A 243,304-nucleotide genomic window follows, 5' to 3' on the forward strand; every position below is an offset into this window, starting at 1 on the left:
ATTTTAATATTTATAGACAGTTATTATTAATAGTTCAATTTGAAAATAATATTTAGAAACTACTCAATTACATATGAATTTGAGCCAATTTATTAAGTTCGTACAAAAATAAGTAACTCACATGATTTTATGGGAGCTCACTTCGAATACTCTGAGCGCTCCTACAAAACCTTGCATCATAGAGTTATTTCTCTCGAGCTGTAAAATTAGGATAGCAGATAATCTGACAGAAGACTACCCAATCCTGAAACAATAATTTAGAGCTATTTTGATTGCAATTACTGTGTAATACTCATATTTAACATCAAAATTCTGGATTTTTCTGATATAATGTGGAAGTATGCGAGATCGGACACGCTACTACCCATAATCTGCGAAAAAAAATATATAATTTATTTGCCATATAATACGCATTCATAGACAATTGAAAGAGTTTTATGTCTCAAAATTTTAATTATTGTTTTCTTTGTCTCCATCTTACTTCAATTAGTCGTATGAAAATATGATTTTTTTACTTCTTATTTTAATTATTTTTATTCCTTTGTTTTTTTCCCGGTCTTTTTGCTTGTTTTATTGAATAGTTTTATAAAATACTTGCATGTATCTTTTTTTATCTTTTAACTCACAGTGCTAATTAATTGTTGTATTGACTTTTATTTCAAGATTTGACTATAAACTAGAACATTTTTTAGATATATAATTTCTCTATACGTATATAATCTTTTTGGGGAAAAAATAAATCAAAATTTCGCAAGTAAAACATACTTACATTGATGAAGCAATTGTTTAAATTAAAAATTGGTAATTTATCCTGAACCCCAAATCAAACCACTCAAAACTGAAGTGCTCTGTCATTTTTTTTTCTTTTACATCTTCTAGATATAAATAAAACAAATTTTGGCTCTCAGTCTGTTTTTACGTTTGTCTGGTTGTACAGTCATTTTTGAATAAGTGCTTAATATCTAAAGAAGAGTTCATTAGATTTATTGCACACGAATAAATTCACAATTTTATAATTATTATTAGACTGAAACTCATTGAAAATTTCGAATAATTGTAATTAAAATTAAAGATATGCAATCTAAATACGTGCAGAAGCACATCACTACATCAGTGATTCTTTAGAACTGTATTACTAGTTTATCAAAGAAATAACTGTGTTGTAACGAGTGAGTGCAGCTTTAGCTCAGCTATGAAATTTACAGATACATGGATGTTTATCTTAATTTCCTTACTTCAGTTGTAGATCCTTATTCTTATATGTACTTTATGCACTTACAGTTCTATATGCATAATTTGTGTTTAAATACATTTTTCTTTGGTCATAGTTAATTAATAAACATACTAAACATCAGTGGTAAGTATTGAAGTTTTTTTTAAAGTTAAATATTTATCAATGTTTATTTTTGGTATTAAATTATGTAAGAAAGATATGTAAGAGAGACCAATTTTTGCTGAAATTTGAAGTTTCACATTTTAAGTCTATTAAACACAATATGTTCGATCTTTACCTTGTAGGATTAATTTTGTTGAAATTTTATTGTTGATTAATAAATTACATTTTGTTGAAGTTTAAAATTCATATATTTCCGATTATAATGGACGACCTGGTGAAAGAAGAAATAACTCATTTGGGAATAGTAAAAATGCCGTCTTCATTCCAGGTATCAAGAGTTCCATGGATCAATACATTTTGTTAAAAGAAAAGAGGATTACATATTTAAAATAAATTCGAATGAATGTAACTATTGATAAAGTTCAGCCCGTCATATTAAAAACGAAAGAGGTAGTATATGTATTTAGGTTTGCAAATCCTCAGAAACTTTTTATTATTATTAGTAAATTGTAGTGTTGTGTCCGTCCTTATTTATTCGGTCTTGTCCTCTGTTAGAACAGATTCCATAATTCCTGGAGACCGGTCATTATGACTGTCGTAAGTTGAGTTAGGCTGATTATTTGTTGGGTAGTTATTTTCTACATTAAAATAGCAAATTTAAATTATAAGAGCATAGATTTCATCTATTCATCGAAGATTAATATATCTGCGCAATGTGTGGTACTTCTCCTTAGTGTTTAAATATTTTAATAACTCATCTTGACAAACAAAACTCTGATTTTTTATAAACCATGAACAAATTGAATTATTATAAATAATAAGTTCTCTTAGCTATTTTCCACAGAAAAAAACAACCTCTGTTATTGTAGGAAACAAATTAATCAAATGGTATCATAATCATTAACATACGTAACATGTATGCTTATAAAATGGAAACCTTACTTAAAAAAATGCATGCCACACTCCTTTAAATGAGTGTTATGGTTATATCGTTCATCACGTAGAAGGAACTTACCTCATAAATGATTAAGTTAATAATTATTCCAATGCTAGAAAATTAGATTCATTTACGATAACAGTGTAAACATATATGTGTACTTTAAATACTTTTTATTAATTATATTTGTACAATTTATTACCAATGTATTAAAGGATCTTTTCATAAAAGTTGTATTATATAACAAAGCTTTCAATTTCATGAGTTACCTTTCTTCTAAATTAAATTAGAATGTACAAATTTGCGAGTATTAAATAGTTTTTTTGATCAAAAACAAAAAATAAACGCACACATTTTTATTGTTTTGTATATGTGGTACGTCAATATATGCAAAATCTTAAAAAATGGTCAAGAAATGGAGAAACCCACAATTTATTCGATTACTTTATATATAAGAGGTGTAATTAAAAACAAATCCCTTATTTATTTAATAAATAGCCTTATTAATGTGTGTCTTGAAAGCTCTCAGTGTGATAAGCTTATACTATGGGGGGTTATAAAGATGTGATTTTGTACTAAACAACTAAAAATATATTTTTATTTTTAAGACTCCATTGAGACATTAAGACTTGTTTGAGCACACGTCAAAGTTGGACACCAGTAATAAGAAAATACGCCATATTTTACGATTTCTCTTCGAACAATTTCAAAAATGCAGGGAAGACACTAAATTTGTGAATAGTATTAATGGGCTTGATGCTGTACCAGCCAAATACACACAATTTGAGTTTTGTCGATTCTTTTTCAGTAATTTGGATGTCAAAGATGCACCACGCTCTAGAGAGCCACTTTTGGGAAATATGGCAAAATTAATGAAAATCATCAAGTCAAACTATCATAAATGCATGTTTTGATCGCCAAGGTGATAAATATTAATAGATTTAAAAAAAAATGATATCCATTTAAAAAATGGATTGCTTTTTGTATACTAATTATTTTCAGCCCAATATTAATTTACATATTAGAGTCAATTAGAGGCTCCGTACTGTAATTTGTGGGATACGTTAAGATATTTAATTATACACATACAACTAGTTTTTTGTTATTCCCTAGTTATTTGTTCTAGTCTTAAAACTGTTCCTATCAGTCCTTGGAATCGATCCTTAAGACTGTCAATGCTTCGGACGACAAGTACGTGAACTGATTAAAAAATAAAAAATAAAATTGCCGTTACTTCATCAAGAACAATACTTAATTAATGTTTTAGGACTGATATGCAGGACTATAATGGACCAGATCGAGATTGAACCAGACCGGACTGTAGTCTTCAGTCCCCTAAATAAGGATCGAAAAAACACTATATAAAATCCATAATTTCATAGATATATTTGAGTCTATTATTGGATTATTATTCAAATTTGTGGGACGAATTAAGATACCTAAGAACGGCTCCTATTGACCCCGATATGCCCTTTTACTGAAATCTATTAGTTTATTATTTTCTAAATATAATGATCAATTTTGGCTACTTTAAATGCAATTTTTGCCATTTCCTAATGGTTAAATAGAATAATTTATTTACTGAAATCAACGATATTTCATTGATAAATGAGAATATAATTTGCACTCAATTTAAAAAAGAATAATTGTAGCTTGCTTTTGTATAATAACATCTGTAAATTTTAGTTCATTGCTTTAAAATGATATCGAATAAAATGGAATTATTTACGATACTAAAAATAGGATGGCAATGGTGTTGTTTTCGACTTTTTTAGCAAGTTACTATAAATAAAAGCAGTTTATCCTTAAAATCTATATGGTAGTGTTTTATTTTAAAACAATCTTTCAATTTTATATACTGATAAAAAATGATTTGAAACATTGAAGGTATATACAGAGCAGGTGATATTATATTAAACTAATTTGACTTAGATATTACAATTCCCTATTGGCGCAGATTATAGCTACGATAGAACAAGGACTACTATTGATACCTTCAAATACTACCTTTAACAGTGTTTTTGTAACAAATGTGGTTCAAGATAATAACAACTTCCGCAATCATGATTATTTGTTTGTAATGCTAATTTTTAGAGAGTATTTCTCAATCTTTTTTAAGCCAGGGCAAATTACAGATATTACCAAATTCATAGATGCACCAATAATTTTTTTCTTGTTCCTTTATAATTAATGTGTATCATTAATAATATTAGTATTTTTTCTGAAAGCAACAGTACCATCCTGGCTTTTATGTTCTATTAGAAACTTCCACTCATTTTTATAGAACTATTAAGGCGGATTACCTCATCTATCATCAATTGTTGTATAATCCTCAAATATCACAAACTTACCCTATCCAAATGTAAAGGTATTGTGGCTTAAAAGATGTTTTGTTTGTAGAAGTGAAAATATCATGATATCTTTAGGTTTGAAGGAACAAAAATTTATAAGGTGGTATTCTTTCTCCCCTAAATAAAAAAGTTTTAAATCACGGAACCTCTTTTTCCTTTTATAAATGACAGTTTTTGAGGTTTGAAGACTAAAATAAATTGTGAGTAAACGCATTATAGATGAGTTATCCTGTTTTTATTCCTTAAATTTATAGAATTGTAATGTAAAATACATTACATTTGTTTGAGAGAAAATTCTGGCAGAATGGTAAAAAAAAGTTAATTTATACAAATATCCTTTATCATTTAATTAAAACATCTTCTAGGTATATTTTATACGGAAGTCTTTTTTAATCATTTGAATATAATTTTCTGTTCATGATATATTTAATTAACTTCTTCAATTAATAATACAAATTTGTGTAGCATATATATACGCAATTTTTTCCTTCACTTCATTATGTAGAAAATAATTACAGCCAAGCCCGTCAGCAAAACCAATATACTTTATTTCAATCTTTTCTGTACATACAAAACCTTAGTTTCCAAGCATATTTTTGTACATATTTGTATTAACAAATTTTGTTAAGAATTTTCTATACTTAATTGGCCTAATATGAAAATGTGTTTATTTATACAAGAGCAGAAATCTTGGGTATAGTTTTCACTATTTATAACCCTCTGTTAGTGAACTGGGGTATTATACATTGTTGGGTAAAAAAACGGGGACTCGAAGGGTTACTTTATAAGAACTCCATATATGTTTGTTTCTTATTATAAAAAATAACTATTTTACAATAGTTATACACAAGTCTTGTTCACTCAGTATAGCCACCTTCGCCATTAGTAACAGCGTTTATACGTCTCCGGAAGTCCTTGCAGGATTTGATCATAGTCTCATCATACAAGTTCCTCAACACAGTCACTAAAGAGTCCTTTAGTGAGTCCCATTTGGGATGTGGAGTCTTGTTGGTTTCCATCTCCAAAGTGTGCAGAACATAAAAGTCTAGTGGGTTCAAATCTGCTGAGAAAGGGGACCACATCTCTTTGGAACATAATCAAGCCACTTTATTGGTACAAAATTTCTGGACTTTGCAGTCCTGCAGAAAGAGGTGCCGCCCTGATTTGACACTGTTTTGTCTTGACGAGGTTGAGGAGACACAAACTATTTAAACCAAGGAATCGAGGATGACCGAGAGAATGGGGAACAGGAAAGACGTGGAGGAATAAAACAAAGGTTGTCTAATAGGAACAATTATATTCTTATTAATACACAAACCTACTCTGATATATACATAAAATACACGATTATTTATACTTAAAACGAGGTAAAAGACTGTACTTTACACATATATATATATACATACAAAAAAGTAAGAGAAGAGAAGAAGGGGGAAGGAAACACGAATTCATTACACCCCCCCCCAGCACCAAATCCATGCCGGTGCTTAACTAGGTTCTGCTTCATGAATAGAAGCTTATTGATCCGCTCCATCCATAACCAGGATAAGAATATAAATGTTCCTATTAGACAACCTTTTTTTTTATTCCTACACGTCTTTCCTCTCCTCATTTCTCTCGGTCATCCTGGATTTCTTGGTTTAAATAGTTTGTGTCTCCTCAACCTCGTCAAGACACAACATTGGCAACGAAAAAGGGCTACCCTACTCCAGCAGGGCTAGCTTCGCCGACGATCGCACAGCAGGAAGGTCACTTGATCCTGATCCCATCCTCGTCGAAAATGTTGTGTCTTGACGAGGTTGAGGAGATGCAAACTATTTAAACCATGGAATCCAGGATGACCGAGAGAAATGAGGAGAGGAAAGACCTCTTGGCCGATTTTCTTCACGACCTTGAATAAAAACGGAGGCATCTTCTTGCCATTGTACCCTCCACTTCCTGCTTTCATGGAGAGATCTTCTTCCTCATTTTTTAGCTGGGCCATCTTGAAAACCAGGCTTTTAGAGCACTTCTCAATATCCACAATCCTCACCACTTCAACTACAGCATCTAGGAGATTTCAGAGGTATTAACTTTTTGATTTTTGCTCACTCATAATGACGAGATGACAAAATATTTATTATAGCTTGTTTATGCACAAAGGATGGTTGAACCAGAATATGAACAAATAATCACTAAATCTTCCTATATAAATGAAAAAATTAATCTAAGATTTATAAAAAGGATTTTTATTTCTTTGAATCTACATTTTATCTCCAACTTTTTTAGAATGTTCCTGGAACTTTAAATTTGATTATATGTAACTCTTGATTTATCTTGATAATACTTTGTTAGGATTTATTCATATATTTAGCCATTTTTAATCGAGGCTTAGTTACTTTAAATAGCTGTGTTGCTTAGAAGTTATGTCTTTATTTCTCCTTTTGAATTCTTAGATATTTCTTTCTTTCAATGAAAGGACTGATACTCACTAACAGTAAACACAGTAAAGCACCTACACAGTTATAATATTGTAACTATTGCTGTATACAACACACGTAATTTCATCAAATCTTAATTGTACTAATTTGATTCCCAAAATTTGAAAAAGTCAATAAAAAATACTCAATATATTTGTTGAAAATTAAAAATTTAATATTCCAATTATATATTTTTGAAACCAAAACTCATGTTGTTGAGATTTATGTTCCTGTAATATTTAAAATATCAAAGATGGACTACGCTTTGGAAGGTCAATTGTCGGAAGTGTCGAGGAAAAATGATGAAAACAGTCGTGTCCAATTGTCATGTAAGCATTATTTTGTTTGCCAAAAGATAAACATTAATAATAAAAAATAAAATAAATTATATTTCTTATAGATTTATTTTCTTACTACACCTTATATTTAGTAAAAAATCAATAATTTAAATAATAATAGGTTATCGTAAAAACATTCAAGTTTTACAAAAATATTTATCTAAAAAAAAATTACGATAAAGCGATGTAGCTCAGTGGACAGGAATAATTATTCTCTTAAACTCCATATAAGTAGCTTTGATTCATGGCCATTTCTAGAGATGGAAGCATAAATTACTAAGTGGTCTATTGAAATCTGAACACTTACTAATTCAATAATTTATGAAATTTGACTGAAAAAAATAAATTCATATTTTGATATATTAAAGCATAAATAGTTAGTTACAAAAACCAACAAACTTGAGCTCTTTAGCTTACGGATAAGTTGAGAAAATTACACTTGAACATGATCAAAGAATTTCAATTTACGAACTCAAGCAGTTGGGTGTCTATTAAGCCGTCAGTATGTTCGAAACATGGAGATGAAGAAGGGCTCTTCAAAAAAGGATACACTGGATCCGGATGAGTCCAAAGAACCAGGCCAATTCCCCAAGTCCATTATGGGCCATACAATAGACACCAGAGTGTCAAGAGACCTATCAAAAAAGTGGTTGGAAATAGCCTTGTGAGGATGAGGTGACCACTTTTTTTTAGCAACAAAAGAAATCCATCTCTGCAGTTGCAAGACTCTTTTGGACTCTTATTGACACTTTTGGTCCTCCTAGAGCCCTGATGCCAACTCACTTGACTACATATTTTGGGTGCATTTCGAGAGGAAGGCCTACAATGTCCTTCATCCAAACTCGAAAACCCTCAAAGCCGCCTTCCATTGAAGTAATTTTAAATACCCACTATGAAGGAGAATAACTTTTTAATGACTTCATCTTAGTTTGATTTTTTAAACTCCTATAAGTGTTCTCATTATCCATTTTAATTGAATATGTAAAGCCGAAACGAAATTATTTAGATTCATAAATAGTAACTCAATGAACTATATCAAAAATATTTTCACTCACATATCTGTCATTTAATTAAGGAATTTAATTTAAAATTGTTATTGATTAAAAACCAGCATCCTCACAGTTTAATAATAGTTATCTACAGGGTAGGGCAGCAAAAAGTAAAATGTGAATTATTTTTTATTTTCTCATTACTATGAATAGGTTTAGTGATTATTTTTGATATTTTGTTTCCGCCGTCCTTTTATCATAATCTAATATTGTTATCATTTTGTCATTTCATCATCATGAGAGAGCAACAAACAAAAAGGTAGCGCATCTACGATATCATAGATGATGGTGATGATGTGATGAAGATTACATACATTGTTAATTGTTGTAGGAGCCTTGTTTTTAAGTTGGCCAAGATGAAAAAAATGGAGAAGACCTCTTCAGGATGTCAAGAAGTGGAGGGCATAACTTAAAGAAAGTTCTTGTTTAGTTTGGAGAAGAATAAAATAAAGGATCCTTCAAAGTCGATGAATCGCCTAGCAAAAAAACTTTTTGTGGCTCCTAGGAACATCAGGAAGCCTAAAAAGAACAAATTGCCATTATTTTCTTTCACAAAGACCCTTTTTCTTAGAGGGCATTAAAGCCAGGAGGATTGAGAGGTGCAAAAAAATTATCACATGGATCAATTGTGATTCTTTTTTGTGACATTCTTAGATGACCAATTCCACAACCTCCGGAACAACTGCTATTTTGCAAAAACAAAGCAGAGGTCCAAGGGATTTACCACAATAAATATCCAGCCCAAACAATGGTCCTCGGTGTTGTGGCTTTTGAGAGAAAGAAGATGTATCCTTTCCTTTTTCAAGGCTGGACAGAAAACTATAGGGTGCTTAGGTACACCATCTTGACATAGCTGAAGACCAACTACCCAGAGAATAACTACGTGTGGACTCAGGACGGTGCCCCCTCCCACAGGTCCACCAAGATTCAAAAGTACTGCGCCGATAATATGGCTTGATTCTTGTCCAAAGAGATATGGCCCCCTTACTAACCAGATTTAAAACCACTGGGCTTTTTTATATGAGCCGCTTTAGAAAGGGAAACCAAAGGACCTCACATCCAAATATGGACTCACTGAAGTGCTTCATCGGACAACATGTCAGAGGAGTTTGTGATAAACTCCTCAATGACCTTCAGACGAATTGTAAAGGTTGTGATTGATAATGAAAGTAGCCATATTGAGTGAAATAAGTTATGCAAAACTTTGTGTACATGTTTTGTTAATATTATTATTATTTTTATTTTTTTTGCCAATTACTGAAAATATAAAAGTATTGATGTATTTCTAAAATCCATTTCTCAATTCTACGTTAGCTTTTGCCTCTTTTTAGTTGTAGAACTCCGATTAAAACTTGCTATCCATTGAACATATTCTTTTTATTCTATAAATAACCATTTACTAATTGAGAGAATTACATTTAATTGGTTAAATTCCAACTAATTTTGTACTTGTTTTTGTTTGAAGAAAGGTAGAGAAATAAAAAGAAATTTAAAATACATAATTTTATATCAGCAATTATTCACTGCAATTTTATTAAATTTATTTAAACTTCTGTAAGTGAACTGGGATATTATCCATACATATTTAATTGGTGAAACTTTTCGGTATGTTTTAAAAACATTTAATATTATTATATAGAATTCTTAATTTCTCATGATAATCTTTTGTTTAAGATTTATTTAGCCATTTTTATAGAGGTTTAGTGAATTTCATAAACTGTTTTTCAAAAGTATTGTTTCTTTTGTTTTTTTGTCATGATTTGTAGGATTCTTCTTTTTTCCCAATTTGAAAACTGAGCTGATAAAGCTTTTATGGTATATAATACGCACATCCTCACCAACACTGAACCGTTCCAATTTTGATTCCCAAAACTTGAATAAAGTAATGAATATTTCATAAAAATTTATACTTTGATACAAATTACATATTTTTACTCAAAAATAAGAAGCTATATCTTGTTGAAATCTCAAAATCATGTTGGATAGATTTTTTAGAAAAAAAAAATATATAATGACGTAATTATTGTAATCATTCAGCTGTTTATTTTGTAGTTAAATAAGTTTTATTTTTAGAATTTCAGTTCTACTCATTACCGCATACCACATTGTAAAAGGTATTCATTTTTTTCATATTGTTATTTTATTTTTATATTTTAGGTATCAAGTTAGTGTGTTGTGATCAGTTATTGATTAGTCATTTGAAATTGGATTTAAAGAATAACTTTTACAAGTCCAAGAAATGATTTCCAGTTTCCAAAATCACCTTTTTCTTCCACTACTCAAGTTTAATTTTTTAGATGTACCTCACACGACATTAATTTCTTAGCATCTCCGAAAATAATATTAATGCTTCAAACTTTTTATAAATATAAAATGGGTTTTTTTTTCTTCATCTCAGACATCTACTGTGTGTAGATGTGTTTCTTTAAACATTCCACGTTTGAGGGGTGTATGGAGAATCAATGGTCTTGATACTAAAATATTATCTATGATAACTCTAATTGAATATTAGGTTCAATAATTATGACAGACAATTAAGCTGCGGTACTAATATTAAAAAAGGAATTAATTAAATCCGCAATAAATTAATTATGTTTATTTTACCGAAATTAGAAATCTATTTAAAATCAATTGTGAAAATCTAGTTAATCGCATCACAAATATATACTTTAACTTGCTAATATTTATCATTCGAATAAAATATTTTAATATTATGAGTAAATTATTTTACTTCATTTTTTTTTTAAATAGAATGTTTAAAGAAAATACTTTTTTTAATCTTTTCTTCTTTATAAAAAGATTTATATAAATAGAACAAAAAATTACTTACAACATTTTCGTTTTTTTTTCGATTGATAATTTTTTTTTAAATTATTGAAATCACAATAATTGAACTAAAAATTTCACACTAAATAGCTTTCAACAAAAGATAAACATATTTTCTTTATTTGCTAATGATGTCCGAGGTGGAAGGTAATATCAATATTTAAATTAAAATTATTTAATTATAATAATAATTATGAAAAATATTGTTACATTCTATACATCTTGAGTGTTAATTTTCAGTTCAAAAATTATTAATACAAGTTATTGTTACTTTATTATAACCAACAACTAATATAAATTCTTATAATATATAATCAATGACTAGTAAAATTTTAAGTTATTTAATTTATGATGACGTTAATTAAAATGTGACTATCATTTGTTAATTTATTAAGTTTTTTTGTACCTAACTACAACTTTATTGTTTTATCTTTTGTTTTAATGGGTCAGACGGAGTTGCACCGTTTAAGTATAAGTACACAATTACTCCTTTGACCTAGTAATCTTTTTTGATGTCCATGTACAAAATTTATATTTCCTTTTCTAGGAACGACTGAGGGGCATTTTACATCGAGCTACCTTGTTCAATTTATATTTTATTAATTTTATACAATACAAATAAATGATTTTATGATACATTAGTAATTTTTCAAAATACATGGAATTCCAAATTTTATATGTATCACAAACCTTATATACAAAATATAAAATATCACAGTGTAAAGGGGTCTACGTACTTTTGAATTTATAAAGTATGCTTGCTTTTTTTTCCGAAGTAAAATTAATAATTTGTTTGTAGGAACCAATATAGATAAAAACAAAAATGATTAGGCTTTAATGTAACTATATGTATGTCTTACAATATCTCAAACACTTGACTCCTTATCCCATCAGTACCTTTACATTTTGAGAAAAAATGTTCGAGGGTCTCTTTTTCAATTTTACAGTAAACAGTTTTTACAGTTTCTTCTTCAATGTTTTTCTATATATGTTTCAAAAGGGTGAAGTATTAGTTATGGTGATAAAAAGGAACCAATGCATGGAAAATTCCAGTAAAATATGTCATAGACACTTCAAAGAAGCTGTTTTGCCATAAGATTCCCGTTTTTTATTTATTGATCCAATATATTGTGTTTTTGTTAATTCAATGAGCTATAATCGACGAATCGGTCGATTTAAAACCCTTTATGAGATAAAAATAAACTATACTTCTATCCAATCTCTTTTCTTTATATTATTATGTTCTTAAGATATTTTTTTACGTTTATTCCTCGGGGTACGTCAAACTGAGGTTTTTTTGAAAATCTAACCTTTATTATAAAACTTATTTTTCACTGACATCTTCTACACAAAGTTCAGTGGAAGATATGTAATCAAATATTTGATTAAAACCATTTTTTATCTTTGAACACATCTCCCTACGTACTGTTGATATTATTTCCCAAAAGTTGTCAATTAGTCCAAATGGTCCCTATGATTTGACCAGGCATTTGGGTTTGATTATTTTGTTCGAATAAGTAACACTGGTTTACTTTAATTTATTGTAAAGAAACACAATAGATCAAAATGTATAATACAGTTTTAATTTACCAAAGTGATTGGAAATTTTTACAACTCTGGTCCACCTAAAAGACGACTTTGTAATAACAAAAAATTTCTTCAAAATATATCTCAACCAAAATCAGGCTCATTCATAAGAACTTATGACCTCAACAACTTTATAAATGTATAATTTAAAGTTTTAAAGTTGTTTTAAAACAAAAACGACAGAATGTAAGAATTACACGGAGCTTCAATGATCATGTGGATGTTCTTTGTAGAATGTTAGTAAGATTTATGGAGACAATTGAAGTTTTTCTTAGGATAATACATGGCAAAATGAATATGTTTTTATCTACATATTTAATTAAAAGCATTGATTATGTACATTAACCACGTGCTCTACCAAATAATAATAATATGTTAAAAATATATTGTTTTGTTTAGTAACCTGAAAATCTACTTCAAAAATAATTAGTTGATTTAAGAGTACTTCGCCGCTTATATATTAAATTTATATAGTTTTAATTATCTTAATTTCCTATTTTTTGTTTTGTTTTATATATTTAAATGCAGAGTGAATTATAATAAGCCTATTAGAATAAATAATTTGCAATTTTAATCACGACAGAGTTTTCTTAGTGATTGTAAATAAGTATTAAACTTATTGATCTGTATTCTTCAATGATAAATGAGAGAATATTGGTCAATTATTCGTGGAGCATCGGGCAATGTATAAATATGCCTCATTGCCTTATGGATCCTTCACAATTGCCGGTATCGATGGTCGTTGAGTCTTTAGGTCAATTTTTGTAAAGTATTGGTTAAAGACCCAAATTAGAACTATGAAATCATACTCCACAAAATCCATGGACAACGATACATACAATAGGGAAAACTCCATAGGGCAGCAAGGTATAGTACTACTTTGCCCCTGCTGCACCAAAAGTTGACCTTATGCGTATTTTAATAAGAACCGATTATTTAAATAAATCTCCATAAAAATATATATTTTTTAAATTTTCTCTGAATTGGTCAAATGGAATTACACTAATTAAGTATTAAAAATTATAGTGTCACATTTACTATATCTGAATCAGGAATCTTCTTTGAATTCCATATACATAAAAAATATTTCCTTCTCTAGGAACGACTGGAGCGCGAACCTACTCACAAAGAGTTAAAAAGAATCATTTTTCTAAAAATGTGTTGTCCATGGCACTACCTCGAACCAATATATTTTTACAATTACATAGTCTTAGGGTTCCAGATTATGAAATTAAAAAAGCTCAGAACAATATCCCATTCACGTATTGTATTTACATAATTAAGAACACTCTTTATTTCCTCCAATTCCTCGAGATAGGTCAAATTAAGGGATTCATAGATAACTCAAGGATATAATCAAATTTCTATTTTACTAACATCTCTGACACAAATACTAGTGTATAAATTTTTAATAAAAGATTCCATTTATTCAAATAATATTTTGTCAATAAAACAAGACTAAAAAAAGCTTAATATACTGAAAAAAAACCGTAGCAGAGTAAACTAAGCCTACAGGGGATACCTCTATAACAAAATACTACAATATGATCTACCTCATAGATCTTCAGGTAATGCTACTTATTATTATATGAAAGCTTCACCATCCATTCAGCTCCAGTTCTCTTAATTCATTCTTCCATTTGATTGTTATGAATTTTGACCAAGTCCTAACCTCCTTTCTTACAAAAAATCAAAATTTTGAAAATAACGTGTAATTATGGAGTAACTCTTAATCCCAATTTCAATAATATTTTTATTTATTTAATATCTTCAAGAATTAATAAGGGAAACTACCAATGGTTCTCTGATAATCTCTCATCTTTTAATAAAATTTTCTACAAACTTATTAAAACTTTACTTTCATCTACCAACAAATATAAAGCATTCAATGTTTCATGAAGAAGGTCCTATGTACTTTAGTTTATTTTTTTGCTTCTTTAGAAATGACGCTATCAAATAAAAACATTTTTATACATATAACACTAAAGAATGGGATTTTTTGCAATTACATTTTTACGTCAAAACTATAAACTAGAATTTAACACTATTACTTCCGTTTGATGGGAAATTACTTTTCCCCCCGTGTACATTTGTAGGTTGTAAAGTCTTAAATTGCAGCTTTTTTTTTAATTCCATATTTAAGATGGATAGTTTTAATAAATATGTGAAAGTACGGCATATACAATATGCAAATAATCTGTTTTGCTTTAAAATGACATCTAATATTTTTCAAGCATATGACTGTAATATGTACATCAGTACCAATATATATTTTGATCGTCACTCATGTGAAATAAAAAATGGATATTTCTTTTTATGAATTTATTTTATTATCTCTCATCGTGAGGCTTAAAATTGGCAGTTACATATATATAAATATGAATAATGAATAAGCAACTTAGTTTTAAATATCATAAATTCAAAACTACTTGTAATTTTCTTATTTTACTTCAACACAATATCTCAGAAAAAAAAATGGCCCTATCTTAATGAGATATTAGGCTTTATCTACAAAGATGATCTGTTCAGTTACAAAAACACTTTTTTTAAATTATGGACTTACAGACTCATAAATAAAAAGAGTCTATGAAATATTCTTTATAAATTATAATTTTTATATTTATTCATCACGTCATCATGAGTGAGTAAAAAGCGCATTTCAGATCTCATAAGATCAACCTTGTACATGTGTATATGAAGTCAGAAAATGAATTGGGAACTATCTTCTTGAACATTGTTTTAATAATGACGCAACACATATATTAATATTTGATTGTCTCCTGAATAATATACTAAAGACTCCCATCATAATTTATATTGAAAACTTTGTTAAAAAAAGTATAAGTCTAATATTACTTGAACCCTTGAACAAACTGTCATTTGTACATGTAGGTACTGCTGGGTTCATTCAACATTAAAAAGTAATAATGGAGTTTATCAATATGTATATATATTATTATCTAATAGATTTTTAGAAGAAAATGAACTAATATTGGAGCTGAAGTTGAACATTTTGAATCAAAAACTCCTTTTTAAATGAGTTTTCTTTTAATTTGAAAGACGGAGGCGTTATTTATTTTTAAACAAACCTCATGAAATACGTATTTTTGTTTTTAGCTTTATGTTTACGTTTATGTCTCAGAATTGGAGGATTCCATACAAATTTATACACATATTTCAAATTAACGTAAAATTTTGCATCATGAATTATTCTTGTTCTTACCTAAAAGTTGACTGAACGCTATGAAAAGTGTAAAATTATTTCTAAAAAAATCATAATTTTTTTTTAAAACAAGATTTGAAACAAAGGTACAAATTACAGATTTGTAAACAATGCAAGAACTATAATTCAATTTGGAATTAAAAAGATTTTTACAAAATGAAAATTTTGTTAATATTTTAATCACATAAAATTGAATTAATTATTTATAAAATTACCATAATTTAGTCAGTTGGACTACCACAAAATATAAATTAAAGCAATATTGCAACTAAACTTGACCGTTGAGAAATAAAAACATTTATGAAATGTAAATTATCACTTTTTAACACTTTATATGATTGCATTGTTAACTAAATAATGAAAATTCTCAGAAAAAGAGTGTTTTTTTAAAATTTCACATCAATTTTTCTTTAAATTAGGCTAAATTTGTAACATTGTTTTGCCTTATCTATAAAAATTTGCTATAAAATTTAAAAGGGATGATTTGATATTGAGTTATCTGAATAAAAAAACCTATTTAACATATACTTGCAAGTAAAATTTAATATATAATCTAAAAACTTTTAAATGTGGGCAAAATTTGTTGAATGGTGTAACTTTTAAAAAGTTGAATCAAATTTACTTTTTTACGCTAAATAACACACAACTATATAATCTTTACAATGCCTATTCAAAATAAAGTTAGTTAATAAATACGGGCATCAGTAGGGCTAACTTGGTAGTGCGATGTACTTGAATCATTCATAGTTTTAATATTTCCGGTTTTGAAACAGGGTCCAATCATTGACATCTATATATTGTTTTAGATGTATCCAATATCTAAAAATGCGTTAATACATAGTTTAACTTATAGAAATTTGCAAATGAAATATTATGTAAAAATGGATACATCACTGTGCAGGTCATTTGAGTGGTCTTGGATATGTAAATGTTAGTGTATTTTGCTTCTAAGGCCCTTTCTCTCACCTTCCTTTGATGCCCTTGTAGTTTAATTTGAAGACAAATATATGATCATTAACAATAGCGGATGCAATTATTTGAGTAAAGATTCGATACAATGCAGCCAAAAGGGTATGATCCCCAAGCAACCAGTCTCTGTCAGACCAAAAGGACCCTCATTATTAAATATATATATATTAATAATGATAAATATAATTGATTTAATGGAGAGTTGAGCAATCACTCATCTTGTCAATTCATGATTGACTGAGTGAGTCATTAGTCAAGTGCATATTAAAAGCGATAAAAACAAATGATTTATGAAGATGTTCTATATAAATAAATATTTATGTAAGACGACTCTATGATAAATATATATTCCATATACACTGCCCAGGGAAGTGGGGGGAGGGATTGACCCACCTTTTCAAATATGTAGGACGATGGTTGCCGTGATTGAACAAACGAGGAAATAGCGCGGATTTGTCTTCAAGTCTTTACATATCGAAATATATATAATATACATATGAATACAGTATTTTCTCCTTTTTGAGCACATAGAGGAGGGAGGGGATATATTTTTCTTAACTACGTGTCCCCCTACTTTTCCGAGCAAGGAGTGTGCAATTTTTTTCCAGACGCACGCTGCTCCTCTCGCAATCATAAAATAAATTACACATAAGAAATGAATGTTTGGTTGTTTGAACTGTCAGTACAACTTCAACCTTTCAATTCGAAAGGTGTTTGTTTATTTGTTATCTTTTGTGACAACCTATTCACGAAAACACGCTCAAAACTTTTTTTTGAATACATAGAGAGAGAAGAAGTGAAAAAAAGTAAAGAAAAGGTACACAAAATATATAATAAATAATATTATTTATTGTCGCATGAAATGTTCTTTACTTCGGCATTGTTTTCCTGTATGTGTTGAGATTCTTTATAAATATATTATACATATATATATTTCATATTTGTCAACAGCCTTATTTATTGCTCTTTTATTTATGTGTAATATAAGGGATGAAAATTTGGGAAATAAAAACCCCACAAAAAGTAGGAGGATCCTAACAACAGGCCTGTGTTGCTGTTGTTTGTTAATTTAAACAAATCAAGTTAAACAAGAAGAAATTGTACTTTTCCAATTCCAAATTTCGAGTCTCAACTTTTTATATATAATTTATGTAAATAAAAAGATTATTTTATGTTGATAAAAAAATAAGTTTTATTTTTTAAATTCTGATTTCAAGTCATTCGATTCTCAAATTATTTCTGTTGTATATTAGTACACATGTTTACAACATGTATGTGTTTTGGTGTGCTCCAAAATTTTCTAATATTGAAAAATTGAATAAATTTTAGGAAAAAATTATTTACAAACTTTTGAAAAATTGTTTATTCTTGCAAATTTAGCATTTTGTAAGAAAAATGACTCTTTTAAAGGAATAAAAAAATTTCAAATTTGTTTAAAAAAATTCCTTTAAATAAATATTTATTTTGTTCAATAGTATAAAACTATTACTTGGAGAGAAGTTTTTAAATATAATAAATATTACATAGATAATTTTATCAAAATAAGTATTATTAAAAAAGTATAAAAATACATACTCCCTAAACTATTGTTCTCCATTGATATAAATTGACATTAAAATTATTTAAAATAAACAGGAGTCAATTTATCGAAATTAATGAAAACAGCTAAAAGGAAAATCCACTACATCTTCACCTATTTCAAAAATCAAGCTCCAAGAAACAATTAATAGAGTTATCATATCTTGCAAGTTTCTAGCCTATACTTTTTTTTAAATTATGTGCAAGTGGGTTTTTACAATTTAACATCGCTAATAATAATAAAAGCTTTTGAAAAAAAACGACACTATTCAAATTACTAATTAGAAAAAAATGTTGTATTTTAAATTTCATATTTGATTCAACTCTATAAATAATACTAACCCTAATTGTTGGGTTTTTAATAGACGGAAGTTAATTGGATTTGAACGTTAGGTATTCACAAAATAAAAAATATTAGATAAGATATTATGCTATTGGACAATTATTTAAGTTATAGCTGTTTGATGGATATATTGTGCTGTACTAGGTTTGTTCAAAAAGGAAGGTGACTTTTAAAATTTTGTAGTCAACGTATAGTCTCACCCTTACTGTTTGAACAGACCTCGTATATTTACAGAAAACAAATTTATTCCCATTACAACACCTCTATATGTGTTTTTGAAACTAACGATTTTAAGAGGTTCGAAAAAAAAAGAAAATGTTATTTTCTGTTTCCCAAATTCGATTTTCAACTTTATTTGTATTATTTTATTACAAAGGCGGATACGAAGATTAAACGTCTTTAGGTATAATCTGCAATTTTCTACTATTGGAAAAAATAAAAAATCAATTTGTTGGAAAATTCGTTAAAAACTTTTAAACGATTGTTTATTCTTCCAAATTTAGCATATCGGTGGAAAAAGTACTAAGTAAAAGAATAATTAATCCTTCAATTGTGTTTAAACCAATGCCCATATTTATTTATTTACTTTTTATGGTAGAAAATATATCAATACTCCAAAATACGTTTAATCTGTCTATCCATCTAAAGCATACTAACATTGCAAAATGGCTGATACTGTCGTGAACTTACGTTGTGTACATGTGTATCCATATGATAAAAAAAAATAATAGAATGTAAATTGAATTTGAAATTCTGTGTTTTTTTAATAAGGCTAGTATATTGATTCTAAAAGTGGAAGAAATGTTTATTAATCAATATAACTCATAATGAAAAAGGAAAAAATATATATTTTATACTTCTATATTATAATTTATTTTTCTTGAATAAGTTTCTAAAATATGCAAAAGATATATTATTTATAAAAATGTTTTTAAAGTTTATTAATTAAAAAATTGGTGTATTTAAAGTGTTATATGTACAATTTTTCATTTTTTTTGCATATCTTTTGCATTGTATATTTTGATTACTAATGTTGAGATATCTTTTTCATCAATATGGAACTATATTTTTGCATATTACTACTAAAATAATATTATATGACTGGACAAATATATACTAAAATTAGGGAATTAAATTTTGATAAAAAATTATAAATATATTTTAGCAACATTATAGGATAATTTTTCTTCTACAAATATTTTATAAACATTTTTATACACAAAGTAGCACGACTCTTACTTGGATGTTTAAATCACTCCGTTTTTTATTTCAAATGTTTATCCCTTCTTAATTAATGATTTGATTGAATCCATATCCTTTGACTTTGTTTAAAGTACTTAGTAGTTCGATGAAAAACTTAACTACCCAAATTATCTTTATGACAAGCATAAAACATATAATTTAATTTTTGAGGAGGGATAACTTTAGTTTAAAGTGCGTTTGCTTATGAAATAATTATGATTTGTTATATCGGTATAAGTACAAGTCACTGTTTGACTCAGAGTAGAATTGAGGAATACCATTCAACTATTTTTTTTTAATTTCTTTCCTCGCCCTTTCATAGCTAATCGATTGTAACGTCCTTACAGCTAAGATGTGACACATTTACTAATCTATCCTTTTAGAATATTTTTGTCAACTTCAGTAATTTTCTTCTACAGTTCAAGTAATGCTTAAATTCTTTAACTCCTGAAAATATAACTACTTGTTGCTAAAGTTTGTTGATCAGTTAAATATCAAATGAAATACTAGTGTCGGAAGTCAAAGAGTAGCTGAAAGCAGGTTGGCACACAAAAGTTAGGAAAACTTGGGACATATATAAAAAAAGGAATATTTTCCAATTTTTCGTGATTTAAAAGCAGCATTTGAGTAAAAAAGTTGAAATGGTTGGAAATTAAGTGAAGATCACGAGTTGATTAATATTTATTTTTGGTTATATGATTTTTTTTTAAATTAAATCGATAGACACTATTATAGTACTCCGTTTTCTATAAATATTTACTACTGGGCGTATTTGTCGCATTGACGGGGAAAATAATTGCCAATATTAAAATTGATACATTATTTTCAGTACTATTAATTATGATGAGATATTAGTGTCAAAAATTCCATGTTGTTTTGAACTTTACAAGAAATAACTCAGATATTAATATCGCTTTGATAAGCTGAGTAATCTGCAAAAAGTGAAAAGTTCTCCAACCTGACATGACCTCTTCTATTTAACGCTTGGGAGAAAGTAATTTCGTATTTTTCGGTTTATTTCTTTATAAGAAGTGTTACAATCATCTAATTTAAGCCATTAATGCATGCCCCTTTCTGTTTGATAAATTGTCGCCAATGAGAATCCAACTTCTTAATGCCCTTCTTGTAGAAATCCACCAAACATGGACAGCCAATTTCCACATGCCTCTATTGATGCCAAACTTGTACCTCCAAGCGTTGTAGTCACTTTGTGTAAGGTCTGGACTGTACAGAGGATGTATAAGAACTTCTTATCCGAGCTTCTGGCGCGTCATAAAATATTTTTCCAACCTGGTTTGTCTAAATTATGTTCTTTTGTTTCCTATTGACCTATGCTGGCTACTTTTGTTTAACTTTCACGGTCGAGTAGTTCATAGTAGAGGGAGAAATTGTTGTTAATTTTTTCAATTAAAAAATCCACAACCACAACCACTAACCGAAAAAATATCCGCCCGTTAACCAAATTTTCAACCATCAGGTAAAAATGTTAAATATAGCCTTCCATTGAAAAAATATCCACAACAATTTACTACTGAATCCATGCCGAATGCTATTTGTTTCCAGTATACACTCTCACCTTTACAACATTATATCGTATCATCTTATGTGCCCAATAATGAATAAGAATTACTTACTTAAATAAAAAGGCGGGAAATACAAAATTACTTTATATTGGAGCGAGTTTTTATTTTTCAAACATTGAGAATGAAAATAAATTCATTCTATTATTTAAAATAACATTAAAGAAAAGCAAATATTGGAGGGATTTTTAAAGATTTCGAATTGTTTTCCACATAATTTAATTTACTTTAATTTATAAAATCAAAATTTATTGAGGATAAAAGTGACTCACTAACACAAAAGCAAGCTAGAACCATTTTCTCAAAATTGAGTGTTTGACAAAGGTTCTCTTCGTCAAATAATCTTCAACTTTGAATAAAAAATTATTTTGATTAACCATTTGGAGGCTTTGCAAATTTTACTTAAATTTGGATAATTGATCGTCATATTTAATTTGAAAGGGTCCCTTAGGGCTCCAACATAAGTTTTTTTAATCAAATCAAAGTTCTAAACTACAGCTATTATAACTCAATATTTTAACTTATCCCACAAATTGAAATAGAATACCCATAATTGATTAAATAAGCCTATGATTGGACTATGTGTTTATTATTAAGTAAAGAAATAAATTGGGACTTTTTAATTTTCTTGATTTTACTTCAATACTGTTTTTATCTTGACGCACAACATATACACTTTATAATATTTCATTGCTACTTTTATTATTTTACGTTTATTACCATTTTGATAACAAATTAATCAAAAATTAACTCGTCGGCAAAATAATGAACAAATATATTTTTATATATACATACGAGTATTACATTATATAAAATAAATAATGTGCAATTTAACTTATCTTGTATACTCTTTGTGATTTAGACAATAAGAAAATGAAATAGGTACATATTCTACTTCTTATTTTTACATGCATATATTTATAATAAATTTATTTTTTAGAAACATTGTTTTTTACTTAAATGCATTTAAATATCTGATTTTGAAAAGCTAAACTTACGCATGTTTATAAACGAAAATAATGTTGAGATGTTTTCTATTTAATTAGATTTTCTTTTTTTTTTCTTACAAGAAAATCAATAGGCAAGAGCTACTAGTGTTGAGACTCGAATCAAGATCCATTTTTTCGGTTATACTTTTTTGCATCGATTTTGGAACTATATTTCGGTCCAAGCCGCGTCCTTAGTCCGAAATTTAATCGTTTATGTAAATTACCAAATAATTTTTTCGTTTTCAAGTCATGGACCAATTTTCTCCCAGCTCTTGATTTATGAGTCATACATATATGATTTATGGAACACATTTATGGCGTTATTATACCCGATGTTCAAAATTTTGAAACGTCATCAAATATTCGATAAAATAATGAAAATCGTCGAGTTAAACCGGTATGTCATCACTTATTTAATTACCAGGAACTGAAGGTTAGCCAGAAAATAGTTTGGAACCATTTAAATGGGATAATCCTAACCATGTTCATATTATTGTTTCAAAAAAAGTGCAGAAACTCTCATAATTTTTTACTTTTTACTATTAATCATATAAATATGTTTAAGGGAGAATAAACAAACCGAAAGAGAATATATAAATAATGAAAATGACAATTATAACTAAGGAGAGGGAATGAGTGTAGATAAAGTACTCACTATACAGAAGGTCCCAAATAATACACTTGCAAACACTGCCGATTTCACAAAATTTCTGTCTTTGGAATTTATTCTGACCCGCCCCCCCTCCTTGTATTTCCTTCTTATTCTTATCCTGTTGTAGAAACTTACTATTAAAAAGTTTAATAAATTGAATTTGTTTAGGTTCTGATTATTTAAAGTTTATTTAATTAAAATGAATCCATATGAAATAAGTCAATACCCGTCTAACATTAAATTTTGTCTGGCAATACTTTAATTGAAATAATTTATGATAAACTATTTTTTTTTTGTTCTAACCATACTAGAAAACAAAGGAAAAATATTGAAAAAGTAGACTTCAAAATATAATTTCTCCAATTTTACGGGTTTGAGTAGTAAAAAAGTTCCCTTACAATACAAATTTCATATAAAAATGATTTTTCTTGTTCAAAAACAGTGACTTGCGATGAAACCCTATTAATATTCCTGTAGCCTTAGGGTCTTTTTTGATATTGAGTTTTATACTGCTACGTCTGGGGATTTGTTGAAAAGTTCACTGCCAGCTCTGATCCAGATTGAACTTCCTTAAAGGCTCTAATCAGTTCGGTTCATACAAACCCATAACAGTTTCAGAACAGTCTAGGATTACCAGACCGAAACCTAACAGAAATAGTTATATTATATCAAGAAAACGGGAGTTTTCTACTTGATTAAAAAATATAAAACTGGGTTAAATCAAGTATTAATTAAGTTAACTGACCTCAAATAATAATGAGTCATAATGAGAGGACAATGTCATAGACATGGTGTTTTAATGGTTCTTCTTTCAATGTGTAAAAGGTTATTGTGTATATATGTTCTGTAAATTTCTCAATAGTGAGTATTATTGATATTTAAAACGAAGGTGAAAATAAAATATTGTATAATTTAATTATTATCTTTGTACAAAAATCAATACTAGGTTAATTAAGAAACAAAAGTTTAAAGGGAATTGCATTTTAAGTTCATTAAATGAATGTATATATATACCTTTGTGAAAAGTATTAAATGAGATAGATTACTCAAACAAAGGGGGTGGGGGAAAGAAATGGGATTGTACAACGTTTATAAACAAAACAAATAGAGTTTTGGGAGATTTCAAGAGAATTAAGTATGTATAAATCTATTGTATTCATAGAGTTGTAAAAATAACTACCTCTGGCTCTTTAAAAATATATTAAACTGAAAATTAACAAGGTAATCTTTACAATTTGTAAAATGTTTTGGAAGAGACCTGTTTAGCTCTTCTGACTTTTTACTATAACAGCTCTTTGTGGTTTTGAGAGGAACAAATCAAGACAAATCTCATTACGAGGACTTTTACGAGTCAAACAAGTACTTGTTAAATCCCCTGCAAATTATCATCGTTACTTTCCGTTTTTCATGGCCACGTGCACTACTGATTAATTTTTTCATACATGTTCCTTTCTTATGAATTAAATAAAAATTAATGGCAGCTTTATGTTTATTTTTGACAAATATTTATTTTTATACATGTCGTCATTTTAAGAATGCATTTTCTAATTACTACGATGTCTATCCTCAATTCTACTCTGTGTACAACTAATACTTACAGTCATAACTCCTCCAAAAATATTGAGCGTTGCTCTCCATCTTTTATAAACACACGTACTAGCGATTTCCATATATTTCAATATTCTCTCTTTCAAAATTAACATTTATGAAGGTAGCTTTTAAAAATAAATAACTCTCTTTAGATTACCAACTTTAAAGAATATCACACAGATTTAGTCATTACTTTATTCAACTCTATGTATGTACATTGAGAAACTGGTGAAAAAGTAATTTCTTATTTTTGCTCTATTGCAATGCTTTATAAAAATGCTGGAAACATCTGATTTAAATCAAATAAGCCAGTTCTGTTTGATAACTTGTTGCCAACGAGAAAAACCAAATTCAAAATGCCTTCTTATCAGTAGCCGCTCATTGGATGTCATATACAGATGAACAAAAATATAAGCAAAAATGCTATATTTCATTTAAATATTTTTTCCTTCTTTGAGACACGTAAAAAATAATTTTTTATAAACATTAATAAAATACTTTGATGGAAGTTTAACTTAACTAAATTTGTTGCTAAGAGTAACATGATTTTTAGGTTGTTTTCAAAAAATATTTAAAATTTCAAACTTAAATATTTATAGAAATTGTTCATATTTTTTATCTAAAAGAACGGCTTTGAACCCTCAATTTTTTACTTTTTCACAAAAATTTATTTAAATGCCACCCTAATGTATAAGTAAATTGTAAGCATTTTTGGTGCGTAAAAAAAATGTATCCGAGAAATGACATGGTAAACTTGAAAATTTGAAGAATTATTTCGAGAAGAGCAGTTTAAATTTCATGACGTTTCATTCAAATAAACAGCTCTGAGGTTAGGTAAATCAACACAAGTTCAACTCTGCATCAAGCAAGGACATTGGAACCAAATTTATTGTTTTTCGATCCTCAATTCTGCTTTTTTGGACTCCAACAGAGGGATTAATATCTTTAGCTTCCCATTTAATCCTCAGTGTTACAATCTGTCTTTCATGATCACACACACTCTTGGTTAGACTTTATACTTCGAAATTCCCTTTTCAGATTGACAAAATTATCATAGAAAACCACTATCAGGGTTAACAAGAACAATCAAAACTCCCACGCTAAAATATGGCTAAGATTTACAACTGTATAGATAGATACTCTAAAACTTTCGAAAGTCACAACTTTTGATTACATTTCTTAAAAAAAGAATTTTTTTTTTTGTTCAAAAATATACTCTTTTTATATATTCATCAAAGTGGAGTATTTGTATACAATTTTACTTAGATTCTTTTAAAAAAGTTTTGCTTTTTACTTCTTCAAGAATGTGAATGTACTGATCTCAATACAAGTTCATTTAATTGATTCATACATATAAACAGTATGCAAAATACTTTTTCATACATTATTGCTTTTTTCTCTGTTGTATTTAAGTTGTTTTATTTTTAAAGAAAAATAAAAGTAATTTTCTTAAAAATGACATAAGTATTGTTTTTATGTATATACTCAAATGATTATACTTACATCTAAATATTAATCATAGGAAAATACTTTGGAGCCCAAAATTGACTTCCTATACATCTTTAAATAATTAAAGAAATGATATAGAATAAAATTAAGGACAATTGTGAAAAAAAAGAAATATTAGAAACCACATAAATTCATTACAATTATTCTTATTAATCATCCATATATGCATTTTTATTCCTAATAAGGTCAGTATACTACTGCATATACATATATGGTACGTCAGCATGAAACAATCTTGAACAAAAATCAAGGACAATAGAAAATTACAACCAATATTTCGTAGACATATTTGAGTCAAATATTGGGTTTTATTTCAAAATTATGGGATGAGTTAAAGTATTCAATAATTAAAGCTATGCTTTTGAGCCTTTATTTGCTTGAAGATACACAAATTGACCCCCTACAAATAAAAACAATCAATTTTTTATTTATTGGAATATGACTATCAATTTTGGATACTTACTTGAATTTCAATTTACTGCTCCAATTAAGGGTTAATAATAATATTTTGTTCATAAAAAGTGATAAAGCCAATTTGTCGAAGAATACAAATGTAATCAGTCCTCTATTTGGAGGATTTTTATTTTTTGGTTGGTTTTGTGTTGACAGGCCATATATATTCCTATAATATAAAATTGTACAAATTTATTAGATTTTTATATACACTTCATAATTAAGCATGGTCGCTTATAATTATCCTTTCTAATTGAATTTTTAAAAGCATGATTAGCACCCTCTTGGCATGAATCGCCAACAGGGTCATATCTTAAAGACAGCCCTACAAGGTAAGCCTCAGAATTTTCTAGTAATACCAATACTGCACTAGAGAGAAATCTCAAGTTCATTTTAAAATCTTGAGCTATGTATCTTACAAGTATTTGAAGTGAAAGCATACAAATCAACAATTCAGTAGATATTTGATAGCTTCGAATTTATCTCATGGCTAGGGTTCCTGAACCTAAAATTCATACTTCTTTACACCTACAATAGGAGGTACAGATTTACGAGCTAACTACGTTGCCGTTTGCTTCCTTTTCCTTGTAAATTTACATGCATTTTGCCAGCTACAAGCCATTCTTTAAAAATATACCACAAAATAAAAACCACGTCATAGAACAGCAAAAGTAAAATACACAATCTTTTATTATTGAAACAAATTATACGGCATATCTTTTTGTCAGCTACCTTCTTCTACTTCTTTTTCTTTTATCCGTCTTTTGAATGTTATTGGGTTTAATTTGAATAAGAACTTGTTAAGTTGTAAACAATTCCCAATATTAATTATTTAATAATTGGAACTGAATTGGGCCTTATTTTTTTGTTTCTTTTTGGAGGAAATGTTGCAAGAAAAAAAAAGGTATCAACGTGATATATACCAAATAAATTGGAAAAAGGCTTCAATTTAAAAAAAATATAAACTAGGGAACAAAATTATATAAATTGTACTTTCATCTCTTCCCCCGCCTCCTCAGTACACTGTTTTAGAATTTGAATTAAAAAATTGTCAAAAGTTAAAAATAGTTAGATTTTCACAAATTAACTTCAAATCACATATGTATATATTGTATAATAGGAGATATCTTTAACACCAAATCTTTTATTTGCCCGCCCCTCTATTTTGTTCCTTACATAATAAAGTGTCGTTTTGAAAATATTTTGTTATCATTTTTCAAAAGTAGTGGCCATCGCTTTTAAATGTTTTGCCCGATATTGAAAAATTAAGTAAAAAAGAAATGAATAGCTCTATTGTTCTAAAATTTGACCTGATAAGACATTCTTATTTAAAAACAGTGCTTTGATCATTTGAAGAATTTTCTTGATGTCATTTTATTTTAGTATTATAATGCACTTTTGAACAAGTAAAAATGTGGTACGTCAATATAACCGATTTTGAATAAAAATCAAAAAAAGGAAAAACATTTAATTAATTTTTTATTTAATATATACATACATTATGGTCTTTCAAATAGAATCTATCAATTTATGCATCACTTATTCTGACAATCAATTTGGGCAGTTTGCACTATTTAAAAGGTCAATACAATTAACTTATTTAGATAAATGGATGATAATTCGTCGAAAATTCAAGGGTAACCCAAATTAATTTTGAGTAAAATCATATTAGTTTGCTTTTGTATTGATGGTAGACAAATTGTATTATGGCAAATAATTAGGAAAATGAAAATTGTTTTGTTTGAGGATTATGTATTTATCTTTAAAAATGATCAAATACCTGTTTTAATCATATAGATGGATTTGTAGAAAAATTCATATTATATGCCTGTAACATTATTAAACTTCATCAAATTCTAAAGAGTGGAGTGAAAAAAAAAAAGCTTTTAAGTGGTTCCAAACTTTGTAAGGACTATGCCTTGACCTTAAGTCCCAGTTTCCCTTATTTCAAATAATGCATTCATTAGAGTTTATGTATGCATAAGGATAGTTATAATAGTTAAGTAGCTTTACAATAAATATATTCGAATAAACCAATTAAGTAGTTTTAAATTGTTTAGATTACGTCTTTTTCAAAAATAGTAATTGAATGGTGGTGTGTGATTTCATTCCCATTCAATTCATTCTTTGTCTTTTCATTCCTGGAGAAAAGAGTGAGGCGTCCAAGCCACTTGCTAATTGTTAAGGCAGTTTTGAATAGTAAAAAGGGGAAAGAAAGAGAAAAACGGAGGATGATTGTGGATGGATTAGAAGGAGTAGGACCAAGTAGTGACACTCGATGTAGAACAAAAAGAGTAATAAATGATATACTTCTATTTCCCAAGGTATTTAAATAATATCTACAGATCGGGGTTCCATTCCTAATCCCTATTAAAGATTTATCATGACGTCATTTCTTTTCCAATATCCCCATACGTCTCCATATCCGTCTCCCATCTATCACCAGCCATCGCTCATCTCTAGTTTTCATTCTTCTCTCAACAGCCTTACACACAAACTACTAACAAGTTTAGAAACATAAACTATATGACGCCACTAAATATCCCTTATCAAAGTGAGAATAGGATTAATCTTACAGAGAATGAATTTACGAGGAAGGAAATTACTAGGAACGAATTTACCGGTCACGTATTTGAACATAAATGTCCTTCCCTCATTTAAAGAGGATCATTTCTATCTTTTTTTGTAAGTTGTTGCCGGTCAACACAAAAGCAAACTCGAATGATTTTGCTCAAAATTGGGTGTGGAATACATTTGTACTCTCCGACAAATAATAATCACTGTCAATCTCTGTTGAACAAATTGATTATTATATTTAAGCCATTGTATTAGCAACAATTTGCACTAAAAGTAGGCAAAATTGATGGCCTCTGTAAAAGAATGAGAAATTTATAGATTCTATTTGAAAGGGGGCATTTAGGGGCAAATATAAGTTTTATAAATTAAATAAAAGTTATAAACTATAGCTACAACTCTTGTGTACTTTAACTCACCCAGTACATTTGAATACAATGCCTATAATTTACTCAAATATATATATGACTGTGTGTATGTATGAAGTGAAAAAATAAACTAGGATTTTCGCTTGTTCTTGGACTTTAATTATTATTGTTTTTATGATAAAACTCAGAGTTAAGAAAGCTATTGGCTTTATTTAAAGCACTTTTAATTGTGATCAAATTGACGGTTTAAAAAGGAGAGCTTTGGGCAATTAAATCATTTCCAAAGCCCTTCTAATATATGAGCAATTACAAAAATAATTAATATTCATGAAAATAACAACTTTTTCGAGCCCTAATACTCCAAAAAAGTTATGCTTAGTAGGAGCAGCAATACTTTAATATAAATTTTAACTTGTTTTATATTATGAAAAGCATATTTAACTCAATTTCATTAAAAATATAAAGCCAGTCCCACATCATCAATATTTATATTCCATGTTTAAACGCAACATTTCCTTAAATCACAACTAAGTTATGCATAAAAACTTCATTATATTTTATTTTCAAGTAGATTTTGATGCATTTATGCATATACCTTTATGTACATACATAAAAATAAGTAACGTATTTCCTTAAATAATTTAGTTTCTACTTGAATGTGCATATGTCACCTGTTTATAGTTCATATATGTACAAAGAAACTGTGTTAGACACATTTGGTTCAGCGGTATAGCATAGCTAGGCACGTGTGCTTAAAGTGCACCAAATTTAAACTTCATTGAGATTCAAGCAATGTTATCGCACACAATACAATTCGTTGAACTTATAATATTATAATATTCAAGCCTCAACAATTGTCTCAGCCTTATTTCTTTTAAAATATTTCATTTTTTGGGGTAGAGAAAATGATAATTTAGTCATTTTAACAATTCTAAAACTTATTTGATCATGGAATTATCCTACTAACAAACAAAATACGTATTATATCACAAAATCATTTTGAGCTTTCATATATCTAATTATGAATTTGGATAACAATATTGTTTATATTGCATTGAGTGTAAAAGTAACGCCCGTGGGAATTGTATCGACATGATAACTTTAAGAGACGACATAGCTTGTAACGGAGATCAATAAAACTTAAAAAAATAAAGATCGCGCTCTTTTTGCGATTGCTACATGAAAATATTTGTTTATTAATCAACCCTTTCATGACTATTATTTTATTTTAGCAAAGAAAACAACAATTTATAAAATAATCACTAGTGCGTAAAAGATGAAGAATAAACAAATGTATGTCTAGCGGAGTTATAGGGATAAGTTTTCCTTGGTTCATTGTAGAATTAAGAATAAACACCGCTGAAATTCCTGTCTATACCAATTCATTGCTATATACGAAGTTTGGGTGTGTTTCCTTAATCTCCTAGCAACTTATAGTTAATTTAAATGAAACCCTATTACATCATAGCTGTTCTCCTCCCAAACATTCTTCGAATGGTTAGTGTGACCACGTAAATTTTCGGTTTCTTTTTTTTAACATACTGGCGTTTAAATATTGTTTGAATCTTTCACTATAGTGTTCCTTCCTTACTGATACTTAAATAATTGTCAATATAAGGTTGAATAATTAATAAAAGAAGTCTGCTCTTACCAACACTAATTTATATCCCAAGTTATGGATCTTGTGGTGCGAAAATATTGGAGTTATAATTATTATCTGTCAATTGCTATTATTTGTTCAAAAAGTTAATATACATTTATGAATCATCTAAATTATTTGGACGTTTATGTTCATCCTTAAAAAAAACGTCTTACTGAATAAAATTATTATAATGAAGTACTTTTAAAGGATTAAAGTCCGAAATAATTGAGACGTTCAAATAAACGATCATGAAAGCATAACTTGTTTTCGTTAGGGAAAAAACCCATAAGACAGTCTTAATACGCTTACTAACTCAGAAATCTTTTTTGACAGTCGTTACCAATAGTGTGTAATACAAAAAAAATTAAATCCATCATTGGAAAATATAATTTAAGAATGAAGTATATATTACTTAGTATAGATTGGAACCCTCCGTTACTTTTCTTCAACCCCAAGGCAATTACTTTACAAAATTATTAAAATGGATATTTTAGACATATAAAACTTTATTTAACTGCAGTAGTTTTTGACATTATTCTCCCCAGTAAATAAATGGAATAATTTTTTAACGTTATATTTTATACCTATATATTCATAGTTGGAGTAAAGTGTATTCCTTTATTTAAACTGTAAAAGATAAATGATTTATATTCTCAAATTATTTAATATCAAGCAATAGATAGTCTATACCGAATGGTACATCTAAAGGGATGTAAACCTGTCGGTATATAGAAATAAAAGAAACCGAAAATAGCTTGAATTACTTGATGTCAGTCCTCAATTCTACTTTCCTTCCAACAAAGACTTATAACAATAACTCTCAAACAAACCCTCTCCGTTACTCTCCGTCATTCTTGAGCACACGCACCAGTTGTTACTTTATACTAAAGTGTTCTGTCTTGAAAAATTAAATACACCCTATAATATCTTTGAGTTATAGAAAAGCTGTTTCAGATTGACAACTAGAAAAAGCCGCTCCATCGTTCTAGAACAAGTTTTATACACACTCCTTCTATCTTCCTTTTCATATTCCTGAAAAAATAATTATTGAATTACAGAAAACATTCTTAGATACCTCGATACATCAGGGGAGCAGTAATTTTGTACATATGAATTCAAGCCAAAAAAAAAAAGAACGTATCACAGAATTCAAAATTGATCTCAGTTTTTCTTTCAGTCATTTGAATTCTGAAATATCTGGGATCATAGTAATTTGTTACTTTTATCGTTCATAATCATTGTCTTCGCCTTAAAACAATCACCAAATTAAAAGTAGAATTAATAAAACTTATAGAAAAGTGTTTTTACTGATTCAGTATCTTTTTCTGAAATCGATATATTTCCATTTTTAGGCTCAAAAATGACGAAAAATTACCCTCTTATTTAGACCCGTATAACTAATTCATAATATGTATCCATAGAAAATAATCATAGCTTCTATTATATAAAAAACATTCAATGCTTAATTTAAAAAATATAAAGTTAAAAAACATGCATCTCCAAGGATTTTTGTTGCATTTTGTATTTTTTAAGTGATCCCAATTTGAAATATTAAAATTATCTACTCGTCGTGAATGTTTTGTTGTATTGTTTCAATCCTGGTATCTCATTTCTAAGGAAGGGGCCCACTCTACTCCCTTATGAGGTCTGGTAGTTTTCCTCGGATGAATTATCCTACCTTCATCCCTCGTGGAATTTGGAATATGAATTCAAACATCTCTTGAGCTGGATATTCAAGTTGAAAGTACTTTTCATCGATTGCCTTGATCTTCCTTATACGAGGCATGAATCTATTGAAATTGGGGGAAATATGATTATAATGTTGGCTATTTGCTAGTACATCCCCATAAAAAAGGGATCACTACAAAATGGGACAAAAATCCTTGGAGATATATATTTTTTAATTGTACACTAAATATTTTCTAAAATATAAGCCATGATATTCTTCATCACCTATGTATTATGAATAAGTTATAAGGGTCTAAAGAATACTATCATTTTCAGCCTTAACATAAAAAAATATATTGAGTTTGGAACGAGGATCATTGATTGGGGAAAAAAGTCATGAAATACTTTAATTGCGCAATTCTATATCAACGTCCTAGTTTAATAGTACTCTTAATTATTATTAAGTGACTAACAGACCCAAAAACCTTACTCAATTGCATGTTTAGGAATAACATATTTAACTTCATTTAATTTTTTCTTGATTTACCACAATGCTTTATATCATTATTATTGTCCAGAAAAAGTCATTTGATGATAGACTCAGATCTTTGTTCAATAGTAATGAAATAAAATAGGCTACAATTACTTTATTTACTGAATTTAATAGAAGATGGATAGAAATAAATAAAAAGACATTGAAAATAACAAAAACAACTCTGCGTTGCAAAATCACCTTTTAAGATAATTAAATCTTCTTTATAATGATTTGAGGAATAAAAAGAGTTGAATTTGCATTTAATGCATCAAATATTATTATTTTCTTAGGAACGATTTACCACTTTTTACTAATAATTCATTTTTCTGAAGATAATCATTTTGTTATTCACTTAACCTTTTCTTTAGCAAACATCCTTTTTACGCAATTATTGAACTGGGTTAAACTTTATCCCAAATTTTAAGCAAATTTACATGATATACTGTCAGCATGGACTTAAAAGTATTATATTTAAATTTTCTAACAAGTTCATCCATTTTGCAAAACGTACATATCTATCAAAAATACATGCTAGGTACTCATTTCTATAAAATTGTGTGCGATAAATGTAATAAGATTTGATAGTAAATTACAAACACTGCATATACCTTAGCTTAAAAAAAGGAAATAAGAAAAGAAAAATTATCACTTAAAAGCGATCAAATTACGAAAATCTTATTTTAAGATTGCAAAATTTCAAAATAAATCCAAGAAAATACTGAAAATTTCCAGTTATAAAATCTATTTTATATGCTATGAAGAAATTTTATATAATTTGGAATACATTAAGTCTCTGTTAATTTTTTTTTTTTTTAATTTACCAAATTTTCTGTTAGTACAAACTTTCAGAAGACAGCTGTCAAAAAAATCATGACAACCAGTTCTTAGTTTGTGAATTTTTTTGCTGCTAAGTGTGACACTACTTTTGTTATTTGGAAAACACTGGATTAAAAACAATTTCGTTTTATAATGTTACACTGCTTCTTGATAAGAAAAAATACGGTTCAAGCTATGCAATGACTTGAAAAGTGATATGGGTACTCTGCTCCATAAAGCAAATAGAAGAAAATAAATACAGGTAAAATAATAATAATACCAAATAATTTACAAAAGCCAATTTCGAACAAAAAAAAAAACTGCGTTTTATTTGTTAAGCTTTGTACTTTTCTACCACTGTGTTATATGCACTCCTATTTTTCCCTCCCAAAAAACTTGCATTCAGTCATTACTTTATGAGTATGAGATTTTAATTAGATTTATTAATATGAACGTGAATAATATATACGTATAGGGAACAATTATATGCAGTGATTAAAAAAAAAACTTGGTTTACACATAAATTATTCCAAAACAACCAAACTGAAGTTATTACCCCTCTAAAACAAAACAAAAAAACCCCATTTACTGGAAAGATATTTGTGGCATCTGAGACCATACTGTGAAAGAATGAATAAATAAATGCTAATTATGACGATAGTATTCAATATTTATATATTTTAAAACATTTTTTAAATGCACTCAATTAAACCATTATCTTAACTTTGGTACAATTTCCACGAAAATCCTCAACAAATTGAAACAATATAAATATTTATTTATTTTGCATTAGACCCAAAAGTTATTGGAGCAAATTAATTTGGTTGTTTTTCTTCTTCTTTGTCTTCAAATTTGCAAATGCATTAAAAAATCCTTGAAATGATAATTTTATTCATTTTATAGAAAACATATGCCCAATATATTTCAAATGAATGCTGACTCCCAGCTATCATATGAAAACAGAATATTAGCCTAAAAAGCTGCATAATATCAAATGAGGTTTTGTGATATAATTGATTATTTTCCATGTGATTGAATATTCTTATTCTTTGTTTTTATGCAATTAGTTTTACAAAGCAAATATACTAAGCTTTTTACCACTTGGGACGCTTTACATGATCTATTACTGTAGTTAAAGTTTTTGAGTTTATTTTCTACTATAAAACATTGAAATGAGGCAATTCCATTTAAGCTTACTCAAAAGTTAGTTAATATGTTTTTTGTTGGTAGAAATGCCGGCCTTGAATCTTTAGAAGGTGATGATACCTCTGTTGTAACGCATTATCTAATCTATTTTTAGCAATCTCCATTATTTTGCTAATGGAACATTCACAAATCACGTGTTCACCTACAAGGAGGGGATTGGTGAAAAAAAAGTGTTATGTTCCTTTCATTGATCAGATTTACTTGCACTGATTATGTATGAGTAAACATTATATTATTAAATTAACTCGATCTGACCAAGGAATGTCTTTAAAGTATTAAGTATATATTCCCTTCTCTAGGAGCGACTGAGACACAAAACTATGCAGATTGAACTGTCGAGAATAATTTCTACAGAGTGTGTTGTTGTTCGTTGAGCTACGTCGTTCCATTTGATATTGAAAATAGTATTGGTGTAATGAAAATATTATAGTTTTAAATAAATAATATTTTTATTATACCATATATTTATTTATTTTCATCTATAAATGTAGACAGATTTTTTTTTATTAAACAAGAAGTGTTCTCATCACGTAAATCTATTAAAAGAGTACCAATCATTGTTCCATTTCTAATTTGTAAACTGTTTTTTTCTCTACAAAAATCCTATCTTTAGAATTGATACGGCTAGGCTCTTGCAAATCTTTGAACAAAGTACTCTCCTAATTACACGTCTGAAAAATAACTATTTTAACATTTTACTTAATGTTTTGTTTTATATCAAATAATACATCAATATTCTTTGTAACCTACCTTATTACTCAACTAGAATAGAATTGTTTTCCTTTTTTCCATATTTGTAATGTAGTATTACCTGCACATCTCTTTTTATCCAGATCATTATATAAAAAATCTTTCACAATCAGTCACATGTATTAAATCTGCTTCTCTCAACATTTATAGCGGAAGACAAAACTCTTTTTTTTTAAATCTTAGTCCCATTTTATAAAGAAAAAAGCTTTAGTATATTCATAGAATATTACATATATACATATTTTGCTTTTTATTTCTGGTTAGTAAACCCCTTTTTTCTCAATGTCGATGAAACGTGATATAAATTACCAATTTAAAGAGAGGAATTACCATTTGATAAATATATATAATATAGAGTCTTATCATTTTTTAAATATACATATATATATTTTTTAATCTTGAAAGCAAATTTAAAAAAAAAAAAAGATAATGTCATGGATTGAGTGAGTGACATTTGCTTGTTTGCTACAAGCCTTGCATGTTTTTGCATACTAAATTATTATAATATATATATATATATAAATGGGATTATAGAAAAATATGTTTGCGATGTTTTGTTATGTTTTAATCATCATGCTCAATAGGAATATATTATAACCACATTTATTGATGTGATAAACTGAATAAGTAATTGCGTTTTTTTCATTATTTTTTTAGCAAAATGACAAAAAAAAAATATTTATATATTAAAATTAATTTAAAAGTAAAGGGAAATAAATGGAAAGAGTTTTGCTTTATGATATGATTGGCTCCCTATACATTTTTTTAAAACTTAATTAAATTCCATATTAGGGAGAAAACATTTGGATAGCATTAGATTACTAAGATTACGGCTAAATAGACGTATTGATAAGGATCAAACTATGTACAACACCTATGTAAGGTCAAATTAAACAGCCATTAAATTTTGGGAGGGGAAGCTCAAGGTAATACGAAACGTAAAAATGTATAATAAATTTTCGAACAAATTTAAATACATAACTCAATTTGATTTTCGGCGGAGGTTTTATGCTTTACCGAGTGTCCATTCTATCAAATATGCTTGAATATACTTTAAAGTATGCGTTTATTTCTAGTATTCAAGGTTCATTTCTAATATGGGGTATATATTTCATTCGGCATTATCAAATGAATTGAAAAAGTGTTTAAAATCTTAGAAAATATTCTTTTTCAAGGGTTTTTATCAGAGTTAAATAAATTACATCTGAGTTCTGAACTAAATACAATATATGCAGCAATTGATCCGTGTTCTCGGATATTTCACAGATGAGGGAGCCTGGTTTGGATCCAGAGAATCTCCTGACGGGGATGTAGAGGGGGAAAAAGTATGCATGGGAAAAAAATATATTCTAAAATATGTTATGTATATATTTTTTAATTTTAAATTAATTGTTATTCTAAAATACATATTCATTTATTTATTACTGATATATACAGGAAATTTGTTCATATATATTATTAATGATGTAAATCTGGTCTTGTTTTTAGCTGGCCACTTGATTTTTTTATTGGTAATACATAGAAAAAATGTTTTTTTCCTTAGCAGTTGTAATTATAATTTAATTTATTATTTGTGAATATCCTTTCCTAAATCGATTCAATTATGTTCAAAACCCGATTGCACATTTTTGATCCCTCATAAATGGCGTAGTGTACCCCTGAGAGTTTGTTGCAGAGTTATAATTGCAAGCCCTTGTTGCACTCAGAGTCAAATTGGGGATCAATATAGGATTATTTCTTGTTAAACAATTTAAATACTCATTTTTGAAAGCAGCATTTACTTCAATTGAACATTTCATCTCCCAACATAACTAATTAATTGATCCATTAAGAATTATAAAGGATTAAAAGGTTGAATTAAAATAAATGTTTATTTTTCTACAGATAAATGATTAAAAATATATTTTATTAAGACTTGTGATTTTTTTTTCTCTGTTATGTACCTAAATACTTAAATAGTTTTATGCTACAATGATTTTTCTTCTTTTTTTCATTGATTGATTCCTACAAATAAATATATAAATTTTATTATTTATAAAAATTAAAATAATGAAGAGGAGCATAATCAATATTCAAACAATTTGGATGGATATCAAATATAGTAAATATTAGTTCCACGAACTTATGACATTATGTCTTGTGTTTATCCTTTCTTTGTTTTTTTGTTGTTGATAAAATCAATAGTATTTTTTTTATCTTATTCCCCTTTGTTTACAAAGAAAATTATTATAATGAATAACAAATATTTATTAGTCTATGTGTGACTTCATAGAATATGTCTACTTATTATGTATAAATGGTTCTAAATAGAAGGGATCGGAAATGTAAAAATATTGTATTGAATGTATTAATGGTATTCATGAGTCTGAATTCCTTAAGGAGTTGTAATGTACTACATATGTATATAAGTTTATTCAAAAGTAATCTACTTTGACAAAATTAAATAGTTATTGGATACAAATTAGTTAATATTTTTTTATATGTAACCTGTCAACAAAAAAGTAGTATAGATGTTTTCTTTTTTTTTTAATTGAGTGTGGATTAAATTTACATTCCTTCACAAATTATTGTCATTTTCAAATTTATTTTCATTCATCCTTTAGAAGTGCTGCAAATTGCCCTTAAAATAAAACACATAATCACAATAAAAAATAATGGAGTGATATATTTTAATTGAAAGGGACCATACCAAGAACAGTATAAGTCCCATAAATCAAATAAAGGTTTTAAACTATAGATTCAACTCTTTAAATTTTAAAGCCTACAAATTTGAATACAAAACCTATAGTAAATCAAAAATGTCAATAAAATATTGTTCTGTATGTATTTATGAAGTAAAATAGAAATATTTTCTTGATTTTGTTCAAGATTGTTTTCATGTATAAACACCAAATAGATTGAATTTTTTTGTCATATCATTTATTGCCCATATGTATTTTTATCCATTAATATTTAAGGACAAAAAAGTATAATATACTTAAGTATATGGTTCATTCAGTCCATAAAAATTTACATTTGAATATTTTTTCCCTCCAATATGTCAAATCATCTTTTATTGTAAAACTACAAATATAGTTTTAGATTTATAATTCATTCGAGGTCTGAGTCATGAGTTCCTTTTCATGATGAATTGGATTTAAAAGACCTTTGCATTTTTGATAGTACATAGTTTGTAAATCACTGTTGGGCACGATCGATAAATAATTCGACAGCAAGTAAGCTATGTAACGAAATTACTTTCTTTATTATTTATGTTTTATTACAAAAAAAATATGCTTGATCCTGCCCATATATTTTCCTTCAGTACCACACACATCAAATCCTTTGATTTTGTTAAAAAATAACATAACTATATTTAACCAATATCTCACCATAAAAATAAAAGATTAGAATTCAGAGTCTAATTAGTTCATATAAATGATACAAATAATGGCTTTTTGAGGTCCAATACTCAAAATTGAATCAAATATTGGCATTTAAAACCAATTAATATGTTTGATATATTTTCATAATTGGTTAATGCTATAATGTATTTCTTACCCAAAAACCAATTTAAATAATTTTCACATTTATCCAGTATAATTTGAGACTTAATTATACTTTATGGGAAATCAAATGAAAATTTTCAGTTCGTAAACAAACTAATCCTCTCACATCGCTAATCAAACACTTACTGCATAAATTCGTAAGTCATTAAGTGATGGGATAATTTAATTTTGATTTAGTTTGATTGATATAGCCAAAGTATTAATTGAAAAATTGGTTTTGTGTACAAAATATATTATAACAGTCACCAATTATAATCATAAATACGCATGAATTGTTTCAAAAATTTAATCAACTATACAAACATAAAATCTGATATTTCAATTTTGAGGTCTCAAATTTACCAGCCCAAACTTTTTTCATTTATACCCATATTTGTATGTACCGTAGAAGTTTCCGATATTATAGTTAAAATAAACTATCACTTTTTATTGTTTTTTATTCATATTTCCATGTGTATGTACTTAAGAAAAGTTATTTTAATAAATTTTGAGGTTTATAAAAATTTAAAAAAACACGTGCTAAAAATACAAAAAAAAAGTGTAGCTCATGAAATTGATATATATTAGCAATGGAATATGACCCGTCAACACAAATTCAAAGAAAGAATATGTGCTCAAAAAATTCATACATCTTAAAAGCATTTGTATTCTGCAACTAACCCTTACTCCTGAATATAACCAATTTGGCATACTATAAAATAATACAATTATCACGAATAAATAAAAAAGTAGAGCTTCGAAACAGAACGAGGCTGGTAGAAAAAAGTTCTGTCTACGTTTTAAATTAGTTTTACGTCCAAAAAGAGCACCACTCTTCAGTCAAAACAAAAACTTTGATGCTGCATTTCAGTTCACCTTAACATTTGTCTCATTTTACTGAATGAATAAAATTTCTGGTACTCTAAGTAGTTGTAAACAATCATGTAAATTTATAAAAGTATCCATTTGTGGCATTAAAACATATAATAAGTTGAGATTAAGACAAATACAGCAGTTTTTATAAAGGGGATTTTTTGTAATGTTCCTTTAATTGGTTGGATGTAGTTACTCTCTTTAAATAGAAGTAAACATTATTGTACTAAAATTACTCAATCTGACCGAGGAATGTATTTTATGTATTAAGTATAGATTCCCTTCTCTAGGAACTGAGACACGAAATAATGCACATTGAGCATAACAGTATAATTTCTACAAAGTGCGTTGTTCATGAGCTACAGGATTCCATCTGGACTTTTTAGTCCAATCTGTGGTACCAACAAACAATTTTTACTTTTATCAATGTAAATTTTTCCAGACTGTCAAAAAAAAGCAACACAAATATTAAGTATACACACCCTATATTCATATTCAAATAACTAATGCTTTCATTTAAAATTTAACTCAGGGTGTAAAGGATTAATTTACTTTTTTTTTTGTCAAAAGTCTAAAACTCATATTTATCAATGTTTTTTAATAGCTAAAGCACAAAATGACCATGAAAAACTTGAACAAAAACATTGATTTGCCCTTTATACGTGTTATTTAAATCAATTACTTAGAGTATAACTACAATTCGGAGTCAAAACTTGATCTGAATGTAATACATAAATGAAAATTGAAGTGAATAATAATTTGATAAAAAAATTTGTAAATTTAAAAAACCGAAACGTAGCATTTATTCAATATTTAATAAAAAAATAAAAAAACTCAATTGAAAAAACTCATCAAAATCAAGCATTTTTAGGCACTTTTTAAAAAAGTTGTATTTTAATTATTATTCTTATTTATGATAAATATATCACTGAGCTACATCGTTCTATATTTAATAGAATTAGTAAAACATTAACAATAATTTCAACTAGAATGGGCACTCGGAAGAGTGCAAAACCTCCCTCTAAAATCAAATTGAGTAATACAACTCAATTTTGTTTAAAAGTAAGGGTCGATTATGCAATTTTTACGTTTGTGTTCCTTTGACCTTGACCTCTTTTTCAAAGAGCTGTTACAGAAGACAAACATTAACAATCTTCTTTTTCCTGCATGCAGAATATACTTCGAGAACGATTTCATAATAGTATAATTTAAAACTCTCGCCATTTTTGCATACAACATTACAATAACATGCCTTAACTGTGCTAAAATATGAAATCAAACAGTAGTTTGCAAATATCTGAAGAATGTTTTATAGTTTTGCAGGAGGGTATAATGTAAAAAGGAAGCATGTATACATAGACAACATACCTCCATCAAAAGAACTAGGTAAGCTTCTTCTGGGAGAGATGTGCAGGAATGGAGAAAAAGAGATAAGGTGTACCAGGGAATACTAGGATTATGGAGAGGAATTTGTAAGAGCTACACACATTCATTAATTGTAATTGCATTAAAAAGTAGAGATACTTAAATCAACTATCAACATTCACTGCAAACCAATAACTATAAAAATATTTGTCTTCAAAATGACAACTATAGCGTAAAGAAAACATTCTGGTAGTTAAATTGTGTAAAATTAGTCATTTTCGTTTAATTGTTAAAAGAATCCCCACTTTTCATAATATAAGCCACAAATCAGCTTTATGTGAAGATCCACTTCATATTTGTATTTCTCATTTTTTTATTCTTTGTAATCTTTGGTAAAACGAATCTGTTTGAAAGGAGAAAAAAATAAATGTATAGATAATGAAATGAAATAAAAAATTGTTGGCAAATTTATATTTGTTTGAGTAAAAAAACTTTATTTTTCATAAGAAGAAAAGTTATTAAATCAAATACAACAACCATTGTAGCCTGTTATTGTATTAACTGTTTGTTTATGAGAATGTATTCGTTTATATTTTTTCAGAGTTAAGAATTGAAAGATAATTATATTTGATTACAACACTTTTTTTTTTTTTTTTTTGAATTATAATTTTTGATTAACACAACAAAGGTTTATAGGAAAACTGCAAAGAACAACTATGAAAGTAGAGTTATAGAATTTTAGAGTCACTTGTTCATAGAACAAAGTCCAATTTGTTTCTTATTGTACTGGTTTGCTTATAATAAAAACCCTCACGAGAAAAAATATAAACAAAACTTTTTTTTTTTGTTATAAAAAGTTATACTTTTAGTTAAGAACAATGGGAATATTTATACAGAATAAAGATATAAAATCTATGATTATATTTTTTAGTTTTTAGTTTTTTTATACGTATGGAGTAGATTCATTACTTAATGAATCATGCAGAGCACACTGCCAGAAATAAGGTTCATTAGTCAATGGTCCTGTTTTATACAAACATAACTTATATGGATATGCTTTTCAACTGTTAGAACATGTGATTTTACTTATTTTAAATGTTTTGAAGAAAAAACTTAGAAAGTCCCAATTCATTTTGAACTTCATATATACATACAGCCCAACATTTCAATGACTATATTTGAGTAAATTATAGGCTTTATATTAAAAACTGTGGAATAGTTTATTATATCTAACAATTATAGCTACAGTTTAAAACTTTTATTTATTCAATAAGACTTATATTGGCCCTGATATGACCTTTAAATAAAATCTATTAATATTGGCTGTCTATAGTTTAATTTATGGCACATCACAAGTGGTAATAAAAATATTTTGTTCATGGAAACGAACAATAATTTGCCAAAAAACACAAAAGTTGATTTTGAGAAAAATAATTATAGCTTGAGTGCTCTTGTGTACATAGACGGACCCAAAACTTATCTGCTTTATTTTTTACTTGTGAAGTTTCATTTCGCAACCAAATGACAGCTGAAAAAAGATACAAGTTTTTTTTTCATCCCATGCCTCCAAGTATAAAAGTTTGTGAAGTACTAGAAAAAAAATGCAACGTGCATTTGTGCTATCTTCTAAGCACCTGTGTCGGTGCCTAGAGACCAGTTATATCTCCATCCGGACTGCCTATAATATCTAGAAGTCCATTACAGCCTCATACGCCAAAGAAGAATCAAAATCTTTGCAGAAGCACATGGCTGACTTCCGGCCTGCCTTCATGTGACCTTCCTCTAGCCCTGACCTAAGCCCCTGGGACCTTGGAGCTTAGGGTGTATGTAAGAAAAATGTCTACTGCACCCTTCATCTAAATTTGTATTTGCTGCGAGCTGTTATCATGAATGTGTGGTACGCCATGAACACGACCTTCATCGTCCGAAGCTGCCAATCTGTAGCTGGTATGTCGAGGCTGTTATTCCTTATAAAGGAGGATATATTGATTAAAAATCTAGCTAAATATTGTATTTATATCATATCTCAAATTGGTTTTCAGTTGTGTATTTCTTTGATTCTGTAAAAATAACGTTTTACAGTTTTTTTTTTTCCAGTTTTGTGTCCCCACACTGTAGAATAACCACATTTTCCTATAGCACAGAAGGGAGACATTCAAGTTTTTAACCCACTGCTCTTGAAGGATGCAACAGAGTTAAATCCATTTATATAATATTAAATAATCAATCTATCAACGACATTACTTTTTGAATAAAAATTAATTCGTTAAATAATAAATATACTATAGAAAATTTAGATTAAACTTCTAAAGCACACTATCAAACGTTTTAATAGAAAAATTATGTTATGTCAAAATAACGTTTGAAAAGAATAAATATCTACATGAGGAGGAAAAACTAGTAACTAAAAAATTACATTTTATATCAGTATAAATTGTCCTAATTTATTTGCTTCTCTCTCTCTATCTATCTTCATAAGACATGAACAATAGTGTTATAGAGTTAAATGCAATGTTACATACTATGCAGTTGTTCTAATAGCTAAAAAAATGAAAACTTATGTAATCGTTTGTATTTAAGAAATGAGTTACTACATAAAATGGAGATTAACTCTTAATTAATTGTAAAATTCATTTTTGTATTATTAAAAGAAGTCTGTCTAACAACTTTGTTTAATTTTTTTTTCGTAAAGCTTATGCTTGTAGGTACATCAAAGGAATTATGTACTCATACAAATATATGGTGTGTACAAGTTGTAATTTTTATAAGAAAACTGTATTAGTTGCAATCCAAAAATAAACATGTTAGAGTACTTGTGAAAAGAAATTGCAAAAATTTAATATCAATCATTTAGTTAATTTTTTAATAGTTTACTCATGTTAATTTGTCTGCAAAACGATTAATAGCAGCAAAATAATACAACAATTTGAATTATTTAGGAGTAGCAAAAAGAAATTTATTATTTTTAATGAATTTTTTTAAATATTTCTTCCATTTTTACTTTTTCTTGATTTGTGTTCAAGATTGTTTTTATGTTGACTCACCATATATATACATATTTATAAACACAAGTTAAATAATCTAACTTGTATAGAGTGAACTCCACAATGTATAACAACGATTATTGAGAATAATTACATCTCTATTCATTCCAAGTATGTACAAAAAAGCAGAAAAAATCAGAGAATTTTTTTATTCTTATACTTATTATTGTTACAATTCAATTGATCAATTGATTTATGTGTAGTTACTATGAAGTCAGTTGTAGAACTGATTGATTTAGCAAAAAAAAAACAAAAAAAAACGAATGATTAGAATCAATTAATCAGAGATTCTTTTGTTAATACAATTTTCAACTGATGTGTACAATATATTTATATTTATAGGTATTCTCAAGTAATATTAATGATATCTCATGCCAATTTATGCTCGTTTGTCCATTAGAGTTAAACACTTTTGCAAAAAGAGTTGAATAATTATATTTTTTAAAGAAAAAACTGATCTGAGGACTATAGTTTTTTGAAATGAAAAATATATTTCTCGGACTTAAAGAAAATATAGGACTTTATTTTAACTTTTAGCTGATTTTTATAAAAATGAAAAATTTGCAGAAATATTTACATGTGTCAATTATTGTGAAAATGAAATACAATGAAAGATCACTAATATTTCTTATTAAAAGTTTTTCAGGTGTCTGGTAAATGAAATTTTAGACCTTTATTTTGGATTTTTTTGTTAAAAATGAGTCAAATGACATTAAATTTAAATTATTTAGTTATAATATTGTATTTCTTTTTATTGAATTCATCAAAATACCATTTTTTACTCATTAAAATTCTAAAATATTTTCTTCGATTCCTTTGGACAGTTTTTACTTTATCACACAAATCATTTAATTGTATTTAAAGGTAGAAATGTTTAATACAGGGGTTTCACACGTGTACGTGTCTTGTTCTACATCCTAGAACACTTCAAGTTAAGCAGAAATAACAAAATACACAATAATAGGGGGTTTTAATTTAAAAGAAGTTAAAAATACAGGCCTACTAGTGTTGAAACATGGTTCTAGAATAATTATTTTCTTTTGGTACACATTAACATATTTTAGCCAATCATAGACTCTGTTTTCAAATTTTGAGATGATTTGAAAAACCCAATGAGATTGATAGCAGAAATTACACGTACAATATTTGTAGTTATATTTTCAAATATTTCTGTCAAAAATGGTACATGTATTATACCCAATTTGAAGGATATATATTTAAAAACACAGTTGTTTAGGATTTTTAAATGGTAGTACTTTTTCCTGGAAGATAAGTTTTGTTCCAATCCTGTCTTAACTTTTTTTTTTTTTTCATTTTGAATGTGTATATCATTCTTGATTTTTTTAAAAATACTAACTTTAAATTTTTATAAAAAAATACAATAGCAAACCAAAAAAAAAAAAAAAAAAAAAGTATACAATTAAAAAAGTACATATATCAAAGTGAGACAAACTTAAAATGATTAAAGTAGACTTAGACATATAATTTACAAAAATTGAATACTTTAGGAGGAATTAAATTATCTACCTCTACAACGAAAAAATTTCAATTGTATATAATTATATTAAAAAGGCGGTATTGGAAATGTTTGCTATTAGAGAGTGATTCTATGGGGGAACTCTTGGAAGAAAACCTTGTAATATTTGGCTCATTAAATATTTTGATTTTAAAGTACAAGAAACTACGTCATAGATAAGACTAGCCGACAAAATTTTGTTTATTTCACTTCAAAAAAGATGAAGTGACATGCATAACCAAAAATAAAAAGTTTCAAAAAACTTAGTTTACTATCAATAAGCCTTAATACCTTAATAAATATTCAAAAATATTTTTCTTGCAATAAATCTTATATAACTTTGAAAATATTAGTATTTTAAGGTTGTCTATTTTTATTATAGTGTCTTCACTTAACGGTAAACTATAATTGTTATCATAAGATTTAAAAAATATATATATATTACACTTCTGGAGAAACAGTCAATTTTTTGTACATGCACGACATTTTTCTGAATTCAGAAAAACATTCCCTAAAAACAATTGCTTAAACTTTTTTCTTCGATTTGTTTTTTTTTAAAGATAAAAATTACACTAAATCATGTATGGAAATATCGAAAAAATACATTTTCATGTTTCTTGAGGTAAAATCAATCTGGAAATAAACATTTCAGTCCAAGGGCAAATTTGGTTGACTATTGTTATTTTATTTAGTATTACAAATTCTTGTAAGTTCCTCCTCTTTTTTTGAGTAGTTCCGTCATGCCTCATAGTCGTAACTATGAGTTCTACAGATAAATCAAATATTTAGCCCCAGAACATTTTCCTTTCACCTGTTAAGCGTATGCTATGATCAGAATTACATCTATTTCGTGACATCGTATTTCATGTATTGCATATATTTTTTGTGGTAATATTGATTTTTTTCTTTTTTCCACCTTATTTTGTTTTTTCTACCCTTATTTGTATTAAATTTTTAGGATTACTTCACATCGAAATGGTTGAAATAGATAATTGATACTAATTTAGTTACATGTTAAAATCAAAATGAAAGAATTCAGAGTTACAGTTAAAAAGGGTCCCAAAAAAGGAAATAAATATTTTTATTCATTGAAAAATTGTATTTTCTTGCTCAAAAATCCAACAAGGATTGCCCAATTCTTTGGTTTATTTGAATATAATTTATGAAATAATATTAATTTTAAAAGTATTGAAGAATAAAAATTATATGTATTTCAAGTTGAAAGAGGTCCTAATTTACATTATTGTTTGAAAACTGTTTCATTTTAAAAGCAATCACAATATTCCCAATTTTAATATTTGATTAGTTCTAATCAATACTGTTTAGCATTGATTTTAAGGCGTTTTTCTATTTGCTTTTGCCTTCAATGAATTAAAATTAAGGTAGTACTTTTTATACAAATGAAAACAATGAACTTAAAAAAAAAAAAAAAACATACTTGATTAAAACTCTTTCATATATGTGGTGGCTTAACATCAAAACAATTTTGAAATAAAATCAGGAATAGACTACTTCATATATTGGGCCAACTGTTATTATTTACCCATTTTAACACACAAAGTGCTGAAGTTCATGGCAGGATCATGGGTGAATTGGGATAAATTTTATTATCTACTAATTATTAACTGAAACTCAAAGAATAGGTTTTATTCGATACGTACGCACTCAGAATTGATGGTGAACTCCAGATGTCTCCTTTAGGTCACGTGCCCCTAGATGGAAAAGTTTAGACGTTTGAGGCTAGGGCTTTGCAGCAAGAATGACTTTCTGAGCAGTTCATCTTGGCCTGGACCCAATCTTGGGGTTTCTTAGCGGTGTGGACAGGTACTAGATTTTGTTGTAAAACCAAGAGAGAATTGCCAACGATGAAGATTGATACATGGGAGAACTTTGGTGTCCAGAATTTTGACGTACTCATCATCCATCAGCCTGTATACTAGAGAGAATAATACGGGATTCCTGGCCTTCCTGTTGGATTCAATAAATATAGCTTAATGTTGCATTACCTATTTGTGTCAACTATAGGTTTATTATTCAGATTTCTGGTATGAGCTAACATACAACCCGATATGGCCTTTTGAATAAAAAATGTCAACTTTGCATTTTTATAAAGTAACGATGAAATTGGGATATATAAAGTACAATTGACAATCCACTTGAAGGGTTACGAAAGACAGTTTATTGATTTAAATTTTATAGAGTCACTTAAAAATTATGTTTATAATTCAAATTTATGGGATAAATTAAGGTATTAAATAGTTTTAAATTTAGTAAAGAGCCTTTAACTTATTTTAAGGACTTATTTTGGCACTAATATGGTCTTTCAAATAAGATATATCAACTTTTTATTCTTATAAATCAAGGATGAAAATTATATTAAAAATGTGTTGGTAGAAATTGAAGGATATTTTGTTCAAGAAAGCAAATGTAATCCACACTCCATTTTGATAAAAGATATTCATGCTTCTTCTTAATTTGGCTGACCGCACATACCCTATTTTGACTAACTATTTGTAGTATTAGCATCTGTTGACTACCACATACCTATTTCTATTTTTTCCCCCAATATGTATAACATACAAATTTTCCTATGTTTTGACTTTAACTCTAAAACAACAACCACTCACTGCAACAACAACAAAAATATCAAAATTAATAAGAAAATGTAATAAAAATATTATTATTTATAGAACAAGGTTTTCTCTACATGTTTATTATTATTTTTTTTTATTGAGTGAGAAAAATATGTGTATACTTGCTTCTATGTAGTTTGAGTTAAACGTCAATACTTTTAAAAAATGATTAAAGAGTTTGAAAAATTTCAATTAGTTTTTCTTGTACCTATCTACCTGTGTAGGTAGTAGGACTGTATATATAATCTAATTTATTTCAAAATAAACAATATAAAACATAGCTACTTAATTAATCTTTCTTGATAAAAATAAGGAAATTATATTTATTTTAAAAAAAGCTTTGCTTGATGTATAGTGTATACTGTACATCAAAGTCAAAAATTGTCCAGTGCATCAAAATAATAAACCAAATAAGAAGATTTTCAAAATATATCAATATTCACATGAGTCATAACATCACAGAACAGTCTCCTTTCCGTCTCTCAACCTTTCATATAAAAAGTGGCATAAAGTGAAGTAAGTGGGAAGTGGTGGTAAAGAATGGACTGGGGTGTACTAAAGTTTATTATGAGGGTTCTTTGGCCCCTAGAAACGCGACAGTGGTAGAGTTTAAACTCTATTTTGACCCAGTTCTTCTCCTGTACGACATGAGATCTGGGAAGTATTTTGGGATATTAGAAGGGTTCCTTAATACTCAGTAAAGGGGGTGTAGAAATTTAACTTGCCGCGGCCCCAGCTATCAACCTCCACAACACGTAGGTTGGGGTGTATTATCGTATATGAGAAGGGTTCTTTGGTCCCTAGGAATACAGAGGCGGTAGAGTTTAAACTTTATTTTGGGCAAGCACTTCACCTGTGCAACCTGACAGCTATGGTGTATTTTGGAAGATTAGGAAGTCTCAAATATGCGGCTGCAAGACTATGAGTTGTCTAACCCAGAATATAGCTACTAATTCCTTACCATGTAAAAAAAAAAGTGTCCCAATTTAATGCTTATACATTAATATACTCATACTAATAAAATCAACATGAGAATAATTCTTAAGATTTTACAGTTATTATTTTTTGTTTATATTAAGCAGAAGAGTTCTTAATTAATTTTAATTTTTTATTGTCTTGGGCAACGCCGGCCAACTTATTTTAGTATGTTAAGATACTCAAGGATTTGAAGTATAGTATTTCGGACCTTTATTTGGCTTAAGAGTTTTATATTTGTCCCGATATGACATTTTAAATAAAATCTATCAATGTTTCTTTCAATTTAACGATCAATTTGTTTACTTTAAGTACAATTTTTGGTGCTTATAAAGAGGTAATAAGTATTATTTATTTATAGAAATTGACGATAGTTCGTTAAATAATACAAATGTAATCCCTGTTCAATTTTGAGACAAATTATTCTAACTTTCTTTTGTGTCAATGACCATATTTGGTCTTTTGCCTTAAATTAAGATGGCCAACCAATAGAATGATGCCTTAAATTGTAAATGCACTAGCTATATATTTGATAAATAGATGTCTGTAGAAGATCATATCAGACAAAGGATGTGTCAGAAAAGCACATTAATTTTATGATGATTATAATTTGTGATATATATATATATACAATTACAGTAAAAAACTGATGAGTTAGCAGGTATTTAAATGATTTTATTACTATTATTAAAATAACTATTTATGATTTACATATTATTTTGATGTATGGAGTAATAACGTTTGACTATTTATTTGACTATTATATTAATTGAGAATCAATTTAAAGGAATAATTATTTTCGAGTACTTCATTGCCTTGACTAATAATATTACAATAATAAAAATAAAGTGTACATTTCTATTCAATATGGTTCATATTGCTGAATACGTTTAGGGTGGCTCAGGTGGTATAAATACAAACTCTATGTTGTTTTTTTCTCTTACCCTTTGAATCGGTTCTACGGGTGAATATATATTCCTGTGTCAGAAATAGTAAGATGAAAACCACATTCAAGAATTGTCTATGTCGGCTCTTAAACTTTTGACTAAAAATCTAACTTTATTTGTACTTGTTGACATTTTTATTTTTTAACACAAATAAAACGTAAAATAAATTAAAATTAACCACTACCGAGAAAATAAAAGGACATCAAATGAAGGTGTGTTTTGTAGATAAAATACCCTGTAAAACAATAGATATAAAATAATCTTCTTTATACTTTAATAAGGATTTAATATTGGAACTACAAAAGCTACTAAAGCAGTAAAAGTATTAGTAACGATATTAAATATATTTATGCTTACAGACACAATTGGTCTAAGTGTTGTGTTGGCCCATATTTAGGACTGAAGATTGTAATCCCAGACGGCAATACGCAGAGTCGTTAGACGTTGGCTAAAAAAAAATATCAAAAATAACTCCTCTGTGTTGCTCAGTCCACACTCAAATGAAACTAATCAATACTTATATTTATTCAAATGATTTCTTACTTGACGAATGAAAGAATAATTATAAGAGTTTGAGAAAAAAAGTAATATGTTAGGATGACTAATGAGTACTTTAATCGAATGAGCGTTCACTATCATGAACAAATAAAATTCATTTTAACATACAAGCGCTTTTATTTAATTTTAATCTAGACATATGCCAAAAATGCACATGGATTGTTATTTATACACATAAAATACCAAGAACAAAATCAAACAGAAACAGTACTCATATTATAGGGTGTCCCGTTAATGTATTTTTCTTTTAGCTATGCAAACACAAGGTGCGTCAAAATTTACGTAATTTTACACAAATTATGCAAACAGTAAAAAAAATTGTGCATCAATTAGGGAGGGGGTTTTCTGCTCTTCAAAGTTTTGTTAAAATTTACGTCTTCACAGTTTTAAACCGTATGTCTAAAATAATACAAATATGAATATTTTGAGAGTTATTTTATGATAAAAACAAGAACGGACACTCGGTAGAGCGCAAACCTCCGCCTAGGGTAATTTTTTTCGTGTGACCTTTACCTTGGACTTCGAACTCAACCTCTCGAAATGTAAGGGCAATCTTACTGTGACCATATATAATCTTAGTATCAAGTTTGATCAAAATCGATTCGTAACTTTTATTGTAATTTTTTATTTTATTAGATAATAATCTGTGATCTTCTGCTGCTGTTGCTTCTGTAGTTTATGCTGACTTTGGCTTAGTTTCCGTTGAAAACTCAACTTTTGTCATTATTAAAAACAAGATTTACGGAGCTGTATCTAAAGCGCGGGTAGAAGCTTCAAAAGCTTTCGTAGGAGTTGTTATTAGAAGGTCTATTTTAATTCACGAAAATACAAAACTGAGATAAATAAGAAAAAGGGTACCCTTACCATCATAAAGAAGTTATAGAAGATAACATATCAGTTTAATCAGTACCTGGATCATTTCATTTGGGACACACAGCGCCAAGTTGTGTTACAAGGAGGCTATTTTTACTTCGATCACAAACTTATTAGAGGGTAAGGTTGGAATTTAGATAGCATAATTTCTGTTGGATACGACGGAACTGCAACTACTGCCGGTTGGAAATGTGGCGTGATTTAATATTTAAAGAGACCATTACAATGGTGCATTTCTATGCTTCATGTCAATTAGTTACGCCTTCGTCACTTATTTTTGAGTTTGGATGGTGGCACTTTGGGTCCTAAAGAATATTCCGGACTAATTGAAAAACGGTTGCCTGGCAGTGAAAATGAAACTGTCTTTAATTTTTTTGTGGTGACTGGTAATTTGCTAAAATTGCCGAAGAATTGTGGTCGATCAACTAAGTACACATCAAATATATATATATAATATGTCAAGCCATTTTATCTGGTTCCTGTACTCCTGAGCTGGCAAACTGTAAACCGGGAAAAAATTTCCATTCAAAATGGCTTACTACTGCTAATCGTTTAATCAGACTTTACACAAGTACAAATAATCCATCAAAAACTTTGCAAGTGCTTTCCAACTACATGCTTAAAGTCTACTCTCCAATGTGGTTCCTAATCAAGCAAAAACGTCTTTTAAGGATGGACCTAAGCATTTTTTTAATTGATTGTTTGCTCTAGACTTTTATCAGAAAATCTTAGGTCTGCCATGGACTCTATTAATGAAATAAATGCTCACCCAGAAAAATCTACTTGTCAGTATGTTGTTTGATGATCGGGACAACATTCGGGAGTTGGTATTGCGAAGAATAAAAAAAGCCAGGGGAACTTACATTAGTACTAAAAGCAGAACATTTAAACCCCTAAGGTAAACTTTTATGCAAGAGACACCACTGAGATAATTGTGTGGCACAAATGTCAAGATACAGCACCACCGGTTCTTCAAAATATTGCTAATGAGGACCTTCAAATCATGGGCAAAAATAAGAAATTGTTGATTTTCCTTGTCACACACAATTAGTGGAAATATGTGTTAAACTGGTAACAGATACTTCACAAAGTTTGACTTACGATAGTTCTAGAGATGGCTTTATAAGAAAATAGATTGCAATCTCGAGTAGAAATGCCAAATTTTGGATACAAAAATACGTTTAAATTCTTAGTTTTGTCGTGGATTATAATCCCCGATTTACTTCTATCCTTTTTCTATATTTTGGATAACTGATTTTAATAATAAAATACCATTCACTATTCATTTTTGTATTATTTTAGGCAATCAGTTTAATTTGAAAAACGTACATTTTTACAAAAATTCAAAGACCGGTAAATCCCTCCAAATGATACAAAACTTTACTACCATTAATCTTAATAATAAGATATAATAATAAAAGTTACGGTCGCTATTGATCAAACTTGATACTAAGATTATATATGGTCACTGTAAGAGGCCCTTACATTCCGAGAGGTGGATTTCAAAGTCCAAGGTAAAGATCACACGAAAAAAATGACCATAAGCGGAGGTTTTGCGCTCCACCGAGTGTCCAAACTTTGTTTAACCATAAAATAACTCTCAAAATATTCATTTTGTATTATTTTGGACATATGATTTAAATCTGTGAAAAGGTAAGTTTTTACAAAACGTTGAAGAGTGGTAGAGCCCTCCAAAGGATGCACATTTTTTTTTACTATTGTCATAATTGGTGTAAAATTATGCAAAGCTTAATGCCTATTCAGTTTGCATAGCTCAGAAAAATACATTTACAGGACACCCTAATGCACACGCCTGCAATATTTCATTAATACGGCTACATTACTGTTTCCTTCATCAAAGATATTTATATGATTTACTACAGGGAGCATTATATACAGTATATGTTGTTTGATGCCATCTGTACATGTCTGCAATTTCGCATTAATGGGACTAAATTTTTACTTCTTAGATCAAGATTATATATGCTTATGATATACATCATGGAGCGCTATATACAGTGCACCCAGTGATTTGTTTTCATATATTCAAACTTTTAGGTATTTATGTCCGGTCCTGAAGGATTGATAGGACTAGATCAAAGAAAGGATTAGACTGCACCAAATAAATAAGTACTCACATAACACTAGTTGATTGTATAACTCTAAGTAATTATAAAAAAATCGGAGATATTAATATATTTATCGGCTTATAAAGAGGAAAATATTTAGTAGCGAATCCCACCATTTAGTATTAAACAAAGTCCAAAATATATTGCACTAAGGGAACAAAATGAAAGAGTGAGACAAGTAAACAGTAATTTTTTTATTTTTAGGACCACCTTAATTTATGTATGTATGTAGAGGGGGATCATTCTTGATTAAAAGAAGTAATTGAAGAAAGGGGGAAAATATTATGACTGGCTTGTTCATTAATTATTATTATGAATTGACAACATTAAATGCTATATTTTTTTGTGACAGTTCAAATATATCATTAACAGATTTTTTATGCAATAGTAATTATTTTATTTCTCATCAAAAATGATGAGAATGATATAAGTCGAAAAAAAAAAACTTAGAGGGGGAGTGAAAGCCCATGTTGTGTCTGCATTTACAATGTGTATGTAGTAGAGTCGTTATTAAATTATACCATAGAAGAGCAAGTACTAACTTAGAAAAATGGATGTGATGTTCCAAAATATATATAAAAACATTTCATCTCCACAAAACAAACTGTTTAATATAAAGTTTATATTATTATCGTATAGAAGATGTTACCTTGGACCAAATCTCCTTTTCATTCGTACAATTTTTTTTTTTTCATACCTTCATAGTTCATAGTTATTTGCAACTTTTTTAAGATGATGTAATTATGATCATATGCTTATTTGCTATACATTGTTGTCAAGTTTTTTGGTTATCTTTAATTGAGTAGAAGGGCACATGGCAGAAATGACACTGTTAACCAATTAATATAATAATTTGATAACAAATAAAAATACGCAAAATAGGCTCTTTGGTTCGAACATTAAAAAATCTACAGCCAGAAAATGTTAATAGAGTGGCATCCAAAAAAAACTTGTTGAAGTCATGGTTGTAGAAGGCCCACATGGAGGCAGGCCAAAAGTCAGCAATATTGTTGCGCGATAAGTGTCTGGTCTTCTTGGCTATATGTAGTAATAATGAACTTGTTGATGTTGTCTGGATGTAGATAACAGCTGTTTCTGCAGCCTTCTGGGCAATTACATCGGCGCAGAGAAGATCTCAAACGAGTTGCCTGGTTTGTTATTGCTCCGACATTTTAACACTTAGAGACATGGTATAAAATCGTAGTTAAACGCTACTGTAAGTTATGGGTCCCTTTCTGTAGTTTCTACTACTATTAATAAAACTTGTAGCTTTTTTATGATGATTCTTATGTATCATTTAAGTGCCTTAAAGTCGCGGTATTTTTAAATAAAATGTATATTTCTTTGTTGTATATATATATTGAATTTTTTTTTTTACACGTAATGAATCAGTTAAACCATTTAATTTAATTTTTGATTATTTAATCAAGTACTACCAGGATTGAATATGCATTAAAAATATTTTTTATCTTTGACTTGTTTTATTGAAGAATAGTCCTTATAGTTGGGAATAATTGGCTATTAATCAATTGATTTTGGGCCTTTTTTCTTTTTTTATTTGGATTAAGATACAATAAAGTGTGAATATTATATGTTGGTTTGAAATTAAAAATTATTTTTTCTAGTGTGCTTAATATATGATCCTGAAACGGAAAAGGTGGGCTAAAGTTGAATTGAAATTTGTCACCCCTTCCCTCTTAGTTTATGTCTGCTCGCCTGCTGGCACATCTTTTATACATTAATACATAGAGTGCAAAAATATTTCGAACTTGAGGTACTTTTATTAGTACCTGAATAGAAAATACTTCTTTTTCTCCCTTAAAGAGGTAATCAAAGGAAAAGAAGGAGGTATAAGGCAAAATGAAGAATCAAATGACAACTTTCTATAATTAAGTTTAGAAAGCACATGAACAAGTGATTACTTTATATTTAAATATTTCTGCTTCAAAAGATAGATGTTGATTGCTGCATCCATCATGTGTTTACAAGTACTTTGTCTAAAAATAGTATATTTCTAAGAAGTTGGAATATTTTAATCTTCAAAACTCAACAACTCTCTTTTTAAAAATAAAGAAATTTTGTGATTTAAAATTATCAAATTATTCTTGTTTGTAAGAGTAAAAAAAGTACGGAAATTACTAAACTTTTATCACCATGCAAATAAATTTTTAAAATACAGAACTAAGTTCTTTTGAGAAGAAGAGTTGTGGAGGTTTGACTATTATAAAATGCAAAGTTTTTTTACAAATAAATTTTGTGTACACATAGAGATAGATGTGGTAACTGACGTTTATTTTACTAGCATAGCAGCTTTGAAAATAAAAACACTGTTTTTAATGTAGCTACACAAAGTCTTCAACTTGAGTGGTTATATTTTTTTCAACTTAAAAAATGTATATTATAGCTAAGTTGCAAATTTTGTTGAATAAAAATAAATATGATAAATTTAGTACTTTTCCGATTAAAGACACTTTGTTATATTTATTTTATCTTTCTACCTTTAAAAGTCATTTAGTAGTTTGGTGTTTTGGTCTGAAAATTATAGACTTGCCATAAAACTTTTACAGTTTTAAGTAATTTGGTCCGAACCGTTCTTGTAATGAAGGTCTATTTATAAAAAAAAATGAAACTTGTTCGAATGGAACAGTTTTTGGATGTTTTTTTTTTAAATTGGGATTTCCATTTTATATTCACAAATTTTATAAGAAATAAATGCATTAAACAGGATCACGTAAAAAAATAACATAAATGAACATAAATTTTAGTTCCTAAATTATCCTTCTCCTATAAAACCTACTTAATTGTAATAAAATATTACCAATCAAAAACAACTAAATAAAATCTGTCAACAGACAGAATTTGGAACACCCATAGAAGACTTTAGCAAAAATCGAAACAAAAGCAAATAAGAAAAATATAAAACAAGCAATTTACAATTAAAAGTACCAACAGTCTCCATAGTAAGACTATTTCCATTTAATAGCTTTTTAAGATCTTAAAATCAACTTTAAAGAGTCTAAGTATTTTGCAGACATCAACGGGTACTGCTACCTTATAATATCGCCTCTATATTTACATCCAGACCAGAGGTGTCCAAAACCACTAAAGATAAGCTAGCATTCCTTTGAATAGCTGATATGACAATAGCTTCTATCTCTTCAGCAGATAAGGGTTCATAATCTGTCATTTTGATGGCAATAAGACTTTTGAAATTCAATAACGCAAATTACATTACCTTTGTCTTTCCCGAGGATTTTTTTTTTTTTTTTTTGAAGGCCCGAAAACTAACAAGTACTTGTTTGAATTTTGATTCTGTGTAATTTACTCCCTTTATGTTTAAGGAAATATATTTTTTTAGAATGAAAATACTATGACAATGCACAAGAGGCTGTATAGAAAAAATATAATATTTTTAATCGCCAGACTTCGACAGTAATAATTTTGATCTTGAGCGGTGTTTCACTCCAAATTGGTCTAGAAGAAATGACCGTGTTGTTCCCTTGTCGAGTCTCAATTATTTCCAACTTTGGAATAATCATTTAATGATTATTGTTCACAACTTAAAAAGCGCTTATTCAAATTCAATCAATCGTTGTTGACAGCTGACATCCAAGTTATTTAAGTGGGATATACTCGTAAAAACGTAGTCTAAAAAATTATAAATTGACAAATTAAAAAACTACCTCCAACTAAATATCAACCACACAAAAAAAGGGGTAAATATTGATTATACTATGTAACTAAAAAAAATAGGATCTACGTGTTTTCGATGTTTAATTAATCAAAATACCTACATACCACTACCGAGAATAACATACTTACCTAAAAACAATATATACGATATTGTATAAAAAATCCAATAGCCAAAGAGAGAATTAACAAAAATAATGAATTAACAATTAATTATCATAAATAGAGTTGTAGCTCTGCACATCATAAATTCAGGAGGTTATTCCACATTATGAGCGTTATAAAGGTACTGGTTACCGTTTGTATATTATACAATAGAATAAATTATAATATTCTTCCTCTCTATTCCATTCTTAATATATGAGTGCGGATATTAATATTTTAGTTAGGGGGTAAGGACCTTTTGCAGGGAAAGACAAATCCTGAAAACTATTACATTGACTCTGAAGATTTGAACAATGTTAGAGAGGAAAACAGCTTAGCTATCTTGAAGAGTCATCCTATTAGATGAAGGAAATAAAGACGAGTTTTACTACGCTATGGATCCTCAATTCTACACTGAATCCAACGGGTACTTACACGCGTATAACTTCACAACTTTACTCTCTATCATTCTAATGCACAAATAGTTGTAGTTGCATTTATTTGTACTTGCATGTTCTATTCTGAAGAATGAAAAAATTAATGAGTACAACCTTAGAAAATCATAAACGCAAACGAATGCTAAAAATTTACGACCCTAAATACAATCATAAAAATATTACATGATACGAGTGCAATACTTTATGTAGTTGTAACCTGAATAGTTTTTATTTTATTTTAAAAAGAGCGAATATAAAAGTGTAAAGGAATCCCTATTTCACAAAATACTTATAGTAGCACTGAGATTTTTTACAGGTTTATAAAAGTGAGTCCTTGTTGGACTCAGAGTAAAATTGATGATTGATATCTGGGTAAGTATTTGCCAGGATCAAAGTGGGATTATTGTATATTTCTGGGTGCTTGCAGATAATCCAAGAAAACTGTATGACAGCTAAGCTGCTGTCCTACAAGAAAATCCTCTGAATGTTAAAATAACCATGTTGATTTTTGATTGTTTTTATTTTTACATATTAGCAGGTCATATTTTTCAGTATTTACAGTTATGATTCTTTTAAATTAATATGTTATTTTGTTATTTTTCAGATCGAAAATATTTCCTAAAATGATCATTTTTATTCTGGTTCTACTTATCCTGGACAAAGGTAAGTCGACGTAACGTTATTTACAAACTAATAACGTATATAATAAATATACATATAAAATTTAAAAAGTGATTATCCTTTCATCAAATAGTTTATTTGTTAAATACATCAAATTTGACATTTATTGAAACCTGAGTGAAAAATAAATCATCAAGAGATAATTTTTCATTCAATGAAAAAAGGGTTGAAGGCTAATAAAATCAATTCTATAATAGTTTATAAATGATTATTAAATTGAATTATATTAGGGACAGAAATTTTTATTCTACAAAATTTCAAACAGTAGTTTACGTGTTGATCACATATATATAATTAGTTTTTAGTGTCAAATTTGGTATCTGAGAACTTTTGATTTGAAGTTGTCAAGTATCTTTCCCTTTTTTTATAGGTTTGAGACGACTTTCGAAAAAAAAAATAAGAGGTATACACATGAAAATTAGGATATTTTGTGGAAAAAAAAATTTGCTTAGTTTCAGTGTGTGCTTATATTTTCTATGCAATCATCCCATCTTCAGAAAATGGAGTTTAACTATTTAAAATCCACCATGTTTTATGGATTGAAAAGATATACCAATTATGTTTTTTTAGTTAATTTTACGCCAAAGTAGTGCATTTGAAGCATAAATAATACTGGTTGAGTTATAAAATAATTTTTGTGTAAACGAGTACAACTTAGTTGTAATATTGATTTATTTTCAATTTTATTCAGGAAATAATCAATAAGAGATTGATTAAATATTTTAAAAACTCCATTGTTTATTTAATTATATTTGGAATAATATTTTTTCTGCTTTATTCAATACTAGCAGTAGTACCTGGCATTGCCTGGAGAAATTGAGCGTCATCGAAAATACAAAATTAGCTTTAATGATATAAAAGAAATCCTCAGTATTACTTTTTGTTTTTTTATGGGCACACTCACACGCAACTACTCAATACTTAAATCAATCATATGTGTTCTGTCCTCAAGAATGAAATAATAAAATAAGAGTTTAAAAAAAAATAATAATATGTTGGGATGACTGATGAGTACTTTAGTCTTGATAGCGTTCAAAAATAAAAACAAACAAAATTCATTTAAACATACCAGCGTTTATAGTTAATTAAAATCTGAATTATGAAATACATAAGAGACGAATAACAAAAATAAACAAAAACAGTGTTGTTTATATATATGCATAGGCCTATAATAGTAATTAATACGACTACATTGTTATTTCTTATTTAAAAAATATTATATGATGGTCATCACGGAAAACCATTTCTTGTGCCTCCTGTATGCACTTTCAATGCTATATGCACACGCCTGGAATCATTTCATTAATAAGACTAAATTGATATTGTTTAGTTCAAAATATGTGTTTATGATATACATCATTGAGCACTATATCCGGTGCACCGGATAACTGGTTTTCATATATAAAAGGATTCTGGTGTTTATACAGACAGAGATACTTTTCTTCAATATAAAAGATAATTGTTTATCAGAGGATTAAAAAATGTCAACACTTAACTTCGATGAATTTCTCTTAAAACAAAAAATATATTGATTAAAAATTTATATTTCTTTTAACGCTATATAATTTGCACCAATCGAAAGATAATAAATTAGTTGATTTTTCATTAAAAAGATAAAATAATTCGCTAATTACTTTTTATTAAAAAAAAAATAATAAAAATGAACTGACAAAGTTTTAATGAACAAGTTAGAGGGACTTAGAAATTATAAATGTAGATTTATATTAACTGTCTGAAAGTTGAAGATAAAGCACTCTGTGTTTTTTTAACATAATTATTCTATAAGAGATTATACGTATTTGAAAATATATATTGTGACTTGTTAAAGATAACCACCACAAGAGGTATTTACGACTAATTAAAAAAAATTGTAGGGGTCTCGAATGTTTGTACTTTAAAAACGTATATATTTTTCTATGAAAATAGATTAATTCAAGTGAAAATGAAGAAGTTTATTCTGGAGTATATATATATATATTTGATAGAATTTTAAAGGAGAAATGGAGTATTAATTGAGATGTCAGTTCCAGGGAATATGTGGGGTTTCTGTGGAGATTATTTATATTCAAATATAACTCCTTATATATTTTTTCCTGTATATACATATGTAGTAGCTTTGAACTCGTCTTTTACGTATTCCATGAATACAAAATTTGTTTTTATATCAATATGTATGTAATTTGGGGAACATATGTATGTATGAACAATTTAAATAGGTTTTTTTTGCTACTTTTTTCTTATTTTTGTTACAGTTAGTTCCAAAAATTTATGATTTGGTAAGGAAAAAAACCATGTAATACTTTATTTTCCTGCAATGTCATTTTCAGGTAGCACATCTAGGTCAAAAGTGAAAAGGATACAAAAGTTCTCTATTTCGTTAATTAATATGAAATACAGAAATTATCATTATTTTGCATTTATTAATTATGATAGATATGATTTTAAACTATTAAAAAACATTTGTTTAGTGTTTTTCTAAAGCTACCCTATGGAACTTCAAGAGAATAACAAAAAAAAATCATGTTTCTTTTTTGAAAAGGTAAGAAAATGATGCTCGTTATTCGCGGAGCATCTATAACTTTTTGTCACTTTTTATTTATTTCATAAGACAATTTTAGAAAAAATCTTTTTCACCATTTCTTATAGATAGAAACAATATATTTCAAAATTATTTTATACAAAATTCCTAATTATACATACATTTGAGTATCTTTGTTTACAAAGTAAAGAGTTTTTGCCTTTTTTCATTGTTTCAACCTACAGTGACTTCAAAGGGCAAAACTTACCTGTAGTAAATATCCTAGAATTTAATTAATATTTCATGGCAACTATTTTTCACAATAAATTCGTAAAACAGCATTTGTACGACATATTGACCCTTTGTTTTAAACTTTCTAAGTGTATTTTATTGATTGCAGAGTCGAAAAAATATATGTATGCTCTTGATTATTTCTGTAACCTTCAGTAGAAGCTTCATAGACTAGTCTCACAGCTATTTCTACGGACTGGGAATGACAAGGAAAATTATTAAATTGTAAAGGTATCTTTTCATTGTTTTAAATATCTTCAACGTACCGATATTGTAAAATAGGAGGAACATAAATACTTGTTTTTGACGAACCAATCATACTTTAAAAATGATTGGACTGAGCGATTGTTAAATCAGAAACTTTAAATTGTCTTTTTGGGTCTTATATAATTATTGCTGTTATAACTTTTTACAATGGATGTTTTCTAACTTTGGAATCGCTATCAGCCCAGCCAGTTATTAATATATTTTCATGATGTGCAAAAAACTATTTCTTCTATGAGCTTTTGGACGATTGGAACAAGATCCTTTCAATAAGGTTATGGCACATTAAAAATGCTTAGTACCTTCACTACATGTTGGATTGAATTTTATCTTTACCACATCGGAGCATATAAGTTTTAAATAAATCTTACAACTTCCAAAAGGTTATTAGTTGGACTTGATTCAGATATGTAAAATCTTACAATTCTATTGGCTTTAGTAAGCCACCTTACTTCATATGTAAGTTTACAAATGACTTGTGTGGTAATTTAGAATTTGATGAAATTTTTCCAGATTGAATAGCTAAAGTGATTTCACAAAGCTAATACTGATCTGAATTTAAATGTTTCTATAAATCTGTAGAAATTAAAATTATTTTTCCTTAAATGGGATTGAATTCAACTATTGATATTATTTCATACAGCATTGTAGATAGACATTCCTATGGGTTCTTCATAAGCTCCTGGTCCATTCTGTGGTCCATCTAAGTATTTTTTTTTTAATTCTGAAGGGTAATTTGTTCATATGTAGATGGCATATGAACTATTGTACTGGTCTTCCGATCAAGAGATCCAATCTTCTAATGATTCCAGACAAAGTCTCAACGTTTGTATTGCTACCATCATATACAACTGGAATTAATTACACCAATTTTTCATGTTCTTCTGTTACTAAAAGTATATCTATTGATTGATTTTCAGCTTTTTCACTTTTCGCTGAAACATGGGCAATGTATATATGGCCGGGCTCTTAATAGATTGACTGTCAAGACAGGCTTTAAAATAATAAACTAAAACAACTGTTCATGGGTTTCAAACTTTGATATTTTTAACTTTTGAGAAAAATTATATTTGAAGAGATCCTGTAAGTTTACTTTGAAAAATAACAACATGTTTTCTTTTAAAAGTGTCTTGTAAAATTTCATTTATTTACAAGTCATTTTTATAAATATGAAAAATGACGTATAGTGACCATATGAAATCTTTGTACTTAGTTTGTTCAAAATTGTTCATAATTTTTTTTTCATAACATGGAAATGTAATATACAGTTCAATTCCAGTAATAAATAAGAATCGGAATCACAAATTAAACATACTTTTCCCGATGCCAATTGCGATTCCGACTAATCGCCCATCACTTTCATCCTTTAAACTTTAATCCTTTTTAATATGATTCATTAGCATATTTAATATTGTTTTTATTACAAAGTACTTTATTTACAAAACAAAGTATTTTCTCGTCTCGCTAATGGTAAATTTTAAATTGGCAAATGTTGCAAAATTTACAATTTTAACCAAAAGTTTCTTAACTATATTTGAATGTCGCTGAAGTATTACAATTTTGGTCAAAGAAATATTTTCACTATTTTAAAAGATAAAGATATTTAATATACACATTCATTTTATAAGTACAAAAAGAGAGCTACCTTAATGCACATGGTGCACATTGAAGAACTTTAAGTATCAAATTTTCAAATTGTAGATAAAATAGTTTTTGTATATTATATCTTCAATGATGGTGATTGCTGCTTACATACTATAAGACTTGCAATTTTTCCTAATCTTCTCTAAAAGATACAAAAAAAAAACTTCTATAAATGGTAATTATCATATGTATTGAGCTTGAAAGAAACAAGTTTTTTTGGGGGCAATAATTAAAGAAGAGATTAAGTTAATCAATCCATGATGTTATTCCTTGTAATTAATCTCTCAATGATCAAAGTTGAGAAGAGTCAAACTGTGAGGTATGTGGATCAATGATTTTCACAAACAAAGTTCAAGGTAAAAAGTATAAGAAACACTGATTCAAAATATATGTACATATTTAATTGAAATATTTATTTACGAGAGTTGTGTCAATTAAGAGAATTATTATTGCCTCAGTTCGACTCAACATGATAAAAATTTATGAGTTGGTTTTTAATTGTAGAAAATCTCATTGTCGACTTATCATTTTAAAAATTCGGTTGAATTTTCATCACTCACCCTCAAAGAACTAACTTACCTTTAGTTTTACTGTTTGCAAATGATATCAATCCTAGTTAGTTTCAAACCATACATAAATAACTTTTAATTATAATCTAATCACTTCTTTGTTAAAACTGTGAGAATATATTTGTTCTGTTTTGCCATCTTTTTTAGATTTATTTAGTTTATTATGTGTTTAATATGTTAAATTATAAAAAACATTAGTAATAGAATACCGTAAAAACTACGTATTTCGTATCATAAACAAAGCAAGTCCAATTATTTTGTAGACTATAACTCCAAAGCTGTGGATCCAAAATTAATGCAAGGATCTTATTCAACTCTAAAAAAAACAAATCAATTAAGCTGTGTCTTCTCACAATAAAAAGATTTTGATAATATGTTCAGAAAATTAAAAATGAACACTCTTCAAGTTACCCACAACAATAGCAAAAATTCCACACTAAAAAATACTAAGGATTTACGACCCTAGATATGTACTCCCCTTTTCCTTTTTTTTAAATATGATTCACACATACAAGTGGTTCACATACATAGTTCAAGTTTCCTTTTCTCAACTTGTACGTAAATAAGAGAGCTCATGTTTGTATTGTATTTTAACTAATTATTTATCCTTTAATATATCGAAATATGAATTAATTTCTATAATTCAAACTTCACTAGTTATTGAATTAGTAAAGATTGATGATTGATTGTAAATATCGACAGCTAAACATAAATTTCACTTCAAAATAGAATGATTAATAACAAAGGAACTATTTATTCTCTACGCCGCAAGATTTAAGAACTCCTCCATATCTTCTAGTCTGGACTGCCTCCTCTTAAGATCCCACGAAGTGTTGGAGAGGTTCCATAGGAATACAAGCTTTTTATAGTTTTTCTTTTTAGTTTAATTTTTTAGCAAATTTTCGTTAAAATATTATTAACGTTTCTTATGTGCCCGTGCTCGTTTTTTTTTTGTCTGTTTGTTTGAACGACAAATGATTGTCACCAGTGTTAAATTAATTAGTTAAAATTATTTTGTGATGACTTTGCGAGTTATTTTTTGGAATGTATGGATATATCAAATTAATCTATCGAAGAATGAAATAATTATGTGATTTAAAAAAATAATAAAATAAAGGTCCCCTTAGTAATTTGTATTTCCTTAAAAAAAATATCCTTAAATTTGTCTTGCATAAAATAAGATTATACAAAATATAATTTTATTTATTTGTTATAAATATTTGTTTAATAATAAAGTCAAAAAGTGCAGGATGAAAAAAATTACTAATAATAAATTTATTAGTAAGCGTTCAGATTTCAATGGACCACTAGGGATTGCAACTATGAAAAAGAAAGAAAACATGCGGGACTGCATAATTTTTCCCTTTACTTATTGAGTACAGTCGATACAACACTTTTTCCCCCAGAAATTTTAGAATCAATGATGTGGTAATGATTAATTACATTACTTTTACATATATATCACTTATCAAAATTGGTGAAATATATTTTATAAAATCTGGGCTTCCTTGGCTAAGTCTTATATTCCCCCCTCCTTTTCTCAAGTTTGAAAAATATTCCCGAACCAGACAAAGTTTATATTTATCCTTTATCATTCTCTCGCCTATGAAAATAAAAAAATATGATTTTGTATTCAAAAACTTTATCATATTCAGCTTATTAAAAAAAAATATATATTTTTTTTTTAAAGAACCTAGTCCTTTTTTTTTTAATTTTTCTTGCGCTGCTACAATCTCTTTTATTTTTTCTTTACATAGATTGTGCTACAGAAAATATTCCTCCTCTAAATGCTTCATTAATTACTTATGTATATTTATGTTAATAAGTTTTAGGAGGGGAAAATGTATTTAAAACAAAATATATAAAACAGAAGGAAGCAAAAGAATGGGTAAGAAACTTTCATACATGCCTGCATTAAAATGAACTAAGGATGTAAAAGGGGTAATGGATAATGGGGAATAAATATCAGTAGTAACAATTATTGGACACATACATTAGGGTGGCCTTTAATAGTCAATATTTTAATTTTTCTTGACTCACCCTTCCATTTTGTTATAACTTCATAACAATACTTTGCTGTGCAAAGTTTTGTCAATAAAACGAACTTTATTTTAATTTAGTCCGAATTGGTATTAATTTATTAATGATATTTTGACAAAGATTTTTTTTTTTTTAAGAAGAACCATAATCCTATTTTAAGCTGCACTCAGTACAGGTTGTTTTCTAGATAAACAAGAATCATTCATCATAGCTGTTACAACTTGATATCTCCTGTGTCTAAAATTTAAACCATTAATAATATAGTTTTTTATTTTACTATTACCAGAACAAATTGTTAATGATTAAACTGGGCAAGGTGTTCATAAAATTAAGAAAATATAAGAATTTAGGTAAAAATTAGGCAATAGAATAAAATCAAAATATAGTTTTTGCTTATGATTTTAAAGCTTAATCATAAAATTTGACATTCGAATAGATAAAACAAATAAGGATTGACAGAGAATATGTGAGCATATATTATTATATAAGGGAAGCTGTTTCTTTCCAAAATAATTAATTGATTCATTCCAATATTACCATCATTTAACTTATAATTTTTGTTCAGTTCTATTACAATATGATTTTCTTATTCTGAAATAACATCAAACATACACAATTATCATGATTATTATTATATATCTACCTTTTCCTCAAACGATTAGAATAAAAGAACATAGGTAATTGCAGAGTCAAAGAATTTGTTAGATAATTTCTTCATAGACATTTAAAATTCTATTAATTTCGGTTTTTATCAAAAATGAATTAAAGAAAATTAGTATATTTCAGAAATACAAGCATCTTGGATTAATTACAACGAAATTAAATAGTTCGAATTTTAACACTGAGTTCATTAGACGAATGACGTTTGAAGGCTGCATCCACTAGCTTAAGACAATATGACACACTTAATCTATGGATATTCCGTGGCGAATTCTCTTCATATAGTGTAGACTCACATTAGGTTCATAGTAGTAATGAGTTTACATAACTCAATAAAGTTTTAAAACTCTAGTTCTCGTCTAAAAGACTTAGTCCGTTTATAGGAGCTGTTTGGCACTTTTCTTATAAGTGGAATCACAACAATAAACGATGTTTTCAATTTATAAGATATTATCATAAATGACAATTGTTATTGTATAGACAGAGTGAATAAGGGTTAATAGTATCGAAGATGAAGATCCTTGAATATCTTAGCGGATATATACAAAGTAATCATGGTAGTATTGATGAAAAGAAGTAAGATGATACGTCTTATAGGCTCCACGCATGTATTCCTTAAATATAGTTGTGTTTAAGATGGAGTGGGAATCAAATCAATGATAGAGTTGTTAGTAAAAGAGGTTGAAGGAAGGGCAAGTTTAATGACACGGCCGAAAATAATTTTAAGAGGGTTCCACCTAGGAGTGATGATTCAGCAGTATAAATAGGATATTTTGATGGATTCTATCACCAGCACAATTCACAACTCCGTGAGACAATTCATTTTATTTTTGCATTGATACAATCACCATTTGAATCAAGATCTATTTCGAAATTATATACGTAAACAAAACTCCTCTCTTCTCACTAGTCATAAATATTGGGGTTCTTTTCTAACTCAAATGAAAAAAGAAAAGAACGACTTTATGGCAAAACAGTTAATTAAATTCACTAAACCTTTATTTAAATTTGCAAAATTTACTTATAAATCATTATCGAGACAAATGAAAAATTGTGGATTATGTAGTTGATTTTTTTAAGAAGAGAGAGAAAAGTATTGGGAATAAAATGTAGATTCAAAGGAATAAGAAACATTTTAATAAATTTGGGGTTTTGGAAAATCCCAGTTCAATAACCAAGAGTTAATATATAAAACTAGCAGAGGCTTTCAACCTTTCAGGTATGGATAGAGGGAATAGTAACAAAGAATAAATGTAGAAGAAAAGAGAAAGGAAGACAAATAGGGAGAGATATGGAAAGAGAAAAATAAAATGAAGCTATATTTGGGTCAAAAAAAGCCTGTCAATGACTTCAGAGTCACAAAATAAATTTCATGGGAATATGTCTGGTTATTTTATATGCCTACTCACTAAATTTCAGATTGATCTGTTCAACCGTTTTGTATTCCATGTGTGACAAAAGCAAAAACAGACATATAATATTTATCTACCAATATAATTAAAAAGCTTTCAATAATATGATATATCATATTATATCACTATCCCTTATATCAATAAATACACAAGTGCAGATAGTTAATGAATTGATCTTTTCCTTTATCAATGTAATCCTCCCCTAATTCGATATATCCAAAAACACATAAATAAATATTTATTCTATTGCTACGGCTTTGTTGATTTCTTTATTTTAGAAATTTTAAGTACATAGAGATGTTGTATTTACTGTACTTTTTTTACAATGTACTTTGGTTCCGACAAATTAAGAGATAAATGTTGTTTACAGTGATGATTTAAAAAAAACAAAAAAACTTGTGTAATCTATACCAAAATGTATGTAATCCAACACTAATCTAACAATTTCCTGCAAATTCAATTTATAACTCTTACAAATATATTTTTTTTAAATACCAAATTGTTATAGGAGAAATTGGAGGGAAGTTTTAACAGATTTTCCCTCCAGCTGGGAGCTGGTTTGTCTCAGACATGCCAAGATTTAACACACATCATCCTTACATATGTACAGAGTGTTTGAAAAGTCTTGGAAGGTTATTAAAATGAAAAAATAGAAGGATTTGTTGGGGTTATTATGTAAACATCCAGTTCGAACTTTTTGGTAGGATAGTTCTAAAAGTGAGGTCAGCAGTTAAGGTAGGATTAAATAATTTTAGGTGGAAAATGGAACACAAAAGAAAGTAAGTTACCGTTCTGGTCCGTACCGGTCACACTAGCATCAAGAACGTGCTCTCAGTCAGCAAGAGGGGAATAACAAGATTTAAAACTAAACACTCCCACAAAAGATGTAACGTTGTCCCTCTTTCTGAACTGCACAAATAATCTGAAAGGTATCTTGACGGGTTTTATTGTCATAAACATTACGTAATTTGATTCAAATTTCAAATTAAACAAAAATTTAAACCAAAAATAAAAATATTCCAAACTTAATTGCTTCACATCGCCCATGAACTGAAAAGTCCAATCTTCACAAATAATCGTCATTTTTTTTTTTTAAATTCCTCTCATTTTCAGTTAGCCCCAATCGTCAAAAGACAGATGTCAAAATTTCATAACAATTTGTTCCTTAATTTGTGAGCTGTTTTGCTAAGTGGGACGCTATTTTTGTTATTTGTTATTATAAGTAATGGCTTAAAAAGTGTCATTGGGATACCACTTTGTCAAAAAAAACAAAAACATTTCAACGTTGGATTGCTATTTACATATCGAAAAAAAATCTTGTTGTTAAGAAATTTCCCTGAAACGCAGAACTATTTTGAGGCAAAATATTAAACTTTTTATAAAAAGTTTTATAGAAGCATTAGATTGGCGCTGGAATAATGGCTTTGTTCTTGATAGAGATGAGGTATATTGATATATAAACCCAATTTTGAATGAAAAAAATGTGTAGTCTTGTGTAAGCCTTATAATTTTTAGCACATGTTTTATTAAGGCAAAGTAGCTTTAAGCCAAAATGTCTGACGGATAATCGCTTACAGCAAAATGTCCTAAGGAAAATTAGTGAAATGCAAAGTATCATCTCCGATGACAATACTAATTCGGTTCAATACGATTCAACAAAACACATTTTTGCGAAAGCACAATTTGGTTGATGTACATTTCGCCAAAAGACAATTTTCCAAATGTATATTTTGCCGAAAGACAATTTGCCAAACGGATATTTGACTGAAAGATTATTTTTGACGTTTGGTTGTAAAGTGGTATATACGATTGTATATTTTAATTCAATTTTTGTCAAATCGGCAATTCCTACATTATTACATATTATGTATAAGCAATAGCCGCAATTAATTTGAATGATTCATTCAGAAACCTACCCATTTCCTTATTACAATATTTGATTTTTTTTTGTCCATGTTTGTTCTCCTTCTAAATTTGTCTTCCTCTGGGAGAACTTGAACCAACCTAATAATGATGAGGGTATGATATGCTCTAGTAACTACTACATAGAAAAACGATCCCTGGAGAGAAGACTCCCTCCTCATAAACTCTACTTTTCTTTGTATTAATGTAGACTTCTTTTACATGTATATTATGATTATGATTGTTTAAACAAATTAACTGGTTGTATGTATACGTATGTACCATATATACACATATTTATATACAAACGTGTACAAGAACAATACTTTGTACGTAGTTTGGCATATTTTTATGGGCACTTCATATCTCTACTTAGACTAATAAAACATCGAATAAAACCAGTCTTTAATAAATTATCTTATGTGTTTAATGTTTACCTTTTGAAATGACTAGATACAATTATATTAAACAAATACAAACGTCAATGACATTTACGCAGAATATAGAAAACGTATTAGTGATTAACCCTGTGTTACCGAACAACCCTTTTTTAAAGATGTTAGCAATACAGGTAACAAAAAAAAAAACCCAAACTTATTTCATTCCATGATAACCAATTGAACGATCATAATAACAATTTGTTGTTCTTATAATAACCACATTAATTTTTTATCTTTGATAAAAAATTCCAGAAAATACATGTTTTTATGCCAATTTTGCGAATCATATAAGTTCCAATAGGCCTGAATAAGGATGCATCAATTATGTTTAACACTAACTACAAAATAATAAATTTGATAAAAAAATAAATCTAAGAAATCAAATGGAAAACAAAGCAACTATTTTTAAGCAACACAGTTAATTAAATTTACTAAACATCAAGTTAATAATGGCTAAGTATACAAATAAATCCTGAGCAATACATAATTAAGATACACAATCAATTGCATGTTATCTGATTTAATGTTTGAAAAGCATACATAAAAGTATTTGGAATTACATGTAGATTCAAAGGAATAAGAAGCATGTTCACAGGCTCTAGTAGTATTCGTCGAATGATACAACTGATTTTTTTTTGTTGCTTTAATTGATGAGATGGAGTTGCACTGATTAAGTATATGTAAACATTATGGTTTTATAATTAATCATATATACAATGGCATCTTTTATTTCCATTTAAAATTATATGATAAAAAATAAGTATTATTCATTCTCTATTTGCTTTAATCATTATGCAAATATTAAACTATATTTTTTTTATTAATATGGTGAATGTTATAAAAAAAGAAATCGAATATCAATGCAGTCATTATGACAGTTTGAAGAATGTTGGGGAGAAAACGCAGCTTAGCTCTCATGACGTGATGTTATATTATCTGCAATGAACTATGAAAGGACGGAAGTGAATACAAATTTCACTCTGGATCTGGCGAGAATGATTCCAGAACCATTCATCGAATAACAATGTTGAACATTTGACTGAAAAACTGACTGATGGTACATCTCACTTTAATTAAAAATTATATAATAATAAATAGTCAAGGAATAGTCCGCTCATGTAAATTATAGTAGGCATGTTTCAAACAGACGAGGCCAGGAAACAAAGATGTTTGACGCATCTTTTAGAGATTCCCCTTTTTTTTCAAGAAAATTAAACTCAAAGAACTTTTTTACGATAATTATGCTAATTATTCAATTTGTAAAAAAATTGTATCCTAATTAAAGTTATTTTTTCCCCACCTTGGAACATCTTCGGTTACCCGTGGTACAAATCAAATTTATTTTTTTGTTACTTGTACAATTTTCATTAATACTTCAATTTGTGAATTAGAATGATTTGTCGTTTATTTTACTAAAAAGAACCGAAAGGGTGAGTAAACAAGAAAAAAAATTACTACTTAAAACCAAACATTAAATGGATTGTGAGTAGTAATATAGTGAGGAAGCGTGAAATTAGAATGAAACCTTAACTTTTTTCAGTTTTTTTTTATCGAAAACAATTTTACAAAATGAAAAATATTTAATAAAATAATATATCGCAAAAAAAAAAAATATATGTGGATTTTCTATTATAATAACAATTTACCTACCTAGTGTCTCTTCTGATGCAAAATCATACTAATATGTAATCACACTCACTAACAGGATTGTTTCAATTGTATAAGTAAAGTTACTACAAAATATGTTTAATTAAATTCTTTTAGAGAAAGGTATTTTTTGATATGCTGCATATGTGGAACATAAAAGTTATGTTTTGGCATAGAAAAGCTTAATAGATCAGTGCTTATGTAATAAATACCATTAATTTGTGTATCAAGAAATTCTACAATCAATAAACATCCTAGAATCTTTTTATAGTCCTTGGTAATAATTTATTTACTGTAACATACATAGTTGCAGTAAATTTCTTTAGTTTACCAAATTAAATTTTACTTGGGGGAATGAGAAATATACCACTAATAGTTTGCAATTGTTTTAAATTAAAGCTTAATTAAAATATTTTTTAATCTTATAAACATTGCATTGTTATACTTTAAAGGTAGTTGAAATAGATTGATGATGACATCAACTACTGATATCGTTGATGGTATCATCAAACAAAGATATTTTATAATTATAAAAAGGCTTTTGCATGACACGTCTTTAAGGTTTCAAACAGGGAAAGTCGTTCAATTTGTTGGAAGAATACATGTGTAACAATTCAGAAACAGTTTACAAAAGTAAAATAAAGAAAAGCATTTTAAGACCACTCCATTAATAGACATAAGCTTTTTTTCTTCTTTACAAGAATCATTAAATGGAAGACAATCTATTTTAGATTACTTACATCCTAAAAGTGATTTTACTACTATTCATCTAATGAGGCCCAATATCATATTATCCCCATTGAAAACTTACAGGTTACGGAGTAAATGTATTTCAATATATCATGCATTTTAAATACATGCCAAATTGTTAAAAAGTCATAAAAAATCGAAAAGTAATAGATAAAATAGGAAATTTTAGCAAAAGAGCCGCTGAAGAGTAACAGATTATTAAACACTGGAATTTGATTGACAAAAAGGTATCAAACATACACTGGACTTTGTTGAAAAGGTTTTACAGACTTCTGAGATTGTGAGATATAGATTTTCAGAAACCTTGACCAGCATAAAAATGAATTTACAGTGAGTTGAAACAATTCTTGTTTAATCTCTGTATTGGAGTTTGGCTTATATATTTATTGTTTTGAATAAAAGCGATCAACTCATTCTTTCCATCATTTTGTGGTAACTACCTTATTGAATCATAGTAGCCTTTCAATTGTTGAATGTAGATAAATTTCAAAATAAGTTATTTGAAATGAACGTTAAAATGAGGTTTTTACAAGATCCAAACTATATATCCTTAAAAAAACAGCTCATTTATAGGTATGTCTCAAAAAGGATTGATTGAATTGAGAAAAAATAAATCTTCACTCTCTTAAAAAATTTCATAATAATTTACTATTTAATTTTTTAAGTTCTTTGAAATAAACTTTTTCTAAAAACTAAATAAATGGATTTAAATAAAAGATTTATCCCCTCCCCCCCTTCTTGTTATCCGAAAGATATCAAATTTTATATCTCTTTACTAGGGATGTATCAGTCAAATATTTTGAAATATTTTACGGGCTCGTTTTAAGTTTTAAGGACGTGTCCGACTGGGACGCAAAAGCAGTTACATAGAACAATCTTTGACAACTGATGTCATCATAGTTTTATCGATTTTCATAATTTTAAAAAAGTCTTTTATTATAATTTAATTAAGGCTAAGTCAATATTCTTTAAGAAAAGTTTATCTGTATCAATTTACTTTCATTATTTAAGAATAAAGATAATTTATGGTTCACTAAACTAATTCAAAAAATAGTCAACTGAGATACCTTTCTATAATATTAATGAAAATGATGCTCGTTGGGATTGCTCAAAAATTTAGGACTTTTCAAGGTCTGATTACCGGGATGAGATAGGACAAGGCTGTTTTTATGTCCCGTATCAAGAATTGATACAATTTTACTCTTTACTAATAGAAAAAAAGGAATTAAACCAGACGTGTAATATTGAAACCGGATTTTTTTAAAAGAAAATACACGTTTATTGTAAAGAAATGAAATAAATATTTTATTCAAAGAATTGTTCATCACTAGCAAAACATTTTTCACACCTGTTTGACAATTTGTGGACCCCACACCAAAAAAGAATCTGTTATTTAGATCGAAAAAATTAATCTAGTCATTTTACACCTTTCTGCAAAAAGTGACACACTTCTAAGTAATTGATTGCCTGATTGATAAAAGCAAATGATAATCGGTTTGAGTCCAGTCTAGTGAGCATGCTGAAATCGAAAATATATCCCATCAAGACATCTCTTTCTTTTCTTAAGCCAGTTTTTTTTGGTGTGATGGTGCAGCATCATGAAGCAAAATCATAAAGAGTTCCCTTTTTTTATATTTGGATCTATTTTTAATCAAAACTCTATTCAAATTGATCATTTTTTGACGCTAGCGTTCAGCATGAATGGTTTCCCCAGATTACACCAGATCATAGTAGTTTTTTAACTTTTTCGATGCCTCTGTGCAAGGATCGAGTCGTTGTGTAAAGGATGATACATTTTACTACTTTGTCTTACTCTATAAAAACTGACATAGACTCTGTACTGTTGTAAGTACAAATAAAATAATTCATACCTTATCTAAACATGTAGCTGTGACAACTTGTTGACAGAAAGTATGTAGTGGAATATGTTTAATTTATTGTTTTCTTCCTGTAACAGAAGAAAACAAAACATTTTCAAGTTAATATAATTTATTGAAAGGGTTTATATATATATATAAATACGCACATACATGAGAAAAATGAAAGAAAAGTGTGTGTAAAAGAGAGAGAGAACTTTGAAAAAGCTATATATCCATGTATGTATAAAAAATATATGAGAAATGTGCGTCAACCTCAATCAAAAGCCATTTTTTGGAATCGTGATCTCATTCTAAATACAAGGGCTTGAAGATGATATATGTTCCCTATTGGGATCGACCTGTAAGGAAATGTCATTTTAATATCATTTTTTTAATTTTAAATCCTACACAGCATAAAGAAAAAATCAGTCTAATTTTGTAAAGATGGAAGAACCATCTGCCGGAGATTCAGTTAACAGAGGAGGAAAGGAGAAGCATTCTAATTATATGTTTTATAAATAAACAAGGACAAATAAGCAGCCATGACATCTGTTATATCACTGGGCTGGCAATGCCTGGCATCCAGGAAACTAGGAAAAAGCTAAAAGATTCGAAAAAATAACAAAGAACTATTTCGAGATCCTGGAGCTTACAGGAACATTAGAGAAGTAGAGTTAATCGAGAAGGTGCAAACAAAATTGACGAGTCCCCAACGAGGTACTTTGTCTCAATTGGAAATTAATTTGCAGTCAGTGACAAGATAGTTAGGTCATGTTTTATGGAGGATCTCAAATGCCAGTCTTACAAGACGCAAACTTGACATACTTGTGGGACCCCAACACCTTCTATCTTAATTTGATGACATATTTTGTCTGGGGCTACCTTGAGGCACACAAGATATAGACGTCCTCAAACAACTAAGTTAAATCTGGTGGCTGCAATCAAAGAGCACTTGGCATTCATGCTTAAGCCTTGCTTCCACTTCAGGGGCCGTATCGAGGCTTGATGCAATTATACCGAATAAGCCTCAAGACACATGGTCTACATTTATGTAAATACGAGGGAGGGTGCGGATTTCATCTTCAGGGCCTGTATAAGAAACAAACCTATATTTAAAATAGGATATCTTATAATGACGTAGGGTATAAATTCAAATTAGATTCCTAAAATTTATAGTGTAGTAAAGTCATTATTCATAACTTAAAAAAAAAAGGGGGGAGTTGAAGGAACGAATAGAAGACAGTAGAATAAATATGTACGAAACTAATGTAAGTCGACACTGATAGACAGGGACCCTCAGGGAAGAAAAAATATAGTTATTTTACTCCTTTTAAATTTTCTTATTCAATATAATATTTTTTATTCATTATTTACTACCACAAAATTAATAAACATGCGTAGGTTATAGTGAATGCCTATTAAAACACTCAACAATAGAGCCAAAGAAAGGTTTTTTTATATCGAATATAATTTCACGCGTAAGGGATTTTTAACAAGAAAAAAAAATCAACATCTCTGAGATAATCATATATCCATATTCCTACATATCATTGCTCATTGATAAAAAGCATATTTGTCAATAGTATAATCACTCTTGAATATATGTATAAAAAAAGGCATCCAAGGAGGCTACAAAAGTTAGATATATAGAATATGCTAATTTCAAAATAATAAATAAATTCCTTCCAAAACTCTCATGAAATTTTTTTTAAGGATATTTTACAAAAGTAAACAATATACAGTTTGACTTGTAAAAATAAGTTAATAAAGATTTACTTAGTTTTCATTGAGGATGGATTTCCACATTAATGAGGGGTTTCATTCTAGTTGGACCCACAGTTGTTACAGTAAAAATTTGTAAATGTTTTGTCTAAAAATTTGGTATTTAAACATATTTGAATAATTCAACAAAACGTGAAAGAGTTTCAACTGTTCATGTTCTTATCGTATGCATTGTAATATAATTTGATAAGTCTTTATTTTTAAAAACTGCACGAACACAGTAAATAAAAGAATGAAAAAGTCTTTAATAAATACATTCACGTTGTATTAATTAGTTAATTATCATATAAACGTTAAAAAAAATTGTTTATGTTATCTGTTAGATTTGCTTGTTATAATTATACATGAAGACAATAAATTAAGACAACTTTACAGCAAAAGAAGAGTCTTGATCTATTAGAAAGCAATTTTAGTATAGAAGTTCCACATTAATGTTCAAGTACCATATCTTTAAACATTGGTTGAATTAATGGAACTCTCAACTCTTATGAAGGTTCATAAACATGATGGCAACAAGTAAATGCCAGTATTTCCTCTTCAAATTATTCCAAGCTATATTACAGTTCCATTCATTTAACCAATGAATAAGGTTGTGGTATTTGTACATTAGTTGGAAGATTCCATTCCAAGATTGCCATCCAACAACTCTTGACAAATGTTTTAATGTATAATTTTGTTTTCTTCAAAATAGAAATAACTTCGTGTATAAATACAAAAAAAAACGGGATATTGTGAAGAGTTTTTTTGATTTAAAAGGTATTTTTTTAAAAGAGTGAAAGTTCTATGATCAAATAAATTTTGAAAGCACGAAAATTACAATTGTGGGAATTGAAGCACTTTAAATCACAGAACCTCTTGATTGTGAAAGAGAGAATTATTGAGATTTTAAGTTTACACAATGTAAAGTTCTCCGAAATACATTGCGTGTAAACGTATGATATAGGTTTGTAATCCACCTTAAAACGAGTGAAAGTTTATTGAGCCCACATTCATTATATATGCATAGGGTTAAGAGATGTCTTTGGATTTCAAGTAATACTTGAAAGTGAGCTATAACTTAGATCGTCTATTTATTAAATGTATGTGTTGTAATTCTTTGATAATTATCTTCTTTTTTTATCCTATTTTCATATATATACCTAGAGTTTTGTCAATCCAATCTATATATATATATATATCCTACATATACAGCCTCAAGGTATGAATGCTAAACATACCTTCATACATACACATAGCAATCATTTTTTTCTACAAATGTAATGATTTTTCTACAGCTTGTGATTCATTTTTTTATACTGTTGATGTTTATATAAGCATTGCTTTTTCTGAGGATGAATTTATATTAAATCATTTGTATTAAATGCTTTTGTGACAATTTCTCATTTATATTCATATATTCAATAATCATTACTTATTCGTAAAAAAGTTGTTTTTTTCCTATATGAACAAAAGGTTATAAGATATCATATATATATGTGCATATTTTTACTGTGGGTTTAAATAGGGAATTAAAACTCTGAATAATAATTAAAATCAAAGCATTTTGCATCATTTCTTTTGTGGCATATTCCAAGGATATGCTAATGATGAATGGAATATCTCAAAATGAAGTTATCTAGATGTAAATATCAACTTTGGTAAACGTTCCTTATCATGTAGTTTGAGTGATCAAGAGGCAGAGAGACTTAAGTGAGCCCGATAGGGTGGTCATCCTTTTTTAATCTCCTTTTGATGATCCTTATTTTCAATGTGGAACCAAATATAAAAAAGGATATAAATATTTGTCAAACTGCTAGTCCCAATATGAGTATTTCTTTTTATTTCCATGCAGATGCAAATTTTTCTAAAATGTATTTTATAACTACAAATATTTGGTACATCACTAATATGTATTTAAATAAAAATCATAATAGTGTTTGGACCCGGTCTGAAAATCAAATACAGATCTGAGACCATTATTATTAATTATTGACCGAATTAACTTGATCCTCGAAAGAAGTTCGGTTTGGATCAGTCCCACAGATAAAATATGTCCTACAAAAATTTTTGTACGGACAAAATCTATAGAAAATTATTGATGAGTTCATGTGTCTTTTAAAATTGTTAATTTTTTAATAACGTAATATGAAGTTAAATGTATTGTATAAATCATGAAATAGGATAAAGTAAAAAAAATAGTCTATATATTAAGAAGGAAAAATCGGTCCTCCATTTAAAAATGATTAATTTTATGTTTATAGTATAGACCGAAATATTAGTCTAAATCAAATTAATAAAAAATCACTTAAGACCAAACAAAAAAAAATACCATTAAAGGGTTTTTTTTTGTAAATAAATTTAATTTTATCAAAAGATGTTAAACAAAACATTTAGCTAAATATAATACACTAAAATGACCTAATAGCATATTTATTATTTTAATAAAAGGTCTATTAAAGTATATATTTATTAAAGTTAGAAAAGTGGAAATGGTTAGTAATCTCTGGTATAATTTTTTTTTATTATCTGAAAATAGTATCAAAAATAAAAAACAAGGAATGTTTACAAAATTTTATCAAATCAAGGAAAACGAAGCTAAATTCTGTTCATAATAAATTATACGTATCTTTTGTAACTGATCCCACAACAAAGTCTATTCCTGTACTTTTTTTCTTTCATTTGTATAAAAGTTGAAGGTTATAATAACTTTAGTATTTTTTTTTTTAAATACAAATGAAATTATAGATGACAGCGTTTCAACTTTGAAATTTGTAAAATATCTTATTAAATTTCTTCGTTCACTCCTTGCAAGAGAACTGATAGTTTTGTATAAGATTATTTGATTTTTCGTTATTATAGTTATACCGTTCTTAATGCTGTTTTATCGTTTCTTTTTCAATTTTTTAAAATTGTCGTTTGTCATTTTTTGTCATCCTTTTAAGTCCGTTTGTTTTGAATACATGGTAGTAATTTATTTTCTTTTTTTCTATGAAAATCATTTTAAGACAAAAATAACAGTTGTTTAAATCTGTAATATTCAACTTTCCTGGATAAATAGAGGAAGGGGGGGGGGAAATATTCAATAGCTGAAAAATTTGACTCATACTATACAATAGTGTATGAATTAAAAATGAATATTATGGCGAAATATATATGTCTATAAATTGAATTGTAAATCTGAAGCATTTTCCCGCATGTGAAGGGGTCGGCAATCTGTAACATTTTTTAATTCTTTCGCACTTTTATTACTATTTCATTCTTGAGGAGAGACGACCAAATTATCCAGTAATCACGAGTGTTTCTTCTCATTGCTACTGGAAGTTTATTTAATGAAACGTTATGACAACTTAGCTTCTCTCATTTCAAAGTTTATTCAAACTGTCAGGGTGACCACATTAATATTCGGTAATTTAACATATTAATAAAGCTTACAATTTATGCACAGGTCTACACGGTGGATAGAAAAGCGTGGACAGGTAGTTACTACTAATTGATCATAAAATAAGGAATAATTAGTGATTATTTTTTAACATTCTGATTCAGACATTTTTGTCCTTAAAGTAAATATAATAAACATATCGTTTCTTGTCATCATGAGTGATCAAAAACCCAAAAGGCAGCGCATTTCAGATTTTCTAAATGCTCAAGTTGAGGTGGCAAGGTTTATTGACATTGTGAAGTGCTCCAAGATCCTTTTTTTCAAAGTATTCAAGTTGAGAAATGATGAAATAGGCCTCTCCGAGAAAGCAGGAAGTGAAGGGCACAATTTAAAGGGGGATCTAGATTTTTTGTCCACCTTGGAGAAGACGATCAAAAGTAAGATTCCACCAAGTCAATGAATTGCCTTAGTAATGGCTTCTCCGTGAATAGTAAGGCCATCAGGGGGCTGTGAAGGGCGATTAGGGATTTTACTTAAACGCCAGTATCCCTGCCTAACTTCTGAAAGAGATCATGAATGCCTGGAGACTCTCGAGTCCACGTTGTGCTATCCATATACCTTGCACAAATCTAAAGGAAATATTATCTCAAACGATTATCACGCATATGAGGACACAGAAAATGTAAATATAGGATATTTAGAAAAGTGTGTTTAATGCTATGTTTGGACCATTAGTGTGTAATAAATTAATTATGTAAGAGAAGACTCTCAAATAATACCAACGAAAGTAAATGAATGGACATCATAACGTTTATTACCATTTTCCATTTACGAAAAAATCGTGTTATTTAAAAAAAAAAAATATTCCATAGAGAAGTTTTTAAGGGGTGATCTTTGAAATTATGTACAATAGATTCATATATATACATAGAAAGCAACATTGGAAGATAGTGGTTTAAATATCTGTCATATTCATTTTTTATATATAACATGTAAGAATTAAAAGAAATTTGAATTCAATTCTGAATGTCTAACAAAGTAGATCCACCAAATAAGAATAGAATTGAAAAGAGGAAATGTCTATAAAGTGAATACCTCTACATTCAAGTGTTAAAAAATGGATTTTTCTATTTTTAATAATACACACATTATATACATATATAAATTATTTTTTATTTACATACGAAGAGAAGAAAAAAAAATACAGGAATTGAAATTGATTTTTATTCAAGGAAAGGTATCCTTCTTCTCCCTCCTAAATATATAAATAAAAAATATGATAATATAAATAGATAAATATACAATAATGATAATCAATTTTTGTGAATAGCATTTAACGATTTTTTTATGTAAATAAAAATGAATTTGTAATATTCAAAAGCAATAATCAAAGAATATAACAGTTTAGAAAGTTTGCATATAATATATATGTAAAGAGAGAAAAGTAAGCTCATAGCCTAGTTCAAAACATTTGTAGGCTTTTAATACATCGTTACTTTTATTGTATCATGCATCTTTTTCTCCAAAATAAACAGAGAAAATGCCTGAAATCATATTGTGTTTAGCCAAATAAGTATATTACAACAACTTCTATTAATGATAGTTTTCAGTACTCCAAGACTATTATTGCCGTAATATTTCTTCACAACTTTTAAAATGAATTAGATATAAATAGGTATTGCATAATATTAAAGTCCTATATAGCATTATATTCGATCCTTAATTATAATATTGTTTGGTAATATTTTATTAAAAGCGTATTATACTTGTCTTTTTTCTTATTTTGAAAAAAATTCCACTAACAAATAATAAAAGTATTTATATATGTACAATGCCAACGAGGGATTAACAAGAAATTATACCCTGTCCTTTTGGAAACGGAGGATGATTATTGTATTGTTACTACTTTGTTTATTTATCAAGAAGAATATGTCATGAAATGGCCAGGACGTATCAAGTGAGACGACGGAATCGATATCTGACAACGAAATTGTTTTGTGTCAATTAGGTAATGCCGTGTTAATGCTTATGTCCGCTGATGTTGGATGCAAATAAATTTTCTTCCTCAAAAAGTACTTTACTTTGATTTTATTTATGTTGTGTCTAGCTTCATTTCCTTACATCAAAGGTATCAATTTAGAACTGAAAACTGAAGTTTCCTCCAGTTCGTATTTTTAAACAATCATAGTCTATGGACAATAGAATGCCAACTTTTTCATTTTACCTCCGAAAGTAATGATATTGAGTTTTGAAATTGTTCTTTATGATTTAAAAAATATTATTGACAAAGACTGAAACATTGATATAAATATTTATAGTTATAAAGATTTACTATTTATTTTTAGAACTAATTATAATTGGATTTTAATATCATAGTATATTTCATCTTTTTAGTTTAATAAAAAATACTATCAAAAGTATTTTATAGATTTTTAGGCAGACTCTGTACTTATTTTCTAAAAAAAAGATTAAGCAAATTGTAGCCATCCATCTATTTAATTGTTTGTTAGCATATTAAAGGCAAACAATTTGATTTATACATATTAAAATTTGTAATTTTATTTTTTACTTTGATAAATAAATAAAAATTGACAAATTTGTTGACTTTTTTTAATTAACTTTTGGGAGAAAAAATACATATATATTTCCAAATTTTATGAAATAAATTAAAAGCTTATGTTAAATAAAAAAAAGAATATTAAGTAAGATCTTATTTGATAAAAACCTGATCTCTGAGGTCATTTGAGGTCAAAGGCAACAATGATTCAAATATCAAATTTCCAAGTACGTTTTTTACATTAAAATAAATAAAAAAAGATATGATTTTGTATAACTTTTTTTTTGAGAAAAAATACAAGTATTGCCTTATTTTGATTTTCTTCACAAAAAGTAATATACAAAATGAAAAAATATTTTATAGAATAGAAATAAAATTATTTTTACGATTAAAAACTTGAAAACATCAATATAATAATAATTGAAGAAATTCTATTAACAATTATATATAACAATTCATTTAAAAAAAAGTTTTTTTTTATGTTTTTTAAATTATGGAGTGCAAAAAAAAACATCTTTTTGGACAACTCCATTAAAAACATAATAATAATCTATTTTTTTATATTTAAAAACTTTTAAGTAACATTTCAACATCAATTTAAAAAAAAAATTAACAAGCAAGTACACAAGCCAAGATACCTTTTCTTCTATGTCTTATGTGTAAATAAATATGTATAGTATATTTTGTACTTGTCGTTATTGAAATATTGAAGTTTTATTGTATGTATATATATATATTTGTACAATAAGTATGAGAAGAGAGAAAAAACTTATTTTCGACTTCAATCAATTGACAATTTATAAATATATATTTTTATGCTTTTGAAATTTTTTTTTTCTTCTTTGTAGAAACGATGTGTAATATTATTATATTAGACAGAAAATGGAATATGTTATATATATACATACGTATAAAATATTTTTTTTTCCCTTCATAAATTATATGCCCTTCGATATTCTATGGTTGTGAATACATCACTGTGCTATGTACAACATAGAAGCATCATAAAACATTTTAAATCAATAGAATAATAACTCATTTTATTCCCTCATAAAAAGCAATCATTTATGCTAAGTTTTTTCGATAGAAATATTCCTAAGATAGTACTCCACTAATTACAATCAACATTCTTCTTTTATTCAATTTATGTGGCATATCGGTACAAAATAAAGATAATGCGTAGGGATATGAATATTGGCCTAATTGTGTTGAGAGTAATTTTTCAAAAAAAATAATTGGTAAGTTTAATCAATTAAAGTATTTAATTGATTAATTGGGGATTTACAGTCCTATTATGCATCACTTCACCCCAAAATCCTTGTTTAGTTCATTCTCTTTCTCGTAATAGATGCTTGAAATCTGGTCTAATTAAACGATGTGACAGTTAAGCTGTTTTTTCCAAAACATTTTTAAAATTGTCCAGGGAACTATATTAATTTTCGATTTCATTTTTAACATGACCTCAATCAAAAATTAGATTGCAAGGAGAACTAAACTGTAATTTTATCTCTTACTTCTAACAAAAAATAATTCAAGTCTAAATATATTTATATCACAAGTAGAAAATTTTAAAATTATCAGTATTAAACGTAATAACTTTCCTATTAATATATCTCTGGCCTCTTTCTTTAAGGTATTTTAATGAGTCTGGACAAGTGATGTCACGATTTTTATCAGTTCCAGTACCCAAATTGGAATCTGTTTTTGATACTTTTCTTCACTTAAAATGAAAGTTTAAATGAATAAACATTCTCTTATATGGGCCTCTGTAGGATTTTTCTTTGGGGTTATAGATTGGAAAGCTGTTCAGAAATTTTATGATACTATAAAAATTAATATTCTTGATTTGTTTTTTATGAAGGAAAGGTTTCTATTTCAGAAATTTGTCCTGCAATAACCGGTTTCAATATCTATTTTGTGCTTACCATTTTGAATGTATTTGTATCACGGTACCAATAGAATACCATGACATAGAACAACATTAGTATGGATTTTATTATTCAACTAATTATTTCATTTTTTTATCACTAGCAGAAAACAAGGTAGAGGGAAGTTATGAATTAAATTTAAATGAAATAAAGGCATGAAATGAATATTTAAAAGTATATTATTATGTTTCAAGGGACTTTATTTTTACTTTGATTAAATTTGTTTATACATTTTTTTGTCCTTTTGGTTGTTTAAATTTATGTTATTTTGCTAGTATTAATGTAAATTAATTATGATAGATACGGTTATAACTATTATAGGACAATTATACTTCCCACTGTTTGGAAAACCTATTACCCACAATTTTTTCAGTTTTTTTGCCTCTCCTCTAGAGGATAACTCATGCTCTCCAGATTTGCTTGCTTTGATAAATTATTCATGAACTATATTGTTAAGCAACCTAAGTAATTTGACCTAATCCCCAAATAAGTTACTTTGTTAATCTAAATAGCTTTTTAGATTAATAAAAATGGTGGTTCTTCAAATGGGAATAATAAACTTTACAAATAGAAAAAAAAATATGACAGATGGACAAAATTAACATCTTGTCTTACATATAAAGAAATTTTAACATATCCTTCAGATTTCCACAAATAGCACCTAATCCCAATTAGAGAACTGGGAATATTATAAGTGTTCTAAGTTCAATAAAATACTTTGAAATCCATTTAAACTATAATCCACTGGGGATCACTATCTTTTTTTAACTCTTTATATAAATCATTTAATCTATTGGTTCTTTCCTTAAGTGTCCCTAGCTCCTTTTTGGGGGGCTTACACCCCCAAAAGTGTCTGAAACTGCCTAAAAAGTGTATCATGTATATTATAAACCTATTTAAAAAAGTAATTATCTAACAGTAAGGATATTTTTGGGGCTGACCTCCTCCTCCTCCCCCTCCCAAATGATGAAAACTAACACACCCCTGGTTTAACCCATTGATAACTTTCCCATCTGCATGCAGGATTTATGAAGGATAAACGTGAAGATCACGAGACAGGTTAAAAACTACCATTGTTAATTCAAAGAATCCCCTGTGCTCCAGGTCAACGGGATGTGAAGTATAAAGTTGGGGCCTCGAGGCCGATTATAAACCACCAATGTCACTTCAAGCACCATAAACACCCCCACTAATTTCCTTATACTTTTTTCCTATGTCAGCTTCGATGGTTTTTCTGTGATGGAAAAACTATCAATAGATCCTTGGATGGGACCAATCAGTAGATGAAGAAGAACAAATGTATTGGAATTACTAGCAATTTTACTAAGTGTCATTTTATAATGATATTATTCAAGAAGGTATAAAAAATACAATGACCTCCTTCTTTTCCCAAAACTCACATAAAGTACAGAAAATGTATGTCAGATATCCGTGGGACCTCAAGACAGATTAAAACCCCTGCCGCCTCTTCAAAGATTCCCCTTGTACTCATGTCTACTGTTGTGAAGTATAAATTTGGGGCATTAAGGCATATTATAAACAGCCACTGCCGCTTCAAGTATCATTTAAAATCCATTCTAATTTCCTCTACTTTTTACAATTGTAGCGTCGACATCTACTATCAATGTTCAAAGGTTTTTCTGCAGATAAGAAAACTAACAACGAGTATTTAAATGGACCATCACATCTGTACATGGGACGAACTGTAGAATTTTTGTTTTTCTGATGATAAAATTCAAGACAATCCTTTTTGCACGATTTATATTTATATTCTTGCCTCTGTTTACATATATATTATATATGAAAACATTTCTCTTATTTTAACGACTTTAAAGCAAAAAAAAATAAATATGTATTTATTTTAACGATGTTGATAGCAACAACAGCAGCAACAATAATAAAAAGATACTAATAAACATGTGAATAAATAATGAAGTCAAATTAAGATTGTTGTTGGTGTAAAAACTACTATGTTCAACACAAAAGAGAAAAAGTTTGGGAAAAGAAGGGAAAAAGTGTTTTACATTTTATTTTTTTTCTTTGAAAGAAAAAAAGAGAGGGGGAAATCAGTCAAAGAGTAATTGTCCATACTCGAGAAACTTTGAGTATACATTATACAATATGTATATACCAGAATAATCAATGATTTTTATTAATAAAAAGTTTGTACCAGGTTCAAACTCAAAAAAGGGGACTAGCTTGACTTGAAAATACATAATAACTAGATCACATTTTTTGTTTCAAGTACCTAATGAATATTTATGGGATTTCATTATTCATTAGTACATAGTTGTATAGATGCTATAGAAATGAGGTCAGATCTTTTCTTCTATGGTTACAAATACGAGTAAAGAGATGATCCGTGAATTGTATTTATTTTTGTTTCCTTAATAAATTCAGTGGAGTAAGTTACTTTGATCAGTGGCGCAAAAGAAGGATTAATTACTGCATTGAATGTAATGGGAAGTCGCGCTTGAGAAAGCGAAAAAAAAAAATTGGTGTAAATATTTGAAGTCAGCATTTCCTATTTTCTACAAATGCTTGCGTATCATTTAATAGAGACGAATTCAAATTTTAAATTCTTGAGTTTGAGATTTCAATGACTGAAGTCTAGTCAAGGTCAAGTTTGCCATCAAGAAATAACATATTATTGAGTTTTATATATATATTTCATTTAATACCACTTTCTCTGGTTTACTTACACAACAAGGAAGCTATTTTTAAAAAAGTTGATGCATCAGTTCTGATAATTACTAAATTATCTACACTGAATGTATATAAATACCGAGGTTACCATGAAGAGTAATCAGCATGTCTTCTATATCGTAATTAATTATGTTTATCTCCTTAGAAACTATTTCCCCAGCAGATGATGGTCATGTGGCCACATCGCAGATGTTACTCTGTTATTGTGTTCTTTTTAAATTATTGATGAGAGAATATCTAAGTATTGAGTAACTATGTGCTAGTGTGATCAAGCAAAACTAAGAGTAACACAAAAATTGTGTTAGGGATTTATTTTCTATAGTAGTGCGACAACTCTAAATTGTTTAAGTAAAGGTTATTTTCTTCCTCTCTCTTGTTTGATACTTAATAACTCAGAGCAATGCCCATATTCACCGCTATTTTTAAATTAAGTTATATGTATTATCTTGGATATTCATTTCACAATTATTTATATTCAATCATCGTTTTTATTTCATAACAATTTTTCGAAGAGTCCGATAGAAAAATAAAGCATTCATAAGTTTTAAAAAAAAAAAAGAAGGAAAAAAATAGGTCACTTTATATATGTAAATAGAATAGTGTTAATCTAATCGAAAGAAAAGAACCAATACAATGTTGGAATTAAAAAATGATGTATTTTTTTAGGAAAATGAAGTACATACAGTATTCATAAAACCATTTTTCTTTCTTCCATCTTAACAAATTACAAGTAAAATAATTTTTTGTAAGCAAAAAGATTGTATTACAATGATAAATATCAAAATATAGGTATAAAAGTATACTGTATACATAAAAGAATTCATCTTTGTAAATGCAATACGTGAATAAATAAGACTCTAAAGAAAATAATCTAAATTAATAGGGATTGGGGTTTGCATATACGAGTACAGGGTGCATAGGAAAAAATGTCTGATCTGATAACAAAAACACGAAATGCTCATGACCAGTGTTATATCAGTCCTTATTTAGGAAAGAGAACGGCGGCTCAGTTCAGTCCCATCTGTTAATCCTTAAAGTAAGTAGATTCAAATACTCGTGAATTCATCGAGGGTGTTTTTTGCATTTTTTGATTATTCCGTTATGAAAAGGAATAAACTGTCTAACTAAGTAAAACTAGTACGGGTAGGGCAGCAAAACGTGGGCAGTTAAATATTTTTTATTTTCTCATGACTAAGAAAAAAGTTGAGTCATTATTTTTTGATAGTATATGTTATACTTCTGCCGTCCTATTTACATTAGTACATGCAATAGTAATCATATCGTCATTTCATCATACGCGAGCAAAAAGCCAATGCATCCCAGATCTCCCAGATGCTGAAGTTGATGTGATGAAGATTACAGACATTGTTAAGCGTTCTATGAGCCTGGTTTTTTAGTTGGCCCAGAATTTAAAAAAAAAATGGAATAGACTTCTCCAGTATTGTATCCAATATGTCGATGAATCGCCTTGCCAACGACTTCTCTTTGGATTCTAAGACCATCAAGAGGGTTAAAAAGTATCACTTTGGATTCGTTACTTTCACAATAACCCCACGCCACCTTTTCACAAAGGGCATGAAAGCCAGGAGGATCTAAAGGTACAAGAAAATCTTCTCATGGATGGCTACTGTATTTAGTTAGGGGGCCCGTTGCTTTAGGGTGAGGTGGCTATCCTGTCGAAGTACCCTTATGGCGTGTATTAATAAAAAAAATGAGGATAAGTTATAATTGTAAATCCTTGTTGGATTCGGAGTAGAATTGAGGATCGGAATCATTGTAAATTATGATAATTTCCTTCGTGATATGGAGAGATATTTGAGTTGTTTTCTTTCCTCTAATGGCTGATTGCAATGAGTCTAATATAACGTCATGACAGCTAAACTGTTTTCTTTTTAAGCATCTTTAAAGTTAATTTCTATTTTATTTTTTGAAACATACAGATAGGTTTTACAACTACATATACCTTGCGCCATTAAAAGGACTTGATGTAACAATTCAACTAGACATTTTTTTACTCTGTTTGCATTACATATATATTTTCTGATGAATAAAGATACATTACATAGAAGATTGGGCATGTCTGGATATTATACAGATGAATATATATTGATGAGTAGCAACAATTTAGTCCATTATATTTTTTGATAGGTTATTAGTTGTATTCTTTTTTAAAAGAGGGGGGTGGGGGATAGAAAGAGAGAAGTTACAGTACATATTATTACATAGGTGCTTTCCTAATTCAGCATGGAAAATTTAGTAATTGTACAAAATATATATATATATTTTTTTTTTGCCGAATAGTATTTGATTTTTCCCTCTTTGGAGGATGTATTATATCTTATATTATTTATATATGTAAATGTATGCTATACATAAGTGGTCCGTCAACATTAAAGGAATTTATAATGATTTACTTCCAAAAGTAGTATGGATACCATTTGTATTCTTCAACGAATTATCGACAATTTCAATCAACAAAGGAGTCACACAGGGCCATATAAGTCTCTTAAACCAAACTAAGGTTATCAAATATAGCTAAAAATCTTCACTCATCCCACAAATTTGAATACTACACATATAATTGACTCAAATGTGTAAATGAAACTTGGATTTATCTAATAGATGTGGAAAAAAGAAATCTTTTATTTCTCAAAATGAATATGTTACTTGCAATGAACAAGTGTGATCAGCTTACACTAGATTGTGTTAAAAGATCAGATTTTGTAGGAAAAAAACTTATCAGACAGTTATGTGATTGTCTGACTCAGATTTGTTTGGTTAGTGGTCAAATATGGATAGAGAAAGAAAGATTTATTTTACAGTTTTTAAATGAAGAAGGGGTAAACACAAGGCAGTCGGCTGAAAATTGGGATAGTGTTTATCGTTTTGATACTGCAATAACAATTTATGCACAGTTTCTGTTTCATCGATTCTCTTCAGGTATTTTCAGGTATCAAGGATACAACACGCTCTGGTAGGCCAATTGTCGAAAATGTGGGTAAAATAAAGGAATTTTTTGAGTTTTAACGTCGTGTCAACACTGTTTGGATTGCCCAAAAATGGAAAACAAAACCCTATAAAAATAATGGATTTATTTTTAAGCACCTTATAAATGTGTATAAAGAATCAAAAGAGATTGTCTACTTTTCCGGATTTTTGTTCAAGGTTTTGTTTATGTTAACACACCACATATATACATAGATATATACCCCAAAGTACATTATGTGAATATCAAGTAGAAGTTTTTCTTCCCTCATTATTCTTGTGTGTCCCTTTCAAACCACCATCACCAATAAAATAAGATTCATTCCTTTTCCCCCATTAAATTTTTCTTTTTAAAAAATTACTACACATTATATGTAAAACAGGGAGAAAAGTCCAAAAAATAAAAAAAGGTCCTTAGCTTCTTCTTCGTATTCTACTTCAAGTACGATGAAGTGGAGTAAGGAGCAGAGTAGGAGAATGATCCCATTTCATTTTATTTTATGGTTCTTTATTATTTTTCAATGGCAAATATTAAAAAAATATGACTTTTATAGTCCTTTCCATATTTGACAATATATCATGATTTTTTTTTCTCACTTTTAATTCATCATTGATAGTGATAGAAAAGAAAACACCTACTAATGTTCCTCAAAGACTTTGGTTTTAAAAATAACTTATATATATCTTTATAGTCATTTTTTCTACAAGAATATGTCATTTACTACAATTATGAGTAATAGTTTTTTTTTTCGTGAAGTAACTATACATCCTGTAAATTCTTCATGAGAGAATGATCGCCTTAGTATTTGAGGTCATAAATTAGACTTTTTCAACACTTCATCCGGAATTGTTGACGTTTTTGAGTCAATAATGACCTCTCCTCAAGTCTATTCAACTTCTTCGCATCAGCATTGGTGAGCATTGAAAAGGTATTCTTACAAAAAATCTATGCACTAAATGAGAAAAAAATTGGCCAATTGCTGTCGAATTGGGTTTATCTAGTCCAAAATCGAAAAAAAAAGTTCCTCAATACTGGCTCATTCGTTGTGTTAAGTTACCAGGGGAATGATGGCCGTTTCTGGTTGATTGTCCACTTCAAATGGTCGAGTTATCCACAATAAAAGTAAGAATTTGTTGTGCAAAACGAACCAAAATAGTATCGGCACCGTATACTTTGCAATTTTTGTATTGCTCGCTTTTGACAATTTTTTCTCTTTTAGGTAGTAAAAATATATAATTTACCATGTATATAAATTATATATTTTATTACCTAATAGAGAAAAAATTGTCAAAAATGAGCCAGAATATTTCCCCTCAAAATTAAGTCTGGGATACATTTGTAATCTTTGACAAATTGCACTTGTGAACCAATTTTTGCCTTTGGATTGAAATATTGGGTTCCTGATTGATTCTACCTCTATAAAAATTAAAATAATCTGTATTTTACCAAAACGTCTATTTTATGGGCCAACAGAGAGAAAAAATTTGATAAATAAGCCTTGATAACTTAATAAATATTAAAACAATATTTTTTTACATAAAGAAGCTTAAGTAACATTTGAAATACTCATTTCATAAGGTATTTGTTTATGCGGCTGTATGTCTTCACTTTACGACAATTTATAATTTGTTTTCGTTGTCATCAAAATTAGTAATTTATAGGGGTGTCAATGAGAAATTTAATTTTTTTGTACTTACAAGACATTTCGTATTTTGAAACATATTTTTAAACTATGTTAATATTTTTAGATAATTTTTACATTTTGAATATTAATATATATTTAGATCTTTTAAGGTCAAAAATAACAGTCAATCATGGAAATGATGCTAAAAGACAACTTTTAAATCACAAAACCAGAAATTTTGGAAAACATAGGGGTCAATTTTTTTTTCTTGGGGTAAAAGGAATCTGGAACATATCCTTTAATTGGTTGGATTAGGTTGCACTGTTTCATTATTATACTGTTACAATTTTATACTAAAGTTTAGTGTAATTTAGTTTTAATAACAGTGCTAATATTAGCATTATTTTTGGAAAAAACTTTTCCATAAGTAATGAAGGGGAGAGGGGAAATGTAATTTCAATAAGTCTGTTGTAAGAATCAAATTAGGCATAATCTGTTCTTGATATACTTTCTTAGTAATTGATATAATATGTTAATGATACTTTACAATGAATAATTTAAATAGTTTACTGTGCATAAAATACGCCAATGTTATTTACACGTTAGCTGCATTTGACAAGTATTTTCGTCATTAAAAAATATTGAAGATAAATATTTTTCCAAGTTTTAGCGTATTATTTCTCTTTATTTCTTTAAAAAAAATGAAAAGTCATCCATTAAATAGGTTTTACTCAAAATAACTATTATTTTGAAGATTGTAAAGGGATATTTTCCTGTGCTTAACTGATTTTCAAATAAAGCACTTGCCAGAACAAAAAAATAATTCCTTGAAAAGTGACAAACTATAAAAGATTTTTTTTATTTGTGGACAACCATTTTTAAATCGTTTTTTACGCAAAGTATGGATTAACTATTGAAATACGGTCAAACTTGGGGTAACGGGTATCTGATCTAAGTGTGTCAGCGCACAACTGTATTAAGCGTTTCCCTGCAATAATTTCTTGCTAGTGATTGTGTTTATAGGTCCTTACTTTACTACTGTCTTAAAATAGCGGTTTGACAAAAACTCAATCTACTCTGAAATTGAAAATTATAAATAGTAAACTCTACAATCGAAGAAGTACGGAAAAATGTACTATATAAACCGTAAAGAAATATTTCTACTTTGTTAAAATGCTTTAGAGTCTTATTGCAAATGTTAACAAATATTTTTCTGTAAGTAACCTTCCTTTAATGGAATGGTAAAAGATAATTAGACAAAACTTGAAGCTGGAGTTTTTTTACATTACTTCTATCAAAAAGAAGCTAGACTTTCCGAGCGAGGTGGAAATAAAAATGAAACAAATGAACAATTAAAAAAATCTCTATTTTTGACACAAATAGAGAGAAAAAACCATAAGTTTAAGTAAGTCCTCTACACCTAATAGTATTGTAACTTAATCGAATAAGTATTTTGTGTATTGTTTCAAATATAGAGTTATAACGTATACACTTACTATAGAAATCATTTATTATTTAATCTTATAGTACAAGAAGATGCGTTTCTTCTTCAAGATTTGTAGAAAAACTATCATTTTGTAACTGAATATGAGGCTAAAAAAGAGATGTGAGAACTTTTCCTAAAATACGTAAAAAATTTCGGCAAAATCAAATAAAATCTTTTTCTTTTTTTAGATAATTAGAATGTTAAATATTTTATACAAATTTAAGGGTTCAAAATCCTCCCTTCTCATCAATTTAGAAAATTTTATGTATACATGATTTATTAATGAAAATCAAATGAATACTATACATTGTGTTAAGTATATAGTTTTAGTCCATACAAAAGCACACAAAATGATGATGATTTCTCTCAAAAAAGAGTCTGAATTAAATTTGGACTATATTTTTTGACAAATTATCGTCCATTTCTATGAAGAAATTGTTATTTATACCCTTTGCATGTGCCGCAAATCGTACTAAAAGTAACCAAAATTGATCTTCATAATAAAAAAATAATAAATTGACGAGATTTTACTTGAACGGCCATGTCGACCACAATAAAAGTCTTTTAGATAAAATAATAGTTTTTAAACTATAGATAAAACTTTTGAGTATCTTAATTAATCCCTCAAATCTGAATACAAAAACCTATAATTGACTCAAATATGTCTTTAAAGTATTTATATATGAAATAAAAAGAAAATTCGGTACCTTCTTCTTTTTAGATTTTTGTTCAAGATTATTTTTTTGTTGACGCGACACATTCGTATCTATCGTTTTGATACGTTTGTTTAACGTTTGAGGTATTTTATTGTTGTTGTTTTTACCCGTGAGCATATCTATTTTAGGAAAACTATTCTTGTTCCCCATGTAGTGTTCATGCCTCTTAGATTAAAGATAAATGTCTTAGACCATTCAATAAGATTATGCTTACACTTACACATCCAATATGATACAAAAGTGGAATTATACTAATTTCATTAGCTTTTAAAGCAAAAAATTTTAGCCTTTATCCAGTCCAAATTTGAATGTAATGGATTTTTAAATCGTGTCCGTTTTGGAAGAGACGATTTACAACAAACCCCATCCTAATTTGGATATACTAAAGACCTCCCTAATTAGGGAATGGGGCCTAGTGATATCGTCCCTAATAGACTCAAGGCTGTAATTTCTGTGAAAGTCTAGCATTTTGAATATTTTTTTGTAATCTATTACTATGATATTCAAAAAGTATTCATTCAAAATCTTCGATTACTAATTATTGAAATAGAAAAGATACAAGGTATTATTCATTTAAGATTTATTAAGGATCCACCTTGTATCAATGGCGTAGCATCAAATAAAATGAGAGAAGTGGTTATGCCTCATACTATACAAAGAAAAGTTACTAGGAAAATAATGAAATGGAATAAAATTTCAGAAAAATTGTTCCCATATGTTTTCGATTGCTTTATTTTGTATATAGTATACATACATACTTTATGTCCTATGTTTTTATGACCCTTGGTCATTTAAACTCCATTCTTAAATGTACATTTAACTGGGTCTACTTATTATTGTCGTATTATTATGTCATAATTTTATCTTATATACCTTGTGTTGCTTGTTAGTTAGAGGCATGAATGCTTAAAAGTATAAGCAATTCAGCATTTGATCAATGCAACTTATGATTATTTCCATTTTATTAATTTATTTATCCGTTTCATAAAATAATAAATTGGATTGTCAATTGTAAGTATTTTTGCTATATAAAAGAAAATAAAGGCAAAATTGACATGGGAATCTCGACAATATAAAGAATGTTTTCCAGGTTAAAAGCTTATCTATCATGATGTTTCTCTTACTTAGCTGTGAGATTAAGGAAATAAACACAAGTCCCACTTTGTATCAATTAAGGATATAACTAGATATAAAAATCGTGTGTATTTTGTGCATGTGAAAAAAATAAAATCAAAAATGATGCAGAAAACTCTGATAATTTAAATAACGTGTTGAGCGAGAGCAGCTTAGCTGTAATTATATTTAATTAGATCAGCTTTGAAGAAGGAGAGAAGGAAATAAACAGAAGCATTGGCAATAATTACACCGATGACAATCCTCTCAGTTCTACTCTGAGCTTAACAAGGACTTACAATTATAACTTGGCAACAATTCCTGAGAGTCTTTTAATGAGTACACACGAATGTTCAATCAAGTTTTGAATATTTTTCAATGTAGTGGGAAAGGAAGTTCACTACTTAAGAGTTAAATAATATGGGCAAAAACTAAGGATAAGAGTCCTTCATCCTTCAGATTACCAATTCCAAAAAAATGAGCCGGGTACAAAATAAACATGATTTACATTATCAAACATGTACTTTGTTTCGAATTTATTTATTTATCCAAAGGTTGATAGGACTTTTGTTTCCACGGTTTCAATAGCGGTTCGAAACAACTGTTGAAACATCTTCATAATGAAATGAGTTCATTGTTAATTAATTAACTCTTAATGATCGCTCTTTGTGTCAAATTATTAAACGTTATATATTTTCAAATTGGAATCATTTCAATGGAAATCATATTTACAAACCAATGAAACATCAATCATCTGTAGATATATTTACTATTTTTTGGAGCAAAGTGTTTTAGAACTGTCTAACCAATTATGAGTACACGCAATTGTTCAATAAGGTCTTAAATATACTTGAATATAGTATAGAATTAAGTTCATAGCACAGGAGTTATACATATAATAATGACAAAGGCTTCGAAAAAGAAAATTCATTCTTTAAATTACTAATTCGAAAAAAAAAAACAGTCAGCTAAAAAATAAATAAAATTTTCATCACTAGACATAACATTAGCAAGAAATTACTCCATTTTTGATTCTCAATTTTACTGTAAGTCCAATAAAAAGAGTCACACTTATCAGTGTTACTCTCCGTCATTTATGAGTTCTCACATTCGTGGTTACACATATATACTATCTCCTCAAAAAAAACACTTTACATGTTGCCTAAAGAAACAAAACTATCACGCTAAAAATGCCTTTAATTTACAACTTCTATAGTAGAGTCGAGCTTTGTGTTCCAAAGAGTTGAAAATCCATTTTATCCTCTTTAAATCATAATATGAACACTTTCTTCTGATTTTTTGTCTTTCCGACACATGAATTCCTTTCTTGAACATTTTTGTAAAATATTTATTTTATAAGATATTCAAAATGAGAGAAGATTGATGATTTTTTGGAGATTTACAAGTGTAAGTATTCTTTGGATTAGGAGTAGAATTGAGGATCGATATCGGTGTAATTTTTTTTTCTTTACTAGATATTGAGCCAGATTTGTGGTTTTATTCATTCCTTGTTTTTGCGTCATAGCTGCTTACGGCTAATCTAATGAGACACCATTAAAGCTAAGCTACTCTTTCAACATCTTTTAAAAGTCCAACTAATACCGATAATTCATATATTTTGTATATCTAAAGATAAGTATTTATGACAACTTTAAACATTTTAGGACTTAACTCTTACACATAATTTGATAACAGGGAATTTTACCACTCATCGTCGAATTTGACTTGGAGCTTGTTTTAAGTATTTAGCATTTTTCTGATGAAAGGAGTAGACATTATTTGAGTTAAAGCCATTTACTTGAATGTATATGTATAAAGTAAGCAAAAAATGATTACTTCGGAAGAATTTGCGAATTCAGAAAAATATTTTTCAATATTTTAAGATTTTTTTTTGTTCATTACCTACTTTGAGTATTTTTTCTTCTTTCACTCATTAAAAAAATAATATCAAAGGTCAATTATAAGGCAGAATTTACATTTTCTTTTTTATAAAATTTTAATTAAAATGTGAGAAAAGCCACTAATAATCTTGAATATTGAAAAATATAAACCAGATGAATATAGATATATAATATCCACTATAAATTAGGAATATAGGTCGAAAATGTAGTAAACAGTACGATAAACAAAAAATACAGCTGCGTTTTATAAAAATAAGGTTTTATAAGGTCCCAAATAAGTTACAAAAGTAACTTATTTGATAAATATTAATAATAAATAAATTGTTAAAATTATAGCAATGAAATCAAACTTTGAAGCAATTCACTCCTCACTTAATTACACTACTTCCATTCAAAATATGTAATTTCCATACCTTTATAACAAAACCATTTCTGGAGCAAGATTTAACCGCATAAGGACCACATTATTTTATGACAAATTTTAATATGTGTTTAGCATGAGTCATTTATTTTATAACTGGGAGAAAATTTTAAAAAAGAAATTTTTTGGACTTTTTATTGAAATGGAACACTTGTGTATCTATTGTGAATTGATGACAAAAACATCATAAACGTCCCAATTAGTAGATCAAGCTAAATAAATTGAATGCTGTAACATATATATATATTTTTTTTTGTGACGATAGCTTACGTAGAAGTAGAGAAAATAGACAAATTAGTAGATTAAGATGCACCTAAGCTTTACTGTCATTCCTTGCAATATAAAAAGGATGCAAGATGTAAGGCGGTTTTTTTAAAATGATTGAGTGAGCGATAGCCAACTGGAATAGTACGCTTTGTTCCAATGGTTCCTTTAAAGTTAAAAACAATATTGTATGCACTTACCTTCATGCTAAAGTTAATACAAAACAAAACATGAATAACCCTAAAAAAATCCACTAAAATCACGTAAAAATAATTGATAAAGTAGGTTCAAACTATGTATTGAACAAAAGGCTTCATTTAATAAATTATTTGTTCTTTTACTATTAATCTATTAGTAAATTTTTTTTTTGAATTATAAAGTTACAAAAAGTGTTTAAAAAGAAGAATAGGAATATAGAACTTTATTTTATAGTAATAAAGAACTTATATTACCATTACACCCTTTTACCACAACAATATTCTGATTAAAGGCTTTGAAAGTTTGTTGAACAATTACTGTTTGATTTGTTAAATTTGTCAAATATATGATTCGTTTGATACTTTACAAAAGGTATTTGTCGAGTTGTAGAAAATATCACCTGCCTGAAATAAAAAAAAACACTGTTCAACTTAGAACTACAAAAACTCTAGCACATATTTTTTACAACTCTTGATGTAGATATCAAAGAATATGATAATTGAAAGAGATCCATCTATATTGATCAACACTTGATAAAATACAACAAAACAAAGTATAAATTTTAATATTGTTTTATATAGAAGGTTAGTAAAAATTAATTTCGGATTCCATGCCTTTTTTTAAATTTAGTATAACCTGTTCATTATTGGTCACATCGAATAATATGATAAGGAGTTATAAAGGTGTGAAGTGTATACTACAAACACTTTTGAACAGTATTGCGCCTAGTTGGTTTAGTATTGAATTATCGTGTGTCGAGGTTTCAAAAAAAGGCACTTTCCAATTTGTACATTTTTGCTTCATGAAAGGAAAAAACGCATCGAAAGCGACCAAGATTTTTTTTTATTCGTATGGTACCAATACTCTTTCAGATCGAGTGGGAAGTTCTTTTACATTTGCTCTACAGTCCATACCTGGCACCAAGTGACTACCACATGTTCCGTGCTGGGGGCCGGGGGAGGTACAAATTTTTGCCTGAATAGAGGCCTGTAGAAAAATGTTTTGTCGGAGTTTTTTGCTAACAGGGATATACTTGTCTTAAATTGGAGTATTGTAACACTTCTTATAAAGCATTTAAATTTAGCGAAAAATCGAAATTACTTTTCTGTCAGCTTCATATTTATATTTTCTGTATTGCTGGGACATTTTTGACATACAAAAAATTCGCAATGCTAAATTACTTAATAGTTTTTCATTTAGTGTCAATACTATTTCCAATTTGTACAATAACTGTTTTACAATACACATAATGCATTTTCAATTTATGAAAATAGACCAATTTAGTATACATGTAGGTCAGGATCGCTGATCTAAGACCATGCGGGATAGTTTAATCGTTCTCAAAGCGATGTGTATAAGGCTGTCCTAATTTTGTGGTACCAAAGTATTTTTGGGTGCATATTGATGAAAAAATTAAAGTAATATTTGCAATGTATTTCCCTTCCATGGGATTTTTTTTTGACTTTTTAAGCCATTTAAAATGACCTTTTTTCTCTAAAAAAGACTAAGCGCTGAGATGTTTTAACTTTGAAAATATTAGTGCAATCTTTTTTTTTTTTTTTTTTTTAGGAAGTTTTATACAAAAATAATATCTAATATTTTCAAAACTCACGTCTCTCAAGTGTTTTCTTAAGAAAAAAAACCATTGATCAAATTTTAAAGGACTGAAGAAGTATGAAAAATTGCTTTAGATACCTCATTATTTATCAATACCCACTATGGGTTGCAAAAACAGAAATAGATATTGTTTCAGCAAGAAGACATCCTAATGTAGATATTTAGAGTTATATTTGTAAAAATAACTCATGGCTTTGAAAAATAGCCTATCCTTTTTCATCTATATCCACCAGAAAAATTGATGATGAAAAAAAAAAAATAGATTACTCAAAAAAGAAACCCCCTAATTCATATTATTTTTAATGGTGGTAGTTCACTGTTTCTGACATGGAACCAGGGGCAAAGTACTTTGACACGTACACCTTGTTCCCCGTATACATGTATATATGGTTATTTACCCCTTTTCTCTCTCTTTTATTTCTATCCACATTAGGCTGGTTCTTAAAATGATTATTTTCTAAATATTGGGAGACATATTTTAAAAAAAGTTTGTCTTAGTAAAAAAAATCGAACAAATATTTAATTTGAGTTATATTGCTCAATTTTTATGGCTTCTGGAGGGCTCTACAAGTTTTAAACTTCACAATTTTATGAACAAAAAAATTGAATTCTAACCAAAAAAACTCAACATAAGGTCAAAACAAAGACATTGAAAAAAAAACAAATAATTAAAGATAAAGACAAAATCTTTCAAAAAAAGCCTGTTCTTCTATTGGCAAAATGACAAATAAAATACTACATTACCAGGTATAGCCCGCACTTTTATGTTCTTTAAAAAAAACACGTTATATGAACATATTTAATATACCCCTTATGACACATAATACATTGATCATGATAGAATACAACCCCAGAAAATCAAAGAAAACACTAAAAAACTCTATAATCACCTCATATCTTTCATGTATTTGAGTGCGCGCAATACACGGGTATTTTTATTTGTTTTTTTTTTGACAATCATTTTTGGAAAAGAATATGAATTAACTTTTGAAAGATTGTTTATCTATCTAAATTAGTTATTTTTTATAATTGTATCCATTAAGATACGTGTACTATTTTTAGGTAAAACTTACGTTTTTTTAAATTTTACTCTTGAATTAACAGAGAGGAAAAATATGTATACGCACCAAATTACAAAGAACATTACACAGCTTCGAAGCCTTGATCAAGTTGACTCAAACTGTATATTCCTTCATTTTTTACAAATGGAAACATTTTTAGACAATGTTTCCTGACATTTCGAAACAAAAACAAGCCCAAATTAAGAACCAGTCTAAAATATATATTATGTACGTACATACAAAGTTGATATCCTACGTTTTATTTTTCTTCTTAGACATGTACATATAGATAGTCTGTGTTTATATACACACATTTACTTTTTAAAAAGGTTCCTTCCCTCATCTTCTCCATACTTACATTTCCTTACAACTGACATCTTTGTTTGTATACATGTAAATACACACAGAGGTACTAGGTAGTCCATACATAATAATGACTGTCATACGGATTTTTTTTTTCTTTTTCTTTGTTTACTTCGAAGTTTTGCGTATACTATATACATAAGAATAGGTATGGTACATCGTACTGTTCCTAATATTAATTTTAATTTCATTTTTTGAATTCCCTTAAATATGTTTTTTAGTATTATTGATGTGTTTGATGAATCATATTTTACTGGATGTGTACCTAGTTGAAATTTGGACACTTATAAAAAAGAGGAGGTAGAAAAATACATGAAAGGAATGAAAATTAAAGCAATCAGCTGACAAGATGTGTGCATTGACACTCCCCTCCAAAAAATAAACACAATCAATCGAAAATGGCCTCACAAAGAGACAAAAGAATCAATATTGCTGCTGTTCTTTGCGCAGAACACACACCAACAGAGATCCAAAACTTGACTTAGGCAAGTAGGCAGACTATTTACATCGTCAAAAAGGCATTAATGACGATATTGACATGGAAAGGAATCCGGCAGTGTTTTCCGTCCCAAAATAAATCCACTTGAGATTAAGGAGGCTGCCCAGAACAGCTCAAAGAAATCCATGCAAGCTCAAACCAAGGATTTCAACGTGGATTTAGGCACCATCCGTAATACTGTCAAAAAGGCAGGGGGAAGAGTTTGTCAAAGTTGGAGCATCCTTTATTGACAAAAAAAGTGCGTCAGGAACAAGTGTTGTCAAACGCTTCTCAATATCCAAAACACGGAAAAAGCTAGTTCATCATCACGTTCTTCCACATGCCGAAGAAAGGCACCAAATCTCGAAGCACTCAAGGCTTCTGTTGAGGAGCATTGGAACTCCAGGAGCTCCAATAACATTATTATCACCTGTCAAAGCTTCTGGCGACGTATCGAAGCTATTATCAAAATCGATTGAGGCTAAATTGAAGATCCAGTCTCTCAGGAATTAGGCCTACCATTTCTGTTTTAGAGTATCTCTTGTATATTTATTTTATAAAAAATTAATTTAGTTTTTTTAGAATTTGTTTCCCCCTCTAGGAGTTGTATTATCTTGGCACGAGACGGAGCTACTTTCTGTTGATTTATTTATAAACTAACGTATAAGTAAACAACGCTCACGCCCCATCAGTTATAAATTTAAATAAATGGCCATCTATTTTAAATAGTGGAACTAAGGTGTTTTACTTTAACATTAACCAAAATGAGCACTTTGAACTTGGGACTATTCCTACGACTGATAATAGGGACATGATACCAACGTACATAAAATAAAAGATTACATTCAATTGTATTATTTTTTGCAAGGATCATAGGTCATTCCTACATAAAACGAACAGTTTGTTCCTATTATAATAAATTGCAGTGTGTATCAATTATTGCCAAAATAATATGAAAGGTTCAATAAGGGTAGATATTTACCTAAAGCCCACAAACTAATAATATAAATGAAGAAAATCTTTTGAATTCATCCACTTTTTTTATCAATGCATTCATGCATATACATAAGAATAAAAGAAGAAAGAGAACCTTTACTTGCAGAATGAAAATGCAGGTTCTTGTACTTGATATATTTAAAGATATATATTTGTGATATGTACATTTAAATAAACTTACAACTATTGCGATAATATACCACTTATTTAAACAACAAAGAGTAAGTAATAAATGCTTGTAAGTATTCATGATCAACTGTTATTTATAGAGTGTGTGATGTGCATATGTATGTATTAAGGCACATGATATTTAGTCTTGGTTTATATTTTTTTTTTCTTTTTTACATACATATACATCAGGGGGCCCTTAAAAATCATTTTTTTTTACTTAGACTTGTCTTGTACTTCCATTTTGTTCCCTTTATAATGAAAGTTCACAGTACAAAATATTTTTGACTTTAATTGATATTTACAGGTGGCTCGCTTCTTCAAATTTTACCCCATAATGTAAAATAAGCAAGGGAAAAGTTGATATCTCCAGTTTTTTAGAACATAAAGTAACAATACCAAATTATGCTGAGTCAGTTTATTTAGTGCACTCTTTTATTAGGACCAGCACAATCTGTTCCTGTTACTGGACGCTCACACTAAGAACTGGACTCTAAGAGTCCTTTTTACTATCGGTGCTAGCAATAATTAAACAAGGGTGGCAGAATGAATAATATATCAAAATTGTTTTTCTTTTTTATTACAAAATTTGAGTCACCCTAATGAACATAGATACAGCGAAAATACTTTGCAGATACTCTTTACTATAAATAAAAAAAACAGAGTAAATCCAAGAGATTATTAACATACAATAAACTCCATCCAGACACTTTATTTTATGTACACATTCTTTATAATGTGGTGCAATAATAATAATTAGGAAGGAAAAAAAATCACAAAATATAAAGATTTACCCATTTAGAGAAACTAAAATACTATTTCTTTTTTTTTTTTTTGCAGAAACGCTAATTTAATCTTATTTAAAGGCTCCATATTTGAAACGTATAAAATTTGAAAATTAATTTAGAGTAAAAAAGTAATTTTGTGGTTTCCAAATAAAAAAGATAAACGAGTATAAACTATTATTATCCTAAGTGAAAACTGAATAACTTGATTTAATATTCAGTTTTTCTGTTGTAAAAGAAAACATTTATGTATGTAAAAAATTATTAAATTAATAAAAAAATTTAATATTTCGTTGCTGTAATTTGCATTTCAAAGATTTAATGTTAAAACACATTTTGAACCATTTCAAATGTATTCGGCAGATCAGAAGAAACCTTAAATTGTTATTGAAGAAAGTTAAGTTAATTCTCTATAAACGCTGAAAAGTTCAAAATCTTTAAAAAAGCAGTATAAAATAAAATAAAGTTGAAATGACGTCTCTCGAGTACGAAGTTATATTTTTAATTAAATCCTATAGTATTTTAGAAGAAATGTATTAAACAAAATATTATTTTTGGGAAATGAATACATTTAAATAATAAGTAATAATCAAGGTTTAAAATATATTTTGGATATTCTTAACTTCTGATCCCAGTGACGTCATTACATATCACTAAGTCTAGGAATTACTGATTTATTTTCTACTGCCCAAAACTCATTTTTATCATTTTTGATCCCTATTTTGATATTGCAGATAAATATTATTCAAAATTTATACACAACCCTTCCAAAAAAAATCTTAAATTTTATCAAGCATGTGAATTCCACGCTCTGAAATAGTTGCAGACTCATAGACTTTTTAATTATCCATAAACTCTACTTTCAAAATGTCAACCTATTGCACCACATGATTTGATATAGGTTGGTGCTAAATTAATACGTAGCGCACTATATACTTAAATGTTCCCTTCTCATTTGTTACAGCTGATAGTAACAGATCTAATAATTGCTAACCCGCTCTCCTCCAAAAATTCTTCAAATTGTCAGTGTTAGCATGTTGATATTCGTTCTTTTTCTTTTTTAATCTGCCCAAAATATACACAATCTTTATCACTAATTATAGTGGTCTTTACTTGTTTTTTTAATAATTAGATTGTTCAAAATAGGAAGGAATAATTAATAAATACATTTATATTTTGCTCTTTAATAGAAAAGAATTTATAAAAACTGAATAATTTAAAATATGGATTTATTGATATTTAGGTCGAGTTGTTTGTTTCTATGTCTATTTTTTATAATTTATAATAAAACCTATTTTGTTTAATACCTCAAACAAAGAAGCAACTGAGAATATTTTCGGTTCGCAGCGTATGTTTACAAATTATTAATGCAAGTAATTATGTCTCTGCTCATTTTATTTTTAAAAAAACTAATGAAATTCATTATTTTAAATCAATACACAAATTAAAATATGAATTTGATTGGTTTATGAGCTTATTCAGTGAATTAGAATTTCATATTTTATTTTAATAAAAATAAGATATCGAACTTTCATTCTCTATCAGATACTTTTTTATGCTTAAAATATGAAGTATATTATTCTACACTATCTAATGGTTACCCGTCATTGCTCGGACCATGGAGAGAGCGGTAAATTTCATTTCATTGTGAATGTTATTTTTTCTAAATTTTTAGACCCATTTCGTGCAGGCAAGTATTATTATATAGCACCCCTAAATAATATGAAATGTATTTTTTTGAAATGAAACAAAAAAAGTGGTATGATTTTAAAATGAAATACCAACATATATTAATGAAAAAATTGTCTAGATAACATTTCCATCTTTTATTGTTGTCAAAAAATGTCGAATCAAAATTCGTGAAGAAATTATTATAATATTTTGTATAATTCTTTCGGGAGTAGTAGCTAGTGAAATGGAACCAATACTTAATACATAAAATAATAATAAAATGGATGAGATTGCAAAAAATATCCTCTGTGCAATTGATAGCATTAAAAAAAAGAAAAAAGTGGGCGCCATTATTGCAGTAAACTTTAGAAAAGCTTATGATTCCATTTCCAATAATCACTTTTTACGAAAAACACGACATTTTTAACCAAGACGGCTTTATAATCTAATTAGAGCACTTTATCTCAATGCGACTTCAAGAATAACTTTAAATAGGAAAGAAAGTGATCCAATATTTCATGGAAAAAGCTGTCGTCAAGGGTGCCCTGCTGTTCCTCTCCTGTTTGTTATGACTATAGGGGAGTTAGCATTTTCAACTAAAAGGAAATATAGTGGATTTGGTATTTTATTCGAACATCAGAAACATATAATTTATCTCACTTTATTTGTAGAAGCCGGTTCGAAGGCTCAACTTATAAAGAGAATTAAGATAATATTGTATTTTTTTGTAAGTTTAAAACAAGAAATGAATGAAAAAAAACAACATTTATCTTACCAGTGGGAGAATGGAATCTTGTAATCGATACAAGAGTTGCAATATGTTATGTTAAAGAAAACCGCATATATTAGGTATAGAATATTCAAAATATGGGGAATCGAATAACTATTGATGTACACTTTGGTCTATTGTGTATACAAAACTTTTACAATTGAATCTACACTTGAATCTTCAAACTCGGCTTGAATGTTATAATAACTTCATTATTCCCTTTGTGTTATACATGGCCTCACCTCTGCCTAGCTTAGCTGACAAGGCAATCCAAGAGGAAGGAAAATGGCTTCTAGTTATTTTCCGTAAATCTTATATTATGTATCTCAAAAGATTGAGGAAAGATCTAGGTAGAGCTTTTGTACTCTTGAGTACAGTTTTGCCTAAAATTTATATAAAGGTTCTTATTAACCAATCAACTACACCCGAACTCCAATGGAGATCTGTGATCTCTAAATTGAGCATATGTCCATGGTTAATACTCAGCTCAGAACTCTCAAATGATTAAATGAGCTCATCTTCTCTGTCATGGGTCACTGTTCATGGAAGAGAGTTTTTTTTCAAAAATCTTGAAGATTCCCACAGTTTAGAGTTTGAAGCAATTTAGCGTAATATTCTTACGGTGCATCATGACCTCCATCAAAACTTGGACTCAATATTAAACCAAGGAAAGTTATTTTTTCGCCGGATGAGATCTGGAAGAAAACATCAACATATAATAAAAATTAAAAAATAATCTTCGATAACTGGTTCATTTTTGGACTAGTTATTGCAAAAATTATTTTATAAAAGGTTCGGTAAATTGCAATAATATATTATTGTACTGTTTGCGTATATCATTCATTAAGTGCCGTAAGTGCATCATTTTGTGGCATTACTTCTTAATGATTGAAAATTGACGTTTGATGAAAAAAAAAAAAAAAAAAATAATGAAAAATTATTCAGAAAATGACAGATATTTCAATTGAACATCAATGTTTATACGTCAAATTTATATTCGAACAAATTTCTAGGCAAATTAGTACAAATTTTATTTTATCTACTTCGTCTACTATTCTATTGAAAAATCCTTTTTTTTCTGCCTGAGAAAAACGAAAGTGACATTTTCTGGAATTTATTTTTTTGCCAATACCTTTTTTGATTTTGAATAAATTTAGAAAAAGTACTTATTCGTATAGCTGATGTTTGCGACGGCAAACATTTTTTTATTTTTAACTCAACCCACTATCAGTTTTTTTCATAGAATAAGCACCCCCCCGTTTTAGCCTGACCAGGCTCAAAAGAGGCACTCAGCTTCTTAGACCCAACGGTGTGGACACTCATAAAGGACATACGAAAACTGTATTTTATATATGTATATATATATGCATCAATACAACACTTTTAAATTTAGATATACAATATGTAAAAATAGTATTTGTTATATGAAACCATTTTTACCTTTCCATATACTTCATTGTTAATTTAAATAGAATATTAGGTGTGAAGAGAGACTGAAACTTATATAAAAATAATCGATAATAAGAATGTTTTTTTGGAGTCCATGCACTTAAGTTACATATAATTTCATTGATCGCAATTCAAGCTACTAATACAGTTGACTTTTTTTCTAATAATGTCGTTTATAATGATGTTTACTTTTTAAGGAGCCATTTTGAAAGTCCTTTAGATTTTACAATTATTTTTTTTGTTTTTCAAGTGGGTTTTTTTCTCCAAAAGAGTTGAAGGACAAATAAATAACAAATAAAAATGTTTTTACCGACTAAAAATATGGGTTCTTCAAAAAATATTTGAATACATAAATTTGAATATATATTTTGTAAGTGAGGTAAGAGAAAAAAATAAGAAACCATCAATAATAATATATGAACTTTCAATACAATTGAGTTGAAAAGCAAATAATAGTCTTTATTCCAGTAAAATGTTATAGTCATACCGTTCTAAATACATTTCTATCAAGTTAGAAATAAATCTGTTGGATTTCGCTAGAAACGAAATAAATCGTATTCTTATAATTTAACCAAAAATGAACAACTGCCAAATTGATTAATGTTTGAGAGGATAGCAGCTAAGCTGTTATGACTTTTTATGAGATCAAGCAGCTGTAATATGAAGGAAATAATCATAAGTACCACTCAGTATTAATCAAAAGCATAGGCAAGAATCACTCCATTGTCAATCCTCAGTTCTACTCTGAGCCAAACAAGGCCTCACACTGATAACTCCGCAATATATCATCAGCGTTACTCTCCCTCATTATTGAGCACATACGCTCATGGTTACGATTTATACTCAGATTTGATCCCTTTAGGAATGAAAAAATAATGGTAACAGCTTCAAAAATAAAAATACTATTCAAGTTGCCAACAACAACTGCAAAAGTCGCACACAAAAAAAAAATAATAGGATTTAAATCTCTTTTTATAATCCATTCTTGAACAGAAATAAAATATGATGAATAGAACTTTCAAAAAATACTGAAAAAGGTGCAAAAACAATAATAATAATCATTGCTTAAAACAAGGAGTGTTATTTTTTTTTCTGTATACATCATTGCTCAAATTACAACCAATAGGAAAACAGAGGGGTCACTCATTTATAAATGATATTGCTAATATTACTTTCTTAGAACAAAAGTGAAGCAAACATTAAAATAATGCACTCAAACAAACATGATCAAAAATAAGTTAAAAAGAGGACAGAAATAACTAAATTAATAACAGACAAAGGTATTTTACCTCTTCAGTAACCGTATTCAGATTGGTATTTGAATGGTTTATGGAGTTATTTCCTTAATCAATTGAACTCGACTATTTGCAACACCTACCATATGTAGATAAGTGGCTATTCCGAAATTTCCATGAATAATATATTTACTTAGATTCAAAGTACATCATCATCCATTTTCCGTATTTCTAACAACTTGAGGATGAAAATTCAAAATTACACTAGCACCATTGCTAAGAAACTTTACATGATATGAATGAGGATAGAAGTTAAGTATTTTTAAAATGAGATATTATTCAGAATGAGGATTCAACTGAAAACATTAACATCTTTAAATATATAAATGGGAGAATGGGTAGTTGAAAAGGTATCATTGCATGCTGACGTACATAATTTGGGAAATATTAGTTAACATTAGACGTAGTTCTAATTCAGATCAAAGATTCAACTAAAAAATGGATATCCTGAAAGATGAAGAAGAATTGATAAAAGAAAAAGTATTGAGATATGCTGACACACTTAATTTACTGGAAAATATGGCAAAAATTGGAATAGTAATGAAGAAATTAAGGATATATTAAGAGAAGAAACTACATAGGAATCATATTAGTTACTTATGACATATGTTAGACAATGAACTTAATATGTTAATAAGTCATAAAACTGATTGATTTATTCAATTACCCAATGTTTGATGTATTGATACATCAATACAACCTACATTGCCAAACAAATGCAATAAATAAAAATATAATTTTATGATACAATATTTAGGTATGTTAACGAGAAACTATAATTTCATATTTTTTATATAATAACTATTATGAAATGTTAACTAAAAAATGCAATTATGTAAAAATTATTTAACCTGTAATTCCAATTTTTCCTGGCAAAAAATGAAAACTTTTTTAAATCTGCAAATATAACATTTTTCATCAGTATTTTTTGTTTAGTCTATTTAAACATAGAATGGCGCATTTAATTTCTAAACATCGTCATAATAAACATAACAAGGCATACTTATTAATACTAAATAATTTATCTTACAGTTGACATGCAGACTATTGCAATTCAAACTATTGTATTATAAAATTTGGTCATTTAATAAATAAAATACTTTAGTTTACTTGAGATATATTCTAATATTCCTCAGATGAACCAAAGAGACTTGGAAGTCAAAAAATAAAAGCAATGAGTGACTGAATAATAAAAAAATCAACTGGGTAACTAGTTCGAAAAAGAATCATATGGTAAACCTACTTAATCCGATAGTGAATTTTTTTTTAATGGTCCCCTCTACGTTTTTAACATACTTACTATATTAAGTGTATTGACAACTTTTCATACGCAGTGAAACAACCCTTTAAAAATCTTTTATTTTATAACTACACGCCTTAGGGATACTTTTATGAGATATTTACTTCCTCCAAAACCAGAGAACCTCCCATTTAAACCGGCAAGTTTACTGTAACTCGTGTACAATATATTCTAGTATTATTAGTAAAATTCCAAATTGGAATTTTATCTATCAAAATCACATAAATTAAAGTAATAATTTGTAAAACCAAAGCAATACCCCACAATAGTTTATTAAATATTCATCAACGATTTAAGAAAGCCCTAAGTAAAAGACTTTCCATCATTAAAGTTAGAGTACAGTCATGCTTTTTCTTATAATATTTTGGCCAAGTTCGAGTCATTTCCGTAAAAGTTGATTTTTTCGAGTTGAGTAATTCTGGAATCCAACACTATTGAATAAATAAAAAAATGGTTTATGGGACAGTTATCCCCGTCAGTCCAAGTATTCAAGTCCATCTATGTTGGTTTATATGGGTAAAAAAATAAATCCTAAAAAAATAAACGGTAGTAGTCTTTAAAGGTTGGCCTTCTTCTCTCTCTTTTGTTCTTTTTATATGTGATGCAAAAATAAAAAGAATCTTTTAATTTATATATTATAATGACTTAATTAAATTTAATCTTAAAGCTACTTTTTCTTCGTTATTTTCTACCTTTTTTTTTTAATGAAAGCTCTTAAATAAAAATAGTGATTTAGTGAAGGAAAGGCGGTAAAGAAAAAATTAACGATTTCTTCTACATCCCCCCCCCCTCCCCTCTACAAAAACATTATTTAATTTAAATTTCTTTTTTCCCCTTTATAGTGAATTGAGTATGAATGTTAAAATACATAACTTGTTTTTTGTATTTGCACAACTCAGTTATGATTTTCAAAGTCAATTAGAAAGCTATTAAAAATGTGTTCAATTTGAATCTTTTTTGTTGTGAATTCATAGATGTATGTAGTTACATATATATAAATACTAGGTGGTACAAAAATCATGGACCGGTCTGAGACCTTTATGATGAAAAAATTTGCCTACAGTTTGAAAACGATTAAATTTTCTTACACAGTCTACGATCGCAGTTTAAACCGAAATGTTGACCCAAAAGGCTCTATAAAAATATTTTATTACAAAATGCAAAAACAAGTTTATATATATTTGATCTAGTCTCGACAATTATAAAGGAGAAAAGCAGAGAAAAGAAAAAAGTCGGGTAATATATGGAGCTCACGATTTGAAAAAGATTAAATTTTGGTGAAGGACATAGTATAGTGCGATATATGGCATGAGACTCATGCATTGGCATGACTGGCATTGGACTGTAATCACGTCTCCTTTATATGAGAAGTATATCAAATAAGAAAACATTGTTTCTAAGGTCCAAGAAGTCATCGTTGCGGTGATGCATACAAATAGAATGAACAACTCGAAATCCAAAGCTGCGTGTCCACCTTAATTAACAACATGAACTATTCTCAGATGGAGGCACCCCACAAGCCATATAACAGTTTTTTTTAATGACACTGTTAACAAATAGTGTCCGACTAAGGAGCGTTGTTTCTTTGTATGGACCTGCTTCTCTATCTCTGATAATTTTAAATGAAAGATTTACTTGTTTGTGAAAAATATATATATTAAATTTGTGGAAGTAGATTGTTGATCTCATTTTATTGTAATTAATTATTTAACTGCTAAATAATGTTTTTTTCTTTTTATTTTTTTCGATTCGTTGAAAATAATCTACAATAAAATAAACATTGTGGTGTAATACGTAATAATCATTATCCTTAAAAATGCGAAATATATTTATTGATTAAAAAAAAAATTTTTTTTTAAAGATTACATTTTGTTCTACAGTTAGACATCGTGGATTAGATAAAAAAATATATGTCCAAATTCGTCTAAAAACGAACTTAAGAACAAACTTATAACAAAGTTTGGTTCGGGACCGAGTTTCAATACTGATAAATCCGGATTAGGGAGTTAATAATAATAATAAATAATTTGAGACTATAAATATGGCCTTTACATTGAAACTGAAAAAAAATCAGTCCTAATCATGACACAGAACAAAAAATTAGTTGTTTTATTGAAAAAACTAATACACCATTTGAAAACTATCATATTTAGTTTTACGGTCTAAAATCACAGTTTGGGACAAAATTTTGGTACAAATCCGTCTACATAAATAATTTAAGACGACATCAGAAAAAGATTTTATATTGAGACCGAAAAATAAGCCGGTCTATAATTAAAAAAAAAAAATTGAAATAGTGACACCGAAAAAAAAAAGTTCTTATTATTGAGACAGAAAAAATTGATCCATAATTGATAAAAATGTAATTTTGATCTACGATCTAGGCCTAAACATCGGTCCAATTCGTTTCAAAATTTCATAATTTAAGATTAAACTGGTAGGAGGAAGTCTGTCCTGTACACTAATAAACACCTGTTTCCTTGCAGAAAGCCTATAATGAAGTTTGGATAAATTGTAGGGAAAAAAGTATTATGTAGATAAATAAGACAAAAGTGGGAAAAGTTTTTCTTACGGACTTTTCTTAACAATATTAAGATATTGTGAGTCTTATAATATGTACAATGAATTGATGTACATAGTTTGTCTATTCATATTGAAAAGTATTTTGTTACACTTTTGGGTAATTTTTTGTCCAATAATAGTAATGGAGTCAAAAGCAATTGTTGAGAGTTATTACAAAATATTTTACATTATATTTTTATTTGGATATAACTACTAGATCAAGGGAATACTGGAAAGCCAAATAGATTTTAATTATACGAATAGTTGCATTAAGTTTAATTAGTATGTAAATTTGATGGGGGTAACGTAGCTACCAGCTCGAGATAAATTATTTTTTTCAATTCAATGTACATAGGTAAACTCGTGGACTTTTTGATAACAAACAAATAGGTTAAATTTTTACAAAAATGAAAAAGAGGATAATATTAAAGACTTTAATTATATAATTATCGTGGATATATCTTTCTACTTTTTTAAATGATTCCTTTTGGCTAATACCATGAGCTCCAACCTAGGCCTAAAAACACCGCAGCACTTCTTGAGGAAGTCCTCAGACATTGCCGACCACTTTTGGTCGACAGAGGCCTTGAAGTCATCCAAATTTGCGTGAAAGTAGCAATGGACCTCTTCACAACTACACCACAAATGGTACAGTAGAGGGAGGAACAGTCTGGGGAGGAGAGTTATCTAACCGATGCTTATGCAAACTTTATGGTCTCTGTTGACTCGATTGGTCTTGATTCCTGTCGAAATCAGTTGCCGATAGTGTTGTACATATGAAGTCTTCCCCAATTCCTTCACATATCTCATCACAGTCTAATCAGTGACGTTGAGAGACTTGACATGCTGCCTCATCGACATTGCCAGACTTGTAGTCATTTCGGTGTATCCACTCTCCGTACTCCCTATTTCTTGGCGTCTACCGCTGACAGAGTTCCTCTCAAGTCTCTTACCTGAAGCCATCATGCTTTTAATTTTGAAAACAAGACTCTGAAAGCCCCCTACGTCCTGGCGATGACCAAATAAGAGACCCTGTGCCTTTTCACCTCCATGCTGACAAATGTTGATATTTGGAAGTGGGTTTTTTATATTGTTTATTAACAGAAATATTCATTATTCATTGTCCTCCTAAAGGAGATTTGCATTATATATAGAATAATATTCAAAAGGTAAAGATGCAAAGCTGTCATGATGTTTTATTATATCGGCTGCAAGCAGTTTCAAGAAGAAGGAAATAAGCGCAAATCCCAATCCTTATATAGCAAAATCATATAGGCTAGAATTACTTCCATGTCGGTCATCCTTTCGTCTCCAAGTCAAGAAAGATTGTTATGCTATAACTCCCGAGCAAACCCTTATTCTTATTTTCCGTGTTTCATGAGCATAAGTGCTATTTTTTACTTCCTTTATAGATATTCCCAAGAATGAAAAAAACAGTGATAAGAGTTTCAGAAAGTTAAAAAAACTTGTTCGTGTTCCAACCACTAAAAATATCGCAAGCATATAGGTCATATTTTATACAACACTAATAATGTAAATTGACTTCAAAAACTATTCATAGGTCAAGTGCAGTAATTATAATGGCTTAAGTTTTACCTATGGTAAACTTAATAATCAGTGTAACTCCATTGGACTAATTAAAGGAAAATTTAAAAAATTATAACAACGGAACAGTTGGTATTTAGTAGAGAAATATAGTGATCCCAAAAATTACAATCTGAGGGACTCGTTCAAATATATTGTAAAAGTATTATCATAGAATAATCTTTTAATGAAAGCCGTCATCAAGCATTTAGGGATAAATTAAAAATAATTGAAACATTTTTAAAGTATGCGAACACAAATTCAATTGGTACACAGAGATAGTAGGTACATCAAAGTAGTCAAAAAGATGCTTTGTGAAAGGCGCTAATGTTTGGAACTTTTTAAGGCTGATAGAATCTACAGCAATGATCTTAATTAAAGACCGATTCAATCTTTGTTTAAACCCCGTTTCTGTCATAAATTAAATTTTTATTTAGTTACAAAGACATGTTTATAGTCGTTTAAAAGATCTACTTTAGTTTTATAAAATCAATTGTGTATATATAAACAAAGCTTTAAAATCAAATAGGGGATTTCGTTGTGATGAAGCTGTACAACTCTGTCTCCTTTTTTTTTAATTGGATGTTCTCAAATTTGAAAGTCCCAATCCAGACCGAATAAAAGATTTATAAGGCTCTTCTAGTGACTGGTGATCTCAGATCTGTCATCAGCAACAAAAAAAATCGTCCCAGAAGATGGCAGGAAAGTCAAGACAAGCCAATTCATCCAAAAATTTAGAACATGATCGATAATGACTCATTCAGAAGAATTAATTGGATCCTGAAAATCCCTGAAGTTTAGACAAGTGACTGAAATCGATAAAAAAGCACAGATATTACTTTATTGGGAAGGAAATATGATCCCCAAAGCAGGCTGGATTTTTATCTGATGGATTATTTTGTTTGAAGGTACATTGAATCTAAAACAAATCAAACATATCATGTCATCATGGACTCTCTGATTGCTTTCATCAAGGAGACAATGAATAACACACTAAGGAAATCCCTCTTCAACGCTTGTTCCTCCTTAGGGCCTAGGATCCAAGCCATTATTAATGCTGGAGGTAAATACATCAAAGGATCTCTTTTTCAACATTCATGTGTACAATTTAAGCGAATTTTCATGGAAATTTGCCTAAAAATGTGGCCTTTAATTTACATATTCTTGAAAAATACACCGATTCCATCTTTACACGCTGTATTGTTTATAATTTTTTTTTTTTTAATTACTAAACGACACAATTGACATATTTAACTTAATTTACACTTCAAAATTTAAATAAACTTAATTGTAATATAACAAACTTATAAAACAAGTATACGACAATAGAAGTTAGGCTTACTATGAAGTTGAAACTATACCTTAGATAAAGGCAAAACATAGTAGACTTGAAAAAAAAAAGTATTTGATATTTAAAAGTGGGAGTAGAGAAGAAATGGTAATCTTTTTTCTTTATTTTCCAAGAAAAATTCTAATTTCTTTTCTCCTTATCAATTCAAATTTTGCATATTACAATAATTGTAATGAATTAATTATTTCTTGTTTAAGATAATCTCAGGGGCTTATTTGCTTACAAAGAAAATTATAATTTTTCCAAAAGGTTAAATTATTTAGAAGAAGAATATAGGGCTAAAAACAGCATTCAATGATTCAATTATTAAGCAGAATAATTAAATTGTGGTGTGTTAACATATCAATGAGCTTAAACAAAAATCAAGAAATTACCGATTTATCTTTTTACTATTTATATAAAAATGCATACAGCCCAATATTTCATCGACATATTTGAGCCAACTACAGGCTTTGTATTGGGATGAATTAAGATGCTCAATAGTTTTAACTATGATTTAAATCTATTATTTGATTAAAAGCTAATATTCACCCAACCGGCCTTTTACAAATATAAATATTTCAAATTTTAATTCTTCTATTGTGAGGAATGTTTTGGTAGCTTTTAAGTGTCCAGGGCTAAAAAAGAAATGGATGAGAATTCATCAAAGAATACAAATATCACTCAATTTTGTGGAAAAAAATTCTAGCTTGCTTTTGTGTTTATAGGCAAGATATAATGTTTATAATAATAATAAAATAACTAACTAATGTTTATATTTATATTATGCTCTAAGACAAAATAAATTCTTTTTATAGAAGAAAAAGATATGAAGAGAATTATCGAAAAATTCTTTGTTAAAAGAATTTTTGTTATTGAATACAATATCAATATTTTTTGTTGTTATTTTTTCTTCAACGTGTATCATATAAAGGAAAATCAATAGTCATAATATTTATAAAGAAATGGTATTGTCTAACAGGTAAAGATAATTATCTCTTTTCGTATACATTGTTTTTATGAGTTTAAATTATTAAAACCTTTTACATCAAAGAATCTCATTGTTAATGACACCATGTTTGTTTCAAAATGACGATCAACCTACAATGACATCATATGAAGTGTGTTATAAATCATTTTGGTACAACTCATTTATTAGGAAAGGGGATAAGATCGGTTAAATGATTATGACAATTAAGATTAAATTGAAATTAAATTTTGGTATACGGTCTAAAAACGCGGTGTGGACCAAAATATCCGTCCAAATCGGGGAAAAAATGGCTATTGGATCGAATTTTGTGTTCATTTAATATATCAACATCTTTTTTATAAAGGAAAAATACCACAAATTTGTAGTTAACAAATTACGTTGAAATAGTCTTCATTTTGTAATAGGGATAAGATAACTCCTTGACAAAATTAAATTTAAGATAAATAAATCAATTGTCAATGTAATTATAAAGGATAAGAGATTATAAACAAATCGACAGAGGACCAATAAAAGAAACCGTAACGCTGGTCATCTTTTGAGGACATCGTTCTTAGATTAAGTTAAAATAAAGTTAATAGGAAAGTATTCAAAAGGAAGCCCTTGGCTCTCAATGCAGATGTTTTTACAAACATTATGGTTCTCCTCACATTTCTTATTGAACATGTATTTGCTATTGGAAAGGTTTCCCAAATTGTAGATTGTAAAAGTGTGAAAAGTTGGGAGCATTATATTAGGTGCTTCGGAACATTTTTTCTTATATAATATCAAATAAAAAAATACTATTTCGTTCATATAATTTTTAACCTTTGTATTACTCAGAATAGAAGATGGACACACAATAGATAGACTTTGCATGTCTACAAGAATAAGTACTACCAGAATTCAAAACTTTTTTTATGATTGTGTAATATAATTTCCATTCTGCTATAAATAAGGTGTATTTAAAAAAAAAACATTATTTTTAATGCATTGCTATTTCCATTTAGATTGATCTCCCTTGCAATCAAAACAGTGCTTAAATGACGCAAGGACTAGACAATTTTCATTATTTTATCCCTATTTTCGACAATGGGCCTTGCATCTTTCCCATCAAAACTACCAGAACGGAATCGAAGAAACCAAAAATTGCTCGTAATTTACTCTTACAGCATCCGGACCAAAAAACTATTTACATTTACAGCCACCAGGGTTGTGTTTTACACTTTTTTCTTCAAAAAAAGTGTAAAATATGGCGTATTTCCCCATTTATTTTGTCCATCTTATAAGTGCGCTCTACAATACTGAGTCAAAGAGTCACAAAAGTGCCTTAAAAGTTTTTTAGTACCAAATTTCATTTTTCTACTACCATCCAGGGTAAAACAATTGCCAAGGAAGGATATTGTTGGATGTACTTGAGAAGCACAAATAAGGTTTGAAGAAATATTTTTTGTTTGTATATAATAAGGAAAATATTTATATCTTCATAAAACAAATTCGAGGGGGAAACGATAGAAGGAGAAAATGATTTAGACATAAATTTCAAATACTTTATTTATGTATATATCTATACATATAGAAAAAAAATAAAACTGATTCAATATAAATAAAAAAATAACAATAAAACTATTCCAATAAGCGTGTCTGTCCCTAGAATTTGAAATATGAGTCTAATAAATTTTATGATTTAACATATGCGATTATGATGATATATCATTGCAATTCTAGAATAGTATGCATACATTGATAATATGCAATTCTTAATTTGTCTATCCTTTTTACCATGTATAGAGGGGTTTCATGTGACGTCAGCATTGTTGATGTTGGCTATTTCAGGAGCCTTAGCAACCTAGTTTTATATAAATATAACCCACTCATGAAGGAAAAAGTACCAGAAAATATTATCATACCTAAGGAAGAAAAAGAATAAAAAAAACATTAACTGAGTACGAATTCCTTACAAATATTAAGAAAAAGTTGAAAAATAATAAGGATCAAAAACTTTCAGGACTTACTTTTGAGGTATACAAAGGGGTACCAGAAATAGTCAAATTCCTGGCTGAATTATATAACAAATATTTAAAGAAGGCAGGTAATTATTTGATTGGTTTCGACAAGTGGCTAAAAAATCCCAAATTGTCGACTCATGATAAAATATATTAAAACATTATGATAAAGTATAACAAAACAATATGATAAAATCTAATAAAATAATATGGTAAAATAAAATGATATAATGTGGTGTGGAATTAAAGTAGATGTTTTTTTTTTTTAATACCTTAAAACTGCAAAGTGAAGACGTTCTTCTCACCTCTTCAGGGAGGCTGTTCCATATCCGTGCAGATCGGTTAAAAAGCTAGGTTGGAGGTAATTAGTATTTGCAGATGACTGAACTAAGTAAAAATCGGAAGACAACCAAGTGGTGTACAACTAACTGTATACTATGTGCTTGATATTACAATGAGTCAGTTCATTAATAACTTTAAACATCATAAAAACATCCTGAAGTTTCCTCCTCTTTTCAAGCGACAATAGCCCGACTAAAAGTAAACCAACCTCATCGCCACATACCATCTTAATAAAGCGTGTCTGTACATTTTCAAGAGCTCTGATTTCCTTTCTATACATTGGATTCCACAACGGAGAAGCGTACTTTAAAATAGGCATACCATATGCTTTATAAAGCTTCTTCATGAGCTTCATATTTTTGGTTTCAAAACGCCTTTTAATAAACCCAAGCGCTCTGTTTGCTTTTCTAACAATATTGTAAATGTGAGTGCTGAATTTCATATTAGAAGATGTCAGCACTCCAAGATCCTTAAAGACACCCACATTCTTCATCTCTCCAAGATCAATAGTACCGCCCCACAAAATCATAAAGGAGTTCTTCTCAAGATTTAAAGGAACTCTTCAACGGTCACTCCACCTCAGAAATTCTCTGAGGTCATGCTTGACCTCCTCTTCTGAGTGGCAAACAAGCTTTTTGTCGTCAGAATACATATATATTTTGGATCTGAGTGTGTCAAGCAGGTCATTAATATAGACAAAGAAAAGGGTAGGTCCAAGGGCACTACTTTGAGGTACAGAGGATGGGACTTCTATTGGAGCTGATCCAATGCCGTTTATCAGAACTCGCTGTTCTCGATTTCGGAACCAAGATGAAATCCACTGGAAGAGTTTACCCCCAATCCCACTGCAATATAGTTTGTGTTCGAGCCCATCATGCCATCACCTTGTCGAACGCCTTACTGAGTAAAAAGTATAAGACATATGTCTCCAGTGAGAATGAAAACGCTTTTTCCTAGGAAAAAAAATGTAAAAAAATAGAAACTGGAGACCGGTAACTTTATTGGAGATAGAATATAATATTCAAGTTTCGATTATATATAACATTAACTTCTATCAACTGACAATTATATTTCAACACAAACAGCAATAACATAATTGATATTGAAGGAGACCCAGGGGTATAATTGCAAAGAAGAATGCTTCAGGGGGTCACACTATTACCACTCTCTTTTCATTGGCAGTGAGAACCCTCCAATAAAAAAATAGACATAGCATTGGAAGAATGGTCTAGGGACACGGGAAATAAACAAACCTGGTTTTGTTTTGTTTTTTTGAAGACAATGGCACGGTGATGCTAAGAAGCAACAAATTCGAGGAAAAAAGAGTTAGCCTGGATACCCTCCAGGAAAAATATGGAAAAGAGTCTAGTTTAGTAATTAATGATAAAAAAACACAGATTTTGACAAACTCCAGGGAAAAAATAAACAAAATTAGTGCTACTTATCTTGTTCAAAAAGTATTGATCCTTGGCAATGTGGGTTCAATGGAGGACTGGAGATCCTGGAACATACGTTGAATAGATGAGAGAATATCTCGCTCAATAATAGAAATCCAGAAGCAAAAACTTAGGATTCTTGATAAAATAAAAAGTTGGAATGTGACAATACTTTCAGGAATTCATCAAATTCTATGAAGCACCTCTTTCGAGAAAGGTGACACATTTCCTTTAGTCCAAAACATATAGTTCTAAAGAAAAATAGTTTTTCCGGAATAAATCCGGTTCCACATACCCTATATAATGACCACACAGTGTTTGTATTACCAGACAATCTCAAAAATTTTATATTAATTCTCATGCAATTTTGTCAGTTGAATATGATAAACACACTTTCATACACATAGATTTTAGGATTGCCTAGATATTAAGATCCAAACTTGTTCCAGTTTTAAATCCCAACTCGGTATAAATGACTCTAAAATGTATTGATAAATTATAATTTCCTCGTTTTCAGTCGTACGGATATTTGAGTAATATGATGCTTCCAAGCAGTTACTCATTCCATTTGAAAGGAATTAAATTAGATGATTTTTTTTTAGTGTCGAAGCGTCAATTTTTTAACTATTACAACTTGAAAAAGGCCTGTAGTTTAGTATTGTGCCAGTCCGTATTTAAGAATGAAGACTGTAGTCCTGTTCAGTTCAGTTCTGCATATCAGTTGTAATACTTATAATAGTGGCCCTTGATGACATAACTTAGGCAAGTGTATTTGTTCTTTAAGTAGTCAGCTCAAGCGTTAACAGTATGAAGAGCAACACAGCACAACTTACATCCCATTATGTAAACAATAAATTATCTAATACAATGGACATAATGAAAGATAATTTACCATGGAGTGTTTTCACGTGACGTCAGTTTGTTTGAATTTGGTCATTTTGGGGGCCTAAACAACCAAATTTTATAGCAATGAAAACCCTTTTTTCATTTATGTTAAGGACTATTTGATGTCGGACAAACAAATAAAATGACTTAAACCCAACTGTCTATCGCCTAGTGAAATGATATATCTGATCCTGAAATGTATTAAAAATATGTTATTATGGCGTTATACAATCTTATTTCTATACTATAGACAGTAAATTAACTATTACAATGGAACAAATAAGAAATTTTTCTCTAATTACCCTATTTTTCTCATCCTTAATCGATCCAAAAACAAAAAAAATTGTACAAATTTATACATTTCATATGGATTTTCAGTATATATTGCATTGATTATATTCAACCATCATTGTGTATCATAGTTATAAAATAGTATTCAATGCAGGTGTAAAGTTTTATTTATTCTTGAATAATTTAATTGGAGTTCAATCAAGATTTACTACAAATTTGTCCTTTGTACATAGTCAAAATATCAACTTTGACCCCTCAGAAATCGTTTTCCTTCAATTATAAAACAATTTATGATGTCAGTGACAACGATCTCAACATTGATTTCAACATTAGAGTAAGAAAGACATCAACATTGAGAGGGGGAAGAGAATCCTCAAAGAAAGTTGTGTAAATACTACATTGATGTATATATTATACATATATATATTCTTAATATTTAAATTCTATATTTTTCCCCCTTATTTAATCCGCATTATTTTCAAAGAATTAAAATTTTGCCTTTAGACGTATTTCATTTATATTTATATATTTTCTTTTATTTATGGCTCAATCTTATATATTTCATTTTTCTATTGAATCAAATTATAATACTTAAATATTAATGCCTTTTTTTATAAAAATATTACATATAAATATTAACTTTCTTATACATACAAACATATATATATATATATATGTACTCTTTTACCTTCAGGAGACTCAGCTTACAGACATTATGTGGATCGCTCACGTGAAAAACATCAATATGGTAGAGAAAGTAAAAGTCTGATTGAGAGCTATTTTCGACCACAAAGTCCTCCGCAGTTCTTGAATCGTGGGAATTTACTCACTGTGCCCAAGGGATCTTCTGTTACATTGCCTTGTCGAGTTGAGAATTTGGGTAAGTGGGACATTTTTAATCAACTATAAATTGTATATATATATGCTCTGAACAAATGGACATTGAGATGTTTAATCTTACGATAAATTTGATTATAAACCTGAGCAAAAAGTATACATTAAAAATAGTTCTAAGATTAAAAAATGAAAAACTGTTAATGTTTTTTTTCTTTTTTGTTCGTTCAATACCAAATCATAGCTTTGGTAATATTTCTTTTAATATTTTGCAAAAAAAAATTAATAAAAATCACACCTGTTATGTGGCATACAGTAGTCGAAAAACTACACTATAGTTCGTGTTCGGGGATTTATCTGATTTATAAAATTCTACGTATTTATAACCCGTGTGATGTTGATGCAATGTAGTATTGGAGTAGAATACTGGACAATAAATAAATACTGTTTTTTTTGGTTCTTTTTAAATAATGTTAAAATAAGCTAATCACTGCATAGAAAATCATCATTTTCAAAAAAAAATATATAAATATATATACCCTATATCAGTTTTATGTTGTAATATCACATATACAATATACATATATGTATGTACATTACCCCAATTTTAACATTGTTTTTCTTTTAAATAATATTCATAAGTAATGAAGCAAATAATGAGATATTTATCAGTTAATGCATGGGTGTAATTGTTATCTTGTTCAAATATGGAGTTTCTGCAGTATTTTTGGGCATAAATGAAAATAAAAAGAAAAGAAAGATGATTTATAGCCAATGACCTAATTAAGCCAAAGGCAGCTACTAAACTTTTTATTTCAAGGCTTTTGTAATTGTGGGTCACTGGTGTGAGAATGAGGAAAGTTTACTTTTGCATTTTTTCTTTTTCAATCGTCCAGTTAGGCATTCACCGTTGCTGTTATGAGCTAGTATTTTCGGCAGGCGTACCTCATGAAGCACATGCCCTTCATAGCATTCCTAATCGGCCTTTTACTAACTTTGTGATTTTCTGTGAGCTTGCACAACGAGGTTTGATGATTTGCCTCAAAACTGTCCCCCAAGGCACTCATGAACTCTTTTGGTCCATCTATATTGTGCCCCCTATCCCAGGCTTCAATTAATAGCTGCCATATAACTCTAACGCCTTCCTGATCCTCAAAACAGTGTATCTGTTCACTTCCACAATCTTGACCACTTCACAAACAGGAATTCTCGCGTAGAGAAAATCAAACACTCTTCAATTCTTCGACTTCATAACGAAGCTGACATAATTTACCAAAAATTGTATGTCGTAAAAAGGAAGGTTTCAAAACTTTTCTTTCTCTCAATACATGGTTCAGTGCCCTTCGTTATTTTATTTAGAATTTATTTAAGTCTTGATGCATTTTTTCTTATGCACATAGTAAACTTTTTGTTTCAATGCTTTTGTAATAGTGAGTCACTCGTGTAAGAGGGGGAAAAGTACATTTTATCGGGGTTTTTTTTAATTTTAATTGTCTAGTTAAAGACAAAACAACAGCTATTCCCTCAGTCAATGGTCGATTTATTAAATGCATAATTAGTTTTGATGATATATATATAAGTATGTACATGTTTAATCATTTCGATGAGTATGATAATAACAACATTGGTGTGACTACAATGTGTGCATTCACTCTCCTCGCCAGATGTTAGCTGCTATCAAGTATTTATTTAAGTATAAAAACATTAATATATATGTATATAAGGAGAGGGTCCCTTTTTTTGATGGTTGCTAATATTACAGACATACATACATTGTTATGTGTTTTGTTAAATATGTATAAAAGGATTATAAAACGCACTCGAGATAGTTCAACCCAATGGCTTTGATAATGATTATAGTCTATAATACATGTAAGAGTTATATGGATAATATAAATATGCATGTAGTAAGCATTGTGTATAAAATTTGGTTGGTATATACCTCTTCTAAGATGGCCCATAACATAACATTGGTTGGATACCTAAGTCTATATATCTTTCAACGACAGAGATGTTATTTAAATATAAAATTACTGAGTTTCTAACTGCTAACTATTTAATACTTGCACTGACCAACGTCTGGAACTAACTCCAGTAGTTTATAGCATATCTATTTATCAATTTTATCGACTTCAGATTTTGTTTTATTATAATATATTACATGTACTGTGCCTGTCCTTATTTATTCAGTCTAGTCTTAGGACTGCTACTTAGGATCGTGGGTCCTAAAAATGTCTATAATTTGTTAGACAAATAAGATATATGAGATAAGTGATAAGATTACTGCACGTATATTGCAAAAAAATATTCCGATTTTCATATAATACGAACAGATTTCGCCTTTTTACTATGTTATTTAAATTATTACACTACATATATAACATAATAATTAAAAATGGAAAAAATCCCTCAATAACGTCATATAGGATTGATTTTACCTTCCTTAAGGACTAACAAGGGGCACTGGACTGGAACACGGTCCTAGGTACTATATGAGGATCGACACAACACTATATATTACTGAGTACTAGTATTGTCCTCATTTTTTTAGTTTCTGACACTTATAACACTTTTCATATCTCCAATTACAAAAATATCGCACACGAGAAAATGCTTTGAGTTTTTCAGCTCTAAGTATAATTGTACAGTTTGTGATTATCTATAAAACCGGTAACTCTAGAACAATTTCTTCTTTATGAGCAATACTGATAAAATTTCTTTGAAATACCAAATTAGTTTGTTCTAAAAAAGTTAAAAGTCAAGTCAAGTTTTACATGACGTCATTATACACTAGAAATACAAAACAGATGTCAATTTGTCCCGTTTTTACCTATGTTTCTTAATATTGTCAAATTGTAAATTTCTGTAAATATATATAATTTCATATATTTCTTGAAGTTTTAAACCTCTCCACCTTTCTAGAAAGAAGTATGTATATATATTTAATTAATAAACATATGGATTTCAAAACTTGATCTTATTTTTTTGAGAATAAAAAATAAAAGCCAATCTGTACCAATATACTATACTCAAATTTTAACACAATGACGCTATTTAACAATAGTCCTGGGTTTTTCGCCTGGAAACTTTTGACCAGTTTATCAACAGTTAAACATTTTTGGACCAAACTAGTCATTTTAGAAATTCGATCATAACGAAAAAAAATGCTTTAGACCAACTATATGTATAGATGAATTGTTGATGACAATTATGTGACTATTTGTAGAGTTGTAGCCTTTTTTGTGTGATTTTTATTTTTGGTAGTTTGTGATCTGAACAGTGTTTTGATTTTATTTTCCATATCTGTTATCTTTTTTCTCTAATTGGTAATTTTTTGGGAAGTAATTCTTGCTTTTTTTTTTCTATATACGGAGTGATGATAATTAAGTTCTATGTACATACATAATAGGTTGGCTAAAAAGCAATTTCGTCTTTTTTCCTTTATTTCAATTCCTTATAAAAAGTGTTACTTTCATCCGATTTAAGCCACATATACTTTGTTCGGTTCAATATCTTGTTGCCTACGAGAATCCCCCTTCATAATTCCCTACTCTTAGAAACCCTTGTCTGTATTGACAAAAAAAACTCGGACAACTAATTTTCACAGGTCTCTATTGAGGACAATTTTGTATACCCAAGCAGGTTGCCCATAGACAGCAACAGATGTTAGTCCATTGGTGACAGGTCTGATCTGTAGGATGGATGCATAAGAACTTCCCACCCGATCTCCTGGAGCTTCTAACGTGTCATCAAAGATGTGTGCGTCCTGGTGTTGCCTTGATGATGGTTTGTTGTCTCCTATTCACCAATGATTCTGTTCAATCACCAGCTTCAAATGTTTAAGTTATTCATAGTGGAAGTGAAAATTGAGTGGAGGGGGAAATATCGCTTGAACCATTATTGTGCAGCATGAACCTAAAGCGTATCAGCCTCGTACACGTCGCATATTTTCCTGGTCTCTTTCGACGCATTTTTCCCTTTCAGGTAGTAATATGTATAACATGACGAATTTCCTTCTTTGAGTCCTCCATATTTGACGCACGATAATTCACGACTGAACCGGCAAACCGCAATAATGTCGAATACTCACACCTTAACTTCTCCCCCTTCCCCCATTGGGTATTATCGTTTGATACTTTGTGACCAATGGAGAACAAAAAAATACACAGTTTAAAAAAGGGGGACGGACATACGAAATTACTTTTTCCCCACCCTAATATAAGACAATATATGTTTTGTTTTTTTTTGCCCTGACTACACAACCTTTAACTTTGAAAAAAACCCATACATATATTTAAAAAATTATAGTCATTGTTTTCATTCTTATTTTATATCCAATAAAATAAAAGATTCAAAATGTGAAAAAAAGTTAATTAAAAAGTATAAAAAACAAAATGTGAATACATTTAGTTATATAATAACTCTAGTTTGGTCACCCATTAAAGTTTATGGAACAGCCTATAAAAACTTTTTAATTCTAAGAAGAAGTAAAAAACAGAAGCAAATTAGAGAGGAAAAGAGAGAAACTTTATGACTTGGAGATTTAAATGATTGTTCAAGTTAGTTTATTTTGTAAAAGTGTAGCTTTGTATATTGTAACTACATACACTGTTATTAGATTTGTATAACAAATACTGTTACTTAAATAATAAATAAATAAACTTTGGCTATTTCTCAAATACATAAATGATACTTTTTGCATTACATACATAATTTTTGTTGTAGTAGGGAATTAGCCACTTGGGAAGTGCGTATCAAGAGATGTACATTAACAACATATGAAATATGAAGATGCCACTTTTTTTTGTAATTACTATCTGAACATAATTTATTATTTTTCAAAACTGTTGTAAGTATTTTTCTATTTTTGAAAAGAAAACAATAAGGATAAAGTAATTACTAGTGGGGTTTGTGTTGATATACTTCATTTCATAGCTCTTAGAAAGGATCTTGAGAAAAAGAAGATATCACCCCCTTCGGTGTTTGGTCGTTAAACGGTGGTATAGGCTGGTTTTGGAGGATTCATGTATTGAGAAAGTGGATAAAAATGAGAAATTATTAAGCTGTTCCCAAACTTTATAAGTAAATAGGGTATGGTCTTGCCACATCTACAGTATTTACAAATAAGTTAAACCCAGATAAAAGGGATAGGCTTTACCCATTTTGTAAGAAGCATCCATAGTCCTCCTTCCATCTTCTTTACAAATGTGAAATCGTGGAACCTGTGGGAAAGAAAGTTGGAATAAAACAGAAGGATAAATACGGATGGGAACTTCATAAAGAAGACTGACTAGTTGCTATCCCTCACAAGACTAGATCCCATTCTGGATCTGGGATCTGGATTAGTTATTCGATGGACAATTTAGAATTGTAAAACATCTTTACCTGTAAATACTAGAAATACTCCATTCAGACCAAATGACAAAAAATAAGACAGTCGTGTACCGAGTGTCAACCCTAATTGTAATTAAAAACTAATTTAACTCAAAATTACGTAAATTGCAACATCCATCCAATTTGAGACTATTCTATATACACGTCAACCTACATAAATATTTCACTTAGAAAGTGAAATATTGTTATTCGATAAATTTATATACATCTCACATAATTAATTCAGAGTTCATCTTTTCTGCAAAATAAGTTACCATCTATTTAAATGCTCACTCATATAAAAACACATCCATCTAGAGCATATTTAAAGCTCCTGCATTTGAGGGAGATGGATAATTATTAGAAAAAGCTTACAAATTGTAAAAATCTTTTAGATTTTGATTATATTTCAAGAAAAAAAAAAATTCAAACAAAATTAATTAAAGGATTTTAGTTGTATTTCCTCTACTATTGACATAATTATATTGGATTAAATAATAAAATTAATTCAAATATTTTACCAATAATATATTGTAGAAACAAGAAACTTTTTTGAGGGCACGAAATGAATAAAAATGTCTTGTATTTTCTATGTACAAGGAATAATTTCTAATCCATGTTTGTTTATAGGTAGGGTTGTAATTTCTATATATGTTTATAATATGTACAGTACATACATTTAAAGAAAAATAATATTTTTTGATATAAAATCATTTTTTTGACATTTAAATTTTTATTGTACATATGTAGTTGTCAAAAGATGGTAAAAAAACTTGTAATAATAAAATTAAATCTTCAAACTTTTGTCAGATCAAAACATGTCACTATATTTAAGTGAAGGAAATAAATATTGCTTTTCAAAAGAAAAAAAAAGATGGATTTTTCAACAGCTTTTTTAAAGCTTCATTTCCTTTAGGGAAATGGTTTTAATATACACATATTTACAATAACATGCCTGTTATTTTTAATTATAATACTTTATTAAGAATCCAAAAACGTTTAAACAAAAGTAAGAAATTTTGTTTTTATCCAATGTCTCTAATTTTAAAAATGTCGGAGCAAAAACAAAAAAGGCAACACATGTGCAATCATGTTTTTGCTGGTTTCAGAGCCAAGAAATCAACAAAGACTATTTGCATCTCCATCCAGACTTCCTACAACATCCGGACGTCCCATACAGCTTCATTCAATGTAGTTTGTAGTCATTTTTATAAATGAAGAAATTCATCAATTCGTTTAAAAAATTGGTTGGAAAACTAATTTCTATCACCCACATATACCAATATCTTCATGGGATTCATAGACAAACTCATTAAAGGAGTGAGCAATCTTATTCTTCCATAATCTAGAAGAGATTCATTGATGACATCTTCTTAATATGGATTGCTACAGAAAAAGAATTCAAGACCTTCATGCAGAAGATAAATGAACTTCACCCCAAAATAAAATTCACTTGTTCATATGACTTCCAGAAAAAATCCATAATTTTCCTACTGTCTTTATAAAAAAGGCAAGTTGATGATTGACCTGTACAGGAAAGAATGTGAAATAGTTGAGTACTTCCTTCCTAACACTAAAAACATCCCTTACAGTCTGACCCTCAGAATTGTTAGGATATGGAGTGACTCCGGCCAAAGAAAGGAAAGGATGGTGGAATTGAAGAAGATGTTGATGAGTTGAAGTGACTCTGGAAGAGTTCTAGAAGACTGTCTTAACATACAAAGAGAAGAAGCACTCAAACGCAGTGTAAAAGTGTAATGTAATCTAGTTGTATTTCCCATCACATTTTACCCCAGTTACCAAGTGTTTTACAGATTATTCAGAAACATTGGAACATATTAGTTGTACATATTAGGGATTCTACAATGAAACAAATCTTCCCAATCAGTTAGAATTGAAAAGGCTACCAAGAAAGAGTGAAATATATTTTCATATACAGAAAAAATTGTGATTTTTTCTCCGAAGTCCAAGTAGGAGAATTTTTGGTTGTCTTACTTCAAAGTTAATCTGGAATAAATGAAGATATTCACCCCATGCCTATAAAAAAATTGGTGGGAGAATCAATGTCTAATTTAAAAAATTTACTCTCTTTCTAAACTTTAGTTTTTCTATTTTTAAAAGTTGTGATACACTTATCTGAAGTTTAAACAACGTCCTTCATTTTCGAAAAATTACATATATTTGTTCTATTTTTGTAAAAGTAATGAGGCAAAAACTTCTTAAAATTGACCAATCTCCTCTCTTTTAATGTCCTATTTGTTAAATGTTTACTAATACAAGGAAAACTTTTTTTTATAAAAATGGGTGTTTGACGTTCTTTTTATTAGCAGTGTGTATTACCTCTTTTTTCCTTCTTTCCATAGAACCTCCGCTCCCTCCCTCCTTGGATTTGGTTCGCTGTTTTAGTGAGGTTGTATGGGTCTAATTAGCAACTTGTGATTTTTTTTATATATTAATATTTGTAATTTGAGCAGAAAGTAAATAAAAAATTATAGCAATTACTTTTTTGACTTTTTTGAATAGGGTTTATAATATTTTGATTAGAATAAAGTGCGTGAAACATTAGCATTTGAAAGCTTGTCCCAAGAAATTGGAGGAACTTTTTTAGTATCTCTCTTCTTCACCCTTATGTGACTAATTCCTCACATCATAGTTTTGAAAAAAAATCAAAAATTAGTACCTTTTCACAAAAATTAAATTTTTTTGGATTTTTTTATAAATTTTTTTTACAAACATTAACCTTCTATGCCCTAATATTCATATTATTATTATTTTTTAAATTTAATTTAAAACTTAATTCCGGGTGTAAAGGGTAAAACAAAAGGTCTTCACTGTCCCTTATCTTCATTTAAAGACTCTTACCTTCATGTCTTTTTATGTAAAAATCAGTTTTTTAAAAATGTATTGTCGTATGTTCTTTAAATAGGTAATTAAAAAAAATCATTTCATTTTATTTTAACACATATTTTGCGTCAGCCTATCACCTAAATTGAATCGAGTACATGCAGGTTCTATTGATATGATTCTTGGGGCCCCGTTCCTCTCTGAATGTTTATTTTCCCCTGCAGAAGTTCGTAGTGTAATTGTAAATACCCGTTGCTCTTTCTTCACAGGACCTGACAGAATTAACTCCTTCTTGAAAAGAGTTGTTAATAGTGTTGCCTTCCCTCTATCTATGCTCTTTAATCTTTCTTTCCAAAGTGGATATGTACCAAATGATTGGATAATAGCCAATATCGTTCACATTTTTAAGAAGGGAGCTCCTCTTGATCCTTCTAAGTACAGGCCCATATCCCTTACAAGACATGTTGGTAAAATAATGGAGCGGATCGTTAACCGGAAGCTAGAATCATTCCTTGAGAGTAATAAACTTATTCCTTGTAGGCAACTCGGATCTGTCCTAATATGTCGTGTGTCTCGAATCTAATTTTTTTTCTGGGATGTTACCGTCAGTCGTCGTAACTATAACCTTGACTGTGTTGTTATATACTTTGATTTCAGCAAGGCCTTCGACAAAGTCCCTCATGAGGAACTTCTCTTTAAATTGTCTAACATCGGTATTAAAGGTCTTCTGTTACAGTTGTTTAGTTTCTGGTTGACTAATAGGATACAGAGTGTAGTGATCAATTCCACTGTTTCTGAGCCTAGTGACATTACTTCAACTGTTCCACAAAGTAGTGTACTTGGACCCACGCTCTTTGACATTTTCATTAACGACTAAATAGATAATTTTTCAGAAGATACATTCTTATACGCGGATGATCCTATATTCGGATTTAAACTCTGTCCACGATGTCTATACCAAATTTTTTAATTGGAGTGTAACTTGGAGAATGCCTATCAATATTAATAAATGTGTCCTGCTTCCTTTCTCCAAAAAAGAGTTCATCTGCCCAATTTTCAAGGCGGTATATTATTACTTGGACTTATGACGTGGAATTAAAGAAATGATTACACTACACCAAATGTAATGCAAACTAATTAACCTATCTCTTCCGACCTGGATACTAACTGAAGGCTATCCGTTCCACAAAATGAGACTCTCCACTCAAAACACCATCTACCTCCCTAAATCAAAGGTTAACATTTTTAAGTATAATTTCTATTACAGATCTATTATTCTTAGGAACAAAATACCTTTTTGCTTTCGCCAGGGAAGTGAGGCTGACCTCAAGTGGTTTTTAGAAAGAAAAACAATGGTGGGACACTTTTTTTTTCTTTGTTTTTGTTTTTTCCTCTGGACTGTCAAGTGTTTTTATATTTTTGTCTTTTATGTTTTAATATTTGTATTATAAATGCATCACTATTATTAAGTACGATAATTTTTATATTTTATAAGTTAAGTCCACCTCTATAGGCTTTGTTTATCGCCGCTGATAGAAAATAAAAATAAATAAATAAAAGTTTACATTAGGAAAATGACTAACAAATAAAAGATCTTATTGCTACTTAAATTATATTATTTTATTGATTGGGCTTTTATCAAACGTTCGACTAATTTTTTTTATTTGAGTTTCAGGAACTTTGATGAGGGTCATTTTGTACTTTAATGTTTCCCTCCTTAATTAACTTCAACTTTATTGATTCTTTTAAATACTGTGTTATTGAAAAATTATAATTACTATAGGTTTATACATAAAGTATTCAATGTTCCACAAAAAAGTTGATGCAAAATGTCTTCAGTGCTTGCAAAATACAGTGACTTAAATTTCTCCCTTATTTCATATATTTTAGTAGCACTTTTTTTTATGTTCCTTTAATTGGTCAGATGGAGTTGAACTAATTATATTCTGATTACTCCATCTGACCTAGTAATTGTATTTGAAGTCAGTATATAAGAGGGCTCGAAGATTAAATCTGTTCCCTCTTTGAGTTGTCCAATAATCAAAGGACGTTGTCATATCATTTCTTTTAAATCTTGGGTAATATTCAGACAAAACACACTCATTTAGTCCCAATTTGTCACAAAGGAAGAGCACTCGGAGATGGTGGAGATTCAGTTCACAGAGGAGGAAATGAGATGCAACGTGTCTTTATGTCTTATTAATAATCAACTACAAATCATCAACTGTGGCATTTGTAACACCACTCGGCTGACAATGCATTACATCCAAGAAACCAAGAAGAAACTGGAGGAGTTTAAGAATCCCAGACCACTATTTCGAGGTCGTTGAGGTTGCATGAGCACTCCAGGAAGGTCATCGACGCAAAGTGCGTCGATAATGTGCCTAATTATAGACCGGTCTCAAACAAGGCCCTTCATCGCAATTGGTTGTAATTTGAAGTCAGTGACAAGTCACTTAGGACATGTGTTAACTAGGATTTCAAATGCCTTGTGACCACGTAAACTTGGCCATTCAGTAGTCTTGATCTTAATCCAATGGATTATATTTTTTCTGAGGTTACCTTGAAAACACACTAATAGACGTCTCCCTACAACTAAATCAAGTTGGATGGTCACTATCAAAGATCACTTTGCATGTCTACACAGGGAGCTTGCCATCAAAGTCTACTCCCGCTTCCGCAACCTTATGCTGATCCAGCTTTCCCATTGTATGGGTAATGAATTTCTTCATGGCATCCACAGACAAATGATACTAAGCACGGTTCTCATGTTCGAATCTCCCCCAGAGATAAAAATCACATTGTTTTAGATCCAGGTTACTTGCAGGACAAAAATCCGGGATAAAAAACCAAGAAAATATTATGGCCAAAATTTCCTGCACTTTTTTTGGCCTCGAGGGTCGGTGCACTGTCATGTTGGAAGATTTAATTTCTTACTTGGGCTACTCCATCCATACAGGGAGTTTAAATTAAAAGTGCAGAACCAGTACAATGCCAAAGCTGGATTTGCAAGAGGTCGCTCTGACCTGCCAATACTCCTTGTGCCGTGTGGCCAAAGTTATCAAGAAAGGGAGATCTCATTATAAATAATTGATTTTAATTAAATGTAGCTTTCAAAAATAAATGGTGGTATCGTTATAAGTCTTTAAAGATTTTCCCAATTTATCTCGACCACCCTGTACAATATTTCAACAGAATTCCAATTTAAATTTATCTTTATAAACTTTTCTTACATCATTATTTATTAGTATTATACGGATTAATATAATTTGAATGTTTTACATCGATAATGATGTAAATATCTATAGCCGTATCCCACCTCATTAAAACTTGGGTTAAATTCAAGCTTATTTTCCGCCTTTGCTTTCCAATTTCCTCCTTGTATTTTTATCTAAAGGATTAAATACATATTAATACATTGATAATATATACAACCTCTACTATTTTAATATATTTTTATTTTAAACTCCTGATAATTTTTTTTCCTTCCCAATTTTCATAAATATTTTAACTTCCTATCGTGGTTTTATTGTAGTTATTTTACTTATTAAATGATATTATTATTTAGAAGTAAAAAAAAACTTTGATAAACATTCTTTAATGGTAAATATGAGGATATTTGAGATTTCCTTTTTCATATACAAATTTATATAAATAATAACTAAATGCATTTTAATTAAAAAAGAGAGAGAAAGGGAAAAAAAGATAAATGCAAAGCTAAACCATTTTTATAAATATAAATTATACATTTATATTAGTACGTGGACAGTACAGTTAGAAGTGGTAATACGTGAGTGTGAAACCCTTCCCCCCTCCGCCATAAAGAATTAAAATCCCAAAAAGGGTATTTCACTGGGCACTTTTGGAATATTTACAGAATGTAACAGGGAAATTTTCTGCGATCAAAAAGCAAAACCTTAATAACTTTTTATGAGAAATGTGTCATGAAAAATGATATTGAAAAAAACGTTTAGTAACCAATCTTGGCAAGAATTGTTCAAAATGGCCGCCTCCATCACAGCCTCCACACGAGGTTGGGAATTGGTATATGTTTCCACAATATAATGGGGGAACCAGTTGGTTCATTGCTTCTTGATGCTGGGCTTGAGCTCCTGCACAATTCTATGTGATGTCTATTCAAACTTGCTCTCTAAGACTCTCTAAGATGTGGAGCACACATTGAAGTTGAGTGGATTTAGATCAGGAGTAGAAGAAGGCCATAAGGACTTGTCCCAGAAGTCAGCAAAGTGCTCTTTATAGAAGTTATGTTTTTCCACACATAGCTGTTTTCAGGATAGTTAGCTTTAAGCTAGGGAAGGATTTTCCACTTCAAGGCCTTATTGTACGCCTCAGCCCCGATTTTCTCATTGGGATTGTGAAGAAGGCATCAATTTTCTTCCCATAAGAGCCCACGACTTCTTAGCAGATTGTTTGGACCGGACTTTTTGTCCTGAAGGTGCTCTGAACTTCCTCATGTGATGCTTCTATAAATCGGTTGTTTCGCGGTTCTAAACCAGGACAACTGTGAAGACCCTCTGGTCTGAAAAGATCTTCACAGGACGACAGATAACTCTTTAAGTAACTAAGGATTTTTTTTGCATCTCTCGAGGCTTAAGGCCTTCATCCTGTCGGTGAAAAGATCTCTTGGAGTCCTGACAAAGCTCTTAAGGCCGATGTCATCATAAACTGCCCTCCTGGTGGTGATCTTATCAATGTTAAACTCGTCAGCCAAGTGGCACATTGATACTGTTGGGTCTTCCTTGGTCTTGGCCTCCAGGGGCTTGAGAAATGTTTCATCTCACTTCAAACAATTTTCCCCTCTTCTTGCCTTCTTTTTGACTCCTTTCCCATACTTTTTGGCCAACCGGATGTTGCGGACTGTCCTCAAGGTCACGCCGACAATATCTGAAATTCTTTTTGGATCAACATCCACGTCGACAAGATATAAACCCCTTTGCCTTTTTTATTCTTGTTCACTCATTTTTTGTCCGATTTTGATCAAATTAAAAAAATGTGGAAGAAAATCGACACATGTATCAAAACATTGTTTGAAATGTAACTTGAAAATATAATTAAGGTAACAAAATTAATTTTAATGACGCTGAAAATTTCCCTATTGCACTTTGTACACAATATTTAAGAAAAAAATAGAAATGTGGTCCAAAAATAAACTTTTCCAAAATGAAAATTTTACAAATACATAAAAAAATAAATTTCTTTCAAAAAGGAATTTAACTAAAAATTATCACTGAGAAGTTGAATGGTTTTACAATACAAGGTCATTTTATGTCGAACATCAGGTTCAAATGATAAGAAAAAAAATACTATTCTATTCCGTAAATAAAGATTATGAAAAGACAATTTTAGCTATTTAGCATGAATAAATTTTGATAGACATTGGTTTAATCTATAAAAAATATATAATAGGTTTCATTCTAAAATGGTCCTTTGGAACAAAAAAGAGAAAAAAAGTTTAGAAAATTTGATGGTCCGCGTATAGTACGCATCCTTTTTATTTTACATTTTTAGAAAAGAAAGATCAAAACTTCCTTGTCTTATTTTCTCTTTTTGCTAGTTAGGGTAGCTTTAGTAAAAAATAAATTATTAATTATTTATAATGTAGCATAATGACCATCATCATTAATAAATGCAAAATAATGCTGTATTTTAATCTTTATTCACGAAATTTTGGTAGTTAAATAGGAAATCGTAAGACAATGAAATTTTGCATAAGTTATTTTATGACTTTATCAACAATTGTTTGAAACATGTTGTAAGAAAAAGGTCATTCCATTAAAAATTGTCCAAATTAATTCTTTTTAAATATTTTCCATTATTTTTATTATATATTTTTTTTTAATCACTTTACATTAGAGTCGGAAAAAAGGAGATATCAGTCGAAAAATGTAAAAAAAATAATCAAGACACCGCGAAGAAAAATTCTAGCTCGGGCTTGTGTACAATATTGAACCGTGAGTCGGTACAATACGAATAATTTCAATATTTTTTTTGACTTCATATTAATTTCAATTTTGAAAAATTGTACGAAGTAAGTTCTTACTTGATATCACATGCACTATTTTTTTATATTAAATGAAATATTGTTTCGTGTTGAATCACAAAAGACAATAGCTAGCAAATTAACAAAATGCTTTACAGATTAGAGAAATCGTATTATATGATACAATGTGAATTGTGAATAGGTTTTCAAATATATACATATATATATATTGTTTTGGTACTAGATGCATAAAGTAAATTAATACTTTTGACAATAGCCACTAGATCGTTTCTATTAGTAAAAAATGTAGATAAGCCTATCTTTTTTCATAATAATTTAAAAATTGATTAGTCATATATTTTAAATTTTTGATTTTAAAAGATAAGATTCAGGGTTGTTTTTTTTTTGTAAGTAAATGATAGTTTGAAATATGTTATGAGCAAAAAAAAAAAATAGAATATTAATATATTTTTTAATATTAGGACAACTAAAACACAAATATTGTCTATATTTTTTAATACCACAATTAGGACATTAATCTTAATTTGAAATGTCAGTGTCAAAACGGGCTTTCGTATCTTATTTTGAATAGAATCCAAGTCTTACTATAACTTTATTGTATATATTCATATTTATAAATTAAAAAACTATGAACTTAGACGAGTGTGATTCTTTTTGTAGTTGCAATCTGAACGTTGTTTTTTTGTTTTTTTTTGTTTGTTTTCAAAAGCTGTTATTATCATTTTTTTTTTTATTATTATTGAGTAGAGAACATCAAAATTTAAATGAATATCTATTGTGTGTACTTAAGAATGACAGAGATCAATGCAGAGTGTTTGTTGTGAAGTTAATATGTAAGTCCTTGATAGACTCAAAGTAGAAGTATTCAACCATATTTTAAGAGACCTTAAGCTATTTATCCCCTGCCCTATTTACCAATCCTCTCAATCCATTTCTTAGAAGATTGGATTGAATTTAAAAAATTGCAAGGAAATTGTATTGAAATAATATTACTCACGCTATGCGGATGGAACAAAAAATACGCTTTGATATCTGTCATTAATAATATTAAGCGAAATTATAATTTGTTATAATGAAATTTGAACAAAATACTGGCAATTTTCTCCTTGGTAATTTTCCCAAGTGTCAATTTTCTTCCATGGCAATTGTATCCAGCGCAATCTTCCATCGGCAATTTTCTCCAGGCAGTTTTCCTAGTACCCTATAAATATGTATGTATCATTGTTTTACCAAAGGTTTTCTTTTTGAAGACATCAAAAAATGACAACTGAAATCTTTTTGGAATTTCAAACTGAATGTGCAACTTGTATCATACCAATTTTTTCATTAAAATACAGAAAAAAGCAATATGAAGTAAAAAGTGGCACGAGGACCGTAAGATTTCGTCCCCAAAACTTTGTTGAGAAAGTTCTGTTATTATTTGACTTAATATTGTTTAAGTGGATTTCAAGGATAGACAGCAAAAAATTCGGCAAACTATACAGTTTTTCTTCGGCCAAGGATAAAAACGCAAGCCAGGCGACAGAAAATGCGAACAGTATTTTTGGACTAAATATTGTAACAGCCAATCACAAGGAGTAATGGTTTCGTTGATTCCTTTACGGTAATTTAAATGGCAAATTTGTACCACGCTCTGGATGACTGTCACGATGTATACGGGTTTATACTATAATAGTACATCTTAGACGCAGAGAAGGAACAGACGTGAAAAGAGAAGAACATGCTAGGTGGTCTAACGATGTGTTCACATTATTAAAACTGCAAGTTTAATAAAGAATATAGATTCATATCCCAATACACTTTGCAGTGACATTATTAAATATTAATTAATAATGAACGTCGTATAAAAAGCACTGTTATTATTCCCATGAAATAAACATCAATCGTTTTTTTGTTTGTTTTTTAAGCAATTAATAATAACTTTAATATTTTTTACTAAACCTTATAAATAAAGAAATATTTAAATTTCACAGTATTTATTATTTACTAACGGATCCCCGATATTTTCTGGTATCCCGTAATTTAAACATTTGTTTCCCAGGAACTAAATAATCCGAGTAACAACATATTAGCGAGAGAAAAGGAGTTGTTATACCAAGTAGACATTTAATAAACGTTACTATGAAGACTTTTTATCCAAATATGTGTATGTAGTAAATAATATAGACAATCAAGAGAGGAAAAGATACATAGAGAGGGGTTTCATTTATTAAAACGCTTTCAATATCTAAGGTTTCCTTCTGTTTCTTTCTTAATTAATCCTTATTTGTAAAGGGTGCCACATGGCCCAATAATAATATGGATTCATTTTGAGATACACTTACACTAATGTAGTTTACGAACACACACTTTTCCCTCATTAAATTTCATATACATACATTGTTTTACGCACACACATATACACATGTACATAGTAAAAGAAGCAGCTGGTGTATGTGGTGGTTGAACTAAATGCATATTCATACAGGAGTACCTTAGCATACGAGTTCAGTTCGTTTCTGGACGGAGCTCCTAAGTCAAAGTAATTCAATACATAAGAACTAATTCTATCAAATATTAGGATGCACTCGTATTATATATTTTATTTCGAATTATTTTATTAATACTTTGAATAACACTAGAATTTATTTAAACTTGTCGATAGACAACATTTTAAGTACTTCCATCCCTATGGCCTTATAATGAAGATACAAACTCAGACTAACTCCCTAATCCTCGTACTAATTCCCTTTTTAATTCGTATTAAATATACTTGCTCCCTTTTTCCGTTAATACAATAATTTGGGTTTTTTTTTTGTACATTTTCGAATTGATAGCCCATAATCTAAAAAAAAACTACAATATCTTTTTTTATGAAAAAAAAAACTTATTCGGGAAAAATAAGTTATAACTTTAGGTACGTAACGCAGAATTATAAACAACTTTCATTTTATGTCTAAAGTCTGTATTTGTCGCCGTTTTTGAAATATGCGTTTTTATCAGGGGACATACAAGTCTAATATTATATTATAGTAGATTGCTTAACACTAGAACAACGATGGTATTTCAACTCCTTTTGCAGACTTAGTGAATCAAAAATGCGTATGCTGAAAGTTCACTGCGCTCTTTTCAACCCCAGAAATTTCACCTCTAGACAAGGTCATCCGGAGGAAAATTCATACCAAATCAAGTTCATTGTTGGGAAAGCTCATCCCCAAAAAAATTCATCACAAAGAAAATGTATCTCCAACAAAAACTATTTTTGGAATATATCTTAATGAAAAAAATCATAGATGAAGTAGTATTTCATTTTACTTTTTAATATAAAAATATAATCATTCAATAATAAACCTACTTATTATCTATCTAAATAAGTTTAAATAAGAACTTAAACTTAACTAAATACTTTTATTTAACCCTTAACAACCGATTCTAACAAATTTGCCGCATAACTTTAATATATTTTTTATTCCCCTAAATTGAATATACATATATATAGTATATTTCTTACTTAATTATTACTCCTTGTGGCTTGTCCCAAATTATTTAAACTTTTATTTTCTAATTTTAAGATACATTTTAAACTTGTACAATCAAATTATACTACACCTTGATTTTACCTTCTCAAACAGTTATATTACATTACTTTCCTCGGTATGAACTTGTCTTGGGATAAACTTTCGTAACGATGAACTTGCTTTGTTAGTTACAATACAAGTATAAACTTGCTACTAAATATTAAATTGATGGACACAACAATGATTCTACCATACGTTGAGGAAGCATCTGCTGATTTAGGCACAATTACTAAGTATATGACTCCGAAACTCCGTATAGAGTGAATTGTCACATTCTTAATAAAATATATTTTTTTGGAAGAATGAGTTTAAACATGTGACAATATTTTACGGCAAGGTCAAAATACTATTAAAAATTATACCATCCCTGCTCTAAGTTGAACTTCTTGTTGCCAACCCTCCATTTTTTTCTTTTAAAATTATAAAATACTACCAGGGTCGTTGCTAGCCTTTGTCACTGGTGGGGACTTACTAATTGGCTCTGATCAATAACAACTACAAAATGTTGGTAAAGGGGTTTGGGAATGCTACTCTCTTGTGAGCAGTAGCTAACTCCAATAGAAGTTGCCAGACCAGCGGCGCAGCAAGAAACCTAGCCTACCTTGACGAAGGACGTGTCAAGCGAGGGGAGAGACACAACGACACCCCTTGAAGTGGCAGACCACTGGGTATCACCTCTGTAGTCAAAAAGAGGGTCAAAACCGCTTGAATGAGTCTGACTACATCACCAAGCTCGAGGAAGAGGTACTACTAGATTCAAATGGTTTTTGGGGACTATCCCTTCGTCTTTCAGCAAATAGAGTTGGAAACTCACTTTCCGAAAGGTGGGCCAAAGGAGATGTGGCCCCTCTAGCCCGAACCTGAACCCCTTTAGATTAAAAAATTTGGGCGTGAATTGAGGGGGAAAGTCTGCAAAAATGGGCTCAAGTCTCTGCTGGAGCTGGGGACAGGCATTGAGAAGGTGATCCCATGTGACTACGTGAGAACGGGATGGCATGTACTTAGAGGGTGATTGGAGATGATGTTTAATCATTAATGTTAATCATAAATATGCATATTTAAGTATTGTGAGCAATGTAGATTAATTTTAAAAAATGTCCGAGAATTATCTGTGAAGTGGGTATATATTTAATTCATATAGTAGTAAAATGTATATAAAGCATCAGGCCTATGTAAATAGAACATTCATATACATAATTTCAAGCACTGTGGGTATGTATGTATAAAAGTATATATTTCCGGTGTAAAAGAAAGAGTAAGAAAGAAATAAGAAAATATACGAGCTTTAAAAAAAAGGGTTTATAGATGGGGATTATCGAATCCCTGCATCTTGATGTCTTTTTTATATGTATGTATAGACATAAGATTTTTCTTTTCTTCCACTCTATCTTTATATATATATATAAGTATATGTACATATCTTCTCCAAACCCCTTTCAATGCTGTACATACTTGATATATGCCTGTATGTATAATGTGTAACCTTTACATACATGAACTGTGACTCTATATATTGCAAAAAAAAAAGGTTAAATAAATTACATATTATACATACATCAATGAGAGTTGAATAGAATCCCATTCATTAAAGATATGTAATATGTATGTATAATTAAATATAACTCGTCAAAAACAGAAAGTTTTACGTAACACAACGTGCACGTAGATAACATCTACATATATTCTTATATGATAAATGTATAAGTATATTAACTAGTGTTATTCGGTAAGTCACTTAGATTTGTACCCCATGGGTTTTATTTAAGTTTACACTTAAAGAAATGTTCATTGCTCGTGTTTTGATAGAAATTTTGGCACAAGTGAGGTTGTGTTATATTCTAATAATCATTTGCAATTGTTTTTATTTAATAATATTGGGGGATTTAAAAAAAAAACGGCAAAATGAGGGCAAAATAATTCTTAAGCTGTGTCAAAAGAACCCAAATTACCTTAGGATCAGCTGCATGGAAGTTTATGGCACTAAAAAGTGGTTAGAAACCCAATGGGCAATCACAAAAAAGTATGGGCAAGTCAAGGAACAAAGACCATGATTATGATTACCAATGACTGACTTGCTAGAAGTCCAGTGAAGAAGATTCGTGGTATGGGAAAGAAAATTATTGTGAGTGAGGTTACACTCGGAAGACTTGGGAGGAAAATGAAAAGTAGGGAGGAATGAAACATCTCACAACGGTGCCAACAAAGGAGAAGAAAATTTTCGATAGTTGAACTTCTTTTAAATATGTCCAAGAACGTGTTGCCTCCAGTTCCACCCAAAATTAATCCTTTGGATTATCCAATCTAGGTAGACATCGAAAGAGTTCCCTAAAACAAGCCTCACGGGTATGTGAGATCATTGGAGTCTGCTATCAAGACTGCATGGTCAGACTTGTCAGAATACTATATCAGTAAGATTTTTGCAGCCTGTAGGAAGAGGGGGTATGCCGTCATTGACCTTAAGGAGGCCATATTGTACTCAATAACATGTCCATTTCAGTTATTATTTAGTGGAAATAAACAAAGTTTTGTTATCCCTGTCTTCACAAAGTAGTTTTAATAAAGTTTGAAAAGTAACCTTCAGTGTAAACTCAAATATGAAGCATGGGGTATTCTTATCACTGACGAATTTTTGCTTTAAAACGCCATACATTGACATGGTAACCCTGACAATTAGAAGGATGTTTTGGAGGAGATTTGATTTGCTGGTATAACCTTTTATTATGTAGCTATCCTCTTGAAGGAGGAAGAAAATAATCACGAATCCCACTCTGTGTGTAGCAAGTACATAGACAGAAAGGACTCTAATGTCGATCTTTAATTCTACTCTGAGTTCAACAAGAGATTAAACATATCTCTCCCCAATAAATTATCAATGTTCTATTACTATTAATGCTCTATCTATCATTAGCAAACACGCTCGTGGTTACTTTAAAGGTTCTCTTCTTAAAAATGAATGAATAATCATAGCACATTGGGATTGTAAAAAACACTGTTCAGATAGACAACCATAAAAAAATTACAAGCCAATAAATTCATAGAATTCTTAATACATATATCTAGTAGCACTAGAGCAATGACGCATAACTTTTATTTGTCAATCAATAGATTTTGACAATGTTTTCTGGCTTCATTATATAGACATTGCAATTAGGTAGTTTAAGACTCTACCTAAAATATTTGCACCTAGCAGCATAACCATAATTATTGTATGCATAGTAATTTTATAGTAACTTTTGCTCAAAATCATCAAGGAAAAATGTATTTAATTCAATTTTAGGATTGGTATTCTAATTTTTGGGATAATTTGAGATACTTCAGAAAGTTACGTTTTAGCCCCATTTTTTAATTTAAGATACTTATAGTGTACCCCAATGCCCCTTTCTCATTATTTTATTGTCAAAATCAATTTGGGCTACATTTAGTGCAATTTACGACACACCCAAAAGTTTAATAAGAATAATTTGTCGATAGAGATGGACAACGATTGCTCTTCAAAGAATACAAATCTAATACTTACTCAATTTTGAAAAAAAAAAACATTCTTGCTTGCTTTTACGGTGATAGACCACATATGTCAAAATGTAAAAAATTATGTACTACTCACGTATTATTAATTTATGTACACATAAATGTATATGTTCAGCCCACCATATTAAGACCTTCTATTTTCTCCTTCAAACTATGTAATACCCCATATGCATATGATATTTTAAAGCAATAAAAGCCAGTTATTTGAAAAGGCTTTATAATGCTCAATGCAACACATAAAGAATTGTTTTTATTCTTATATTGCTTGTAATACTTAAAAATACATATATAAATAATTTCTATTGTATTTTTTCCTCCCATTTTTCTTCTTTTTTTTTAATTGAGCTGCTATAATATTTCAAATTATCCTGTTTCATATGTTCTTTTTTCAAATATAAAATAACAATTGACTTAAGCTTAAAATATAAAATTAATTGATATAATGATTCATCTTTATAATAATTTCAGTTGATTAATGGGCGTAAAAATAGGGATGTATAATAAAAATATATTTGAAAAATGGGAAAAAGTTAAAAAAGGAAAAAATCTTAAATGTCTATTTTTTATGTTTTTTTGAAATACCAGCTTCTATATTTTAATTATATTAAGGTCAACAACACAAGGATAAAAACAAAAACTGGCAAGTCTAGAAATCTGATAAGTAAATCATATTATGAAGAGAGTATCTTGAGCTACTTCTGACAAATAATTATAATTAAACATTGTGTATTAGTTTATCCTATCGAGTGAGAGGGAGTTGAGGATTGTAATTGCTTGAGAGACGTAATCATGGAGCCGTGATGGGAGCACTTGGTTCTTGTGCTTTATTTTATATATATTGAGTTGTACTTTGGATATGAGCCACTCAATCTTCCACTTATCCTTGTAACGTGAGGACGTTACAAGGAGCAAATCCAAAAGTCCTTAGTATCCCCTCAAAGTTCATCCAGTTCATCTTCCTCCGCCATCTGAAAAACTGTGCTAATGTTTCACATTCGTAGAATAAATGAAACGAGGTCTCAAACTCATTATAGCAAAAATATCAGCCTACCTCTCTTTAAAATCTTCTCGTATCTTGTTCATAAAAATACAGTACATACGTTCCTAATATATATAACTGTAACATTTTTGACGGGTATTAGTGAATTGACTCTTCAAAATAACGCTTGGATCTGCATTTTCCACGCTAACAATAAGCCGTTCGAACCTTCACCTGTTGATAAATGAAGGATCTTTCTCTTTACTAACAATACCAAAACTTTTTGAAATGTCTCTTTACAGGGTTGTTTGAAATATTTACATTGATTTTTCGAACCAACGTATACCATTTGCATAAACTTAGTAAATAGCTCAACAAACTATAGTTCAAAATCAAATGTACCTGGAGTGCATCTGAAACCTAATGTTCGATCAAAAGTAGATGTGCCTATTATGGCAGGGACAATACGCAGTAGGAACCGTGGTATACCCTTCACAATACGCAGTTCGATGCAGTATAATATTAAAAAGGTTTTGTTTAAAAAAAAAAATAGAATTAACGTAACTTCTCAAGTTTTTACGATATTTTATTCTTTAAAAATGTATTTACTCTACAAATAAACTATTCGTTAATAAATATATAAGTTCTCAAATAAAAAACCAGGGTTAATATAAATTATAAATTAAATAAGACTGATTAGAATTCACAACATTGCCATCTTTTGAAAATATTATTTTGCTTGGTAGATATACATATATTTGCGGAGTATCGTGAAGCAAAATTGGAAACATTGCGAAATTGATTTAAATTATCCCTCCACCATACCACTGGGTTTTTGTTACCAGGGATGTATTTTATCATTTGGTAAGTCGTTATATCTTTTTTGTATCAACAAATACAGAAATTATCTCTTACATAAAAGGATTCTTATGGATTAAAATCTTACCCAACTATCTAAATGTATTAATATAAAAAAATATAGAATAACAAAAAAATTATTATTTTGAAATGTCTAATATGTGGTTATATTTATACGTAACACAGCGAGAATAAATTCGTACCGAACCGCAGAATAATTTCGAACTGTACAAGCCCTAGTACCTATAGGTATTTATTGACGTTTGTACACACAGAAACGTTATCTGAGAAAAATCCATAATATGTATCCGTTTTTGGCTTGCATCCACATGAGGCCGGCGTTCTGTTTCACTTAAAACGAATATAACTTTTTGAAAACGTCTTCTAGAGTGGATGATCTTCCATAATCGATCCCAGAGGTAATTCTTATTACTTGATCTAAACCAAACGGGATCTGGATTATATAAAAGTTTGTTCCGATTTTTGTGCACAACTCTGTATTTGTAATAATTTTATTTCAATTTATATGTTTTTCAACATAAAAGCAAATATAAAACAACCTTTAAACCCTGGGGCCATAAATTGTGTTACATAGTGTTCTGAAAAGATAAGTATAGTTAAATATTTTAATTTGATTACTTGTGTAATTGGTTAAAAAAGTTTAACTTCTAAAATGATAAGTAGCATTGTGGTCAGTAACAAAGACTCGAATAATAAAAAGTAAAGTAGTTCAATAAATTAAATTATTTTGATATATATACATGACATTTAGAAACTTTTGCGTTTAAGCATTTCCCCCCTAACAAATATTGTTGATGTACCAAAATGATATTTGTGAACTTTAATTAGTTTGTTTTTTTAATTGAAAGAGCAATTACTTAATTTGTAAACAAGTCTATTTTGAGTTTCAAACGAAGAATGGGAGCATTCATTCTCATAAATGTACACAGTTAGGAAGAAAAAGATATTGAGACAAATTATTTTCATGGCAGTTAGGCATTATGAGAAAAACGATTTTTTTTTTTTTTTTTTTTTTTTTTTAAATATCGGGGGGAAGGATTTAGCTTTTATGAAAAAATAACAAGGTATGTAGAGATGTCCTTGATTTGTAGCCCAAGTTTGAATGGTTCAACATTAATCATACTCATTGATTAAATGATAGGTCACAACAATATTCCAAAAAAAGCATAAATAATTCCGTGAATGTCTTCTCTTTCTCCATATCTTTTATCCTATATCCATCTTTGTTAAGAACCTATTGTTCGACTTTGGAAACTATCGGAGTTTATTTGATTGTCTGTTATTATGACAGGTTAATAGTTGTATTAAGGTTTAGTTCCCTAGGGAGTATTTTAACTAGAATATTATTTTTAATTGTAAAGTATTGAGTTCCTTTGGCTACCAAGATTTACTAAAAATTAGTTTGCTTAGGTTTTTCTCTATAGGTTGACCAAAGGAATAAGAGGTGTTATTCATTAAATCTTCAAATCAGAATCCAATTTGCGTAAAAATATATTTTTACATACGTCACAAAATTGCATGAATAAGTAAATAGGGACACCATGTTGTTAAAGATACACTTAGCTGTAGATATGATAGTTTCAATCAAAATTGACAAATTCATATAATTCCATTTTAAAAAAACTTAACTGTTGGATAAAGGCTCTTTATCTTTTTAATTGTTGTGAAAATTTAATCAATTTAGTAATATTTAGCTGTTGAATTTTATAAGGCTCGCCTATCGTTACAAACTGTCAAATCCTAAGGCGATTTATTTTCGGGTGTGTATATTCGCAAAAACCTCACGATAGATTTAAATAACGTTATAAATAATTTATTTACTCATAATATTTGTTAATATAACGAGATGTTACCATACCAACACCAAAATAAACAGCGTATTTGGTTCTGAGCAGTCGATTTGTTTACTTATTTTCTTGTTAATCCGTGTTCTAATTGTTGATTGATTGAATTAGAATTGTATATCTATTGTTAAGCTGTAACAATTCATAACAATTGTTGAACAAAAGTTGCATACTTTTGAAAAATTTGCTAACTACCAACTGATTTTGGCACTGCTTTCTTTTCTTTCCGGTAGAAAGCATCAGTGAATATTTTTTATGCATTATATAATCACCCTTTTAGTTCATAATCTAAATTAGTATTTGGATAAAATAATGTTAAATGTTGGTAGTCTGTAAAAGATATATTAATTAGTATTCATAAATTAATATCAAATAAAGTATTCTCTCTTCCATCTTTTTGTTTCATATTCGTCATTAGATAAGATCAATAATAGGGGCAAATATAAAAACATTACTCTAAACTTTGGTAATATAATTGTATCTCGTTAATTTATTAGCAAATCAAAAAATATATATATATAATATTGTTCAAGTACTAGGACGTACTCGTATTATATATTATATTTCGAATTATTTTATTAATTCTTTAAATAACTCCATTATTTAGTCAAGCTTGTCGATAGAAAACATTTGAAGTTCTTCGATATATTGCGCCATTATAATTAGAAATATGTTCCTCCTTTTACCATAGAAAGACTAACTTGCTAATCATCTTCTTCCCCTTTTTTAATTCGTATTCATTTTATACCAACAATATATGTTCATATTCAGTTAGCACAATACTTTGTTATTTTGTACTTTTTTTTTTTGCCTGCATATTCTAATCACAACCCTTACCTAAATTAAGAAACGGAGATTGGACATTTTTTTTTAATGTAAAAATCAACTTATTAGAGACAGAACAAACTTGCCCTTCAGAGCCCATTAATTTGGTCGGATCAGAATGAAATATAAGCCATAGGTATGTAACTCAGATTTCTAAACAACTTTTGTCTTTATGTTCAAAGTCTATATCTGTCTCATTTTTGTAATAAATACCCTATGCCTATTAGAAATATACAACTATAATATTATATTATAGTTGAATAAATGATCTAAAAATCGAATACAATAATTACTTAAGTATTGACACTTATGGTATGAGCAGAATATTTCATCCTCTAGGATAGATAGACATCCCCAAAAAGTAACAGAGGCTAAATATAGACTAATACCCGGACTGTACTAATCTTAACTAAATTTTTAATATACTTTTTAACATCTTTTTTATTATTAACACTCGGTTATTGAACCTTTTTTATAACTCAGTTAGTTTCTTTGTAAAAAAAAAACTTCCAAAATTCAAATTACTTTTCACTCGTTAGTATTAATTAAAATCCAAAAGATACTTTCATGAATATAAGACATCTAGAAAAATACATCTTTATCTTCAAAAAAATCTAAGGAACATGAGTCTGGGTTTTCAAAAAAGGTACAATCAGTTATTTTTAAAGAAAAATAACTAGATCTTTATTATCGATAAAAATGTCTATGAAATATACTCATAACTTATTGCAAATTTTTAGAAATCAAATTAGAGTCTGTCAGTTTTTGATGAAGTTGTGTTTCTTATGTCAAATAAGAATTATAATTGTGTGATTTTAATTGTAAATTAAAATAATTAAAGCTTGATTAAGTATGATTAAATCTAGGAATAAATCCTAAACTAGACATTATTAAGATAAATAAATAATTGTATTAAATTAGGTTTTATGTTTCAGGAACATATAGTTAAGAGAGTATTGGCGGTCAAATGTAGATTCAAAGGAATAAGAAGCATTTTATGAATCTCGAAATATTTATTTATATTTACTCAAGGGATTTTATTATATGTACACAAGATAATTCTATCATATTTCAATTGATTTTAAAATCGTTCAGGAAATAAATAAGGAATAAAAACTCCTTTTGAGAACATTTGGAAGTTGATCTCCGCTTATATTCTAAATTATCTTTTGTTAAACTGTTTAAATGTGATATTTTTAGGATGATTTATTTATCATTTGGCATATAATTTGATTTTAGACAGCTCTCGGCTTACTCTACACACAGTAAATTTGTAATTACATTTTTGTAGGGTGACTAATTAAGAGTTTCAGCTCTTACTCTATGCATTATTAATGTCATTTACTTTCATATTTTTATATTTAATGTTTATTTCTTTAGGCTGTCACTTGATTTATATATATACAATCTGTATATATATTTTTTTAATATAATGTGAAACGTTGTTATAGGAATTAATCCTAAGTTATTTTATGTATTTCATTATAAGATTTCTTAAATAATAATCTTAATAATAAACTAATTGAAAATCTTTGCTAGATTTATGTAGTTCTAAGCATTATTTGCAAATATCTTATTAAAATAAGGAAACAACGAACGGAAGCATTCCAAAGAAATTTACTCAAGAGTATTTATATTTTTCTTTTTGTGTTTAATTGGAGAGTTTGAATATTCAAGTGCTATGGCTCTCAAGCTGTGGCACGCGTAAAAAGCAGGACAGTTTTTAGGGATGGGCCACAACGAACCCATGGGAAAGCTTTTATATTTACAAAAATAAAAACAACATTATCTTTAAGAAAAAATTTCAGTTTATAAATTTTGTTAAAAATAAGGGGATTGGAACATATTTTTTTGGAAGAAAAAAAAAAGGCCCTTCATTATTTCATATTTCAGGGGCGTCCAACGAATTTTATGTGAGGGGGGTTGAGTTTATTTTTTTATTTTAGATTTAAAAGTTGAAATTTTTCCATCTGGCCTGAATTCGACCAAATGGCATTTTAAAAAAAAATAATTACCAATTAATTTTTCAATTTTTAAGGCATAATTTTGGGATGGTAAAGACAAAAAAATCCTTTGTTTTGGCAAAATATAGCCCTCCCTTCCATATTACGCACGCCTGACCCCTCTTTGTATCTTTGACTAATGTCCCTCTCACGCTAAAATCGATCCTGGTATGACTGATATTACGTGAACGAGGTGTTATTATCAAAACCGTTTTCAAAATTAAATAATGGTGGTACTTTGATATTTCCTCAAGTGCTAAGCGTATAACAAATGTGAGAGCCACTGTCAATGCTTTTTTACTTCACTTTTTTACTTGTATTAATCTTGTTAAGCATACTTCAAGATTCTTACTTGCATGATGAAAATAAAATAATTATTTAGGATCAAGTTTGAATTTAAAAGTTCATTTCAATTCACTTTTTGTTTTGTTTTTGTTTACCATACAAGGGTTACCTTTTTTTAGTTTACCTTTGCTTGGTCAGATGGAGTTGTACTGATTAAATACATATGAGTAAACATTATAATATTACATTTAGTCCACTTGACCCAGGCATCTTCTTTGAAATCGATATATATAAAGTATATTTTCTTTCAAGGAACGGCCAGGGCCCCAACCTACGCACATTGAGTTTAAGAGAATAATTTCTTCCGAGCGAGTTATTGGTTGAGCTAAGTCACTCCGTCATATTCTTTACAGCTCTAAACATAATAGTTTGTCAATTCAGATATTTGTTTTTTTCGGATTCGTTGTCAATCGAGTAATGAAATGAAAAGAAAAGCAAATTTCAAAAATTAAATAGGAGCATATCTTTAGAAAAAACGGATTAGCAACTTTTGACTAGACTAGATTTCGTAGCGAAAATCATTGTTAATCCACTAGTACTCGAGCTAAAAGACTTTACATATATTTGTGATCACCTCTATTATTAAGGCATTGTCTTTCGACCGTAATATATGTTGATTCTATGTTTTGCAATTTTTTTATAGATTAACAAACACTTTTTGCACATTTTTTTCTATTTTATTACTTTCAAAGTATATGATTAATGATTATTAACCTATAAACCTTTGCTTATATATTTTATTATTTTTTAATGATTTGCCTCTTCAAATTATTTATTTATTATGAACTTCAAGTTAAGGTCTAACAATTTTCTTTGATTTTTTGGAGGGAAAAAAGAATCAAAAAGTTTTATTGATTCCACAAATAACAACTGATTATGGATTGATTTGTAAACGAAATATGTTTTCCCCTCTATTTCTTAATATAGCCTAATTTGTTTGTTTTTTTACCTAAGAAATCGACATAGATTTAAAAAAAGAAGAACTTTAAAATTACATGGGTCATAAAAATCTTTGCAAAAACTGAGCTGAATGTTCAACGCTTATTAATTAGTAGCTCTTAGTATAACTCTTTGAAATAGTGAAGGGAAAATAGGACGAAAAACAGATTGAACTATATACACTTTCAATTCCATCCCACTATAAAATTTATGATGTCATAAAAATATGAATATATCTATAACATTACTTGAATGTTCTTCATTGATTGCTTCCCCCCTCTCTCCCTCTTTTCTTTCCTTCAAAAGCAAGCTTGTGTAATATAAATCAAACAAAAGTATAGTCATTCAAAATAGTTGCTCTCTATGTATCACTCAACCTTTCATAAAAGAACCTCTTTTTTTTTTCCTCAAAATATATTTGAAAGCAAAATACCAGAAATGAGTTAGTACATATGTAGTTGTAAAAATGTGTGTCTTTCTCCCAATTGTTGTTCTATCCTCTTTATTATATCTCACAATCGTTCCTCCAAAAAATAGGGGGGCTATGAAAAAGATTGTTAATTGACAACTATTTCCAGCTATGAAAAAATTTCAATTGAATCAATCAACGCTCAGAGGATTTATAAGGGTAAAAGAAGCGGGAAAATTGACCTTTGACAAAAACATTATGGTAAATTTTTATGTCAATGAGATAAATCCATGGAATTCCAGGGATTCATAGCGGGATTAAATTTAATTTGAGTTCAACGAATCCACGTATGGCACAATGTGATCTGTATTACGTGACTGTATTAATGACAACTGGGTTCACCATGGGTACGGCCTTCATCAAAGCTGTTATTGCTTGTGAAGGAGAACATATTGAATAAAAATATAGTATATTGTCGTATTTAAACAAATTTACAAATTGGTTTGAGTGTTTTTTCTAGATCAAATAGAAATGACATTTCTTATAATTCATTCATGCTCTTGCTAGTTTTGTGTCTCTACTCTGTCATACCACCTAACCTCGTATGTGAACATACTACACATATCAATAGTATCCAAAGATGAATTATGATTAGTTTATTGTTAAAATGTAATAAAGAATTTTTTTAAATAAGGAAATAGTTTCAGCTCCAGGCAAGTTAAAATATACAGCAAATAGACTTATTATTAATAACCTTGTATATTATTTCATTCCCTTAAAATAAAAAATTGAAAAAAATTTAATTTGAATTAAATTATATATGTTCATAAACCTATAATTATAGGAATTATGTGCGTTGCACTTTTTTGTACAACTACAGGGTAGGACAGCAAAACAGGGACTGTTAATTAATGTTTATTTTCTCATTACTATGAAAAGGTTTAGTGATTATTTTTTGATTATTCTATTTCTACCGTTCTTTTTACATAAACAAACTTTACCTTGCTTTTAGTCATTGCATAATTACAGGCGACCAATAAGCAAAAAGGTAGTGCATCTCCTACATGCTGGAGTTGATGTGATGAGGATTACAGACATTGTTAAGTGTTCTAGGAGTTTAGTGCTGAAGTTGGCCAAGATGAAAAAAAAATGGAGAAGACCTCTGCAAGATGTCAAGAAGTGGAGACATAATTTAAGGAGGGATACGAAGTTCTTGTTTAGTTTGTGAAAGAATATAAAATATATACCACTAAGTCGATGAATTGCCTCACCAACGACTACTCTATGGATTCTAGGGCCATCAGGAGGGCTATAAAGCATAAATTGGGATTAGTTTCTTTCGAGAGGTGCAAGAAAAGCCTCTCATGGATCAAGGCAAAGGATCAATTGTGAAAATTGTCTCGGACAATAAGATTTACACAGTGGCTTAATTCCACAACTGCCGGAACGACTGTTGGCTTGCAGAAACAATATAAGAGGTCCAAGAGGTTTACCACATTGAAAATTGGTCCAAGGAGTTATTGTCTCCGATGGAAAGAAGAAGTATCTGTTCTTTTTCAAGGCTGGAGAGAAAAATGGGCCAGGAGGCCTACTATAAGATGCTTAGGTACACCATCATGCTATGGTTGAAGACCAACTATCCAGATTGTAACTACGTGTGGAATCAGGATGGTGTCCCCTCTCACACGGGTGCCAAGTGCCAAAAGTTCTGCTCATGGCTCCATTCTGGTCCAAAAGGATATGGACCCTTTCTCACCAGATTTGAACCCACTGGACTTTTATATTTGGGCCACTTAGGAGAGATAAACTACCAGGACCTTACACCCAAATGTAAACTCACTGAATTCCTCCATAATGGCTCATGGGACAACTTGTCACAAGTGCTTGTTTTCAAAGCCTGCATGGCATTCAGGTGACATGTAAAGGCTGTGATTGATAATGAAGGTGGCCATATTGAGTGAAAAAATAAATGCCATTTTATTACAAGACCCTCCTATCCCAGACACCGCCAAATTCACCCCCCTTGATTAAGCGCAGCTGCATTAAATGGAGTTTCTTCAAAGATAATTTAACGCCATTTAACAAGTTGGCTTTTTTTTCCATACTGGTGACATCATGCGTCACTAATCTTTTCCTTATAACTCCTGACGTCATTTACAAATTAAGATTGAACAAATACTGCTTAGAATTTAAAAAATTGTTTGAAGTGATGGGTATGAAAAAAATGGAAATGAAATAAAACTTGTAAACCTTGCAACGTTTTTAAACAAATGGTGCATTTATTTTATTCAGTTTTAAAAAGTTGTTTCTTAATCCAAGCCGATTAGGAATTTTAATGAATCATGCCTTTAATGGGAAAAGTATTATTATAGAAAAGAAAATGAGCGTATTCGGCGTTTAAAAATGGTCTAAACAACGTAGACAGACTCCGTCACTCTATTAGCCATTTACAAAGAATATTATTTGAGTTTGAAACGGAACACCGGCCTCCTGTGGATGCAAGAGCAAAACAGATAAATATTTTGCACTTTTCTAATAAAACGTTTCTGTGTGGACGATACCTTTATTTTATCAAATGGAATATGCATATGCAAGTTATTAAGATGAAATTATAGCCCATAATTTTTGAAAAATTTGTTCATTTTGATAACTATAAATATGTACATACGAAATGTGCTCAAACAGTACGGGTACTTTTCTGGAGACTACATTTTTCTATGATTTTATGTTTTTATATACGAAAAGGAACATATATATTTATTGTTTAAAGCTAAAGGATATGTTGAATGTGTTTGTGAGAGGCATAAGGGTTAGAAGTATTTTGTATATTCGGCGACTTTTTGATTTTGAAAAAGAAAATCCAAGAATTAACTTAACATTTTGTATAAAAAATAGAATTAAGTGCTCCAAAACACTTGAAATGTTGACAATGGCATACGGTGAAATTGTTCTGAGTAAAGAAAATGTTATAAGTGGAGTAAACTCTTCCAAGATTGCCGGGAAGACCAATGGCGGGCCTTGCTCTGGACGTCCAAGCACGTTGAAATCTTTGAAGTAGTGAAGAAAATTGTTTTTGAAAATAGTCAAATGACTTTCAAAAAAGTTCCTGAGGATATTGACGTATCGGTTGGCTCGTGCCATAAAATTTTTCGAATATTTTGGGCATGAGACGAGTGACAGAGAAGTTTTTTCCGAAATTGCTTAATTTTGACATTAAAAAGTCGTCGCCCGAGTATCGCTGATGAGTTGTTAACAGATGTCGACGATTATAATGATTTACTCAAAAGAGTTATAACTGGTGACGAATCATGGTTATATAGTTAGGATATAGAAACCAAAGCCCAATCGTCCAAATGGAAAGGAAAAGGACAAAAATCCAAATATTTATAACCGTTATGCCTCTCAAAAACAGACTAAACATATTTTATAGGCTTTAAACAATAAATATATGCTCTTTTTTTCTATGTACTAACAAATAAAAAAAGTGATTTTATATGTATAGATTCAGATAGAGGCGATTAAACTTTGAGAAATGAAAGTAACACAAAGCCAAAAAATTCATTATAGACCAGAAATTTAGAAAGAAATTGAGCTACATAACTTATTTTGATTTGAATGGGGAGATTTGCATTTTACCGAGTACCCAATCAAGTTTGTTTGTTTATTAGTCACGAGGATTAAGGCAAAAGTATTAAATCGATTGTGATAAAACTTAGTACACAGATTATAATATATCATCACAGTAAACGGCCATTAAATTTTGATAGGGTAAGGTCAAAGGCCAAGACCAAAGTAACAAAAAACGTTAAAAATGCATAATCAACAATAAATTTGAAGAAAAAAAATGAGATACATAAATGAGTTTGATTTGAAAGGGAGGTTTTCCCCCTACTGAGTGCCCATTCTAAGTTTACGAGTATTACATTATTGTTGATAAAATATACTTTGATTCTTTTTTTTTATAAATAAAAACTGATTTTCTTTTTCTCTAAGATTATTTAATGATTATAAAATCAAATATACAAATACAAATAATAAAAAAAAGCCCCTAGGTACATATATATGTATGTACTTACAGATATTTTTTAATGATGACCATGTCTTTATTTATTCTTCTTTTGTCTGCTGATTATTTTATCGTTCTTCAAACAAAAAAATATAGATTAAAATAATGAAAACACAAATAAAGATCTCGGATTTCCTATCTACCCATTAAGTAAGGTATTTTATGGTACATAAATACAGAGTCCTTTGTGTATACCAATGTATGTATAGCTAATTGTATATCTTTTATGTTTGAAAAACAGTATAAGCGTTATCTAAAGTTTGTTTAAAGCTTTCACCATTACAAATCTCTTTTGTTACTTTTAAATGTTTTAAATAGACCTTTTATATCTCTTTTATTTACATAGGTTATACGTTTTTCCAAAAGTCATATGATTTTTAAATAAATGTAACTCTTTTTTATAAAAAAATAACACATATATTTAAGTAACAATAAAGTTAAAATACTTTCTAAAGTGTCTTTTGTGAAAATTTGTCTCTGTTTGTTTTTTTTTTAAATATGGAAAATGTATGTTAATGATAAATAGTCTTGAACAGTGTCTAGACACAGGGCCATAAAAAGGTTTCAAACTTTAAGGGAGATAATTAACCAGTATAGAATTGTTTTGATGGTGAAAAAACTGTTAATAAAGACTAGTAACTTGATGCCACGACGTAGCTCAATAGGCAGCGCGCTTCGAGGAAATTATTTACTTCAACTCAATGGGTGTAGGTTATTTAAACATCACTAAGTCTGTTACTAAAAAATAAAAGCATAAATGAGTAATTAACTACCCTTTCTATCAATATCTATATTACCCTCTGAAATCCAAAAAATAATTTCCTCCTCAGCACTTGGCAGGACTGAAAATAGATAAGTAATAACAGTTTCCCCTGAGAAGTACATTTGCCCCCAATCTAGAATGTAGCTCCAGAAGGCCCTTGCAATAATGATAACTAAAATAAAAGATCGTGCCATGTAAACTGGACTGAATTAGATCAATAAAGTCCTCGACCAGTGCGACAGTATAAACATACAAATAATTATTTGGCAGAAATCTGTGAATAGCCCGGATCCCTCAACTGTAGTTAACTTCTTGGAAAATGCAGATAGATTTCAGTAGAAATATCCCTAGAGTAGTGTATAATTAGAAATATCACCGTTAAAATTTTAGTCGTTAGACAAATTTCTAATGAAGAGCCAAAGTTTCAGTCCGCAGTAATATTTACAAGGGTAAGTATAAGATTATAAATTAAAATATATTAATGAGCTCTGTCACCATTATTAGTTTTTTCTTAATTGGGGGTTGCTTCGACTCGCCCATTTATCGACTCGGTTCAGCTTGACATGAGACGATAGTTTTCGAATAGACTCCATTGGTGAGTCAATTTCCATTTTCGAGTCTAACGCACATTGGATTAAAAAGATTCAGGACTTTTTTTCGCTCTTATAGAAGGAAACAAACAGTATATATGTATCGGATGTTAAATAAAAATTTGGACACTTATAAAAGAGAAAAAACAATACAGTGAAATGAATAATTCCATCAATCAGCTGACAAACGGTGTATATTGACAACCCTATCAAAAAAAAATAATAATACCACAATCAAAGAGACCAAAAAATCGATATTACTGCTCTACTTCGCGCTAAAGACCTACGAAATAAGATCCGAAATTTGACTTAGGTAAGCAGGCAGACTATTTACAACCTCAAAAATCGTTAATCATAGTTTAGGCCTCGAGAGGAAGCCCGTACCCAGATGACTACCAAGCACCCAACAACCAGTGATAACCAATAGACTGCTGATATAACTCCACTGTTTAAAAATAGAGTTCCGGCACAACAATACTGACTACGTCTACATGTTGTAGACTATGTTGATTATCTGGATTAGAGAGTGCAACAGGACAGGAATGTGGTATAAGAATCGACGCACTCATCAAAGGTTACATAGTCCTTTTTAAAGAACAACACTCAGTACTGGCAGAATACAATGGTGCCTCCATACTCACCAGATATCAACCTGCTCTACCTTCCCTTCAGACCATTTGTCGAGGCTAGGATCTGCAAGACAAGGCCACCTCATCTGGAAGCTCACAAGACTTCTGTTGATGAGGATTAGAACTCAATGTGTCCAAATTACATTATTAGCATCTATAAGAGCTTCTGGAGGTACATTGCTGCCATTATCAAAGTCGGTGGAGGCTTCGTTGAAGATTAGAAATGGCAACACATGTGCCATCGTTGAGCTCCCCCCTTTCCTAAATAACTTTTTGTTAGCTCCAGATTGAAAGTGTCTAGTTTTTAACGATGCAACCGGTATAAGGATATCAAAGACAATCCTAGGTCAGATGCAGTAATTTGAATACTATAATGTTTTTTTATATTTGATTAGTGCAACTCCATCTGACAAATTAAAAAAATATTTTTTTTATTGTTTACAATTAACAATAGTATGGAGGATTTATCAATCGGACTGCATCCCAGGTCCAGCCAATACCCGTACGTTTGACACTTTTATTCTAATCGAACTGAACTTTCAATAGTAAGTCAAAAAATATATGATTCTTCTCTTCAATACCATGAAAATCATTAATGATATTAGATTTTGTAGCTCAAAAGCTTAACGTCCAAAAACTCAAGCTAAAATTATATTCAAGAAAATCCTAATCGTATTCATTGATGACTTTAATGATTTAAAATAATGTTTCTATGGAAACTTACTTTATTCATTGTAAGAAAAATACATTTATTTAAAAAAAAAAAAATTTATCCATTGTGATTTGGGTTAAAAATTGTATGAATTATGTCATGTCGACTCAACATATTAAAATAACCTTTAATCACATACTCTGATACTTTTTCAATAAAGTTCTGATTTAAAACAAAATAATGGATTTCAATTTAGCTCATAAATATCTGAGATATGAACAAATTTTATTGAGTTCCTCTGGAATACATGTTATAATGAGTTTATACTGATATTTATTACTACTTCCTCTACAATTTTAGAATTACTGAAGGTAAAACATTAAGAAAATATATCCAACCATTTTAAGGGCTGATAAATTCAAAAATTATTTTTCATAAACAGACCTGAGACAACTGGATTTTTTTTTTGTAGCTTTAGTATGTCTATAAATTTGATCAATTATTTAAAGTCAGTTTTGAAAGTGGTTTCCACAAAGCTTAGAGTAAACTTTCCAAATTGGACACTTTTTAGTTAGGAATTACGGGGCGTAACCTTTATTTAAAAAACAGCACGATTTTATAAAATGGATTGTCTCCTAAACTAACAATCCTATTTGAATAAAACTCATGCCAAATAAAAAATGAATAAAAAGTTTGTTAAAATTACTCAACATAATCGCCTTTGGCGTCAATAACGGTCTCAACTCGACCTCAGAAACGGAAGCAGGTCTTGATGAGAGTCTCTTTCGGCAGATACACGACTCCTACACGTCATCTCCGATTTTATTTAGCATTAGGATCTAGTTGTGTAGCCCAACTGCCCCCACCCCAAAAAGCCAATAAATTTAAGGTCCAGTGAGCTTGGAGGCAAAACAATGGGTCCAACAAATACAATCCTTATCCTCCTAGCAGTTTGACCTCATTTTGTGATCAACACGCTTTGCTGTTGATCACAAAATCACCTACAGACTGTTACTGTTCATTCCCAACTCTCCAGATAAAAGGCTTGTCCAGGTTTAATAAATTTCGCAACCTCAATTTTGTTTCATCTGGTATGGATAACAACAAGATTAAATACTTTCTATAAATATTTTACTAACCCCATTTTTTTGTGGGTAAGTGCCCAAAGCAACAAACAGGGTCCTATCTGAACAGAGGCTCAAAGTTTATTGTTCCTCAACGACCTTATATATTATTTTAGTTTGTCTTTTATAAAATTAATTCAGGGAAATGTTATGATATTCGACAGATAGATGATTCAAAGATACAATTAAAACTCACTTGAAATATATAAGTACTTTTTTTCACAGCCCAAAAAAGTCAAAATTAAAAATATTAGCAAATATTTATAGTGTTTATTTTCAAAAAAATACATGTTGTAAACTCTTATGATGAATAAATCCTTTAGTGGTGGCATTCACATACAAAAAAAATACATTCATTATGACAAAAAAAATATAGCAAACAAGCATAAAATATAATATTATTTATAAAAATATATATATCAAATAACATTATTTATATGCCAAAAGGGAAAAAAATAACAGTAGATTAGTGATGTAACATAGTTTATTTACTAATTTATGTGTACCAATATCATTATTATTTTGGTATTAAGTTAAATAGGATTTTAGGAGATCATACTAACTATGTATTACCTTATAAAAGAAGAAAATTAATTAGACTATGCAGGGCAATTTTTCAAATGGAATGGTTAATATAAGTATAGATTTTAAATTGCAAAATAAATATGTGTATTAAAGTACATAGGTATAGAATAGTAGAAACTGTAATTAATAAAATACACTTATAGAGAGAATACCATTTTGTAATATGTATATTCTAGAAGTATTGATCATGTGCTCCGACAACATAAAAAAAATCTTGAACAATAATTAAGAAAAAAAGAAAATTACTATTAATTTTTTTACTTTATATATCACAGAATTATCGGTGGTATGAAGACCTCTAATGAAACTTGACCCAAGGTAGCTCCGGACAAAATAATCCATCATGTTCAGGTCGGGGGAGCTAAGAGGTCAAATATCCTTGGACATCTAGTAGTAGAAGTGCTCTGGTGATAATCTTAAGTCGTTTTAAAAGGTCTGGCCTAGAACCAGAGTCCTGTTGTTAAACACATATCGCTTCTTATCATCTTTGAAACCTTGGGATTGTATATATTATAATTGTTGTTCACCAATAGCATATTAATTCTTTCATTGTACAGCGGGAGAGCATTTGGGATATGCACTAATGTTCAAGAAATCATGCAGAACCTTTCTCATGTTCGATCCCTTTCTTTATAATTGTGACTGGCCTTTTCATTTTACAAAAATCTTGGTAACTATCGGTCATTATCAAAAGTTTCTCCAATTTTCTCGAAGTACTAACAAATTTAAATAATATTCACAAATAGATTGAGCTTCGTCTGTTGGTTTAATAATTCATTTTAAAATACCAGGTTAAATTATTCCTGAGCTTGATTCTCCTGATAACAGGGAATACTTTCAAATCACACTCCGAGATATCCGAGCTTCGATTTAAAAAAAAAGAAATCCTCTCCAGTGTGGAACATATTCAAAATAAGTCCACACAGAATAGGCACTATCCACTAACACTTAATACTATCAATGCACAGAAAGAAACAGGTCTGCACAGAACGAATGATTCACATAAAAAATCATTTTCTTCATAATTGAAGACTGTCCCTTTCATATTACAAAAATCCTGGTTAGCTATCGGTCATTATCTAGTCATTTTATCAATAAGAAAATATTTAAAAGATAATTAATACATTATGTGCAGTGTACCTTAATTTTGTAGATACAACTGTATTTAATGAATTATTGACATATTTACTAATAATTATATAATTTAGATTTAGATTTTAATCGTTATTTATGTTTTGAAATATAAAGTCAACTTACACACACAAAAAAAAAAAAGAATTGCAAATAAATGGATATAATGTTTCAGTAAATACAGTAAAGTATAAGTGATAGAATGTATAATCATTGGAATAAGAAGCCTTTTTATAAATGTAGGACAGTATAATATCTCAGTTCATTAGCAAAGAGTTAAAATCAATGTTAATAAGGCAATGTTGGTCTGGATATTTGTATTTTTATTACAGAGTTATTTTTAATATAAGAAGTAACAATGTAGCAACGAGCGTATCATATTTAAAATAAATATAACCGTATAGTCATATTTTTTTAAAAAGGAGGAATTCATATTTATAGATACCATTAAAGTAAAGTTAATGAGCACCTAATAACTTTGAGCAATGCCGGTATATTATAATTAGGTATGTTAATGAAAACTAATTTATTCGGTTTAATATTTGATGAGCAAAGTCGGTCGGTTCAGCAATTTGCCTATCAATTAACATGAGTGATTTATTATAATTATGAGTCTATGTTACATATATAGTAGAATATTAAAGTAGAATGAACATTAAGTGCCTACATCAACACTCTTTATGTTCTTTTAAATCATTCGTTGTCGTATTTTTTATTTTACAAGTTAGGTTATTATTGCTATTTGCATAGAAAAACAAAAGAGAGCCCAAAAAATTATGCCATTTTTAATTAAATTACTGCAGGGGTCTAAATACAACCACATAGACATAGATTGCTTGATACAAATATATATATATATATATACAGGGTGTTAAAATCAAATCGGTGCAATTTTCAAAAATATTTAAATTGTCACTGAGGCCACATTGTTCGGCGGATTTACTTGCAAATCAGCTTGAATTGTACATATGAATGTTGATATATAGCTCATTTGATGTATCCCCCTCTTGCATCAATCCCAGCCTGGATCCAGGCCCTCAAGGAAGGAAGGCATTGATGAGGTAGTTCCTTGCTGTGTCCTTCATTGTCTCCGTAATGAGGGCAATCAGATAATCGTTGATGGCATGAGATGTTCGATTTGTTTTAGATTAAAGGTAGTCTTGGACAAAATAATCAAGTGGATTAATATCCAGACTACCGTGGTGTCATATTTCCTTTTCCAATTCAGCAACCTGTCTGAGACATGACAATGTGCTGAGTCCTGCTGTCAAACACAATGCCAATTTTCAGTGATTTTCTGGATTTAAAGAAGCACTATTTCTGGGAGAGTCATCATCGATCATAGTCTAAACTTTTTGGATGGATTCGCTTGTCCTAACTTTCTTAGTACTTTAATCATAAACATTTTGGGGCTGATGGTGGATCTGGAATCATCAGTTTCCAAAAGAGCCGTACAAATTTTTTGACTGGGACGTAAGTCATATTTGAGAACTCCCGATTTGAAATCTCCACGTTACTGTAACTAAGATGGTTCTGGAACACTTTGCTGAATTAACACGTTGCTCCAAAATATATTCCCATTCCAGTTACGTCAATTAGAAAGTATATAATGTTTAATCATTTGCCACAAATTACCATAATTAAGAGTTCATTAATTAATAATAATCTCATTTTAATACGAGGATGTTTCAACAGTTGGCTCGTACCGCTATGGGAATATTTGAAACAAAAGTCATAACAATCTCCTCATAAATAAATAAATTCGGATCCAAAATATATATCTAGTGATGTAAATCATGTGTATTTTTTTACCTAGCTGGTTTTCTGTTTTCCTTGTTTGCTTTTGTTTTTTTGGAATTGGTAATCTGAAGGATGATTCATAGTTTTTGTCAATATTATTTTTCGCTTTAGTAGTAAACTTCTTTTTCAACAGCATCGAAATATATTCAAAACCTGATTGAACATGCATGTGTACTCATAAAAGATGAAGAGTAACCTTGAGGGTTTGTTGCAGAGTTATTATCCTTGTTGGATTTATAGTAGAATTGAGGATCAACATCGGAGTAATTATTGCCAATGTCGTTGTTTATTTCCTTCTCCCCCTTCTCCTTCACCACAGCTGATTGTTACTGATCTTATGAAATGTCATGACAGCTAAGCTGCTTTCCTCATAACACTCTTCAATTAAGGATTTACATTAGATTAATTCCAGTCTATATGCCTTGTTATACATATACTGAGTGGGATTTGTGCTTATTTCTTTGCTCTTGTAGGTACTTGTAACTAATCTAATGAAACCCCATGACGGCTAAGCTGCTGTTATCCTAAACATTCTACAATTATCAATTCTTCTATCTTTTTTTTATATGTCTTTATCCCTCCAATTAGTTTTTGGTTTTGGTCTGAAAATTCTAGACTGGTCTGAGACTGTTATGAATTTTATTCGACATAACTTATACGAACCTTTAAATGAAGTTGGGTCTTGACCGTTTTCAAAGAAAAATTCGACTTGATAGGCCCCAATAAAAAATTCGGTATAGACTAATTATATAGAAGGACTGTTGATGAGGTCATTTGTGTTTATAAATTGTAAACATGTACCTCCAATAACTATAAATCATATTTGTAGATACAACTCATAGATCAGTATAAGTGAGAAAATTGGTCCATCAATCGAGACCAATAAAATGCATCTGAATAGGTACTAATAAAAATCAAAATGAATGGGTCTCATTTAAAACTCGGCTTGGACCGATTCTATTGATGAATTGTTGATGACGTCAATTTTATTTCAAAATTGCGAGCATCGACCAGCAATAACGTCATATGGACTTAAATGTGTTGCATAAGTCAAATTTGTACAATTCATACATCGTAAGTGGGGAGAAGATTGGTCCATCGATAGAGACCCAACATAAATCAACATTATAACATCAATTTACTATTTAATCAAAAAAAAAAAAATGCCGCTGTTCACAACGTCCTCCAGAAACGTCCCATTGCCTTCTCAATAGTCCCATGGATTAAAATCTGGTATTCCCTCCTTATCCTAGCTCTCAGGGAACATGTAGAGCTGTAGGGACCTTCATTGGATCCTTTACAATATTCCCTGATATAAAATAAGGTTCAATTCTGACAAGTTAGGAGGACGAGGACTCGACGGTACGTACATCAAATTCTCAGAATCAAGAAAATTGAGTGTGGTGTTGCTGGTGTGACAAAGGGCCCTGCATGGTACCAGATCCAAGGTTGGTCTTTCATGATGCTGTAGAACCCAACGAAGACTGTGTTGTGCAGAACACTGATGGAGACATTGACCTTTAGGCCTTACTTAATTATGAAGAGTTGCATTACGTGATCATCACTCCTAACTACGCCAACAGCCATAACTCGCCGTGAATACTTGGCCTTCATGATCCTAGGACGTTATTAGTACTTTTTGCCAACTATCTATTGTTCCTCGAGTTATACTTCAGGATTTGACAGGTAAAGGCCAGACAAGATCTTTCAAATGAGACTTCTGTTTTAACTAGAACAAAGCCTTGATTCGGTGGATCCTTTCTCCTTGTTCAACGGGAGTAGAAGCTTTTCCATGCGATGTGCATAGCTGTGGTACTTTAAGTCTTCAATAATACCACGATGGACAGTTGAACAGGACGCTACATCGAGGATGTCAGAGATAGCAATCCTCTTTTGGCAGGGATTCTTACTTCTCTTTTTTTCTTTTTGTCAATTTTCATCAACAAAGCAGGACTTATGGGGATTTTTACCGCTTTTGGGTGACAAGACTTCCAGGAAAATCCTCCTCGGCGATTTGACACGTTTGCTGAATTGAGCTCTAAACCAGATTGCTTTAGCCAAAAAGGCGTTGCTATTTGATCATTTAAATTGCACAAAATACACAAAAGTCCAGATTTTTTGTATTCCTGATTAAAAAATACATGAACATGCTGTCGTAAGGAAGCATAATGAGCAGCTGACGTTGTAGAGTGACATTACTAATGGACTTACTCTCCATTAGTGTGTCTTTATATTAAAACTATTTTGTAGGGAAATGTGATGAGGCTATAAAAAATTGCAAACGTTCAACAAAACTACCCTATAAATGTATTTAGTCAAAAAATGAATCTAGAAATGTTCAACTTTATAAAAAATGTGATCCCCAATCATGTTGCCTTTTTGCTATGCTGCCACTATGGGTTCCTGAATAAAGAGAATCTTAAGGAATATGATGATGATGATGATGTTGTTGTTTTTTTTTTTTTTTTTTGAATGGTTGGATCCTACACACAAAACCCTACAAAAAAAACCTAGCACGTTATGAATATTAAAAAGAAAAAATTATTTATGCAAGGAGAGAGAAGGAAGGGCTTATATATTTATTGTAATATGACTACATAGTGTACCAATAATATGAACATAATAGACGAACGAAAGAACATCATGACATTGCTGATTCATTAACTTTCTCTTCATCATTTTCAGAATCTCATTCATTTTTATTTTTGGTTCTCCCTGTTGTAATTTTTTCCCTCTTCTCAAATGATGATTGTTAATATTATTATTATTGGAAAATATAATTATCATGTTATATATTATATTGTCCCGAGCAAATGACTTACTCTAGCAGTGATGATAGAGAAATGGGATTATGTGAGCGTGTATGTTGGTACAAATGGATCTCATGTATGTAGGAGTATGTGATGTATCATTTAATGTAGTCCTAATGAAATTCAAAGCATGTCCTCATTTGTATGATCATATGCAGAAAGGCAATGTGCACATCCACAAACTATCATACATATTTGAAGGGGGGAAATAGTTATTTTTGTAGGGGTGTCCGGATACAGTTTCAAATGTCATTTTGTGTACAGAGTCATGAACTTCATTTGGAAATGACTTTGACCCCGTTCAAGTCTATCACGATCAAGTTTCACAAGTGATCCATCGAGAATATTAGCAATTAATATACTATTAAATACAGCCACTAAATTTATCACAATGTATTTGTACAGGATTTGCATGAGAAGAAAATTTGTTCCAATTATAGCCCCTTTATAATATGGATCAACTAATGGAGGCTGAGGCTGTGCTCCCTTTGAATAAAAAAAATTATTATTTTAGAAAAAGTATTTTTGGGAAGCCCCGGACTTTCAGCCCAGGGATTGTAACTCCCGAACATGCACTTATTGTTACTCTCCCTTTCTCATGAGTACACACACTAAGTTACTACTGATACTGAGATATTTTGGAAAAAGAAAAGGCCTGTTCAGATTGGTAGCAAGAAAACACCACATCTACATTCCAGGATATGTTTTAAACATATCAAATTAATGAATCAAGTCTTACGTTAGTTATTGATTTATATACAATAAAATTCAGAGTGTTTAGTTTATCAGTTCAAAAATTAAAAAGTGAATTGACAAAAAAATAAACTATTTACCTGAAGTAATCTTGAAAAAGAATGAATATTTTTCTTAATATATGTATAAAATGACAATAGTTTGAACAATAGTAAGCACATTTTGTTGAATGGGAAGTCAATTGGATTCAATTTAAGTGTAGAAAGGAACCACAAAAAAGTAATAAAGTGCTCAATTTTTATTTTCTCTAGCACGAATTCATCCACTTTTGTTATATTGTCAATTTTGATTACACACCTTGTAATTCGTGCATTTTAGAGTGTTTTTAAGAGTTTTTTTCAAAATATATTTGAGCTTCATTCTTTAAAAATTAAAAATCCACATGACAAAAACTATAAAATTTACCTATATTTTGTGTCAGAAATATAATTTATTCTTTATAAGTAATTTTCATCTACAGAAAAAGCAATATAAATATCTAAGTCTTTCTTTGGGGATGAAGAAGTCTTGTTTTGTTATTTTTATAAATGTTGCTTTACGAGGTTAGATGGAGTTACACTGATTAAGTATAAATAAATATTATTCTATTACAAATACTCCATCTGAACTATAAATTGTCTTTGTATATTTCCTTCTGTGGGAGGGAGTATCGAACCTATGCACATTCATTCTTGGTTTTTTTGTTTGTTTTCTTGTCAATAAACCCATATGAAGCGTGAATAATTGGTTTTTAATGTGCAAAAATATATACATAGTTTTAAAGGGTCTTATTCCTCAGCAATATGGATTTATATTAAGTTAAATATATAACTAGTTTCAATACTGTTATATATTTTGAATGGCATTCATACTAATAAACAATAAAGTAAATGAATGTAAATATGTATGGAACAACATTGGAAATTCTATCTTTAGAACAGTATTCCTTTGAGCTTTTCTACAATGAGGTCTGTTGACTAACTTATTTAAGAAAAGCACCTACTAATAATCATTTAAGTCTGTGATTCTCGATTTTTTTTTAAAACCTACTTGACGAAAATCATTTCGAGTTGCTCTGGCGTTGTGAGGCATCACTTCTAGTATACGATGCTTAGTTTCAAAAGTCTTGAACAATGTTTTCCGTAATTAATTTCCCCTCAAATTTAATTGGATAAGATACTATGAATTTTTATATAGCCAACTAAGGAACCTCATCTGTGGTAGTAAAAGGAAATCTCCCCCAGCTAACTAGCTAGTTTTGTCCTCTTTTTTTATTCATTTTTTGTCCAAACAAACCCAGGCATTTAAATGGGTAAGATACTTTCTTCTGAAATATGCCAGTAATTTGGAGAGAATACAAAAATGTTATAGTTTTTAATAATATTTGTGTATTTTAATATACTTTTTATGAACGACAAAGTTTCACCTAAAATACATTCTTATAATAGATAAAAAAAAAAGTTATGTGGGTTTTCTGCTTTATTTTGACAATAAAATTAACATAGTTTAGATTACTCCAAACGGTTTACTGACTAATTTTCAGCTTTTTGGGCAAAGGAATAAGTGCTCACATACCGATCCATGTCGATGATTTCCTTCCTTATTTTATCCACATTTTCGACGTCCATAATACCATAATTTAATTTTTAGAAACAAAGTATTGCTATTGCTTTCGATAACGACTTTGTCAATAAACATTAAATGTTTTAGCCACATCTTCCGCCTTTTCACTTTCAATGTAGGGATACTGAAGAATGTATCGAATTTTTTTCTTCACGATTGGAATGCTGTGACACACAACTGGCTTCATCAAACACAAAACTGTAAAGTGTACGCTTAATCTTTAATCTATTAATTGTGAGACATATAACTAATTAAAGACATCTAACAAAAAACGCTCAGAATTTTTTAATTAATCTAACATTTGTATGTGCATCTGCCACAAAAAAAATTTAAATGTGATTAATAAAATTTAACTATTTTTTTTTGTATGTGTCTAATATTTTTTTACAAATATATTCTTAAGACCATAACAGAACGGTTAGACTAAATTAATAGCAATTTTTCGAAAAATTACTATTTAGTACAAAAAAGTGGAAGGGGCATTCTATGTCAAATCAGCCATTTTTTTTTAATTTACACCAAGGGGTTTCCTTCATTTTAAGATATGTTTTATCTGTTATCGTAATTAATTAATTTAAAGTCATTACGATGAGGGTTCTCCAGTAAGGGAGTTTTTTTTTAATGCCCAATTTCAAAATATGGACTGGTTTATCTAAGGATCCGAAAACTAATTTAGGTAATATTTAGAGAAGTACTTGTAGAAAAAGACTAAAAATGTAGATGTGTAATCATATTTACTGATGTAAAATTAAAAAAAAAAAACCTTAGAGCACCCATAAACGAAGGCATTACGTTTAAAAATCACTATTTCTGTTTTCAATGACCTCTCACAAACATAAAAACTTTGAGCAACATTTTTCAAGGATTTTTTAATTATCTTTCTTGGAGATGAAGTAGTTACTTGCAGATCGCTTTGTATCTGGAACATCGATGATTTTTAATATACAGTCAAAGAGTATCAAGCATACATCATCACGTTGGGGCCAATGAAAGATTTTTGATGTACCTTTAAGGTATAAAAACTGTATTTCAATTGTCCATGTCATAGTTATTTTTCTTCCTAATCAAGCGGAGCCACCAGCATCTGTTCTACATAACTGCATTATATGAGCTAACTGTAATCTCTTCCAACAAGAATGCAACTTTAAAATAGTGAATTTTATGCACCAAAATTTTCATATATAGTTAGTTTTGAGAATATAGAAAATAAATTTGTCAAAAATGTTAAAAAAAATAGGGTGTTTTGAAATATGGACAGCAGAGAAGGATGCAGTCATTGAAACAGAAATTGCGATGCTTGAAGATAATCCCTTCGTTTATATGTTTGTGTGTAATGTGTTTTTGTTTTTTTTAAATAGTACATCAAAAAATGATCTCACATGGCAATTATTAGTTTTTTTTCTATTAATAATTCTCCAAATATAATCTAAATTAGTTTTCGGATCCTTATGTGAACCAATCCATATATGTAAATGGGGCCTTAAGAATAACATCAATAACTCGCAAACGCCTCATCGTAATGAATTCAAATTTTGGTAGGGAAGTTTTTACTGTTAAATGTAAAACATATCTAAATAATGAAGAAAATCTGAAATGCCCGGTGTAAAGGACTCATACTAGACTCAGTATAAAGATTCAAAAAATGTCAATAATTACTTTATTGGCAGTGTGTAGTCTTTGTATAGTGTAATAAGTTTTTAAGTTGAGAACAAATTTGTACCCTCAAATATTTTAACCATAGATACGAACAGTTGTAGTCACTTGGTGAATGCATAAGAACTTCCAATCCGATCTCCCACAGCTTCTGGCGCGTCATCAAAGATTTGTACGGCCTGGCGTTGTCTCGATGATGTTTTGTTGTCTCTTATTCGCCAATGGCCACATCTGTTCAATGGGCAGCCTTAAATGTAGAACTGTTGACAGTAGAGGGCAGAATTGAGCTGAAAAAAAATTGTTGGAACTACTTTGGTGCAACACGAACTGAAAGAGTTTTGGCCCCGTATACATTGCAAATTTTCTTGGTCGCTTTCTATGCGTTTTTCTCTTTCAGGCAGTAAAAATGTAAGATATGGGGAGTTTATTCCATTGAGAACCCCATACTCGATGCACAATAATACAAGACATAGCACATTACTGTCGGAACCGCGTTTTTGTTATATACTCTCACCTTTACATCACAATATCGTATGATCCGATGTGACCAATAATAAACAAGATATAAAGGGTGATTCAAAACAAGCGGTTTTTGGATTGTAGAAATAAAACACATAAAATATTATATTATGGTCAAAACTTTATTATGAACCGAAAAAATAATCCTTTACAATTATTTCTAGAAAATAATCACCTTCATATGTTGGCCGCAACTGGCCTTTAAATGGTCCGTTCTTTCGTGCCAATTTTCGATGACGTGTTCCATCATTGTTACCGGAATCTCACGAATAACTCGCTCAATATTTGCTTCCAATGCTTCAATCGTCGCTGGTTTATCCACATAGACTTTTGCTTTTACATAGCCCCAAAGAAAAAAGTCCAAAGGTGTGATATCACACGATCTTGGTGGCCAATTCATCGGGCCAAAACGTGAAATTAATTGCTCACCAAAATGATGTCCCAATAAGTCCATTGTTACGGGCGCTGTGTGGCAACTGGCACCGTCTTGTTGGAACCAAATCTCGTGGAGACATTGTGCTTCAATTTGAGGTACCAAAAAGTATGTTACCATGGCGCGATAACGTTCGCCGTTGCCAGTAACATGTTCTTCACGATCTTCGACTACACTTTCGGCTACGCCTGCAATATGTTCTATGCTGCGAGCTGTACGTGGCCTACCAAACGACGGGACATTCCAGCAAGTTGCTGCCCCTTCAAATTTTTCGATTTTTTCTGCGAATTGTGGATTCTGAAGCTCGATTATGTGGACCATAAGTTGGGCGTAATTTGCCAAAAACTTCTTTCACAGAACGCTGATTTTCATAGTACAATTAAGCAATTTGTACACGTTGTTCTGGTGCATATCTTTCCATGAAGAATTGTAAAACAATACTGAGTAAAAATGACGTATGAATTTGACACAACTCGCGGTGCACCTGTCAAAAAATACCTAATGGGGAAAAAATGCTCGTTTTGAATCACCCTTTACTTAGTTCAAAATAAAGGGTGGTAAATACGAAATTACTTTTTCCCCAACCTATAATTTAAAAGTTTACCTTGAAAAAAAAAATATTCATCCAGGTCTATATATGTAGGTATAATTTAATCCTTTTCTATTAAAAACTAAAAATAAATGGCAGATTAAATGATATATATAAAAGACTTAATCTTTAAAAGAGGAGAGAGTAAAATCTTGACGATGTGGTAATGAAGGTTGATTGGAGAGATGAGAGTTAGGGAGGGGGGGAAGAAATGTTTAATTTATTCTCGTTATTATTTTGATAAAAATGAATTTAAATACCTTTATAGGGATGTAAATATTCGTTAATGCAAATTTCTATTCAATCCTTAATTATTTTTAACGGATTATAGGAAGACAAAATGTTTTTTGAAGAAAAACTAATTGCTAAACTTCAATGCATTAAATGAAATAATTATTACAGATTTGAAGAAATTATGGTATTTTTGATTACTTAGTGAAGCATTATCAATACGTGAATAAAAAGTAAACTAAGAACACAAAAAATGGTAATCGATGTTTCATAATGAAACCTTCCTGATCGTTCCAATACCTCAATGATGTCAAAGAGACCAAGCTATAAAATAAAGTGACCTATTTTCATGAAGAAATTTCCTTAGCTAAAAGAAAAAAACTTTTTCGGCAAGATCATCATGGTCACCAAATGTCTTCTCAACAGAAAATACCATAATGAGTCAATAGTTTTCCCAAGACGTGGTTCAGGATCTTTTTAGGACGCTTGACAACGTCAACAGAGGCCATGGCATACGCCGCAAAGACTTTCTTCCTTACTTTTTTAGATCCCTAGACACCGCTGATGGAAAGTTGTCCATATTCCTGGCTATTTCAGGTTTTTTTCTTGAAAGCCGTCTTCAGATAATTCACGGACAGGGTGGGTTTTCTGTCTGCTTTAGTGCCTGAAGTCCTCCCCGACCTTCAACCACATGGATACATTATAAATCGTCTTCTTTGAGATCCAAGTCTACTCTTAGGTGGCCTTCTGGCACAATCCTGCTCGGAGGAACGCTGCGATCTCAATCCTATTCTTGTACCATGCACTCATGCTGGCGACTAGGACAATGTATTTTTTAGCAATTGACAACTATTTATGTGTTCTGCTACATTGATCATCGGAATATTTTGTAAAAAATGACTTTTAATCTCTCAAAATATGCATAATAGGGATAAGTAAATAATAACGTTTGGCCAAGCGAACTATTATATAATTAGTACACCTCTAAGGAGTTTCTCTATCCCATCAAGCTCAGAATGATTATTAAATAGTGTTGAACACAAAGAGTAGATTACTCGGCATATATTATATAATATGATATCTGAAGATATTGCTTTACTTCCATGCTAGTACTAAAAATTAATGGCCCGTGATCGGCAATATGCTGTTCTTTCTAAAATTACATTCATATATGTACATATTATGTAGGCAGTGGCATAAGTAATTTTTTATTCCTTTGAATATATGTACATTCATACATAAAAACTGTCTCCTGTTCTCCAATAATTAATAAAAATTCTCCTTCCCTAAAGGTGGGTTAACACATCCTTCGTTCGGGTACGAGTATACATATGTCTCAAAATGAATGGTACATTGAATGAACACAATTGATTCAGTAAAAAAACACGTATATTTCTATTTAGCTGACAATCTTATAACCTTTGCCACAAAATACACGAACAGGCATAGAATTAATCGTATTTTCAACCAGTTTTCCTGAGAAAATTGGACCAGTATATTTGGTTCTTGCAAAATCGGTTCAAGATGACCTTTTATTATATCTGAAACAAGACTATGAACTATCAGGTGAAATCTTTGAGGGATTATCTGAAGGTCAGAGAGCCCAGAATCTAACATATCTCTCATACCTCTACATACCTGGATTCCTTGAGATTTCTTGACAGTCTCAACGGGCATCATATTTTCAAGATTTCTTGTCCAAATTTGATCTGCCTGCTTATTTAGGAGCTAAGAAAGAGTATTGGGTCACTCATTAGAAAAGATAACCATTTTCTAGTCTTCAAGAGACAGTTTCTTGACCATTTTCGAAAACTTTTTTTTTTAAAGTCAATCCGGGGATTTTGTCTTAAGAAGTACTCATAGCCCAGACTTTTGTTTAGATATCTATGAACAGAATCCTGGGAACACGTTTCGCAAATCCCTGATAAACGACGGGCATTTTTCTGCAGTTTTGACGCCTTTTCTCAAAAGATTTGGAAGTAATATTTTTTTGCTTTGGTGCTAAGAATGTTCTTCTGTCTCTTTCCAGTCGTGTCTCTGAGGCTATCACCTTTCTTTGACTTCATCCACCACAGTTCTGTATTGTATATTCATTTTAATAGCCTTTATTCCACCCAGAGCCTCTGATTTGACCTCCAAATGATAATACATAACGGATTTATAGATTTATTAAATAAAAATGAAGTTATTTATAAACTAATACACTGAGTCGTCTTCGCTGAACCAACCCGAAAATATTAAATTAATGGATATTTGCAACTCTCCTGACATGACAAATAAAGCACTTTATACTGAACCGTCATCCCCAATACCAATTTCCCTCAATGTAGCATATTTAACTAGAGGCTAATTAATCAATGTACCTTTTGTTTGGAGACATAGTGTCTGTGCATAGAAAGTTTATTTCAAAATAACTTTGTATTTATAAGTATAAATCCTCTAGAAATCTCCCTTTAAAAAAAAGAGATTTTGTCATTTTAATTATGATTTGTTCGTAGGAGTAAAAATTCCTCGATAGAATATATTCTCCAAACATGGAAATGACTACCTTGGGAATTATAGGGAAAATTTTGACGTCCCGTCTGGTCAACCACCAAATCATAAGTAGGGTTAAGTAGTTTGAAATGAAAAAACTACCTCTAAAAACGAAAAAGGAAAACTGTTTGTTGCGTGTGCTCTTTCTTCTTTTTTGTTCATAACTTAAAAGGTCGCCGTGGTGAAAACTTCTCCGTCTAAAGTATACGTTACTGACTATCTGCGTAGTAAATTTTACTAAAAATGCATAATAAAATGGAGAAATATACATTTAAATATAATTTCAGCATTTTTCCTAGACTACTGCTATTTAAAATGTTGAAAGCTTTACTTTTAATAGCAGTAATTAATTTTCTTCCTCCAAAATCATATAATAGGTATCTGATATTAACAAAGGTCTTAATTCAAGTGAACAATATCTGTAGCTCCTGCCATCTCTTACCGCTTCAATTTTCATTACAAACTACTCAGATCTAATCATAAAGAAGTGTCTGAATCAAATGGGAGACCCGTCCCAAAGAATCATATTTAAAAAAATTCCTCAACCAAGATATTAACCAGTGATGCCATCATTAATTAATTCCTATAAAAATAATAAATAATAGTTAAATTAAGTCAAAAAAGGGAAAGTTATGTGTTCTCGTACATAAAAGATACTTAAAATTTACTAGACTAAATCAATTGGTAACATAGCGAATTATTCAAAATTATAGTTTCTTGATATCTTCCTACAATTTGGGAAAGTGTATTAGGAGCAAATAATATCGAAACAAAATATTTTTCTATCAATTATTTAAACATTGTCAACTAAAAAATTTAACGAAAATCAAATAAGTAGTGATGGGATGATGAATCGGGTGTTTTTTTTTTTTTTAATATTGGCATCGGCATTTGAAAAATTATGTTTAACTTGCGGGTGCGATTCTTATTTACTACTGGTATTTAAATATTTATTACTTTTCTTTGTTATTAAAAAAAGGATAAAATACATCCATCAAGATTTAAAAAACGACGATGTTAATTTGTAACTGGAGTCTTATAGTTTTATAAGTATTGTAATAAAATAATTTATGATCAAAAATGCTCGAAAATTGAGAGAGACAAATTGAACATAAACTAAACTTAAAGAAAAGTATTTTAAAGACATTGCGTCTGTGCAAATATTGTTATTTTAGGGGAATAAGTTTTGTAGATGGATCTAGAAAAGCTGGCCTTTACAAAATTTGCCTTTGGAATTTTTCCCGTGGGATTATTCGCTCTGGGAAAATTTGCCTTGGAAAAAGGTCACGGGGTCGAGGAATTGCCTTTCTTTATTTATATTAAATAGAGAAATACAATTTATTTAATTAATTGTAATTCTTAGAAATTTTATAGCTAAATGGTATTTTTTAACTATTATTTAAGATATTAAAGAACCGTAATGGCATCAAAATTGGCATTGGTATATTTTTTTTTAATCGTCCCATCAAAACAAATAAGTGAATAAATTGTTAAGGTATATTTGAATATTTGGTAAAATGTACAATTTGTTATGAGTGATTGACTAAATTGTGTTAGAATTACAATAAGCATTATAAGATATTATACTATTTATCATACTAATATTAGTCAAAACTAGAAATTTTTAAAGAATAAACCCCACAAAATTCAGTTTGTCTTCTTTTTTTAGGAATCATTTTACAAATTATTTTTTTTTAATAAGTCAAAGAGTCGATTTAAAAATATTTTCATATTGAAAAGTTACGTATATCAATTTCCTTTTTCAACCAGCTCAATCATTAGAAGTACTGTGAGTCGTTACGGTTTTTACTTTCCACCTTTAGTACATCCCTAAAAAGAAGTTGGTCATTTTTTTTTTAAATAAGAGTATTATTTCATGCTGTACATAAACTGAGTCAGGAATGAAGTAAACAATCTACTTCAAGTAATCAAAGTGCACAATTTTTATCCATCTTGAAGGAAACATCAATTATGTAGAAGTTACACACTTTTATATTAAACGTGTTACTTTGATCTGCGTGAGTCCTGTGTATAAACATGTTGAGAAACAAAGTTTCACATTTTTATTGCAAAAGTTTTTGCATTATATAAAGGCAATATATATATTATATATACATGTAATATCCATTCATATATTTCATTGATGTATAAAATACTAAATAACTGTTTAAAAACCAAGACATATGCATATATTTATAATATCCATATCTGCATGCATATTTTAAAATAAGACTTAAGAAACATGTGTCTTCGAGACAAGAATTATTATGAGGCTGTTAATCATATTTTAAGATTTTATTTCGAAGAAAAAAAATTGGATTTAAATTAATGTGTATACATATGTCAGTGAATTGTTCCTCTAAAGGGGATATGTAAGGTTGAAAATTATATGACCTTACCTGTATGTTAAAAAAGAAAGTCAAAATAAACGTGGTCACTCAGACGATTCGAAGAGTATTCGTGTGGCAAGTAGCTTAGCTGTCATGACGTTTTATTGGATTAGCTGCTATCCGTCGCGAAAGGAAGGAATTTTAAACAAATTCCACTCCATATCTAGCAAGGATATAGGTGGGAATTACTACGATGTCGATCCTCAATTCTACACCGAGTCTAACAAGGACTTATAACTCCAGAATAACTAATTAACATCTTCCTGTTTGTCTTTTATGTAGTAGTTTGTACTTAGTTTTAATATCTTGTAAAACTATAAAAAAAAATTGGTACTTTGATAAAAACAAAACACTGTTTGGTTGCAACCGCAAAAGAATCATGCTCGTCTAATGTCTCATTTTTTTTTTACAACTACCGAATGGTCCATAAAAATCTAAACACTTTGACTTTTAAACTTCAACAAGATATAATGTATTATTTAACTATATCTCGCCAAGATTAATACTATAAATTGATGTGTGTCGGAGCTCTCTTAATCATTAATATACTTTAGCGGCAATGATGGTGTCGAGGCGATGGGAGATGGCCTGGCACCATCTACAAATTTAGTTCACCATCATGGCTTCACAGTTTGGACTGGCAGTTGCATTGAGGGCCTTAATGTTTAAATGAATGACAATGCATCCCTTCCTCTTGAGATGAACCCAAATGTGCATCAGTGTCAGGGGGCCGAAAATGTTAAAAAAGAGTTCAAAATAACTCAAAATTCTTGCAACAGAATCGATGGGTTTCTTTCATTACTGGTGTCAATAGTTATCTCCTACCCTAACGAGGCTGTTTCACCCCCCTTTTTAATATCTCTCTAGACAGTCTGGTGTAAACCCCATAAATCTTTTGCATGGCCCTTGTCGACTTGAGGGATTGGCCTGGGCTAGGTTTGTCCTTTTTGACAAAGTCCTTTTTCCTCTCCAACGTTTTGGACTTGCTGACAGTGTAGACGGTGGTCTTGGAGATGCCCCAAATGCTTGAAGTGTGCGAATGGAAATCCGTCGATCACGCTCAAGTGTAATTTTCTCGACTAGAGAGCTTAGATTTGTTTCATTTTTTTAACTAATTTTTTATGCTTGAATGAATCAAAAAGCGAATTAATTTCAATAACTCAACCTTCATTAATTATTGAATGATGAAGTATTTCAATGAACCAACCGGTAGTGCGATATTGTTATCATTAGTTTTATAATTGAAAATAATATTTTTATCTTTAAATTGCGATTTTAATAGGTATATTAGTAGAATAGTAAAAAAATGAGAGAGTGAATTAAATTATAACAATTGTGTACAGAATGTATTCTGGAATTAGAAGAAAATTATTGATTAAATATTATTTCAATGGCTCTTAACATGAATCAATGTTACTTTTTTAAAGACTTTATCATGACAATTAGAATTTTGTTTTTCGAAAAAACAGATGTTTCACTCAATTCAGTCAAACTCTATCGAATTACTGAAAGCTCAAATTGTATCTCAAAAATGCCTTAATTTCCTTAATGGAACATCCTTTTTGATTGAAGGGAGCAAGAGTTGTTGTATTATAAATAACCTCGAGTGCAATTTAGTTTTTTGTAAATAGAAAAATATTTAACTCTCCTAACTTTAGACTCTGGAATAAATTTGTAAACAGAATTTGTAATTTTTGGCCGATTTGGCACAAAATCTTCCTTTGAATTACTCTAATTCATTCTTATTTCAGAGATAAAAAATTGTTCTAATTTTTAAATTATCATTTTATCTGATTGTAGATATTGAATATAGTAAAAATAATAGTCGAACTTTGATTTTTATAAATTTCTTTGATTAATTTTTAAAAAAGAAAATACATTTGTGAAACTTTTCTTTGGCATTTTTATTTAATTTTAACCCTCTATTAGTGAACATTGTTTATTTTTGATGTAGTTGATGAACTTGTGTAACAAGGTAACCCAAATATTAAAAAAATTGTATTTCTTGATACGGAGTTTACAGCACTCAAATTTATCTTAATGAATCATAACAACATTAGATTTTGGGATCAATTAGATATCATTTGTGATTATTATAGTTGAAATATGATAAAAAGTTTTGTGATAAAAACTTCTATGAAATATTTATCTACTTTTAACGACTTCCAGTACTAAAGATGTACCAGTTGACATTTGTAGCAAGGCATATAACTTAAATCGAAAAAAAGGAAATAGACAATTTAAAAAAAACACCTCAAAGTAAACAAACGAATCAAATTCACCAATCTGGATTGAAAATTGCAAAATTAGTAATAGATCAAAAAAAAAAATACATTACAAGTTATTATAAACAGATTTAAAGAGATTTTACCTGAATTGGTATGCAGAAAATCCCAGTTTACTAACGAAAGGTTAATAAATTTATTTGTAAATTATTTCAATGTATTTTTAAAATTTTCTATAAGCTATTAAAAAGAAGTAGATACAATTTACCGGTTGATTAAACATATTCATCAAAAATTAATATAAGGAATATTAAGTGGTCTTATTTAGTTTGAATTCCTATAAGTTAATAAAATGGTTACTAGAAGAGTAAAACGAGTAACTTGTAAAGTATAATTTTTCAACATGTAAATTAAAAAATCAATAAATCGATATTGTGCTCTTCTTAAAAACATTTATTTGATATATAATCAAGTATAAATATATATTGTGTAATTTGATAAGAAACTTGATTTGTAGTATGTAAACGGATTAATAAACCTTTATTTGTTTTGTACCAGATTTAAAGACATATACGAATAAATCTCACGCTGTGTCCTGAGATAAATTCATAAATTGTACAATTATATCACAAGATGGCATTGCCCGGACTCATTAAGGGTCTACGAACGGACAAACTCTCTAAAGAAATCCTCAGTGTTACTTTCAGTTTTTTATGAGTACACTTAAACGTATTTACTCAATATTTAAATGTTCTCTGCTCAAGAACATAATAATAATAACGGCGATGAGCAGAAGAGTATTTTAATTAAGATACTTAAATACTTTTAATGAGATTTCATTTATTTTTGCATACCTATCTTATAGAACTCGAAACATGTACCTAATTGTAAATATATTATTTAAAGATAGAAAACACTTATTTTTTCTGATCACAAACTCTATCGAAAAAGATGATACATCGCTATATAAATAGGTATGAAACGTGTAAAACAAAGCCATTTTATAATATGTCTAATATACATGAAATATACCTATCTATGTATTCCCTACAACCACACATACACCCCAAAAAAACAATGATTATAGTTAATAAAAAACACCTGCTGTAGTTATGTTCTCTTTCTCTCTCTCGTTCATCCATGTTTCTTCAGAGACTTTGAAAAGAATCATTTACATTATAGTTATTACATAGCTCCTTCACATTGTTAGATATTTAACTTTAAAAGCTGTAATAACTATTAAATTTCCCTGCTTTTTCAACAGTATTGTATCATCTTAATGGTTTATATTAAAGATGTTTGTTTTTTAATTTACATATGTGTCCCATCAGTACAAAAGAAAAATGGAATTATTTTTTCTCAAAATGGATCAATTTGAATTTTTCGACGAATTATCCTCAATTTCAATCAACAAAAAATGTTTAATGATGAATTATAAGTTATTTCAATTAAAAATTGACCCCAAAATATTATAGATTTAGTGGAAGTGGTATTTATGTACTTCACAAAATTAAAATCAAAAAGTCACAATTAATCAAAAAATCCCCATTCTGAACGATCTATTAAGAAAAAAAGCAGCTTAAGAAATAATTATTTATAGTGTAGTACGTTGAAAAATGAGGAATACAGCCTGAACTGCAGATAAAGTTATTCTTAAACCAAAGCTAGTTTTATCGCAAGTTGAGTCTGAAGTAAAGACAAAATGCTGTGATAAAAAGCTTTCTATGGGGAGGGGTCTGTTATTTAGGTCATTTTTTGTTCATGGTGATTGTTGAACTTGACAGCTTTTTAATAATGTTTTGTAAAATTTTGATAACATTTATTAGATTATTTAATATTTAGTATGCAAATGTTAAGTAAAAAAAATAATATGCTGTTAAATATTAAACATTTTGTTCATTTTTTTTGAGCAAATCAATTAATAGTAAAGTACCCCAAATACGCCTATTTAAATTGGTCTAACTCAAACAACTGTCACAGTTCTAAATTCCGTTATTTCCCCTTCTGATGGACAATAGGCTAAACCATTTGTCCAAATGTGCCAAATGGTCCTTTTGCAAAATATTCCTCAGCAAACTTGTCCTTTGGCAAGAATGTTTTGGCCAATATTTATATAATTGATTTAAGGAAGAATGTTCCTTAACCTGAAGTCGGTAATTTGGTAATGGAGATGCACCCCCCATCCCCCAGGTAGCGGTAGCCCTGCTCTTTATCGATATGATATTTTTTAGAACATATGATCAATACCTTGGCTATATATTTTCTTATCGTCATAAATCCTTTAAGAATCCATAGAATTGATAACAATTCCATGAACCCACTTTATAGTATCTCCTCTTTTGGAAATGAGTTTAAAAATAGCCGATACAGACAAAAAGATCAAATATATTATCTTTTGTTTTTTAATAAAAATAAACTTTTCCCCCAAGACTTGATTTGAATGTATTTTCCTATATCTTTCAAATAACATTATGTACAAATAAATACATTTTGATATATATATGTAGCATATAACTGAACAACTAAATATATCTTTTCCATCTTGTATGTGTTTATATTAGGGTGGTCCTTAAAAATAAATGTTTGACTTTGACTTGTCTCAAGCTTCCATTTTGATCCTTTAATTAAAAAACTTCACTATGCACTTTTATTAATATTTAAGGGTGGCCTTTGTTTCTTAGTTTTTTGCCCTATATTGAAAAATTGACCGGGAAAAAAAAATCAATATATCCCTTTTTTTCTAATATCTTAGTGTAAGCATATTAACTTTGTCTGAGATAATATACATTTTATGGTAATGCTTTAATGCTTATGTAGTTTTTTGTATTTTAAGTATTGAATCTTTGTTAAAGAATCAATTTGATTGTTTAATATTTATTGTATAACAAAGTAATTTATTTACATAATAAACCATTATTAGAGTCACTTTTCTCTTCTTGATAGTAGCAGTAAAGTTTTAATTTCTTCTACGTTTAGTTTGTGTTTAAAACTAAAAATGTAATCATCAAATGTCGCAAAATTTACGATATTGATCAAAAGCTTAAGAGCTAAGGCTCACAACCTCCGAATGTTGCTCAAATCTTACAATTTTTGACACAGGAATATATTTTCACCATTCACGACTAGCTTTTTTTTATCCACTCTCAACCTCGACTGTCAAAAGGGAAAAGAAAAATTTGAACGAACATATGATAGACAGCCTTTTTTCTATTTTTGCCAACTGTTAATTATTATTTAGAGCATTATTTTATATTATGGCCCGTATTGCCACTTGAAATATTTTAATGGGATACAGATCCTATTACATTAAATTTAATGAAATATACCTACATAAAACAACACTATTAAATGTAAATTTATTTCAACTTTAGGCCAAATAGGAAAAAAGGACAAATCAATTCTTTTCAACCCCCAAACTGCTTCAAAAAAGGCCAATCTGTTTTAATCTCAGAAAATACAAGATGACATCAAATATTTTTCTATGTTTGTACGTGATATGCGTGTTTTGATGATATTGTAACAATTTTCCTAAAAAAGTATTACTGAAATCGAGAATGAGCGGTGGGTCAAATTTAAACATTAGGTTGGCTGCAATGAGTCCTTGAACTAATGGTTAGACATACCTGATTTAGATAATAGTTATTTATTATTATATACATTGAATTGCCATTTGAATCAAAATAAGTATCAATGGCAGAGTATAAAATGACACGAATTCCAAACGAAGTCTTCTGATTAATATAAAAATTCAAATCCAAATCCTATTACTAATACCTTTTTTGAGTTTATAATACCGGGTAAGTAATATGTCGTTATATCTTGGTTAGTACTTGGGTCGACATCTAAATAAACAGTTGCAATGCGCAAGTAGCTACCCTTATTGTATCACTCAACCTTTACTTCCCAAAAGAAACAGAAATATATCCCCAAAATCAGTTAGTAGTTAGCCAATTATGACCTAATTCTTCCTAACTATATAATTATGATTACATAATTATTGAGAATTGTACCCATCAAAACAAGAGATAATTCTAATTGAACCAATCACTGCTCAGAACACCGATAATGAGAACAGAAGCAGAAACATCAACAGTTGATAATATAATACATTGAATATATTTTTGTGTCACCTATGTTTATACGGCGTTACGTCACTGAAACAAAATGAACACAGTATTTTGTTGTTGGTTGTGGAAGTTTCTTCTTATTTTCTTCTAATCACTATTCTTATCACTGATTGGTTGGATAAAAAATTAGTTCTTGTCAAGCACTGAACAATGTCATTATAACAAGTAAAAATATTGTGTTATTCATTTTTTCAGTATCAGTAACCAGTTAACATGTAATCCTAATTTGGATCCTTTTTTATTAATCTCCGAACTTTGAATAAATATCCGTGGAGGTTAGGTATCGGATCTGGATCCAATAGTTCGGACACCCGAATTGTACCTCAATATTTAGTTCAAACGATCTTAACTTAACCATATCCGAGAAAATGAAGATCAGTCCTATTTTTATCTCTGATTAGAACCGATTGGTTGGTTGAGAGAATTTAAATCAAACTTTGACTTTTTATCACATAACAAGAGCCACCCTAATATGTGTACTTGTAAGACGTACTATAATTGTATGACATTAAAATAAATAAAATCAGATTCTCATAAATTCTAAAGGAAAATCTTGGAAAAATATAAAGAAAAAACAAAGGGGACTTTGTACATTGGTTTGTTTTTCAAGGCTTCAGAAGAATGAATATATCTACAAAGATATGAATATAAATAAATTATTATTTATATGGATATTTATGTATGTCTTATTTGTGTCTTTAAAATCAGATTTTAAAGAAATGCACTTATTCCAAAATGATCTTTTCTAATCTATACATAAAGTTTTATACATTGAGTATATACAGGGTGTTCCAGATAAATTGGGAAAATCTTTTAAGCCTTATAACGAACGAGCTAATTCAATAATTCATATTGAGATTCACCTTTACTGATAACCTCGGCCACACGGCGCCGGAAGCTTTCGCAGGGAACGGACGACCTCGTTCGAATCCATGTTTGCCAGTGTACAGGTTCTGGTTTCGCACATTTACTTTACATTCCCTGTACAGATGGTGCAAAAATTACATCCTACAAAAACACATTGTACCAGCCCAAAAAAATGGAGGATCTCTTGGCCACAAAATGTCCTCACTTTTTGAGTTCGAATTTGACCCAAAAACAGCCCAATCCTGAACCCACGGGATTTCTGTCTCTAGGGAAAGGGTGGTACATAAGACCTGTGCCAACTCTCATTTGAAAGAAGAAAGAAGTCAATCACCTGTACAATAGCTATGTTGGATCGGCACGAGTTTGCCCAGACCTACCAAAGTTTCCAGTGTCGTTTGGCAAAGGGTTTTCAAGAAAAGGCAGATATTACATTATGAATAATTTTATGTCACTAAATGTAGCTTTTCAATAATAAAAACATATGGTTCTGCCCCATCCTGTTCGTTTGTCTTTAAAGATTTTATCAGGACCACCCTGTATATGTATATAATCTGTAGTTCGACATCTGATACATAACAATAAGCCATATTTCTGTTTTGTTTCTCTTTACTGACCATTTTTTGATAAGGTATAATATATATATACATACCTCCAAACATAAATACATATTATAAAATAAAAGCTGTAAGCTTTTATTTTATTTTGAGGGGAAAATATTATTTTTTTATAGTTGTGAAGAGGTACAAAATTATTATTATTATTAAAGCATTTATTTCTATAATGTCAAAGAAATGTAGGATTTGCGTTATTATGATGCATTGTCATGTCTATTTTATTAAAGAGGGTATATTTGCTTTTAAGGCATTCTAGGATGTATGGTAGGTACGCTGGTCCCAACAAAAAGGTTGTGTTATTCCTTTTATTTTGTGTATATGTTCTGAATACCAGGTGTGAAGAAATTCTGTGAATGTTTTTTTCAGGAAACTAACTTCAGGCTAAAGTCATGGTCTTCTAAGGAATTTCCAGATCGAATGTTTGACGTTGAACAATCAGAACTATGGCCTCCCTGATCTATTTTCAGCTAAACCTCTCAGCAATAACCTTGCCCTCATCACTTTCCTCGATCTGTTTGTCGATTTTTGAACAAAGAACCTCCATTTTCAATCGTTTCAGCAAGCGGCCTGTTTTGTCGTTGTTCTTCTTCTTTTGTTATTGACATCAAGCTTGAGACAAAGCATAAAGATTTGAAATAACTTTACACAACTTCCGCAAAAACTTTCAAGTTATTATCTTTACTTAAAGCTGAGCAATGAATTAGGAGAGTCACATCCACAGAATTTCCACGCATCTGGTATATTTTCCATTACCTCCTTCATTGGGTCCATTCATAAGCAGTTATGCTATTGGTTGTATTTTGGGCTTAAGACAAAATAAAAATAAAAATGGTAACCCTGACAATTTAAATAATATATTTTGGAGTGGAGCACCTTAATTGTCCAGACGATTCATGTCGATCCTCGGTTCTACTCCGAGTCCATCAAGGGCTTATAATTTTAAAGTTACTCTCCGTCTTTTATGGGCAAACACAATTGTTCAATCTGGCTTAAAATATATCAATCATATGTTATATTTAGTAGAAAAGAAAGTTAACGTCGATACCAAATTTTAACTTTAGACTTATCCAGATCAAACTTTTCTTTGAGAACGGTCAGGACAGAATTTATTTAAAGGACCGAATTCTTTCAGTCCACTAAAAATCATTATAGTTTCTTACAAAAACAATTCATTCTAATTTAATAATAAATATTTATATATATTAATAAAATTTAAAGAATCAGTCAAGACTGAATTTTAAATGAGACTAATACAGATCGAACTTTTCTTTAAGAACGGTTTAAACGAAATTCTATGAAGGACAGAATTCGACCGAAACCAAACACTTTTACAAACCTTTGCTGGTATGAGAATGAAATGGAGTTAGGGAGGAGATAAAAGCCCAACTTTGGAAGGGGGGTTAATATTTATGAAGACTTCTTCCTTTAAGATTGAACAGACATAATATTATTCTATACAACGTATACTATAAATGTGCGCATAAATTAATATATTTCTTCGTCAGATAAGAAGGTACTAAATTTTAAATATATATCCGTATGCTATTCATTAATAAGAAAACTCGGGTAGAAAGCCGCTCCTGTTTTTTTCCACATTGAATTTTTTTCTTTTAGAAAAAGAGTATGATAAACAATATGTGTATATATTGTAGTAAAGGGGGCTTCAAAGACTATAAGTATATATACTTATAGTTTGATACAAATGGCAAAGTCCTCGTAGGAACTCTATATATTACAATATGTATTTAATTTTATTCACTTTTGTTTTGTTTTTAAAGATGAAAAGAGTTGAAACAGACATAAAGGAAATATGAAATGTCCTTTGTATTGTGTAGACGTGAGTGGAAGTAAGAATGAATTATAAATCCTTTACTGAACTCTTTGTTACATCCTCTGAGATACTCAAAAAAATTATACATATGTTATTCACATTTTCCAATGAATTTGTTTCTACATACTTAGTACATAATAATTGTTCGTACTATAATAGGCTTTCTAACTTTTCAAATTAAAAGCTTCTTTGTGTCAAATGATCAACTCATTTTAATGTACACTCAAATTGTAACATTTAAAAACGAGCTTGATAAAGTCCAAATCGATGAGGTTCATGCAAATTTGACGTCTACGGCAATATTATAAATATTTTACATAAAAGTAAACAAGACTAGGAGAAGAAATATAATATTTTTTGACGCTATGTCAAAATTATATACGAGAACTGAAGTGGTTCAACATAAAAAAAATCTTAAACAAAAATCAATTAATAAATATTATGTTTTCGCCTCGGGTTGTTTGTTTGTAAGCAGGATTAGAAAAAAAAATTAGTGGGTGATTTTGGTACAACTTTGTAGACAAATAATACTTGTTAATAGTAAGAAGCCATTAAATTTTGAAGAAGTCAAGGTCAAATTTCAATGTTATACGAAATATTAAAAATGAATAATCGACCATAACTTTGGAAAAAATTGAGATACATGACTCAAATTAGCTCAAGTTCTCACAAAAGGTCAATAAATGGTCAACATTGTCATTTCATACAGTAAAATTAATTTCATTTTTCATGGAAAATGACTGTAGGGATAGGTTTGTGCTCCACCGAGTGTCATTTGTGTGATTTATTTGAAAAGCAAACCAAACTAAGTAGGAAAATTGACTAAGTCTACAACATTAATTTCATAATAATATCTTTACAAAATTTTAATATTTAACTGCTATGATCTTACTCTTGAAAATGAGGGCATGAAGAGATCAAAGGTTTGAATGATATTGTACAAGCCTGTATATATTTGTTTTGAATAATTATGACTAAATGATTACAGTCAGAGACGTCTAAAAATTTGATTTTGTTCAATTGTATCCAACTGCATTTCTAATATTATTTTGTTATGTTTAGCATTCAATTTGTTATATATAATCAGTAACTTTTTTGTTCAGTATTTGAGCACTAGCAAGTAGATATTGATAGAATTGTATAAAATAAGGGTAGGTAAAAATTAAAAAAACATAATTTATTTTTTACACTGTATAGTTTTTTTAATAGGAGAATTAAGAGTAATGATCTGATCTACAAAAAAACATTACTTATCTAACAAATATTGTTAAAAAAATGTAAATATATTGAACATACCCTTTGATAGTCAAATATAATAAGTGTATAAAAAAATACAATATACCTTAAAGCAATTATGATTTTATAAATCACACCATTACTCTTAATTCCAAAGATTTTTCCTCTACAGATTTTTTTTAAAGTTTATAAGGATTCTAACTTTAAATGATAAAATTTTTAAAATAATCAAAGACCGAATTTAAGATCATAGTTTTTTTCTTTTTTTTTCATAACAAAAATTAACACAAATTACAGCCTAAGTTTTTAGCTAAGTAACAGCTTTTTCAATTGTATATTATACCAATCTGTCAATGCTTTGGTTTACGATATCTTGCTAATCAAATATTCATAAAAGGGAATCACTATAAATGACTCTATTAAGGATTTAGGAAGAACTTTTGTATTCTACTTAAAGTCTAGCATTTTTTATAAGAGTAAAAATTTCGAAAGGATCATTATTTTCTGACAATAGTTTTAATCAATAGATTCATCCATTGATTCTAGATATATGGAGTGTCCGAGGATAGAAACTTTTTGGAAAACAATAATGCCCGTAGGGTAGTTGGACTTCAACCAGAGAGAGTATAACTATTTATCAAAAGTTTTCATGCTAGTTGAAAGTGAGCTCTCGATGCCCTTGAAGATATCGGCCAGGAATTCCGCTGTCCTTTGGCAGTTTTGCCCACCATTTCTAGGATTCCTCTCTTGTCGTCGTTCAGGTTTTTAATCTTGGTAATGAGACCCTTGGAACAGAGTACAATACAGAGATCTGTTTATATTTCAGGCTCGTGTGAAAAAGCGCTAAAACACAATTTCCATTTGCCTCCATCTAAGTTTACATAGATCTGATGAAGAAATTTGTTTAACAAGATTTTTTTGGTTTTATTGATCTACCAGTTACTAGTACAAAAAAAATCAGCAATATATTCAATAAGTCAATGAAACCTTAGCAAATTTTCATTCACGATTCCCTGGAACACACGGGGATCTCTTCTTAACTCATTCCCACATCAAAAACGCAGACACACTATATATTTGTGCCTCCATCTCAGTCGTTCTTGGTCTTATGAAGAAATTGGTTTGACAAAAAAAAATTATCATTCCTACCAGTTTCTGTAACGAGGAAAAAATGCTAAAATATTGAATACGACAATGAGTTCTTCATAAAGTGTCATTCACGATTCTCAGGGACAGGCTATATATATATACTATAGGCATTTGTAAAATATCACAGAACGCCAAGATGTCTTAACCAAAGGATGACAAATGCCCCCCTTTCATCACTAGAAGACCTTTGACTATAGGAAGAGGGATACACCCCTTATGACTAAAATTTTGTTAGCAATTTTTTTTGAAGGAAAACGTTTATTCGTTCTTAGCTCTCACAATTTTGACATGTAGAATAATTTTGATATTTTGTCAAATTATTTATATAAAAGTTTTTGTATAAAAAAAGGATTTATGTCCAAATAGTTAAAAACTTCCCGCGTCCTACTAACAAAAATTATAGTAACTGCTCAAAGTACTAGTACTATTTGTAGTTATGAGAACAAGCGTACTCCTAATAAAAATGCTACAAACAGAAACACAAAATAACATTTTAAATACTACTTAAGATTTATTCTTCCTATTATTGAAGAAACAATTTGTGTGTGGGTATTGAAATGGTAATAAAGAAAGGGAGATTTAATTTTATTTTTCCGTTATTGAATGTCTCTTTCTTTCTCTCTCGCCCCCTTATTTATGTATGTTTATGTAGAAGTCGGTTTCCTTGTACATAATATGTAATAACCAAACATATGTATATTGTTTGTCTGGTTCTATAATTGTATATGAATCATTTACATATTACTTTGAAACCCCTTTATTGCTCTCTCTCTCTCTAATTATTTAGAATTTAATCCCGGTAAATTGCCCTTGCTTTTTTACCAAAATATAACTATTCTAACTATGCACAAATCTAACTTATATAAGTCGTGTATAAGTTGCAATTATGTGCAAGCTACAGAATTTAGAGTACTTCTGATGTGTCCGTTCTTATTTAGGACACAAGACTACAGTCCCATTCAGTTCAGTCTTGGTACAGTCCAGTTCAGGTCTGCATATCACTCCTAAAACCTATAAAGTTGTGTCCTTGATGACTGTTGGATTGTGAATATATAAAAAGATATCGGGTATAATAATTGTTCTTACTGAAAGGTCCTTTAATCAACTAAGAAAAAAGAGTTATTATATACATACACGCCACGCAGGTAACAATAAGAGAATTAATATAAACACGGTTGGATAAATATAAGGACAACTGCATATATGACACTCTAAACATAGATCTTGGAATAATAATAATACTAACAATGACATCAATCAACTTTTTTCTTCATTTTTTAATCAGTTCTTGTTCTGTCAGACCTAACGACCGGTCTCAAAGACTGAAACAACTCTAGTTCTTTTGATGAGGATAATACTATAATTGAATGTCCCATGGATAGTCGATATGAATTAATTAGTAATGGAAATCGGGTGTCTTTTTTAGTTAGCCTATTTTTTATTTTTTTTTGGTGTTGGCTAACAGAAAAGTAAATTTTCTTATCCTAAGCTGTTGTCCCTATAAAAGACGGAGAGTAACTCTAAGGATTGGTTGCAGAGTTATAACTGCGAGTCCATGTTGGACTCAGAGAAGAATTGAGGATCGACATAGAAGAATCTTTTGCCTATGTCCTTGTTATATTCATTTCCCCCCACGTCACAACTGCTTGGTTATTATCTTGATTTTTGCTTTATCTTTTTTAACATGCCCAAAAATGTCCTCAAACCACTGTGAAGAATATACTTTTGATTATTTATATGAAAACTTGTCATTAATAAATGTTATGTGGAACATTATGACGATCAAATGGCCATATAAATATTTTAGTAAATAAACATTAACCTAAGTAGTTTCATCGAATTAAAATTAAATGAAAGTATAAATGTGTAGTTGGTAATTGAAGAAACTTTTTACAATCCACTTATACAAGTTCCAAATTAGTAAAAATCGCAACTTCTACACAACACATACGTAATGTTATACGAGATTTGATCAACAATAAACGTTATTGTTTAATTCCGAATTTCAATTTTCAATAGTAGAAAATTCCGTTGTACCCTTAATGACGTCTAACTTTTTATATGTAATTGCTTAAAATTGTGAACGTATGTAGCCAATCAATTTGAGGATATCGATGGATAATTGAATTTGGAATTAAAAATAACAATTTCTTTTTTAGAAGCGGTGTATTCTTCAAACTGGCTCTAATTACTCTTTACTTTCAGGAGAGAACACAGTGATATGGAAAAAGGGATCGCGACAAATTTTTGTAGGGAATATAAAAGTTCGAAAGGATCTACGCAGCTCCATTATTGACGGTACCTCTCTTAAAATTGAGGCCGTAGACACAATGTATGCAGGGAATTACACATGTGAAATAGAATGGTCGGAAAATGAGGCACCCATGGAAATAACTCATTTATTAGAGGTCCTTGTGCCGCCTTCTGTCCGAGCAGCAGATCGGGATAAGCATGATGACGACTTTCCAGATATACGTCTTGCTCGAGAAGGGGACAATATTACGCTGTCATGTGTTGCAACTGGGATACCAAAGCCATCTATTACTTGGATGACGGTAGGATCGATTTTATGTTGAATTTTGTATCATTTATGTCCCAAAACCTTTATTTGTTTTCGCCATTTTGAATTTAACTCAAAATTACTTTTTACATAGCTAATAATCAAGCATAATTTGTTCTGGAATTCTGCCTGAAAGCCAAAAAATTAAGATTTTGGAAAAAAAAATCAAAAATCCATAGTTATTCAAAGAAAAAAAAAAAAATTCAATTGTTACATTTTCTGGTAAAAGGCAAAAATTCATTTGGGGTGCCTAAAGTCCCTCTAACCCACCCTTTGTGGACGCCCCTGACGATGGTATTATTTTTCATTCTATTTTGACTTTGTCGTAAATATTATCCAATTCTCAAACCTTAGCTTTCTAATAAAATATTTTATTAAATATGTTAACGACAATCTAGACTAAGTTTTGCAACTATATCATTCAGAACAGAATGAAATATTATTCTTTTGTTAGCCAGCATAGCTTTAACACTTTGGTCGGACCATTTTTTATAGCAGTAGTCCGCGAAAGAATGTGCTTTTCTACGATGCGTTGTTCTAGTGAATATTTAATATTATCCGTTAAAAAAAATTTAGAATGATTATTTACCTTCTTTTTTCTTTCTTTTTTTAAATTTTTAAATAAATTTATAGTCAAATTTGATAATATACATTATTTAAAATCTAGTGGTATCATTTTTGATATCAACCATCCGAAAAAAGCTGTGCTATATCACTGTTGATCTAGTATTAAATTGACATTTTTTATAACAAAATGAAAAAAAATTATGTTTTAATAACATATATATAATAACATGTATATATTATGTATTTCAAATTCAAATCGAAAAAAATAATAATAGATCACCACCATATTTACATATCTTGTATGTAGATCATATGAAGGGCTAAAACATAAATCTAAATTAAGTCAAGATCAAATTTGATCAACGAGTAAGGTATGACCTACAAACCAGCTAATAATTATTACATAGAAGAAAAACAATTGCCACTAGTCACTCATTTTGAACCGGTTTTTTCTGTTTCTTTTCGGAAGAAAAGTTGCGGGATGCTACTGTATGAAGGTAACGACATTATGCAAGAGAAAATTTTAACAATTGGTCAAGATTGTAGTCTGGACCAAACTATAAGTCCAAATTGGTGTAAAAAAATCATTTAAGACCAAACGGAAAATAATTTCGATCTTGGATCGAGTCTCAACACTAACATATATATATTATATTCAATATAATATTGAGTTTTGCCTATTGAATTGGTAGGTAATAAAATAACGATTATGAAAGGGGAGAGGGGAAGGGAGTTTTGGAGGGAGAGAGCTCCTTCATTTGCCTTCCTAATCAGCTTTCTTTTATCAGCATTAAAAAATGATTTTTACAATAAAAAAAATAAAAATTTGGCGAATGAATAATAACCAATAAATAATTAAGATTTTTTTTCCTATTCAAATTCTTAATGAGATAATAAGTTATTTGGCAATAATTGTCTCTCCTCCTCTACTACTGTTCTCCTCTGTGGAACGGTTGTACTTACATTGTATACTGGGTTGTGCAGCAAAACGCAGACTCGAGAGCTTGCTTTACAACTCCTTCAATTATTTTTTATTTTTATAAACAACAAAAAAAAAATTACAAAACTTGTAAACAAGGTCTTTGTAAACATGGTCACTCAGTACAGCGACTTTCAGCATCTACCAAAGCATTTAAAAGTCGCCAGAAGGCTTTGCAGATGCTCATGACAAACTCTTTAGAAAAACTGTCCCACGGAGCCACTTTGGTGGCCTTCAGTGAGTGTATATTTGGATGTGGAGTTTTGTCGGTTTCCATCTTCCAAAGTGATTCCCACAGCAAAGTCTAGCGGGCTTAAATCTGGTAAGGAAGGGGACACATCTCTTTGCCTCTTTACCTCCCAAGCCTCCTGATCTTGATGACTTCTGTCAGAAGGTGGCATTGGATCCCTCTGTATGGAAACAATCCCGAGTTGCCCTTCACGGCCCTCTTCATGTTCCTAATATCCACGGAGAAGTCGTTGGCGAGGCTATTCATTGATTTGGTAGGGTCCTTCTTGATCTTCATTCTAATCTGGACAGGAAGTCCAGATCCATACTTAAATTGTGCCCTCCACTTTCTACTATCCTGGAGAGGTCTTCTCCATCATTTTTCATCTTGACCACCTTGAAACCACCAGGATCCTGGAGTACTTCACAATATCCATAATCCTCGCCACCTCAACTTAAGCATCTATGAGATCTTAAATGTGCTATTTATTGCCTTTTTGCTCATTTATGATGACAAGATTATTATAATTTTTTTTTTTTTTTCGCATTTATTTCAAAAATTATCTGAAAATAGTGCTGGATACAACTTTTATTCAATAAGTGTTTCCCTCTTCTATAATAAATGGCTCACTACGATGCAGGCCTTGACTATGTAGTCAGATCCAAGTTTTGCCCACTCCATCATAACGGAAGCCTCTAGAGACTTGACTCTCCTGTGAGGTGTCTCACATACTTTCTCCTACAGAAGTGCCAAGGTAGATTAGTCAAAGGGGTTTCCGTCTTGAGGGAGGGAAGCCATTATTGAGGTCCCAAAAATCCGGAAATTTGTACCATGGGAAGGCCTGGGTCGTAACAACAGCGCAATGTCAAAAACAAAGTTGTCCTCGAACTTTTCTCTATCCCAAGGTAGCACTTTCTTATCCAGAAGTTCGATACAAGCATCTGCATTGAGCCACTCCTCCCTCTCCACAAAAAAAGAGAAGGTAGACTTAGCTTGTACTGACTTAATTTTTTGTTCTAAACACATGTCTTACTCAAGCTAATCCGAGCTTCCATTTTACTCCTTCTCGTTTGTTTTGTTTTTAATTGAGTCAAAACTGTACATAAGGATAGTTGAGTTACAAAACCTATCTATCTTTTATCAAGTTTGAACACAATTGACGAATAAATTTACAATATATTAAAATTTAAATTAAGTGTTCCACTAGATAAGATCAACCCTGTATAATATTTGCAAATGAAGATTCGCCAATACTCAAATATAGCCTGTGGTTTTTTTTGGTTTTTTTTTTTTGTGCAAACATACAGAATGAGTAGTATATTAAATGATGTTACTGCTGTAAAAAAAAAACTTTCCTAGGCGTATATATTTTTTTCTTTTAATATAAAAAACTTTAATGCACAAGTTTTTTAGAAGTAGCTATTATACTATAAATGCTCTATTATTTTTTTCTTCTTTTTTTAAATTCAATAAAAAATCTTCTAAAATACAAAATATTTTTTTTTCTTTCACAGAAGGAAATATTATTTTTGTATTGTTAGGGGATAGAGGGATACAAATTTATAAGGGTTTAATCGAGTTTTAATTTTATTATTTTTAAAAATCTGTGTTAAAACACTTACATTAAAATAAATTGTGTAATTCTTTTGCCGTCAAAAAAAAAATTGTATAAATTAATTATTAGAAGAAAAAAATACCAATAAGTATTTTTTGTAGATGATAGATATGTGTAACATCTCATATATACAAATTGAACTTTGTTCTACCTTAGCCTTTAAAAGTAATAAAGAAATGTTACAGTTATTAATTTTGAAGAAAATAAAATCGGGACTAAAACATTTAGGAATTTTTTGGGTTAGGTGTATATACTTTGAATATTGCAGATGGAAAAAAATATTACATAATATTTTTTGTCTTTTCGAAAGTCAAATGTGCTTTATTTAACTGCCTTTCTTTTCTAATGGGAAAGAAACATTCATTTTAAAATACAATTACGAATTAAACTTTGATAATTGAATTTCAATTATGATTTGTGAAATTATTGCTTTATACAGAGTTTGAACACAAAACTACTTGCAGAAACGTGATTTTTATGGAACCAAGACAAGGCAGCTCAAAACCAATTGGTCATATATTTAAATACTACGTTTAATTAAATTTTTATTCAATATGTTTTCTTTTACCATTAATAAAAACCTCCACACACTGGCAAACAGATTGGCAGCTCTTGACGATGAAAACCGTTTCTATTACATACCACATTGTCATAATAGCAACTCGGAGCGAATCCAACTTTGGATGAGAGGTGCAACAGACCCAAAACTGCAATGTCCATGGGTTTTAAGCCAGGGAAAGAGGAGAGTATCCTGGGGGCAGACCAGAATTCAGGCATATTATTGAAGCAGAACTCTCTTCAAATCCCATCATTATTTATCGTAGGACGAATACTCCAATTTCCTGTCTATTCGTTATCCTTATACAAGGCACCTTCTGAGCATTCAAGAGTTTGTTCACTCCACTTTTGGCATGATGCCTTTGTTTATGGTTTAAATGATAATCAAAGAGGATTTGGAAAATACTAGATAGATTCAGGCGAACATATGTTATTTGCCGCCTTTTGCTCTTCACATATTTATAAATCTTCAAAATTTATATTCACTCTGAAACAGAAATGTCAAAGAACCACTTCCAAAGCAACTACGTCTGGTACGATAACAACTGAAAATAAAGCCATGATGCAAGCTTAGCATCCTTTCTTTCATAAGGACTGTGTGATTGATTTCAAAGATTTCTGCACAAATTTTCAAAAAACGCTTCCAAGTTACGCCTATTTAATAATATAACCGAAGACTTTCTTATATTTATAAATTTCTCTAGTACTAATTGAAATGAGATTACTGTTATTGTTCACTGTTTTGTATGATAAGAATTTCAATGTATGCGCCAAGCTGATTCAAGATATTACAACTAAACAAAAACCCGAACAAATTTTTATTGCCCATATATTTATATCCATCATAGAAGAGCAATGAAAGGGTGAAATGCAACATCTGATATGACCAGCTCATAGCTTCAAAAGGTGTTCCCTATACTAGTCAAAAGAAAAATATTCCAAGACTACACGACCAAATGAATACACTTTTTTTTGTATGGTTGTGTAAATATAACCTGGTTATAGCATCATAGTGAATATGAGAGAAAAAGTATAATGGAAGAAGACTTATCACGTGTTTATTTGACAGAATAGTACGACTTTAGCCTTATAAATGGAATCGATACTACTTATAGTACATCAAGGGCATTGAAGGACTCAAACCGATTAAAAAGTTTTCTTAGCGTAGAATACAAATTACATATAGTTGACTTTAGGAGAAATAGATTCAGGAGTTTCAATGAAGTAGCTGGAAGATGAGAGCTCCCTCAATCTATCACTAGATTTTTATATCATTCTTCTTGTCTATATCGAATTCATCATTCCTCAGTTCTCATTTGAGTATAAACGATAAACGAACCTACTCTACTAATAAATTGTTAATGTCGTTTTTTTTTTTTTTACTTTTAAAAACATTTCAAATCGTTTATAAGCTAGATATATGAGTCGTTAAATGAGGTCTTAACTGTGTTTTATATGTACATATAAGTAATTTATATCAACTAAACCTGTAGTCTACCTTTTTTGCTCTTCCCCCGAGATGAGTTAATCCATTTTTATTTTTTACTATACTTAGAATATACCTAATATTTTACTTGATACAAGAAAGCCTTTCTTTTTGCGTCAATTTTAATGACTTAAATTAATAAGAATATTAATGATAACAAAGTAGAATTAGGCAATTTATTTTTAATGACATATTTAATCAAAAATTACAGCAACTACCACGTCATATGTACGTACATGATACAAAATAATATACATTCATAATTAAAAATAGTCAAATGATGTTGTATCATTAATATAATCATTATCAGTAAGGATACTCTGAAAATTATTAAAGACTAAGTTACTAATAAGGAAATGTGTTCGGGGTATTGTGATGAAGTGATTATGATAAATTAATACTTAAATATTATATCATTCTCCTCAAAATAATAGCAGTATGACTCTTTATGTATATCCGTCCATGTTTAAGGGAACCACGAAAGCAGTAGTGCCAATGAGAAAAGAAGGAAGCAGATGATATCGTTTTAAATAAGTGGTCATTTATTATAAAAGATATATATATAATAAGACGATATTAAATATTTGATCAAGAAGAGAATGATGTAATGAGATACGAATGCTTACCGGGTGCTGATTGAAAACTAGACACTTTGAGTTTTAACTAGCTTTATTTCAGGAAATAGTGGGGCTTCATTAGCTAACCCTTGTAAAGAACTTACTACATGTATTGACTTTTGTAATCTTCAATATAGTTTCAATCGATTTCGATAATGGCCTCAATGCACCACTATAAGCTCTGACAGGTAGTAATAATATAATTTGGGGCTCAGAGAGTTCAACAAAAGCATAGAAAGCTTCAAGATTCGGTACCCTTGTCCGACAAGCCCTCAACATTCGACCAGAAGTAAAAGTCATGCAGGTTGGCATGTTGCAAGTATGGAAGTCACATTGTTTTCGGGCCGAATAGGATGTTGTTCTCCAAAAAAAAGGACTGATTAACCCTTTTCAGGGATTTTCAATTCCTCTCAACTGTTTTTCTTATTCCACACTTTTATTAATGTCCATATTTTGAGACCGCACCTGGTACATAGTTATATACCCTCTCATTATGAACAAACAGAAATGAATTCAGTGCTATATAAAAAATTGCAAAACAAAAGATAATGCATTTGGTTATTTTTGTGATAGTTAGTATGATACATATAATAAATTATGAAAATCTTATCTCCTAAAGAGCTTGTGATTAATCAAAAATGAAAATTAGTCAATTTTCATTGTCCAATCTTTATTCCTTACTTACACTTTTTGGCATATTACTGGGTGATCGAAAAGTCTTTGACTATTTTGATTGTCCTACAAATATCCATGCCGAACAGATCAGAAGTAGAATGTATAGGAAAATCTTAAAAATACTGTTTTATTAACACATTACGAAGATTATTATTATTGATGAATTTGATTTCCACCAACTTTAACTACAGCCTCTAGACGAATTATGAAGGCAGTACATACTTTAACAATCTATGTCCTGGACATCCTCCTCCAATGAAACTCCACAGAGGCTTTGAGGTTCATGATTTTCCTGTGGTTAACTCTAAAGGCGTTCGACTCAATATGCCTTCATATAGAAGAGTCACAAAGAATTCAAATTAGGGGACTGGGAAGGCCAAAAGTCTTTGGGTCAGGGATTCATATTTTTCATTGGTACACCACTTCTAAGCCAATCCCTGAGGCTTTCTCCATCCTACACAATCTTTTGACATTGTACACTGTATGACAATTAGCATTCAGCCTCTTATCAATGTCAGAGTTGCTATGGCTAGCACAGACCAATTTGGCATTTTGTCTAAAATAAAATCCAATTCTACTAATAATTAACATAACACAATTTTATACCACTTTTTTTATCCAATAAATCTAGCTTCAGCTTCTTTAAATTGAAGGAAAGATAAACCTCTAATTTCTTTTAAAAATATAAGTTATATCCCTGATCGTTCATAGATCTTTGTATGATGTAATTATATTAGATCCTTGATTTGTTAATGGTGTAATTTTTCACTTTTTTGTATAAAGTTACTCATTGATAAATGCGTTTTAATACATTAGACAATTCAAAGGTCAATATTTCCATAACTTGACCAATTTTATCAATAATGTTTGCAGCTAAAGCAAAAAATGTATACACTTTGAGCAAAAATTAGAAAGAAAAAAATGCAAAATTAACTGCAATAAAATATAAAACATCCCTTTTATAAAAAGAAATACGTGCCGATATAAATTTGTTTCTCCTTGTTATATGGTACATCGAACTAATCTGTATTAAAATCGATTAATCGGCATTGCCAGGAATAATTAAGTATTTGGTTCAAAGAAAATTTTTGTTTTAATAATTAAGAAGATAACCCCTAAGAAAACTTCAATTTTACTCTACGTTTTTCATGAACACTCTAACACTTAACTACTCAATACTTGTATCCATTCACATGGCATATTTTGTTCTCAAAAATGAAGGAATAATTATTATAAGAAGTTGAGAAAAAACGTTTAAAAATAATAGGATGATGGATGAGTAGTTTAGACTCCAGAGCATTCACTGACGAAAATAACAAAAAACAGTCATCCGGATATTCTAAATAAATAAAAAAACCCTCAGATAGTTAATTCATTTACTTATGAGCTTTTATATTTTATTCAAATCTTAACATGTATGTACTGTAAATAAATTTAATTATGATATATAGGGATCGGAAGCAAAACGTGGACTGTAAATAAATGCTAATTGTGTAATTAAAATAGAGCGATTTTGTAATTTTTTCCTGCATATTCCGAATCTCCTGTCCTTTCAGCATAAGTAAACAAAAATAAACATTTCTCAAATCTTTCATCCTGAGTGAGCAAGAAGCAAAACGACAGAGGATCTCAGACCTTCTGGATACCAATATTGAGGTGGCAGAGATTCTGGACATTGAGAAGTGCTCCAGGTGCCTCATTTTCAAAATGCCTAAGATCAAAAAGGATGAAGAAGACCTCTCAAGGAAAGAAAGAAGTGGGGGACACAACTTGAAAAGGGATTCTGAGTTTGGGACATTGCTTGAGATGTCACCTGAAACCTTAATTCGCGGGGGAAGGGGGGAATTTCCCTGTCACACTCTGTACTTTAAACTTTTTTGTATTACTTGTGAAATACAGGTCACTAAAAGCATCTAGCGAAAGACGCTCAGAACTTTTTACTTAACCTATTATGAGAAAGAGTGTTTTTGCATATTCCATTTGCGCAACAAAATCATTTAAGAGTTAATTTAATGAAAATACAATATTACTAGACGAAAAATACATTATCACATTTCAAAAACAAGATAATTCTTATGCATTGGGACCACTTGTCCGTTCGGACAGCATATACACTGTATTAACCTTTCCGACAAAACAATTTGATTATTCGGAACGGTTGGACAAGTGTAATTGTAAAGCCCTGTTCACTATGTTAATCCAAGGGCACACATTCATTGACTTAAGTTATTTGACAAAAAAATATATATCATTCCATTTTCATAGTACAATCGTCTCAACAACAGTTTCTATAACATGGGGATAGACAATATGTTTTTTTTGGGGGATAATGTACAAAAACTCTTTCATTAGAACTTACTTACATATTGAGATAAAAAAAAGATTACATTTTGTAGCCTTGATACTTGGAATGAGTTGCTTTTTTTTTTTTTTTTTTTTTGGTACTCATCTAATAATATCCCTACAAAAGCAAAAAAATGACAGAAAATCATTTCTCTAAAGTCTAATGCTATGATTTCCTTCTTAATATTATACCAAAAAAATTTTGTCTCAAATATTTAAGTAAATATATACACATTTCCAAGGCAATAAGTGTATATTGGTTGGTAGGTACTTATGAATACACATATTATTATAATTTAATCAAGTCTGGATTTAATTAAAACTTGTCAAGAAAAATGGTACATATATTTTTACCAACCATATCAAATGGTTGTTCCATACATATATATTCTATACATATGTATAGACATAAATAAAATAAAAAATTCCTCTGTAACAGATGCACACAAAATTTACAAATTTACTTAGAAAGAAGCAACGGCAATAATAAGTAAATTGAAAAAAGGATTGAAGCATTTCAATCAGTACAAACAAAAACCTTGGCACTTATACCTATTTATATCAAAAAATGGTACAATCGGAATCTGATGAACCTGTGCTTGAGTAGAAATTAAGTTATCCAATTTTTCTAAACCAATTCATTTTAATACTATTATAATTTATACTAGAATAACTTGCTTAACTTACATAAAAAAATGCGTCCCGTCAACATTTACTCAAAATTGAGAGTGAATTACATTTTGATGGTTAAAGGCCAAATTGCCAAACACAAAAACCACAAATGCATGTGTGTTTTCCCAAATTTTTATAGTAAAAGTTTAATATTTAATGTTAGTACTTGAAAATAAAGAAATTCAAACTTTTAAAATAAATTTGTCAAATACATTTTATTGTAAAAATTGATGTACGCCATTATTCATACTGAAGAAACGTAGTTTCTTAGCTTAATTTTGTAAAGTAAATATTTGAATTACGATAATTTTACTCTAAGCTCACGATTTGTATTTTTTGACAAGCTATTATTTTTAACTATTTTTTAACCAAAACTTATTGTCACAATAAACGAATAATAAATTAATGGATTTTATTTTGAAGGACCATATAAACTAAAGGTAAAAGTATTTTATCCTACAAATTTGAATATACAATATTTATAATTTATGTTTATTGTATCCATGAAGTAAAATTTTTTGCTTATATCTTAGATTTTTATTTAAGTTGATACACCACATATATAGAGAGCCACTCCAATCTATCAGAAAAATCAAATTTGATATTCTATAAATAACAACTCTTTTGTCATATGACTTCTAATTCTGGAAGTAACCTAATTTTATAGAAATAAGTCTTTAGCGTAATATTTCCTTTTTAAAGCTCTTACATACAGATTTCTTATGCTTTTTTGGATACGTCTCCAATGGTATATTATTCGATCTATGATGTCAATGAAAATGCTATATTTGGTTGAATGGATATTCCTTCAATATGAAAAATTAGTCTGTGTGTTTTATCAGGTGTTAACTTTTCTGTTACTGTTGTCCCTAGGTGATGTACACGACAGCACTTCACTAATTTCAAAATATAGAGTATATTTTATTAGCTATCAGCAATCATTGAATAGTAATTCAATAGTTGGGAAGAATTGGCTACCTTACAACTGATTTTGAGCCTTTTTCCCAATATATTTTTCGTATGAAAGGTTCCATGATACAATAAAGGTAATGACGCGTATTATGAGCAATGATCGGTTGAACTCTAATTATTTCTTGTTAAGCTGTAAATATGAAAAATTGTGGCAAACAATTACCTACTGATTTTATACTTCTCTTTTTGAAGATACAATAAAGTTCGTGCTGTGAACTGTATCCAAATACAAATACATTTTAACTAATTTTTGAGAGCTTAACAAAGTTAAATCATCCAATGAATATTTTTTTCACAGCCTACAAAAATGGAATTCATGATATTTGACGATGATTGAATCCCATTGTTTGACTCTGTAAGGATCGTGGACTCATGAGGATTTTCTTTGTGCCGAGTAGACTTTGTGACATTATTCTAATATATACAGGGTGGTTCAAATAAATTGGGGGAAATTTTAAAGGCTTATACCGAACCAACTAGATGGGTAAGAATCATAAATTTTGTATTATTTGAAGGCTATATTTAATGGCATTCAATTACTTATAATGATATCCACCTCTCTTGATAACTTCGGCCGCAAGGCAACAAAAGCTTTGGGAGGCCCGGGAGTCCTCGTGGAGATCCAGGTTTGCCTTTGTACGGATAATGGACTTCTTCAGGGTCTCCACAGAATAATAATACATGGCACAGGCCTAATGATCCACCCTCCCCCAGAAATAAATATTGCATGGGTTCTGTCCGGTGTGTTTGTAGACCAAAAATCTTGTTGGAAAGAGTAATTACTTCCTTGGGCAACTCCATCTATCCAGGGAATGTAAATTAAAAATGCAATATCAGAAAGAGTACAATAGCAAAGTTGGGCCTGCATGAGGTCTCCGGAGTCTGCCAAAGCCTCAGGTGCCGTATGACTGAGGTTATTAAGAGGGTCTAATTTCATTATGAATAATTGAATGTAATTACATGTAGCTACAAATAATTCAATATTTATGGTTCTAATCCTAGTTCGTTCGAAACAAGCCTTTAAAAATTTACCCAATTTAACTGGACCACTCTGTACATTCATCGAAGGAAATGACAATAGGGAGGAGCAGACTTAAGTTTTATAATAAAAAAATGATAAAAAGTTAAAGAAAGAATAGAAAAAGGTGGGGTTGAGTGAGTGAGTGAGTGAATGAGTTTATTTATATATTAAAAATACTGTCAAGGGGTATCCTTTTAATCATAATTTTGGGAGTTAACGATGTAAATATTATAGAGCATACATGATTGAGTATCTTCCCTAAAATAAAATAAACTTTTTTTGATGGGTGGATTTGATACATTCATAAAGTATGATCGAAAAAGCTTCCGTTGCATATGAATAGAGGCGAAAAGGAGGTTTTTGTGCCTTTTTAAAAAAAAAAATACTCCAGGACTATCTTATATATTGTAGATGATGTATTGTTAATGTACATATATATAAAGTGTCGAAGCCACTTATTGAGATTAGAGGGGGATCTTTGATGGATGAAAGATAATACTTGGTTGTCAGTCTCCAAAAAATTACCATTTTTAAAATAATATTTTTAAAAGTGCTATACTCCAAATAAAATTGATCGGTATTCATGACATCAACACCTAACCAAATTTAGAAATATACATAGATATATAAAGAATGAAAGAAATCCCCTTGAAAGGATCTATCATATCGTATAGCTGGATGTTGACTTAATGTAAGACAAAATCCCCGTTTAATTTAACTTAGTTATGTAATATTTTTGAGGAGTATTATATGTTTTTATGTATTCTCAGTGTCTCAATATTTGCATTGGACATGAAGAATCTGTTTTTATAAGAAGTAAGTCTCTAATAAATCCGTTGCTTTCTCTAACTACATAAACACATAGTCAATATATATAGTTAATTAACTTATTTTGGGGAAATGATTCCTTTAAAGAAATAGAATTTATAAGGCTTTAGGTATGATTAAAGTAGATGATTAAAACTGTTTAAAAATATAATACAAGATCCTTGAGATGTCTTCAGAATGCCTGTTCTAGGTTACGTGGCAGGTTAGAGACTGTTATTGAAGCTGGAGGTGGTTGGTTCGAGGGCTCTTCATGTAAGAGTAAATGATTATTGAATTGTTAAATCCACAAATAGGAAATATATTGTAATTTAATTCATTCTTAAATTTTCCACATTTAAAATCCCTACCCTGGGTATATATTCCTTTGAAAACAAAAATATGTGTTTTACATGTTATAAATGTAAAAAAAAAATGAAGACAGCTAACATATTAAAATAAAAAAATTGAGCATAACAAATGCATCTTTCTCGCAAAAAAATCTTGTAAACATATAATCAGTTGTGTATAAAACATGACCAAGAAAGCTTGAGTGACTTTTTCTAGTTGGTAATCTAAAGAGGTTTTTTTCTTCATTACTGTTTAATTACTGAGAAGGAATCATGGAGGTATAAAGTAATAACTAGTTCTTGGGCTCATGAATGCCGGAGAGTGCTAAAGAAGTTTTTTTAGGAGATATAAATGTAACCCCTTGTTGGACTCAGAATAGAATTGAGATGGACATCGAAGGATTTCCAGCCTAAATGTACTGCTATATAAGGAATTGGATTTGTGTTTATTTCCTTCCTCTAAAGCAGGGATCGGCAACCTATGGCACACGGAGGTATATTCACTGGGACGTGCAAATTAGCACACATTCATGTAGTTTGTGTATGTATTTTTACCATTGTTGTTGATAGTGGCACCCTCATAGATTAGAAATGTTGAAGTTGGCAATCAATGCCTCAAAGATTGCCTACGCCCGCTCTAAGGGCAACTTGCAGCTGATCTAAAATAAACATAAATAAAGCTAAGCTGGTCTCTTTTCTAACATTTTTTCAAATTGTCAGAGTACTGACGTACATTTTCGGACATAGCAGCAAAGCATCTTTCATGCATAACAATGCATGATCATTGATCAATTCCTACACTGATCTAGACTCTGTGAGTAACTGAGTATTCATGAAAAAGAGATATATATCTAACAATCCTTGAGTTTAATAAAGTTTGGTTTTTTTTTATCCTAGATATTAGGGTGGGACCTGAAATGTAGGTTATTTTTCTTTGTAAATTTGATCGATTTGACGTACGTGATTATATCTTAAGTTTATTATATAATCTAGGTAGACTTACAAAGGAAAACTGAACTACAGTAATTGATAATATTGATTAGAAGTTTACAAATTTCAAACTTGGGCCACCAAGTATATTTTACTACATATAGGGATGTTAGATGTGTAGTGATGAAAATTTTGGGTATTTTGGGCATGGGAAAAAAAAAAAAAAAAAAAAGCAACATGGCAACTCCGTTAATTTGAAGAATGCATAGGAGGGGCGCAGCTTAGCTGCAATGACGTTTTCATAAGATCAAATAGAATCAGTCGTGAATAAGGAAAAGGGAATAAGCATGGGTATTTGCATGAATTACTCCGATGTCGATCTTCAATTCTACTCTGAGTGTAACAAGGACATACAATTATAACTTCCAACAAATCCTCAGGGTTAATTTCTGTCTTTATGAGCAAACACAAATATTCAATCAGGTCTTGAATATAATTTGAATGTATTAGAAAAGGAAATTTACTACTCAGGAGCTAAATAATAATGACAACTACTAAGGAAAAGAAAAATCCCTCTTTATTTTACCAATTCAAACGGGCCAGCTAGAAAATAAAGAGGATTTACATCACTATTGATGTGGTCTAAAAGTGAATGGAGGGAGGGAGAAGGTGTGTATGTGTAACTATGGAATACATATAATTTCTTTATTGTTGAATATACATTATACATATAGATAATAGATATGTATGTACGTTAAAATGGAGACATGTAATTCCTCAATAATTAAATTCCACATCCATTTGATATATGAGAATGCTTTATTTATATATAATAAGAAAATTTATTGCCAATCTAATATTGAATTATATAAATTTATATATTTGCATACAATAAATAAAAATAGTTTAGAAATTTATTTTTTGAGCAAATAAACATACAAAATGAAGTCATGATGTTTTTTTTTTCATTCTTTTTATCATTATTTCTTTATAGAATCAAAGTAAAAATACTTTTCTTAGTAATATATTAGTTTTGCTACAACATATAAACTCTAAAGTAATTGTACATATGAATGTATACAAATTATGAGGCATTTTATATACATATGTACATAAAACTATCTACCTAATAAAAGGATACTTAAATGAAAATATATATACATGAGTTATCAATTGAAGATGTTTAATAAGTAATAGGTAATATAAATAGTTTAAAGGCATTTCCTAATATCTTATATGGTGTGTCCCATTTATTTTTCAACTTCTTAACTATTAGGTGTGTTAATTTTGTAATTTAATTTTTTTTTATAGAAAAATTAACATTTATTGTATAAAAATGATATAGAATATATTATTTAAAGTATTTATCCTTCTTCGCTATCCATTTTCTCTACTTGTTTGATAATTTGTGGATACTACACCAAAAAAATGGTTCCTGACTAGAGCTAAACTAGCCATCGTTACATTTTCGCACAACTTACTAAGATGAGGAGCGCTACTGAACATGGTGTGCTCCCTCGGTGCAAATAGGCAGTAGAAACAAACCGTTCAATCGTTTCCTCCACCTGTTTTGTTACTTGTGAGTGTGCATTATTCTGAAGCAAAACAACTTTTTGTTGCTCTTTTGATATTCCAGTCATTTTCAAACAAAAAAATCTATTCAAATTGATCATTTGTTGACGGTAGCGAGTTCTTGTTGGGTTTGAGCGTCATCATCATCCAACAGTGCCTACAATTCGCTGTCTTCAAATTGTTCGATAGTTTTTCCCGTGTGTTGTTTCTCAAAATTGCAACTTTTGAATTTGCAATCAAAGCACTGTGATTTACCAAGAACATTGTTAACATAAACTTCGACCAGCATTGGATACAATTCTGTAGCAGTTTTCTTCCAATGGTAACAGAAAATCAATGTTGACCGCAAATTGTGGTTTCCAGGGATAAAATTTGACATTTTCAACGCTATTATTCTTACGTTGTATGAAACTTGTATTGTGGAAAAAGTAAAACCTTCTTTACCATAAATAAGACTAAGGAAACGGTACAATGTTTTGGTCAGAATTTTTGATTTTTTAACATTATTTAGTGTTTGCCGCGAGATTTATATGTATAATGTACATTAAGTTCTGCTAAAGCTTTAAGCCAAGTAACGGAACGCGACCGTTAGCCTGAGGAGATGCAATGGTGCAGGGTTTTAACACTTTATCGCAAGGTGTTGCTTTTCTTATGACGTCAACTCTATTATTTTTCTTACTGACGTAGTCATAAAGAGGATGATTGACTATTGATGAATCACGCCTCACACTCTAAAATTGCTGTGGGGAAAGAGGAAATTGTTTTATTCTTTCACTCACTATTTCTTTTTTGAAAGTTCCACCGAAGAAAAAAGAAGTTTTCATTAATACAATTATGATTTATTGATTATAATAATGAATAAGTTAACAATAAATGAATAATTTAAGACGCAATGGCCAATTATTGTCAGAGGTGGGAACTTGGAGTCGAGACTTGACTTGGACTCAATAGTATATATTCTTACATTAATTAACATCATTCATTATCTTTGAACTTGGATAAACAAATTAGTGGGTTAACAAAGCTGCATGTGATAAAAATCTTCTCTAGCTAAGCTAAGTTTGTCTTCCAGATCTTGAATGAGCATCTTCTTAGAAGTAAAATATATTAGATAACAGATACATAAGATACAAAAAAGTCAGAAAAAAGTTAACGTATGTCAATACTATACTTATATCCAAGATTAGTATGTATTTAAATTTGTTGTCTTACGACAACTATATTGAGTTTAATTGCATCTTATGGTAAATCCGGGTTTCATATTAACACCTTGAACATACAGCCTAATAGTTCATAGACATATTTGAGTTAATAATAGTCTTGGTATTCAAAACTCTGGAATAAATTAAAACACATAATTATGTTTGATATAGTATAAAGTCTTTATTTGATTTTAAGGAGTAATGTTAACCCCGATATTAGCATTCAAATAAAGTATATCAATTTCTCATTACTTTACTTTGAAAATCGAATTTGCCTACTTTAAGTACAATTTGCGACACACCCAAAAGGTTAATAAACCTAATTTGTGGTTAAAAATTGGCGAAAATTCGTCTAAGAACGTACCCTATAGTTTCATAATAATTTGAAAATAGCCAATTTTCAACGAAAACCCCGTTTCTTCATTGTTAAGCCCGGGACTTTTCAACACATGTGTTATTAATGCAAGTGATACGTTGTAGAGCAGTGTTTATCAACGGGTCTAGCACTGAGACTAGGGCCGTGACTATGATTTTTCTTGAGAGGGGGTTGGTTTAATAGCTCTTTTTTTATTATTATTGACGTTACATTCTTATTTTTATTTATGTGATAGTATTTAATTTAAAGAGAGTATTCCTTTTTAATTTATCTTGACTACGCCCCAAATACAATTTTGAGTTACCAAATAATAAATATTTTAAATATTATGATTATTTAGGGAGTTGTATTATTCAATCTTTTTGTAAACAAAGTAATTGCCGCATTGATTCGAAAATGAAGAAACTTGGATTCCTTAAGAATTACTCTCGTGTGCAATTCGAATGTTTTTAAATAAGATGGATTTTATTAGAAATAGTTTAAGTGCATAAATATGCAGCTATTCTGCATGTCTCAATGAATGCCTAAGTATTATTTTAATAAATAAAACTTTAAAAATAGCAATATTTTCTACGTAAGCTTTTTGATAAAGTTAAGAAATAAATTATTATTATCATATTAATAACTTGTTAAGCAGTTTCCAGTGGTTGAATATTGTATTTGACTCTTAAAAATGCGTTTTCTCTTTTCATCAAGAAAAAACCCAGAATGCGTTTTTTATGTTAAAAAAATCGCTTACTTTTATGTTATCGCCACACAAGTCTCCTTGACTTGCTACAATTATAATTATCATTATGGATCAACATTGAATCAACAGTCCCTCCATTAGTAAAATAGTCATGAGGGAAACTAGGCAAAAAAAACATTGTTTGACAAGTTTAGGGACGTAGCTGGAATACAAAAAAGTTATCTATCAATTTAGTTTGTTAAAATGCTTTATGGAGGCCAACCCTATGTCAGCAGCAATATTCAGTTGACGCCACTACAATAGAGAAAGAAAATGTTGTTCACCAAAAAAATAAATTAACTAAAAAAAATCGTCACTCAAAACGAATCTTTTTTACAATAATAAAACATGGGAGTTATGTAAAAAAAACACACAGTTGAATCAGGTTTTTTTTTTTTTTCAACATTCTTTATTTGGTTTATATATTATATAGAAAAAATATATATACATAAATAAACCGGAGCAATTGTGTAAAAAATTACATAAATAAACATTACAGTTTATACTTAATGCTCCGGGGTAGAATTTCAACTAAATATCAATCTCTGAAAAAACAGCAGTAAACATGCAAATTAAAATAAATATTTGTTAAAAAATGTTTAAATACTTTAATGATTCCGTGAAGTTGATAGAAGGTACTGGATTTCTTCCCCTGCAAAATTCCATGACTATTTTCCTGATCTAGGAATTTTCATTGTGAGAGAGACATAGCAGGCTGAAGCTGCCAAGATGATACCTCTTAACTCATCCTCCCGAATTGGCTGATAGTTAGTTGGTCGGCTGGCGATGAGGGCTTTACAATTAAGAATTGCAAATTCCAGAGCCCTTTCTGCCTAAGAAGTTCCACCATTCTTCTTTGAAATTCCAAAAAGAACAAGATCTTTAACATACTTTTCTTCCCTATTCGTCAGCCCTTTTAGATTTATAGCTACCAAATATTTTAGGATATAGATGGCGGGGCAGTCCACAAACACATGAAGTATGTTATTACTTATTATATATTTGTCTACAGTTCTTGCAGGGCCTAGTATATTTAATACAATCTGAGGAGATTTGTACCTGCCCGTTAAACTTTTTATCATAATTTATTACACTCAGAGAAAACAAAAAAATTATTTTCCAACCCAAAGGGAGACCCAAACTTTTTTTTTATATGTATAAATTAATATAAAGATCTAAATTTTATGTCATGTCCTTTTTAAGTTCATAGCACGTAAAGTCAGCTGTTTTAAACCATACAAGTATCAGCTTATTCTGGAATATTATAGGGATAGATAAATTATGAAGTAAACGTTATATTTATTTGCAGAGAAGGCTTCAAAAGATATGTTTTTGTTTACATTGGTTTGTAATTATAAACTACAGACAAAATATACTTGAATCATCAAATAAAATAAAAATCACATAAGACTCAAAAATCCCATCTTTTTTGTATTAATCTATCATTTGAACGAAATGTAGGATATTCTCGAACAAAAATGTCACCTTTTAATAATATAAGATTTGATATGTATCTTTCAAACACATATATGTTTATATACATAAAGGTATAAAATACTTACTGAAAGTTATGTCAGTTAAATAATGAAATAAAACTCAAACTTTTAGTTTAATTTCAAATAAATAATACATTCAATTGCTATCACTTTAGTTTCATAGTTTCTTGATTATTTCATTTTTAATGCTGAATATCCACTTATTTTTGTTTAACATATTATTTAATTAGTAAATACTTTTAAAACACAATAACTTTTTTTAGATAAAAATATAAAATAATACAAACAGTATTGATGTCTTTTTTTTTAAATTTAAAAATTGTTTTTTTACACCGATCCAACACTAATGAAAAGTAATGAAAACACCGGAAAATAAAATAAAACTCTACATTGTATAAGTTCTCTTTCTACCTCAAAATTGGATACTATTAGATTAAGAGATGAAGGATCGGACTTATATTACGAACAATTAGCTTTTTGAAGGATCATAAAAGTGAGTGGAAGGTCTCATTATGCGGAAGTTTTGAGTATGTCTTTATTAGGTATTCTGGGGGAAGGGGACTCGGAGTCGATCTGTGGACTGAGAGATGAGGCCGGAGGGGATCATATCTCATTAAGTAAAGCACTACACCTGTTTTTGCTATATACCATGAACCATTACACGATTAATGTAATAGGTGTCAAGGAGGGGAACTTCAATGTCATCAAATCCATTAACCTCTTAAACAGAAAATTAATATAAATATACCCAACAAACTCCAAAGATTGTCGAGTCCTACGTAGAATCTTATTCTATTAATTGAATCAAAATAACTCTTCTCCTACGATATATCGTGCATCGTTGCACCGGGCTAAGTTATTTCATTTGAATAAAAAGGTTGGAATTGAATTTAAATTTACTTTAAATAGGGCCATATCTCACTAACCCGTTGGCTGATTTTAGAATTATTTTTTTGGAAGTATAAATTTAACTACATACATGCCATTTTAAATATTTTTTTACATAATTTAACCATGGGTATATTGCATATGTTGAAATATACCCCATAATAATATTAAATTTGCATGGTGGAATTAAAGTTGAAGGAAGTAATTAACATAAATATATTGAAAAACATTGCTTTCCCTTAGCTTGACACTCATTATTCAAGCTCCTAGCCCCAAAAAACATATAATTTAATACCAAAATCATATTTTAAAACTATTTTTTTAGGAAGTGCAAGTTTAACTGCATACATGCCATTTTTAAATATTATTTTTTTTGATATAATTCAACAATGGGTATATTACATTTGTTGAAATAACAAACTAAGAACTTTGTATATTTAAATCTTCAAACCTCAACAGTTATCCCTTGCAAAAGAATTGAGAGATTATGTTATTTAAAATGTGTTTTTGTTTCTCTGTGGGGAGAGAAAAGTTACCCTTAGTAATTTTTAATACTTATAAATTTAATTTATCAAGGTATTTTAATCCCTACAACCAGGACATATTCTCAAAAAAGAAAAAACATAACATTAAAAGACTTTGTTTATTTAATAGAATATCTTAAGAATTATCTTATGATTCACTGTTCAAGGATGAGATCATTTGCAACAAACTTATTTTATTATAACATATTTTTAGTATTGTGCCTCATTTTTGCGATCCAATAAAAAAGTATTCTATCATATTTTTTTCACTTTAAAAGATTCAAATCTGGCCTTAACATCATAATTGAAGTACATAAGTAGTAATGATTTTATCGCATGCCTATAAATGAACAGTGAGTTGTACTACAATATATATTTGCTCCTATTCTTGGTTTTAATTTATTTTTTGGAAATATGTATTGCAGGGTTATGCTTTAAGAATAGTGTAAAAATTGAAAGACTCTGAAACAAAAAGTAAACGACTGACCCCTGGATAAGGGAGGCTGTTGGGAGAGAGATTTGAAAGGAAACAGGGTGGGAACTGCATTAAAGTATTAATATTAAGTAACGAAACGCGAGCGTTAGCTTGAGAACAAAAAATGTTGAAGCATTTTAACATTTTTTCGCAAGATGTCGCTTTTCACAGAACGTCACTCAGTCATTTTTTTTACAGACGTAGACTGGGAATTTATATCCCAGTCTTTCTTTTTCATAAATTTACATTTGTACAGAGTATGCTCCACTTTGCCAATATTTGTACTGTAGTCAATGTTATTTACAGAGTAGAGCAGAAATTGATTTAGAAATACATCAATAATTTTATATTTTCAATAAAAAACCAAAAAAAGAATGTTAATAAAAGAAATAGGCAAGGTTTTTGCCAAACATTCTTCACTTAATATGACCACCTTCATTATCAATCACAGCCTTTACAGGTCACCTGAAGGCCATGTTGATGACTAATTCCTCTCACAAGTTGTTCAATGCAGCCACTATGGAGGACTTCAGTGAGTCCACATTTGAGTGTGAGGTTGTCTTGGTTTCCCTCTCCAAAGTACCCCATATAGAAAAGTCCAGTGGGCTAAAATATGGTGAGGAAGGTGTAGATATCTCTTTGGACCAGAATCGAGCCTTGTTATTTGTGCAGAACTTTTGGCAGACGTATGATTTGGTGGTCCGGGTAGTTGGTCTTCACCCATGGTTAGATAGTGTAACTAAGTACCTTATAGTAGGCCTCCTCGGCTATCTTTTGTTTCGTAGGCGAGCCAATTCATTGACCTAATGGGATCCTCCTTTATATTATTTTCTAAACTTAAAAAGAACTTCGTATCCCTCTTGAAAGTATGCCCTCCACTTTTTGACATCCTGGAGAGGTCTCCTCCATTTTTTTAATCTTGGCCAACTTAAAAACAAGGATCACTTATCATCCCGTGTTCCTTCTAGAAGAGAGTTGATAATATATTAAAATTTTATTGATATCAAGCATGAGGATAAGTGATGAATGATTTAAACTTGAAAAAAAAGAAATGATCAGCAATTTGTGACATTTACATATATATGTAACATCGACTACAGTACTGTTGTCCTGGAAAATATTGGCAGATAAGATCATATTATGTATAAATATAAATGTATGAAAAAGAAAAGGACACCTCACACTCAATTATAGCAATTTTTTCAAATCAAGTAATTGTAACCAAATTTATTTTGGAAAAACCAACATATTTATAACCTATAAAAAACCCTCTAAAACCTTTTAATGAAAAGTTATTTAAAGAATAATACAAAATAGAGGGTATTAAAATAAACAAGTTCGGTATATTTAGCTACGCGAGACTTACAATGTGTACAATAACTATGAAACAGAAATAATACTTTTTTGAGCGATAAAACTTATTTTATTGTCTTTTGAGAAAAGGGAGTGATCTCTCTACACCCTGTAAATATTATATATTTATTTATGTTAAAAAAAACTTATGTTACTTTCTTTTATATGCTAAAAAAGTTCACCATGGCTTTAAATATTTCAAAGTTGATAGTTTTTAATTTTAATCACCTAAAGTTACAATTTTTATAAAAAATAAGATATGATAAAAAAAAAAAGGGGGGGGGGGGTGAATCCTGAAATAATATAGAAGTTCAGAACATAAGTCAGTGTTTCCTAAAGTTGGGATCAGAACTCCTGTGGGGTCATGGGACACAAACAACGGGTTGCAAGATGATTTCAAAAAAAGAAGAATATAATTTAAATTGTACCTGGGAAGGGGGATGTACCTGGACTGTAACGTGTCCAAATAGACCTTCACATTCTTGAAAATGAAGATCAAGAGCGTTTTCATATCGCAGGAGGTGACACCCGATCAGAACATGACCAAGGCTGGCTTTTACTCCCTTTGCACGCTGCACTTATTCGGGGGAATGTCCTCGATGCTCCGACCCAGCACCCGGTCGTTGTGGGTGTTGTAAGACAGTTCCACGGAGAAGATCTTGTTGTCAGTCCAAGATTAAACCGTGTGTACAGGAATTGAGAAATTTCAGAAGCACCTTTGCCCGGGTAGCTCCTTGGCCATTGTGGCCTTGCTGAGAAACTGCCGCTTTTGTAGATGATACAACTTCATCCTCAGGCCCATTCTGACCACCCTACGCATGGTTTTTACGAGACATACAAGCCTCATGAGCCGTCTTTACCATGCCAAAAAAGAAATACCTATGATTTTGAGAACTTGTAGATGTTCTGCTACAAATTGGACTTTGATTTAGTCAATATCAAGTACCTGCTGGTTTATTGCTTGCAAAATATCACAATATGGATATTTTGATCAAACATCAAGCTTCTGTTTCTTCGTAAAAAAAAAATCCAGAAATGTCAAGTAAAATTGTGGATCATTTTCATAAAGTAGTTTATCCTGGTTATAATTGATTAAATTCAATAATATAAATTATGTATCAATTTAAAGATTATTAAATATGTAATAAAATAATATGTAAATTATGTATGTAGTCCTTTCCTATCAGTAGATAAAAGCGTGAATTTTCGATTCAATTTGTCACTCGAGACATTTTTTTTAAACGGCCATTGCACAAAAGTTATAGAAGAAACAACTAATCAAACAGTTTTATTTTAAAGTCCTGGCCATTATCCATCATTTGATCATAAATAATGGGTTTTTAATGTACATTGTAGATTCTATAGGTCTACAAAATTGGGAAATCAACAGTTATGTCACAAAAAAACTGTCATTTTCGGGGAAAATTGGTCACAATTGTAAATTTCTTGGCTAGTTAACACAAAAAAACAGGATTGAAACGTAAAAAATCATAATCTAAAGACATTTTTACCCTAGAAAAGACTTATTAAACAATCCTCAATGTTTATTTTCTACCTTTAATATTTATTTCAAACTTTCAGTAGTGAAACTGGGGTCAAATCTTCAAACCATGTCATATATATAATCCTGTGGACGCCTATTTATAATTTAGCCCTCAAATTTCCAAGATGAAAAATTACTTCTTTCATTGGAATAGTCAATGGGGTGTTTGTATTGCCTATAAACTATTCACGTATTTCATTTACTCCTTACAATAATAATATTATCAAATACTCATTCGAATATTCTATAAATAATTCTATTTATTTATTAAATAAATACCTCCGCGATCATACTTTATATAAGTATGTATTATTAAAAACTTTTTTTTTTTTACATATCACGAAGACATATTTCTTATATATATTTTAAAAATATATATATATATATTATATATAGGTATGTATAAATACACATTATGAGAGCGTCAAAGGAGTGTCTTTTGAATATAAATAACCATAATACTCATCATGGCCTTATAATAGCAAATATTTTATAAAATATGAGCAAATCATGCTATGGGTATATTTTGACATTATAAATATTTTAATATAATATACCCAAATAAGACCAACAATAAGATATATGATAAGGTTGCGTGACTAATACGGAATAAACAAGTTCCGACATTTTTTTAATAGATAAATTAACATTAATATTTTAATATCTTACAGAAACAAGAAAATTGGGTGAATGTGAAGGCAAATCGACTTACTATTGCAAGTGTACGGAGATCAGATGCAGGAAAGTATTCTTGCATTGCAAGCAATGGAGTGGGATATCCAAATTCCTACAATTTTTCTCTGAGTGTTCAACGTAAGATAGATTTATTTCCATACATGACTAAACTGTTTCCAAAATTTGAGCATCATTATAATAAAATCATGAGAATATACTACTTTATGCTACATTATGCTTAAAATAGGATCTTTCACACGTACAACTTTTAAATAATTTAATGAAGCATTAAAATAACATACTATGGGATTAAGTTTACGATCACTTAATTGAGAAAAAATTGGTCTGAGGATGGGTTTCTATCAAATAACGATGTTTGAATTTTAATTGTAAATTGATTTAGAATTTGGATCATTGACCAACCAGCATGTGTAATATGAAAACTTTCACATATTTCTCCAGGCAATCCAAGTATTTTCATTATGTAAAATCTGTTGATAAAATACAACAAATAAAAAGTTTTAAAAGTTCCTATTTTAACTATAGTTAACCATAAAATGAGATCTTCTAATGATTTTATTTCATTGGTGTATTTTAGAAACAGTCTAAAGTGCATCATTTACAGTTTAGCTAACTGAAATATCTTATTTCACTTCTTAGACTCTCCTATAGTGACACCAGGAGAAAATCCTGTGATTTCTGGACCAGGAGCGGTTAAAGCAGAACTGAACTGCTTAGTAGAGTCTGAACCAAGCTCAACGGTAATTACTATTTTGCTGAATATTTTTCAAATAACTAAGTTTTTTAGATCTTTTGTATCTCAATTGAACATTAATTTAGGAGCAATTCTTTTTTCGTTTAACAATTTTTTTATGATGTGATAATGAATAAATATCCTCAGCAAACTATACTTATTATTTTTTTTTTTAAATAAACTATAAAAATCTAGGCTGCATAAATTTAATATTATTTTATTTTAAGGTGAATTGGTATTTCAATGGATCCAGGATCAGTAGCCCAAAGGATCCACGATATCGCATGGAACAAAACAAACATAATTTTTCGCTCATCATTTTCAATGTTAAAGAAACAGATCTGGGCATTTACACATGTTCAGCTGATAATCGAATTGGTCAAGGAGAAACGGACATTGTTCTTTCAGGTAATTTTATAGTCAATATTCAAAATTAACTAAAGAGGTGGACTGCAGGCTTATTTTCTTTCCAAGTGTACTAAATATTAGTATGCAAAGAATTGTCTATTATATTATATTAGGTATATTTAAAGGACCCTTGAGTCCTTTACGTAAATTGTATAATTTTGCCCGTACGTTATACTTTCTCTTTCTATCTCAAAATTGGAGACAGCGACAGCAGATAACTGAAATTCAATTATTACAACCTTTTAATAATAAGGAAATAACTTTAAACAATATTCAATTCAGGCTTGTTGATAATTGTTCAGAAATTATATGAACGAAAAACGAAAGACGAATTTAAAAAATGGTAACAATGAACGACACAAATGCACTTTTAAATCGTTCATCGTTAACTTATAATGAATTATCTCAAATTTCTATTTTTCAATATCTTCTATAATGTAAATGTTTTTGTTTTTTCACAAAGTACTTCCATTTATGTCAATCGATATACTTTTTCACAGACAAAGAGTATTCAAAGTTATTTGAGATGTTTTGGGGAGTACTTTACACCTCTCAATATTTTAATAATTTATATATTTTATACGAACCGGACACCACATTTGCACATAAAAGATACGTTTGAACAAGGACGCTTGTAAGCAGGACAGGACACTGCGCTCACGCGTTTCCAATATCGATCTTAGTTTATTCTATATGGAATGGCTCTCTTAAAGTGTTTAGCTAAAATAAAGAATTTTTAAAAGTATTTTGCTAGGAAAAATCATCAAAATAATAAAAATGACTTCTAAATATTTCTAATAGAAGTGGTACTTTATAAGTACTTTAATCAAAATAAACATTAAAAACATATAAAAAAGGAAAGGTACTATCAAAAGTACCAAGTTGGTCCAAGCCTAAAAGTAAAAAGATTTTGATTGAAATTTAGCTTTTTTTCTATTAGCTTCTGAATTCTTAGCTGCCATTCTCTTTTTTGTTAAAAATCGGATATCACCATTCAGTTTAGCACTTGAATTTTTACCCATGGCATTAAACAAAGTGAATGAAATTCTTTGAAGAAAAGCTGACCAGGATTGTCCATCCTCGCACTTTACTCCCACAACGCCCATAATGTCAGAGTTTAAATTGTCCTACATCCTGTGAATGAATGTGGCAACAAATGAAGCTCTAAGATTTGGGGTGCCAAGTAAACTGTCTTCCTCTTCAGGAGTAGCTGTGATGTAAGAGAACACGAAGTGAGCATAAAGACAGGAGAGGTAGAGAAGGTCGGATGGAGTCGACAAACCCCCTCTGCTCATTATGTCGATGAATTCTTTCAGGTCTACATGCTGATTGGTTGGACTTTCGAAGTTTCTTGAGTCCGGAGGTGTGTCTCTGATGACCATTAACTCTGGTCATGACGCAAAGTTGATCGTCTTCTTCAAAGAAAAACCAATATACACGGCAGCAAAGTAGAAAGCAGTACTGTCTCGCATAAAAGCTACTTCCTGGAGGTCATCTGGTTGCTAGTTAGTCAAAATGAGCTCAGCTTTTACCAGGTCTTCATCCAGCATAGCTTTAATTTCTGAAGAAGTCATCCCTGAAAATTTAAAAAAGTAAAATATTGTAATGATATAATTATATTGTAAAAATAAGTCATACCTAGATAAAGAAAATTACTATTACAAAATATCTTATTTACCTGAGAATTTGACAAGGCTCAGAATACAAATCTTTTTCTCTGCTTCCAGGATCTGTATCACGCTGATGCAGTAGATACCTCCACTTAGTTGTATTCAAACTTCACTAACTTGTTGAGAATGTCTTCTCAGGTCTCTGTTTGATTCCATTCTTCTTTTACTCGCAGGAAGGAAGCCAAATGGGTGGCTTGAATCACAGTGTTGACCTAGCCTTCTTAGGTGATGTGTGACAGTGCCTTTTGTCAATCAACACACCAGAGTGGTACATTTTGAATGATAAATCTGTCTCAAACAGGATGCTGGCTACTACTTGGGCCCCAATTTCTCATCATGGGATAGCTTCAAAAGGGCAACACTTGGTTTTGTGACGAGGATGAAGTCTGATGGGAGTATCTTCTTGATCAATTTGTCACCAAGTTCTTCCACAGAGAGGACTGACTCCTCCATTAAGAGTCCAAATTCCCGATGCTGTTGTAGGTGATTGAACTATTGAGCCCTACGTGACGTGGTTGCAGCTTGAGTTAGCCTTGATGATGCTTTAGAAGTTGATAGGTGGCTGGGGCAGTTTGGTCATAGGGATGGTACTACATCTAGCTTGAGGTACCTTTAAAAGAAGGACAGTTATAAGCATACTATCTTCCCAACATTTTTAACGAATTATCAATCGTGAAAACGGCAATCCGTATAGAGCACATCTAAAATGAGCAGCTGTCTTACCTCTTCTTTAGAGCCTTGCCAAGGGGCTGACTTCTTTAAGACTCACAGATGAAATCTGAGTCGTTGAAATGCAGGGAATAGAGCTTTGTACTTTTGGATGGTGCCTAATCTGCCTTCTTCAGATATGTCCCTTTTTGAATAGCTCTCACCCAGGCGGTATCAAGTCCGGGGTTTCTCTCTTTGTTTGGCCACAGATGAATCGTAACACCAGACTGTTGTGGATAGTTGTCATAGCTCGTTCTACATCCTGGAGTACAACACTTAGTGGCCATGATTGGAATTACAAAACACAATAAAGATAGCGTCCACAAAGTAACTAATACTTATTAGTCATTACTTATTATCTTACCAACCATGTTGTCTTTTTTTTTTTTCAATAGACCCATGTTGCATGCGTATTTGAAAATTGCAACAGTCGTCACATATAAATCCATCGGGTTTGAGTAAAAATTTAAACATAACAATATTTTTTCAGAAATAAATAACTGTACTTTTCAAGACGTTTTGATTATAACACATTAGGATATAATTCGATTTATGGTAATATACATGCACTGTAACTATTGATTATGTTTATTAACAAAGCAAAGTTTATCTGTACGTCAGAATGTATTAAAAAAAAGTCACACAAAAACAGCTCCCTTATGTATATCAAATACCAATACAGCATGAAAAAAGGTTGTATAATAGCTCTGTATAAGAGGAATGAAGTCTTGATGACCTCTTAAGTTCAACTCATATTAAAAAATAAAAAAAATAAAAGTACTTGATAGTCACATTTATAAAAATGAATGTGAATATAAATTATGTTCAGTAACGATCTAAAGTACTCCCTGGCTCATCAAATAAGTTTACTTTTTTTTTCTTAAGCTATTATCTTTTTTATTTTTCTTGAGGAGAGAATGCCTTAGTTTTGAGTTAGTATCTATGTGTGAGTGTGCTCATGAAAAACATAGAGTAACATCAAGGGTTTGTTGGGGAGTTATCTTATATGTAATAATGAAATTCCGTTGTATTTTTTTATCTAGTCCGTTATTTTAGAATTGGTAGTGTGAAGGATAAATTTTATTTTCCTTAACAGTTGTTTATATTATTTAATTCCGGAGTAGTGAACATCCTTTCCTAAATAGATTCAATTATCTTCAAAACCTGATTGAATATTCTTGTGTGCTCATAAAAGACTTATTGTAACCCTGAGGATTTGTTGCAGTTATAATTATAAATCTTTTTTGGACTCGGAGTAGCGTTTGGTATCAACATCAGTGTAACTCTTGCAAATGTCCTTGTGTATATCCTTTTCTCCTTCCTCACTTGTCACAGCTGATTAGCTGATGTAATGAAACGTCTTGAGCATAATTCTTTCTAGCCTTTAAAACATTCTTCAAAATTGCCAGGGTTACCATATTGATTTTAAGGTTTTTTTTTTTTTTTTTACATGCCTGAATGTTTATTTTTGTAAACAAATAATAACTCCGGGCAATGCATGGTACTACTGCTAGTAGTGTTGTGTCATTCCATATTTATGACCGAGAACCGCGCTCCAGTACAGTCCCACTTATCTGTCCTTAAAGAAGGTAAAATCCATCCTTCGTGACGTCAATGAGGGTGGGTTTCCTCCTTTTAATTATTTCCTTATATAATAAAAAATTATATAACCAAGTAACAATATGATATGTTCGTATTATAATGAAAAATATAATATTTTTTCCAAGATATGTGCCATAATCTTAATGACTATTTAATATATCTTATTTGGCTTAATAAATCATCGATATTTTTAGGAAAAATTCAAAGGACCGACATTCCTAAGGACCAGTCGCAAGAACCAATGGTATTGAGGACCAGTCCCAAAGACTTATGGTCCTAAGGACCGGTCCCATGACTAGGCTGGACTGATTAAATAAGGACTGTCACAACACTAACTGCTAGTATGTTAATATTTACTGATGTAATAATTGCTGGAATAAGTGTGAAGATCACACCTGAGATAATCTAATAATAAAAACTTTGAAAAACGACATATCTGTTGACCAGGGGCGTTGCTAGGTTTTATCTTTGGGGGAAGGGGGCTTTGAACCAGAAAATATCAACACCGTTATATCTTTATTTATACAAATAGAAATGGAAATTTGTGTGAGAGCACGAGGAGAAGGCGGGAGCGAGACATGAGGTATTACTGAATTAGGACCATTATTAAGATCAGGTCCCTATTATTTGATTTTTGATTTTGGGGGTAGAAAAAACTGCTATAAAGAAAGAAACTTCTTAATTTAAAATAGCGTTAGTGCATGGAAAATATCATAGTGATATTCAAAAACATAGAAATATATTTGCATATATATTTTTCTAATTTTCACCGAAAATAGGAGATAATTCTTATTTTATGGGGAAATGTTAACACTCCTTCGACCTATTAAATAATGAACAAAAAAAGAACAAAAGAAAGAGCATACGATCAACCGTTTTTCTATTTATAATCCCTATACTATAATAATAAATAGGTTCATTTCAAGGTTAATAGAAATACAAGGTTGTACTATAACGCGTATACAACTTATGTTTGACTTCCACTAGGCTTTTAATATTGACGTCATAGTAGATGAGTGGTTGTGTGTTTTGTCAAAATCTGTTTTTCTTGCCCAGCAGTCGGTACAATACATCAGATTGAAAATTCTAGCATGCCCGATGAGAGGATGGCCTATCCGTGTATTTTTATTAACCTTGGTTAATTTTATATGAATACTACCAGAGGGTGTCCGCGTTGCAGGACTAAATAAGAGGAAATATAAAAAAAGAATCGATACGACAATACAGAAGAAAAGAAACAGTAGGGAACAAGAGAAGAGGGGGAAGGCAGAGAGAAGGAGAGAGATATAGAAAGAGAGAAGGGGAAAAAAGTTATACGTCGGTCAAAAACAGCCTCTTAATAACCTTGGATGCCCAAAAAATACTATAGGAACATGCTTGGTTATTTTATACGTTTACTTGCTAAATTTTAGACTGATGCGTTCGACTGTACTGGATTCCATGTTTGATTACACCCAAATACAGAATCATAAATATATATAAGATAAGATAACATTTTGGGGGACTTCCAAGCCCCCCCCCCCCCGTAAAGGAGGTAGCGACGCCACTCCTGCTGACTGAGATCACTTTCTATAGTGTTTAATATCTGCTTATGATATTTAAATTTGCTTCATGTTAGGATTATAATTCATATAAAAAATTAGAGGGATGGATGGCTCTTAAGTCTCATATATTTACAAAGCCACATATTGAGTTTCTCAAGTATCATCATTCAAAACAATTCAAAATATCTTTAATAGGACTACAATTTTTCAAATTAAAGTCACTTACCCCCATCGGCCATTATACTGTCCTCAAAAATCTCTTTAAATCTTAATTCAATAAAAATTTCTGCTTATACGCATAAAATGAATGATGTCACGTAATACGAAATAAAAATCTCAAGCCGAACTGATTTCAAAACTTAAGAACTCTGGAGAAATAATTTTGATGCAGGCTAGAGGTCATTTTATTTCTCGATCCCATTTTGACATTCTAATACAAGCTCCTAATTTAACATTTTCCTTAATCGTCACGATAGAATCCGGTTTTTAGCTGGATTATTGATTGTATTGTTAAATTGAGATTTAACTCCAAAATTTATACCAGATCATCGCAACATAGCAACATTTTGAGAACCCAATATTTTGAAGAGTAATTTGTTTCAAATTTGCTTTATAATAATATGTATATATAAAATTATTTAGACTAGAATAAATTACATACTTGTTATTAACCAGGGAGTGCTATAGAGTACTCTTTAATACTTCCTGTGTTAACTTATTACTTATTCAAGCTTATAAATAATTAGTAGTACCTACAATAAATAAATGAGTGATGTCATCAGAGGCGTTGGCAGGATTATATATATATATATAATATTTTGGGGGTCTGGGCTTGATTTTTGGATTTTTTTTGGAAAATATTTCAATATTAGATTTTTAGAAAAAAAATTGAAAAATCCACAACTTTTCACAAAAATTTAATTCAAAAAAAATTCAAAGATCCACAGCTATTCTCAAAAATTAGATTTTTTGGACAAACAATTCAAAAAATTTAATTTCAAACATTAAAGTTTTGGAAAAATATTTCAAATATTACATATTCAAGTAATAATAAAAAATCCTTAATTTGGGGAGGGCTACAGCCCCTTCAGCCTTGCGGAAGTTACTGGTCATAAAAAAGCTACATCTTGCGAAATATTATGAAAAATATAGACCATACTATTTCCTCAGGCTAACGGCGCTCGATGTCTTACTTGGTTTAATGCCTTAGTTCTTGGTAAACTGTGTACGCGAATTTCATATTTGGAAGAATGAGCTAACTACAAACTGATTTTGGTTGTGTGATACAATAAAGGTAACGAGGTAGTGTTGGACCTGTTCTTATATTCTTCAATCCTAGCTATGAGTGAAGAAAATAAAAAAAAATAGCTAGGAATTCTTCTTTTAGAGGAAGATGTTAACACACCCACGACTTATTAAATTATGAATAAAAAAGAACAAAAAGCAGACACATCAACCATTTTTCCTTTTCTAATCCGGAAACTTATTTTTTTCTTTATATAGATCCCTTCTTTGGATATAAGCTATAGGCTATATGCTAGTGAAAACTATGACCCACTAACTACTTTATTTCAAAAATATTAATTCTCTAAATTTGGATTTTATCCCTCAAAATCAGTTTTTAATTCGTATCCAATATTTCAATGAAAATTCTCTGATTTTTTAGTGAGTAATTATAGAGACTCGAGTTCTCATATGATTACATAAATGTTATATTATTTGATGCAAGATAGAAAATATTAATTTAAGTGTTGTTTAAGCTGGATTTATTTCCTGCAATAAATAATATATGTAACACACTTGTGTGAAACCTCTCACAGATGCTTGATTTAATGACAAACAAAATAAATTTACATTAAAAAAAGATAGTAAAGACATGAAATTCGTAAATAACATCATCATATTTATATACTATTTGGAATGGCTCGTGGGGAAAAACTTTTAAGTAATTAACAAAATTATTTTAAGTATGCCACTAAATTGGAACTCTTAATACTTCATCACTTGATACGGATGTTTCACGGGTTTTATTAGAAATAGAATGCTAATAACTAATGAGTAGTAACCCGATAAAATGCTCAAATCGTTTCATCGATGTTATTTTAAGATATACGTACAGAGCTAGAAAGTGGTTTGATCTGAATGATTGTTTTTCTGTACAGATGACATGACATGAGAGGCAGAGGGGAGAATAAAAAGAAAAAGGAAAAGAATTCGGGAGAGAGAAAAGAGAATAATATATATTATTATTTATTATTTTTAGTCGTGTTGGGTAAAGCCTGCTGCTGTTATTTACTCTCCTCTTCCTTAGCTCCATGAATTCTAAGGAGGATGAACAACGGTGTTTGGAGGAGCGTAGGATCAAGGCCATTATTTCTAACAACAAGGACTTTTATTGTGCAGGAAAAGAATTGGGATGCTCCCGATCCGAACTTGTTCAATTTTACTATCGCTTGCCCAAGGACTCCTATAAAAGGATCAAGAATGGTCTTACGCGCCTGAGAAGGAGACAAACAAAGGAGGGGGAGGTGTCCAAAAGGAACGATGGGATTGATGAGAAAGATGCTGAGGAACAGGATGTCGTTTTTCTCTACGAAAATAATGGAGTCAAATGTATCAAGGCAATAGGATAAATAAAGAACCCCGCTGCTCATTGCTGAGTCAAAAATGAGCCAAAGTCGCTTCTTAGCTCGTTTAGGATCATGAATTATGATTTTGTCATTTATTTCTAGGTCTTTTTACATTTAATCACAAAAACAAGCTAGAATGTTCTTTCCCAAAATTGATTGTTGATTACATTTGTACTCTTATACGAATTATTCTCCATTTCTATCGAGAAATAACTCTTATTAACCATTTGAGTACGTCACAAATGGCTCTTAAAGTAGCCAAGATTGATCTTCACAATAAATGAAGGAGGTATTAAAAGGTTTAATGTCTGAAAGTGGGAATCTCAGGGCCAATATGAGACTCTTAAATCAATTAAACTTTAGCTACAACCCTTGGGTGTCTTACTCATCCCATAAGTTTGAATACAAAGACTTAAATTGACTCAAATAAGTCTAGAACATATACGACTGTTTATATTTATGAAGTAAAATTGCATAAATTGGGATTTTCTCCTTTTTTATAATTTTGTTCAGGATTATTTTCATGTTAATGGTTGAACGTTATATGATGCGTCAACACAAAAGCGTACAAAAGTAAATATCTTGAATATAATAAATTCCCAATCTACTTTTTTACTTCATGAATATCTATAAACATCCCAATTTCGGTGAATGATTGCTTTATATTCATATTTATGGGATATTTCAAACTTAGTTAAAAATCTTCTTTTGATTTATGATACATTATTTGTATCCGGTATGACCTTTAAAATTAATAGAATTTATCATTATCCTTAATTATGATTAGGCGATCTTAAGTACGGGTTGTGGCCCTTCCAAAAATGATTCTGAATAACATATAGATAGAAATGCAAAATATTTATTTGAATTATACAAACATTTAAGTACATTAAATCATTTTATAGAAAGAGCATCCTAGTCTGATTTTTGATGACGGGCAGCATATGTATCTTATATTTCAATGGCTTTATTGTTTCAAAATTATTTTTTTCGATTGTTACCCAAAGAAAAAAAAGCATAGTAGTTGCGTTGCACGCGTACAAACTAGAATGTTTTTCTGTTTGTGATAACATCTGACATATTTTTTATTGATTGGTTGAATGCTTAATAATTAGACAAGTCTAATGATCTGCTTATTTTAAGCCATTTGGTCTTACTTTATCTATAGAAATGACTGTTATTTGATAGTAATGTTAATTTTATTGTGATAAATTTTTTCATGTTTCAAAAGTTTTTCATGGGACAGGGTAAATTTTTGTAGTTATTCCATATATTTAAAGTTCAACCTCTAATTTTTATTATCACAACCTCTTTAAAATGTTTTTTGGGAACTTAGTCAAGTTATCCCACAAGAAAGAGTAAATGAATAAGTTCTACCGGTATCTTTGATTCATTTATTTTATTGCCTATAATTGAAAATAAATAATTTTAAGACATACATATATACATTAATTAGATATACGATCGTAAATCATAGAATTATTCTGATCTTAAATGTGCGTGATGTAGTCGTTTACTAATTCTATTTTTTTTCTTACATAAATCACAATATTTAATATATGATTACAGTAGCAATGGTTTTCTTTATTTAACAACTCCTTTCTATGCCAAAGGATTTCTGTGCCTTGGGATGTATATGCTCCTCTCTACATCGTGGTCCGGTCTCATCTCGACACTGTGGTAATGTTTCTTGTATGTTTGGATGCACTTGTGGTTTTTCTCCTGAACCTTCAAAACGCGATAATAGGCCTATTAGTGCCGAAGATATACCTTCTAGCAATAGTTTTTTCATTATGTTCGATGAAAACCTTTCTCATAAACGTGTTCCTCTAGGAATTTCACGTGTTCTACTCCGATACATTCCTAAAGAAGGGAAATTATCACTTACAAGACATGTTTACTTACCACCAGTCAATGCTAGCCAATTTTGGATTTTTGTATCTTTAGATCAGGAGGAAACTTATACGAGCTTACATTGGAAGAGTTTTTATATAAAGACAAAGTCTGTTATTGCTCTTGTCAATGAATGTCTTAAACATAATTCTGGAAAAAGAATGTTTTATCATGTTCCAGGCTTCACTAAAAACTTTAGCATAATTGCTGTGCCAGGATTGAAAAACTTTGTATTCGCTGGCCCAATTAAATCTTCTTCTCCAACAATAACTGAATCGGGTCCCAAGGATATTATGATAATTGATTGATTTTCTTTTATATTACCGTGACAAAATTATATATGCTGTGATTTTAGGGACTATGTGATAAAATACTTAAATAAAATTATTCCTTCCATTACCTTGATAAGTTGAGTCATTATACGTGTTCAGTTCAATGTTTTCTATAAGGTGTGCCAAAACACATGTGTGTTGTGTTTACTGACGTAAATGTTAATGAGCTGTCTGGTTTAATGATAGTCTCTGATTTGTATTGTCATTTAAATATGTAGAAAAGACTAACTAAAAAATTACCTTAGGGGAATAATTATAAGTAAAATTATCATTCATTTACATACCTAATCAATCTTTTGTATTATCCAGCGATCCCCTTTGATCTGGAGATTCTAAGCCCCTCTGATGGACGACATCGTCATTTTTTCAATCTCACATGGTCGGTGAAAAGTTACTCTCAGATATTTGGAGCAATTATCAAAAAAAGGAAACTGGTATGTGACAAATTTTAGCACCATTAATAAACATTGTCGAGTGTTAATTGTGTATAATTTAAAAAGAAATATTTATCTTTCAATTGAAAGTTAAGGGCACACTAATTTAATAAGAATACTTATCCTACGGAAAGTAATCTATTTTAATTGGCATGAAGCTTTAAAAAGATCAATATCAGGGATTGGGTAACCTATGATGTCTGTTCCAAATAATAGAATACTCTAAACTTTATCCGAAAAGTGTGCCATTGTATGCGAAAGATTGATCATCCCTATATTTAATTAATCCTGTACAAATACATATTTTAATACTCTTGTCTTTCTAGCCACGAGATCGTAGTAGTCCGGGAATATCAACATATTCTCATTGGGAAAGAGTAGAGGTCACTGCTCCTCATATTTATGGTCAAGAATTCGGGAGCTCCTTAGATAACTGGTCTGGGTCTCATAGTGGGCCTCATGTCTGGAAAGAAACATTCCAATTCACTGGTTTAGAGCCGAGCTCTGAATACGAAGTATCCGTCCGTGTCAAAAATAAATACGGGGCTTTCGAAACTTCTCAAAAATTTGTATTTCGAACTAGCCGTACAGGTATGTATCTGTAAATTGATACAATTAATTTATAACTCTGTATGGGTGATTGTATTTTTTTAGATCCATCTTCTCAAATGATAATGAGAACATCATCTTCAAGTGAGTTTATTTATTTACTAGTATTTTTTTTTTATTCTATACTTTTATTCAATATTTAGGCAATTGGTTTTCTTCAGGATCCTCATTTCCAATAGGATTTCGTCTTTTGTTGATTTTGTCATTTTTCATTACGTGTACGTAAATGATTCAGGATCTTTTTCAATATCATTATGAAAATGATATTGGGCAATTTATTACGCTATTTCTTTACTAGTTAAAGAGTTTTTTCTTGTTTTTTTTTTTCAAATGCGGAAACTATTCTATAGTTTTGAATGAAGTTTGAAAAGTTATGTCTAAGTATTATTATGTCAAATATCCATAGTATTATATAAAATTGCAATTAAATTTATAAGGACTCATTGTTAATGTAAATTATTTCTGTTGTTAAGAAAAAATAAATAAATTAGTATCCAATGTTTTAATTTTTATTTTAATATGTTAGAGTAAAGTGTACAATATGATCTTGACAATGATTGGTTGTTGATATTTGTTTTATAAAGTATAAAATGTAAGTTTACCATGGATTACTTAACATCTGGATAAACTATTCACTTTTAAAATCTTTTATAATTTCTGTTTTCATTAGGGATGTACTGATACCAAATTTTCAGCTGATACAGATTCCTTAATACGTATAAAGTTGTTAATCAATTTTAATTTGAAAAAGTTAATTACTCTCCGTACTCAGGAGTCAATTTATTTCTGGTTGGCTCAAATTAGGGAGTTTGACGCCCCCCTCCTCTCCCTACTTTGTTGGATATTTAAAATCAACCTTGTTGTCGCTCAGCCTTTGATCTACTTTCAACTGCCTCACTGATAAAAAAAACAACTTGTAAATCTGAAAATAGGCTATTTTCTATTGTTTTCGGCACACAAGCAATCAAATGGTGTCGAACAATTCCGGTTCTTAACTGAGTTTTATATGCTTGCCCTAGGAATGGAAATATGTATAAATTAGTACTCGTAACTTTTTTAATGCACCCGGGATGGATACTGATGACTCGAACTCGATACAGAAAATATGGACTCGACTTTACTTCTGTTATTTACAATATTATGCAACAAACATACAAAAAAAAATATTGTGAAAGTTTCTTAATGGTTTCAGATCCAAATTCTAGCGTTACGGACTTTTTGAACTACTCATGACACAATTAAAAAAAAGTATGGGCACTAAAAATGTGGTTATTTCTTAAATATTACTTTCAAGTAAAAATTTCCTGTACAAACCTGCAAATTTGTAAGATCTTTCTATGAACTTCCCTCCCCTCTCCCCCCTCCCCTCTCTTTTTTTAATATGTTTAAACAACGTCATGTAGTCTATATATTTATTGATTTGTAACCTTAATTTTGTGCCCTAAAATGAGCTGAAATAAGTCATGTTATGTATATTAATAATCATGCATAGATATCGTTAGAATTGGCAGTATTGAGCCGATTCCGATACTTCAAAAAAGACCGATTCTTGCTGATTTTGATGCATCGGTACAAGGTCTACATATCCATGATAACGTGTCAAATCATACCCTATGTGCTTTTTTATTGCAATTTCATGCAATAAACGAGTACAAATGATTTTTTCTTCTGAGAAAAAGATTCCTCAGTCAATCCAGCATTAACGGCATTAATAACAATTTCTTAATGTGGTTGGCAACGCAAAATTAAAAGTTTTCGTACATATTCAGAGGCTTTCATGCTATAGAAAGCAAGAGTTGTGGCAAATTTTTGCATTTCTAGAGAATAAGCTTCTCTACTATGTTGATTGATCAATTTATTTGGTTTTTTTGCGATGGAAAAGTAAATCTGGCATTGCAGTTTCATTAAATTCTTAAAGAATATCCTTTGCTCCTTGCGTGACATACTTCTGCTCACTTAGGTCATCAATTACTTCCTAAAATGCGAAAATGAATAAACATTCAGTTTCTTGAAGTTTCAATTAGTAATTATAATTTTTTTACCTTTACAGAACTAACTTTCTTCCTAAATTTGGAAGTCTTGTCTTGTTGGTTTTTCAGTTTTTTTTTTTTTTTGCAAAAGCTCCATTCTTTCTACATTTTCTTTGGAGTGTCTTAACATTGCCACTATAATAATAAAAATTGATGATGACAAATTTAGCAAGTTTTTATAGTAATTCTTGCTGCCTTATTTTTTTCCTTTTCTTGGAGCAATTTTTTCTCTCATTTATCAGACCTACTTATTGATTGAATTAATATTAAAATATCAAAATCCTAATTAATGCAAGGGAAAGAAATTACATTCGTTTGGGTAAGGAACGCCGTGAACTCTTTTGCTGGATTTCTTTCTGAAAAGTTCTGGAATTCCTTTGAAAATGGTTGGAGAAGCATCTTTTTTTTAGGTGAGGTCGCTCAGTTCAGAGAGTTTTCTAACAATTATCCTCAAAGTGACTTGAACATAAAATTGTAGATTTAGAGGATTTCAAATTGGTCTTATTTAAGACAATTTCTTGTTTTGCTTATCCCAGATTTGTCCTTATACGTGCCTTGTTCGATTCAAACCAGTTGACATCATCCTAGAAGATAAATGGGACAAGTCGGACAATTTTTTCCAACAAAAGATCTTCTAAATTAACATCTAATTAGTTACCTACATTTAATTAACTTGAATATAAATCCTGAAAATTACTTAACTTAAACTCCTCTAATATTTGATACAACAAAAAGTGAATTGTTAAAATGTGCACAACGTGAAGATATTCCGTGTAATTCTGAAATCGTTGAAAGATATGTAACATAAACAACAAAGGAATCCTAGAAAACATCTGATCTAGAGAAAAGATAAAAAATTTAATTGTGACAATTCACTCAAGATCAAAATTGAATAAAAACTTTCAAAAGTCTGATTTTATGAATTAATTTACTGATTATTCAAAGATTTAAAAACTGTGTATGTTTATGCCCATTTGTATCTTGTTCTTGAAAAAATTTAATTATATCTATAGCTGAATAAATAGAAAATCCATAATTATTTATTTATATTTGTGTGCCGTCAAAAGTTACTTCATAAGTTTTAACTTACAAAACTGACTAAATAAGAAAGTCAAAAAAATTACTAACAAATTTAAAAAAATTATAAGATAAGTTTTTCTTTTCTTATGCCTTACATGTAATAAGATTTTTTTCTTTTTTTCTAATTTGATCTCATTTTGAAGTATTTTCGGAACGCTGGAACTTTGACGGGATGGAGGGTAACGGTTTAATGGCACATAAAAAAAATTAGTACCAACACATAAACACATCTCATGATTCATGATAATTTTGAATTTGGTCAACTTTAAAAAATAGCGAACACTCTACTGTATATAGTAGGAGTAATCACAGGAGTCCAAAATTGAGCTATCTGATCCCTCACAAAAAAAAAAAAAATCCCCCCCTATGAAGTAAAAAAATAATTATGAAATAAACTTTTTTTTCTTATTTATAAAAAAGCTTTATGTGCTTTAAAAAATGATATTGCACGATATATAATTTTTTGGTAAAGTTAAATCCCTTACTTCTATAGTTAAATAAACGCTGCGCGCCCCCAAATTTAGTGCGATAATAGACGAAAAAGATAAAAATTACTTATGAAAAGGAGAAAATTCTGACAATATCTTATTTTTTTAATTCTATAAAAGTTAATACATAATAATGTCGATAAATATCTTTAAACTTTGCTGATTGCTGTTTTTAAACATATTATATGTAAATACATCAAACTGGGTAGTGGCACTTAGTTTTAAATTTAAATTTATAAAATGATGAAAATCCAGTGTAGAATGGGCATGTTAAAAAAAAGAAACTAAAAATCAACATGGTAACCCCTACAATTTGAAGAATGTTTTGAAGGAGAGAAAGAATAAGGCTCATGACGTTTCATTAGGTCAGGTACAATCAGATGTAATAAGGGAGGAAGGAGAAAAGGATATAAAAAAGGACATTTGCTATATTTACTCTGATGTCGTTAACCAATTCTACTAATATAATTTAATCGGTTTAGGAAAGGATGTTCAATACTCTAGAATTAAATATTCTTCAGATTACCAATTCCAAAAAACGGGGCAGCTAAAAAATACAGAGGATCAGATATTTTACCTCCACGACGCTTTTTAATAGTGACGTCAAAGAGTATAACTGTTACCAAGAGTAGCTATATATCGCCTCACTCGACAGTTACTGTTGGAGTACCGCTGTAATCCTCTATGATGTCATATCAGTCTGCCTTGCCTAGTAGTCGGTATGGTGTATCAAATTGGAAATTCTTGCATAGACGATTACATGATGGCATTGATGGCATTGATGGCATAACCATGTATTTCTATTAACCTTGGAGGATTATTATCAATAGACTAAATATCATCTACCAGGGTTCTGTTGGATCTTACATGTCTTTTTATCAAGGCTGGAAAAGGTTTTAAGAGGCTTGGAGGTAAAGAGTTTGCATTGGTAGTTTTACGGTGTTAATAAAATATCTTTTCGCAAATAAAAGATCAAAAAAAAAAAAAAAAAGATCAAGTATTTAACAAGATGAACAACAAATGAAATGGATCAAAATCTATCAATTGGTAATATATTCATAAGTTTCTGAACATTATTTATGCACTTGAAATCCAGAATCAAAAATACACACAACATCTCATTACACTACACACGTCACACTTTGGTCGGATTATATTCACTATTCACAAGACTAAGTAATAAACTTGCACTAGCACACCCATTATAACAATTTAGATATGTTTGGATATTGAGATTTTAAAGACCATAGAGCACATTTCAAAATTGTGAAATAAACTTATGAACGAGTTAACTTTCAATTTTCATAAATTAATAGTACTTAATAATACCTATAATTTATAATCATTAAAAAAAAAACATTACCAACACTGAATGTAAGGCTGAGATTATAAATAAGTTTTATTTACATATATTATAATATTTTTTGTAGCCAGACTAGGTACCAATTTTTCGACTCCGACTCCACAGCCTTACTTACAGTATATTTAATTTTCAATGTCTCAAGAATTGAAGGTATTCAATTAAATCAATCATTGTAGATTTATAAACTATAAAAGCAATTACCTTTTAAAATACTGTTTCTCTCTGATACTTCTGACATGAGTGTTTTTGTAAGATATAAACTTTTGACATTTTCTCTTTTAGAATATTATCCCTTGAAGTGTATGAATGGTAAACTCCAGTGGTTCTCTGTCTTTTGATTCCTTGATGTGATGTAATACACATTTATAAAATCAACTGCTTGGTCGCTTGGGACCCTCTATACTTATGGCCGCATAGCATTGCTCCTACTGTTGATGGTTCCTTACGCAGCGGAATAATACATTAATCAACATTAACTAAGCATCCTTTCTTTAATGCTTTCCTCTTGTTTTTACCTCTAAAAATTTATAAAAAAAAATAAAGTATAGAGATTGAGAACCCATGAGGTAAAAAATGTATATAATGAAGAAATTGAATAACCTCAGGATTAGAACTCCAGCGTACATAGCTTGAAGAGGACTATGAATTTTACTCGATCTAAATTGTTTTTCTTCATAATTTTTGGAGTTGTTAAATTATTTAGAAGTCAAGAAGTAGACTTGGGTGTCTTTAGTAGAAGGTAATATTAAATAGGTTTGATCATATTGAACGTGATTTACTTTTCCCTTGTGTAAAGGAGTTTTCCTTTAGTTTTCGAGAGGAATAGAATAATAATGCCGTTAAAGAGAGAGAAACGTTTTTGATTAATTAATTAATGATGTTTTTGTATGTTTGAAATATAAACCTATATGTGAATTGTTTTATTTTAAGTTGCACGGATGGAAATTTGAGAGATAATACAGGCCAAAATTATCTTTCAAGAAGGGTGGAAATAAAACGTTTGCAAACGCCTATTCTGAAATTCACCACAGGAAAGGACTCTGTTGTTCATGGAGATTCCAGGACGGATTTAATACAATACTATACAACAACAAAGATATCAAAGGGATTGGATTCAGATGAATATGTAAGAAATTCAAGGTATCAGGAATTTGACAATCGAATAACTTCTTTGGAAAAAGTAGATTATTCGAGCGACACAGAAAACATGCATGATACTCGAGTCAATACAAGAGACATGATGAGTACAAGAAAAAACAATACTCTAGAACGATATACAAGATATTCGATTGACACACAAAATAGCAATGTTGAGGGTCTACGTTTCGTAAACTCAAGAGATGCAAGAAGTATTAACTCTCTTGAACGCAATATAAGAGATTCGAGGGAAACACTGTATAGCAATACTAAAGAACGACGTGTCGAACCCTTAATGGATGCAAGAAATAGTAATGATATGGAACAAGGTGTCAACGAATTCAGGGATATAAAAAATAACAATGGCGTTCAACACAATGTAAGAGATTTGAGGGACATACGACGTAGCAGGATTGAAGAACGACGCCTTGACGACCCATGGAATAATAATAGAAGAAGCAATGTTCTTGAACGCAACATGAGGGATACAAGGAGAAATGATGCTCTTGAACACATTGTGAGGGATTTAAGAGACACGGGAGATAGCCATGCCGAGGAACGAAATGTTAGAGATTTAAGGGATACAAGGAGAAACAATGCTCTTGATCGAAATGTGAGGGATTTGAGAAACATACGAAATATAAGTGTTGAGGGGAGAGGCGATGCCCTTGAACGCAATGTGAGGGACTTGAGAAATACAAGAAGAAACAATCTGGAGAGGCTAAATGAAGATGAAACCAAAAGTAAAGAAATATTGAAAGGTAGAAAGAGGGATGATATTATAAAAAACTATCCTGAAAGAAGAATGGAAGAAATATTCGATGGGAGGAATCTCCAAACTAAAAACACTGACCAAAGAGACTTTCAATTGATCCCAAGGGAAATTTTTGATAGAAAAAGAAATGATGGATTAAACGAACGAAGAGAAATGGATCCTCCCAATAATTTTGGGCTTACTGGATTTTCAAGGTAATAATTGTTTAAATTTTTATTGACTCATCGATTTTTATTTTTGTTGTCTAATCTGTAGGTTAAATATGGGAATGAATTATGCAAGTGTGGCAAATTTAATAGTCATTGGAGCTACAATAATAGCTATTGAGAATAGAACGAAAGTTATCGAATCCTAATATAAACTAATCGTGAAAACATAAAATTCAGTTTTGAGTCTTTACTTTATTTAACTTTTATTTGTGATGATATATTAACACTTTGGTCATGCTAAAAATATATATAATGATGATTACGTAATGTTGATGATTTGGTCTCACTTATTCATATTTGTTTTTATTTTTCGGTTTAGAAGACAAGTGTCTATTATTACTACCCTTCTCAATACTCAAACCCATAGATAAATAAATATATAGAGGCGACAAGTTGGAATAAGCCTGTTATAAATTTTAACTGTTAACGAACAGGGATGTAGATAGTAAGCGGTGTTACATGACGCGCACAAAAATATCCTATGTATTTTGTTTTCAAGTGTTAACTCACTCGTCTCACGTCATGGCTATTTAATAATTTATTCTTTTTGATAAATAAACGAAGTAATAAGTAATTATATAATTAAGCTTAGTGTTGTGTCGGTCCTTATTTATTTGGTCTAATCCAGTCTTAGGACGGTTCCTATCAGTCCTTAAGACTCACTAACTATGGAATTTTTATACAAATATCCATGGTTTATTAAACAAATAAGATATTTAAAATAAGTACAAAAATAAGTTGCAAAGATATTATTTTTTTCATTATAATACGAATATATTAAATTGTTCCTTAGTTATATACTTTATTATGTTATAAAAAGGAATAATTAAGAAATAGGAAAAACACCGTCATTGACGTCACGAGTATGCTCCGTTTCCAAAAGGACAGGAATATAATTTCTTGTGGATCACTCTTCCTATATTTACATACTCGTATACATATATTGGCCATCTTATTATTTCTATGAATAAATTTTGGCTATCATATAGAAAGAAATACAAATGGAATAACTAAGCTTTTAATAAAGTATAGTAATATGAGTCATACATTTATGACGTTCCAAAACAAGTAAGCTTATTGACCCCCCAGTGCCGTATGTCAGGAAGATTTTTCGGTCTGCTTTACAAGGGTGAACGGTTGATTTTCAGTGGTGAACGTGGGATATTTAAACAGGGCAAATGCTACAGCATAGATTAAATCTTGCAAGAATATTGTCCAATGGACTGTCTGACCATTATTTTCTTCAGGCAAACATTGGGAAAAATAAAATGAAAAGGAAAAACTCTAGACGGAAAGTCAATGCCGACCTATTCATAAAGGAAGGAGTATAATGGAGTATAAAATGCACGGTGCAAGAATGAGAGAAAATTTTTGAACTATACAATTAAGTCAAACAATTTAAACCTCCTTAAATATTTTAAAATAATAATGGATGAAGATAATGAACGAGATTATAATATAGCATGAAACGGTTACATCGACAGAAAATAAATTATGTTCACAAGTCTTGATGTTCTTAACTCGCATGTATACGTGGTGATGTGTTTGAAAAAAATGAAGAAAAAAAATGCATGTTTTCATTATCATGATTAAAAGAAGAAGTTTTTCCTCTCTTTCCTTGACGCAAAGGTGTCAATCAAACTGTCCATGTCTTCATGGAGCACCTTGTCCACCATCCTCCTGTCCATGTTCAAGAGGGTGAGGGAGGGGAGCCTCTCCTGGTCCATGGTGGTCCTCATGTGGTTCTTGAGCCTTCTGAGACAGGAGAATGACCGCTCCGCCTCACAGCTGCTGATGGGCATTGAGGCCAGGATAATGATCACCTTGTATAGCTCCAGCATCAGGCGGAACACTCCCGAGCTTATTAACTCCGCAGCAATTTGTGACGAAACCATGTCTTCTGTGTCAATATCTGCCTAGAGAAACATAAATTTTAAACATATAATGCAAAATGAAACATTATAATATTAACCTTGAATTGCTGGAAGATTGCATGGTCTGACTGAGCTGCTCGAGTTCAAGTCTGTAGTGCTTGACGACACGCTCAATGACACAGGTCTCCACTTCACTGTCATTGACGATTACAATAAGATCCATTGTGATGTTTGTATCGTCGGTGACAAATCTGCTCTCAAGCTCTAATACAATCTTATTGATTGCAACATCGAAATGTGTTTCACGGAAGTAAGATTCAGTTGTTCCTTTCCACTTTATTCTCCTTGGAATCTTCTCCTCCTTGAATTCCAGATCAATTGAGTCCTCCTGGTAAAATACTGATTTCATCTCAGACGACTTCAACTCAGCAAGTTTCCAGATTGATTCAAAGATTTTCTCATTCTTAAGATCTTTAAGAGTCCTAATCACTAGGTTGACGTGTTTCCAGGCCTTTGTTAGGTCAACCTTTCTGCCTTGAAATTCATCTGACAAGCTAGATGTGTGTCTGAGGAGTGTCTTCAACAGTTCAATGGCGAAAAAAAAATTCGTGACTAAAGATGCTGTTGAGCAAAGAAGTTGCTGTTGAACTCAACAATGTATCTTTATCTTTTCTCATTATTATGAGGGTCTTCATGATTCTGACCATCCCTAGAGATACAACGTGCACAGCATCGTAGCAGAGACTATAGCGGGTAGCAGACTGGTTTTTCAGGGTCATCACCTTGGCATGCTCTTCATCTTTACTTGTTATCTTCACCGACTTGTAGATTGCTGACCTCTTTGGTGACCCTTCAATGAAGTTGTATAAATTTGTACTGTCCCCATTGTATTTCTCAACAGGGTTATATCTGAGAGAAGATCCTTGACTGCAAGATTGAGGACATGGGCGTAGCAGTGGATGTAGACACAAAGTGGGGCTGCTTCCTTCAACCTGGCGGCAAGACCCTTCTTGATGCCGGATATGTTGGAGGCACTGTCCGCGGCCAGAGAGACAGTGCGGGCGGTGTTAAGGCCGAGATCCTTGACAGCCTCGTGAAGCTTCTCAAACAAATATTTGCCGTCAGTCTGGGTAACTTTTACAAACTTGAGGAAGCTCTCTTTCTTGATGCCTTCACTCGTCAGATATCCCAGTGACAGACTTCATGTCAGGAATAATCCGACGAGATATTTTTCTCAACAGACGAGAAAAGAATGGGACGATGTTCTTAATAAAGAATCTCTCCAGAGCTTGAAAGTTGCTCTCAGAGACACAGAAAAGAAAGTTAAAGAAACCCTTGATAAACTATCCGAAGCTATGAATAGTCTCCGGAAACCTTGTATTGAAACCAAAAATACATCAATAATCAAAGTAATCGAAGCAAATGGAGAAAAATATGAATTAGTTTCCACTAACCAAGCCAGTAAAAGATTTTCTCATCTCAAAGGTATTAAAAATGAACAGGACAATTAAAATCCAACATCCAATTCTGGATCAGAAAAGAAAAAGACAAGAAGTAGATTCACGAAATGTAGTAAACTCAGAAGGCTAGAGATGATAAAAGAAATTATTACCATCATCCATAACTACTCACCTCTTGAATTTACAAATAGAGTGAAAAAGCTCCTGGAGAGAGGATTAATTTTTTCGATAACCCTTACCAAATTTAACCTTAGATCCTGGTTGACTTTTAAAAGTTTAAAAGGTCCTCACAGTGGCGTGAGTTATTTTTAACCAACGTGAAAAGAAGGAGAAGATGTTAGTGAAGATGAGTATGTACCACCTGTTTTCAAGATACAGAAAGCGATTCTTTCGAGTGAAACCAGTAAAGAAGTCGAATGATATCTATCTGGAATCAAAAGTGAACTCATCGGAATATCTCCCAAACATATTTATCCAAACATTTTACAAGACGAGAAAGAAGCCTTGAAAAAACTAATTAGACTCCAAAAGAATCGACAATTGATAATCAAAAGACAAAGGGGGAGATATTTTTCTCGCCGATTTTATAGCTATTTGGAATCTTGCAATGAACATCTCTCATCTAAAACAGTCAATGGCAATCCATATTACAAAGAAGTCACGGAGAAGGAATTCAAAATGCCAAGAAAGAAATCAAAGAAGTTCTGAATGGTGGGATATTAAATGGCTTCATTGATAAAGATGAATTTTCATGTATGATCCGCGAAAAAAAGAAAGCTGCTCGATTTTATGAGATCTTTAAATTCACAGAGACCATCCAAAAGGGAGTCTTCCACAAAGACGTCCCATCATATATGGCAATGAGTCTATTACTGAGAAGTTAAGCCAGTTCGTGAATTTTCATTTAAAAGTTCACGTAAAATCTGAAGAAACATTCATGCAGGATACTTCAGACCTCTTGAGATCTATCAACGAAAGTAAAAATCTTCCTACAAACGTGACACCTTTATCCATTGACGTTGTTAGTTTATATAGCAATATTCCCATTAATGAGAGAATTGACATATTTAAAGAAACTCCTGAAAACTCGTACCACAAATCAATTCCATATTGTTTCTGATATCATTGTAGAAATTGGTTCTCTATTTGAACATATTTGAATTTGATTCGAAGCTCTTCATCCAGTTGTGGGCCACTGCAATGAGAACCAAAGTTGCACTAACGTTTGCCAAAATTTTGATGGGTAATATAGATAAAATTGTCAAACATATGGCAGCAAAATATTCCAATCAAAATGCTTCCAATCCTCTATATTTTCTACGTCGATTCCCCGATGATTAGTTTAATATTTGGACTGGAACAGAAGAAGAACTCGAAAATTTCATGTCACAATTGAAGTCAGTTCATCTCACAAGAAAGTTCACGGCATCCTACAATTTTGTAACAGAATCTACCTAGTTTTTGGACACAACAGTTTATATAAGAGATGGGAAAATCCATTCGGATTTCTACCTAAAAAACTGACGGAATTCAGTATCTTCTCCCCTCGTCATCGCATCCATCCCACGTGTGCAGCAATGCAAATGAGCAAGAAAATCGTTTTCAAGAACTAATCACCTGATTATAATGATGCCTTTAAGCTCCAAATACTACACTAACTCTCCCTTTTTCTAATATACTCAAATAATAATATAAAAAAAAAAATCCCATTTTTAAAATATAATCATGAATTTATGTTAGGTTAAGATCCTGTAAATGGAAAATATTTCTATATTATTAATACTACTTGTATATACATATTATTGATATATTATTTTATATATTCGTAGATTTAAATTTTAATGTTTTTATTTTTTTGGGAAAACTTAAGAATTTAAGAATAGTTATATTATTATTTCTGAAGAGGTCTCCAATGGAGACAAAATCGATTAAATGTTACGGATCCTTAAAATATCTAGGTTTTATTGTGTTGCTTGAGTCAATTTCGGGTATCCTGTAAAAGTTTCCCCACACGTCAAACTTTCTCTTTCTATCTCGAAATTGGAGATAACAACAGAAGAAAGTTGAAATTCAATTATCGCAACCTTTTGATAATAAGGAAATAACTCCGGTACGTCCAAGGTTAATAGAAATACAATTTACCTGGGGTACGTTAAGCAAAGTGAATAATATTTTGACGGATAAAGAGAAGGATCTCGACTTTTTTGAGTTATTCAGATAATTAACACTTCGAAGAGTCACGAAATTAGATGGAGGGTCTCATTGTGTGGATGGGGATACTTAAATAAAGAAAAGAAGCATTCTAGAATAAATTAACAACATTAAATTAAGCAGTCCAAAATTAATTTAAATTGCATTATTAATAATAAACGTGTTTATTGCTTATTTACTAGAATTGTAAAGCTATAGAAATATACAGTAAAAGATCCTTTAAATTGTTTAATCCTTCCTGTAAGCTTATTCTAACAATTATGATCGATAAAACTTCCTAAAGTATTCCTAAAAGTAATTCTACTGTCATGATTCATAGTAGATATAAGAAAAAGTCGTAATATCTTACAAAATTAGATATGATCTCCTCCAGCCTCATCCCTCAGTCAATGGATAGACTCCGAGAGAGATCACCCCTACATTCCCACTCGAATACTCCATAAGAACCAAATTCACAACTAATTCAACACAATAATACCTTCCATCTAATTTTGTGAACCTTCGAAGTGCTAATTCTCCAAATAACTCAAAAAATTGAGATCCTTCTCTTCATCCGCAAAATATTCTTCCCTTCACGTTCCTTCGCTTAACGTACAGAAATTATTTCCTTATTATTAAAAAGTTGAGAGAATTGAATTTCAACTATCCTCTGTCGCTGTCTCCAATTTTGAGATTGAAAGAGAAAGTATGACATTCAGGCAAACTTATGCAGGATACCCTCAAGTCCGTCTTCTATAAAATACTCAAAGAATTATGATCGACTGGGTGAGTTGTTACAATGAGCCCCTTGCGTTGGGTTATTCTTCCAACATAATTAAGAGTATACCTGTAAATAAGAGTAGCTATTAGTGTTAGGGTTCGGTCTGGAAATCCTAGACCGGTCTGAACCCGTTATTAAGACCGGTCTCATATAAAACTTCAGTCTAGATCGGTACAAAGGAAAAATTCGGTCTAGTTCATTCCCAAAAAAATGTTTCTAGACCGATTTTACAGATAAATTGTTTATAACATGACATCATAGGTTTTTTCAAGTCCAATGACGTTATACGAAGTTTAAACATAGATAGCTGGGATTAATTATGACCCCGCCGTCTCTTATATGAATACAGTATTTGTTCTAGAACTTATCCGGTACTTCTGAGATTTTTTTGGAAAAAAATGAATGATAGTTGATCTAGTAAAAAAATGGTCTCTCATAATATATACGAAAAATTGGACCATAAATTGAGACATAATTTTTTTGCCT

The 243,304-nt window shown here is 29.8% G+C and overlaps 3 protein-coding genes and 1 long non-coding RNA gene across 5 annotated transcripts; 3 read left to right on the forward strand and 1 right to left on the reverse strand.

The window, feature by feature from the left end:
- The first annotated feature begins 17,737 nt into the window (after positions 1 to 17,737).
- Positions 17,738 to 229,929, forward strand: LOC121124016 (neurotrimin). The gene is made up of 11 exons (XM_040719111.2): positions 17,738 to 17,892; positions 59,886 to 59,944; positions 123,048 to 123,233; positions 191,844 to 192,193; positions 216,844 to 216,985; positions 217,508 to 217,608; positions 217,829 to 218,009; positions 228,698 to 228,822; positions 229,149 to 229,413; positions 229,477 to 229,515; positions 229,575 to 229,929. Exons 2-11 carry the CDS (start codon positions 59,905 to 59,907, stop codon positions 229,655 to 229,657), a joined length of 1,512 nt encoding a protein of 503 aa, XP_040575045.1. The 5' UTR covers positions 17,738 to 17,892; positions 59,886 to 59,904; the 3' UTR covers positions 229,658 to 229,929.
- Positions 225,774 to 228,455, forward strand: LOC121124017 (uncharacterized). Its single transcript, XM_040719112.2, has 2 exons — positions 225,774 to 226,154; positions 227,777 to 228,455. The coding sequence occupies exons 1-2, from the start codon at positions 225,849 to 225,851 to the stop codon at positions 228,362 to 228,364; spliced, it is 894 nt and encodes a 297-aa protein (XP_040575046.1). The 5' UTR covers positions 225,774 to 225,848; the 3' UTR covers positions 228,365 to 228,455.
- A 900-nt stretch (positions 229,930 to 230,829) lies between the features above and the next one.
- Positions 230,830 to 233,745, reverse strand: LOC121124306 (uncharacterized). Of its 2 annotated transcripts, none has more exons than XR_011781807.1 (3): positions 231,771 to 233,745; positions 231,474 to 231,708; positions 230,830 to 231,406 (listed from the first exon to the last, which is right to left on the reverse strand). It is a non-coding gene; the product is annotated as an uncharacterized lncRNA (long non-coding RNA). The 2 variants fall into 2 exon arrangements; XR_005866277.2 differs by having other exon boundaries at positions 231,474 to 231,705; positions 231,771 to 233,744.
- Positions 233,746 to 234,988: 1,243 nt separating this feature from the next.
- On the forward strand, positions 234,989 to 236,780 carry LOC121124670 (uncharacterized). Its single transcript, XM_040719852.2, has 3 exons — positions 234,989 to 235,131; positions 235,323 to 236,498; positions 236,560 to 236,780. Exons 1-3 carry the CDS (start codon positions 235,034 to 235,036, stop codon positions 236,657 to 236,659), a joined length of 1,374 nt encoding a protein of 457 aa, XP_040575786.1. The 5' UTR covers positions 234,989 to 235,033; the 3' UTR covers positions 236,660 to 236,780.
- Positions 236,781 to 243,304: the final 6,524 nt, after the last annotated feature.

This window comes from Lepeophtheirus salmonis, chromosome 9 (assembly GCF_016086655.4).
Source record: "Lepeophtheirus salmonis chromosome 9, UVic_Lsal_1.4, whole genome shotgun sequence".
Lineage (NCBI taxonomy): Eukaryota > Metazoa > Arthropoda > Copepoda > Siphonostomatoida > Caligidae > Lepeophtheirus > Lepeophtheirus salmonis.

Bases quoted from the DNA above. Each gene is read 5' to 3' on its own strand.
- LOC121124017 (XM_040719112.2), top strand. From the start codon at position 225,849: ATGAATTCTAAGGAGGATGAACAACGGTGTTTGGAGGAGCGTAGGATC. The intron at 226,155-227,776 runs GCAATAGGATAA...TCTATGCCAAAG, and splicing joins ATGGAGTCAAATGTATCAAG to GATTTCTGTGCCTTGGGATG.
- LOC121124670 (XM_040719852.2), top strand. From the start codon at position 235,034: ATGAATTTTACTCGATCTAAATTGTTTTTCTTCATAATTTTTGGAGTT. The intron at 235,132-235,322 runs GTAATATTAAAT...TTTTATTTTAAG, and splicing joins TTGGGTGTCTTTAGTAGAAG to TTGCACGGATGGAAATTTGA. The intron at 236,499-236,559 runs GTAATAATTGTT...TCTAATCTGTAG, and splicing joins GGGCTTACTGGATTTTCAAG to GTTAAATATGGGAATGAATT.
- LOC121124016 (XM_040719111.2), top strand. From the start codon at position 59,905: ATGATCATTTTTATTCTGGTTCTACTTATCCTGGACAAAG. The intron at 59,945-123,047 runs GTAAGTCGACGT...TTTTACCTTCAG, and splicing joins TCTACTTATCCTGGACAAAG to GAGACTCAGCTTACAGACAT. The intron at 228,823-229,148 runs GTATGTGACAAA...TTGTCTTTCTAG, and splicing joins TTATCAAAAAAAGGAAACTG to CCACGAGATCGTAGTAGTCC.